Below are 243793 nucleotides of genomic sequence, written 5' to 3' on the forward strand. Positions count from 1 at the left end.
CCTTGTGATTGGCTCCACAAGTGCCTCCTTTTTCTGTCCCCTCCCCTCTGTTATGGGACATCCCTGTCATGGGACACTCAGGGAAAATCCCCTCTACCCAGCCTAAGAATTTCCATCATCATCATGTAACCACTATCCCCTCTTCCGGGAAACAGATGGGCTTGACAGATTGTTGCTATTGTCTCTTGTTCTTAAGCGAGGTACACAAGGATCTGTGTGTCCCCTTACAGAAGACAGGCTCTATCGCTGCCACAGAGAAGGGAACATGTGAGGTCCACAAATACCCTCAGAGTTCCTCTCTGTTTAGAAATCAAGCTTGCTTGGTGTATCAGTAAGGATCACGTTCAACCACGTGTGACTGAAAACTCAAAATAACAGTGACTCAAACACAAGAGAACTTTATTTCTCTCTCACATTAAAGAGACCCAGAAGTAGGAAATACAGAACGGATATGAAGGACACAAGGCCATCAGGAACCTTGGTTCTCTCTAGCACGCTGCCCTACCATCACTAAAATGTGACCCTTGTGATCTCAGATGGCTGCTAGCATTCCAGCCATCACACCCATGTTCCAGACAGCCAGGCACAGGAAGGATCCAAGAAGGGCATGCTCCTAATTTTTTAAGATGAATTCTGGAAGTCCCATAGGACACCGCTGTTCATATCCCATTTGCCCATAAATGACTCACTTAGCTACAAGGGAAGCTGGGAAACAGTCTTTGGGATGGTCAGCAATGGGTGAGCTAAAAATCAAGGTACTGAGATGGCCCCATGTAAGGTCAGCTGGTAGAAGATTCCAGGGACACCTGAAAGGAGAAAGCATGGTAAGGAATAAGAGATCTTATTAGGTGACTCGAGTTTCTTGGAGGGGGGCGGTACTTATTGCTGGAAGGCAGTTTGATTGGTCACCCTGGCACAAAAAGGAGCATCTAAAAAGCCATACCTGGGAGTCCCAGCCTATCTATGTTAGGACCGTGGTTCTCTAGTGGCCGTGATAAAGACCCCCAGCCTCGAGGGGGATTGTCCGAGTAGGACTCAGTGGCGACACAGGGACCAGAGTCTTGCTGAGTCCCTGCCTAAAGTCCTTGGGCCATGACCAAAGGAGACTTTAGGGAGGGAACCCCGACCTTTCACTCCAGGATCCACAAGGGTGACGGGCTCTGAGGCTGATCAGCTTGAGTAGTAAAAGTGTGTGTGTTAATTCTCCCAAGGGCTGAAAGAGGATCAGTTGTACATGAAAATGCAGAGCTTGGTCTCAGTGTTCATGGGACCTGAACCCCTTTTTCTGCTGGAGGATCCTCAGGTATAAAAGCATGAGGCTGTGATGGAGAAAACAGTGTCAGACTTTGTGCATGAATCCATTAGCCTAGCACTTGTATCCTGGATAAGCAGGGAGCCGGTGCCATAAAGAATGGAGCCTGGAAAGGCACTTACAGATCATGTGTATAAACACACAGGCACACACTCACACACACACAGACACACACACACTCACACACACACAGCCTTCCTTCTCAGATGAGAAATGAGGCCAGAGAGGGAAAGACTTGGCCTAGGATGGAATCCGCTGTCAGGAGGTAACCCAAGGAGGAGGTAACTGTGAGGAGACTGCCCAAAAGTCAGAAATATGGGGCAATTAACTGACTGCCATTTGACCTAGGGTGGAGATAATTCTTCCAAAGACAGACAAGCCAGTCCCCAAGGAAGCAGGGCCCAGCAAGGGACTCTCTGATGACCGTCACACCATGAGGCTCGCTCTGATCCCCGGAACCCAGGTCAGAATTCAGCAAATGGGAAAATCTGCCAAGATTCAAGCAAGACCACCTAGCTTTCTAAGCAGAGGGGCATGATGAAGTGGAACCACGTGTGACTACAGGGCAAGTTAACCAGTGCTGAAAAAGTGCCAAGCCAGGTGCCCCTAAGTCCTCCATGTCTGCCCTGAGGGGGCAGAGATGCAGTTAGACACGTGCATTGATGGGAAGGACACTGCCCTGCACCCAGGGACCTCCCTCTGGACCCCTGAGGCATCTTGAACAGGTCCTACAATGTCCCCGAGACTCTGTACCCTCAGCTGCCACGCGGGGCTCCCGACTAGCTGATCTCCAAGTCCCATCACAGCTCTGCAAGTTCCTCTCTGTGCAGGGAGGGAGGTGGACCCAAGCCTCCCTGGGAAAGGAAGGATGGGAAGGGGAGGCAGGAGGGAAGCCCCTGGGCATTCGTGTATCTGAACCTCAGTCTCCAGGCAGCCTTTTCTCTTCTGTGCCTCTTTCCTCCTCAACAAAATGAAAATGAAAATCCTTGCCCTCCACGTCATAGGATTATTGTTAGGGTAGAAGCATAATGTTTTGCCAACTGTCAGACACTTAGTGCCATGCACAGGTGGGCACTTTTAAATTTGTATCCATAGTTAATTGGATGGAGAATCAAGAGATGTAGACACCTGTGGTGTGATCCTGGGTGAGCCTCTTCTTTCTGACTGGTCCACTGAATGAGTCCCAAGGCTCCTGACTTCAAGTACCATCTTTTCTGTGACCAGGTACTGTCTTCCCTGAGCCTCCAACACCCCAGGAGGTAGTCGGGGCAGGCACTGCACCGTGTGCTCCGACTCCAAAGCCTGCCCTGAGCTTGCTGATGGCTGACGTGGACCACTCCTTGTCTCCAATCCTGCAGGGGCAGGATCAACTTGTACTGTAGTATTTAGGACTGCCCTGGGTGGCTCAGACAGTAAAGAATCTGCCTGCAATGCAGGAGACCAGGGTTTGATCCCTGGGTCAGGAAGATCCCCTGGAGAAGGGCATGGCAACCCACTCCAGTGTTCTTGCCTGGAGAATCCTGACAGAGGAGCCTGGTGGGCACAGTCCATGGGGTGGCAAAGAGTTGGACACGACTAAGCACAGCACAAACACCATGTATAAGGGCCTCGGGTGGCTCAGAGGGCAAAGAATCCGCCTGCAATGCGGGAGACCAGGGTTCGATCCCTGGGTCAGGAAGACCCCCTGGAGAAGGGAATGGCTACCCACTCCGGTATTCTTGCCTGGAGAATTCCACAGACAGAGGAGCCTGGTGGGCTATAATTCATGGGGTCACAAAGAGTCAGACATGACTGAGCGACGAACACAACACACACACTACATTATTACACTTGGGTTTTATTTGACTCTAAGTGCCACATTGATGAGTGAACGTTCCCAGAGGAGGCATCTGTCCTACGTCTCCTGGCTTTAGCTCGTTTACATGTCCATCTCAGCTTGCTTGAGTCGTAAACCATTTTAGGTAGAGGGGAAGGAGCGAATCTTATGTCATAGGCCCATTTTGACTCCATTGCTCCATGCAAGCAATGTATTTTTTTTTTTAAGGCCTGAGGGCTCTCTTCAGGGGGTAAAATGCAGAAAAAGACTTTGTAAAAACCCTGTGGAATTTTGCCTGGGTCTCAAACATTTGGAGTGGCCACATGGAATTTGATAGGGTTCTATGCAACATTCTGGGTAACATTTGTGGGGTTTCCAGAAGTCCTGATGGAGTTCCAGAAAGGCTGGGGAAGGCTCACCGGTCATGTCACAAGTTGGGGGAGAGATCCCACTAGATCTTAGATGGAACTGGGTTGGGAAGCCAAGAAGATCAAGTTTAAGGATGTGGTAGGTGCAGAGAGCTCCGTGTGCTGAGGTGCAGAGCTGGGTGAGCCCCGACCAACTACCCAAGGGAAGGGCAGAGCCATCCAAGTGCGGGGTCCAGGAGGAGGCAGGGCCCAGAGGAGAGCCTGTCTAGAAGATGAGGAAGAAAGAGGTCCTGCCTTTGAGAGGCTTTAACAGGCCAGGCCAGAGAAGCCAGGCCCCACGTTTCCAAAGGTAACCAGGGACCAAGCCAGGGAGTGACGTGTAGAAAATGTGCTTGCATCTGGATGGTTAGGCTCATAAAAGGAAAAGCATGCCTTAGTATATCCCTGAAACATGGATCTCCTAATACTAGCCTTTTATTCTTAATTCTTTCAACTTCTAAACCCACTGCGACTCAGGGACCCTCCCTCCCCTGTTCTGCCTCTTCTTGCCCCCAGGAACTCAGCCCTGTGCACAGAGGCCGCACGGAAAAGGCTGGCAAAGCAAGACCCCCACGACAGTAACCGTGGGACTGGGAAGTTATTCCATGTCCAAGGGTATGAAGAGAAACTCAACGGAACCCATGTGCCAGTCTCACTCAAACTGAAACAGCACATGACTTTTCTTTACAGGACATCCATCAGTCTGGCTACATCAGTAGTTCTATGCATCTTTGGTTAAAAAAAAAAAAACCTGAGAACAAATCAAATATCACCTTAAAATGTTCTGTGTTTAATAGACATTTTTTCCCAAAATATGGGGTTCCTGATGGGAGGGAGGTGGGTGAAGCCAAAAGGGAACCACTGATGTTTGTCTGTGGCCTCACCTGCTGAGCCCTGGAGTAAGGACTGAGGGAGCCCCAACTTCCTCACTGACCCCCAAGAGGCCTCGCTCACGAGGGGAAAGGCTGGTGAAAGCTCCACCAATGTATTCATTTAATGAACAAATGCAGGGCCCACGTGCCACCATTTCCTGCTCCTATCTACTAACGAAGGCCCACAGCTCCCTACAAATCTCCCCAATAAACACACACACACCAGCTCAGGTGTTTGGGGGTCTTCCACTGAAGGGGCTTAGGCAGCCTTACACTCAAGAGCAGTAACTGTGAGACAGGCATGGGCGGGCCCACCTTTCCCCTGAGACCAGCTTTTCCATCACATGTACCCCCACTGCCTGATATTAGCACCCCAAAAAAGCACCCACTGCTCCTGAAGGTCACCCCGCATTCCTGGAGCACCACTGACTGCTAATCGCCACCCCCACTGCCCCGACCAAGGTCCCTGCATGCTGGGACCATGAGGACCAGGAGCGTGAATGATTCTCCAGGCTTCTCGGAGTTCTGGACAGAAGTGGGAGAAGGGCTCTCTCCACGCTATTGTTAACCTTTCCCCCTGACTGGAGGTCCGTGGACCCAGGCCTTATCTGCATTATCTGATATTCTGATGACTAAAGTCCCGATGAAGGAAGTGGATATTTTCACAAGGTTGCTCACCGCCGACACACCAGTGGAAATTAACAATGACCATCTAAGCAGCATCCATCTGTTCACTGAAGGGGCATCTTTGGACCTGCACCGTGCTAGGTGCTTCAGGTAGATGAATTAGACTCACGAGGAATCAAACACAGCAATAAATCATTCAGAAAAGCACATTAGTTTCGAGGAGAGGTTGGCGAACTTTTTCTGCAAGTGGCCAGAGAACTATGTGGGTCTTTCCAGGTCATCCTGTAGCTCCAATACTGTGGCCACCTGATGCAAAGAGCCAACTCATTGGAAAAGATCCTGACGATGGGAAAGGTTGAAGAGGAGAAGGAGGTGGCAGATGAGATGGTTGGGTGGCATCACTGACTCAATGGACATGAGTTTGAGCAAACTCTGGGAGACAGTGAAGGACAGGGAAGCCTGGCATGCTGCAGTCCATGGGGTCACCAACAGTCAGACACGACTTAGCGACTGAACAGCAACAACAAGTCTGTGACACAACCACTCAACTCTGCCACTGTGTGCAGTGTGACAGCCACCCTAGACAATGTGGAGGTGAATGGGCGTGTGTTTCAATAAAACTTTATTTATAAAAAATATGTGGTGGGCCAGATCCACCCCTTGGGCTATGGTTTAGAGTAAACCATATGTTAGCTGCTGCTATATGTTGATTTCTGCTCTGCTGGCAGCTCCCCTCTATGTCTGAATTCAGAGCCTCAGGCTCCTACCACTATGTGGCTCCAACATTTTCTACATGTGCGTGGCTCTGAGGGTGCTGTGCTCAGGAGCATCGCCCTGTGAAGGGATGATAGAGAGGATGAGGGACCTGCCTCTTGGGCTCCTTGCTGGAGCAACACACACTGCTTTATCCTCCGGTCCTGTGGGCAAGAACTAATCCTGAGGCTCCAGTGAGATGCAGGGGTTCCTGGGGAAAGCCCTTCCAACCTTGACTCCTCACTGAAGTGGGGAGCAGACAAGTGACAAGGAAATTACCAGGCGTGTTTCTAAGCCTCAGAAGTGCAGATTAAGTCTGGACAGAACTGAGGTTTTAAGAGTCACCGAAGTCTCTCAACCTGCTGGGGGCGAAAAGAGAGCTCCTTCTTCACTGAGGACAGGAGGAAGAGGAGTGAAACCAGGTAGGGCGGGGAGGGCTGAGCCTGAGCAAGGGGGCTCACTGGCAAGGCCCAGGAGCCCAGGCTTCGTCTCTAAGATAACAGAGAACGAGATGGGGAGCAAGGCGATTGGATGCATTATAGATCACAAGGATGCAGAGGCGGCTCAGTGGTAAAGAATCCACCCACCAGTGCAGGAGACGAGTTCGATCCCCGGGCAGGGAAGAGCCCCTGGAGAAGGAAATGGCAACCCACTAGGTCATTCCTATGGTCAGTGGAGGATGGCTTAGAGAGGAGGAAGATTGGAGGCCAGGGAACAAAAGAGTTCTTCAACAGTTCTGACCAGCAGGAAGCAAGAGGGGAGGGTTCTAGACCATTTTAGGAGGTAATGCCACAAAACTTCTGTGCGGGGTTGTAGGTATGCAGGTTTCCTGGTTGAGTGACTGGGTGGGTGGTGGGGGCTTCTGTAGAGATCAGAGAGCCAGGAGGAGCAGATACAGAGAGGTGGGTGAGTTTTGGGGACCTGCTGAATTGTGAGTGTCAGGGGACGTCCAGGTGATGGGACTGCTTGGCCCAGTGGGCTGCCAGCCGAGATCTCAGAAGTCATCTCACAAAGCGAGCCAGCAGGGCGTGGGGCCACCAGCCCACACTCGCACCCACGGAGCTGTCTGGAGAGGGAGACAGGCCGGGTGCAGCTCGGGGGATGGGTCATGATTTACACCCGAGAATACTGATTTCAAACAGGTGGAAAATCCAAGCTGGCGAGGGAAGACAGGAAAAAGACCCCAATACCCATTCATCAGGGGCTGCGGATCAAGGAGACCAGATGTTGCTGGACAAAAAAATGCAAAGAATTTCATAATTTATCCTGCAGACAAGAAGAGCCTGTTAAGGTCGGGCCAGGCAGCCTGGAGTTCCAGGTCAGCCGGGAACTCTCCAGTGGGGGCGGTAAGTGTGATCGCCCGTTACCAATTGATGCCAGGCGGTGTCAGACACACACCTCTGTGAACACCAGCACTGCGGGCAAAGAGTCTCCATGGACAAGCGGCCGCTTCTGGATCCAAGTGTCCCAGCGCTGGGCTCCTGGGGCGAGCCTGGACGACCTTGACAGTCTCAACACCCCTCCTCTGGTGCACTCTTGACCTGAAACCTCGGTGTCACTATGGTCCCCTAGCCGGGGCCAGGCCCATCCCGTGTGGTTGAATCCTCACCATGACACAGGGGCTGTTTCCACCATTTGTGGGGGGTGGTGGGGAGGGGACCCCGAAGGGTAGAGAAGAAAGGGGACTGCCCAGCTCCTACTGCTGGGGCCAGCACGGCACATTTCCACACAAGCTTTGGAGTTAGGACTGGCATTGAGTGAGTTCTTTTTCTTAAACGTTTAAAGAATGAATGTCTGTCCACATCCCTAATTATTAGAGAAATGCAAATCAAAGCTACAGTGAGGTATCACCTCACACTGGTCAAAATTGTTGTTCAGTCCCTCAGTTGTGTCTGACTCTTTGTGACCCCATGGACTGCAGCACGCCAGGCTTCCCTGTCCTTCACCATCTCCCAGAGTTTGCTCACACTCACGTCCATTGAGTCAGTGATGCCATCCAACCATCTTGTCCTTTGTCGTCCCCTTCTCCTCCTGCCCTCAATCTTTCCCAGCATCAAGGTCTTTTCTAACAAGTCAGCTCTTTGCATCAGGTGGCCAAAGTATTGGAGCTTCAGCATCAGTCTTTCCAATGAATAGTCAGGATTGATTTCCTTTAGGATGGACTGGTTTGATCTCCTTGCAGTCCAAGGGACTCTCAAGAGTCTTCTCCAACACCACAGTTCAAAAGCATCAATGCTTTGGTGCTCAGCCTTCTTTATGGTCCAAATCTCACATCCATGCATGACTAGTGGAAAAACAATAGCTTCAACTATACAGAACTTTGTCGGCAAAGTAACATCTCTAGTTTTTAATACACTGTCTAGGTTTGTTATAGCTTGTCTTCCAAGGAGCAAGTGTCTTTTAATTTCATGGCTACAGTCACCATCTGCAGTGATTTGGAGTCCAAAAAAATAAAGTCTGTCACTGTTTCCATTGTTTCCCCATCTATTGCCATAAGTGATGGGACTGGATGCCATGATCTTTGTTTTTTGAATGTTGAGTTTTAAGCCACCTTTTTCACTCTCCTCTTTCACCTTCATCAGGAGGCTCTTTAGTTCCTCTTTACTTTCTGCCATAAGAGTGATGTCATCAGCATATCTGAGGTTATTGATATTTCTCCTGGCAATCTAGATTCCAGCTTATGCTTCATCCAGCCCAGCATTTCGCATGATGTACTCTGCATAGAAGTTAAATAAGTATGGAGACAATATATAGCCTTGGCATACTCCTTTCTCAATTTGGAACCAGTCCATTTTTCCATGTCTGGTTCTAATTGTTGCTTCTTGACCTGCATACAGGTTCCTCAGGAGGCATGTAAGGTGATCTCTTGTATTCCCATCTCCTTAAGAATTTTCCACACTTTGTTGTGATCCACACAGTAAAAGGGTTTAGTGAAGTCAATGAAGCAGAAGTAGATGTTTTTCTGGAATTCTCTTGCTTTTTCTATGATCCAACAGATGTTAGCAATTTGATCCCTGGTTCCTCTGCCTTTTCTAAATCCAGCTTGAACATCTGGTAATTCTCATTTCACATACTGTTGAAACCTAGCTTGGAGAATTTGGAGCATTACTTTACTAGCATGTGAGATGAGTGCAATTGTGTGGTAGTTTGAGCATTCTTTGGCATTGCCTTTCTTTGGGATTGGAATGAAAACTGACCTTTTCCAGTCCTGTGGCCACTGCTGACTTTTTCAAATTTGCTGGCATATTGAGAGCAGCAATTTCACAGCACCATTTTTCAGGATTTGAAAGAGCTCAACTGGAATTCTATCACCTCCACTAACTTTGCTTGTAGTGATGCTTCCTAAGGCCCACTGGTCAAAATGGTCATCCTCAAAAACTCTACAAACAATAAATTCTGGAGAGGGTGTGGAGAAAGGGAACCCTCCTACACTGTTGGGGGGAATGTTAATTAATACAACCATTATGGAGAACAGTATGGAGTCTCCTTAAAACACTAGAAATAGAACTGCCCAGCAATCCCACTCTGAGGCATCCACCAGGAGAAGACCATAATCAGAAAGACAGATTTTCCCCAGTGTTTACTGCAGCACTATTTACAAGACATGGGAGCAACCTAAATGTCCAACAACAGAAGAATGGATAAAAAAGATGTGGTGCATATATACACATGAATATGTGTATGGCTGAATGGAATACTATTCAGCCATAAGAAGGAATGAAATTGTGCCATTTGCAGACATGTGGATGGACCTAGAGACTGTGATAGAGAGCGAATTAAGTCAGAAAGAGAAAAAGAGATATCCAAGTATCTCATTGTAATGAACATATGTGTACTCTAGAAAGTGGTATGTTGTTGTTGCTCAGTCGCATCCAACTCTTTGTGGCCCTGTGGACTGCAGCCCACTATGCCCCTCTGTTTATGGGATTTCCCAGGCAAGAATACTGGAGTGGGTTGCCATTTCCTTCTCCAGGGGATCTTCCCAACCCAGGGATTGAACCCAGATCTCCAGCATTAGGCAGGCATTAGCAGACAGATTCTTTACAGGTGAGCCACCAGAGAAGCCCTTAGAAAACGGTATAAATGAACTTATTTACAAAGCAGAAAGAGAGACAAACATACGGAAACCAAGGGGGGGAAGGGAGTGGGGTGGATTAAGAGATTGGGACTGACATATACCCACTACATTGTAAAATAATTAACTAATGAGAACCAGCCGTATAGCACAGGGAATTCTACTCAGTGCTCTGCGGTGATCTAAATGGGAAGGAAATCCAACAAAGAGGGGATATATGTACACGTACAGCACATTCGCCTCGCTGCACAGCAGAAACTAACTCAACGTTGTAAAGCAGCTCCACTCCAATTAAAAGACAAAAAAAGAATGAATGTCTGATCAGTTCAAACCGACTTGGACTCCCAAACCAAGCTCCTTCTTTTTAGCTGGACTGGTTCGTAAGATACCTATGATGGTGTGTAAGAGGTGCTTGGGTGTTTTACATGGGCAGAATTGCTCGTTATTTCCTGCGAAATAAAATACAAACCAGAGTCGTGACTTTCACCATCAGTCACAGCAAAGTCTCAAGTCCTGCAAACACAGGACCTCTCAGCTGGTGAGGCCTGGACTCCAACTGAGACTTCTAACACAGGAGAAGAGACCAGGGAATGTGAGCTGAGAATCCCCAAGGCCCAAATTATTCTCAACGACACATGTGAAGAATCCTACCGCAAGCAGGATTTTCCCCGGGATGCATGGATGGTTCAACATACACAAATCAATGTGATACATCACAGAAATAGACGGAAAGATAAAAACCATGTGACTGTCTCCATAGTTGCAGAAAAAGCACTTGACAAAATTTAATATCCTTTCATGATAAAGGATAAAATCCCCAACAAACTGGGAACAGACGAAACATGCTGCTATTTAGTCGCTAAGTCGTGTCTGACTCTGTGCGACCCTATGGACTGCGGCCCACCAGGCTCTTCTGTCCATGGGATTTCCCAGGCAAGAACACTTATCCAAATAATAAAGGTCATCTATGCCAAGCACACAAAAACACCATACTCAACAGTGAAAGTCTGAAAGTCTTTCCCCTAAGATCGGGAACAAGACGATGGCGCTCGTTCTCACCACTACAACATGGCACTGGAAGTCCCAGCCAGAGCAGTTAAGCAAAAAAATAAAATAAAATAAAATAAATAAAAATGCCTCTAAATCAGAAAGGAAGAAGTGAAACTGCCATTATTTGCAGATGATGTGGCCTTAAACACAGAAATTCCTAACAACTGTTAGGGTCAAAGAAAACCCTGTCAGAACTAATCGACAAAGTCAGTAAAGTTGCAGGATATAAAGTCAACACATAGAAATCAGTTGTGTTTCTATACACTGACCAAAAAACATCGGAAAAAGAAATTTTAAAAACTATTCCTTTCACAAGAGCATGAAAACAGTAAAATACTCAAGAATAAAGTTAACCAAAGGCAAGAAAGATCTGTACAATGAAAATTACATGACTTTGATAAAAGGAAGTGAAGAAGGCACAAACAAGTGGGAAGATATCCCACGTTCTTGGATTGGAAGAATCAATATGGCTGAAATGTCCAATACTACCCAAAGTCATCTATGGATTCAGTGCAATCCCTATCAAAACTCTGATGGGCCCAGATCGCTCTTGAAAGGGGCCTCATTAAGTCATCAGCCCATCACAGCCCTCTGGCCTGTCCTCCAAGGGATGCTACTTCTCTGCTCAGTCCATCAAGAGCCCTGTGGTCTGAATCACACCGCCCGGGTGAGATGCCGACAGCAGTGGGGTCCACATGCCAGCCTCCAAAAGTAACAATGATGAGAGCTAGCTCGTCAGGGAGAGGCACCCAGGAATGACCATCTATGGGCCAGAAATGCCCCTGGAGGAAAGGGTCTCTGTCTCGCATGCCCACCCCTGGCCCTGGCAGGCATATGTGGTAGGGGGCTGGAGGGATGGGAGAATGGAGGAGGGAAGGAAGGAGGCCCCAGGGTCAAGGCATTGGGAAGAGCAGAATCCGTGTCAGCGTCGCAGACCTCCCGGGGTGGCTGCCTGGGCGATCTTCAGAAACGAGAACCCCTGGCCACGGTCTATGCGGTGCCTGGTCGCCTTCCCTTCCGGCTGGTCAGGCTCAGCTGCTGGGTCCCCACAGCCCCTGGGCATCCTTCCCATAACCCTGAATTCAGGGTACTACGCTGCTGCCGTTTTCTGTCTGCCTCGCAGGCTGGGTCCTCTACGTGTTCACACCATCATTGAGAAGGAATAGATGGGACTTCTGGGAGTCGAGGGGTAGGGGGTGGGATGGGGGCTTGGATGGACAAAGAGGCGGAAGGAGGTGGGCTTCCTCCTCCTCTGTCCCCTCCCTGCCACCGGCCCCCTCAGTCCCGAGCGAGCGGCTGGGCCCAGCGAGGGAGCCGGCAGACACAGAGTCCTGACTGCCACGAGCAGTGACTCAGCCACCATCTGTTACTTAATGAGAAGATGACAAGCCAGTTGGCGTGTTTCCCCCGCTTCTCTTTAATATGGCAAATCGAGAAATGTGACTTTCTTGATCTATATTTTAATGATTCTGACTTGCTCACTCTTACCTCTCTTAATTCAGCAGTAAATAAAGCTGTGATTTGCACAGGAATCCCTACTGGGGTTTCTTCTGATTTTGCTTTGGGGGTTTGGGTTTTTTTTGGTGGGGGGAGCAGGTTGAGTAAGAGGGTTTGGGCAGGTGACACCCTTCCTGATTCTGCCGCTAGAAGAGGCCAAGTTCAATCCCAGGGTCTGCTCCACGAATCACAAAGAAGATGGGGGCCCAGGAAAGCCCTCCTAACCCAGCCCACTCACGAGGGGCCAGCCCGCCGTGGCAGGTGACAAGTTGGCCTTGCACAGGTGTGGACGAAGCCTGAGGCTGCACTGGTCCAGGTGGGCTCTGCCGCTGACCCTGCGTGACCCTGGGCGGGTCCCTCTGTCCCTCAGGCCTCGGGTTCTGGGGCCTTAGGAGGAGGATCCCCCAGGTCCTGCAGCTCAACAGTGCAGGCTGGGATTCTTCTGGACAGATTTGCTGGTGACTCGGATGAGCACCATGTTTTTGCCTCCACTACTCACTCCTTACGTGACCTCAGGCAAGTTCCCCCCGGGGGGGACCAAGTCTTCAGCTCTGAGCTGTGCCTAGGGAAGGGTGACAGCACCCACGCTCCTCACAGCCCCAAGGAATGAATGTGCTCACCCCCCGGAGAAGGAGCCACACAGAGAGATCCCGTCCACTACCATCACGTGCCTCCTGGCTTGCGGGGGGCTCGGGTCTGAGACGGGAGGGCGGCTCCCCACCTAGGACCCTGCTGTCTTTGATCCCCTAAGTCCTCGGGAGCTTCAGTAGCTTTGCAGGAAGCCACTTGGCTCATGAGGACATGGGTTCTGGAGTGTGACAAGCCACCGTTTGGATCTGTTTATCAGCTATGTGACCCCGGGCCAGAGACCCCTCTGAGACTCAGTTTCCCCATCTGCTCGGCAGGGCTGAGAAGCCTACTCAGCACTAGCAGAGATAACATGAAAAGTCAGGGGGCTTCTGTGTCTCGGAAAGAGACTGCTGGCTTTGCCCCACTAGTGACAAGTTTGGCCTGAGCGCCCAGGCGCCGTGCCCCTTGGCTCCCTGCACACGCCACCAGACTCCTGCCCGGGACCGACGGCTCAGGGGTGGGGGGCAGGGGCCTGGGGGCGCTGGGATCTGGCCACGTGCGCTGCCTCAGTCCAAAAGCCACGCTCACGTGACCATCGGCAGCGGATTGATGAAATTAAGCACAGATGGCTACTTTGTTGTTGTTCTTTGAACTGACAGCTGCTGGTATAAAAATAAATTAAATTAAATTTCACATAAGTCAGACTTTTTTGTATTTTTTTTTTCAAATGATCTAAGTTTTTTTGTGTTGTTGTCGTTAAATTGTTTTCTTTCTTTTTAACATACGGAGGCAGAGAAAACTTCAGGGCAGCAGAAACAAGAATGAGAAGGAGAGAGCGCCAGGGTGACCCCTAGATTTGGAGAAAAGTCCCCATTATGCCTTCCCAAAGCCCCACCCCTACCCTCCAAGATTTTTGAAGGACCACAGAGCTGCAGGGTTAAAAAAAAAATCTCTTAGCTCCTTTGTCTTGAGACATCAGCCAGGGAGTCAAACAGTGTGAGTTTGAAGCCAGTCTCGGCCACCAGCCCATGTGCCCTTGAGAAGTCATTCAGCTGTCCCTATCTGTAAGGAGGGAAGTGAGGCTGCCTCCCTGGGGGGCACCTAAGTGCTCAGCATTCTTGGCTTGTTATTACCTGCATGACCCAAGTAGATACAGAATCCTCACTCACTCAGAAGGATTATTGTGAAGGTTAAATCCAAGAGGAAATATGGAAAGAAGCCCCTGCAACCCCTGTCTCCCAGCAGGCTCTCAAAAACCACCCCCTGTGGCTGGCCTCACCCACCCACTCAATCCACCTCCTGCCTCCCTGCCCCACACCTTGTGCACCGGGTCCGCGCTGGGCATGGCCACATGATACATGGGAGGAGTGGGCAGCTACAATGAATGCCCCTGGGGTCTCCATCACCTGCCCTGTGGCTGTGTTCTTAGACCACCTACTAGCCACAGCCAAGCGGTCCAGGGGAGAACAGACCAATCAGATCCCTGTCCTGAAGTTTTTCTAATGAGAGAGGGAGAGAGAGGCTGACCTTGCGTCGGGTGATAAGCTGTGAACCTTTGGAGAAGGTGGTCGGGAGAGACAGAGGATGAGGCCAGCCCACAGTGAGAGGCAGAGATGAGAGATGGGGAGAAAACCCCAGGGCCATTCATTCTCTGGTCTTCCCTGCATCTCTGCAGCACCCTCATCCTTCCCACGATTCAGCTGTCCACCCTGGCTATAGACCTCTTTCTGCCTCAGCTGGCTCCAGCTCAGTGGCTCGACCAGAAGGCCCTGTCCATCCCAGGCCAGCAGAGGAGACAGCACGCACTTCTAACAGTAACAGTAGGGAGAATCCGCCAAGGGTCGTAGGCAGGCTGAGATAAAGGGTGGTGGGCACCCTGGAAGGGATAGGTCGACTCTGATGGGCAGTGTGAACACTTTCTGGGAGGAGGAGAGACAGGAGGGACAGGGCAGAGATTTGAACAGGTGAACAGGGTGATGCTCCATGAAGGAGCAGAGTGAGCAACAGCACGGAGGTGGGAAAGACAGGCCTGCATTATGTACACGGTTAACGGTGGGAAAACACCAGGGAAGTGGGCAGGGTCAGATCATAAAAGGTCTAAGTGCTAGCCTAAGGGATAAATGTTTCTCTATGGAAGGGAACCATGAGAGCACGCACACCCCCCACACACAGGCTGCTCTTTCCTCTCAGGCCCCTGGCAGATCTTATTGACCCGACTCCCACTGAGGTGGGATATGGTTTCGGGATCCTTCTTAAGGCTTAATGCTCCAGGCTGATGGGACATAGTGTGTGGGGTAGAACCTATTTGCTACCCATATGGCCCTGATGGGGAGGCTACACCGCCAACCCCCTCCCTACCTCCAGGGAGTGATTCGGTCCTAATTGAGTATTAGTAGGGGGCACTGACAAGTCACTACTAGCTTTTGACAAGACCCTGTCCTGCTCTGGCACTCCAATGGCCATCCATCAAACAAGGAAATGGACAAGACCAGTGACTTCCAAGTCTGTGTGTTTTAAGCAGTTGAAAACTTTACTCAAATTCCACAAACCACCCTCCAAGTACACTAAAAATCACCCTCCTGTCTGCTCTAGGGAGAGGTGGCGGAGATCCACCTGGGTTACGAGCAGCTCTCTGTCCCAAGGGCCGAGGTGCCTGCGCCTTCTCCCTGAGGATGGGTGTGTGTCCACGCCTCGTCACTCAGTCATGTCCGACTCCTTGTGACCCCATGGCCTGTAGCCCACCAGGCCCCTCTTTCCATGGGATTTCCCAGGCAGGAATACTGGAGTGGGTTGCCATTTTCTACCCCAGGGGATGTCCCCGATCCAGGGATCAAACTTGCGTCTCCTATACCTCCTGCATTGGCAGGCACATCCTTTACCACTGCGTCATCTGGGAAGCCCCAAGGGTGGTATAAAGCAGTAAATCAGGACTCCCTGGTTCCCAGGGCAGGAAAAGGGAACGGCAGCTGAGAAAGGGACGTGGTCTCACAAACGGCCCCAAGCAGCGCGATTCTGATGGAGCACCAGGGGCCGCTGGTCCTCTGGACCAAGGCTTCCTACGGAATAAAGGGCTGAACTCCAAGTCCTGTGGCCCACAGCTGGCCTGGGAAGCAGTGCTTGATTTCAATCATTCAATCCCAGGCTATGACCACGCCAAGTGCAACGAGCAGTAAAACAGGGCTGGTCAACAATGGTGGTGATGTGGGTTCATGTTCCTTGGAGAACAGCTGCTTCTGAGCAGTTCAGGGGTCCTAGGCAGACACCTTGGGCTGGGGGTTTTCATGTCCCATGACATTAACCCCACCCCAAAGCTCCCGGAAGTGACCACTGGGGCCAACTCCCAGGGCCTCTGCCGCTACCCAGCCTTTGGGTAACTTGATGGAGTGCAGGCCTCCCCCATTCTGGTGACCACTCATTATTTAGCAGAAAGTGTCCCTGAGAGGTCCCTCTCCACGGGGACCTGACAAGTCACGGCAGTTGTTTTCAAATTAAGGTGTTTTTTAAAAAATATTTATTTACTTGGCTGCATCAGGATCTTTGTTGTGTCACATGGGATCTTCCCACGTCTCAGTTGTAGCAGGCAGGAGCTTTCAGTACAACGTAACTCCCTAGTTGTGGCACATGGGCTTAGCTGCTCCTCGGCACGTGGGATCTTAGTTCTCCAGCCAGGGATCAAACCCACATACCCTGCATTGTAAGGCAGATTCTTAACCATTGGACTACCAGGGAAGTCCTCAATGCATGTGCTTTTATTTCTCCATCTGTGGGGAAGAGAAGGCAGAGGGCAAAACAGAGTTCTTCCAAGTCTCTTTTGATCCCAGGTTGAGAGCGGCATTTCCCTTCTCTTGACTTGGTTTCCCAGTTTGTAAAAAACAGAAGTTGGACCGGAGACCTTTTTGGTATGTAAGAGCTGGGACTTTCTCCAATTCATTAAAAAAAAAAAAAAACCGTGTAACAACAAGGATGAGAATGATAAACAGCCGTGGCAACTACCGTTTGGAGAGTGTTTGCTTGTCACCAGACACCAACAGCTTTAGCCGATGCCTGTGTTTCCATCAGTGAGGGTGGGATCATTACCTTGCTTTGAATAGCCGATGAAGCCGAAGCTCAGAGAGGTGAAGCAACTTGCCCCAACTCACAAAGCCCACCAACAGCAGGGCCACCACGGCAAGTTCAAGCCACTCTACTGCACAACTCTCAGTTGATTCTCCCTCTCACGTCAAAGTCCCCATCCTCCCGGCCTCTCAAGATCAGGAGACCTGAGAGCATATCATTCATGGAGTCCAAATATCAGACCCACAGGCATCATCTGATCCATCCCCTCAGTCAGCAGGTAGAGGCTAAGACCCCAAGGAGGGAAGGGATTGACCTTGGTGCCACGCCAGTGAGCCAGTACCTCAGGCCATGAGCTGGCTCAGGGAAGATGGGAGAAACGTTTCTATCACTTGCAACCAGCTAGCTCCTTGCTGATCTGGACAGGCCAGCCGTGCGGAAGGAGCCCCTGGAACCAACAGACTGTCCTACAGGGAAGTCCTGCGGTACCACTGCTCTAAGCTCCTCGGTTCTCTGAGCCTGTCGCCCCATCTGAAAATGGGGAACCCCTGCTCCCTCCTGCTAAGGGACAGTGGCTGCACTCAGGCACAGGGGAGCAGCTCCGGGCACAGCCCTGGGGGCTCAGGGGGTGCTACAGCCCAAGGACCAAATCCAAGGACGGAGAGATCCTGGCCAGGAGAGGGCCCCCGGGAAGGGACTGGGCCTGAAGCAGCTCATCCCTCCGCTGCAGCGAGTCGGTCCTTGGGGCCGAGTCCCCAGCCGCTCGGCCGGGAGAGCCTGGCAGCCGCCCGTCCCAGTAGCACCAAGAAAAGAGGATTTCAAGTAAATTAAAAACAAGCATGTGTGTTTCTCCTTGGCCCATCTGTGGCAGTTTCTCGAAGCACCAGCTCTCTTGGAAGGGGGGAAGGAACAAGGCGGAAGTCGAATGGCTCTTGGAGAAGCTGGAAAAATTAGCAATTAGGAGGGAAAATTGTAATGAGAAAATGAGCCTTAATAAGGCAAACACAATACTGCAACGGCTTTTTTCTTGCTCTCTCACGAAAACAAGCGGTGACTTCATGTCTGGGTTTCTCTGCCTTCCTGCGGCAGAGCCAACTGGGAAAGAGCGGGAGAAAATGTCTCCGTTGTCCCTAGCCAGCGTCCACGGCATCCAGGAGAGGCGACCTGCTAGGCCGTGATGAGCAGGGGAAGCTCGCCGGTGCCCTCTGCGGAACCCCTGCTCTGCTCTTGGCAACACACACTGTGTACCCACACTCCATTAGCCAGGATGGGCTAGGTCCTGCTGCAGCAACCACCCAAACTCTCACTGACTCAACACACAAACTTTACATCTCAGTCACATTAGATATCCAGAGGGTCCGCTTCGCTACGTGCTTGGCGGCGGGTAGAGTGAATTTTTCAGTCTCTCACTGGCTCTTACAGTTTTTATGCATAAGGGACACTCATCACTTAGCATGCATATTTCACTAGCCAAAGTAAGTACTTGGCCACACCCAACTTCAAAGAGGCATGGACCTGCATTCCTAATGTGTACCCCACGGAGGATCAGGAAAATCTGTGACGAGCCCTAACAACTATCACACATGTGTTATCTAACCCTCTCCAAGGGTCATAGATGGTAGCATCCTCACCTCAGGGTGAAAAGGCTGAGCCTACGAGAGAGGACATGAGTCCTTTCATTCTCTCAAGTATCCATCCAGCCTTGATCACTTGCACTTTCAGTCAACAACTAAATAAGCCTCGACTTCTTGATATAACTTCCTATAATGCATTCAACATTCAGCCAACATTTTTTGAGGACTAGTGCTAAGCCTGGCACTGGGGATACTGGAATGAATAAAATACACATATGCTCTGCCTTCATGGAGCTCACGGTCTAGCTGAGAGACACACAAACAAGAAAGCGAGTGAAGAAACTGGAAAAATGACAGTATGAAGCCTAAGAAGGACAATACTAGAACTGTGAAATGAGCATGCTGAATGAATGGGTACACTAGGGAGTGAATGAATGTTCCCGCAAGACCCAACTCAAGGGCCAGCCAGGCAGCTGACGGCAGGGTTTGGAAGCTGAGGCTGAGCTGTACTGCCACCACTTTCTAGAGCTATGATCTTGAGTAAATCACTTAATTCTGTAGGCCTTGGTTAAGACAAGAAAGCTTACACTGAGAGCTTTACCTACCTAGAAAGAATTTATATAAGGTGCCCAGCACAATAAACGTACTCTAATTATCGCCACCTATAGATCAGGGACACAGAAAGAGACCTTAGAGTAATTCCAGCGCAAAGAAAACAGAGAGCCCGAGACTGGGTAGGGGCTGAACTCTGCTCCTGCCAGGGCCAGCTTTCCAGCCTGCAAAGTGGGTTGTCTGGGTATTCCAGGCCCTCCGCTCTGATATCTCTGGGCCTAAGAATTAATATCTTTAAAGGCCAGCAGACAGGCACCCTTCATACAGAAACAGCTGCGTCTTTCATAAATATGGAGGTGGATCAATGTCCCTAGGCCTGTCCACTGATAACTTCAACAGGCCATCTGCAGACACGAAATCACCAGTGGTGACATCACTGAAACCCGTGCCCGGCCGGCTGCTACCACAGGGGCCTCTGCTAACCTCCAAAGGCATGGGCCGGAGACCTCCAAGCTCTCACCTGGGGCTGTTGGCACCACCTGGGAGTTCAGTTCCAGGGGCACTGGCAGGGCTCCCAAGCTGCTAGGGACGCAGGTACAGGTGAACAGATACCGCCTAGAAAGAAGCGTGGTGGCACCCAAAGCAGGCCGCACTGAGCTTTTATAGCTTCTCCGTGAGAGGCTCTGATTGGCTCAGGTTGCCACACTTCTAGATGGAGCATTCCTATTGGACAGAGCTTACGTCTGCCACCACCCATTTGTTTGTCTTTGGCTCCGCCCCCAAGCCCTGGTCCAATCAGCTATGCGGGAGGGCACCTGGTGCTGTTGTCTGGCGTAGAGGCAGTGGCCACGCCAAGGGCCCTGTAGCCAGGAGTGTGCGGTCACCCCAGCTGCCACCGCCCCTAAAGACACAGACATTCTGGAGGAGTCACTTATTTTCTTATCTGCAAAATGGGTCCAGTGGAATCCCCTAGCTGTGCTGTTCATATCGCCCTACAACACACCCCGGGAGTGATTCCTGGCCAGTTCCCGCCACACTCGGGAGCAGTCAGTCCAGCTACTACATGCATGGTACCTCGAGGATGCGAGTGGGGAGGGGGAGACAAGAGGAAGATGGCCCCTGGAAGGCAGCCCAAAGCCCCCAGCCCCTTATATGCACAGCGTGCAGACAGCACCTGCGACACGTAGCCTGGCCTCTCCACGACCATTTCCTCTCCATCTAACTTTTCGAGCATCGAGCTAGCTAGCGGGGCACCAACACCGTTCCTGCTGTGGACGGAAGGCTCTTCGCTGCCAAGGAGTTACAAGCCCAACGCATTAAGGCCCAGAGTAGCTGAGCATTTCCGGCCCTCCCGTGGCCAAGCCTCTCCCTTCCAGCCCAGGAGGGCCAGAGCTGGAGAAACAGCTGGACTGCCTGTGCAATGTGAGTTAATGGGAGTTATAATTTCTCCAGTGCCTCCGCCTAGAAATGGGAGCGATGTGCATAATTTATGGGGGTCTGGGTCTGCGCTACCAGGCTGGGCGCCGCTTGCTCGCAGTTGGACAGATGTGGGAGAAGGGAAAAGCTCCCAGAGGAGAGCCTGCCCAGAGCGGCTGCCCTGGCCTGGCTCTCAGCCCTATTCTGTAGAAATCTGATGTTCTGGGGGCTGGAGAGAAGGCCTAGGACTAGCATTTCTCTGGGCTCCACTGTCTGGGGGCAGTGGGTGAGGGGGAAATGCACCTGCTTTATTATTGATGGTGGCTTTTGTAGCCCTGAGTCTCCACCCCACTGAGGAGGGGGCATTTAGCGCCTTGCGGGGGTTCTCTCACTTGCCTTCCAGCCTGATGCCAAGCTGGGCATTTGTTCATTTTCTGACTTTTCCCCACTAGAACATCAGCTATGTGAGGGTAAGAGTCTTTGTTTCCTGACTACTGTTGCTTCAGCATCTAGAATAAAGCCTGGCCCATAGTAGGTATTCAGTGTTTGTTGACTGGCTGTGTGAGCTCAGAATCTCAGCAAGAATCAAGGAGACAGTGTGGTAAAGTTGAAAGAAACAGATATGAGTCTGAATCCTTATTCTGCCGCTGATTGGCTGTGTGACCTTGAATAATTTGTTGTTTTTCATTTGCTAATTTGTGTCCGACTCTTTGCAACCCCATGGACTGCAGCACACCAGGCTACCTTGTCCTTCACTATCTCCCAGAGTTTGCTCAAACTCGCGTCCATTGAGTCGGTGATGCCATCCAACCGTCTCATCCTCTGTTGCCCTTTTCTCCTCCTGCTGTCAGTCTTTCCCAGCATCAGGGTCTTTTCCAGTGAATCAGTTCTTCACATCAGGTAGCCAGAGTATTGGAGCTTCAGCTTCAGCATCAGTCCTTCCAATGAATATTCAGGATTGATTTCCTTTATAATTGACTATTTTGATCTCCTTGCAGTCCACAGGACTCAATTTAAACCTCATTTTAAAACTCGGGACCACTGCTTCCTCTTCCAAAAATAGGGACAATGGGACTATTCTCTTGGGACCCTAATGGGGTATCTCAAGTTGGGAAGAAGGGTCATCAGGCATCACGCAGAGTTGGCAGAGCAGTTATGAAGCCCATCTCAGTATCAACCCGGGCTCAGGAATCCTTTCCATAGAGCAAAGTTCCCCACTTGGAGGAGACTTTCTCCTCCAGGGGACCCTTGTTCCTATCTGAAGACATTTTCGGTTGTCACGCTGGAGGAAGGCTGGCATCTAATGGACAGAGGCCGAGGGTGCTACTTAATGCCTACAGTGCAAAGAACAGTCTCCACAAAAGGATTACCCAAACCAAAAATGTCAATAGTGCTGAGGTTGAGAAACCCGGGTCTAGACCAAGGAGGGCATCTGGAGCTGCAGAGTCCCTGTCTGTAACCACAGATGGGGTGACCACAGCCTGGGCAGACTTCCACTGAGTCAGAGTCTTCCAAGCCCCCAAACCCGCCAATGCCCAGAGGGAGCTGTGAGCATCGGGGGGGGGGGGCCCTCCTGGGGAGCGTGCTTCCCCTGAATGCCGGAGGAAGCAAGGGGCCTCCAGGGTCTCTCTCCACGCATGTAAATCAGCCCAGGAAGGTAGGAGCAGTGGCAGCCCTAATTGAGGCCAGAGAGCTGTGTCAAAAGTTCAAAGAACATTCCAGGATTTCTTCCTTAATCGTGTCTTTAAGAGCAAGCCCCAGACCCTGGCATTCACTGCTGCCAGGTGCGCCATAAACCATCTTTTCATGACAGGCTCTGTCCCAGAAAGCTGAGCTCGGGAGGGGGCTGGTGAGCTCTGCACAGTGCGACTGGGAGCTCAGTTCTGGAACCATCCCCAGTTCTCCAGCCACCGACTCTGAGATTCAAGAAACCACCCCCAAGCCTCCAGAGCTGCCCACCAGGACTCTAGAGCCAATGGTTCTGGGATTCTGGAACTGGGCTCCTGACTTTCTGACACTAACTCCACAGCCAAGCGTGCAAGAAGGCCAAGGCTCAAGAAGACATGTGCCTTGATGATTCTGGAAGCATGGGCTTTGGTATTCCACCTCCAGCTTAGAGACCCCATTCGCCTTGGCCTCAGGGAAGCCCAGCTAGCACAGTCAACCAGGGTGGTGGGCTGCATCCCGCAGACCAGCAAGGCCTGTGCTTGCCCAGCGTCAAGACCCAAGAGGGAGCCTGGAGTTAGCAATAGAGACATCAGTGGTTTAATGCATGGGGGATCTTACACTTCTGAATCGAGGTCCTGGAGCAACATGCCACCGTGTGTGTCCGACAGTGGGCAGGACGTGGTGGCAGTCTTGGTTCCCGGGGGGAAGAGGAGGTTTCCAGTTATAGGGGCAGCTGATGTCGGGTTGGCTCATCGGTAACCAGGGGAACTACCAAGAGGGGCTTGCCCCTCACTGCCTCTTTGATAAACTGTCGTAGTGGAGATGTTCTGATCTCCACTAGTTGCAGTGGGGGCAAGTACATAGGAAGCTTAGTCGTGTGAGTAGGGTCGAGGGGGAGCAGGCGTGGTCAAGCAGGGGATTGAAGCAGGCTGAGCAAGAAGACAGCCATCTTGGACGGCCTGAGCATACACAAGGGTTTTCAACTTGACGGTCTGGCATGTTTGCAGTCACATGGCTGACACAGTGCTGAAACCACAGGGCATCCTGAGTTCCGGGTTTTCCTGCTGGAGGTCAGCTCCCTGTAGGGACTGAGGAAAGAGTGTCCACAGCCCTGAAGGTGCCCAGCACACTGGGCCAGCTCCCCGGGAATGGATTCTGGGGGGCTCCCACCAGCGAGGAACACAGCTGAGCCAGTTCGTCCAGGAGTGTGGCTGGAACGAGCCCGGGTACTCAATAATACATTCCCCCCAAATGGGGACATCGATCAGGTGGCAGCGGCGGCCCGCGCCTCCGCCTGCGTCGGGCTGGGACGACACATCTGTTTCGGCAACAAGGCGCAGGCTGCCTCCCAGAGCCCTGCAGTGTTGCCAGCCCCCAGGGGCCTTTTGAGAGAGAGCAGCGCAGCCAGCCCCGACAGGCTCAGCTTCTCTGCCCGACAGTCTGAATATTCCATGGGCTTGAATAATGCAGACCCCAAGTGAGTCAACTGGGGCTGCTAGGAAACTGCAGAGAGACAGGGTGGTGGGCTTCTGATTTTTCATTCCAGTCCATGGCTGTTTTGAACTCCAGGAGGTCCCTGCGAGGTGAGGGATGAGGCCTGACATGTAGGGCAAGGTCGGGGCAAGAGGCATCCAGCGGCACCGTGCCATTGCTGACCTCTGTGGTGTTTGAGGCATCTTTGAGTTGGAAGGAGAAAGGTGTTGGAGCTGGGCTAATCCAGGCTCAAATCCAGGCTCCACAACTTAGGCTCAAGTCACGTAACCTTGCTGAGCCTCAGTTTCCAAATCTCTAAATGGGAGCCATTGCCTTGGAGCATTAAATGAGGCTGGATGGGGAAATGCAAACTGGAATTCTCAGCATGCCTTAATCCCCCTCCTCCCCATCCTCCTCCATCACCTCCACCATCACCATCATCCTCAAGCCAGAACGCCAGGAGCTGCACTCCCACCTTGCTTTCACCTTCCCCCGTGTGCTGTGAAATTCTCCTGACTGCTTCTGAGAGTATGCTTGCCCAAGAAATGCGGGGGCTGGAAAGGAAGACCATTACACAAGGAGGTTAAAATGTCTAGCCCAGACTTCCCTGGTGATCCAGTGGTGAGGAGTCCTCCTGCCAATGCAGAGTACACAGGCTCCCTCCCTGGTCCGGGAAAATTCTACATGCCAGCTAAGCCCATGTGCCACAGCTACTGAAGCCCACGCACTGCAATGAGAAGTCCGAACACCACAACTAGGGAGCGGCCCCCACTTGCCGCACCTAAAGAAAGCCTGCGTGCAGCAGTGAGAGCCCAGCGAAACCAAAAATTAATTGAGTAATTAATTAATTAAATGTCTTGTCTGTCACTGTCTCCAGGAGTTTCCTCAAACTCATGTCCATTGAGTCTGTGATGCTATCTGACTCTCTTATCCTCTGCCATCCCCTTTTCCTTTTGCCTTCAATCTTTCCTAGCATTTTCCAAGGTCTTTCAATGAGTCAGCTCTTTGCATCAGGTGGCCAAAGTATTGGAGCTTCAGCTTCAGCATGTGTCCTTCAGATGAATATTCAGAGTTGATTTCTTTTAGGATTGACTGGTTTGATCTCCTTGCAGTCCAAGAGACTCTCAAGAGTCTTCTCCAACACCACAGTTCAAAAGCATCAATTCTTGTGGCGTTCAGCCTTATTAATGGTTCAACTCTCACATCCATACATGATTATTGGACAAGCCATAGCTTTGACTGTACGGACCTTTGTTGGCAAAGTGATGTCTTTGCTTCTTAATACGCTGTCTAGGTTTGCCATAGCTTTTCTTCCAAAGAGCAAGCATCTTTTAATTTCATGGCTGCAGTCACTGTCCGCCGTGATTTGGGAGCCCAAGAAAATAAAAAGTCTGTCACTGTTTCCATTGTTTCCCTGTCTGTTTGCCATGAAGAGATGGGACCAGATGCCATGATCTTAGTTTTTTGAATGTTGAGTTTTAAGCCAACTTTTTCACTCTCCTCTTTCACCCTCATTAAGAGGCTCTTTGGTTCACTAGGGCTGCCATAACAGAGTATCACAAACAGAGTGGCTTAAACAACTGAAGGTTATTCTCTCCCAGTAATCTAACGTCACTAGGAATCTGAAACCAAGGTAACTGCAGGGCTGGGTCGCCTCTAAATGTGCCCGCGGAGGATTTGTTCCAGGCCCGTCTCTTAACTTGTGGTGGCTCCATGGCTTCTGACAGTGGAAGTCTGATCTTCACCTGCTGTTCTCCCGGTATGTGCATGTCTGTGTCCAAGTTTCTTTTTTGTTTTTTTAATTTCAGTAGACCTTATTTTTTAGAGCAGTTTTAGGTCCACACAAGAACTGAGCAGACGTTACAGAGATTTCCCATATATGCTGCAAATACACATCCTTCCCCGCATCACCACCCCACACCGAATGGGACATTTGTTACCAGCTGAACTTACATCGACACAACATATTTACTCCAAGTCTGCAATTTACACTAAAGTTCGGTTTGGTGTTGTTCCTCTTTTCATTTTATAAGGACTCCAGTAATATTGGATTAGGGGCCCACCCTTATCCAATATGACATCTTAACAATTACATCTGGAGCAACCTTATTTCCAAACAAGGTCTCATTCTGAGGCTCTTGGAGTTAAGACTTAAATGAATGAATGGCGGGGGGCAAGGAGAACAGAGTTACAGTTCAATTCATCACACTCTGCAACTTTCTTTTTTCACTTAAGCACTTATAAAAAAATCTTTCCAGGTCATTATTCCAACTTACTCTTTTTTTAACATTTTGTCTGTTTATTTTTTGGTTTTGGCTGTGCTGGGTCTTCGTGACTGTGTGGGCCTTTCTCTGGTTGTGGCATGCAGGGCTGCTCTGTAGTTGCAAAGCGTGGACTTCTCATGGTGGTGGCTTCTCTTGTTGCAGGTCACGGGTTTTGGCATCTGGGCTTCCGTAGTTGCAGCTCCGCGGACTCTAGAGCACAGGCTTAGTCATTGTGGCACAGGGCTCAGTTGCCCCGCGGCATGTGGGATCTTCCTGGATCAGGGATTGAACCCATGTCCCCTGCATTGGCAGGTGGATTCCTTACCATGGAGCTACCAGGGAAGCCCCAACTTATTCTTTAAAAACACATGCACATGATTGAGACATGATTCACATAACATACAGTGGACCCATTTAAGGCATATCAATAACCTCAGATACACAGATGACACCACCCTTATGGCAGAAAGCGAAGAACTAAAGAGCCCCTTGAAGAAAGTGGAAGAGGAGAGTGAAAAAGTTGGCTTAAAACTCAACATTCAAAAAACTAAGATCATGGCATGTGGCCCCATCATTTCATGGGAAATAGATGGGGAAACAATAGAAACAGTGAGAGACTTTATTTTGGGGGGCTCCAAAATCACTGCAGATGGTGACTGCAGCCATGAAATTAAAAGATGCTTGTTCCTTGGAAGAAAAGCTATGACCAACCTGGACAGCATATTACAAAGTGGAGATATTACTTTGCTGATAAAGGTTCATCTAGTCAAAGCTACGGTTTTTCCAGTAGTCATGTATGGATGTGAGAGTTGGGCCATAAAGAAGGCTGAGCACCAAAGAATTGATGCTTTTGAACTGTGGTGTTGGAGAAGACTCTTAAGAGTCCTTTGGACTGCAAGGAGATCAAACAAGTCAATCCTAAAATAAATCAGTCCTGAATATTTCATTGGAAGGACTGATGCTGAAACTCCAATACTTTGGCCACCTGATGCAAAGAACTGACTCACTGGAAAAGACCCTGATGCTGGGAAAGATTGAACAAAGGAGGAGAAGGGGATGACAGAAGATGAGATGGTTGGATGGCATCACCAACTCGATGGACGTGAGTTTGAGCAAACTCCAAGAGTTGGACGGGGAAGCCTGGCGTGCTGCAGTCCATGGGGTCGCAAAGAGTCAGACACAACTGAGCTACTGAACTGAATGCATATAAATCAATGGATTTTAGTATATTCACAGATATGCATAATCTTCATTGCAGTTAATTTGATAAAATTTTCATCACCTCAAAAGGAAACCTCATACCATTTAGCTATGGTTTACCCTCTTACTGTTCACCCCTTTATTATCCCATCCTCCCCAGTCCTAAGAAACCACTAACCTAATTTTTGTCTCCATAAATTTTCCTATTCTGGGCACTTTCTATAAATGGAATAATTTATACTTTGTGATCCTTTGTGACTGGCTTCTTCTACGGAGCATATTTTCAAGGTTCATCCGTGTCATAGCAATTGTTAGTACTTCATTCCTTTTTGTGGACAAATAGTATTGCATTGTACGGACGTACCATATTTTTTAAATCCATTCAACTGTTGATAGACATTTGGTTTGTTTCCACCTTTTGGGTATGATGAATAATGATGCAATAAACATCATGTAGATAAACATCTTTGTGCAAGTTTTTTATGTGGGCAAATGTTTTCTTCTTCTTGGGCATATATCTAGAAGTAGAATTGCTGGGTCATGTGATAACTCTGTGTTTAATCATTTGAGGAACTGCCAAATTGTTTTTAAACATGGTTACACCCTTTATACTCCCAACAGTTGTGTGTGATGGTTCCAGTTTCTCTGTATCTTCATCACTTACTATTATTGACTCTTTTTTTAAACTATTATCTGAGTTTTTGATTTAGCCATCCTAGTGGGTATGAAATGATATCTCATTGTAGTTTGATTTGCATTTCCCCAAGTATGAATGAAGTTGAGCATCTTTTCAGCTGTTTATTGACTATTTGCATGTTTTCTTTGGAGAAATGTTCAAGTGATTGGCCCACTTGTAAACTGGATTTTTTGTCTTTTTGAGTTTATGAGATCTTTATGTATTCTAGATATAAACCCTTTCTCAGATAAATGATTTGCAAATATTTGCTCCCATTCTGTAGTGGGCTGTCTCTTTATTAACAATGTCCTTTGAAGCACAAAAATTTTCAGTTTTGATGAAGCGCAGTTGAGCCATCCTTTCCTTTGTTGCCTGTACTTTTGGTGTCATATCCAAGAATCCACTGACAAAACTGAGATCGTCAAGATTTACCTATAGAAAGAAGGTTCAAGAGGGAGGGGGTATATGTATACGTATGGCTGATTCACATTGATGTATGGCAGAAACCAACACAATATGGTAAAGCAGTTATCCTTTAGAAAAAAAACTCTCAAAAAATTTACCTTTGTATTTTCTTCTAAGAGTTTTATAAGCTTTGCTTTGGGTTAGTTTAGTTCATTGTGTCATTTTGAGTTTTTTGTACGGTGTCAGGCAAATCTTGGGGAAGGAAATGGCAACCCACTCCAGTATTCTTGCCTGGAAGATTCCATGGACCGAGGAGCCCAGGGGGCTAGGGTCCATGGAGCCTCAAAGGTCGGACAGGACCTAGTGACTAAACCACCACCAAGGCACATCTGATCCTTTTACATGTGACTGTCTCATCGTCCCAACACCACTTGTTGGAAAGACTGTCGTTTTCCCCACTGAATGGTCTTGGCACCTTTGTAAAAAAATGAGTTCATCATGGATGAAGATGTATTTATATGACGTACAACAGAATGCTACTCAGCCATAAAAAAGAGTGGGAGTTTTGCCGTTTGCGGCAACACGGATGGACTTGGAGGGCATTGTGCAGGTGAGACGAGTCAGACAGGAAGACAAACGCTGTATGGTATCACTTGTATGTGGACTTAAAAAATACAGCAAATTAGTGAATATAACAAAAAAAGAAGCAGACTCAAAAGTATAGAGCGCAAACTAGTGGTTACCAGCGGGGAGAGGGATGGGGGAGGCGCATATACTGGAGGGGGAGTGGGAGGTACACGTAAGCTACAAAGGTATATTGCACAGCATGGGGAGTAGAGCCAAGTTTTGTAATAATACTAAATGGAGTATAATCTTTAAAACTTGTGAATTGCTATACTGTACACCTGTAAATTATATAACACTGTACATTAACTGTACTTCAATTTTTAAAAAAAATTTTAAAAATAGTTCACCATAGACACATGAGTTTATCTCTAGATTCTCAGCTCTGTCACACTGGTCTGTATATCTGTTCTCGTGCCCATACCACACAGTCTTCATTACACGCTTGCTTTGTACTAAGTTTTGAAATCAGTACTGTGAGTCCTCCAAATTTCTTGTTTTCTCACAATTGTTTTAGCCATTCTGGGTCCCTTGCAGTTCCATTTGAATTTTAGAATCATCTTGGTAATTTCTACAAAGGAATCAGCTGGGATTCTGATAAGGATTATATTGAATCTATGGATAATTTAGGGATTATAGCCATCTTTACACTTTTAAGTCTTACAGTCTCTGCATATGAGATGCTTTTCCATTTATTTAGACCTTTAATTTCTTTCAACGATGTTTTGTAGTTTCAGAGTGTAAATTTTGTGCTATTGTTTCTTCCTCACTATTTTATTCACTTTGATACTATCATAAATAGAATATTTCAAGTATGTTTTTTAAATATTTACAAAAAATAGTTTTTTCCCATCATAAATATGATGGTTTTTCCATTTCCATTTTTGTTTATTGCTAGTCTAATGAAAAGCTACTCTGTGGTTGCTTATTTATCTAGTATCCAGCCACCTTAGCCTTTTGTTGCTGTTGTTGAATTTTCTAGACACATAATTTATAATCTGAAAATAAAGAATTTTATAACTTCTTTTCACATATTTACATTGTCTTTGTTTATTTTCTATAACGGTACATTTAGCCCAGATAGTGTTGAGTAATACTGGTGACTGGTTAGAGAGCATCCCTGACTCGATAGACATGAGTTTGAGTGTTAAACTCCAGGAGACAGTGAAGGACAGGGATGCCTGGCGTGCTGCAGTCCATGGGGTCACAAAGAGTCAGACACGACTGAGCGATTGAACAACAGCAAAAACAAAACCAGTGGTGATAAAAGGCGTCCTCTCTTAGTCCTAATTTTAATGACAGTGGCTTTAAAATTTCTGTTCACTGATCAATTTGGGCAAAAGGACTTTACACGTTTAACAAGTTTTAGTATCTTCCTTCTTACTTAGGAGAGCATTGTAGTTAAACGTGTGTATCCTGGAGTCAGACAGGATAAGTCCGAACTGTAAATTATTTACTAGATATGCAACCTTAAAGAACTTATTCAACCTCTGTTTCCTCAGCTATAAAGAGGGGATAATAACAGTTCTGACCTTACACGTTTGTTGCAATGATTACATTATTCCTCAGTCTTCAGACTTCCAGAACAGCAAATGAGAAGTCTGACTTTGGTCTAGATTCTCTTAGAAACATTTTTCCTCGACCTGGAATTTTGAAAGCTTTAAAAAAGAAAAAAAAAAGTTTTCCCTAGAATTTAGGAATTTCAACAGACTGATCCTGCCTGAGACTTGGGGCGCCCTCTGGATCTGAAAATGTTTGCGTTTCCATTGAGAGGGGGCCAAAAAAAAGGTAGTGACTTCAGACCAGCGTTTGTCACGATCGTTCCTATCACCGAAATATGAGTGCCACACTTCATTTTAGGTTTTACTCTGTGGCCAGTGACAATATCAATTGTTGACAACTATTTGGAACATTGGGAACTTCGCTGGTGGAAATCAAAAATTACCTAAACCACTGTTACATTATGAGATAAAGTTGAGGAAAAGAACACCCCATGACCCAGCGCTTCTAGCCCCAGGTATGAACCTCACAGAATTCCAGCCCAGGGGCACCGTGAGCCTGGCCTCGTTAAAGCAGCACTATTATGAGAGCAAAGGAAAAAAACATCCTTGGAAACCACCCAAATTTCAGCAGCAGAAGAACGAATCCATAAATTGTGGTCTGTTCACAGGACAGAATGCTATACAGTGGTGAAAAAGAATGACCTGCTTTTTGCGCCGTGCAGATAGTCTGGGGACATCATGAAAAGGGAAAAAAGCAGAAGGTAGAAGGATCCACACAGAATGACCCAATTACCTGAAGATCAAAAACATGCGAAAGTAACAATGTCATGTTTGGGGCCGCATGCGTGTGGTAAAACAATAAAGAACAGCAGGAGAATGAAACATGGGCAGAAATTAAGGCCTGTGATGGCTTTGAGGGAAAATGGGCAGGGAATGGGGCCTGGGACAGTAAACAGAGGGCCTCCAGGTCAACGCACTCTCCCAATGCACTTTCTTAAACTGGGTACCCCGGGTAGCCCTGGGGTTCCTGGTGGTTACTCCTTATAACTCATGCATTTTCATAAATGCTCTTTTTTGAGTCCCACTATTGAACTCAGCAAGCATTTCATAGAGAATGTGGTTTATGAGGACCCAGGGGTTTACTGTGAAAGGGAACAGAGACAGGAGCAGGTGGCTGAAGGGACATACGGGGTCAGGGTGGCGCTGTCCTGGAGGTGTGGGTGGTAGGGGTGGTCACCAGGTACATTGTTTGTAAAGAATTTAAAACATAATAAAACTGACTGAAAGTCGGTCTGCTTTTTATTATCACCATGTGCCTGCAATTCTATACAATGTCAGTGATAAATAACCCTCTCTGGGGGAAAAAAAAATCTTCTGCTGGTCTGATGCATAAACAATGACTACAGTTACTGTTGAATTTTAATGATTTTTAAAGTATTTTTATTACTTACCTTCAATAAACATCGAGATCTACATGGAAGTAAATTCCATCTGCACTTGAAACATACAGACTCAGCTACCCCTGGGCTGGCCCAATGGTCTCCTCCTGGTCCCAATTCCCATGGACAGGATGCTCTGCCCAGACCTCCTGCCTCCAGCCCCAGGCTTCCACCTGGTGCCTGCCCTGGGCAGCCCTCTGCATGGCACCCACGATGCCCAGGCAGACCTCAATACGACCTTGTACTGAGGGACCTCATCACCAGCTGCCCTTCCTCCCAGCACAGGCCACCCCATTCCCCCCACTTCGAGAGCTGACCCCGTCTGCAAAGCTGACCTCACAGCCTGTCCTCCCGAGGCCACAGCTGGTGGCTCTGAGCCCCATTCCCTGCCCCACAGGCAGGGCTTTGTTGCCTGGTCCCCTGGTCACCCTCAACACCTAGCCCCTGGATGCCCCCAGCTGGTGCTCAGTGCGCATTTGAGGAGGGTGAATGGTGTTGGAATCAGTCCTTCCACACCAGGATTCTGGGTCCCAGAGAGGGCCCCACAGCACCCCCTGGAGGGGACCCCGTTGACCCTGTGTGACCCGGGCCACACACGAGGCCCCAGGACCCCAGGCCCAGAGCTGGCGTCGGTGGTCCAGGGAGCCTGTTTATGAGCGCTCACTGTCTCAAGGCCATATCACAATGCCAAGAATTAATATTTTTGCTCCCTCTTAATCCCCTCAATAAATCTATAAATTCAACACAATCCCAATCAAAACCTGATCAAGATTTTAATGGGATTTGACAAGCTGATTCTAATATTCAGATGGAAGTGTAAATGTTCAAGAATAGCCAAGACCGCTTGAAAAAAGAAAGAACAAAGAGGGGAATTTCGTCCGACAAGATGTCAAAGTATATTATAGAGTCATTTAAATAAATATAATGTGATATTAGCACATGAATAGATAAATAGATTCTTGGAACAAAAATAAAAGAATTTAGGATATGAAGAAACGTGGCATTTCAAATCAATGAGGAAAAGACGGATTAGTCAATAATAATGGAACAACTTAAAACTAAATTTTCTCTTCATTCCGTTAACAAAAATTAATGAAATAAAGACATATTTTTTTAAATCCTGGAAGAAAAATAGAATAAAAAAACGTAAAATGTATTTATGATCTTGAGTAATCTTAAACTAGATTTAAAGAAAAGCAAATTCATAAATTTCACTGTAGGATTTAAGTCTCTATGAAGAAAGATAATGTAAGTTAAGAGTGGCAAATAAGATTTACATCGTATATAACAAACTAAGGATAAGTATCCAAAATATACAAAGAGTTCTTTAATAAGAAAATAGGAAAAGGCTCTGAAAGGATAAAATGCAGAACAGAAATTATAAAGGGTTAAGATGCATGTTAGGACCTCCCTGGCGGTACAGTGGACAGGAATCAGGCTTGTAATCCAGGGAGCACCGGTTTGATCCCCGATTCTTCGTTCAGTGCAGCTACTAAGCCTGTAGGCCACAACTATGCTCCTGGAGCCTGTGCTCTGCAACAAGGGACGCCGCCGCAATGAGAAGCCTGTACCTTGCAGCTGGAGAGGAGCCCCAGCCCTCCGAAAACTAGAGAAAAATCTGAGCACAGCAAAGAAGACCCAGTGCAGTCAAAAATGAAATTAATTTTAAAAAGATGCATGTTAAAAGATGCTCACCTTATTTAGTAAAAGAGGGAAATGCAAATTAATTTCACATTTTCCCCATCAGACTGACAAATATTTAAATGTGTCAACATCAAGTGTAGGGAGATAGGTCCTCTCCGACACTGCTGGTGACCATTTTGGAGACCAATTTGTCAAGATCTATTAAAATTTCAGGGACTTCCCGGGTGGTCCAGTGGCTAAGATTTTGTGTTCCCAATGCAAGGGATCTGGGTTTGATCCTGGTCAGGAACTAGATCCCACACGTAGCAATAAGACCCAGTGCAGTCAAATAAATATTTCTTGAAAATTTTACAGGCAGCCTGCCTGACTTCTTTTCTTCTTGTCTAGTCAGACCAAAAGCTGTTAGATAAGGCTGAGCAGGGTAGGTACCCACACCAGAGGCAAGGAGTGCACAGCAGCTCAGCTTTGCTGTAGGAGACTGAATGGGTCCAAGCAGGCAAGATTTTCCACATTGAGGGCCAATGACATGGGGAATCAAAGACTCCACAGGGGTGAGAGGGTGCCTGGGCAGCTGAGCAAAGGGTATCGCTGCCAAAGCAGAGAGAGAGGTGAGGAGGGTCCCCATACACAAGGGTAATGATGGTGGCAATGAGAGATTGATCACCTACCCAGGGGGGATTGATCCCATAAGCAATTATTTTGAGGATATGGGGGCCTAGCATCTCACTGTTGGGAAACGGAGCTACAAATGTGGAAGATAGAACACTCGGATGAACTCAGTGGTGTTGGAATGGAACTGGAGGAATGAATTATATACAGACAGAGAAATATGGCAACAGATGAACATGTAAGCATATGTGTGTTTAGCTGTCCACAGAGAGAGCCCGGAGACTGACATCCCAGCAGCAAGGAGCACACCTCCCGTCCAGATCTTGGATGCTAACACCACGCCCCACTAAACAGAGACAGAGCATGCTCCAGGGCTGGGGCGGAGAAAGAACAAGATACAGCTGGAGTGTCTTGTGACAGAGGGTAAGGAAGTACTCAAAGAATGATAAGGACCAGAGTCAGCCTAAAAGGCTAACCTGCTGGCCAAATCAGGACCAAAGTGAAGTCGCTCAGCCGTGTCCGACTCTTTGCGACCCCATGGGCTGTAGCCTGCCAGGCTCCTCCATCCATGAGATTTTCTAGGCAAGAATACTGGAGTGGGTTGCCATTTCCTTCTCCAGGGGATCTTCCCAACCCAGGGATCGAAGCCGGATCTCTTGCATTGCAGGCAGATTCTTTACTGTCTGAGCCACCAGGGAATCCAATAAATCAGGACCAAGTTGAATATCAAAATAAATAATGATAAAAAAAAAATTCTGGAGAAGGGGATGACAGAAGATGAGATGGTTGAATGGCATTACAGATTCAATGGACATGAGTTTGAGCAAACTCAGGAAGATAGTGAAGGACAGGGAGGCCTGGTGGGCTGCAATCAATGAGGTCACAAAGAGTTGGACAGAACTCAGCAGCTGAACAACAACAGCAAAATATATATAAATAATAATAATGATAGTAATAGAAGAGGAAAGGGCTGTTTGCATATCACATACATAAGGCTTCCCAGATGACGCTAGTGGTAAAGAATCCACCTGCCAATGCAGGAGATCTAAGAGACATGGGTTTTATCCCTGAGTCCAGAAGATCCCCTAGCGGAGGGCATGGAAATCCACTCCAGTATCTTGTCTGGAGAATCTCACGGACAGAGGAGCCTGGCAGGCTACAGTCCACAGGGTCGCAAAGAGTCAGACACAACTGAAGCAACTTAGCACTCATACACATATACAAATGTAACCCCCAACACACACATACACAGGAGATGTGGACAAATGAGCTAACCCCCTGCCTCAACTTCTCCATCTATAAAATGGGACCGTTACAGCACCTATTTCACTGTGGCGAAAGTAACGCCACAGTCGGCAAATCTGGCAGAAATGACCACAGTCCAGTGAACAAAGTCAGCCTGGTAGGCTCTGCGACAATAGAAATCTTGTCCCACCTCCTATGATGCAGGGAGCAGAACACAGCATCACTTCTGTAGGTTCCTGAGAAGCTGCAGAACCTGAATCTAGACATGACAAGCCCCAGCTGAGACCATTATGGGAAAGAGCAGGCCTGTGCTCCTTGGCAGTGAAAAGATCAGGACAGGCAAGGAACTCTCCAGATGAAGACAGTTAAAGATGCTGTGTATGTAGGTGGGTGGGTATGAGCGTGTGCTCAGTTGCTCAGTGAGGTCCGACTCTTTGCAGCCCCTTGGACTGTAGCCCACCAGGCTCCTCTGTCCATGGAATGTTCCAGGCAGGCATACTAGAGTGGATTGCCACTTCCTCCCGCAGGGGATCTTCCTGACCCAGGGATCCAACTCGAGTCTCTTGCGTCTCCTGCATTGGCAGGCGGACTGTTTACCAATAGTGCCACGTGTGTGACAGCTAAACATGAGGCGTGGTCTGGGATCCTTTTGCTATAAAAGACCTTCTGGGACCCCTGGTGAAACTTGGATGGACTCTGAGCATCGATGGTCATAATGTGTCAGTGTTCATTTCCTGCCTTGGTGGTTGTAACATGATTAGGTGAAAATGTCCTTGTTTGCAGGAAATGCAAACTATGGTTTTTTTGCTTTGTTTTGTTGCTTTTTGGCGGGGCGGGGGAGGCTTCAGTGTTGGTGGTGTGTGTGTGGGCATCTTCAAATAGTGTTCAGAAAAAGAAAGGTTTCTGCAGCAGCCTTGTCTACCTGAGCCTTTGTGGTCGTAGCTGATGGGAGTCATCATTGCACCACGAGTACCAGCAGCGGGGCTGGGTCTGTCTCAATCACCAAGGAAGTGCCGGCACATGGTAGGCACTATATAGATGGTCCTTTTTACAATTTTTAAAATATGGACCGTTTTTAAAGTCTTTGCTGAATTTACTACATTTGTTTTTGTTCTTTTTCTATGTTTTGGTGTTTTGGCCACAAGGGGTGTGGGATCCTAGCTCCCCGACCAGGGAGCGAGCCTGCACCGCTGCCTTGCAAGATGAAATCCTAATCACTGGAGCGCCAGGGAAGTGCCTACTGATGGTCTTCAAAGGGGGAGTTTGGGGATCACAAAGGCAGCCTGCCTATCAGAGAAGGGCTGTGCCTAGGTCTGTGTTCATCTCTCGATTCCTTAAGGAATAGGTTGGCTTTGTGATTTGGGCAAATTTCAATATTCTTGTTAGCAAAATGGATATAATAATAAAGGAATTGGACTGGACAGTCAGTTGCAGCTATGTAGAAAAGCTGGAGTCCCAGTCTCGGTCAGGGGGTCTGGCATCCTCACCTGGACCCCTGGACCACACCCTTCCTACCCCCTCAGAGTTCTGGTTCATGCCGACTCCTATTTCCTGGGGCCCTGTGATCGGTTAGTCCTGGAGTTGGATGCCCGTGGACCAGAATACATCGGACGTGAGCTGCCTTCAGTCTGGTGAGGATCGCAGGCACATTGACAACCACGACACAGTGGGGCAGATGCCAGGGGACCCCCAGGAAGGAACGAGAGGCCAGTAGCCACCCTGGATTTGGAAAGCAAAACCACCAGACTCGGCTCATCCGTCCAGGTCATCCTGACACCTACACAGTGGGGCGTGTGGGGACGAGCATCAGTGACAAGTCACTCCAGCTTCAGTCACAGTCGCTGCTCTGTGCTCAGCAGCCCACATAGAGAATCTGGTATAATCCAGGAGACAACTGTGTGAAAAAGTGCTGTTACTGCCCCATTTCATGGATGCAGAAGTTGAGGCAGGGGTTAGTGCACTTGCCCAGGCAGCTATTATGTGAACGCAGGCAATTCTATCCTTTCATATCGCTGCCCAGAGAATAGATGGGGAGAGCAACACACACACCAGGGAAGTCCTTGTCGTGGTGATGTGGTCCCCTGGGGCGGTGGGCTGGGGAGGGCGGCGATGACCCTCACTGACCTGCTGGCCATGCCAGCATCCTAGCAACCCAGAAGGCTCTGATGAACACCTCAGTTAGTCCTGGAGGACTCACATTCTTTTTTTTTGTATTAGAAATGTCACAGGAAGTCCACTCAAATGTTTGAAGTCACTGCCAAGCGTGCACACGTTTGATATTAATTAAAGCGAAAGATGACAGCCTCCAGGAAAAGAAGTAATTTTCTTCTCTTGGAGAAATGACCTTTCAGGAGAGCTTGTTCTCAGTTCTAGCTGGTCATTATCAGAAATTACTGAGTATTTTCAATAAAGCTGGGGTGACCAGCTCTGTTGGCAGTGTTCCACCTCCTGGTAAGAGAAGGGGCTTCCTTCCTGGGGCGGGTGGGGGAGTCCCTTGCCCTTGGCCAAGCCATGAACGATGTCCTTGGTGCACACAGAATGAACCATGCTTGGAATGCCTATAGCCGCACCCCAGCCTGGACCCCTGCAGCCACCGGGGGACAAGGTCTCAGCTGCCCAGCGCTGTGACCTCCTGCTTCCTGTGGTCTCACCATCCACCTCGTCTCAGGCCCGCGGCCACGGCCACACCCTGACCTTCATCACCCCTCCCAACAGCAAGTCCAGCTCGCCCTCTCTGCACCCCCTCCCTCCTCCAGCGGCTCCCCTCCACACCCCTTCCCAAAGCTGTGGGGACACCCCGCCCTGGCCAAGATGGCCTTTCCGTGCCTTAAACCACACAGCTTCCCAGTCCCTTCCCTCCCTGGGGAACTCGCTGCAGCTTCTTGTGGGCTGCACCTCCTGGAAGACCTTCCTCAACCCCCCTCGCTGGGCAAAGGACCTTCCCTTTCTGGCCCCCTGCCTACCTGCTTCCTTTTCTTTTAGGTCCTTGCCAGCCTCTGGCACCGTCTTAGCTGTGTCCTGGAGTGTTACAGGATTCTCCCTCCAGAACGGGAGCCCCCCAAGAGTTCCAGGCCCTCTCCTCCCTTCCTGAAAGGGGACCCACGTGGCCCAGGAGCCCCAAAAGCTAGGAACCGAACTTGGCCGGAGCCTAGGTCCTGTGTTCCTCTCCCAGCTCTTCTCTCTGACCTGGTTTCCTCATCCATGAGACAGACAAGCCCCCGTACCCGCCTATCTCAGGCCACAGGGAAGGTCAGGTGGGATTGCAAGTCACCTCTAGATGGTAGGGTATGAAGATGGCCCACCCGTTTGCCCTCTACTGAGCGGCTCACTGAAAGCCGAGAAATGCCCAGTTGATGCCACTGGGCATCATGCTCTATGGGCCTGTTTATTTCTTGGACCATCCACGCGCCTGTCCCAACGTCGGAAGTGCCTTCACTGGTCCTCAAGGTACCCGGGCACACCATCCATCTCAGTCCCTCGGACGCACTTAGACTAATAAAGGCTGAGCCTCTTTACTGTGATGGAGACAAAGCTGCTTCCGGGTTTCTTTTTGCAAGATAAATAGCTGGTGGAAAAGTAATACCGCATAATAGAATATAGTCAAGGAAGGGAGTGTTTTAATATAGCTGGATGCGGCGTGTGGGTGGTGAAAAATAGCTTAGTTTGTTTTTAAATAAGAGAAAAGAGAGGTGAGATGCTTTGTCCCTGCAGGAGAGCCTCCGAGGCCCACAGAGGAAACACACAGCCCCGGGAGGGGTGCTGCAAGCTGGTCACCGAGTGGTGGGAAGAGGCCGGGACCAGAGTCCCGAAGCTGAGTCCAAGTCGCAGCATCCTCTCCCGGCAAGTGTGAGGGAGTCAGTTTGGCCTCCGGGGCCTCAGTTTTCCTCCTCTAGAAAATGGGGGTAACCCACCTTCTTCCGAGGTGTCAAGGTTCATTACCATCCTTCAAGGCCTCGGGGATGGAAGGACCCTGGCCATTTGGTGGAGAAAGTAGAAGGGGTTTTGAGTCTCAAGGACTCAGGGAAGTACTGTGAGGTCCATTATATTAATACTATCTTCATGTCTCCCTGGGTAAAGAAATGAGCGTTCTCAAGGCTGGCACTAGGTTACACAGTCCATGGTGTCGCTGAGGGTCGGACACGACTGAGCAGCTTCACTTTCAATTTTCACTCTCATGCACTGGAGAAGGCAATGACACCCCACTCCAGTACTCTTGCCTGGAAAATCCCATGGATGGAGGAGCCTGGTAGGCTGCAGTCCATGGGGTCGAGAAGAGTCGGACACGACTGAGCGACTGCACTTTCACTTTTCACTCTCATGCATTGGAGAAGGAAACGGCAACCCGCTCCAGTGTTCTTGCCGGGAGAATCCCAGGGACGGGGAGCCTGGTGGGCTGCTGTCTATGGGGTTGCACAGAGTCGGACACGACTGAAGTGACTTAGCAGTAGCAGGGTTTAGAAAAAGGAACATCTGAAGGCTGAATGAGATGGTTGGATGGCATCATCGATTCAATGGACATGAGTTTGAGTAGACTCCGGGAGTTGGTGATGGACAGGGAGGCCTGGCATGCTGCAGTCCATGGGGTCTCAAGAGTCGGACATGACTGCGTGACTGAACTGAAGGCTGAATTTGAGGAACCGTTGACATTGAGGAGGTCGCACTTTAGTGGTGAAGGCGGACGTAGAAACAAATCATTAAAGACCCGTGGGGTGTTCCCAGGCGGCACTAGTGGTGAAGAGCCCACCCGCCAATGCAGGAGATGTAAGAGACTCAGGTTGGATCCCCGGGTCAGGAAGATCCCCTGGAGGAGGGCATGGCAACCCACTGCAGTATTCTTGCCTGGATAATCCAATGGACAGAGGAGCTTGGCGGGCTCCAGTCCATGGGGTCACAGAGAGTCGGAAGTGCCTTGGCGTGCATGTGGCACGCACACAAGGAGGCCACAGGGGGAGGCAGCAGGAAGGGTTCCCCGATTTTGTGGAGGTACCATTGGAGCAATGTCCTGCAGGCAAAGGGTCTCTGTCTTGGTTGCAAGAGGCTTCTTGGTCACTTGAGGTCCAAAGGCCCCTCCTAAGCTGCCAGAGGCTTTGAGGCCAGAGCAGTGGGCTCAGCGGGCAGCCCTGGTCAGCCTCCCCCTGGCTGTGCCCGTGGGGTGGGTGAGGGGTGAGGGGCGTCCCAGGCCTCTCTGGGTCCAGCTCCTTGTCTGGACAAAGGTGGTCATCACAGCTCGTCGTGTCGTGGGGGGAGGGCTGCAGCCAGGCTGCCCAGGTCCCAGTCACATGTGCTCATGCACACTCACACACACACACTCACACTCACATATGCAGGGTCACGCATGCAGGCACACACATGCACGAACTTCGCTGGGTCTCAGCTTCCCAGGTCATCAAGCCAGGTGGCCCCGGAGCCTCGAAGGGACGTGACTGACACGCAGGGAGTGCCCATGGGGCCAAGCTCGGCATCCCTCCCATTAGCTCTTCCGTCTCTGCCAGTCCCTGGGGTGGGGGGACTCAGATGGCCTCAGAGGCAGACCATAATCCAGGTCCCGTGCAGCACCCACGTCCTGATGACGGGATGGGGGGCAGGCTTGCTCCCCCGGCCGGGCGAGGGCTCAGCTCCATGGGATGGGGGACGGCACAGGTGGGTGGCAGACAAGGAGAGCCAGAAAAGGAGGGGGGTTTCAGGCAGACGGTGGCAGGGAGGGCCTTCCAGGGGGTTCCAGGCCAGGGGGAGGGAGGCCCGGGCCCTGGAGGAAGCATCGGTGAGGTGGCGCCATGACCCGCCCTCCCTGGCTGGCTGGGAACGGTGGGCTAGCACCTGGAAGCCCACCAGACAGGTAAGTGTTCCGTGCATGCGACCCTCTCCCCTAGAGATGAGCACCAGCATGTGTTGCTATTGGCTGAGTTTTTCAATTGCCTGAAAAACCCTGTCCCTTTTCCTCTGTGTGGGCTACCAGTCTCTCAGCATTTCATTTCAAAAACAAAAAAGCACCACTTGGACCCTTATGTGCTGCTACAGATTTGTCTGCGGTTCTTGCTGTACTTTTTTAAAAGAAATTAAAAAAAATTTTTCATGCAGCCTGGCAGCTTGATTTCCTCGCAGTGCCGAGAACACAGGGCTGCCCCTGGGCACGGTCCTTAGGACTCTGTCATGGAGACCCTGTCCACGAAGGCAGGCCTAGGACCCCGGTGCCCTGTGGGAAGTGACAGGGCGGGGTGCAGGCCCAGGCAGTCTCAGCCAGAACACAGGGTCTTGCTCTGTATTTTTGAACTGAATTTTGACTCACAGAAAAGCTATAAAAACAGTGCAAAGTTTCCACGTATCTGTCACACAGCTTGGCCTCATGCTCACGTCTTGCATGACTGGAGTGTACCAAGCAAAGGCAAGCAATGAACACAGCCCTTCCTCGGATGTTAGCAGGTTCCAGCATCCCACCCAGGATCCCGCATCCCTTCATTTTCCTGGCTCCTTTGTCCTCTCCAGTCTGTTAACAGTTCCTCCGACTTCCCTTGTTCACCGTCCTGGCACTTCCAAAGAGTATCGGTAAGCTGTTCTGTAAAAGGTCCCTCAATCTGGGTCTGTGTGATTGTTTCGTCAGGATTGGATTGAGGTTGTCCATTTTTGGCGAAAATCCCACAGAGGTGATGCTGTGTCCTGCTCGCTGCCTCATGTCAGGAGTTCATGATGCCTGTGTCTCTTCACTGGTGATGTTGACCTTGGTCACTTGTTTAAGGCGCTGTCTGCCAGGCTCTCTCTTGTCTGTCAAGCTCTTATCTTTCCTTTCTAATTAATACATGTCTTGAGGAAGGTACTTTGAGGCCATGCAAATTTTGTTTCTTCTCGAACGTTCACCCATTAATCTTAGCATCCATTAGTAGATCTTGTCCACAACTAATAGTGTGATGTTTGCTAAATGATCACTTTCTGTTTTCTTTTATGCTAATAAATAGGAATTTGACTGTAAGGAAGAACTTTCCCTTTTCTCCATTTATTTATTGAATTGATTGTATCAGTATGGACTCATGGGCAGATGTTGTAATCCATGTATTGTGATCCAATACTACCATTATTTCTTTTATTGCATAAACTGGCCCATCATTTTTATCACTTCCTAACGTCCTGACACCACAAGATGGCCAATCCAAGCTCACCTTGTATTTTCCCTGTTCCAGTCCTGAGACCGATTCTCCCAGGAATCTTTATTGGAGGATGGTGCTTAGAAACCAAGATTAGACACTAGGGGAGCTCACTGTTCCTGGGGCGTACTTGCTTCCAGGCCCGCTCAGTGGACAGAGCTGGGAAACACGTGTGTTCTACATGTGCTAAGCACACGCACACACATCCATGATCCCGGTCTCCCTGTCTCATCATACACAGTAGAAACCATGAATTCATTCAGATCACAGGAATCATTTTAGCTTTCCTCTCCTCCTTCTTTGTAACTTCTTTCTCCAACAGTGAGAAAACCAGCTCTTGGAATCTGCAATATAATGATTATTAGTTCCGTTCTCGTGGCTGAAGAGAGGAGTTTCAGGATTGCCTGCTGACCCATTCCCCTTCAAGAGACTCATTTCCTGACTGGATCTTTCCCCTGTGACCTTACAGCGTCTAGTCAAGACACTGATTTCCAAAGCTACTTAGGTTAGTTCCTTCCCCATACCCTACAGGGTAGGTGTACTATTCATGCGCAGCGTGGCTTGGTTCATTGCTGGTGGGGGTTATTCCATTTGGGTCTACTCTCACATCTCAGTTTGTTTGATTTTGGGGGCCAGGTGAAGGACAAGTGAAAGTCTGGGAAGCACTGCAGACCCCAGTCGCCCCAGCCCCCTCCCTGCCACCTGGTTCCATTCCCCACTCCTGGGAGCAATGAGAAAAATGGGGGAAATGCATGAATGCGCAATTCACACACATAAAGTCCTCAAGCATGCAAACAGTGTCCAAATTCATTCATTGTGGAGAAATGCAATTTAAAGCAATACCGATACACCATTTTCCCCCTAATAAAAATTAAAATTCAACCATGTATTCTTGGTGAGACTATGGGTAACAGGTGCTCTCAGGCACTTCTGCATTTGCACTCATGCAAATTAGTGCTTCCCTTGCAGGAAAATGTGGCAATACTCCAGAGAGCTACGTATGCGAGTACCTGTCAGCGCAGCAACCCTTCTAGGAATCCGTCCTGAAGACACAGCTGCAACGTGTGAAACAGATCCACACAGAATCGTTCATTGTAGTGTTTGTTGCTGCAAAATACTGGAAACGGCTTAGAAGTTTATAAATAAGAGAAGGGTTGAATCAACTCTGCTACCTCCGCACAGTGGAGGAGCAAGATCGTGAGCTGACCTGAGTGATTTCCAGGACATGCAGTGAAGTGAAAAACGCCAAGTGCAAGAGAGTTCCTATAGCACATTGCCCTTCACGGGAGAAAGAAGGCAGTCTAATACACGCATTTATGCAAAGGAAATACAGGAATAAAAACAGACACTGAAGAGATGAATTACATACAGGCAGTGAGGAACTAAAAATGGAGCTGCCATATGACCTAACAATCCCACTTCTAGGCATGTACCCAGAGAAAACCGTCATTCGAAAAGATACTGGCGCCCCAGCACTATTTACAATAGCCAAGACATGGAATCAACCTAAATCCCCATCAGCAGAGGTGTGGATAAAGAAGATGTGTTACATATGCAATAGAATATTGCTCAGCCGCAAAAGTGAGTGAAACAATGCCATCTGCAGCAACCTGGGTGGACCTAGAGATTATGAACCCAAGTGAAGTCAGCCAGAGACAAATACCATATGACATCATGCACACATGGGATCTAATTAAAAAATAATACAAACGAACTTACTTACAAAACAGAGTTACAAGTATCAAAAGCAAACTAATAGTTACCAAAGGAGAAACACTGGGGGGAGGGATAAATCAGGAGTTTGGGATTAACATACACATGCCACTATATACGGAAAAGACAATGGCACCCCACTCCAGTCCTCTTGCCTGGTAAACCCCATGGACGGAGAAGCCTGGTGGGCTGCAGTCCATGAGGTCACTAAGAGTCGGACACAACTGAGCGATTTCACTTTCACTTTTCACTTTCATGCATTGGAGAAGGAAATGGCAACCTACTCCAGTGTTCTTGCCTGGAGAATCCCAGGGACGGGGGAGCCTGGTGGGCAGCCGTCTATGGGGTCGCACAGAGTTGGACATGACTGAAGCGACTTAGCAGCAGCAGCAGCAGCCACTATATACAAAATAGATAACCAACAAGGACCTACCGTACAGCACAGGGAACTCTACTCAGTGTTCTGTGATAACTTACATGTATAACTGACTCCCTTTGCTGTGTGCCTGAGACTAACGCAGCATTGTAAATCAGCTGTGTGGTGGTGTTCGGTCGCTGAGTCGTGTCTGACTCTTTGTGAGCCATGGACTGCAGCACGCCAGATTTTCCTGTCCTTCACCATCTCCCAGAGTTTGCTCAAGCTCATGTTCGTTAAGTCAGCGATGCCATCCAACCATCTCATCCTTTGTCTTCCCCTTCTCCCCCTGCCCTCAATCTTTCCCAGCATCAGGGTCTTTTCCAATGAGTGGGCTCTTGTCATTAAGTGACCAAAGTATTGGAGCTTCAGCTTCAGCATCAGTCCTTCCAATGAATATTCAGGGTTAATTTCCTTTAGGATTGACTGGTTTGATCTCAACTGTAATCCAATAAAAATTTTTTTTCCAATTATGTGTTCCATCAAATCTATCCATCTTGTGTTGCTACTGGGTTTTGAGGGCAAGTTAGAGTCTTCACCTACCCCTGAGTGCCATCCTTCAAAGTGGGGAATGGGGATGGGAGGAGGAACAGGCATGGGAAGGTGGAGAGCTCTGCTGGAAATAGAAGACAGGCCCGTTCAGTGTGGAGCTTGAAGGGATTCCAAAGGGACTCACTTAAACAGGTAGCTCCCCAAACACTTCAGATTCGGGTAGATTTGCTGAAATTGAGCCGAAATACCATGCTTCGTGAAGACGTTGATTTATTTCACAGTGAGAGCAGAGTCAAGGGCAGGGTCCCGTGCCTCTGGAGCATGCGTGGAGAGGGGTGGGGAGGGGACCGTCTGAGCGTGGAGAGTCGGTGCTGGTGTTCTACCAGTGGGTTCTTTAGCTGCTGACCTGTGGTCCAGGTGGAGAAACTGGAGGTCAGTTAAGTAACCCGGTCACGTGGTGGAAGGGCTGTGCCGAGGTGGGGCGGGGGCTTATTTGTCCCCCAGGAGACCCGCGACCCATCCCCAGGGCAGTTTCGGTTAATGGCATCTGCAGGCCCCGGGCTGTGGGCCTGGGCTCACCCCTCCCCCACAGGTGCTCCCACCCACCTGCCTTTCCTCCTGAACCTTCTGCCTGCCCTGAGGTTTATGCTGCAGATGCCCGGGGGGCTCCCTACTCCAGCCTGAACCCCCAAGCACCGTGTAGAGTGCCATGGGGATCTGTCTGCACTTCAGAGAGCGCCCCCTGCAGGAGAAAATCCCCATTTCTCCTACCAGGTTGTGGGGGGTGGTCGGTGTCGTGGGCGGCTCTGTAACCAGCCTCCAGCCATCTCAGGGACGCCTCCTTTATCTCAGCCCCGTCCCTGGCTCCGGCCCGCCAGCGCAGAACAGCCGGGCACCCGCTGCCTCCCTGTCCACTGGGACAGTACTGCTGTCTGCTGCGGCCAGGCTCCCAGGCCACCTCCCCTGAGCCCCCTGCGTCCCTCTGATGTGCCCAGACCAACCCTGATTCCATCCCGTTTAGGGGTCTGCTCCCCTGTAGGTGGGCTTCCCTGGTGGCTCAGCTGGTAAAGAATCCACCTGAAAGGCGGGAGACCTGGGTTTGATCCCTGGGTTGGGAAGATCTCCTGGAGAAGGGATAGGCTACCTACTCCAGTGTTCTTGGGCTTCCCTGGTGGCTCAGCTGGTAAAGACTCTGCCTGCAATGTGGGATACCCGGGTTCAATCCCTGGGTTGAGAAGATCCCCTGAAGAAGGGAAAGGCTACCCACTCCAGTATTCTGGCCTGGAGAATGCCATGGACTGTATAGTCCATGGGGTCGCAAAGAGTTGGACACGACAAAGTGACTTAGCAGCAGTAGCAGCAGCAGCAAGCGACCTTCACTTTCCCTCTTCCCCTATAGGTACTGGGCAGACTATAGATCCAATAAAGTGTCTGAAACAAGCTATTGTGGACAAGGAGGAGGAGAAATGGGGCAGAAAGAGGGGGTTGGAGCTGGGGAGGGAAGAGGGGCAGGAGGAGTGGGCAGGTGGGAGAGGACTGGACCAGGTCCCTTACAGCCCGGGAGTTCAACAGGAAACCAGCGCAGGCCAGAGTCACCTTCCTACAGTTCCGTGGCTAAGACACCACGGTGTCTTTTAACCAGGCCCCGCGAAGGGCCCAGAGCATCAGGTGCGCTCAGATTTAACACAGGTTCGCAGCCTGCAGGGATATTTCAGGATCGGCAGATGCTGCTCTGCGCTCCTGCGTTTCCCTTCCGCACCCTCCGAGCGGCAGGTGTCCCTGAGGACAGGCTGCTCCCAGGAATTCTGTAAACCCAGTTGTGTCTTTGCCTGCAGACCACAGTTCTCCAAGAAAGTGACCTTTCCTTCCTGAAAGTATGCGGTCACCCTGTGAGCTCCTATCCGTCCATCTGTCCCCTCTGCCTGCAGGCGGAATGTTGTGGAATTGTTCGGAATAAAGCATTCTAGTGCAAGTCACCATTCTAATCATTTTCCAAATTATATTTTGTAAAAGCGTAAAAGACTGTTTCTTATTTATTTTATTTATTAATTTTTTTTGGCTGTTTACAGTTTCAGTTTTAGCTCACCTCTTGCTGAGCTAAATGGCTTGAACTTTGTTCTTCTAGGGCATTCTTTGGGCACCTACTCTCTGAAAGGAGCAGTGGGCACACGGAGCTGTAAATGGGGTGTCAGGGATCAACTGCAAAGTGAAATCTCGCGGCGGGAGTGCGGCAGTGGGCATGCAGGGAGGACCTCAGTCACAGCTTAAGGGTCCAGAAGCTGGATAGCGGGGGGCGGGGGTGGAAATCCAGGGCCACAGGGACCCGTGGACAAGGCCGGGTCCTGGCTCCATGCCTATCATCGGTATTTTTTGGATAAATAGGTGTAATTGTAGGTCTTAAATGTTCCTTTAATGTTGAGCATCTCTGTGCTGAGAAGCGTTTATTTACACAACACAATGGCAGCACCAGCAAGCCCCAGACACCCAACACCAGCAAAAGCCCACCTCTAGAATTAAGTTCTTGGCTGGGTCTGGGAAGCTACCTGCTCGCAGGGCGGTGCAATGCAAGGGCTCAGCGCGGTTTCCCCCGGCGGCTTCCCGGTGGGCGGGTTGTCCTAGCTAGCACTGCCACCAGGGGGCGCACGCGGAGCAGGGGAAGGGAGATGGCCTCTGTAGGACCACCTACAAAGGCCGCAGGGAGGTGACCCAGGGCTGGAGGGAGGGCGTGGGTTGGGTTGAGAGTGGAAAGGGAGGCTTGGTTTGTCTTTTGTTCTGGGGCGGAGGAAGTCTTGAGGTCCTTTCTCCGTTGTTTCCCTTGCCGGGAAGAGATGATAGAATTCCATCCCTCGTGGACAGGGCTCTGGGGTGCTGCCCGCGGCGGTGGTGCGGGGGAAGGGCAGGCAGGCTGCCCATCGCTCAGCTTCACCCTTGGCCTCTGGTCGCCGGTGACCTAGCTGCCTGATGGCTCTGTTTGCTCGTCTGCCTGTGGGTCATTACAGGGATTCAGGGTGAACCTTTTGGTTAACTCACGTTGAACTTTGTTGCAAGTTTGCAGAAATTACTTATTTTAAAATGGGCAGATTGGAAACTTGAAGCCTGAAGTCTGCATAATTTGAATGACTAGAATCCTGAGGTGAGTGAACAAGCGCCTATACTCATATTATCCTACTAACAGCGCACAGTATTTGGGCTTAATTTTTCTATTTCCCCGGCTTGTAATCTTACTTTCCCTCCCATCAGATACACAGTGATTCTGTTCTTCCAGGATCAGCTGTTTTATAATCAGCACCCTGACAGCCGAACTACATCCCTGTATTCATTTAATAACTATTTATCATCCTCTATCTTCCCATTTTCAGAAAGAAATAAGTGCTCCAGAAATTGGGGAAAAAAATGAAATTTGACCTTTATTAACTGGGTTAATTGTCAAAATCTCTGCTTGTAAAAAAAAATTAATGACCAAAAAGTGTAACTTTTAGAGTTTCAAAGATTAGGTTCATGTCCAAGGAAATATAAACTCTGACCTTTTTGACACATGTCATAAGTAACATCTATCCTAGTAAATTGCTGCTGTGAGCAATTATAACATTTTTCCTGTATCCAATTATGCAATTTAATTGCTGCTGGAAAGTCTGGCTTCCTTAAGAGATAGCCTGAAGAATTTTTTGATACCTACAGGAGTCATTTTATATTTGTTCCAGGGGAGTATATTTGTTCATTTGAATTTCTAACAGATTGAGATATCCTGGACAAAGAGCCTAGCCACTTTGGCCAAAGGCAGCTTGGTCAGTGAACAGCAAAACTTGTCACAGGAATGATGGGGAAACAGGAGACAAGATTCTGTGCCCAGATGCGGTCTGTCACTGAGGCTGGAGCCTCTCATTTCCTTGTTAATTGTCAGTTTGAGATGGAATGAAGTAGGTGTGGATTAGTCAAACTCCATGGGATCAACAGGTGGTTTTTATTTTTTTTTCTATTTTTTTAAACATTTTATTTTAAATTGGAGTATAGCCGATTAACAATATTGTGATAGTTTCAGGTAGACAGCAACGGGACTCAGCCATACATGCACGTGTCCATTCTTCCCCAAACTCCCCTCCCATCCAGGCTGTCACATTGAGAGAGTTCCCGTTCTACACGGTAGGTCCTTGTTGGTTATCCATTTTAATTATACCAGTGAGTACATGTCCATCCCAAACTCTGTAACTATCCTTCTCCACGCTTTCCCTCCTGGTAAAGATAAGTTCAAGTTCATTCTCTACGTCCATGAGTCTGTTTCTGTTTCATAAATTCATTCATATCATTTCTTTTGATTCCACATATGAGGGATATCATCTGATACTTCTCTGTCTGACTTACTTCACTAGGTATGACATCTCTCGGGCCATCCGTGTTGCTGCAGATGGCGTTATTCATTCTTCATTGGCTGAGGGATTCTTCGCTGTGTATACGTACCCCATCTTCTTTGTCCATCCCCCCTCTGCTGATGGACAGTTAGGTTGTGTTCATGTCTTGGCTACTGTAAGCAGCGAGCAGTGGTCTTTTAGATGCTATCATGCGGGGATGGGTGTTTGCAGACTAGTTTGAGGAAACGGGGCTAATGCCCTGCATTCACACTCACACACACCGGTCTCGTAACAGGTTCTGTTGTTTCTGTTTCAGCAAAGGAAACAGGGATTTCAAAACTGTTATTAATCAAGTCGCCCCAAAGCTATGATGCTGGGGTCCCCTCTTATCATTCCCACAATGTTAGAAAACCTGGAAATGTAGTATCTAATAAACATGAAGAAGATTCTAGTTCCCTGAGGCATGCGTTCAAAGCATGTAAGTTGTGAAAAGAAATCAGACTTAAACTCTCTACTACTTGGTAATAGAAATGAACCTTTGGGGTGGAGGAGAGAGAAGGAATAAAAATTAGGCTAAGAGAGAACTAAGGTAATCTACCATTTTGTAGATTGTGGCATTAAAAGCCCTGGCCAGTCTCGTTTATGTTAGGAATAGGAAAAAAAAAAAAAACACCAATGGGTATGTACCTGAAGACCTGGTTTGGGGGTGACTTCCCCTGGAAGGCCCCCTGCACCCTCCAGACACAGGCAGGCGCTGGGCCTGCTCCTCCTGGGGCTCCTTGTGGACGAGGGACCTGGGGCCTGCACTCTTTGTCCCCCCAGCCCCGATCAGATACTCAAACAACTGTGGGCGAATCTATGGGTGTCACTGAGTGAAAATCACTCAGTCATGTCTGACTCTCTGCGACCCCATGGGCTATAGTCCATGGAATTCTCTAGGTCAGAATACTGGAGTGGGTTGCCATTCCCTTCTCCAGGGAAATCTTCCCAACCTAGGGATTGAACCGGGGTCTCCTGCCTTGCAGGCGGATTCTTTACCAACTGAGCTACGGGTGTCACTGAATCAAAGCTTATTAAGGAAGAGAAAGTAGGATGAGACCCTGTGGCCATTGGTGGCGCCTGGACCTGCGTTTTGTCACCTGGAAAACAGGGCTTCCTCCCTGTCCCAGCCCTGGCCACCCGGTGCAGTGGGGGGAGCAGCAGGCCGGGGCTGCCTGGGTCCCCGTGGAGAAGAACCCGCATCTTGAAGGCTGTCCGAGCTCCGAGAAGACAGCCCTGGAAAACCGCTGGGTCCCGTGGGGCCCTGCTCAGCCTGGCTGGAGCGCCCCCCACTCACGTCGCAGGGCTGAGTATCTGGAGGAGACAGCCACTCTGCCCCCACAAGGGCAAGTGGGAAGGTCAGGCTCTCCTGGCACTCTGAGGACTCCACCCAGGTATCTTACAGGGGAGAGCGAGGCCCGCCGCCTGAAACACTCGGGAGCTTTCGTCAGTGTTGCGGACCCACGAGTTAACGGTTCCCCCGGCCTCTCAACAAGTGGCAGGAACACACCCAACCAGGCTGCTGTCCACCTCAGAACCCTTGGCACCTGAGTCCGCCAAAATGCACACTGGAAATGCTTTTCTGTGAAACACCACCTTTGTTCGAGCTGCTGGCAGTTAGGGGCAGACACGCCTAACTATGATGGCACAGGGTCTATGACAGCACTGGCTTTCTGAGCTGGGGGTCTGACGTGAGGAGCTGTGCTGTGCTTAGTCGCTCAGTCGTGTCTTGACTCTTTGCGACCCCATGGACTGTAGCCCGCCAGGCTCCTGTGTTCATGAGATTCTCCAGGCAAGGATACTGGAGTGCGTGGCCATTTCCTCCTCCAGGAGATCTTTCTGAGCCAGGGATGGAACTTGCGTCTCTGATGTCTCCTGCATTGGCAGGCGGGTTCTTTACTACTGGGCTTCCCTCATAGCTCAGTTGGTAAAGAATCCGCCTGCAATGCAGGAGACCCGGTTCAATTCCTGGGTCGGGAAAATCCCCTAGAGAAGGGATAGGCTACCCACCCACTCCAGTATTCTGGCCTAGAGAATTTCATAGACTGTATAGTCCATAGGGTCGCAAAGAGTCAGACACGACTGAGCGACTTTCACTTTCACTTTCTTACCACTAGCGCCACCTGCTGCTGCTGCTGCTGCTAAGTCGCTTCAGTCGTGTCCGACTCTGTGTGACCCCATAGACGGCAGCCCACCAGGCTCCCCAGTCCCTGGGATTCTCCCAGCAAGAACACTGGAGTGGGTTGCCATTTCCTTCTCCAGTGCATGAAAGTGAAAAGTGAAAGTGAAGTCGCTCAGTCGTGTCCAACTCTTCGAGACCCCATGAACTGCAGCCCACCAGGCTCCTCCGTCCATGGGATTCTCCATGCAAGAGTACTGGAGTGGGGTGCCATTGCCTCGGAAGCCCAAATTCGTGTGTATATGTATATACATATACATGTGTGTGTGTGTGTGTGTGTATGGACTCACACACAGGTACAGCTGAGTCGTAAGAGGGCACTAGGAGACTGTAAATAAGCCTGAGAGTTGGCACTGAAATGAGTGTGAGCATCTGGGTTAACTTTCCCAACCCCACAGTCAGACTGAGGCTATGAACACGGGTTTCTCTGCAGTTTTACTGTGTTTCTACAGGAAATACTGATGGTGGCATTTGTGTTTAAACCAGCTGGCCACCACTCCATTTTTCCATCTGAAGTTCATTTGCTGCAAGGGGGGTGAAACTCTGCAGGTGCTCTCCTGGGGGTCCCTGAGCCCCAGCCCAGTTCAGGAGCCTCCTGTAGGGTTCGCCAGACACTGCCCTGCCCCCAGGGGAAGCCCTCAATGTGCCTGTCCCACATCCTCCAGCGCTTCTTTTCCCCGAGTTCCCAAGTGCACAGAGCACCCCCTTCTCTTGAAGCTCAGCGAGCTCTGCCCGGGCTGATGGTTATTTGTTCAAATGGCTGCCCTGCCACCTTGGGGGCAGCCCAGGCTTCTTAGGAATCTGAGTTACACAGAACCTGGTGTCGCACCAGGAACACGACCGCTGCTCCGCCCGGGTCTGAAGTTCCTGTCTCAGTTGGACAGATGCGAGCAGCCTGCCCGCAGAGCAGGGACCCGTGTGCTCCCCCCACCCCCTGAGCCCCCCCCACCTCTAGTCCCACGAACATTTCCTGCCTCCCGGGAGCGGCTCAGACTGACAAAATAGTAATAACTCACATCCACTGAATGCTTAGCACGCAGCCAACACTGTGCCAGAAGCTTTTATCCCCATTACCTCATCCGGTCTTCCCTGTCCCCTCGGGAGGTAGGAGGCACAAGATACCCTAAAGACAAGTACAGAAATGCCCAGGGACTGTCTGCAGGGCCCGGGAGAGCAGCCTGGGACTGTGGGCCCCAGAACTTGCACTCTCAGGCAGCACGGACCACCTGTACTGTGATGAATAAAACCAGCCCCCGGCACTTAGAACACGCTCCTCATGTCAGGCACCCCTTCCGATGGCCAGCGGTCTGTCCGGGTCCACAGGCACAGCAGCCTCCCTCGGCGGGGATCTGCCTCCCTGGCCACTGGCCAGGGTTGTGCCGAGTCCCATCCCTCCTTCCAGGGAGGCTCCTCACACCCAGGACCAGCCCTGCAGCTTCATTTAAATAACAGATTCGACAGTGCATCTGAATGCAACCCGAGTTCCTCAAATTCCATTTACACACATGATTCTAGGTTTACACTACACGAGGTGCCACTGATGAAACCGTAGGGTGACCCTTAATGAGGTGGCTGGATTCTACTCTACACTTACCTGAAACTTAAAAGTGAGCCCAATTCTTTGGTCAGGTGATTGGCTATAGCCTGTTAACAAACACGTTCATTTTGCCGGATCGATAATAATGGGAACGTGGCACAATATATCACAGAAAGAGCCTCTCACTGTAGCCATGGTTACAGCCAACGCTTCACGGTCTGGGTTTTCTGAAACTCACCCCCTAAACCAACCCCCAGTAACCATGATTCCTGATTTTCTTTACAGACACTGCTATTTTAGTTCTGAACCCAAGTTGCAGGTACTTTCTCTGGGTTTTTTTTATTTTTAATTCTTTCACTCCAACATGTATGCATTAACCACCAAAAATATAGTTAAGTGAGGATTTACAGAAAACAAATTCCCTCCTTTTTAAGTGGAAGTTTGACTTAGTACAACCCTGTATGTTGGGAACCTGGGAATATTATATTTTTAATGTCTTACCCCATCTCTCAGAAAAATTAAACACATCTTTTAGTGAGCCTGTTCTAGAAACTATTGGGGGAAATCACCCATCGATTGCCAGCTTGCGTGGAAAAACGGGGTGATTTTTCTAGGGCTGGTGAAATTTAATTGCTAACTGTTTACACAAATAACGCACAGAGCTAACGAAACAGAAGCAGAAGCTGGCGTTTTTCCAATGACTAGCCTGAGCAGCCTCTTATCCAAAAGCACTAAGAAGAAAGTAAACTTTAAAATGATTTGAGAGAAAGGTCTATTTCCATGACAGATGGCAGTGAGGGCTCTTCAGTGCCAATTTAATCACTTTTCCTTCAGTTGTGAATCCAAGTGTCTGTGTGGGAGCGCTGCCTACCTCTCGGGCACAGGGGGCTGGTTACATGCACTGTGGTCTTGCTGACCCCACCGGGGTCCTGCCAAGGCGATTCTCCTCAACCTAGGAAATCACGTTGTTCACACACCGTCTTCCGACATCGAAAGCGTTCTATGAGCACCATTTTTGTTACAGAGTCTCCTCCACTGGAGCCTAACCTGGAGCCTAACCTGCTTTCTGGTCCAATATCCTTAACAAGCAGACCCTGGTGGAATTAGTGGACAGAGCAGTCTCCCAATTTTTAAGCAGGGACTGCTGGTAATGTAGTGCCATTCTCTCACCTCCCAAGTAAATTAAGGGACTGAGCTCAGAGTGTGGGATTCCCCCACACACCCTCCATTGGTGCCTAAGGACCAGGGCGCGTCCCTACTCCAGTCCAGCTCCACCTCAACTGGAATCTTCTCCAGGGAGTATTTTGAAACCATCCCATCTCATGAAGCTAGTCTGTCTGTACCGGACATGCACCTTTCAGAGGATACACTTCACATTAGACTTGAAAGCTGTTATCCAATGAGAAACTCATCTACAATCAGTCATAAGCATTCCTGTCTCTGGGGCTTCTGTTCCAGACAGGAAACTCCCTGAATACCACTGTGCTTTTGCCTTTTGGAAGTTAGCCACGTATGTCTCCCAGACTCATACTTTGGTAAAGGAGTTCGGTAAAGGGCTGATGGGAGAGTTGGTGTCACAGGCAGCCTCTTAGGAGGAAGTTGAAACTGTGATCGCATGAACAACGCAGGACGTTAACGGGTGCCGACCTCATGGAAAGACGAAACCTGCCCTGAGTATCCAACGCGGCGGGTACACTTGATGCGCCAAGCTTGGGGAGGCAGGGTGTCCTCAGTAGAGAATGAAGCAAGTGGTTGACAGAGCTGTGTCTTCTCCAAGGAGAAACCCTGAGAACGTCCTGGAGACATCTGTGTGCAGTGATGATACTGAGACGGTCGGGTGAAGAGTTCACTTGGCATTTTTAAAAATAAGTGATGTACTTAATAGGGCTTCGGAGACGTGAAAATATCAACATGAAGTTGAGGATGACTGGCAGTGAGCAACTTGAAGGCTGGTGGCTTTCTGCGGATGGACCCCACCCCACCCCCAGTCACCACCCCAAGCCTCTACCTCCCCCGACACTAAGAACCCCCTTCCAAGTGTTCCTGGTGCTGCCGGAACCCGAGCTCCCACTGCGGGTAGGGGAGGGTGCTGAACACAGGCTTCTCACCCATCTTGAGTCTCCAGGGGAAGCAAACCCACGCAGCACAGGTCAGATTCACAACCTGCCCGTTGGCGAGCAGCAGGGTTTACATAAAAGCTCCCCTGGTGGCTCAGAAGGTAAAGAATCCGCCTGCAATGCAGGAGACCTGGGTTGAATCCCTGGGCCCAGAAGATCCCCTGGAGAAGGGAATGGCTACCCACTCCAGTATTCTTGCCTGGGAACTCCCATGGACAGAGGAGCCTGGCCGGCTACAGTCCCTGGGGCCACAAAGAGCAGGACACGACTGAGCAACTAACACTTTCACTTTCGACTCAAGAGGCCTGTCACGCTCCAAAGAAAAGGAATAGACAAAAATATTAATCACGTTTTCCTTTTAATAAGGCTTTTTACTCAAAAGTGTAGCTTTGAAAATCTCTAGCTTGTTGCGACAACCAGAGAAGCCAGAGCGGCCTCGCCTGAACACAGCGCGGGGCCCTCACGGGCGCTCCGAGCCAGGGTGGAGGGCGAACGCACCGCTTCACAATCAGAGCCAACGCGGAAATTCAGGGGCAGGATACGCATGTCCTACTTTGATTCCAGGAGGAAGGACAAGTTCTTAGCACAGTAAAACAAAACACAAAGTAAACAAATCTTTAGAAATCACTAGATATGTGTGTGTGTGTGTGTGTGTGTCTGCGTGTTTATATCATTAGGATTATCATCAACACTTAAAACTATTAAAAATAAGGTTGCCACCTTTCCTTTTCTTTTGGTACTGGGGCATTATTTTTTTAGGAAAAAAAAAAAATGAAAGGATTTCATTTCTTTTGCCCAGGCTCCCAGGTTCCCTAACCTCAAGCCCGTTTTCCGCTGGGCACCCCCGAGCGCCCCCGTCAGGCAGGAGGCGGGGCGGGCCTGCCCCTGGCTGCTGAGGCCAGGCCCACAGCAGCACAGCGGACCGGGAGCGGCATCCTTTCCCAGGAAGAAAAGGTGTCTGCCAGCAGAGGGCCTGCAGAACCTTCCGAGGCGCCTCTCCTCTCTGTGTTCTGCTTGGGCAACTGGTTGGTTTGGCCTAGAAGCAAGATGGCAATCATAATCAGAAAGGGAAGCTAGATTTTTTAAATAACTTAAAAAAATCATTTTTATATAAAGCAGCAAAAACATATTTTTCTCTCAGCAGAAAGAAAACCGTGAACAGGGAAACACAGCGATGTAAACGGGCCTGTTCATAACCTCGGCTGAACCCGGGGCTACTTTGCAACGTCCTCGGCGCTGTCGGAAGAAGGTTCTTTGGCGTCTCCAGCCGCTCTTTTACTTTCCTCTTGAGTTAAAGTTTCCTTCTCTGACCTGGTCCCGTTGGGGATAGAGCTTTCGCCGTTGACGAGCCCGTGCTCTGCGGCCTGGGCCCTGCGGACGGCCTCGCTGAGGGTCAAGGCCTCCTGCGCGCCCGCCTCCCCCTCCAGGTTCCTCAGCACCAGCGGCAGCTGCGAGTCCGCCACGCCCTCCAGCAGCCCGGCGCCGCCCTCCTCGTACTTGGGCAGCGGCGCGCGCTCCTCCATCTGCCGCCGGTAGAACTCCCGGTTCGCGGCCGCGCTCTTGACAGCTCTCTCCAGTATCTCCTTCTCACCTAGGCGCAACTTGATGGCCATGGTGGCACGGGCGGAAAGGTCGTGGTTTTTCAAGAAGGACTTATCTTCCTGGAAATGGAAACAGCAAAATCAACTATCACAAGTCGCTGAACTGGTAAACTATAGCAGCGGAAGGCACGTCAGTTATTGCCGGGGACGAGGGCACACGGGAAACTGGGGGGTGGGGAGGGGAGAAGGTTCGGGAACTCGATTGTGGGGGTGGCTGCATGACTGTATACTTACACCCAAGCATACACTTCAGAAGTATGAATTTCACTGTATGTAAATTATATCTAAATAAATGATGGTCAAACAAAAAAGAGGAGCCTAAATCACACAGTGCTTGGATGTTGGATGAATGATGGGTATTTGAAGTCAAGTGACCCAGGAGGAAACTTTGAAAGCACAAATAAAAACTTACATTTGCTTGTTATCATATGAATTACAAATTATAAAAAAGCATTAAAGAATTTAAAAATTTATCTTCTAATCAATAATGCCTTGTGGCTCTTTTGGTGAGGGTAAACGTGTTAAGTAGAAAAACATTAGTAAGTTAAATTTGGCTCTTGTTGTTTAGTTGCTGTCGTGCCCAGCTCTTCTACAACCTGGTGGGCTGTAGCCCACCAGGCTCCTCTGCCCATGGGATTTCCCAGGCAAGAATCCTGGAGTGGGTTGCCATTTCCTTCTCCAAATAAGTTGAATGAAAAATGTCAAATACGCAATGATTTTGCTAAAGAATTACAGTAATTTACATTTAAGAATCTCTCATGAGAAAAGATGCTCAACATCACTCATTACCAGAGAAATGCAAATCAAAACCACAATGAGGTACCATTTCATGCTGGTCAGAATGGCCACTATCAAAAAGTCTACAAACAATAAATGCTGGAGAGGATGCAAAGAAAAGGGAACCCTCTTACACTGTTGGTGGGAATGCAAGTTAGTACAGCTACTATGGAGAACAGTGTGGAGATTCCTTAAAAAACTGGAAATAGAACTGCCATACAACCCAGCAATCCCACTGCTGGGCATACACACCGAGGAAACCAGAACTGAAAGAGACACGTGTACCCCAGTGTTCATCACAGCACTGTTGACAATAGCCAGGACATGGAAGCAACCTAGATGTCCATCAATAGACGAATGGATGAGAAAGCTGTGGTACATAAACACAATGGAATGTGACTCAGCCATTAAAAATAATGCATTTGAATCAGTTCTAATGAGGTGGATGAAACTGGAGCCTATTACAGAGAGTAAAGTAAGTCAGAAATAAAAACACCAATACAGTATATTAGCACATATATATGGAATTTAGAAAGATGGTAACAATGACCCTATATACAAGATAGCAAAAGAGACACAAATGTAAAGAATAGACTTTTGGACTCCATGGGAGAAGGCGAGGGTGGGATGATTTGAGAGAATAGCATTGAAACATGTATATTATCATACGTGAAATAGATTGCCAGTCCAGGTTCAATGCATGAGACAGGGTGCTCAGGGCTGGTGCACTGGGATGACTCTGAGGGATGAGATACGGAGGAGGTGGAGGGATATTCAGGATGGGGGACACATACACACCCATGGCTGATTCATGTCAATGTATGGCAAAAACCACTATAATATTATAAAGTAAATCGCCTCCAATTGAAATAAATAAACTTTTAATAAAAAAGAATCTCTCATGAAAAATCTTTTAAAACATGACAAAGCACAAATCCTTGCTTGATCAACTGAATCACCTCAATGGTTGTCTTATATGTTTTCAGAAGAAGCGAGGCTCGGTCTTCAAGAAACGTCCACAGTCTGACCTCGTTGTCCCAGCTGACGGGGTACTCAGAGTTCCCCAAGGTGAAGATTCTGTCAATGGCACTGTCTCCCAGCAAGTGTTCTTTCAGCTCCTCTACAGGAAGCAAACAGTGTCTGTTAGGGAAACAGCACTCCTTTCATACTAACCAGCGGCCACCTCACCAAACAGCCTCCCAGCAGCGTCCTCGCCCGCGGCGAAGTGCTCCCTTCTCCCCGGTCAGTCGGAGCAGGGTCAGAGCTTGCCCTGTCTCAGGGAAGGAAAAAGCGGGGAGGTCTCTTTGATCGGCATCCAGATCAAGCCTTGCTTGGCCAGCACTCCGCGTCTCATTGCTTTTAAGAGGGGTCCTGAGAGCCTTTAGATGGTTTCAGAAGATGCTTCTTCAAGACCATCTGGAGAGACACACCCCTTATTCTGAGAACACCCTTCCCACAAACCGTGAGCCCAGTCACACCTACTGGGTAGAAGAGACATCCAGGTGAGCAATGCAATCAGGGAAGACAAACAGCAGCACAAGGGCCCAGTGACCCTTCCAGATTGAAATCTGATGGTACCAGTTCCAGTGGCTGACCTGACAAAGCTATCTGTCTCATCTTGTAACAAGTAAACCACAAAGTGAAACAAGAAAATGGACCAGAAAAATCTTAATGAAAAAAATGTGCCTATACCCCTCACTTGTCAGGCATTTAAATAGGAATTACAAATAAACACAAGTGCACATCTCAATTACCTTCAAATACATGTAAGAAGAGGAAAGAATTCAGCAACTGCTCTGAGCACTTTATCTCCTGGCACATTATCTTCAAAAGACCAAAACGTGCCGATCCTATTCACGCTCAAGAAGCACACCCGTGCTTCTTATGTAATTATGAGACAGTGTCTCTTTCAGAGCAAAATGCCCCACAGCTGTCACTATTTACAATTCAAATGGAAGAACTTCTGCTGCCAGCAAACCAAACTTTTATTAGTATTAGTGAGAATGATTCAAAGAACGCATCAATTGTCTTGACATGACAAACTGTCTGTGACTGCAGAGAAACTAAAGAGAATCAACGAACCTAAAACGATTCAAAAGCAGGGTTTTTTTTTAATAGAAGTTAATCTAATATTCAAAAACAAATTTATTAAGTTGCGTTTGTTAGCAAAAGATCATGAAAAAATTCAGGATTTTTACATTTTTGAGCCTATAGTTTTATTCTTTGTATAAAGAATATAAACTTCTTGGGTGGAAGAGGTATCTTTTTAGAAGTCCCCAATACTAAGGTTCCTATCTTTTTTCTTCCTCAAGCTACTCGAGTTTCACCCTTTAATGAATGCTGGGAAGCCAAGGAGCTGAAGCAGAGCTTTCTCTCTGCTGCTTTTCAGTGAAACCGACCTGACTTCACACACTGGAGATGAAACCTAGGAAAGGCCATCCACCTTTCCGCAACACTCGGGAAATGAACACAGCCTCCGGGAGCAGGCTTCTTTCCCCTCTTCCCTGACTCACAGACCCATCCTGGATTCTCTGCACTCACAGGGCTCCTCACCACCCCCCTTCTCCGCCACCCCAACCACCATGAGAGCGTGGTTTGGTGGCCCCCAGTCTGGCTCCGTGTCAAAGGCCCCGCAGCGCAAGGACCTCTTCCATGGACGCAACTCCTGCAAACCAGCAGGAGCCACAGGGGGCCTGGGCACAGGCTCTCAAGTCCAGGTCACTGCCTGTGAGCTGAGTGACCAAGTTCCTCTCCTCATGGCACAGGAGTTTCTATGTCAGTCAAGTGGGAAGCCCTGCCTCCCTCCCACAAGGTGGCTGAGAATGAACAGCCTGCACCATAGTCCTTTGTAAATGCAGACTCTGACACGGTTAGATAATCCAAGATTATCTGTAAGTTTTCTCCCAATGCAGTAGAGAATTATTTGTTTATTACAAGAGCCCCGCACAGAGTGGGGCTCCCAGACTCCAGGGGTCGTCATCGTCATCATTGCTCTTAGTTATAAGCTTCTTCAGACCATAAACTGTGACATGTGACACAACTCTGTAACCCTACCTGATACGCAAGAAAAGCCCACAGTTAACCGTAAACTCGTGTCCACTAAGCTGGAGTGATGGCTCACCACCACACCCAGAAGCACAAGCTCTCACTCAAGTGACGGGGAGTCCAGAGCAGTGTGGCTATGAACAAGGAATGAGGACCATCGTGCATGTCTCTGGGCTCTGTAGTTGGGGTCCAAGTGACCTCTCTCTGCTTTGGGACTCAGATTCTCCCACCTCCATCCCGATGACCAGCCAGATCCGGGCAGCACTTCTCTGGCTGCGGACATGAAGACAGGGAGCCGGGTGGCAGAGCCCAGCAGGCTCCCTCCAGGGGCCGGCATTTCTGCTCCGGCCCAGCTGCCCTCGCTCCAATGCTCGGACAGCCTCACACTTGTCTGTTCAATCAGGGGGCACTTGCTCGCTTGCTCACTCTTTCCCACCCAATCTGTTGTGCACAGGATCCAAGGTGCTTTACGACAAGAGCAAACTCACACACAATTAACAATGGAACCTCAGGACCAGGGGATTTGGAGGAGTGTATTTTCCAATGAAGAATGAAACATGACCGCAATAGGTCACATCTCAGTACCAGAAACCCCAAGTGGCTTATCTTACAGAAACATAAAATCAATGCTCAATACTATATATATATATATATGAAACTCTTTTTGTGCCTGAAGTAAGAGGCTGTTGACGAGAATATTTTGCAATGTAAACAGGTTCTGTTTGCAGTGTTATGTACTCCAACTGGATGCCTGGCATTAAAAGGCCTGCTGGCGATTTTGGATCCAAACCACAGAGCTGGTTAACAGATGAAGGCCTCTGGCCCACAGAGGCCCCAGCCGACCCCACAGCTTCAGTGACAACTGCCCCCTCACTCGTCCAGACACCGAGGCTCTGTCATTCCAGGTAAATAAACACATCAAAAACTCCCGTCTACAAATGTAGAATCTGATACAGTTAGATAGTCCAAGATGTTATATGTTTCTTCCTAAGGCAGTAGAGAATTATTTGTTTATTACAAGCGAATACTGACAACACATCAAGGATTTAACAAAAAACTTCCAGGATGAAACATCATTTTCTTCTTTTTCCAATATTACCATCTTACCTCCTCCCCCAAAGTGCTTTAATTTTAAGCAGTTTTATCTTTAATCTGAATCCCTCTGCCTCACACTTCATGAATTAAAAAAAAAAAAAAAAGTCAACATTTTTTTTCCCTGAGATGATTTACCTTCGGTCATGCAGAAAACTCGGAGAAAAGCTAGCAGCTGGGCGGAGATGGGCGGCTCCGTGAAATGCAGGGCAAAGACGCTGGAGCTGACAAGAGAAGAGGCCGCATCAGTCCCGGGAGCCCACTCCTGCCCGCCCGCTCCTCAGGGAGATCTCTAAGCCTGCCCTCGGTGTGGTGACCCTCAGGGAGCGCCGGGCCACCCAGAGGCCCCCGTGCTTCTCCCCCCAATTCTAAATACACAGCGTTCAGTCCTGGCAAGATGCGGCAGGGCTGGGCTGGCCCGGGAGGACGGCGGGGACCGCCACTGCCAGCGGTCGGTCGCCGGTCTGACAGCCTTCACCTCGGGGCACACGACATGCTGGAGAACCCAGCACACCCACGGTTCCTAACAAGAGGGTAACGATAATTTATGTTGAGTTCACATTTTAATCATTAATCAAATATTGACAAGTTCAATAAAAAAAAGGTCTAGATAATCCATTTTCATTAAGAATGGTTCCTCCATTCCCTGGAGAACCAATAAATCATAATTCTTGTCTTCTTTATCATTTTGCACCTCAAATGCAAGAAAATCTTAAAAAATTTAACCAGAAATTCTTGAAATCACTGAGGATTGTGACTTCATTACAGAAACTAATGGTGGCAAAGAATTAAATGAAACAAATTGATCCAGGTCATTAACCTTTTCAAGGTGAAAGGCATTAATGACATGGAGGCACCGATTTAACTGAAGGAGGATTTCAGGCCACATCCCCTGGAACTGACTGTGGGATGCTTTCAACGACACGATTATGTTGATCTGAAAACGCTGGTAAATCACCATACATCTAATGGTTTAAATTCGCAGTATAATAGGGATAAAGGGATTAAGACAAACTACAGCGGAGGAGTTGCGTTAACTCGCCAATTAAACACTCTGCAACTGGAAGTATTTCAAGGACCATAGGAGAGAGCTGACAGACTGTCTACGTACGTTGGGATGCCAGCGCGAGCCAGGACCTCGGCCTTCATGGCGTAGAGCCGGTCACTTTTACTCACTCCAAGCTTTATTTTCACTCTGTCGTGTGAATTATTGTCAAAGAAAAAACCACTGTGGATCACAAACTCTGCATTTGACCGAGTGCCATAAAAAATGTAAATCTGAGATGCAGTAAAGAAAAAATAAAGGGATATAAAAGAAACTTAACATCCATTCTCAGTACAAAGCAGGGCAAAGGGTCAGTTCTCATACATTTAGCGGGACTTTACACTAAGGATGGACAGCCCTGAAGGAACCACACCCTGTTCTGAAGGCCCCGTGTGCAGGGCCGGCCAGCCGGGGGAGGAGAGCGCCCCCCCAGGCCTCCCAGCACACAGAGGAGCCAGACCCCGACCTGGTCTCTATCATAACCCCTCCCGGCAGGCTCACAGATACTGTCCCTTTACAACTGCACGTTACAATTCATCTTGTTCTCCCCTCCTCTGACCACCAGAGTGTCTGGTGGAAACCCATTTCTAGAGGCTGCGGCAATTCTGCAAGTAGCAGAGGGGTGATGAACTTCTCCTCCAGACACTTGGTTAGGCTGACACTTTTCACTCTGTCTCCGCGAGAATGTCAGTGGCCTGTGTCAGATCTTGCTCACGGCTGACAGAGTATAGGTGTTCTTACCTGCATATCTGCAAGCGGACTGAGAGGCTGAGCCCCGCCCACCCCCACCCCAATGATTACTGAAAACAGGTTCAAGAGAAAGTATAAGAAGACAGCTCTTGTGGGTCCCGCTTCCCTTATGGTTTTGCCACTTAAATACATAGCCTTCATATAAAGAAGGTTCTAATCCACAGAGAAAGGTATGAAAGCAATGCAGTTTATATAATGGAAGAAATCTGTTCTACTGTCGTAACACAGAGCTGGTTTTCAGTGGACAGTGTTACACACAGTAGGGCAGCTGTGCAAATCTTTCTCCCTGGCGGGCCCAAAGGTCCCACGCAGAGCACGAAGTGTTTATCCTGGTTCTGGGTCCTAGAACATGCTCCTCAAACAAGCCTTAAACACAAATCTCGCACAGTGTGAGCTGAGGGTCTCGGACGGAACCCACCTGCTCTCCGGCCCGGAAGTCCTGCAGGGCCACACACTCGCAGCGGTCATCTTCCAGGTTGTAGCCGGTGGTGATCTGCACACGGGAGGGAGGGGGACAGGACAGCATCTGAGTGCTCTGGCTCAGAAGGGCCTTTTGTTTTTTTTGGCCATTAGAGGATAAGAAACACCCAAAGCTACTTAAAGGGGTACATTCGGCCCTGCTTCATCAAACTGAGCAGAGTTATTTTCATTAATTCTGTTCACACCAGACATCCTCCTGCAAGACCCCAAACCTGCAATGAGGGACATACCCTTCGGAAAATGTACACATTATCCCTTGCTGGTCTCAACCAAATACAATTATTCGTTACATAGTTACTGCCTTTAAGCCCATCCACCCCCAACCCCACAACACAGAACAAGCGCTCCCCAAGGATGAAGCAGGATCCCAGAATTGTGAAAGTGAAGTCACTCAGTCGTGTCCAACTCTTTACGACCCCATGGACTGTAGCCCACCTGTAGCCCACCATGCTACTCCATCCATGGGATTTTCCAGGCAAGAATACTGGAGTGGGTTGCCATTTCCTTCTCCAGGGGATCTTCCTGACCCAGGGATCAAAGCCGGGTCTCCAGCATTGTAGGCAGAGGCTTTACCGTCTGAGCCACCAGGGAAGCCTGTAACTGACTTGGAAATAGCATCTTTTTCTCCTATTTGGCCACTAAGAACCCAATGTGAGTCTTCTACTGGATCAAGAATCAGGGAAAAGAAAAATCCTGTTTCCAAATTATATACATATTTTACTCTAAAACTAAAGAAATTCAAACTTTCAGACAAGCAAAAGAAAAAGAGAACAGCTTAGGTGCATCCTATCCACTTTCTTTATGCTGAAGGCTATACTGTGAGTTTCTAAACCCCCCAATCACTGACTACACGGAAACCCTGCATCTCTCATCGCTCCTGTACTGGGGGCGGGGGCGGGGGAAGCAACACTGCAGTCCCAGCACTTACATCCCCACTTAATTCTCTGGGCCTCAGCTGGTCAGCATGTCACCTTCCAGGTCGCCCTTTGGGTTCCATCTGCCCAATCGCCCCCCTGCTTGTTCGTGCCTGGCTTATCATGTGCAAAACCCTCCCAACTGGTCTCAAATTCCTGCACCGGCCCTCCTGCATCCCTGGGGATATACATTGTTGACTTCTTGTTTACAACCTTTCAGTGGTGCTCTCCTTTGCCTTCAGAAAAAAAGATCCAAATTCTGGAGCAAGGCCAGTTTTCAAGGAGCCTTGTGCCTCCTTACGGCCTCTGGACCTGCCACCCTGGCCACTGTCCCCGCTGCCTCGTGCTTGCAGCTGCCTTCAGCCCCTGTTCAGCCTGAGCCCTGGCCTCTCTGGAGGCCTCCCCTCATCCCACCTTCCCTCCATGCCCCCCAAAGCCTCTCCCACTCCACAGCAGGGCATTTATCTGTGCACCTGCCCCTGCCAGCCAGACCTGCAGCCACCTCTGGGCCTGCAGCTTGGCTCACCGTGCCTAACACCTGACACTGCCCCTGCCCTTGACAACATCTGCCTGACAAAGCAACCTCCAGCAGGGGAAGAATACGGTCCCTCAGGGCAGCCCCCCATATCTTAGAGGGTCTGTGCGTGTAAACTCAGTCACTTTAGTCGTGTCCGACTCTCTGTGGTCCCATAGACTGTAGCCCGCCAGGTTCCTCTGTCCATGGGATTTCCCAAGCAATAATACTGGAGTGGGGTGCAATTTCTTTCTCCAGGGGATCTTCCCAACCCAAGGATCGAACCTGCATCTGTTGCGTTGGCAGGTGGATTCTTTACCCTCTAAGCCACCAGGGAAGCTCTAGAGTGTCTGTAAATGCTCATTAATAAGTCTGATCTCCCCATTTTATCCCGGAGAATCAGAATTCAATACAGCTTCACGTGCTATTTCCTAAAAAAAGGTGTCAACAGCTCAAAAGATTACTTCCGAGTCTAGGGAAAGGCAGGCCAGACAACACTACTCTCTAAACCCAGCATCCTCAGAACCAATAGCTGAGTAGACACACACCGAGAAATCCGTACACTTGTGATCTGCAAAGACCAGTGAGAAACAGGAAAGCAACAAGCATGTCGTGAAGCCAGCTGTCCTGGCTCATTTTCACTTACAGAACAGCTTAAACACTTGATAAATGAAATCATGGCCTGAGGAGGCAGCGGGGCAGTCAGTGCAGAGGCCCCGCGGTGGGCGTGTGCAGGTTTCAGGGTCACGGGCCGAGCAGGTGCTTTTCTGCCACTGCAAACACCTGGGCTTCCCCTTGAGACTGAAGCCTGATGCGCAGCTAAATGTTTCAGACTTTTCAACACTCAAACAAAAAGGCCTTGGGGAAGAACCTCCCTCGGTTCTGCCTGAACCTCCCAAAGCCATTCTCATCCTGACTGGCAGAGGCACGACTCAAACCCAAGGGCTGATCGTCCAACATGCTCCACCTGCGGGTACGAGTACAGGGGCCCCAGACGGCTGGGAAGCGGCCTTCTCTGTATAAACGGACCGCCCTCAAGGAAGGGCAGGCAGACCGGCGCCCCCTCCCGGTTCTGACCCAGGCATGCAGAATTCAGATACAGCTCAACACGATGCCTGCAGACTCGTCTGTGTGCTTCTCTCTATGGACGGGAGTGGTTCCCCTGCGCCAGGCTCCGGCAAGCCCGGGGCAGCCACCCAGCCAGCCCCTTCCTTCCTCACGATCTTCTTCGCTGCTGCTGGTTTGGAATCACTGTCACAGAACCTGACTCTTCCATTTCTGCCCCCATAACCAGGTGCGGGCACACTGTCAGAAGCGCGCAGCATTGCCCGGTTACTAATTTCTGTCTCCTCCCTCAGTGGCAAAGATCAGACAGACAATGGCTGTCAGGACAGACACACACAGAGAAGCAATCTACTGTCTGAAAAGCTAAACCTTAATTTCAAATACCTCACATTAAAAAAGAGATTACCTGTTCAGATGTATGACATGCAACTTCACAGTGTTAAAACAGATTCTGAAATCCTCCCAGACAGAATTTCCCATGAAGCCTTACAATTATGATGGCAAACAGTTCAACAAAGGTGCAGCAGAAAGAATTAAGTATGTGGAGAAAGTAACCACTGGAAGGAAAAGTACTAACATCTCACATGAGCCTTCTCAAGGTCAGCAGTGTTCCTGCCGGGCTGCGGTGGCTTAAAGACTTGGTGAAGAGTGTAGAAAAAGACAGCATGAGCATCATCGTCAATTCAGTAATTTTATTACGAGATAAACTTTTTTAACTTTTAGGGGGAAAATGTGAGTAGTATACATGAAAGCAACATAAAACCAGTCTGTGTGTGAGTGTGTGAACGGGCAAATGCATGGAGAGATTCTCAGAAAGCCAGTGGCCAGCTGCCCAGGAGCCACCGAGTGGGACAGATCATGGGGCCCGGTACTGGCGGGGAACTCTGAGCTTCACGTTGCAGAGGCTTCTGTTTTGGTTCACAGGTTTTGTTTACAATAAATGTGTGCTTTTTACATTTAAGAAAGAAAAGAATAAACCCCAACAATCAATCAAGTCTGGGAACCAACGTCTTAATCCAAAAGAAGAAAAACAAAAATGCTACAGCCAAAGATTAAAAGCTATTCGAAAAATTTTAAAACTTCAATATGATAATCAGTTCAAAACAGCTCTGAAAGAAAAGGAAAAGAGCAAAATGTAAAATTTTATTAATGAAAATAAATGATAAAATATGCTAAGAACACCTCAAAACGGCTAATTAAGCATATCTAAATTAAGGCGAAAGTACAATTAAAAAAGTCTTCTTCTCTACAGTCTAAGAGTGTACTGGTTGCTAGACCTTCCCAGATTAGCACTAGGGTGTTCTATCTTAAGTGTTTGGCAAATGTTACATGTGTTCTGGCCATTTTGTGGAATTACATGTAAAATACTCATTTGCAGCATTTTTATAATCTATTTATAATACTGCTAATAATAACCAAGAAAGCTGACAGTGAGAAAAGATGAACAAAAAACTAACCAAACCAGTATATGATTATAACATATAAGTTCAAAACATCCTGAAGTTGACTACCTTTCCGACACTGATTTCAGGAAACCTCTCTCGGACACCGTCTCTGCACAGAGCAGCACTCTCCTCTGTGGCTCACGGCTGAAAGCACGCTGAGCCACAGAGGCAGACTCCTCTGCGCGTCCTGACTAACCATCATCTCAGCATCTCCCTGTCTCCTTAGCGTCCTCTGAGGCCAAGTGCACCTCCCCCGCCCCACCGCCAGGGGCACCAGGACAATTAACACCAGGTTAATCGAGGGGGCTGAGGACGTGTTTGCCTATCAGGTGAAGGAGTGGGCCAGGGGACAGAAGAGAATCAGAGAAGCTTAAGGAATTGGAAATCAGTCAGCAAGGAGAGAAAACCAGTAACACAGGAGGAAACAGCAGGAAGGAGATAGGTTTCTTTCTTTCTTTTTTTTTTTTAATAAATCAGTATTTTTTAAAGAATCGGGAAAAAGAAACTTGGGTTTAGTCTGTGGTCCTTAGATAAGAAAATGCATGTCTAGGCTTAGAACATAAATGCTGTTCATTGTGGCTTCTGAAAGTGACATAAGACTCCCGTCTTCAGGATTAAGTAATAAACACAGGGAGAAAACCCCCAGCCTCTACTCGAGGGGGGCAGGGCAGGTGGCAGGTTTGGTTCTGTTTGCTCCTCTGGGAGGGGAGGTCGGGGAGAATGACCTGAGGCAGCCCGCCCCTTCCCGACTACGCAGGACCCAAGAGTGGCGGTGGGGAGGGTGACCTGAGGAAGCCCGCCCTGTCCCGACTACACACGACTCGGGCAGTGGGTGCTCACCAGGCCGCTGGTGTGGTTGCACATGTCCCACAGGGGAATAAGTGCCAGGGTCACCCGGGAGCCGTCCTCCGTGGGAATCTGGTTTTGTCGAGTCATAACGGAAGAGACCGCCCACCTGCAACAATCCAAAGAAAAGAGGCTGATTAGGGCCGGCACATCAGAGAGCCCAGGGCAGTCACAGTTCAACCAAAATCGAGGTACCTGACTTCTCAAAATTCTTTCCTAAGTTGCAAAGGTGACAAGTGGCCACCTTCATCGTCATTTACAATTTACTTTTAGGGTTGGTTGGTGGGGGGAGGGAATGGAAGGAAAGGAAGCCAGGGGCAATCAAGGAGTCAGCAGTTAAGGGTGGGGGTGCTTCTGGGGAAGAAAGTGGCCTGGTAGGAGGGCTGGCTGAGACCAGAGCTGGCCAGTCCTCTGCAGGTCCCGAGCTGGGCGGCCAGGGGGACCCCAGGCCTCTTTCACACAAACGCTGACTCTGTTCCTCCTTGCAGCCTCAGTGAAAAGCAAGCAACATAACTCCTTTCTGATCAGAAATCCTCTAAGAATGTTTCAAAATGTGGAATGCTATTTTTTACTATGCTGTGTGCTACACTGAATCTTTTTGTTTAAAAAAAAAAAGCCCCTACTTCAAAGCACTAAAATAGTCTACTTAGAAAGAAAAAAGATCCTCCAGACCTCCCCACACTAATGTTAATCTCAGGCAACACTTGGCTACAGCAACTAATCCCCACCAATACAGGTTAGTGGAAATTTCCACATGGCTATGAAAATGCAGCTACTTACCCCAGCTGTCCGGAGAAACTTGGGAAAGACTTCTTTTTTTTTAAAAGGCTTTAAATGGTCATGCAAACCACTTCTTATCAAAGCTCTTCGCACTTCTGAGACCCCAAATTCACAGGAACCACCCTCCAACACATGCCTCATGCACATGCACACCCCCCCCATCACCCTCCCACACACCAACCTGTAGTCCTCGTAAGTGAAGGAGTCCTTCAAGGGCAGTTTGTGGGCATGAGGATGGGTCTGGGAATGAGGAAGTTTTAGAAAGCAGAGGTGAAAAGAGAAAAAGGGAAAACAGAAATCAGTCAGCAGAATTTCATTATTTAGCTGCCTAACGGATCCTAACAAGAGCCAAATGAAGCAGGAGGCGTCCAGCCGCGCTACCGAGGGCTCATCGTGCTATTATGTGCTCATACATCACTGTCAACTTAATTTGTGGTGCCCAGCAGCCGCCATAAATCTGCTGCTTGTATTCTGATACCAGGGCCCACAGACAAGGCACACAAATAAAATTTAAGGTGGACTGAGTTTACAAAAGGTAGGCACACCCGCACGATGAGTATCTGATCAACACAGAAACCCAGAGCCCAAGTCAGGTCCCACCTGCCTCCACATCCTGTCTCATACTGTGTGGGACAGCCCTTACAAAGAGTCCAAAGCTCTTCTTACCTCAGTAAAAGGAGCAATTAAAGGTACTAGAATAAACTGAAACTTCTCTCATTAACCTCTGACTTAAAATCATTTAGAAAGAAATCAATTTGTTATGTGCAAATGAATCACACACATGCCAGATGCAGCTCAAATACAGAAAATCAAGAAAAAATACAGTTCTGTAAATTATGAATTAAATTTTACAAATAAATATAATGAAGATAAAATTGAGATCGGCACATTTAAACTTCACTACTTTTTTTTTTCTCTAGACAAAAGATCATTTGATAAAAATATCCCAAATTTCACACATTGGAGAAAATTTTAAGCATCTCAGGTTCTCGATCCATAACACTCTCCCCACACACACCTTAGACCTTTTGAGCACTTAAAAAACTTTGTCTCAATTAAGAAATTAAAAGCTATAACGGTATAATTTTAATCTTCGGTTTCCATTACAGGCTGATGGACAGATTGCAGTAAGTGATCAAATGAACAAACGGTGATTTCCGAGACACCCATGCAATCGGCTGCACTGTCTCTGCACCACGGTTAATGCACGAAGCCCCATGTAGTATGCAGTTTTTACTCTTGACGCATTAGCATCACAAGTGCACGGCAATTTATCATCGCTCTCGGTAATGTACTCGCTGGCACCGGTACGCAGGACAGTGGGGGACGAGGTAAAAGTGGCTCAAACCGTAAATCAATTAGAAAACAAAAGCTGGTGCTCTGCGCGCGATTTTAGGCAAATTATATATTACACGAGGCTGCCAATTGGGCGCTAGCTCCCAGGTGCCTGCTTCTCCCCTCTAACCCTCAACCCAGTTTTAACCCTTTGGAAGAAAAGTCAACATAAGGAAATACAGTCACACAATATTGTGATGTTGTGATAATAAAAATGTGATAATAATCAAAATGAAATTAAAGAAGATGCAATTTAATATAAAAATAACCTATTGCCCGGGGGCATTCTCTTGCTGCATTTTCTAACTAGGAAGATTAGGCAATCCTGTTTCTGGTTAAAAACAACAACAACAAAACCCTATACCATGGTCAAGCACAGCAAAGATGGGAGAAGCTTCTCATTACCTCTTCTTTGAATAGATGAAATGTTAAGGCTGTGCTCCAAGACGCCTAAAGATGCTTTCCATTTAATTATGGAACTTGACCACAACGGTGCTCACGTTTTTTTCTCATAAAAGTACAAATTCAGCAGACAGGAACTTCCCTACACCCCAAACTGTGATAAGTACCACAGAAAAGCTTCCAAACTTAGAGAATTCTATTGCTAGAATTTCCTTTCACTTATAATGAAATGAAGTTTCTCACCGTCTGACATACTAGAAATGTGGCACAGCCCATCTCTCCTCAAACTCTAGGAGGTGGGAAAGCGTTGCTGCTTTTGTTATTTTAAAATATTTTAAGTTCACTTAAACTGTGGAATGCACTACGGTATTTTCAAAGTTGGTAAATTCTAATGCTAAAACCGTTAAGTATTAAAAATTTCACCCCTCCCCCTCAAAAAATTTGACTTATTGGAGAAAGATGAGTTTTCAAAATTAGAACGCTGAACGTCACAATGACTTGAGGAAGAATGCTCCAGACACTCAAACATCTTTAAATAGCTTTGGACTCTACGAAAACTCTTCAAACAAGGGCCACCTCCCTAAGGACCAAAAAGATGGAAAATTAACTCTCAAAAATGTCTCCCTTCCTACTATTTATATACATTTCTTACCAAAAATACAAGTTCATGTTCACTGTCCTGACAAAGTCGTAAAGAAAACTCAAGGAAAAAAAAATGTGCAAATGCTTTCTGCAAATTAATTTTGAAGATTATTTTCGCTGTAGAGTTATGTATATTTGCAGAATCTCTTAGAAACAGTTGTTCTTATGTGCTTAAAAAATAAGGTGTGCCCACTGTACATAATTCTGATTTAAAAAAATATTTATGTTCTGCCAAACACGTTCACTTAACAGACTGAAATGGAATTTGAGGCTATAGAGAAATGCAAGTAACTGCCGTGTCAATGGGGCTCTCACTACTGTGACACCAGTGCCACCTACTGGCATCATAGTGGAATACATTAGAGCTGCAGGGTTCTTGAATTAACAGTCAGGGTGTGAGGCCTTCAGAGAAACTTACCCTAAACCCAAACTGGGTTTATCCAGAGTGGTTACTAGCTCAGCTTCGCTCAAGAGAAATTTGGTTTGTTAAAAATAAAAAATCTAACCTGCCCCTTTAGATTATTATATAATAGTTTTACAAGAATCTTGAAACAAATATTGAAATGATTTGCATGGGTGCAAACACTGCATGATTTGCATTTAACTTTAAATATACGTATTTTCACACACCCTGAAAAAATAAACAAGAATAAGAAATGTGTCTATTCCAGACACTGTTTAAACTCTGGACAGATTTTTTTTTAACACATTAAGTCTCAAGGTTTAAAAATACATCTTCCAAAAATTACAATATTAATCTGAAGTTACTTGCAAGTTCCTAAAAATGTTCTTGGATGAAACTTACTACACTTATACTTTATGGGGAGGATAACTGAACATTCCTCACTTTATAGAGCAAAATCCTATAAGGGTTTTGTTTCTCTCCAGTACAAGACAATCCTAACAGGTACCTTAAAAATAGAAATCTAAATGAAAGCAGAAGATGTGGCTAATTGATTTAAGCTGAGATAGCTGTTTCCAGGATGTGCCTACCCACACACAGGATGGTGAGGGGCTGTCTGGCTTGGACAACAGTGACCCCATAAACACAGTTTAGAAACCAGCCATAGATTTTCTGCAGATTTTTAAAGTGATTGATATTTTCACTTTCTTATGCATTATAAATATTCAAAGTTGAGATATGAACAGTTGCTGCAGCTCATGCTGAGACGTGAAGCCCTGCAGAGCTCACTTTTAAAAGAAGATTCTTGTTTGCTTATGTCAAGCCCGGCAGCCCAGGGAAGCCCTCCCCAGTCCCTCTTCTAGCGGAAGAGGCGTTCCAGATGAGACACAATAATACTGTACCTAGTACAAAATAATCACTGTGTTTGGGAAAGATTAATATCTAAAATCGTTTGTTTGGCTTCAATAAAAAGAAGTAATATTGCTAAATATGTAAGTATGACATTTTGAAGAATTTACCATATTGCCTGGGTCTGGTAGCTATGCTTAAGGAAATTAAAAACCACTACAGTCAGCATATTTCATCCTTATTAAAGTTCTGTCTTGAACTATCACTCACATAAAACAAAAATAAACCAAGAAGAAATTTAAATAAAAAACCTATGGATTACAAGAGTTTGAATATGAAAAAAATGAACAATATTCTGGCTTTAAAAAATTGATTTAGCATGCAGCTTCTCTTTATAGTCCCTTGATAAAAATGAAATCTCCCTAACAAACACTTAATAAAACCTGTCAATATCTCTAGAAAGAAAAATGACACAAATGCATTAAGTATTAAATACCCTTGGAAAAAGTCACATATTCCATGAATTTTTGATGTACTATCTTGACATTAATGTAAAACCTTGATATTTATAATTGACAGATATTTAATAAAGTGTAAAAGAAGGTGGCTGCTGTGCAGCGTGCAAACTCCTCAGGTTGATCAGAAATGAAAGATACAGTCATGTACTTAAACTAAATAAACAGTTAATATGTGCTGCACGAATCAGCTGCAGTCTTATTTCAAGCTCACACAACAAACCTTCACAGAGAAGCAAAATAAGCAGAATTCATTACTATGTGAATTCCTAATTCAAAAGCATCTTGTATGTGAAACGGTTCTGAAACAGCTCTGCACGTGAGACAAAACACCTTCGAGTTAGGGTTGGTTTTTGTTTTTAACATTTGACAGTAAACATTTCAAAAATAAAGATAAGCACTTTCAGAACTACATGGAGAGGTATTTCCTAAAACAATTCTTTAAAACACACACACACACACACATTTATCTGGAAGAAAGACTCAACATCCTCTGAGGAAATTAAAAAAAAAAAAGGATTAAAACACACAAGTGGTCTCTAGGACATAAACACTTCTCAAAATTAGATCTTTACTTTTCTAAAAAATACTCATCTCTCATCTTAACCAGTTTTTATATGGAAACTGAGTTGAATACATTTAATAATCACCTTCCATGAGGCATTTAAATATATTAAAAGGAAAGTAGCGAAGTTCAAAAAAAAGACTCCTAAATACTGTATTTTAAAAAATTTATAGCCTGCTATATTATCAATTGTTAATCTGAAAAATATATACGGTAGTTCAGCGACTTAATGACGGTTCTACAGTATCAGGAATGACAAAATACAATTCAGAAATTGTGCCTAGTTGCTCTGATTAGAACTTTCCAACATAACACGTCACAGGTTGTATTTGGCATATATACTAAAAGGCAGGGGACAGGGAGGAGAAGGAAAATGTACATTTAGAACACTGAGGTTCCCCTTCTAGCTCCAAAAGCAGACTAATTAGAAGCAGCATGTCAGGCAGCGATTTCTAGTAGGTCCGTCAACCCTCCTGCTCATATTTCATTTTCTAAGTGGATATAACACAGTTTAACAGAATGACAAATTGCAAAATATCTATTGAATCTAGAATTTAGTTTTGATGACCATAAATCAGAATCAAAGCACGCTTGGTTCATACATTTGGCTCTTGAGGGAAAAAAATCAATTTTTAAGACTTTTATTTTTAAACACAGATTACATCCAACTCTTTAGGGAATTTTTCATCATAAAGTTCTCTGAACTCACTCAATATGATCAAATAAATACATCAATACACATTAAACTGCTTGCTTTTTGCTTATATATATAATTTCTATAGCAAATATGTATTACCTTAAAATAAAAAATTTAATTTAATTAAGAAAATGAGATTAGTGGAAAAACATCAATACTGTTCAATAAATTTATAAAATTACTTTACAATGGAAGAATTGTTTTCTTTTATTGAAACACTGAAATCTATAACCTACATCCAGGTTAGATTAAACTGAAATCTACGAAACACTGCAAAAAATATGTCTGTTTAAAAACTTTACTGGTTACCATTTGTATTCCCTGAAGAGGGGCAATCGGCCACGAATCAAATTTAGTCATAATCAATCTACACTTTTGACTGTCAATCATTTGTTCACTCAACAAATATTCACTGACTCCAAAAAGAGATGAACAGGTTAGGACTAGAAACTCAACAAACACTGTCTTTACTGTCTGTCTTGAGGTACACAACGCTCTGAGAGGTGGACGCGGTCACCACTCTCAGGGGGGCCTGCCTGGCAGCAGTCAGATAAGTGACTTTAAAAGAAAGGTGAAGCCAGAAGTTACAGCCCAGACACCCTCCTCCACCCCCAGGCTTCCCTGCTGTGTCGGCCCAGCCCTGCGCCCTTCTCCGTGTGTGTGTGTGTGTGTGTGTGTGTGTGTGTGTGTGCACATACATGCACATTTGGTTTATGTTTCTTGGCCCAAGGAGGCATGGGGGGCAGGAGCCATGTCCCATCTGACCACTTGGGGATCCCCAGTGTCTCGCGGGAACCTCACTGCCTGCCCACCCCAGTGAGAGGCAAACACTCCACCTGCCCTTTGCCCTGGGCAGTGGGGGGAGCTGGCATCGCGCTTACAGGATTTCTTCTGCATGAACCTGCCATGGCCTCCATGACAGGTGAGCAGACAAGAGGCAGCACCAGGGTTGCCAGGCAAGTTGGCTGTGACCAGATTACAGCCCTGGGTTATCTGGTCTCCACGTTCCTCTTCAGAGGGCCGTGCCCCGTGAGCACTCCTGCCACCCAGGGAAACCACCATATGCTTCCAGAGTAGCAGGTCTGGGTTTCCTTTGCCTCTGTCATCCATCTCTTATGAATGGGGTATTTTTCTACAATAGGGCCAAAGGACCTTCTCTGGTTTTTGTTTCCCCCAAATCTAACTTCAAACACATTTACTCAAGAAAGCTCTACTTTTAAAAATCTGTAGAATCTAAAAAAGTGGCTCAGATGAACTTACTTGCAGGGCAGGAACAGAGACGCAGACGTAGAGAACAGACGTGATGATACAGGAAGGATGCAAAGGGGATCAAGATGAACTGGGAGGCCGAGACTCACATCTACACACTCCCATGTGTAAAACAGATCGCTAGTGGGAAGCTGCTGTATAGCACAGGGAGCTCAGCTCAGTGCTCTGGGATGACCCAGAAGGGTGGGAGGGAGGTTCAAAACGGAGGAGATACATGTATACACATAACTGATTCACTCTGCTCTACAGCAGAAACCAACACAACATTATAAAGCAACTATACTCCAATTAAAAGAATCCACTGAGGAGCAAAATGGACCAAGCCCAGCTGTTCCCTGTTCCAAATGGTCAACAAATGTCCCTCCAGCACACTCCAATGCACCGCAGCAGAGGTACACCTTTAAACAGCACTGTCCTTCCTGGTCACCTCATATAACCTGACCCTGAGCCTGTGAATCTGAAAAGGGGGCCAGACAAGAGACCTCTATCTTCTAAGCTCTTAAATCTTTTGGCTTATTTGCCTTTGACACTCCTCTCCCCCAAATACCTTAATCTACAGATCAACTTAAGGACTCTAAACCATGATCATACCTCTTTTCTGGTCTGCAAAAAGATAACAACTAGAAAGCAATATTTGCAACTTCTCAACTTATCACTAAAGAAACCAGAAACAAATAGAATGGTAAAAAGCAGCTATCATTTTAGATGAATATACCTGAATCAAAAAAGCAGGCTAGAATTATTTATCATCAGCTTCACAGTATTCTTTTTATTTCAGCTACTTTCAGTTCAGTTGAGTTGCTCAGTCGTGTCTGACTCTTTGCAACCCCATGAATCGCAGCACGCCAGGCCTCCCTGTCCATCACCAACTCCGGAGTTCACTCAAACTCATGTCCATCGAGTCAGTGATGCCATCCAGCCATCTCATCCTCTCGTCCCCTTCTCCTCCTGCCCCCAATCCCTCCCAGCATCAGAGTCTTTTCCAATGAGTCAACTCTTTGCATGAGGTGGCCAAAGTGCTGGAGTTTCAGCTTTAGCATCATTCCTTCCAAAGAAATCCCAGGGCTGATCTCCTTCAGAATGGACTGGTTGGATCTCCTTGCAGTCCAAAGGACTCTCAAGAGTCTTCTCCAACACCACCACAGTTCAAAAGCATCAATTCTTCGGCACTCAGCCTTCTTCACAGTCCAACTCTCACATCCATACATGACTACAGGAAAAACATAGCCTTGACTAGATGGACCTTTGTTGGCAAAGTAATGTCTCTGCTTTTGAACATGCTATCGAGGTTGCTTATAACTCTACTTCCAAGGAGTAAGCGTCTTTTAATTTCACGGCTGCAATCATCATATGCAGTGATTTTGGAGCCCCCCAAAATAAAGTCTGACACTGTTTCCACTGTTTCCCCATCTATTTCCCATGAAGTAATGGGACCAGATGCTATGATCTTAGTTTTCTGAATGTTGAGCTTTAAGACAACTTTTTCACTCTCCTCTTTCACTTTCATCAAGAGGCTTTTTAGTTCCTCTTCACTTTCTGCCATAAGGGTGGTGTCATCTGCATATCTCAGGTTATTGATATTTCTCCCGGCAATCCTGATTCCAGCTTGTGCTTCTTCCAGTCCTGTGTTTCTCATGATGTACTCTGCATATAAGTTAAATAAGCAGGGTGACAATATAAAGCCTTGACTTACTCCTTTTCCTATTTGGAACCAGTCTGTTGTTCCATGTGCAGTTCTAACTGTTGCTTCCTGATCTGCATATAAGTTTCTCAAGAGGCAGGTCAGGTGGTCTGGTATTCCCATCTCTTGAAGAATTTTCCACAGTTTACTGTGATCCACACAGTCAAAGGCTTTGGAATAGTCAATAAAGCAGAAACAGATATTTTTCTGGAACTCTCTTGCTTTTTCCATGATCCAACGGATGTTGGCAATTTGATCTCTGGTTCCTCTGCCTTTTCTAAAACCAGCTTGAACATCTGGAAGTTCATGGTTCACATATTGCTGAAGCCTGGCTTGGAGAATTTTGAGCATGAGTGCGAGATGAGTGCAATTGTGTGGTAGTTTGAGCATTCTTTGGCATTGCCTTTCTTTGGGATTGGAATGAAAATTGACTTTTTCCAGTCCTGTGGCCACTGCTGAGTTTTCCAAATTTGCTGGCATATTGAGTGCAACACTTTCACAGCATCATCTTTCAGGATTTGAAATAGCTCAACTGGAATTCCATCACCTCCACTAGCTTTGTTCGTAGTGATACTTCCTAAGGCCCACTTGACTTCACATTCCAGGATGTCTGGCTCTAGGTGAGTGATCACACCATCGTGATTATCTTGGTCGTGAAGATCTTTTTTGTACATTTCTTCTGTGTATTCTTGCTATCTCTTCTTAATATCTTCTGCTTCTGTTAGGCCCATACCATTTCTGTCCTTTATCGAGCCCATCTTTGCATGAAATGTTCCCTTGGTATCTCTAATTTTCTTGGAGAGATCTCTATAGTCTTTCCCATTCTGTTGTTTTCCTCTATTTCTTTGCACTGATCGCTGAGGAAGGCTTTCTTATCTCTTCTTGCTATTCTTTGGAACTCTGCATTCAGATGCTTATATCTTTCCTTTTCTCCTTTGCTTTTCACTTCTCTTCTTTTCACAGCTATTTGTAAGGCCTCCCCAGTCAGCTACTTTAGATTTTAACAATTTAGGATAGAGTCTGTGGACTCTAAGTAAATCAAGCTAGCATGATCGGAGCCACCAGTCATTCATAAGAGGAGAGAATTCTGACCACCATGATGAAGCCCATCTTCTGGACTGACATTCAGAGATGGAACAGACCTTGTCCCAGAAAAGGTCAGAGTCAGAGGAACTGAAAAGGAAGGAGGGAGGGACTGCTGTCCAGTTGCTAGGTCGTCTCTGGCTCTTTGCAACCCGGACTGCAGTACGCCAGGCTCCTCTGTCCTCCTCTGTCCACTAGTTCTCAGAGTTTGCTCCAATTCATATCCATTCAGTTGGTGATGCTATTAACAACCACCATTTGCTAAGCACTCAGTGCAAGGAAGTCTTGTGAACTCGCCATGTACTATATAATTTAATCATCTTGCTTCCTAGGAAGTAGGCACTATTATTAGGCCCATTCTACTGCTGCAAAAACTGAGGGACAGAGAAATCAACAGTGCGTCCAAGGTTATTACCCAGTTAATAAATGACAGGGGCGGGATAACGGCCAGGCAACAGTTTTCTGGAGTTTACTGAAAGGCACAGAATAATCAACTGTCCCACTTTTATAAATTAAGTTTAAGTTCTGATACGGTAAATACATTTTTTCTTGTTGAAATGCTAGAAAAATCCTTGGTAAATATTGCTGTCACTTAAAACGCAGCACAGAGGGCTTCCCTGGTGGCTCGGTGGTAAAGAATCCCCTGCCAAAATTCAGGAGACGGAGGTTCGATCCCTGATCCAGGAAGATCCCACCTGCCATGGAGGAAGCCCATACACCCAACCACTGAACCTGTGCTCTAGAGCCCGGGAGCCCCAGCTAGTGAAGCCTGTGTGCCTAGAGCCAGCCTGCGCTCCGCAACGAGAAGGTACTGCAATGAGAAGCTTGTGCACCGCAGCTAGAGAGGAGCCCCCACTAGCCACAACTAGAGAAAGCCCACGCAGGGACAAAGACCCAGCGGAGCCAAACAAAGAAATGAGTATTAAAGTTTAAAAAGGGTCAGCACAAGCACAGAGATGTTTTAAGGACATGACAAAGCTTAGAGGCAGGCAATATTAGCAAAACTAAGACTGAATCTATTATTTCCAAATTACCAGAAAGGAAACCATATTTAAAGTCATTATCTACAGTCGTGAAATCTCAGACCCAGGTGTTGACTTAGAGATCATCTAGCCCAATTCCCTGGTCATTCTGGACGCGAAGAACCCTGGTTCCAGAAAACACACGTGTACCAAATACATGTAAAAATGTATACTCTTTTCCTTCAATACATTTTAAAACATAGGGGTCATATTTGGAATTCATATGCTACATCGGTGTCCTGAAAACTTCCAATACCACATTATCTGGAACCCCTATCATTTCACGATAACTCTGAACAGCCTCTAAGACACCCCACAGCTTTAATCAATCATTAAACCAGTATTATCTCCAAGTTCTTACACAGGCACTATCTCTTTGGGCTACTTTCAATTCTCCTAGTTGTCATGTTAGAAATGAACTTTGGTCCCTTAAATTTTCTGCCTTTAAGCCTAAAGGAAGTTGAAGAAGTCACAAGCAGCTAGTGAGAAATGAACCCCAGGGGTGTGCCACGGAATCTGAGAACTCACATATTTCAGACTTGGGATTCTGATCAAGATGGGCCAACTTCTGATGTAATGCATCGATCCGAAGGATTCAGGAGGGTCCCCGCAACTGAGCAAGCCTCTGGAACCTCTACACTCTGAGGCACGTTGTATGAGCCCATACATCATGTATGCGACTTTGTCACCAGCTGCTGTGAGTTTGCTTTGGTAAACCCCAATGATAACAGAATCTAGGGCAAAGGTCCCTGAGGCACACAGCCAGCTGCTGGTCACAAGGGAGGTGGTGAGGGTGCGAGGCTGAGATCACAGCGCCGAGGTCAGGGCATGTCCACCACCCCTGACGGCGCTGGGGTGTGAGAGAGAGAACGTGGCCGATGGTGAGGGTGCTGGCCCCCCTCCACTGCAGGACCACTCCCATCCCTTCCTTTCTGACACTTACACTGTGCTCAAGAGGGGCCCGTCAGAGAGAAAATCCCCAGCACTGTCTCTCTGCGGCCCTGTCAGTAGAGCAAAATTACAACCAAGATGAGAGGCACAGAGGCCACGGAACACGAGGTGAGCACATGTCTCTTGTCCCACGGCCTGGTACACAGGAAAGGTCCCCGCACCTCCAAGGAGAGAGGGACAGACAGACAGACCGAGACAGAAGAGAGGAGGAGGTACAGGTGAACAATATAATGTCACTGGCAAAGAACTACTGCTGAGAAAAGTGTAAGAACCTTTTCTGTATCCCCTGAAAAGGGAACTTGCAAACACATCACCCTGAGATTTGACAAAGAAAATAAATATTTTAACATTTTTTGGTAAAAAAAAAATAATACCCCCATTAAAATTGCAATAAACTGAATTATAGGCTATAATTTATTAGAGTCACACTAGAATGTTATTACAGTTTAAGTCAAGACAACTCACTTGACTAACCAAATATGATTTAAAATGCCCATGCCTTTGGGAAAAGTAGCTGAGAGCTTTCTTTTTGATTAAGCAAAATTATTTTATATTCCGCTTCAGTTGATTAAAAAAAAAAAAAAATTCACTCTCGTTTCAAGAGTCCATAACTCTTTCGAGCACTGTTCTATCAAAAAATAAAAATTAAGAAAGTGGCACTAAGATGTTATTGGTATTTATTAGCTATTTCTCTACTGGCATTAAAATTTCTAATGGAAAAAAGTCATAAAGAAAAATTCTTCTGTAGAATTACAGTCTACCTTGAAACAAAACCGGGTATGACACTGAGAAGGTTTAAGGGCTGATCAAGTTGTGCAGGGTTGTCTGCACCAGATTCTGCTTGGCTCCCACCTCTGAGAACCAGCCAACTGAGAGCCCAGCAGGAAAAGCAAGAAAATGCAAATCTACTTCTTTTTCCACCAAAAAAAAAAAATTATTTGCCTTATATTTCCGTAATTAAATGCTTTACTGATCAATAGTTATGAGATGGATTTCATTCTTGTTTTTATCAGAGAAAATGCTGTCTCACTTTCTGAGAATAACACCATTAAACATCATTTTGTTGGAGCAGTCAATATCTGAAAACGGATTTCCAGTGAGAGAGCAGTTTAACCAGTGCACAGCTTTTAATCCCTACTTATAATATAGGCAATTATCAAATTGTTCACTTGGAACCAAAAGCAAAGAATCGACTATATTAGCTTAAGTCACCTTTTGACGTAAGATGACTTCTGATTATAGTCAGAGATGAGAGAATATTTTAGAACTGGGTTTTGAAAACCAGGTCTAAGTCCTAACCCAGAGTCCCGAAAGCTGGGGAGCACCCCTGTTCAGGGGCAGGGACGGCAGTGAGAGAAGTGCGGGGAAGAGAGCCTGATGGGTCCGCAGGAGCTCGGGGAGGCCAAGGAGGCAAGGCGGCAGGAGGCCCTGGGCAGGAGGACGGGCGGATGGGACCCATCAGGGTGCGTTGCCGGCGGTGGGAGCGCCCAGACCCAGGGGCCTGAAGATCTCTCAAGTGTGGAACATCCTTGGTAGACGCCATAAGTGAAGACAGAGGGGACAGGACGTTATCTCAGAGGCATAGGGACATTGTGTAAACCCAGGGGCTACACCCGGGAAGGAAGGAAAGATGGGGATGGAGAGACGGCACCCCGAGCGATGTCACAAGCCCCGGGCACAGGCCATCAGGCTCGACTTAACTGCTGGCCAGGACCTCAGAGAGACCAAGGGAGGCAAAGACACAAAGAAACTGAGAACGAGACAGCAAGGAACAGGAGAAATGCCTGTCACCAGGTCTGAGCTCTCTCGTAGTAAAGCAGCAACGGGGAAGCCTGGGGGCAGCTCAGGGCTGCGGAGACTCGGAACCACCACCTGGGAGATGAGATGGTCAGCAAGGTGTGACGAGGCATCTCTCTGGCCAGGCGGGGGTTGGCCTGTCTCGGAACTGACAGTCACCGGGACACTCCTGATGATGCTCTTGGGCCTGGGAGCAGAGGCTGAGAGAGGCTGACATGGAGGCCCGGGATCCGCTATAAAGGGTAGTGCATACGCCTCCTTCCTAACAGACGCGAGACAACAAGGGTTCAGGTTTAGTCTCAAGCTACTCAGGCTGGGGAAGGCGGTGCAGAGAGAACCTCTTTCTAAACACTTAATGAATCTGCTGCAGAAAGAAAAAAATCTGTTTTCCCATCTGCACTTGCAGACACCTATAATAAAGTGACATTTCCCAACATAGGTTTTTCTAGATCATTAGCTTTGTCAATTAAGACTCCATGCTCAGCAAAATGACCATTGTTTTTTTCAGCCATCTTCTAATTTCTAAAAAAAAAAAAAAAAAAGCTGCAAAACTTGCAAGTAATCTTATATATTCCTGAAAAAAAAATGTGATGTAGAAAAGAGTTTCCCCAATTTTCACAACTAGTGTTTGGTACTACTTTCCAGAGTAGAATGATTTGCCTCCCGTCCAGTGATTCACTTTGCCCACCCTAAGACAGTTTAAGATTCCTCTTATTTCAAATCGTTAGATGACCTTCAGTGACCTGTGCTTTTCTAACACAGAAGTCTGCAAAATACCACCTAGCATTTGGCTTCACACCATATTAAACTGTTCTTGAGTTGCTCCATTCATTGATTCATTCAGTCACTCCCTTGTTCAACAAATACTACCGAGTGCCTGCTCGGGAGTGAAGTGCTGTACCAGATGGGGAACAAGTGAACAGGATGTCCTGGCCTTCTACCCTCCTGGAGCTTCCTGTCTGCTGGGTAAGACAAGGTCACAGACAGGCTGAGAGGAGGAAGGCAGAGCAGAGGGGTGGTCCAGCCAGGCAGGTGGCAGGGGGTGCGGGGAGGGAGGAGGGGCAGGCAGAGGCAGCCCTGGGCTCCTCTGCTGAACCCGTCACATACGAGGAGCTGACCAACACAGACTGACCCCGGTTCACTGTTCCCACTTCCTGTTCCCACTAGGGGTCAAGCCCCAAGGGGGACAATCAGTAAAACTGGTTCCCCACACTCAGGGCAATGACATCATCGCAGGTAGCCTGTCCGGATGGGCAAAACATGATGTGTCACAGCAGACCACATGCCGTGTGCTGGAATCACACAGAAGGGGCTGCAGACACTGTTGGGAACAAGATCAGGCAGTGACTCGGAGAGGAGGGGGCACATGAATCCGGTCTCTGAGCAGGAAGGTAGGAAGCGTCCTGGGCAGATAGCACCGGCAGGTCGGTTCACAAGGAGGGGCCGAGGCGTGCTGGGTGGAAACGCACGTGCGGAGCAGCAGCAGGCGGAAGGCAGGTGGGGGGCGAGGGCCCTGCAGGGGAGGGTCAGGGCCCAGGGCACTGGCTCTGCAGCGGCCTCCACCATCGCTCAGCAGCCTCACCCACGACAGGAAGACAGTGCCCGGTCCCCTAGGTTTGCTGGTACTTGAGGAGGCATCAGCAAGTTAGTATTCTTCCGGGGCGGGGGGGAGACTTCATTTTAGTAGACGTTGGTAAGTTAACAGAAATGATGAAGGTCTTCTTGGAGCTGCTTTTTTATATTTAATATTTTGGCAACACCACACAGTTCCCCAACCAGGGACTGAACCAGACCACAGCAGTGACACTGCTGAATTCTAACCAGTGGGCCACCAGGGAACTCAAAGAAGGTCTTCTTCAGGGAAAGTAATTTACCAAAGGATGAATCAAAACAGAGCCAAGGAAACAGAGAGTATGGGGAAGGGGCTGGTACTTTGTGAATCTGATCAAAACCATAGGTCTGAGGTGGGAAGACCTCAGCCACCAGCAGTAAGAACTGCGTCCCCAAGGAGCAGAGACCTGCCACCAACGATGAGGGGGGACACGGATCCCACCCCAGTCAAGCCCTCAGAGGAGAGCACACGCTGACTGCACACTGAGAGACGCCTGGGATGGAGGACCCAGAGAGGCCATGCCTGGATTCCCACACCAACCATGAGGGGACAAATGTGCACTGTTTTAAGCCCTTAAGAAACACACAAACAAAAAAATATGGGCCTGGGAGAGCTTCTCAAGGAAGTTCACACAAGCATATACATGCCTTTTAAGTCAGGATGGGCTGGGAGCTGCTGTAGTAACAAGTGTCTTCAGTAAATGCTCACAGCTTTCTGCCTTTTAGGAAAGAGGAAAGTGACCATATTTACCAGGAAAAAGGAAGAAGGTGCACAGAAAAGGGAGTAAGTGACAGAACAGGACACGGGGGCATTTCGCTACCAAGGGCACAGGCAGAAGGGCTGTCTGGACGAGGAGCGAAAGGTGCAGAAGAAGGAGGGGTGAAGCGACACGGAACTCTGAGGAGAACAGGGAGGAGCCACAGAAGCGAAAGGTGGCCAAACACCTCAGTTCACCTCAAACTGGAGACCGGAGACTTTCCTCAGAACGAGGGGCATCTGGTCAGCTTTTCGACCATTACAAGTGCAGTGATATGGTTTCCGGTCCCTTCTGCCCCTATCTGAGCTCAGGATTCACTCAGTCACCTGAAAACGAATACTCTATTTCAATCCTAAACTTACAGCTTTTGCAGACATCTAAGCTCTTTGAAACATATGCTATGTACTCTGAACAAAGACACTGGCTAGTTAAGATGTGATAAACAGTTGCTTCTACACTGGCAGCCTCAAACAGAATCAAGTCCAATTTAGAAACCCATCTGAGTCTCTTTAATTTCCAAAGTTCCTCATGAAAATCAGGCATTCTGAAGGCCTCCATAAGGCCCATCTTATATGCTTATGGATTTATTTTGGTCTCTTCAATTCCATACACCTGTTTTGTTCTGTAAAACAGATGAAAACTGTGACGCATAAAGGGGATTGTAAGATACTCTGGACAGGCTCCAACAGCAGGCTCTCTGCTATTCCAGACTCCTACAGTCCAGGGTGCTGCTCTCTGGGCACAACATCCAGGCCTCAGCCCAGACCCACTGACCCCGAGAGCAGAGTGTAGGAAGTACTGTTTTTAACAAGTTTGCAGGTGACTTACGCTCACTCAAGTTGGATCCAGGAACTGGGTGTATTGCCAGCTGCCACCAAGGAGGAGACAGTGAGGATCTCTGCTATCTGATCAAGCCCTCCCCATGCCTCGCATGTACATATGTGCACACAGATGAACGGAGGCAGAATGCAGTCTGGGAGAAGCTACATTTCACACTAAGGTTTCTGACCCCATCTGTGTCCAGATCTGCCCACTTGAGGCTCCAGGTCATTGAAACTCTGCCAAATAGAACATATAAAACCTTAACTTTCCCCCTTAAGCCACTGTGTATTTTTTATTACATGTATGTATGGTTTACAATTTTAAAAATAATTCCACTTCAAAAAAAGAAAAAAAAAGTCAAAAAGGCCTCTGACACCAAGGCCAAAGACTCAGCCACATTACTTTTTTCTCTAAAGCAATCTTAACGACCTCTAACATGACTCTTTTGGCCACATGACTTTTTCTCGGGATCCCTAACATAGTTTTGGACCTGACCTGCAAATAATCGATCATCAAAATTTACTCAACATACATTTATCAGGTGCCAAACATCAGGCTAGGAGCAGTGGAAACAAAATCGAAGAAAGTTTGTTCTCAGCCCTTCCGATGTTGAAAATGGCCCCATTAAAGAAACCAGTGTAATTAAACAGGTGAGTCATTAATGAACAATTAAACTCTGAATCTGCTGAGCAGTGAAGACACGGGTAAATGCAGTGCATCCTGGCTCACATGTCCCCTTCCTTCCCGCAGCAGGCCCTCAGTGCCCATCATCCCCTGCCTGGCTTCACAGTGTGGAGGACCACAACCCCTACATCAGGGACTCATCACACCAGCTTTCAGAGGCCTGGTCAGCCCATGCAGAAAAGGGTCTGACTGAGGCAGACACTGAATTTCATTATTATCCAAATCAACTCTACAGTAACAATAAAATAATTAACATTCATTGAATATCTACTATATGCCAAGCACATAAAATATCCTAGGCATTTTACAGCTTAACAAACTTAAACCTCGCAGGATCCCTGTAAGGTTGGTACCGCCATCACCCTCATTTACAGATAAGGAACGACGCCCCAGAAGAAACGAGTCCCAGGTCACCCGGCGAGGAAGGGGAGGTCCTTCCAAATCCACTCACCTGATTTCACGTGCTGCCTCAGTATAAACACAACACAGATCACAAACAAGTGGTGGACCCACGAGCAAATGGGTGTGTGTCAGCTGCTCAGTCATGTCTGATTCTTTCTGACTCCATGGTTTATCCATGGATTCTCCAGGCAAGAATACTGGAGCGGGTTGCCACGCCCTCCTCCAGGAGATCTTCCCAACCCCAGGATCAAACCGGGGTCTCCTACACAGCCAGTAGATTCCTTACCATCTGAGCCACCAGGGAAGCCCTTGAACAAATGGCCCCCCACCCCCATTCCTGTGAGCATCTGCACTTCACAAAGAGCTCTCCACTCCTCAGTCAGTCCTCCAGGACCCACACGGGACAGCGGCCAGTGCCTCCCCTACCAAAGTGGGGAGCTGAGCCACCCCTGGGTTACTTACAGGCAGAGCCATGACTCAGACCCAGGTGTTGATTCCAAACTGGCACCTCTCTGGCGCACACTAGCCACACATAAGGAGAAAAGGGGGAACCAGTGTTGCCCTAAAAGAGCAACATTATAGTATTTTTAAGGATTTTAAAGCAAGATCTAAGCATCTAACCCTAAAACCCCTAGGTCCCCTTGCCAGGGTCAGTTTCAACAGCAAGCAGTTACCTGTCCACAACATATGCTAGATAAAGTGATTTCTTTTCCCCATCTGACCACTCAACAGCCACAAATTCTTATATACAATTAGATTTTAAAGAACATCATGAATGTACTGGACACGACCGTTAAACACAGGGGAACATTCTCCCAACAACCTTTTTGTCCTTGCTGTCCTCCTGAACAGCTGTCCACATCGGTTAAAGGCACCACTTGCAAAGTTAGGTTCTCCTTCTAGCAATCCTAGAATGTCACAGCCTATTTTACTAGGATTTGAATATTTAAGTGGTCAGTTTTGTGGAAGACCTGACAAGTAGAAATCCCACTGAACTACAATGGAGAAACTAAACAATTCCCTGTCTGGCAAATTCTAATCATGACACTTATCTGTAGAGAACCAGGTCAGTGAAAGTCGCTAAGGCATGTCCAGCTCTTTGCGACCCCATGGCCTATACAGTCCATGGAATACTCCAGGCCAGAATACTGGAATGGGTAGCCATCTCTTCTCCAGGGGATCTTCCCAACCCAGGGATCAAACTCAGGTCTCCCGCCTTGCAATCAGACTCTTTACCAGTTGAGTCACCAGGAAGCCCCTCAAAGACTCTGGTAACAGTCTAGTAAAAACAGCACACTTGAGAGTCAGTTTATTTTGTGAGTTGCATCTTTTGTGTGGGTGTTTTCATTACAGTTGTAACCTGAAAGTTAAAAACCACAGAAACAAAAACTCTATCAAGTCCTTAATAATCGAGTTGGAAAAGGAAAAAACCCTTCAGTTTCTTCACGCGCCAGACAGTCACTTCATGCTCCAAACACTGGCCTTTAGACCACCAAACACCGAAACTTCAGTTCTATATGTGAAAACGTTCCATGTACAGTTTCTGACAATGAGTTGAATTTTGTTTTAAATAAAAGGCTGGGGGCCCAGATGTGGAAGAATCAAGATCTCTCTCAATTTCTTCTCATCCCATTCACCTCGGTTCCAGAGAGATGGATCACAAACAACTGCTAAAGGGAAGGTGGGAAAACTTCCAGAAGCGAATGTACAAGAACACCCTGATGGTCCTGGCCAGGCCAGGCTCTCCCCAGCTCAGCACTCCCGATGCTATAGGTCAGATGAGTCTTTGTTGTGGGGAATGTCCTGTGTGCTGAATGCTTGGTGGCCTCCCAGGCCCTGTTGTGAGAGTCAAAAATGTCTCTCTCCCCGAGGGAAGACTGCTCTTGGTGGAGAGCCCCTGAGCTTGGCAAGGAACTCGTTACAAGGACATGAAGAATACTACCTTAAAAATAAGACTGATAAATCAGACTTCATTAAAATTAAGAACTTCTATTCATCCAGTGATATCATTAGGAAGGTGACTAGGCGAGCCACAGACTGGGAGGAGACAGTCAAAACACATCTTGTAAAAGGCACATATCCAGAAGAAATGGAGAAGGAAATGGCAATCCACTCCAGGAGTCTTGCCTGGAGAATTCCACGGAAAGAGGAGCCCAGTGGGCTACAGTCCATGGGGTAGCAAGAGTCAGACACGACTGAGCAACTAAAATCATCATCATACAGAAGAAAATGCCAAATTATTAACACAAATAACGGAAGCAGGAGGGGGCAGGGGAATTACTGCTTAACATTCACAGAGTTTCTGTTCATGATGAGGAAAAGATTTTGATAGAGGTGATGGCTGCACGTTAGGAATGTAATTACTACCACTGAATTGTATGCTTAAAAATGGTCAAACTGACAAATTTTTCGTTACATATATTTTGCCATAATTTGAAAGCTCAGTAACATAATATAGTACTACGCTCACAAAATACACTCTGGCTTTTGATGATTCATTATAAAATATACCATAAGTCAATCGATTATATTTTTAAAGGATAATCTTTTGGCTATATTGGGTTAAATAAAATATATTATTATAATTTTATTTTAAGTGAATAAGATTGCGATAGGCACTTCCCTAAAGAAGGTGTCCAACTAATTAATAAGCAAGTGAGACCACACTCAGCACCGCTAGTCACTGGGGACAGAAGCCGGGACCATGAGGAGACAGACACACATGCACAGGCCGCCCCGAGGCCCAGGGCTGGGAGGGAGCTGAGCAACCAGGACGCTCATGCACCGTTCCTGCCACCGACTGGGTTCAGCTGCTTCGGAAAATGGTCTGTCAATGTCTACCGAGGCTGGGTGGTCACATACATGACCGCCCCACACCCCAGTTAAGTCTTCTTCCAAGAACACCCAGAAGAAAGGAATGCGTATGTCTACAAGGACATATATACAGGATTACGTATAGCAGCTTCGTTTACAACAGAGAACAGATAAATGCTCTGCGGTATATTCACGCACCGGAGGACTGTTCTGCAGCAACAAAACACTAAACCACTGCCACACCCAGGGACACGAACGGAGCTCACAGACTCTGTCCCAGCAGAGCAAGGCAGAGCTGAGTCACACTGCACAACCCTCATGACAGGAGGCTGGGGAGCAGACAAAAGGAACCCTCGGTGACAGAATCCAGCAGGGGTCACCTGTGGAAAAGGGGTGGGGGGGGTACAAAGGAGTCGGGGAGCTTCCTGGGATGGAAGAGATGCTCCAAATCTTGATTTCGGTTCCGGTAATCAGCGTAAAGACGAATCTGTACCTACTACCTGTGTGATTTGTGTGTCTAAATTAAATCTCAATTTAAAAAGTCAGTGGAACATTTCCCAAACTGTTCATCATTATCACATGATGAGTGTTACTCACATGAGTACCTAGAGGGCTGTTCCCTTTATTTTTTATACTATATATTTATTCTATCAATATTGACCACTTTAAATAACTCACACTCAAAAGCCTGTTCATTATATATGAAATAATTCATCAATAGTTATGCATCATTTTTACCGTTTTCAATTATTTGCCACGTATAATGTCTGGGGAGACTAAAGATAATCTTACTTAAAAATAGTTTATAATGTTCGATGTTTGGAAGCGATTATTGACCTTTACTGTCTTTACAGTACAGCCATATTTTTATGTGATGAACTCTTAAACCACGCAAACCTTCCCTGCTCTAAGTTTTGTCTAGAATTTTGGTAACCGACCCTGTACCAACCAGCGAAAGTGTCCACTGCCATCAACTGTCGCCTGCACGCTCTACTGCCGTCCAGCTTCTCCCCACTTGTCTCCCTTCCCCAGGAGACGGAGCAGAGGACAGCAAGCCCCTGCACCCACTGGGCCGTGACTGCAGCAGCCACTCCACGCTCCTCTGAACTGGGAGGAACCAAGGCTGGCCACGCAGCTCACTTCACACCTCATCTGAGATTCGCCTCTTTAGAACCCCCAAGGGGCAGTGACAGGCAGCTTCTCCTTAAGAAACAGGCATTTGTAAAATGCTCTATTACCTAAGAACAGCTCCCCTTCACTCCTCACCTGGCCTTACACGCCTGCGGGTGACACAGGGCAGGCTCCCCTTTTCAGTGACAGAGACTGAGGGAGCATGAGGGACAGGTCCCTGCTCACGACGACGGCGAGCTACTGCTGGGAACAGGCCTCCAGGGCTCTGAGGTCGGCTCACCAGTCCTCCCAGCGTGCCCTCTGCCTTCCTAGTGATTCCTGTTCAATCCCATCTTTCTAGCGTGGCCAACAGCTTCATGAATCAAGAGAGGCTTAGTCTACTCAGGGAGTCTCCTTGGCTGTTCACCACCCAGACATGGGACTGGCATGCCTCCCAGGTCCTCAGTCCCGACAGGTGTGTGGGCGGGACAGGCCCAGGAAGTCAGCCTGACGCTACCCGTCACCTCTCCGACCACGTCCAAGGCACTCCTCTGTGCAGCACCAGGGTGAGTGAGTGCCTTGCTGAGATGAAGCATCTTCTTTAAAATAAAAAGCAGAACAGTCAGTGAAGCCGGCTTGGGATGAGTCTTTCTCAGGGCAGGTCTGACTTGGCCCATGGCTATGTTCTCATGTGCTTTTCATTCCCAGAGCAGCCTGTCCAGGACGCTGGTGCCGCCCACACACTAAAGGAAACCCAGAATGGCATCCAAAAGTGCCAACCCTGTGGGCGGTCCCCACCTCCTCTTGGCCTCACCCAGGAGCGCTCTCTCTTCCCCGGGAACCAGGCCCCCGGCTCTCGCTGCATACCAGCACTCTCTGCTCTAGGCGCCCGACAGACACTGGCCAAGCCCCGCCTCTGAGGGGCTTTCACTTCCACAGGACTCGCGGGCACACATGCACGCCTGAAGCATTTCTACTGCTTGTGGTGAATGCAAACCAGATGGCTGCGCTGTGAGCACCGCACGTGTAGATGGAGTGAGCGACCCACTCCCAGGGTACAAGGTGACGTCAGCATGGCATCAGAGATGGAGAAGGGAGCTCAGATTCAGGTGGGAATCTAAGGCCTCATGTACCAACCTCCAGGGGCGAGTTTAAGTCCTGAAACAGACGGACCAGCAAAGAGGCCTCCGTTTCCTCATCTGTCAAATGGGAGCAGCAGCCAGATACAGCAGGGCGATGGTGAGGGCTCAGAGCGCACCCAGCCTGCGCTGGCTGACCCCGCCCTCCAGCCTGCCTCCCCACCCCTCCTCTGCCCCTCCCCCGCACACGAGGCCAGCCCGGGCCCCTCCCCTCCTCAGCAAACCTGCACCCCGCCCCCTCTCGGAAGCCTCTCTGGACACCCAGGCCTGCTGCTGATGCTCCCCTCACCTCTGGGCAGTGCCCCCCGCGGCCCCGCTCACCTCTCCCGGGATGGGCTTGACCCTCCACTAGAGGGAGCGCCCTGAGACCAGAGACCATGTCTGCAGCCCAGCACCCGCCAGGGCTCCTCTCACATTAGTGGTGCTGGGTAGCGAGGGAAAGGCCTGGATGCACTGGGACCTCTGCGTGACTGTGTGACGTGTGTGTGTGTGTGTGTGTGTGAGAGAGAGAGAGAGAGAGAGAGAGCCCGATCCTTCCCAGGAGCTCTTTCTCGGTTTGGGAATACTCCTCCTGGGTCTTCCATGCACCCCGGCCCAACACTGCGCTCGCTGGGGAGGCTTCACTCGCGTCTACACGGCTGCGACTCAAACAGATCCTAAGACTGCACCGCCGGAGCTCAGTGGCCGCGTGGCAGCGTTAGACACAGCAGCCGTGTCTAGGCAGTCCCCCTAGCCAGCCCACTGGCCTGCTAACAGGAAGCTGCTGTCCTTCTGGTTCGAGAAACCACGGCCACTAACTCCCATTAGACTGATGAGAAGACCACACAAGAACCAGGACTTCTAAGCCGATGGCAGTAGCTGATGTCAACACCGTCAAATTAAAAAAAAAAAAAAGGGCTTATTAATTTTAAAGGACTTCATAGCATTTAAGGAAAAAAATGAGACTGACACAAAGATTTCAGAACTCATTAGAGACAGCCTTGAAATCACTGATATATTTAAATTGAAAGCTGCTCATCTGACAGCCCTTCGTTCAGACGTGCTATTGTGTGCATGTCACCACGGTTAAGGTTGAGTGAGCACTTCCATTAAAACCTTCACCTTTGCAAGCTTATAATTTCACAATAAAGATTTGCTCCAGGCTTGACTTTTGCATACAAAAGATTTCTACTTGAAACATATATTCCAAAGTATAAAACAAACCTGTCTGGACTGAAAACTCAGATACAAGGATTACTTTCAGTGTCTTGGGTTTAAATAAATTAGAATAAGCTAGAAATTTAGGATCAAAAGTCTCCTTTCTAAACCATAAAGATTAGAAATACAGAAAGGGTGGGGAAATCAGTTTAGGAACAAGGGGAACATAATAAACTTAAAAGGATTTTATTCCAGAAACTGCAAGGTCATCCTACACTAACTGTCTCCCAAACTCTTCTCAGCCAGTCTGTCACCAGATACTGTCAATTTGACCTTTAAATACTTCTCAAAGTCCTCAGGCTAACTGGTCTTCTGACCTCCTTGCTGCGAGGTTATCTGTAAGCAAGCAAACCAACCCAGGCAGTGTGACCACTCTGCTGCCCGGGGCTCCCTATGACATGAAGGGCACAATCCCCAGGCCTGCTCAAGGCCTCCCTGGTCTCCCTCCCTCCAGCTCCTGGCAACAGGCCTTTCTGCCTCCTGCCTTCATGTCCACTACTGGAGCCTTCTGTTTTGATATCACTGAAACATGCTCAAATCTGGCTTCTGGTGAATTATGTTAACAGGATGTTATGTTTTAAAACCACATTTTATCCCGATGTCAGCTGTAGACAGGGTTGGATGGGACTGTGGAAACTGAGGCGCCTGAGCAGGTGTCATAAAACGCAACTGCGGAGGCCACAGCTATTCCATCCCACACTGGCCTGAGCCACAGAGGCTGCAAGCGTTCCAGGGAGGTGCCCGGACCCGCCTTCGGGGAGCTGGTCCCTGTGGCACACCCCTGCATGACCTCCCTCAACTCTGCGGCCACGGCCTCGGCAGGCCATGCTGTCCCCCATCCTCAGAACACGTCCTGCCGCCCCTGACGCCACCTCCTGGCTGACAGCATTTCCCTCCCTCGGCCAGACCACTCTGCCCTTCAAGCCCCAACTCAGGTACCACCTGACTGCCCCCAGGAGCTCAGACAGCAGTCACGGCCTCACATTTTTTTTTGCTCTTCAATGATTTCCTGCTGGGTGTCTTCCTCCTCTCTCTCTCTAAAATCCCACCAGCCAAGGGCCTCAGAGGACTTTTCTATCTCCCAGCACTGACTGGGAGGAGAAGCCAGCATTCAGCAAAACACCATCATTATTAGAAGATATTTTAAATAGGTACTTATTTGACTTTCAAAAAATTATAATGAATACTATGGTAATTTTTTCCTGATGAGGCTGAATGTAAATAAAAATACAGTATCCACGCTATGTTTTCAATGACTAATATTTAGGACTCACTTTTTCTCTTAAGTTGAAAGAATAAAATTGATTCATGAAAGGACAAAACAACTCAAGTCGTAACCTGTGACAAAGCTTAAGGACTAAAGAACACAGGTGGGCCTAAAGGTGACAGCTCTCCAAAAATGTAACTCAGGCTCAAACCATCAATAATCGCAGGGCGTTTTGCCACAGCTGTATGCGAGGTGGACACACCCCGTAATTTTCAGGAGGAAACAGCGGGAAGAGGGTCAGCAGGGACGCCCGCGGCCTCAGACGGCCACACGGCAGCACGCAGAGGCGGGGCAGCCCACTGGAGCCACATGAGGGGACACCAGGCCCCGCGCAGTCAGGGAGCCCTGGCTGGAGCGGGCGGGACGCAGCAGCAGCAGGAGAGCCGGTGGGAAGTGAAGAAGAACGGCCCCCAGCGCCCCTGCACGGAACTCTGACTCGGAGCCACAGAGCCTGGCCGTGGGCACTAGGAGAGAATGAAAGAGCAGAAGCCGACAGCACAGTGAAGTACATTTCACGTCACCTAATCTTTTGGAAAATACAGACCATATTTTTTAACAGAGGAAAATACAGTTGCCCAAGAGTATACATCAGTTATGTGGAAGCAGTGAAAGTAAGCCTGCTAAAAGCAGAGGATCTGATAAACCCTCCCCTCACTGCATGGTTCGTGTCCTGGAAGAAAGACCAGGGCACACGCCTCCAGGGCCGCCGCGCGCACAGCCAGGCCTTGCTCTTAGATTCAGGCAGCCCTCATCCACGTGGCTCCTCTGAGGGCCCATCAGGCTTAGCACCTTGACACGGACCTCTGCACAAATTGGAAATGGCTGCCTGGAGCTCTGCGGGGACACAGCTTGGGAAGTGGGGAACAGGCTGGATTTTGGCCACTCACCTCCCACGAGGCCCTGGCCATGTGAGAGTCATGTGGAAAACTTGCAGGTGATCGGTTCCCCCACAGAACAAACTCTGCCCAAGCTCTGTGGGTCCCACACAGTGTCACCTGGGCCTGGAGAGCAGGGTCCCTCCAGAGGAGGATACTACAGGCTAATACATCAATCTTACAAAAGCCTGCTGTGAAGGTGGATTTTGTGTGTCAACTTGGCTGAGCCACATGCCCAAATGTTTAGTCAAGCATGATTTTGACGTTCCTGTGAAGCTGCTTTTGGAGGAGCTTACCGTTTAAGCTGGTGGACTCTGAGTAAAGCAGACAGGCCGCCCTAGTGCAGGGTCGGGGCGGGGGGAGCCCATCCAGTCAACTGAAGGCCTGAACAGAACAAAAGCCTGACCTTACTCAAGCAAGAGTGAAGTCTGCAGCAGACGGCCTTTGCATTTGAACTGAAACAACAGTTCTTTCCTGGGTCTTCAGCCTGCTGGCCTATCCTGTGAATTCTGGACTTGCCAGCCTCCATAATCATGATACCCAATTCCTTAAAATAAACTCTTTCTATATAAAAAGCTATGGTTTTTCCAGTAGTCATGTGTGAATGTGAGAGTTGGACCATAAAGAAGGCTGAGCGCCAAAGATTTGATGCTTTTGGAGAAAACTCTTGAGAGTCCCTTGGACTGCAAGATCAAACCACTCAATCCTAAAGGAATCAATCGTGAATATTCATTGGAAGGACTGATGCTGGAAGCTCCAAACTTTGACTACCTGATGCTAAGAACCAACTTATTAGAAAACACCCTGATGCTGGGAAAGATTGAAGGCAGGAGAAGGGGAGCACAGACGACGAGATGGTTGGATGGCATCACCAACTCAATGGACATGAGTCTGAGTGGGCTTCGGGAGTTGGTAAAAGACAGGGAAGCCTGGCATGCTATGGTCCATGCGGTTAGAGTCGGATGCAACTGAGCGACTGAACAATAAACATACATACAGCCTATTGGTTCTCTTTCTCTGAAGAGTCCTACCTAACACACTAACATAGTAGATAAGGAAGATCTACTTGAGACAAAGGAAAGGCACACTCAAACTGTAATGTTGTAGCTGAAACCAGAAGGCTGAGAAGGAAGCAGCCACTCAAAGACCAGGGGGAAGCCCCCACAGAAAAGAAGCAGATAGCAAAGCCCTTTCGGCTACTGCCCAGAGAGGCTGGGCAACACTGGGGAACTGATCACAGCCACGGGGGGCAGACAGCAGTGATGGGGAGGAGGGGGCCCAAGAATGCACCTAAAGTGGGCAGGAGTGGCCACCTTGGCAGCCCCGCCTTTCGGGCTTTCCCAAGTATAATGGTACCAGCGGCATGACACAATTCACATTATGAAAAGATCTCACAGGTTCTACTCAGACCTAGACAGGAGAGATCAAAAGTGCAGAAACCCTCTGAAGGGAGGACGGTGTCTGTCATCACTGGAAGGAAAATGAATTCCTAAGAAAGAAGAAATGACAGTAAAAAGCCCCCAGCCATTTTAACAAGTCCAAACTGTTCCAGATTGAAAATAAAACCAGCAAGAAAATAACCGACTTGAACATTGAAAGAACCTGGAAATGCGACCACAAAGTCATTGCTGGTGATCTCTTACAAACCACAGACAATTTCAGAAAGCGGTCTAAACACAAGAAACACGCAAAATTCCCCATAAAAAAGAAAAGTAAGCCAGGGAACACAGAAGTCTGCTCCTGACCCCTTGCAGGTTCCTGCTGCTGCTGCTAAGTCACTTCAGTCGTGTCCAACTCTGGGTGACCCCATAGACGGCAGCCCACCAAGCTCCCCCGTTCCTGGGATTCTCCAGGCAAGGACACTGGAGTGGGTTGCCATTTCCTTCTCCAATGCATGAAAGTGAAGTCACTCAGTCATGTCCGACTCTTTGCAACCCCATGGACTGCAGCCCACCAGGCTCCTCCGCCATGGGATTTTCCAGGCAAGAGTATTGGAATGGGGTGCCATTGCCTTCTCCGTGCAGGTTCCTGAGGAGCCAAGAAATAGACGACCAAGCAACAGGTGGCCCGAGTTCTGGGACTCTGAGTTGGGCGGGGAGGGCAGTAGCGTGCAGAGAGCAGGGCCTCTGGGGTCTCAGCTGAGCCGAGACCCAGCCTGGCTACCGCCCACCCCAGAGGCCTGGCAGGCCTGTCCTTCAGGAGTAAAGCGGAACTGCACCTCTCACTGGCTGTTGACAGAAGGAAACAAAATAAGGCAGTGTCTGATCAGCTTTGCTCAGTGCTGTTGCCTGCCGTTTCGGCTACCGGCTGGTGGCTTTACTCGACCAACAAACAACTGAGCCCCTGGGATGTGTTAGGTACCTTCCAGCTGAAGAGGAAACAGCACCTGCCTGTAGCGCGCTGACACTGTGGCTGGGCAGACAGACAAAGGAATGGAGAAACGCACACTACGCTGTCAGGTTCTGACACGCGCTGGGGGGAAAAGCCGCCAAAGGTGAGGGCAGAGAGCAGTGGGGGTCCGTCTCTGAGGTCACCTCCAACCACCACTGCTCCCTGCTTAAAAAGTCCTCCTCAACCTCTCAGCTGAATGGACTCTTCCTTCTCTGAACTTCCATGTTTAGTTTTTCAATCTATGCCCCTAAATATCATTTTAATACTTTTTTTGATGTGGCCCATTTTTAAACTCTTTATTGAATTTTGTTACAATATTACTTCCATGTGCTTTCTGCTTGTGTTTTTTGCTGTGTGGGATCTGAGCTCCCTGACCAGAGATCCACCCTACAGCCCCTGCAGTGGAAGGGGAAGCCTCAACCACCAGACCACTAGGGACGTCCAAATATCACTCTCTACTGGACTGATTACAGAGGGTCAGCAAGCAAGCTCCTGACTAACTCTGTAAACCACTGGCTCCAAGCAGGTGGACCTTTCAGAGAGGTGTTTGAAGGCCTCCACTGGAGGGCAGCAGGGGGAGATGGGGAGAGGAGGAGTCATGGCAGAAGGCGAAATCTTTCACTCTAAACATCAGGAAACGGCTCTGAACGATGGTTCTAGGGAGGTAGACTTTGCCTCCGTACAAGGACTGGCCTTCTAAGTGGTCCTCATACTGCAAAGGGCTACCTTGTAGGCTTGAACCCTGAGTGGCCCGACAAAAATCAGAGGGTGGCCTTGGGGCGGGCTGGGACCGGCAGAGTGTGCCTGTGGGCTGGCTCCCGTGGGCTGGCTCCCGGGTGCTGGGCCTGCAGGGTGCCTCCTTCTTTGTTCTACATGGCCTGGCCAGCAGACACCCGTATTTCCTTTCTACAGATAAGGGACGTAGACTCCAACCTAACCTGTGCACATGCACCCAGCAGGTAACACGCTCAGACTGCAAGGGACTGTTCCTTCCTCTACAGGACACTGACTTCTCTGAAAACTGGCAAGCTGGGTGCAGGAGGGACGGCTCATGTAGAAGCTGCTATTAACAAGACTATTTGAAAATTATTAGATCGCATGGGCCAATCTTCTGGATAATAACTATAGCAGCAGAAACATGCTGCTCAAGAGTTTCCGTGATGGTAAAAGATGTGGTCCACCTTGTCTAACCCACCAGGGCTAGAATGACGCACTGAATTCTCACATCAGACTGTCTGCCAGCATCAGTCCCAGGCAGAGTCAGCGCGCAGAGCAAAAGCAGGAAGCACGCAACCCCAACGGCACCAACAGCAAAACCCCACCCACACCCCGGCTCTCAGATCCAAGGAGGCCAGGCAGCCTGGACTCTGGGTGTGTCTAACCCACGGCAGGCACCTCAAGGAATAAGGGCAACAAAACACGGGCACCTCTGGCCGCTCTCCGAAGGTCACTAGCCTGTCTTCTCAGAGCGACTGTCCTCACCACCTCACGCCGTGCAGGTCTGGAAGTTCACTCAAGCTCATTCTTCCACTGGGTATTAAAGCGCAGCGGAGGTGGACAGTCCCGGCTGTGCTCACACATTCAGCTGCTGAGAGGCCCCAGGCTCAACTCGGGTAATAATGACATATTAATAACAGAAAAACAGGTGTTACCAAGGTTCCTCTGTTGTCTCCTTCCTCCTCATGACTCCACTATAAATGTTTCTCTCCCTGAGAGAAGGTGAGGACAATACACAGAGTGGCCATGGGATGCGGGCAGCCTGAGCCTTAATTTCTTGGGTCATGTGCAATTACAAGAGCGGAACGGTTCTGCAGGGAAGGAAAGGAACTGGGGCGTCAACATCAACCAGCACGAGTGGCTGCAAATGTGCTGCTAACATGGAAGGCTACTCCTGTAAGGGTGCTTGTCAGAGGTCTCAAAAATAGAAGCAGGTTCCTGCTTTATCAACACACTCAAAACAAAAAGTAAAACTCCAAAATCCTATCCCAGAGAATAGGGAATGTAATCATCAGATACAGATCTCAGGGGGCTTAAGAAGCAGGTTTCAAGAAAGAGTTTTTTGGAGCTTTTGTTTTTAAACTTGTATTTTCCAAAAAGTTCCACTGATCAGACTGTGGGAAAGACCCGAGACCGGTAAAGCGTGGGCCAGAGGAGGAGACAGGAATTGTAAAGAGGCCAGGTCTGTGGAGGCGAGGGAAGTTGGGAAAAACAGCCTCCAGGGTCAGGCGGATCTGGGTTTCAAACCTGCTCAGCCCATCTCACCTGTAAAAGGGGGTGGCACCCAGCTCTGGGTACCATGAATCAATCAGGGTAATGAATCACACTACCAACGACCTGGGGCTGGGCCTGGGGGTTTCTGCTGAATCTAATTTGATTAACTCTGTCTCAGATTCTTATGGGAAGGCAGTAGTTCCTGGAATAAAAGGTAAGAAAGCTCTCCCAGTGCTAGACACACAGCCAGCTTTGCCAAGCATGATTACCCTTGTGATGGCTCTGCTGGACTTCCATTCCTAACTCTGATCAGCAAAGCTGGAAGCTCTTCTCAAGGGGCCCAGGTGTCGAGTACGGGGAGGAAGGTTGCAGTTCACAGAAGGATGGCCAAAGGGAAGCGCCAGCAGGCCAGGCAAGGGCTAGAGACAGCCACACAGCAGCCCGTAGACCCCAGAGCCTTACCTGGAAAACTCCTACAGGAGGACCCGGAGCGTGGGGCTGCCCAGCATCTCCCCTTGTACAGACACCACAAACCAGCACCCTCCCTTCACTGCCAGGATGGAGTACCTGCCCCCAACTGCACACAGGCGTGGCTTTTCCCACTCAGAAGCAAGAACACAGGGAAAAGGCACTGTGCTTCCTGAGGCTGTGGAAACAAAAACTGGAAGAAACAACATGATTCCCAGAAGGTGAAGTCTGTCTCTCTCTGAATTGTTATAATTTTATACAAAACAAGTAAACAACTAAAAACAGAGATTAGGATTTTTTAAAATGTCTTTATCTACAGCCTGTGTTTATAAAAATGGTGAAAATTAGACACATGTTTAGGACGAATAATCCACAAAGTCAGAAACCTTAAATGAGGGCATGGTAAGGACAACACTCATACATTTAACACAGATTAACACTGCTCAGGGCCAGCCATAAGGAGCAAGCAAGGACACGGGCCACAGCATCTCAGCGAGAGGGCCAGGGGCTCTAACACAGATTAACACTGCTCAAGGCCAGCTATCAGGAGCAAGCAAAGACACAGGCCACAGCATCTCAGCAAGATAGCCGGGGGCTCTATCAAGATCACAGAGGCCCTGGAAACCCTCCAGAGAACACACAAGCCTGGAGTGATTCTCCTAGGTTCCAGTGTTTCCACAATTTTTCTAACATTAAAAGCCAAGCTGGTAAGGATAAGGGGGAAAAAAAGGAGAAGAGAGACAAAGAAGACCACCACTAGTCCCAGCAAGGGGAGAGGCGGCTTCCTCTGCAGGTGACCCTCTCCCGCCGCTGCACACAGAGGAGCTGAGGCGGGAAGGGGCTCCTCTGGGAATGGAACAAACTCCAGCAGGCACCCTGTGCAGGCCCAAGGGACAGCCCACTTTCTGCGAAATGAGAGCCCCAAAGGGAGACGAATTAAGACTGCTCTGCCCTGAAACTAGACCACTTCTTTGTCCCCAAAGTGAAGACCAGGAAGGTCTGCAGAGGCAGACTGCGTCCCACCAGCCCCGGTTCGGGAGGGCCACCCCCCACCTACCACTGCTCATTTGCAAAGGGAGGACCTGCCGCTCCCTGGCAGGGTGACTGTCAGGACCAAAGCCCTAAGGAGGGGCCCAGGGAGGATCACCCGAGCGGGTGGCTCTGTCCCCACGAAGCATCTTCATTAGTGACCTCAGGTCCCTGCCGCGGGCTCGGGAGCCACTCCCACCCCTGGAATGGCCAGGGCCCTGGGGCATCCAGCACAGAGCACCACTCCCAGGTCGGGAAGAGGCCCCGCTGCCTCTGGGTGCAGCTTGAGACTGGAGGGCATTATGTTCTCCCCATTACATCCTGCGTTTCCACTGAAGCCATGACCACTGAACCCGGGTTCACCTCGACACCCTGAGCCCCTGAAGCGCCTCCTCTCATTCCCGCCGTCGCCCCTGCCTCACCTCTGCGGCGCTCCACACCCCTGCTCTCCGTCAGAAGTCACGACGCCATCAGGAAATAGGCTGAGAGCCAGAGCGCTGCATACGGAAGGCAGGGCCTTCGAGGAGAAATTCAAGTGGACCCCAGGGCAGGAGCAGGGTGTCCAGGAGGCAGTGCCCACGGCCAGGTTTTCAACTTTGTATTATGTTTGCAACTTTTTTGTAAGCCAAGAAAACCATTTCAAAATAAAAATTTCCAGAAAAGTCTTTGTACTCCCAGGGACATTTGTCCCTGTCCCCCAGGTGTGGTGCCTCACACTGGAGATCTCAATAAACAGCAGATGAATGACTCAAGAACCAGGAGGGTACAATGGGTGAAAACAGAAAGAAAGGAGAGTGAGCCCAAGGGCAGGAGGGGCAGGTGGGCAGGCTTGCCTGGGAGAGAGGACCCTTACACAGGCTTCCAGGAGGAGAGGAAAGGCCGACAGAGGGGGAAGCTGGCTACGGAGATCCCCCAAGTGCCCCCTGACCCGCAGCCTCAGGGAAGACCTGGAGTAAACCCACGCATAAACCGGGGGTGCCCGTCACACCTCAGCCACCAGCAGAGGCCAAGCTCCATGAACGCACACGCACGTCCTCCTGTGGTGCCGCTCAGGCACACACATTCACACGTGTGCCCAACAGCACTCGACACTCACGCACATCACCCGCAGAAGTCAAGACGTTGGATCTTTCAAGTCTGTGGAGGCCCAGGGGCTTGACTCAAGGCCGCTGCTCAGCCCTGAAGGCCTCGGCACAATCAAGAGTTCTCTATGCATACGCGAGCCTCACAGACACAGGGGCAAACCCGCCTCAGGTAACGCACATCTGCGCGGCCCGCGTGGCTCTGCCAGGGCGAGGGGCAGGGCCGCGCCCGGGGCTCAGCCGCGTTCCCCAGGCTGCAGAGACTGCAGAGCCTGCAGAGCCACCGGCCTCGGGCTCTGGGGCAGCCTGTCTTCCACAAGCGGGGAGGCCGGCTGCCTGGGTCCCTCGCCACTGAGGGCCTGCGGGGGGAAGCTGCCTGTCTGGGACGACGACCACCATCACACAGCCTCCCCCTACCCCGGAGCATGAGGCCGGCAAGGAGGAAGCCCACTGCCATGGACGCACACCGTGAAATATTAAAATTCACAGCACTGGGCACACAAGTGAGCTTCCCCTCAACACCCCTCCCTTTGCATCTCTGAGATTCAACCAGCGCAAAGGAGGAAACCCAAGGAAGGTGTACAAATCACTTATGTGATGAGATAAACCAGAAATAGTATTGTCATAGATACACCTCTACGCTGTTAAACCCCAAACACCTGAACTTACTTAAAACAGCATTCTGTTCAAAGTCAACAGCACGGGAAAAGGTGCACGTTCCAAGAGCACTCTCAACCTTGGGACAGGCTGGCGGCCCCACCCAAGGCCTGGCCCACCACACAGGATCTAGTCATTTCTTTTTCACTGACGTGGGTGAGACACATTTGGACTATTATTCATCTACATTGAGTCAAGATAGGATTTTCTTCCCTTTCTCATGATCACACTGCTTCAAAATTGGGTTTAAACTAAATCCTGCTTTTTATTCCCACTGATTTCTGTCACAAAACTAGTCATATTTCCATGCAAAAGTCCCAACTTGGAGCCAAACTTTGGAATGCCCTGGCCTGTTAGGTTATTTTTATTGGTTAAAGCTCTGCAGCAGTTTCAAAGGCCAAGTTCTGCCTCCACCACTGATCCTCTCCTCTTCCCTGGCCCCTCCTTCACAGACAGACAGAAATCCTACCAGCACGCAGGTTCTCAATCCCCACGAGCCTTTTCCAGCACTTGGCTGAGCCACAGTTTCTAACTTTAGCTTCCTGAGTTTGGGTGTGGACATTTCTCAACCATGAAGCTGCAGTATAATGTTTCACCAGCAGGTGTTAGATCTTAACACAGGTATGCATGACAAAGTCCCTGAGTCTGAGGCCCTGGTTACATACCAGCACCTTTGAGCCCCTAAAAGACATCCTGTACACTGCACATCTCAAGAAGAATACGATGTAGGTATAATGTAAAAACCCTGAAAAACTGTAAAGCCCAAGCCCTGCTGCACAGGTGAGGATCAACAGAGGCCTGGAAAGGCTTCTGAACCAACTCTGGGAAGCAAGCTAAAGACAGAAAGTAACCTGAACTTGAAAACAGCCGCACTGAAAAACCCTTGACCAGAGAGAGACGCTGGGAGGCAAGAACACATGGAATTATCTTCCTAGGTCTGAGGCAACAACAAGCAGAGAGAGAGACATTAAAACAAAGATGCAGCGCAGCACAGAACTGCAGCACAGGACTTCACAGCGACTAGACCTGAGTACTAGCGCTAGTTCTGTTTTAGAACAAACAAGCTAAAAGCTGAAGCAAGAGGACTACGAACACTTCCCTGGGCTCCTCTCCAGGGAGCTGGGATCGCCACCAGACACACAGACCCGGCGTGCCTGGGTCACACCGCTAGTGCACCAGGAGGCCGTGGCTGGCACACCCTCCAGCCAGAGGTCAGCTCAGAAGACAAAGAATGGGCTTTAGTTCAGATGCAGAGCTTACGATAGGTCCCAGAAAATGACTTTAAATTGCAAGTCATAACAGAAAACTGTTCTGGAATTCCAGTCCCCAAATGGTAGGCCAGGGTTTGTCATTACAGCACACAGGCGTGTTTCTCTAGGAACAGAGTGCTCGAGACCCTGAAAGAGGTTTACAGGGCAGGTCATCACACTGAAAATGTTGACTGCGGGCTGCTGTGATCCTGCCCTTACCCCTGGGGGATAATTCATTGCTGAAGTAATCTGTGTGCGAATAACCGGGAGCCAAAACCCAATATCCAAGCCTAGAAAAGCATACGGTGAGAACACACGAATAACAGCAGCACCAAGCTACCAGTCCTGTTCACTCTTAATGATTACTGAAGACTTCTATAAGCAGTGAGAGCATCCTGAAACTAGAAAAACAGCGAGACTCCAAGGATGATTCTTAAAAAGGTAACTCTTGCTTACACCTGTTTTTCTTTGTCATGAATTTTTATGCAAAAACCCTCTTCTCCACAGCCCAGACCCTCTGGTTGTTTCAGCAATACAGCTCATTCTGGGCTGCCTGGAGCTTTCACTGCAATGGACACAGAAATTAAATAACTGATTAAGAAATTTTCTGTGAGACTCAGAAAACAAACTTATGGTTGCCAGAAGCAAGGGACAGTTATGGATTTGGGACAGACGTGTACCCACTGCTACATTTTAAATGGATAACCAACAAGAACCTACTGTACTGCACGTGGAGCTCTGCTCAGTGTTACGTGGCAGTCTGGATGGGAGGGGGGGTCTGGGGAGAATGGATACACGTACATGTATGGCTGGGTCCCTTTGCCATTCACCTGAGACTACCACAACATTGAAATCGGCTATACCCCAATACAAAATAAAAAGGTTAAAGTTTGGGGAAAGACAGAAATTTTCTATGAATTCTGATGTAGTTTCAACTTGTGATCATCTCTTCTGCTGCCCATTCTTACTAACTTCAAGTGAGTGTCACATTTGCTTTTCCTGAAAAAGAACCACCCTTACACTGAACACACCGAGGGGCTCAGGGTGTTCACTCCACATAAAGCCGAGCTTCTCCTGCTGGGTCCTGGGTCCTGGGGGTGCGCAGTGGCATGCAGGGTCATGGGAGAACAGTGCTGGTTCCTACAATGCCGATCTACCTTGACAGTAAGTCACCTCACACGATTTTCAAACTTCAGCAAACAAACAACTGCATGAATTTTTAACATTTAAGGGGCTTCCCTGGTAGCTCAGATGGTAAAGAATCTGCCTGCAATGTGGGAGACCCAAGTTCAATTCCTGGGTCAGGAAATCCCCTGAAAAAGGGAATGACTCCCCAGTCCAGTATTCTTGCCATAAACAGAAGAGCCTGGCAGACACTACTGAGTGACTAACATTTAATATTTAAGAACATGAGATTTAAAAAAACCCAACAATAACAGCAAAAGCACGAGGTACGGAAGCAACTCCAAGTTTGTACAGAGTCACTTGGGCGGACTCCCGGTGGCCCAGTGGTCAGGAATCCACCTTGCCAATTCAGGGCACGTGGGTCTGAGCTCTGCTCTGGGAAGATTCCTCACGCCACAGGGCAACGAAACCCATGCGCCCCAGTGCCCACGCTTCCCAACAAGAGCAGCCACCACAGTGAGGAGCCTGCACACAGTGACACAGAGAGAGACCCTTGCTCACTGCAACTAGAGGAAGTGTACACACAGCAACCAGCACCCAGCGAAGCCATAAATTAACTGATTAATTAAAAAAGAGTCACTTGGTTCTAGGCCTAAGTCCTACAAGAATGTGCTTTATTATCCACGGCCGGTAGGGATTTTAGTAGGAAAGTTAAACACTGACATGAGGTACTGTAGGACGAAGGAGATGCAATTTAAATAATAAAACACAAAACAGAAGTGGACGAGCACTTCCATGCCAAGTACTGCCGGATGGAGTGCCTCACACAGGTTAACTCACTGTGCCCACTCAGCCACTGGGAGACAGATGCTGGAATAGCCCATTTTACAGAAAAGGAATCAGAAGCACCGAGACTTGCCCAGAATGAAGCTCTGGGGATTGGAGCCCTGGCAGGCCAGCTCCAGAGGCCACCCTCTCCATTACCTGGCGGGGGTGGCTTCAGCCACGATCTCTGTCGTGTTTCACACATCACAGGCACCGCGGCCCTGGACTCTGCTGAGGGCTTTGCTGAACAACCCAACTTGTGCTGACAACAGTTATACTGAAAAATGGTCTTCTACTTCTACCTAACAGACTAGGAGACAAACACAGAGGGGTAGGGTAAAGCCACTAATGCCAAACCACACTTAATTTAACTAATAAATACATTTATTAGGATTTCTCTGCTCTTCCCCAGTAGCATATTGGATACCTACCAACCTTGTTGGGGGCTGGGGGGGGGTGGGGTGGTGCTCATCTTCCGCCGTCATATTTTTTTCCCTTTTCATACTGTTCGGATGTGAGAGTTGGACCACAAAGAAGGCAGAGCGCCAAAGAGTTGATGCTTTCGAACCGTGGTGCTGGAGAAGACTCTTGAGAATCCACTGGACAGCAAAAAGATCAAATCAGTCAATCCTAAAGGAAATCAATCCTGAATATTCACTGGAAAGACTGATGCTGAAGCTCCAATACTTTGGCTACCTGATAAGAGCTGACTCACTGGAAAAGACCCTGAAGCTGGGAAAGATCAAAGGCAAAAGGAGAAGGGGGTGACAGAGGATGAGACTCTCGGATGGCATCACCGAGTCAATGGACATGAGTTTGAGCAAACTCTGAGAGACAGAGAAGGACAGGGAAGTCTGGTGTGCTGCAGTCCATGGGGTTGCAAGGAGTCGGATGCGACTGAGCAACTAAACAAACAAAAGAAGTTTGGATTTCAATTCAGGTCTGTCTGGTACCACAGAGCTTGAGTTTTTTCCGTGCAGCCTCTCTCGCGGGCAGATCATCTCACTGCTGCTTCGACCCTGCCTGAGACCCCCCTCAGTGAGGGCAGCCCCGTCTGTGGCACACGGTCCTTCCCTCTTGGCCCACTGCCCTCTTCCTGACTGAACTCTCACAGCTCATGTGGAGCAGTGATGGCAGTCCACCAAATAGAGTTCACTTGCAAAGTGTGATTACAAGGATCTCCTCTTGACTCCTTAACAACTCAGACATCTCCAAACCTAGTTACAGACTTGTAAACGTTTAAAAAGAAGCGATGTCTGTTCAATGACAGCAACAGAAAAGCACTTCAAATGTATTCCCCCAGCCACGGCCAGCAGCTAATGCCGGGGTTGGGGGGAGGGGCGCGGTGGGCAGTGGCCCAGGAAGACTTTCTGACCTACCAGCAACCCACGCCAGTCAGACCCGAGGTGTCCAATCCCTAGGGATTCTGGAATTTCACTGTATAATCACAAAGCAGGGCTCTCCGCCTCTGCACTACTGACGACGTCACGGGAAGTTCAGCTGCAGGCCCCCCACCCCCGCACTCCACCCCGCCAAACCTAACAACCAACACCATCACCACACACTCTCTCAAGGACAAATACCCTTCGACCACCCAGCTGAGAAGCACTGATGTAGAAGAGAGGAACCTACTATGTGGGCACAAATACCCTTTGCTCTCTCTTCAGTTTGATACTTTTGACACTCAAGAAAAACACAGTTTCATGTCACCCTAAATATTTTTACGTTTTCTAATTCTGTAATGTTTTTTCTTTTTACCTTTTGACCCCCTTAGTCCTTTTCAAAATCATGACACCCATGACCATTATTTTTCAAATACTCAAGACTAACTTAATTATGCAAAAAAGCCAACATTTGTCTGATAGTTATAATTTCACATTTGATATATCCTGTTTCATGATTATTGGCTAAATTTTTCAATAAAAAGGAATAATAAATAAGGAAATCCCATGGACACAGGAGCCTGGAAGGCTACAGTCCAGTGGGTCACGAAAGAGTCAGACACAACTTGGTGACTAAACAATGACAATAAGGAATAATGATAAATAGATCCATTAATGCTTTAAGATTGTGGGTTTTCTTTTTAAGGATATTTGGATTCACTATAATTTATACAAACTGTTCTTGTTAGTTATGTGAAAATTTTATTATTATTAGAAAACCCTCTGAATTAAAGTTTATTTTTAGAATGTTCTCTACTTCCTGAGATATTCCCAATAAATACAATTTACTACCTAGAATGTGGTATAATTCAGTCACCTCAGCATCACCTAAGGGGGTTTATTTCAGAGGGTTGTTAAGAGAGTATTTTAGTGACTCAGTCTTTAAAAATCTCATTGCCTAAGCAAAACTGCGCTACTTCATTAAGACTGAAATCAACAGACCGGTGAGTGCAATGAAAACCCAGAGATCATTCTGCCAAGCCAGCTGTCAGGAAACCCGGCATAGTTCCAGAATTCCTGACCTGACCGCGGAGGCGCTACCTTCCCTCTCAGGGCAAGCCGCTGGCACTCACCATCTAACCACCCCGACGTGAGAAACACATTCATGGAAAGAGCTAGTTTCCAGGTTGCTGCCTACTGATAGGACATGACAGAGGCTTAGACCTGCCAGGGTCAGCTTCACGTTTAATCACTAAGACACACGAATAACAACTAGAACAAAAGCACCACCCTTTCAGGTCACGAAGAACCACATCAAACTTTAGACTGCAGGATGGTAGCTGCAAAGTAACCAAATAACCAAAATTTTGATTTGGCTCCGTCAGTATTTTTTCAAGTCAAGCACACTTGAAGTAAACAATGTATAGATGCTGTATGATAATTCTTAACAACTTCCTGAAGTTTAAAGTTTAGAAAAGCAGAGACTTCTACTTGAAGGTAAGAGTCATACAGTTTTTTATATATATCTGAAGCATTTGACCCACTGAAGGATGTAATTTTTGAGTGTAGTATTCCTCTGTAGTAAGCATGCTGAATAGACAAACATTTATTTCCTGTCACAATGAAATGAGATCACCATTTCTTCCAGATGAAAAACAGCAGAGACAGACCAGCTACAGGAACAACTATATCAAGCGTAATTCAGGTTATCAAATTGCCCAAAGAAAAGAGAAGGGAGCAGCTCACTTTTCACCGGCCACTCATTAGGTCCAGAAGCCCAGGAGCTGATGTGTGGCAAATGAGAAACAGGGTGCCTCAGGAAGCAGAGACCCCGCCCTTTCTCAGCTCCACGGGAGCCGTGGCGCTGGCCCCCACCATCTGAGTGCCGATCAACTTGAACGGAAAGTAGATGCTGGGATGCTGGCTGAACCGCTGCAACACAGCAAGGAGCAGCCAGGCGAAAAGCAAACGCTCGACACCCCACAGAGACTTCTTCGTGACACTTCCACTCAGAACTAATTACAATTAACACAATACAGTGTACACTTGGAAAAACATAAAGAAATCAACTGTCAGTACTTCACTACTAATGTATACATGAAGAATCCATAAAGGGACTTTCATTTTCTTGGAATATTTAGACTTGGAGCATCTTCTTGTATCAGACAGACTTGAGCGACTTCTAACATTCCAAGGTTATCTTCTGTCTCCAGAACAACGTCACGACTCTCATGAGATGGGAGTAACCACTGCTTGTTTTCACAGTGGGCACCGAGGCAATCATGTATTCCAACCACATCTCAGTGACATGTGGTAAAAACAGAACACACACTCCATGCCTCTTCCCTTAGAAAGCAAAACGTCTCAGGGCGACACTCGAGCACTCAGGTCTCCTCCTCCCCGCGCCGTCAGCACCCGCTCACCTGGATGACCTTGTAGAAGTAGGCGTACTGCCTCGCCGTGTTCTTGTACTGGCTGAAGACATCGTGTATGGCCTGTGTGGACTGCAGGTAGCGAACCTCATCCTCCTCGAAGTAGAGGGGGGTGTCGTACTCGCTGGGGAGGGTCTGAATGTAGGGCTGCCAGAACGAGTTAGGGTCGGCCCGCTCACACAGCAGATGGAAGGCCAGTGTGATGTTTCCCATGGCTTGAAGAATCCGGTCTTGAGAATACAAGGGCCCTGAATTAACCCAGAAGTAATAGCATTAGTGCCACAAACTGCTTTACAAAGTGTTCATTTCACAAGATACATTAAAGTTACAGGAGCAACCTGAGAGTCTCATAACATTTAAAGTTTAAGTGCCCCACTCTTTTGCTGTTGTCCTACTATGTCAGATTACGAGCATGGAAAACACTTCATGGGGACTGCGGGAAATATCTCACTAGTTGAGAAAACAACCAAAGATGGTCCTTAGCTCCACAAAATGAAATTTTACATATTTTTATCATTTTTGCTCTCCTTTCAATAAACAGAAATTATTCTCACCCAACACTGAATTTTTAGCAGATTCAACAGTCATTAGTAATTTTCGTGGAACCCATAAAAATAATTCTTCTGCCTAGGAGGAAAAAAATAAGACTAGAATTACCAAAACATGTTACAACTGTCAATCCAAGCACATCCATGGTCAGAAATCCAGTCACAAGGAAACACAACTTACAGTTGCCAACTGGCGTTTCATTTCTAGTTATCAAACATACTTCTAAATATAAATATCTATATTATAGTTTAATGAGTATAGGCATGATCTTGAATCCTGTATCCAAAGAAATGGAGAAGAAAATGGCAACCCACTCCGATATTCTTGCCTGGAGAATCCCATGGACAGAGGAGCCTGGTACAGTCCATGGGGTCACAAAGGGTCAGACACGACTGAGCGACTAAACAACACCCCCCAAAGAAAAACTATAGACACTGAGAAGAAAATGACAAAAACGGCTTTCAACTTGAATTTGAAGCAAACAGAGCAATGTGGGGTAGAGCACAGGGTGTTTATTTCCTCTTCCTTAGATTTATCTATTTCTGACTGTGCTGGGTCTCTGTTACTGTGTGGGCTTCTCCTTAGAGGCCGTGTGCGGCTTCTCACTGCTGCAGAGCGCGGGCCCTGGGGCAGCAGGCCTCAGGAGTGGCTGCACCTGGGCTCAGGAGTGGGGACAGCAGCCTCTAGAGAGCTGGCTCAGTAGTTGTGGCACATGGGCTTAGCTGCTTTGCGGCATATGGGATCTTCCTGGACCAGGGGTTGAACCTGTGTCCCTTACTTTGAAAGGAGGATTCTTAACCACCCTGTTTATTCACTCTTTGCTATACTCACATTAATTCTAAAGACAAAACAAAATCCTACCTCCCACAAAAAGCCTAACCTGCCAATGTGAATCACTACGGAGTTTTTGAGGCCAGAGTACCCTCTTTCCTCTACATGCTTGCCCTCCAAGCACAGTTAGCTCACTTACCAGTGAGAGCACACGCCCATAAGACATGCTGTGGTTACCGACTGTTTCCAACAGTGCTACCTCACTGTCTTGGCAACATGAAGGCTTGGGTTCAGGCAGTCCTGCATGTGTCTATACTGCCTAAAGCATGGACACTGTAGTAGTACCTGAGAGAGGTGATGGTGTCACAGGTACATGCCTATGTCCAAGCTCATCAAAATGTATTCATTAAAGATGTGCAGTTTTGTGTATCAATTATGCTTCAATAAAGCTTAAAAAATAAAACACATGTGCACCGTGAAGACACCGGCACCAAGACATTGCAGGCAGCGTCCATACTCCCAGGGCTGCTCTTCTGAGACATCTGTCTGCTCGGGCCTCTCACCAGCATCTCCCGTTCCCTTTCGTGTATGTCTGGTCCCTTACTAGACATTATAAGCATCATGAAGGCAAAGAGCCTGGTGTTTTGGGAAGCATGGTATGATGATAAACAACGGACTATTCACATACTAGCTATTCAACAGGTATCTAATAAAGCAGCATATAGCCTATTAATGGATCACTGAAAAGTAAACTACAACTTGACCAACAATGTTGCTGGGAGTTTGAGGGGACCCAAATAAATAACATCCACTTCCTCTACCTAAATTCTGAACTGAGAGAGACACAAGAATACAACAGATGGTCACACAAAATGTCACCTACGGAATCCCAGAATTAGACCGACTCCCCCACCTAGTTACAGGCAGGACTGGAGCCCACAGGCCTCCTCCCCACAGTTACAGGAGCCCCTGTAAACTCCCAGGGTGGGGAGGTGGACACACGGCAACCAGCTCCATGGAGAAAAAGCCCAGTTCCTTTTTCCAGAACCGTCAAGACTGCTATGCCTCCTCTCTAGGAGAGGCAGGAGTGAGTGCCAGAGGGAGGCCTGGAGCCGGTCAGGGAGGCTGCTGCTCCCTTAGCTGCTGGGAGGCTGCTGTCAGGGAGGCTGCTGCTCCCTTAGCTGGAAGGAAGGATTGAGGCTGGAGAAGAGCACTTGTCCCTTCTTTCCCATCGCCTCTGCAGCTGCCATCTCAGTAAGTGGTGCCTCCAGGCACTAATCATCCATCCAGAAAACAGGTCTCCACCCTCAGCACTGTCGATCCCCCACCCTATCCTGCACCCAATCCACCACAAGGTCACGTGACAGTACAGTCCCAAGGACGACCCGGAAGGGGCTGCCTTGAACCCCGAGTCGAGGCTCCTCCAGACCCATGAGACCAGCTAGGAGACTACAGGGCAGGGAGGGGACTGTGGACTGCACCGCCGAGGTGCCCTCAGGCTCAGAACTCAGCCCAAGGCATCTGTCTCCAGGTCCTGGGCCCTCCACACCACACACCACCCAAACACTGAGCTCCCCGCCCACCCAGACCCACAGCTTACCTACAAACTCACCTTGATATCTCTTGTTGCTCTCAAACCAAAGCCCTCTTCTTTGAAGTTCACCATTTCAAAACCCTCAACAGAGGCTCCATTTTCAGAGGCCCATTTCATTAGATCAGGAAAGTAATCTTCTCTTTTTCCATCAAAAGTAACAGACAGACCTATACTCATCCATGTGTCAGAAAATAAGAGCTACTTTTAGGACATGTATCAGTCACGCTGCCACAGAAAATAAAAAATAGACTACTGGCAATAGTAATAAGACATCAATCTCAAAAAAAAAAAAAAAAACTGACCATCAGTCACAGTGCATACCTTAACTAGTGACAAGAAAGGCAAGTTAAAACACTAAATGCCCCTGCTGGTTACAGAGCAATAGCTGCGGAGCCCAGGTAACGTGAGCACTGGCTGTTAGGTTCTATCAGGTGCTATCAAGGGAGGGTATTATGGGAAGCCTTCTGACCATGCAGGTTTCCAGAACAACCTGCCCTCTCATACGCACACTCAGAACTCCCACAGACACCAAGATCAGCAACGCACACGTGTGCACAAGGAGACGTGTGGAAGGCGAGCCCTAGACCCCAGTTAAGAGCACAAAACTGAGCTCTGTATTCCGCCCAGCATCTAAAGTGAGCGGGATCCGTATATATCACTGTAACTAAAACACAAAACTGCACAATGGTTTTTTTTTTTTTTTGAAGATGCAATAGTATGATACCATTTAAGTAAACTGTTAAAATACCAATTAGTACCATCTATTTGTATGGGGTTATGAATGAAGCAGAAACACATTCACTGGAAAGACAAAACCCCTGGGGCGGGGGGTAGGGGTGGGGGAATGGGTGAAGTGTGTGGCTTCAGCTGTTCCTGAGACACCTCCTTTCTTAAAAACAAATGTAAGAACCAATCGAAGCACAGAGGGAGGGGAAGAGATGGGACCAGTAGGTGCAAAGGGAGGAAAAAGAACCCGACCCGGAAAGACGCGGGCGTGTGTCCAGATGATGCAGTGGGTGCTCAGGGGTGATCTCCCGGGCCTCGCAGCACGTTTGAAATATCAAAACAGGTGAAAAGCCACGCATAGGAAAAATCATCATTTTTTTGAGCAATAAGGAGAGAATAGGAACTTTAACCACATGAGATGCTGGGCTTGGCACCCAGCCCAGGGCCTGTGGCCATGTCCCCAGGACACAATTCACGGTTAACTAGATCCCGGGGCTGCGCCAGGTGAGATCTGCTAACTGGAGAAAACTGAGTTTGTGAGGGATACTCTAAGACAGAATGTACCCTTCCCTTACTGAGAACAAATGAGCGCTCTAACTTCAGTGCCAGCGGTAGTAAACGATCTCTACTCAGAACAGAAACTCAGGACAGACAAGAACTTTTTGGCAATCAACGTGGTGAGCCAGGATGATCACAGTGTACCAATTAGTGCAAACAAACACACTCTAAAAGAGCCGGTCCCCACGGAGGGTCTGAGACCATCCCACCTGAAGCCTGCATGTGTGCAGATGCTACAGGAGAGCACCAACACTTAACAGCTACCAGCGCAAGTGAAAAACCAACCCACTTCCCACCTCCATGGCCATCAATAAAAAGGGAGCCAAGTTCTTTCATCCTTTTAAATGCAGGCTCCTTACTGTGTTTCCTCCTTCCACTTTCCCTGTGGCCGGCATACAAATCTACTTTTTGTGTTTTACAGCACAAAAACAATAGGTATATTGAACAAGCTTTTCCAAATTGACACTTGGCCCTGTTGCCAGCCTGGCTGAGAATCATTAAGATGCCTACTGAATACACCCTGGAAAAACACAGCTTGAGAAATATAACCAACTCTCTCAATCAAGGTAGATTTGAGTTCATCATAAATCTTATTTAATGAGACACTACTCAATCTGGATATATTTGTGTGTTGACCATACGACATCATGTACTGACCTGAAACCCTGAAGGAAACACAGGATACCAAAACAGATTTAAAAACATATTTCATAAAATAAAGATCAATGAAAGTTGTACCATTTTAGTCCCCAGACACATTCCCCCCACCTGAAGCCTAACGTTTTTATTCCTTCCAAAGCAGTCATAGCACCTCATAAACGGGAAAAACCCTCATGGTTTTCTGACGCAGATCCCCTCCAACCTAGCAGCCCTTCCACAGACACCCTCCAGACAGGCATGGGGGCCTGAGGTTTCATACGGAGACCTTCTTTCTCAAAACCGCTCTGCCTTGGCTGGGCCAGGTCTCCACAGATTATTATTAGAATAAGATCACTCAAGGAAATTTACCTTTTTGCTTTTTTCGTATTTTCTCAACTAGAGACCGGATCTGCACATACTCTTCCCATTCTTTTCCAGGGCCAGGGGCAGGGCTACTGCATTCTGTAACATAGAAACCACGGCATGCGGACAGTTTCCTTCACCTTAACCTGTGAGCCTCCAGAAGGAAGAGGACCTGGGTTTTGTCACCGCTGCTGGTTTATTTTTAAAGGACAAAGACACTGTAGCTGTGATGACAGAGGGAGAAGTGCAAACCAGGTGTGCTTTTGTAAAGCACGTGAATCCTCTGAAATCGGCTTCCCTGGAGGCTCAGTGATAGAGAATCTGCCTGCCAATGCAGGAGACGGGGGTTTCATCCCTACGTCAGGAAGATCCCCTAGAGGAGGAAACTGCAACCCATTCCAGTATGCTTGCCTGGAGAATCCCACGGACAGAGGAGCCTGGCGAGTTACAGTCTATGGGGTCGCAAAGAGTCAGACATGACTAAGCACACAAACCCTCTGAAACCACTCAGGCCGAGTGTTACACGGTGCCCACAGGACACAGATGTGGGCACCTAACCTGCCTCTACCTCATTCTTGCTCCTCTGATCACACTTCCTCAGAAAACGCTCATAAACAGGAAAATGTTAAAAGCTAAGCTCAAATGCAAAACATTTTCCTGAAAACTCTTGTGGATGGTAAGAAGGAGGTACATTAAAAGTCAACATTTATTTCGAGTTAAACCCCATAACAATGACTCCTGAGGGAACCAGATAAATTGGACATAAGGACAATTAGTCAACAAACGTTTCGCATCCATGTGTAAGGCTCTATAATAAGCGCTCTGGGGGAGTTACAAAAAGAGACGGCACCGTTGCTGCTAAAACAGCAGCGAGGATTCTACCGCTGGGCCAGAACAGGCACTGTGGAGGGCCACAGGCCCCCTGCCTGCCAGGGCCCTTCCCTCTTTAAACAGCTGCCTGTTTCCCGCCCCACGTTCCTGCTAGACCTCCAGGCCCCCTCTGTTCCCTAAGGAGAAGACTAGATGTGGTAAACAACGAAGAGTAACCAGTTACGTGCTGGTGTGTAACTGTCAGGTTAGCCAGTCTTACCCACTCTTCCATCAGCACCAACTGTGGCCCTGGAACACGGGAGTCTGTCCTTAGGCCATCTACAGTCTATCTGAGGAGACGTGGGAAGGAGCAGGTGGGGGAATGTGTCTATGGGGGCCCACGCTGAATTGCGGGGGGGAAGCCACAAGAGAGGACGGGAGCACTAGGGGAGGGACAGTTACAGCCAGTACCGTACCTGTTAGGTAACAGTTACCTGTTGGTACCGTTTCTCCGTTTTTATAGGTGGGGAGACTGCGGGCTGGGGAAGATAGGTAATGTGCCAGGTTCCATGGCTAACCAGCTGGGATCTGAAAACAGTCTGTTTTGCCTCCTGCTCCCCAGACCAGGGACCCCTCCCCATGAAGACAGATGCACACGCCCCCAAAAGCTGGGCAGCCGAGTCAGGACTTACTCTGCAAAAGCTCACTGGTCAGGTTCAAGGTTTCCTTCGGGGACACGCTTGCTGCAGCACCAGTGCCTGATTTCTGCGTTTTCACTCGGCTCTTCTTACCCATTTTCTGACTATAGAGAGAAAGAAAAGACAAAGAGAAAAGCCCTACATTTCCAAAGAACAAAATCAGGAAACAAAACAGGGCACGGCAGTGGCTCAGCCTGGAAACATTAAGATCTTACCTTGCAGGAGCCATATTCCTGAAGTTTCCTTCCAGAAAAAGCAACGTGTAACAAACACTATTGTTTGGAGGCACTCAAATGGGGGGAAAAATGCTGCTTTGTAGTCTCTGGAAGAAAAGTTCACTCCTGTTCACCTACAAAAACTACAGTGGAAGCAAGTTTTACTCTAGAATTGTTTTAATTACACACACTTTACTGTATATTCTACTGTTTATTCTGTGACACTACATTCATGTGTCACAAACTCACGTGGCCACAAAAATCTAGTCTCTCCTCACTTTGCTTTAAAAGAATAATTTCCTGTGAAGAGTATCTATATCATAAGCAACCAATCAGACTCTCAGGACAAACACTGAAGGCACTTTGGAGATCAAGGAAACTTCAGGGAGCTAATCCAATTCCTCAATCTCGTTTCAAGGAAAATCCACAGTGCCTTGCCCAGGGTTTCACAGGAGTCGCTGGCAGACCCGAGCCTCAAAAGAGGTCTCCATCACTGCCTCCCCGTCTGGCACTGCAACCACCCTGGAGGCCTCAGGGGTCTAACAGATGAATGGCCACAGCAGACAAGGCAGTGGGAGGCAGGTGCCAGGGGCTGCGAGGCAGAGACGCGATAACACCTGTGAGCAAACAGCTGACAGCAGTGAGTCAGGAGACTGTCCCGAAGAAAGCAAGGGACTGGGACGTGTGAAGAAAGAGTAGGCGACTCGAAGCTTGGGCAAAAATGAGGGGGCCACCTGGGGGCCCGGGGGGGTGAATGTGCCCACCTGGAGAGGAGCCTGTGGGGAGCGGGGAGAGAGAAGACCCCAGTTGCAGGAGGGGTGCCACTGCTGCCCGAGGACTCTGACCCAAGGGTTCCTCCTAAGTCAGAAGTGCCTGAGGACAACCGCCCGGGAAGATGGGGAGTAGCAGGCAAGCAGCGACTGGAGCCCCCTGCACACTACCGGTCAATGACCGCCGTGGTGACGCTCCACAGAACCCTCGCCAGCAAGTTTCCCTTCACCTCAAGGGCGAGCCAGAAAGCCCACACTGACCTACTTGGTTTTTTACAAAGAGCAACAAGTACTGAAGTGGGGAGAGCTGTGAGGGGACAAAGGGTTAAAATGCAGGCTCTCCCACAGTCTAGCTGTTCACTCACTCCAGTATAATGACTCCATGCAAATACAGGCAGTACTCCAACAACAGGAAAGGCATTCTCTGAAAGGATTGCCTATGTAGCTTCTCAGTCTCTGATGTAACTTTGTAACTTATGTATCAAATAAGCCTTCTAACACAGGGAGCAGAACACACAGTATCTGGCATCCTGGAACCAAAGGAAACAAGTAACAAAACCTAAAACTTGTGCAGCAAAGAGAGTGAGTTATTTTGAGATCAAACGCAGGGGAAAAAATATTAAAGCACCTTTTCCTAAACTCAAGGACTAAAGAGAAGGAAGCTGCCCTGTCCGCTGGCTCTCCCAGCGCACCTGCCACTCTCCTCTGCAGCAGGCCCTCCACATCTACAGAGGGCATCTTTGCAGAGGACCACTGAACTTGACCTGAAAATGACTAAGACTGGTGCTAAGTCTGCAAAGAAGGGCTTCTATCACACTCCGAAATGTTGCCTGGTGGGAGCACTCGGAGAGGGCTTGCTGGCCTCTCCCTACAGCCCTGCCGTCATAACCTTCTGTGTGTCAGAAGCCAAGCAACTTGAAAACATCACTCCAATAGGAGCTCGAAGACCCTGCCCCATTCTTAGCAGGCCTGGGGCACAATGAGGCCGAGCCAGCCAGACCCCCCACCCCTACAGTGGCTGCCTCAGGGCACGGACCCAAGGGCTACAGACAGCTCCTCCACTCTGCCTGCAGCCCTTGTGCCCACCCCGCAAGTTTTCCTCAGGAATCCCCCTCTCCCATCCCGCCCCAGCATCTAGACACCTGCCCTGATAAGGATCCTTAATTAAAACAACAGCGGCTACTCTGTGTGCAATCCTTAACCTTTGGACACACAGCTGTGTTTGACCTTCCCAGACACTCTCATCAATAGACATTAACCTTCTCTTCTAGACGACATTCTCAAAAAGATGCAGCCCTCAAAAAGGTGCAGCGAGGACTCGAAAGCCTGGGCTTGGCCACCGCCCGGCGGCTCCTGTGAAACGCAGAGGAAAGCACGGCGCTCTGCAGGGAGCAGGAGGGCGGACCCGACCCGGACAGCTCCTGGACAAGGGGCCACCCCTGAGGTCCTCAGGTGACCTGCCCCTCTGGAATCCACCTCCTGCTCAGACCGCAACACTGTCCTGTGTTCTTCCTGCACAGGCCCACCCCTGCCGCTTAAGTCTGCCCCACTGAGTAACGAGTGCAGAAACGCCAACACTGGCGGAACTTCAAAACACATCAGGAAATGAGCACCTGGGAGAGCAGCTGTTCTTGAATTTCATACAAGTAGGATTACACAACACACAGGCTTCTTTTGCTCAAGGCAAGGTCTTTCCATAGCTCTAACGTGACACCCACTCTCCTAGGCACAGCCCTCAGGGCCCTTCACCCCGTCACCCTACTCTACCTGCCCCGCTTTCTTCCCATCACCCATTACACAGCACAGCGTCAGGATCTGCTCATGTTCTCCCCCCTTTCCAGAAGAAAGCTACCTTTGGCTCCCCCTGTCTCCTCCAGACAACAATTTTTCACATACCCAGGTCAAAATGTCCCTAGTGGCCTTGAGGAAATTCTGGGTCCTCCATGCAGACTTCACTCCCATGGAAATCAGTTAAGACTGGGTCAAGTTCAATGTGATCAGCAGATGCTAAAGGCTGCACTCTTGCCTGAAAAATCCCATGGACGGAGGAGCCTGGTGGGTCGCAGTCCATAGGGTCGCTAAGAGTCGGACACGACTGAGCGACTTCACTTTCACTTTTCACTTTCATGCACTGGAGAAGGAAATGGCAACCCACTCCAGTGTTCTTGCCTGGAGAATCCCAGGGACGGGGGAGCCTGGTGGGCTGCTGACTATGGGGTCGCACAGAGTCAGACACAACTGAAGCAACTTAGCAGCAGGCTTACCTTGAGATTTGTTGTTGTTGAGTTGCTCAGTCATGTCAGACTTCTTTGCAACCCCATAGACTGTATTCCCCAAGCTCCTCTGTCCACATGATTTCGCAGGCAAGAATACTTGAGTGGGTTGCCATTTCCTTCTCCAGGGGATCTTCCTAACCCACAGATCGAACCCACAACTCCTGCACGGGCAGGAGGAATCTTTCCCACTGAGCCACCAGGGAAGCTACCGTTGAGATCAGTCTTTGGGAATTCTCTTTGGACTGTGTCCCTCCCACGGGGATACAGGCCCCAAAGACATAAAGTAGTTCACCCAGGTTGTTGTTCAGTTGCTAAGTCATGTCCAACTCTTCGTGACCCCACAGACTGCAGAATGCCAGGCTTCCCTGTCCTTCACCATCTTCTGGAGCTTGCTCAAACTCATGTCCATTGAGTCAGTGATGCCATCCAACCATCTCGTCCTCTGTTGTCCCCTTTTCCTCCCAGCTTCATTCTTTTCCAGCAACAGGGTCTTTTCCAGTGAGTCAGCTCTTCACATGAGGGAGACAAAGTGTTGGAGCTTTACCATCAGTCCTTCCAATGAATATTCAGGATTGATTTCCTTTAGGATACACTGGTTCGATCTGCTTGCAGTCCAAGGGACTTTCAAGAGTCCTCTCCAACACCGCAGTTCAAAAGCATCAATCTTTCAGCAGTCAACCTTCTTTATGGTCCAACTCTCACATCCATACATGACTACTGGAAAAATCAAGCTTTGACTAGACGGACCTTTGTTGGCAAAGTAATGTCTCTGCTTTTTAATATGCTGTCCAGGCTGGTCATAGCTTTTCTTCCAAGGAGCAAGTGTCTTTTAAAATTTCATGGCTGCAGTCACCATCTGCAGTGATTTTGAAGCCCAAGAACATAAAGTCTCTCACTGTTGCCATTGTTTTTTCATCTATTTGTGATGAAGTGATGGGACCAGATGCCATGATCTTTGTTTTTTTGAATGCTGAGTTTTAAGCCAGCTTTTTCACTCTCCTCTTTCACTTTCATCAAGAAGCTCTTTAGTTCCTCTTTGCTTTCTGCCATAAGAGTGGTGCCATCTGCATATCTGAGATTATTGATATTTCTCCCAGCAATCTTGATTCCAGCTTGTGCTTCATCCAGCCCAGCATTTTCCATGATATACTCCGCATAGAAGTTAAATAAGCAGGTGACAATATACAGCTTTGAAGTACTCCTTTCCCAATTTGTAACCAGTCCATTGTTTGACGTAAGGTTCTAACTCTTGCTTCTTGACCTGCATACAGATTTCTCAGAAGGCAGGTAAGGTGGTCTGGTATTCCAATCTCTTTAAGATTTTTCCACAGTTTCTTGTGATCACACAAAGGCTGAAGCAGAAGTAGATGTTTTTCTGGAATTCTCTTGCTTTTTGATGATCCAACAGATGTTGGCAATTTGATCTCTGGTTCCTCTGCCTTTTCTAAATCCAGCTTGAACATCTGGAAGTTCTCGGTTCACATACTGTTGAAGCCTAGCTTGGAGAATTTTGAACATTACTTTGCTGGGGTGTGCAATGAGTGCAATTGTGTGGTAGTTTGGGAGTTTGGCATTGCCTTCCTTTGGGATTGGAATGAAAACTGACCTTTTCCAGTCCTGGAAAACTGCTGAGTTTTCCAAATTTGCTATATTGAATGCAGCACTTTCACAGCATCATCTTTTAGGATTTGAAAGAGCTCGGCTGGAATTCCATCACCTCCACTAGTTTTGTTCATAGTGATGCTTCCTAAGGCCCACTTGACTTCACATTCCAGGATGCCTGGCTCTAGGTGAGTGATCACACCATTGTGGTTATCTGGGTCATGAAGATCTCTTTGGTATATTTCTCCTGTGTATTCTTGCCACCTCTTCTTAATTACTTTCTGCTTCTGTTAGGTCCATACCGTTTCTGTCCTTTATTCTGTCCATCTTTGCATGGAATGTTCCCTTGGTATCTCTAATTTTCTTGAAGAGATCTCTAGTCTTTCCCATTCTATTGTTTTCCTCTACTTCTTTGCACTGATCGCTGAGGAAGGCTTTCTTATCTCTCCTTGTTCTTCTTTGGAACTCTGCATTCAGATGGGTTTATCTTTCCTTTTCTCCTTTCCCCTTAACTTCTCTTCTCTTCTCAGCCATTTGTAAGGCTTTCTCAGACAACCATTTTGCCTTTTTGCATTTCTTTTTCTTGGGGATGGTCTTGATCACTGTCTCCTGTACAGTGTTACAAACCTCCATCCATAGTGCTTCAGGCACTGTCTATCAGATCTAATTCCTTGAAACTATTTGTCACTTTCACTGTGTAATCATATAGGATTTGATTTAGGTCATACCTGAATGGTCTAGTAGTTTTCCCTACTTTATTCAACTTAAGTCTGAATTTGGCAATAAGGCGTTCATGGTCTGTGCCACAGTCAGCTCCCAGTCTTGTTACTGCTGACTGTATAGAGCTTCTCCACCTTTGGCAGCAAAGAATATAATCAACCTGATTTCAGTATTGACCATCTGGTGATGTCCGTGTGTAGAGTCGTCTCCTGTGTTGTTGGAAGAGGGTGTCTGCTATGATCAGTGCATTTTCGCAGCAAAATTGTTAGCCTCTGCCCTGCTACGTTTAGTACTCCAAGGCCGAGCTTGCCTGTTACTCCAGGTATCTCTTGACTTCCTACTTTTGCATCCAGTCCTCCATGAGGAACTGAACATTTTTGTTTGGTGTTAGTTCTAGAAGGTCTTGTAGGTCTTCACAGAACCACTCAACTTCTGCTTCTTTAGCATTAGTGGTTGGGGCAGAGACTTAGATTGCTGTGATACTGAATGGTTTGCCTTGGAAACAAACGGAGATCATTCTATCATTTTTGAGATGGCACCCAAGTACTGCATTTCAGACTCTCTTGTTGATTTTGAGGGCTACTCCATCTCTTCTAAGGGATTCTCTCCCACAGTAGTAGATATAATGGTCATCTGAATTAAATTTACCCCTTCCGGTCCATTTTAGTTCACTGAGTCCTAAAATGTCAATGTTCACTCTTGCCATCTCGTCTTTGACCACTTCCAATTTACCTTGATTCATGGACCTAACATTTCAGGTTCTTACGCAATACTCTGTAAAATGTTCTTTACAGCATCAGACCTTACTTTCACCCCCCAGACATATCCACAACTGGCCACTGTTTCCACTTTGGCTCAGCCGCTTCATTCCTTCTGGGGCTATTTTTTTTGCTCTTCTCTAGTAGCATATTGGGCACGTATTCACCTGGGAAGTTCATCTTTCACTGTCATATCTTTTTGCTCTTCCATACTGTTCATGGGGTTCTCAAGGCAAGAGTGCTGAAGTGGTTGCCATTCCCTTCTCCAGTGGACCACGTTTTGTCAGAACTCTCTGCCATGACCCGTCTGTCTTAGGTGACCCTACACGGCATGGCTCATACTTTCACTAAGTTAGACAAGGCTGTGGTCCGTGTGATCCGTGTTTGGTTAGTATTCTGTGATTGTGGTTTTCATTCTGTCTGGTCTCTGCTGGATAAGGATAAGGGGCTTATGGAAGCTTCCTGATAGGAGGTACTGGCTATGGGGCAAAGTGGGTCTTGCTCTGATGAGCAGGACCATGCTCAGTAAATCTTTAACCCAATTTTCTGCTGATGGGTTAGACAGTAGGAATCTTCCAGGTAAGCACTGTCAACTCACTCTTCATTAAGAAGGGTGTAGGGAGGTGCCTGTCCTTGTCCCTGAGGTGCAGGAGCCTAGGTCTAGACCAGCTCTTAACCTGTGCTACCCAAAAGCCAGGTTGTCAGTGACCTTGTCCAGGAAAGTCCTCCAGTCACCTGGCCCACTCTGTCAGGATCCCCCCATCACTCAGCCCCCCTGCACACTGACTCAGGGGCATCCTCAAGCCTTCAGGGTACCTGAAGAACTCACGCTTCAGGAGGGTGGTGTGTCTCTGTACCCACTTCTATGGCCCAGTTCAACGGTTCTTCTGAACTCTGCAGCCATCAGTGTCTGGAAGATTCATTTGCCTCTGGATTCGATGCGGTTCGACACCAACTGTTCTAGTATTTGTGTATAGACAGCTGACTAGAAGCACCTCAGAGGCAAATGCGCATTTCTTTTCACCCTAGAAAGTACCAGGACTTCCTGCCACTGTAACCCCCTTTGGCCTGGCACCACCCCATAATATATTTATTAGAGCCTTTGGTGAAGACGCTGAAGTCTCAGCTCCAACTCCACCTACTAAAAGCTCCCTCCCCACTCTGAACCCAGAGCCCAGCCCCAAGCCTCTGCGGCCTCACCTGCTCTGGTCGACTTCATTTACAGGCTATCTCTTCACTGGAGTGGGCTTCCATGTTGTAGCAAAAAAAACCCCAACCTTCCATTTCGAGATTATCTGTAGGGTCTAGTATGGTGTGACAGACACAGTTGAGGGTCAAATATCTGCTGAATGAAGGAAAGCCTGATTTTAACGCACTAGTGTGACTTGTACGCTTCCCAGGTGGCGTTAGTCGTGAAGACCTGCTGCCAGTGCAGGGGTTCAATCCCTGGGTCGGGAAGATCCCCTGGAAGAGGTGACGGCAACCCACTCCAGTATTCTTGCCTAGGAAATCCCATGGACAGAGGTGCCTGGCGTGTGACAGTACATGAGGGTCACAAAGAGTCAGACACGACTAAGCAACTGAGCAAGCACAATATTACTTGTGAGTGATTTATTTCCCATCATTATAGTAAGACTGTACAGCAATGAATGATTTTTATAATATTCTCCCACCACTGAAAGGACAGAAGCCAAAATGAGACATTTACTTAATATTTAACTACTACCTCTAAAGAACTAGGATGACTCTAAAGTCAAAATACAACTTTATACACATAAAGAGATATAAAATTCACATTTAAAAGATGGCTTCCTTTGGGAATCCACAGTTTCTTGTCAGAAAAGTTTTAAGATATTAAATTTCATAAAAGAATCTCTCTGCTTTCTAGAAAGCAACCAAGCAGAAAGAAGTTCATTTCCAACAGAAATGGAAAAGCTGCAACTCGTGCATGACTTCAAGCTCCAGGAACACTTGTGACGGGGGCACAAGCGTAAGCACAGCACTGCCCCGGTCACACCATCCCCGCCACAGCCCGCTGAGGCCGGCAGTGACCACTGTCACCTCAGGGGACTCACACACAACTACGACTTGGCCAAGAGCCCACAGCCATCAAGCAGTAGGCCTACAGCTTCAACCTGAAGTCCTGTGTTAGGCCCAGCACATTTGCAGCGAGACAAGCTCGCTGGCATCCCCGTGCCAGGACCATGCCGGTCAGGGCAAAAGATGAACAAGTGAGGGACAGTCAGGCCTGCAGCCTCGAGGATGAGGAAGTGGGCACCCAGGACACAGCCTGGATAACCCCTCGAATGTGTGAGAAAAGTAACAAAACAAAGAGGGGCAGAGAATAAAGTGCAGTTGAAGAAGAACGACTGGATGCTAAGATTCAGACGGAGAAAAGTGTTAGAATCCAGTCTGCGTAGTCTCCTAAATTCAACGCCCTTCTGCCTTTCTTAGCTAACGAAGATGTTCCCAACACCAAGGATTTAAAATAACTACCTACCCTGTTTATTTATGATTCAAAAACTTGTTACACCATGAATAATTTTCATTGTGAGTTCAGCTGAATTTGGGGCAGGATTCCAAGTTTTAGCAAATGAAAGAGCCAAATAGGTATCCTGAATATTCTTAATGTTCTGAGTGGAAAAAAACTACTGCTTAGTTTAATTCATCAACTTCCTACAAAGACTCAATATTTATCTTCAATATTTATTTCAAATATACTTATTAGAAAAATTAAAATATGTGTTAAGTTAGATCTGTGTATACATACATAACACAGAAGGCAACGGTAACCCACTCTTGTACACTTGCCCGGAAAATCCCATGGACAGAGGAGCCTGGTAAGCTGCAGTCCATGGGGTCACTAAGAGTCAGGCACGACTGAGCGACTTCACTTTCACTTTTCACTTGCATGCATTGGAGAAGGAAATGGCAAGCCACTCCAGTGTTCTTGCCTGGAGAATCTCAGGGACAGGGGAGCCTGGCGGGCTGCCGTCTATGGGGTCGCACAGAGTAGGACACGACTGAAGCGACTTAGCAGCAGCAGCATACATACATAAAGGTAAATTCCAAATTCCAGTCAAAAGGTACAATACTAAATAAAAGATGTTTCCTTAGAGTTTAGATCAAAATCTGGCATAAATTACGAATTCTTATTGAATTATCTTAGGGGAAACAAATATATGGTTTAAAAAAAAAAGGACTTAATACTTAAAGACAAAAGAAAATACTACATAGAAAAGCAATACTGAATTGACAAGCAAATGGATTCTACAATAAAGTTACTACAGTGACAGTCCTTCAAAGGAAGGGCCATCAATAAAAAGAAACAGCAAGCTAAGAGTTTTACACGTATCTATATTTCTCCACCATCAAGATTTTTTAAAAATCTACAGAATCTTCAAAATCTGGCTCTTTACAACACCATAAACTATTTTACAAGACTATCAACAACCTCTCCACTTAAGAGATGGAATAGGCTTAGAAAACCGTAAAATAGATGGCATTTTCAATTATTATTTAAATTGCTAATATGCAAGTGGCATCTGTAATCAACAACCACTTCTGATCAACGGAGTGATTCTTTCACATATTATCTGCACAGGTGGGGAGAAACATGAACACAGAGCGTGCAGGGAGCTTGGCTGAGGGGATGGTGGGAATGGTAAGGGAGGGTGCTGGATACTTAACCCATTTTTATAAAACCTACTTCACACTTACTGAACAGACTGAGATGGAATTCAGCTGCGTGGACTTCTTTTTTTCTGTCCCCCAAATATTCTAAATGGAAAGACTGTAAATGTGTATTATTCTTGAATTGCTTTCCATTTATGGCAGAAAGTGAAGAGGAACTAAAAAGCCTCTTGATGAAAGTGAATGTGAAAAAAAAAAAAAAAGTGAATGTGGAGAGTGAAAAAGTTGGCTTAAAGCTCAACATTCAGAAAACGAAGATCATGGCATCCGGTCCCACCACTTCATGGGAAATAGATGGGGAAACAGTGGAAACAGTGTCAGACTTTATTTTTTTGGGCTCCAAAATCACTGCAGATGGTGACTGCAGCCATGAAATTAAAAGACGCTTACTCCTTGGAAGGAAAGTTATGACCAACCTAGATAGCATATTCAAAAGCAGAGACATTACTTGGCCAACAAAGGTTCGTCTAGTCAAGGCTATGGTTTTTCCTGTGGTCATGTATGGATGTGAGAGTTGGACTGTGAAGAAGGCTAAGCACGGAATAATTGATGCTTTTGAACTGTGGTGTTGGAGAAGACTCTTGAGAGTCCCTTGGACTGCAAGGAGATCCAACCAGTCCACTCTGAAGGAGATCAGCCCTGGGATTTCTTTGGAAGGAATGATGCTAAAGCTGAAACTCCAGTACTTTGGCCACCTCATGCGAAGAGTTGACTCATTGGAAAAGACTCTGATGCTGGGAGGGATTGGGGGCAGGAGGAGAAGAGGACGACAGAGGATGAGATGGCTGGATGGCATCACTGACTCGATGGACGTGAGTCTGAGTGAACTCCGGGAGTTGGTGATGGACAGGGAGGCCTGGCTTGCTGCAATTCATGGGGTCGCAAAGAGTCAGACACAACTGAGCGACTGAACTAAACTGAATTACAACTAGAATAAACATTTCTGATTACACTACTTGGTAATTCACCCAGAAAACCTTTGCTCAAGCCCAACATCTGCTTTTCAACACATCCTGCATCTTTCCTCTCAACTCTGTAGCTAGATCGACTAAGGGAGAGGATGGCCCTCAGGCTTTCTCCTACCTAGGGCTCCCAGCTGTAGCGGCGTTCGAAGGGAGTGTAAAGCCTGCCTGATCTCTGGAGGAAGAAAAGAACCTCACTGAAATCCCTTGCAGGCCATTAGGATCAGAGGACGACATTTTGAATTAAGTACACAAATTACAGGATGGTGGCGCGCTCCCAAATTGAAAAGTATTTAAGTTCTCTCTGCTACAAAAACTGATGAGGTGTACATAGTCCTTCCATTGGCACCATGTTAACTGAAATGTCAGGAACATCCCTCTTTGCACGGTGGCAGGATCTAGTAACATGGTCAAGTCATACTAACTTATCCCACTTCAAGAGGCTAAGGAGCACCCACCATTCCAATCTCTATCAAAGGAGGTGTTGTGTGTCACAACTCACAACCACCAAGAAGTCAAGGCAGGCAGACAGGCAAGACAGTGGAATTAATTTCAACTCAGTAGCTACACACATAGCAAGATGAAGGTAGACCTATAAGGGGTAAGTAAAATTCCAATTTTTATACAGAACAAGTTGGGCTGTCAGACAAATACACAAACACACAAACTTGAGATCTTTTTTTAAAAAATACAGGTATTTCTTGCTTTCTACAATGTTTTTACCATATTTCCACTAATATACATGATAATTTTATAGATGCTTAAACTATCTTTGATTGACTTTTCAATACATAATAGGTGCACTTTTAAACTGCTGTTGAATTAAGTTATAAACACAATTAAATTAAAATGAGGCTTCTATTTAAAGAAAGTTGCTCCCCAAAAAACCCCTCTTTATAAAGCAAAGAATCATTCAGTATCATAAATAATCATTTCCTATTATATCTTTCTTAAAGAAAAAAGAAAAATGCTAAAGAATGAAGAAACAGCTAGCTGTAATCTGTCAAGAAGTTACTTTCAAACCACCCACACTCCTCCCATAAGGATACTAGATTCTCAAACTGTGGAATGTCAGGTTTGGAAGAGACTTCTGGGTTTATTATCTGTGTTCTCACCATGAACATCTTTAAAACAATGACATCTAATGTTAGGTAGCAGGTATGGTTGTCAAAGTGCTTTGTGAACCACAGCCAAATTCGACTCAAGGATATTTTACTAACACGGATGGTTCCCAACTTAAGATGGTTCAGCTTAGACTATTTTGACTTGTAATACAGATGGGGCAAAAGCCATAGGCATCCAGGGGAATCCTTGCATTCTGATCTTTCCCAGGCTAGTGACATGCAGTGCAATGCCCACTGGGGTGCTGAGCAGCGAGTCTCAGCTGCCAGCCAGCCAATGGAGCACGAGGGCAAGCAAAGAGCACACTCGCCACCATTCTGAACCCAGACCATCGTTCGGCTTTTCACTTTCAGGATAGCAGTCAACAAATAACATGAGATATTCAGCACATTATTATGAAACAGGCTTGTGTTACATGATTTCGCCCAACTGTAGGCTAATGTCAGTGTTCTGAGCATGTTTAAGGTCGGCCAGGCTAAGATGTTTGGTATGTTAGGTGCACTAACTGCATTTTCAACAATGATATTTTCAAATGCTATCAGGATATAACCTCATCATAAGTTGAGGAAGATCAACATAGCCAAAACAGCCTTACTTTTCCACCAGCCAAGTGAACAAGTGAATTCACACTTGGATTCAGAGCATATTTCTTGAGTAATCTGCAAAGGAAAGATAAGTTAAGACAGCCTTTAGGATAAGGTGATAACCAACTAAACCCTTGGTTACATAAACTGATATTCAGCTAGATCCGTGTGCTTTATTAAACAATAAATCCAAATGCAGTTTTAATCCAAATGCAATTATTCATGCTAACTGTCATGTTGTTTGTTTGCAGGCTAACTGTCATTTTGTTTGTTTCCAGGCTGTTGAAAGCGTGTGCGCCCTGGGGCAGGTTCCCACATGACCGCCTTCGTCCTAACTGCACCGTTCAGGCATTCTCTGTATCAGGAACTGAGGTAAACATTTTACACAGAAAATAAAGTAAGATACTAGGCCCACTTTACAGATGAGAAAGGTCAAGTTTAGCGCGGTTAATCAATTTATGCAATGTGATAAGCAGAGCCTCATCAGCAGAGCTCGGTGTCCAACTTCGCCGATGCCCAATAGTATTAACATGTGAGAGGTTAAAATTTTACTCTGGCTTGGTAATCAGTACCACTTTTCCTCAAAATCTTAACTTCAGAATTAGACTTCATCTTCCATTGCAAGCCAAGAGTGTTTGGACTTGATTATTTAGTTAACTTCTAATAATACTTGGAAAGGACTTGAATAAGAAAAAAATTTTTCAAAGCCTCAACTTTGGAATTTGAATTTTATAATTATTTGGAATCATTTTTCTTCCATTCAAATTTATTTCAGCTGAAAATTGTCAATTGCTGTGTTTGTACTTCTGGTTTTACAATCTGTTTATTTCTAAACCTAGAAGAAACTCCCAAAAGGAAAAGGAGTCTACACAGCTAATCTCTGGCCTGAGTTACTGAAGGAATTTAACAACAGAAAGGATTGCTAATCTTGCCAATTCTGTTAATTGACTTTTTTCCCCATAAGACGATTAAGTGACTTAGAAAAAAGAAGTCTCAATTCCTTCGTAATTAAAAAAAATTATATTACTATTTTGTTAGAAATTTACTTTGAGAATAAACATTATGTAAATTCCCTGGTGGCTTAGAGGATAGTGTCCACCTGCAATGCGGGAGACCCGGGTTCAATCCCTGAGTTGGGAAGATCCCCTGGAGAAGGAAATGGCAACCCACTCCAGTACTCTTGCCTGGAAAATCCCATGGACAGAGGACCCTGGAAGGCTGCAGTCCATGGGGTCGCAAAGAGTCGGACATGACTGAGCGACTTCACTTGATGGGTAAATTATATTTGCAGATAAAAATATTTTACAATTTCCAATTTTATGAGTTGGAAAGTGAGATGACCTAAGGAAATCCAGGATACAGAAGTCAATTTTGCCAAGTAAGGTACACTTGTACAGGCAATAAAAGTGAAAATCAGGAAAATTCAAAAGCAAGGAATCCTTAAACTAATACCTGTAAGCAGTTAAATATGATTCAAAATGAACTGATAGCCAAGATAACACTTCTTCAACTGTACAAAGAAAAAAGGATGCACAGGAAATCAAAATATTATTTCTGATAAATCAATGGGCCCAAATATATTACTTTTTAATTGAGAAAACCAGTTTCTAAAGATAAAAAACCTCCCAGTAACAGATATTCATCAAACTGCATCAAGAAAGATACAGTATTACTGGTTACATTTCTAAAAACTACTGCAGATTAGTGATTAAAAAAAAGAGAGAGACTATGTAGTTCAAACATTTTAAGAGACTTGGAATATCTCAAACTAGATTGACACCTTGCAAAAATAAAAGAGAAACCCTGAGCCAGGAGTTAAGATTTTTACTCATATTTTCACTAAAATTCCACAAGCCACAAACTAGGTACCTGCTTCCCACTGAATTCACTGACCATCTACTAGATATTTACTGTGAGCAACCTCAGTCATACTGTAGACAGCCTCTTCCAGCCACCCCCGTCTTTGTCATCTTCTTCAAGATCATGAGAGCAGCAAGTTCTAAGGAAAGGTTGTGATCAGTTATCAGAGCTCTCAGAACAAAACAGTTTTCTAGGGGCTGAACTTTAGAATGGAAAACTTTCAGTACAACTTTCACAGCTCTCTCATTTTCCAATGGCTTCTAAAGCAAAGGTTTAATCATCATTCAAAATGTGGCCTAAATGTTCACCACACGGAAGAGCAGCTTGGTGTGTCTTCCTGACAATCTTATTGCACAACTATTGACTGATGAACAGAAGTTTTCATGACTACAGACATGCAGGCATAAATGTTTCATCTTCGAGTCCAACATCATTCCTATTCCAGGGATCACTGGAGAAGAGACCAGAAGCAGCAACTATTTTACTCATTCAGACTATAGAGTTTCACTGCACACATTAACTTACAATTTTGAAAAAAAAAAAAAATATATATATATATATATACATACAGGGTAGTAGAAGGAAAACTGAGGTTGTTGAGGGCCCAATAAAAGTTGTTCTGTAGCTGTTTGAGAACTTGGCTTTGCCCATTACTTCCCTGGGCCAGAGGAAAACTCCTCCTTAAAATGCTGGAACCTTTCCAAAGTATCAATCACAACAGCCCCAGGGACTAATCTGGTAAGAAGAGACTGCATGCATAGTAGCCCGAATAGACACACTATATCATGGCTCAAGTAAGTCTTTCCAAATTTTAATGGTGGAGAAAAGCTGCTTTTATTCTGCTATACTCTCAAGTTCTATGCATTCACTTAAAATAGTTAAAAAATTTTTTCTCCTAATTACTGGTTCTTTCAGTTTGGAAATAGCAGTGGGGTCATTTTGGAGAAGAAAAATGGGCAAGAGGTATCATTTGCACATGATAAAATCCACACTTTTGCCAGTTCTGACAAACCTATACACCGCAAGCAAGTTATGTTCGGATCTGTCGCTAAAGGGTTAACGCCGCAGAGGATGTTAAAAGCAAAAGTCACCTGTCAACGTACTTTAAAAGCACTTTTGCTTCTGAAACATCACCTCCTGCATTTGGAAATGCAACACAACACACTCCAAGTGATCCTAAACCTGTCAACACACAGCGAGGGTAAGCACTACCCCCCGCTCCGTTCCCCCGCAGCAAGTGGCGCCCGACACACTAATCGGCTCCCTTCTGCACCCGCACCCCCACGCCCCCACCCCGGAGTAGAAACAGAGGAGAGAGGGGGTGCAGACTTGCATCGCCAGGCTGGAGTCACGAGGAAGAAGAGTTTGATACCCCAGAATGATAAACTCCAAAGCACTGAATTCTTCTTCCTAGTAGGGCACGGAGCGTGGGGAAGATGGCCAAGGGGCGCGTGGGAAGAGAGATGACCTATTTTCAACGACCGTTTTTATAACTGGAAAGTGAGGGAGAGAAGCGGGGCGAGGCGGGGGGCGGGGGCCGGCTAGTCCCCGGCACCCCCGCGGGCGCCTGAGGTGTGAAGAGAGGAACACGAAAGCCACACAGTCCTGGCCCAGGCGGCGGGGTGACGACGGGAAGGAGAGAGGAGAGAGGAAGGAAGCGGGTGCGCGAGCCGGCCGCACGCAGGGCCGAGCCCACGGGCGCGAGAGGGACGGACCCCGGCCCCACCCGGTGGGCGCCGAGGGACCGGGCATTCCTGCACCTGCTGCCGCCGTCTCGGGGCGGGCGGAGCGGGGACCAGGGGGCCTTGGGCGCCGGGAGGGGGTGAACGCGCCCAACCCCCGCCCCCCACCCCGCCCCAACCCCGGGCAGGGCAGGAGGGCAGAGAGGCCGTGCAGCGCACGCCGACCTCGCCGGACTCCCGGCGCCCAAGGCCCGACCCGCCGGGCCCCCAGGGCGCACACCGCCTCCCGCACTCTGGGCCCACAGAGGGGCCAGCGGGGCGCGGGCCTGACCATGGCCGAGGGCCGCTGGCCCGGGCGTGGGGCGGCCGCGCAGAGCTCCGGGGCTGGCTAGATGGCGGTGGCCGAGGGCAGCGCGAGTCGGCTCCGAGGGCCGCCGCCGGCACTCACCTGCCCACTTTTGCCCCTTCGCGCGGCGGCGGCGGCGCCACACTCCGCCGGGACCCACAAGCCACCTCAGCCAAGCCCCAGGCAGCGGCGGCGGTGGCGGCGGCGGCCGGACGGGAGGGGGCGGGACGGCTGCCTCAGACAGCCCCGCCGCCGCGGCCCAACCCCGCTCCGCCCGCCCCCGGGCCCCGCCCTCGAGCCGCCGCCGCCGCCACCGCCCATTGGCCCGCGATTCAGACGCAGGGGGCGCGGCCCCGCCCCACCGCCCCCTGACCGTTCCTCGCCGGTTCCTCCCCAGCCATTGGACGGGCGAACTCCTGGGTCCGGAGTCGCCAGTTCGGCCCGCCAGCTTCCAGGCCATAATTGGCTAGGCAGAGCCCAGGCCGGAGCGTTGATTGGAGGACCGGAACTCCCCGCCCCCCCCCCCCCGGGGCCCTCCTCTCGCGCCTCAGTTCCGTTAGCAGGTTCGGTTGCTCCAGAATTCCCTCTCCCCCACCAACCCCCACCCTCCAGGGGGCGGGACCGACGGGATGGGCCCTCTAGCGGGCCCCTCCTTCCTCACGCCGCGACCGCCGACTCGGGGGGCGGGGCCCGGAGGAGACTGGCGGCTCTTTCCTCTTTTGGGAGCGCTAAGTTCTTCTCATTGGCTGACCGGCTTTCCTCCGGTCGCTCATTTTTTTCCGTCATAGACGCAGCGTGATGACGTACATCCCCGACATTCCACGTCCAAGATGGCCGCAGTCGGCAAGGAGAGACGTCGCTAAGGGGCTTACCTCAGGCGAGGGGTGAGTGAGCGACGGACTTCGGGCAGCGCCACTTAAGTCCCGCGTACCTGGAGGTCGGGTTAGGGTATGGCCACCAGCCTCCAGCCTCTCGTGGAGTCTCTCTTCCTGGATTCCGCTTCTCTCCCCTACCCCCCGGTGCGAATCAAAGTTAGCGGGCGATGGCGGGGCTGCGGCTTCCGAGACGCGCTCGGGGAGAGGGTCTGAGGCCCAGGAGCGGGTCAGGGAACCTGGCTCGGACTCTAGAGCAGGTAGCAACACACGAAATGAAAGGCGGTTGTGGTTCAGGGACTTTTTGGAAAGTGGGGAGAAAGGGCAGGGGGTCTTATGCACTCTCACACACTCAGCGATATATCCGCAGACTGTCCACATCTTTCCAGTCATTTCGCAGTGTGCCGGTCCCAGCCTTGGTAAAGCTTGAGTCTGCGTATTGTTCCACAGCTAGGATGCTCTGACTTCGGAGTTTGAAGACCGCTGCAAAGAAGGTGGGACTGGAATGAGGAAAACGCACTTCCGCGATTATTAATAGCTCCGTTCTTCCGTTCGCGTCGTGCTTACAGATCCTCTCCAGGGTTGTTTGGTTTGTTACTGGAGGGATTGTTCATTAAAAGTTGAGGTGTTAAGTCCAGAGGCATATCTCAGAGCTCTCAGATTACCCGCACAAAACATGGTGGTCAACGCTCCCGAAATTTGGCCTGCCAGTTAAAACGGAGCTTTCGCTAAATCTTCTAACATTAGGAACGACTGCTCAGAGCACTTGGTTGAAAGCGGTCTTTTTATGTTTTTGATGGAAACTTGATGATGCTTGGGTAGCTCTAATTCGCTCGTTAGAGATACCTAGCACCATGCCTTGCAATCTTAGCGCTGATGACGGTTTGTATGAGTGATGTTACTAGAGTGAGAGCTGCACAAAGCTCTCTATCCTCAGCACCCAAAATACTGCCAGGATAATCTGTCCATATTGCTTGATGAATGCGTGAAAGTCGTTCAGTCGTGTCCAACTCTTTGCGACCCCCCAGACTATACAGTCCGTGGAATTCTCCAGGCCACGATACTGGAGTGGGTAGCCTTTCGGTTCTCCAGGGGATCTTCCCAACCCAAAGATCGAACCCAGGTCTCCAACATTGCAGGTGGATTCTTTACCAGCTGAGCCACGAGGGAAGCCCAAGAATATTGGAGTGGGTAGCTTATCCCTTCTCCAGCGGATCTTCCCGACCCAGGAATCGTACCGGGGTCTCCTGCATTGCAGATGGATTCTTTACCAACTGAGCTATCATGGAATGAATGCATGGATGCTGATAGTAGTGGCGATATTCATAGATATTTGACTGGTTAAGAATCTTAGTGTTCTTAGATGCCTGCCTGTTGACTATGAATATAATAGTATGAATATAATAGTTATCCAAGAGTTTTTTGGTTTATTTGGAATGACTACCATTGGTGTGTAATGTTAGTGGTTTGTTTTTTTTTAACTGTTGTTTCACTTCGATTCATGCCTGGAAAATCCCTTGGACCGAGGAGCCTGGTGGGCTACAATCCATGGGGTCGCAAAGAGTCAGACACGACTGAGCGACTTCTGTGTGTGTGTGTGTCACTTCGATTATCTTGGGATGCATTGTTGAAAAACATTAGTTGATTCTTGCATAAAAGCATGTTAAACATTTGTTCCATTTTATGGAACTTACTTTGCACCCACAGGCAATAAAGAAACATTCTAATTGTTAATGAGATTGTTATGTCTTAGGCGTCATTTCTAAAATTGAATGTCACAAAGAAAAAATGGTCATGGTTTGGCCTACAAAATAAATTGTTCGTTTATCCCCACAGGAGATTATATTTGAAAGCAATGGGTTTGGTAAGAATACAGAAGAAAAAATGTTTTCTGTTTTCTCTAAAACTGCTGCTGCTAAGTCGCTTCAGTCATGTCCGACTCTGTGCGACCCCATAGACGGCAGCCCACCAGGCTCCGCCGTCCCTGGGATTCTCCAGGCAAGAACACTGGAGTGGGTTGCCATTTCTTTCCCTAAAACTAGGTCAAGACAAAACCGGGAAGGATTAAGGTCAAGGGAATAGTGATTATAAAGAATACTTAATTGGATTAAATCTGATTCGTATTTTCAGGGTCAAATAAACAGTATACCAAAATATTTACAGATAAGATTGTGAAATCATTGTTCATAACACTTGAGGAATCTTAAAAGTGCAGTTAATGATAAATACTGGAGTCCGGTAAATGTGTCAGTTTTTGCAGAGAACCACTGAATGGCTTTGGATGCTAGAGCCAGTTGTCGTTGTTGTTCAGTGCCTCAGTCACGTCAGACTCTTTTCCACTCCTTGGATTGCAGCACACCAGGCTTCCCTGTCCTTCATCGTCTTCTGCAGCCTGCTCCAACTCATGTCTGTTGAGTCGGTGATGCCATCCAACCATCTCATCCTCTGACGTACCCTTCTCTTCTAGCCTTCAATCTTCGCAGCATCAGGGTGTTTTCCAATGAGTCAGCTCTTCACATGAGGTGACTGAAGTATTAGGGCTTCGGCTTCAGCATCAGTCCTTCCAATGAATATTCAGGACTGATTTCCTTTAGGATGGACTGGTTGGATCTCCTTGCAGTCCAAGGGACTCTCAAGAATCTTCTCTAGCACCACAGTTCAAAAGCTTCAGTTCTTTGGCATTCAGCCTTCTTTATAGTCCAACATTCACATCCTTATATGACTACTGGGAAAACCATAGCTTTGACTATAAGGACCTTTCCCAGGAAAGTAATGTTTCTGCTTTTTAAAAGCAGATGGTATATAGCTTTGTTCATAGTGATGCTTCCTAAGGCCCACTTGACTTCTCATTCCAGGATGTCTGGCTCTAGGTGAGTGATCACACCATTGTGGTTATCTGGGTCATGAAGATCTCTTTTGTATAGTTCTTCTATGTATTCTTGCCACCTCTTCTTAATTACTTTCTGCTTCTGTTAGTCCATACCATTTCTGTTAGGTCTATACCGTTTCTGTCCTTTATTCTGTCCATCTTTGCATGAAATGTTCCCTTGGTATCTCTAATTTTCTTGAAGAGATCTCTAGTCTTTCCCATTCTATTGCTTTCCTCTATGTCTTTGCATTGATCACTTAAGAAGGCTTTCTTATCTCTCCTTGTTCTTTGGAACTCTGCATTCAGATATCTTTCCTTTTCTCCTTTGCCTTTAGCTTCTCTTCTTTTCTCAGCTATTTGTAAGGCCTCCTCAGATGACCATTTTGCCTTTTTGCATTTCTTTTTCTTGGGGATGGTTTTGATCACCGCCTCCTGTACAATGTTATGAACCTCCGTCCATATTTCTTCAGGCACTGTCTATCAGATCTAATCCCTTGAATTTATTTGTCACTTCCACTGTGTAATCATATGGGATTTGATTTAGGTCATACCAGAATGGTCTGGTGGTTTTCACTACTTTCTTCAATTTCAGTCTGAATTTGGCAATAAGGAGTTCATGATCTGAGCGACAGTCAGCTCCCGGTCTTGTTTTTGCTGACTGTATAGAGCTTCTCTACCTTCGGCTACAAAGAATATAATCAATCTGATCTCAGTATTGACCATCTGATAATGTCCATGTGTAGAGTCTTGTCTCGTATTGTTGGAAGAGGATGTTCGCTATGACCAGTGCGTTTTCTTGGCAAAACTGTTAGCCTTTGCCCTGCTTCATTTTGTACTCCAAGGCCAAGCTTGCCTGTTACTCCAGATATCTCTTGACTTCCTGTTTTTGCATTCCGGTCCCCTATGATGAAAAGGATATCTTTTTTTGGTGTTAGTTCTAGAAGGTCTTGTAGGTCTTCATTGAACCATTCAAATTCTGCTTCTTTGGCATTAGTGGTTGGAGCATAAACTTGGATTACAGTGATACTGAGTGGTTTACCTTGGAAACTAACAGAGATCATTCTGTCATTTTTGAGATGGTACCCAAGTACTGCATTTCAGACTCTCTTGTTGACTATGATGGCTACTCCATTTCTTCTAAGGGATTCTTGCCCACAGTAGTCGATATATGGTCATCTGAATTAAATTCACCCATTCCAGTCCCTTTTAGTTCACTGACTCCTAAAATGTTGATCTTGGCATCTCTTGGCATCTCCTGTTTGACCACTTGCAATTTACCTTGATTAATGGACCTAACATTCTGGGTTACTGTGCAGTATTGCTCTTTACAGCATCAGACTTTACTTGCATCACCAGTCACACCCACAACCGGTCGTTGTTTCCACTTTGGCTCAGCCTCTTCATTCCTTCTGGAGCTATTTCTTTGCTCTTCTCCAGTAGCATATCGGGCACGTACTGACCTGAGGAATTCATCTTTTACCTTTTCATACTGTTCATGTGATTCTCAAGGCAGGAATGCTGAAGTGGTTCACCATTTCCCTTCTCCAGTGGACCACATTTTGTCAGAACTCTCTGCCATGACCCATCTGTCTTAGGTGGCCCTGCAAGGCATGGTCCTACATGGGACATGCTCAGTATATCTTTAATCCAATTTTCTGCTGATGGGTGTGGCTGTGTTCCCTCCCGGTAGTTTGGCCTGAGTTCAAACTGTGGTAGCAGTAATTGGAAAACTGCTAATGGAAACCTCCTTCAAAAGGACTTAGGCCAGCACCCTGCAGTTCCCAGGACTGTTGTATTCAGTGCCCCTGACTGTCAACCCACGCGACCGCCAGGGACTTTTGGGCACTCACAGGCAAGTCTGACTCAGTCCCTTGTGGGGTCCCTGCTCCTTTCTCCTGGGTCCTGGTGCGCACAAGGTTTTGTTTGTGTCCTCTGAGAGTCTGTTTCCCCAGTCCTGTGGAAGTTCTGTATTAAAATCCCACTGGCTTTCAAAGTCAAATTCCCTGGGGGTTCTCAGTCCCTTTGCCAGATCCCCAAGTTGGGAAATCTGCTGGGGCCTAGAACTTTCACAACAGTGCAAGAACTTCTTTGGTATAATTGTTTTCCAGTTTGTGGGTCATCTGCTCAGCAGCTCTGCGGTGGGGCTAATGGCAACTTCCTCCAAGAGGTCTTAGGCCACACGCTGCTCCTCCCGGCTCTGCTGCAGCCAGAGCCCCTGTCCGCACGGCGGCCGCTCCTAATCCACACCTTGCAGGAGACACTCACACACTCAAAGGCAGGTCTGGCTCAGTCTCTTGTGCGGCCCCGGGTCCCGGTGCACACAAGGGTTTTGTTTGTGCCCTCTCAGTGTCTCTGGCGAGTATGAGGTTTGATTCCAAACATGATTTTGCCCCTCCTACCATCTTGTTGGGGCTTCTCCTTTGCCCTTGATGTGGAGTATCTTTTTTTGGTGTGATCCAACATTCTCTTGTCAATGGTTGTTCAGCAGCTAGTTGCAAATTTGGGTGTTCTTGCAGGAGAAGCTGAGCACAGGTCCTTCAGTCCACCATCGAAGTCATACTCCAGAGCTTATTATTAATCTATATTAGGATCTTGAGGATGAGCAAAAAGAGTTTCTGAGTATTTGGGAAAGTAGGCTCATAGCCCCAAACTGGGGGAGCTTCCATTAAAAGAAAGCTAGTGACACAAATCATATCTCCTTTTGTTACAAGTTTACTAGACTGATGGGGGATAATTTCCTAAGAACACTGAACATAATCCCACTTCATGTAATAGATACCAGAGGTAAATGTACACTGAATAAGGTCTGGTTAGATGGATTTATAGCCATTCAAATTACCAAATCACAAATGTTGATCAACAGGTTGATGTCAACTTGAAAAGAGTTCTTTGGAGATAAAGCTGCAGGGCTCTCTGGTCTTGCTTTCACTCTGGTTAGCACTTTTTTTTGTTACCAACTTTAAATATATGAGGCATGCTTCTCAGATTAATAAATGTATTCAAAATCTGTAGTAGAAGTTTGTTAGATGACACTTAGATTCAACTCATTCTTAAAGGCTGAACTTATAAACCAAAATTAACAAGATGCAGATTTGTCAAGAATTACTGAATTCACAAAAATTTAGTTGTGTGTGTGTTTGAGATGAAGACCTGACTTGGGAGGAAAAAAAAAGGTTGTATGATGTAATGTTCCATTTACAGAAGTGAACTATAAAGTTTTCCCCAGATAGGGGAAAGGTGGTGTTTCGCTCTAATGATAAATTGCGTTTCTCCCATTTACTCACTGTGGAATTAGGCAAGTTGCTTCATGTCTCTTTGGCTCCATTTTCTCAGGGATAAATTGTGAGGATAAGAAAGCATAGCTTGCGGGCGTGCTGCAACTCGGCAGACACACAGTGGGCATGTTGGTGAATATTAGTATATTCACTCATAGTATGCAGATCATATGGGGAATGTTGTTTTCCACATTGATTGCTAATGTTTAGGGAGGCTCTTGAAATACTAAAAGCCACATTGAGAAAACAGAGCTGTTTCTTTACCCAAAAGAGAAAGGAAAAGAAAAATTGTCTTCACATATTTCAAAGTCAATCAGTAGATAAGGGAAAGGTATTTTCAAGGCCTAGGCGGCTAGGTGGGAGCTACAAAGTTGTTGAAAGGTAGATTTCATTCATTCATTATTCTGCGCCATTTATGTACCAGATCCCGGGGATGAATAGAACAGATAAAAATCAATATAAGGTTAATGCAAAAGTAATGTAAAAACCAGTTATTGATACCTAGCAATACCGTAGGCTGCTTTGTCAACTATTAAGGTCCCAGTGGAAATGGCGAATTGAAGGTGAATGACCAAACGTTACTGTTTAGAGGCAGTCTGTGTACCAGAAGAGAAAATTGAGTAGTGACCTTTATAGTTGATTCCAGTTTGTAAGTATCCATAATTCTAAATGTTGAAAATGCATTTAATCTTTTCTCAGTTAAAGTGATACATTTAAAGCACATTCCTGAAAGATGTTGTTAAAATGCCTTAACATGCCGCTTGTTTACAGAGAGAATTTTACTTTGTGGAGCTCATAAATCTCTCCATCATTTTCACAGTAGTCATGAACTGCTAATGAGAAAATTTAGAACTCTAGAGTCTTGTGAAAAAAAAAAATTGAAGAGTAATAGGGAACAGGCTTCTAGAACCGAGGTTGGAACTGTTTCGGGAGTGACTGATTTAGAGGACTGTCTCTATTCTGTTTATGTGACTTATTTTCTCTGTGTTACGCCTGTTCATCCTGTCCTGGAGTCTAACAGCACATAGGGTAGATTATTAGCATGGGTTTTGGCGATGACAGCAGGGTAAAATGGGTTTGAATTCTTTTCCATCCCTATTTAATCCCTAGTGGACTGTTCCTGATCCTTTTTTTCCACTCTGTCCCTCTCTTCTCAGCAGAAGTCTTGGCACTTCCCAAAGAGAATGGAGATGCTGTCTTATGATTTATTTTCTCCCCCTTAAATGATTTTTTAAAATATCTTTCTCACACTCTTCCTTCCCTCTGTCTCAGAGAAAAAGCAAGCTCTTTTAATTATCCCTAGGCTTTTTATTATCTCTTGGCCCCTTAACCACGAAGTGGCTTGCTCAGCCTCTTCTAGTGACTCCTTCTGGCTACCGACATTGTTCATTCTCCTCTATGCTGAAGAAACAATAACCTGTTTTTTAGCCTGTTCATTTTTTATCACCCATACAGTTTTCCTTCTGCCCTACTGCACCTCCAGAAAGTTTCTTCTATTTACACATGTGTATATGTCTGCTTTATTGAGATAACAATTCACGTATCATACAAATCACCCATTTAAAAAGGTACAAGTCAGTGAGTTGTGCACCCACCACTACACTGAACTTTTAATGTTTCATAACTAACCACCAGTCCTAGTAACCTTTTCTTTTTTCCTGTCCTTTGATTTTTCTTTAGCATTTGTTGCTGTTGGCTAGTGCCTCTTGGAGAAGGCAGTGGCACCCACTCCAGTGCTCCTGCCTGGAGAATCCCATGGACGGAGGAGCCTGGTGGGCTGCAGTCCATGGGGTCGCTAAGAGTCGGACACGACTGAGCGACTTCACTTTCCCTTTCACTTTCATGCATTGGAGAAGGAAATGGCAACCCACTCCAGTGTCCTTGCCTGGAGAATCCCAGGGACAGGGGAGCCTGGTGGGCTGCCATGTATGGGGTCGCACAGAGTTGGACACGACTGAAGCAACTTAGCAGCAGCAGCAGCAGTGCCTCTTACTTAAAGCTGGTGTTCCCTTGATTTCTTATGTAATTAAGGGTGGAAATTTCCCTACCTTTTGACCATTCCTTCCCTTTCTGTCCTTCCTGCTTCTTAAAGTTCTTCAGAGTTGTGTCCCTGTCTTCACGCTCCATCCTTCTGTCTATGAACATGATGTTACCTGTCACGTCTATGTAGGTGAATCCCAAGTAGATGAATCCTTTCTAGAGTTCAGTAGCCCTGTTTATGGGTCTGGTGGTTATTTCTGCACAAGTATCTAGTAATTATAGAACCACATTCTTTCCCTCCTCTATCGAAACCAACTTTTTTTTTCACACTTAAAACATAGTAAATTAACTGAAAGTCAAAGTCGCTCAGTCGTGTCTGACTCTTTGCGACCCCATGGACTATACAGTCCATGGAATTCTCCAGGCCAGAATACTGGAGTGGATAGCCTTTCCCTTCTCCAGGGGATCTTCCCAACCCAGGGATCGAACCAAAGTCTCCTGCATTGCAGGCGGATTCTTTATTAGCTGAGCCACAAGGAAAGCCCAAATTAACTTCACTCTCAGAGAAGGTAATGTTAAAGAGAAAAATGGGGAAGAGAAAGAGTTTTGTTAACTATACTTCAATTTAAAAAACAAAACTCTTTCTCTTCCCCATTTTTCTCTTCAATATTACCCTTCTCTGAGAGTAAACTCGAGTCCTCTCTTGCTGTTCTTTGCCTCGTGGCCAATTGTGATGCCTGTCTTTCTCCCAAGGCCATTTGTGGGGCCGAGGCCTGGTTAGGCATAGTTTCAGCAGCTGTTATAGTCTTCTGACTGGTCTTCCTTCAGCATGTCTCTAAACTGCCCCTGAGGCATCACTTCCCCCCACTTACCATGCTTTATTGTTTTCCTTGACACTGGCACTCCCTGACAGACACTGACATATCTGTTTCTCTTTGTGTCTGCCTAGAATGTAAGCTTCTGGTGGGGTTGAGAGCTTGCCTCTCTTGTTTCCTGTCATGTCATTGAGGCCTGGCTCATAGTAAATGTGCAGAAAACATTTGAATAAATATAGAGACATATTTGAATGAATATGAGGAAAATATTTGAATGAACATGGAGAACTGTTATTTTATTATGTTTTAAAGACTCCCAACTAGTGTACTGTGAATAAATTACAGATATGCTGAGATGTCTGTCCCCTCAGGCAACTGGCCAGTTTCCCTCTGCTCTACAAGAATGCACGCGAATGTTTATTACGATTATTAATAATTGAAAACCAGAGACATCTCAAGTGTTCATCCACAATCGGTTCAGTTCAGTCGCTCAGTTGTGTCCGACTCTTTGCGACCCCATGAATTGCAGCACGCCAGGCCTCCCTGTCCATCACCAACTCCCGGAGTTCACTCAAACTCATGTCCATTGAGTCGGTGATGCCATCCAGCCATCTCATCCTCTGTCGTCCCCTTCTCCTCCTGCCCCCAATCCCTCCCAGCATCAGGGTCTTTTCCAATGAGTCAACTCTTCACATGAGGTGGCCAAAGTATTGGAGTTTCAGCTTCAACATCAGTCCTTCCAATGAACACCCAGGACTGATCCCCTTTAGGGTGGACTGGTTGGATCTCCTTGCAGTCCAAGGGACTCTCAAGAGTCTTCTCCAACACCACAGTTCAAAAGCATCAATTCTTCGGCGCTCAGCCTTCTTCACAGTCCAACTCTCACATCCATACATGACCACTGGAAAAACCATAGCCTTGATTAGATGGACCTTTGTTGGCAAAGTAATGTCTCTGCTTTTGAATATGCTATCTAGGTTGGTCATAACTTTCCTTCCAAGGAGTAAGCGTCTTTTAATTTCATGGCTACAGTCATCATCTGCAGTGATTTTGGAGCCCCCCAAAATAAAGTCTGACACTGTTTCCACTGTTTCCCCATCTATTTCCATAGAAAACCATTATATTCACAGAATAGAATACTGTGCAGCAGAGCGTGTCAGCTTCAGTGCAGTTAATCCCTTGTTGTGAGAGATTCTTCTGTGCGTTAGGAAAGTGCTCAGCTATATTCATGACCTTAGCCACTGGATGCCAGCAGCAGCCCCCAGTTAGGATAGGCCCGCCAAAACATTGCCACGTGCACGTGCCAAAACACGTGCCTGGGGGCGAGCTCACCCCAGGTTGAAACCCCTGCTGTGTAATGATGAGAATGCAACAAGGACGAGCCCCACACGCATAGTACTGAGCAGAAGAAGCCAGTCGTAAGAGAGTGATAGTATCTCATTCCACATCCTTTAGAAACAGGAAAGACTATCAGATGGGAACAGAAGTCAAGACGGTGGTTATCTTTCCGGAGGTGGTGATTAGGAGAGGAATGAGAACTGCTGGGGTTTTGGTAATGTTCTACTTAGCAACTGGATGGTGCTACACAAACATGTTCGTGTTGTGAAATTCATAAGCTCTACACTTAAAATGGGTTTACTTTTCTTTTTGTGTACTATAATGCTCTTAAGGCTGGCTTCTGAGTCCTTTTGTAACTTTGACTTTTAGGACTCCGGAGCTAGCCTGAAAGAGCTGTTTCCCGTGGCTGTAAACTGGACCAGTGGGAGCAGCAGATAATGGTAGTGGTGGGATTATAACTCAAAGAATAAGATAAGTATTGATGAGCCCATCCTTGTTTAAATAAATGATCAAGTAAATAAATGAGGGAGAGAAGGAACAAATCTTTCTTACAAAAGAACTCCAAGTGATGTTGAAGGAAGGAAAGAAATAGAAATTACTAGAACACCACAGTAAAAATTGCAGGCAAGATCCTCAGAGGAATGCTAAAATTAATAGCTGATACTTCTGGAGAAACAGGTACTTTGCATACTGCTTTGCATTGCAAAATATCCCCACGCCCGCCCAAAGACGTAGCCATTCATACTGCAGTAGTTTTGATACAGGTCCGCACACATTCTTCAGCACAACTCCTTCAGGCAGTGGCGCTTAATTCCCTTATTTCCCTTACCCTAGAGTGTGGCCTGGACCTTGGGGCTCACTTTTAAAGAATAGAAGATAGAAAGTGAGAAATAGTGACTTACAGTGAGAAGCTGGCAGACCCCATCGTAACAAATGAGCACAGTAAAGCAGCAGTAAAGCAAGTTGTTCTGCATCACTGTCTCCTCAAGTGGTGTGATGAGAAGGGCACTTTATGACGCTCTTCCTCAGAACTCCAGTCTATTGATAGGAAAATATCAGACAGACCTAAATCAAGACAGTTATTAGCTTCTAGTACTCTTCAAAACTAGGAGGGTCAAGATAAACAAGGAAAACATGAGAAACATTAGAAGATACTAAGGAAATGTGAGCCCCCGAATGCAATGTAGCATCCTGGATTAGATCCTGGAATGGAAAAGAAGTTTTTGGAAAAATTAAAAATCCATATCAAGGCTATATAGTGTAGTTACTAAGTTTCCAAAATTGATTTTTTTTAAGGGAAGCTGGTTTAGGATATACGAAAATTCATCTTTACAACCGTCTTTACAACTATTCTATAAATGTAAAATTATTTTTAAATAAAAAGTTGTTGTTTTTAAGTGAAAGCCTTATAAAAGGATGTACTCAGAGAAATCTCATTCCCATCCCAGTTCTGTACATTCTGTTCTCCCGTTCCCTATTGGTAACCAGTTTTTTTATTAGTTTTTTTTTTTTTTTTTTTTTTAAGTAAAGATCTCTATTCTTACTTCCCGTCTTTTCTTACATAGATACATACTAATGTTAGTAACCATGTATGCTGATCCTGGAAATTTCTCCACACCCATAATTAAAGATCTTTCTCAATCTGTCATAATAGCTGCATGGCACGCCATTTGTGTTAATGTACCATATTATTCAGCTAGTGCCCTAATGATGGGCATTTCATTGTCTACAGTTTTTGCTGTTATAAACAATACTTTGAATGATCTTGTGCACCTTTGTCTCCTATCTGTGATGATATTGTCTGAGTGGATACTTAGAAGTGGAACTGCTAAATCAAAGAGCAGGTGCCGTTGCCATTTCGTTACATATTGCCAAATTCCCCTCTGTGAGAGTCGTTCGTTCCGTTTTGTACCCCCACCAGCAGCATGTGAGATTACTTGCTTTTCTCCAGCCTTGCCAGCAGAATATATTGTCAAACTTTTGGGCTTTTTGCCAATCTGATGGGTGAGAAATGATCTCTCAGTACGACATCTGATATATATACCATTTTCTGGGTATATTATAAGATAAAGCAAATATATAAATGGTACAACTGAAGATCAAGTTTTTCAATGCAAAGAAAACATATAGATAGATACACACACATATATAAATGAGATCAAAGATTAAAAAAAACCCAACTCTTGATTTTTGCTAAGCATCTGATTTTGAGCTCTTCGTATATACTGAAGCTTTAGTAAACCAGTCTCCCCTGGCCCTCATCCATTGCCCAGTTCAGTTACACAGAGCGTAAAATTAGTTCAAGAAGATTACTTGTCTCCAGGTAGTACTTCATTCTTCCTGTTGGAGGAAGACCACATTCTCTTTAGAGCTCGCAGGTGCAAGGAGAGCGGTCCACCCCCTGTCGCTTTTCCGACCAGAAGTAGGGTTTCCAGAAGTTAGGTTTCCAGAGCCTGGCTGCCCGGATGCTATTTTCTTGCTGAACCAGACCAGTCTGGTTCTAGCTGCCTCTTTAGAACCTTTTGTCTGCCCTGTATGAAAATTCCTGTTTTCTGATCCAATTTACAAATAATTTACATATTACAATGATCTCTAGGTGAGAATCCTTATTTATTGTTTTCTTTTCTCAGCTTAGAGGTTTTAGAGAATTTCTTCATTCTGAATGAAAGAGAAGAGGATGAGAAAGCAAGAAAAATTTAAAGGTACTTCTCTCACTTGTAGACCACCTCCCTTCACCCTCTCACCCCAGATCACTATACCCATTTGATCTACATTGCTCTGTTCAGTGGCTTGTTCAGATATTAATTCATCCAGTATGGTGGCTTTTCTAAGTGAAAGTACCTAAATGGAATCAAGTAAACTCCAAAATCACTGCAGATGGTGACTGCAGCCATGAAATTAAAAGACGCTTACTCCTTGGAAGAAAAGTTATGACCAACCTAGATAGCATATTCAAAAGCAAAGACATTACTTTGCCAACAAAGGTCCATCTAATCAAGGCTATGGTTTTTCCTGTGGTCATGTATGGATGTGAGAGTTGGACTGTGAAGAAGGCTGAGCGCCGAAGAATTGATGCTTTTGAACTGTGGTGTTGGAGAAGACTCTTGAGAGTCCCTTGGACTGCAAGGAGATCCAACCAGTCCATTCTGAAGGAGATCAGCCCTGGGATTTCTTTGGAAGGACTGATGCTAAAGCTGAAACTCCAATACTTTGGCCACCTCATGCGAAGAGTTGACTCATTGGAAAAGACTCTGATGCTGGGAGGGATTGGGGGCAGGAGGAGAAGGGGACGACAGAGGATGAGATGGCTGGATGGCATCACTGACTTGATGGACATGAGACTGAGTGAACTCCAGGAGTTGGTGATAGGGAGGTCTGGCGTGCTGCGATTCATGGGGTCACAAAGAGTCAGACACGACTGAGCGACTGAACTGAACTGAAACTAAAAAAGGGAAAATTTGATTGGATGCTAGATGGAAGAAATGGATAATTTTGGAGCATAAGTCTTTGGGGTTAGGACAGACGTAGTTTTTACTGAAGAACAGAATGTAGACCAGCATGAGGGAGCTAGGTCTAATGAAGAAAGGCAGAAAGAAATGAGACAAATGCTCTTCCTTTTAAGCTGTGAAATGTGGGATTTATCATACTACAGGTCACTTAAGTGTTAAATTGTGTTTGGAGATGAGCCTGGTCTTCTAAATGCTGATAAGTAGTGTGTCTTCTATTGGAAATTTTATCAAGTACAAATCTATGATTGTAGATTGTTTATAATAATGGAGATTGTTTAATGTGAGGTATCCCTTTCCAACATTACTTCTTCTCTTTTTCTCAGGATTCTAACATTTTTCCGAAAGTCTTTTGGAAAGACCAAGTCTACTTCAATAAATGAAGGAGAATAAAGAAAATTCAAGCCCTTCAGTAACCTCAGCAAACCTGGACCACACAAAACCATGTTGGTACTGGGATAAAAAAGACTTGGCTCATACACCCTCACAGCTAGAAGGACTTGATCCAGCCACTGAGGCCCGGTACCGCCGAGAAGGGGCACGGTTCATCTTTGATGTGGGCACACGTTTGGGACTGTATCCTGTTTCTGGAATCTACAATGGATGGGCTCCCCATCACCACCACCACCAAGAATTAAATTAGGCATTATAGATGAAAGAGTAACATTCCTGACTAAAACAGCTTTTAAATATCTTTCTTATTTAAATGCTACTTCAGATTTGCCTGGCTCCTTAGGGGGTTTCTGTTTCCTTTTTGCCACTTAAATGTGTAGAGCCACTGAGCTTGCGGCCACCGGTCTGGAAAGTAGCACCCACCCACTGATGGCAGATGAAGTGTATCTAAGGATAGTGAAGCCCTGCCTTATGAAAGCTCCCCAGGCGGCTCAGTGGTGAAGAGTCCACTTGCCAGTGCAGGAGATGCAGGTCCAGTCCCTGGGCTGGGAAGGTCCCTGGAGGAGGGCGTGGCAACCCACTCCAGTGTTCTTGCCTGGAAAATCCCATGGACAGAGAGGCCTCGCAGGCTGCCGTCCATGGGGTCGCAGGGCGCCAGACACGACTGAGCGCACAGCACGCACACTGTTAAAGCACAGCCGCAGCTCGCACCACAGTCCTGACACCTCGAGACGCCCATTCACCTGCTTTGTCACTGATAATATTTGCTTTCCCATTTCTCTTGTTACTGTTTACTTTTATTGTTTTTCTGCATTTAATGAAGACATAACTCTTGGCCAAAGTCCTTAACCAGAACAACAGACACTATGACACCCTGGCAACTGGAATAATTTATTTTCATCGCTTCTATATGTTCCATTCCTTCAAGCAATTTCCAAGATATGTAAGTATTTTAATTATATTGTAATTCTTTATCATGTGTTATTATTTCTGCATAGTTCAGTGGACAGATTGTAGCCTCTCTTTTTATTATATTTTCCAGGAAGTATTCATTTTTTTACGGTACATACTACATATAAACAAAATCAAGTTCAAACTTTGTTTTTTCCCAACCAACTATTAAAATATTTTTTGACTTTTTTATTTAGGTCGATATGAGCCATAATCGTGTAGTTCTTAGTGTGCTTACTTCCTTGTTACTTTTCTCAAGATAAGATTGGCCTTACGGTTGAGACCCAGCAAAGGCCAGATGGCCTAGGAGTTCTTTGTTCCATGTCAGTGAGTCTTCAGTTACTTTTTAAACCTGCCCTGTGGAGGTTCCACCTCCAGTAGTTTCCGGTCCAGGACAGCTGATCTGATGAGTACGAAGCACACGTAGAGAGCAAGGCCGTTGGAGAGGCACCAGAGGCTAGCGCTCCGGGGGGGGGGTTCACTGCATCCTGGGGAAATCGGGGGAGATGCCAGGGAGGAGGGGCCAGCCCGGAGTCAAGCCTTGGCAGTAAGTGGGACCTTGCTGTGCTGAGATAGATAGAGCAGTCGTCCACCAGAAACCAGCCTGATCCAAGCTCTGGGGGAGGCGTGCAGCCAGCCAGGAGGCCCGTGGGCAGGAAGGGCATGGTGGGACTCTGGGTGGGAAAGTAGTCCGAGCTAGACTACTGTGGGCCTTGAATTCCAGACTGGGGAACTGTGACTTTAGTAGGTCAGCTGACACGATGGGAGAGTCTTATGAAGAAGACTGAATTAGACATAACAGGAAGTTAGTCTGCTGGGGCTTCTTCCTTTTGCTGAGATTTACTCAGTTCTGCACACATCTCTTCCTCACTAGTTTGTGATACTCTCAGAGGAGAGACCATGTCAGGATCCACTTTGTACTCTGGCATGGCACCTGACTGCTGTGTTACGTGTGGTCAGGATTCTGTTAATGGAGGGGCACGTAGAAGAGCAAGCAGGCAAAGGAAAGCTGGAGACAGAGCAGTGAGAAGGTCGCTGTGATGGAGGAGCTGGGCCTGGAGTCAGGCAGCAGGAGGAAGGAAGGAGAACTCGGGCCGTGGTACGGGGTGAACGCTCTCTAGCAAGGCTACTGGGCAGGGAGGCAGTGTCTCTAAGAGCACAGCATGAAAAGAAAGTTTGTTTCTATGACTTCTTCCTTCTACATGATTTACATGGCATTTTATTCAGAAAACTGTATTTAAGATAATTTGTGAAGCCAAATTGGAGGTCGCAGGGTGGAATGTTTGTATGTGGACTTTGCTTCAAGCTTTTAGAGTGCCCTAGTGTTTGTGAATGAGAAGAGCAAGGCAGGAAGGGAGGCGCCCCGGTTGTTGAGAAGGCCCCAAATCTTTCTGTTTCTGGGTGAGCCTTGATAGTGAGATCAAGAGCTTTTGTCTTCCTTTTAGGTAACAGGAGCTTGTTGTCTCTTTCTGGCTGGGAAAGTAGAAGAAACACCAAAAAAATGTAAAGATATCATCAAAACAGCACGGAGTCTATTAAATGATGTACAATTTGGCCAGTTTGGAGATGACCCAAAGGTAAGAATCATAACTTCCTGTGCTCAGGTCTTGATTCCTCAGGGCAGCATTAAGGCAGAGTTCCTTGTGTTGACAATGGCTGTGGCCCCAGTGTCTGCCAGTCCCTGGAATCCTTAAGAGGCCCTTATACAGAGGACGCTCTTCCTTGCTTCTGTGAGTAAGCAGCGGGGATAACGTACCCTACACTTAGGTGGCAGCCACTGATGTGCTTTGTTGGCTTCGGAGCCCTTCAGGAGCAACAGCACACGGAAGCGGTAGGAGCAGAGTTCTCTCGTGGCCATTAGCACTCTTAGGCCCAGAAGCAGTTTGGCTTCTTGGGTTCATCTCTAGCCGGCTTCTGGGTAGAAGAAAGTACAGGTGCTGTATGTACACGTGCTGCGTGTCTTCTGCTTCCCAAGAGTGGTGGAAGATACGGACATTTGCAGACACCCAGATTAACAGACTATCCATCTTGTCCCTTTCCCACAACACCTGCTACTGTCAGGAAATGGTGGCAAAATAATTGTACACATTCTTCTATTATTTTCTAAAAAGACCATTTTCAGGGATTGGTAGCAGCTTTCCTTCTTCCCTGTTCTTGTCAGGATCTCCCATTATGGTCCTTATAGCACTGATGAGAGTTATCCTTTATGACATTTATCACAGCTCATAATTAATGTAGATTTTTTTAACCAGGTCATCACACAAAGAGTATTCCTTTTCTCAGTTGTAGTCTGTAAGAGCTCAGACCCTGTCTGTTCTGCCTGGTGCCTAGTGTTCTCTCCTGACTGGATAGAGTAGACGTTCAGTAGACTAAATGACAGACTGAGATTGTGGGGAGAAACTAAGAATCACAGAAATGCAGAGCTGACCCAGACACAGATGTTTGGCGCACCCACGGCCCCATTTCTCCTAGTCAGCTGGTGTTGCTTCCCATGGCAGTCACCCTCCCTGCACCCCACAGAATCTGTGTGTGATTATAAAACACGTGTCTGTTAGTTTTCCTTCTCGCTTCAAGGAGGTGACAGAGGCCAGAATGCTTTTGCACATCCTGTTTTTGCGCTAAATGGTGGTCTTTTGTGTAAGTATTGTCAGTGTGGGTAACCCTGTCCCTTGAACTTATTTATAAATCCGTTCACCTGTTTATAAAAATGTGAATCTATGAGAAATTCATAACTAACAACGGTCAAAAATGTATTTTATGAAAGTAATGTAGCATCGGATATTTCTGATGCCATAGGTTTTTGATTTTCATGGAGCACAGAGACTTTTGTAGAAATGGATTGTACTTTAGTCAGGTCTGATCACAGGGGCAGAAGGACCCTCTGGCTCACGAGCCGTGGTTACTTGGGGGGAGTTGCAAAGACCTGGACGCTGCAGCCACTGGTGTGTTTTGTCCAAGACACCTTTGGAGGAGTCCTCTTCTACTTTCGACCTTAACCCCCTGTACCAGCACATCAGGAACCTGAGACCCTGACTAGGCACAGCGAGGCAGAAGTTCTGCAGCTCAGTGCCCTGCTACTGCTGCTGCTAAGTCGCTCCAGTCGTGTCCGACTCTATGCGACCCTATAGACGGAAGCCCACTAGGCTCCGCCATCCCTGGGATTCTCCAGGCAAGAACACTGGAGTGGGTTACCATTTCCTTCTCCATTGTATGAAAGTGAAAAGTGAAAGTGAAGTCGCTCAGTCGTGTCCGACTCTTAGCGACCCCATGGACTGCAGCCTACCAGGCTCCTCCATCCATGGGATTTTCCAGGCAAGAGTACTGGAGTGGGGTGCCATTGCCTTCTCTGGGCTCAGTGCCCAGAAGCCAGCAAGTGGGGAGTGGCCATGCTCATCAAGCTTTTGAGGCAGGCCAGCTTGACCCACGGGGTGGAGGGGCTTTGTAGCCCACACTGCTTTCTCACATACAGTCTCCCTCTGCCTGACTGGGTGTCGGGGCCGAAGGAAAGAACCTGGGTCTGGGAGTGGTGAGGACACTGACAGGCGCTGTCTCGATGGAGAAGAGAGGAGGGCGGATTGGAGGGAGGCCACGTGAGCACGTAAGAAAAACAGGGTCCTGAATCGTGTCCTAATAAACTTGGCCCGAACTGTGTGATTTCTCCCTGTTTCGTTAATATCTCATGTACTCGACAAACACTTGTTCCAGGCTCTGTGTTAATCACTAGACATAGGTAGCAGTAGGGCTTCCCTCATAGCTCCATCAGTAAAGAATCTGCCTGAAGTGCAGGAGACCTGGGTTCGATCCCTGGGTCAGGAAGATCTCCTGGAGAAGGAAAGGGCAACCCACTCCATATCCTTGCCTGGAAAATCCCATGGACAGAGTAGCCTGGTAGGCTTCAATCGATGGGGTCACAAAGAGTTGGTCACGAACTGAGCGACCAACACTCTCAGGTAGCAAAACAGGCATGGCCTTTGCTCGCATGGATTTTACAGTCGAGCGGTGGGACAGATTTTATAATCAAATATTCAGATAGCCAGTGATCTGCTTATGAGTTGTGATAAATGGTGTGAAAGGTTATTAAAAGGTGTGGTGAGGGCTTTCCATCTGGGAACCCAGGCAGGTGCTCCAGACAAGTGCTCCAGACAAGTAGTGTGGGGCCGAGGGAAAGCTCCCCGAGGGATGATGTTGGCACCCAGACCTGTAATTATCCCTTTAATTGAGTATCTGAAACACAAAGGGAGGCCAGGCCTTGAGCTGTCTCATAATACTATGCTGCATGGCCTACAGTCTGGACACTTGTTAAAAGAGCGTTTCCAAATTTAGAGGACACTGTGACACTTCTGGGAAACAGGTGGGGGCAAAAATGCTGAGGGATTGGGGTGGAGGAGACAGTGATGGTGGCATCTTTTTTTTTTCATACTGTATAAAAGTGTTAAGACTTGAAAAAACTTTCCTGAGAGAACACTTGGGAAACTTGGGTGGAAGCACATTCGCCCTGCCTATCCTGCCATCTGGAATAACTCTCTTGATAGAATTCTCTGCATCCTGTGAACTGACACCATACTTGAACCTAAAACCAGTTATCTACATGGCTTCTCTTCCCAGAGTTAACAGATTTATGTAACTGTTAACGATGAGATTGTCACTCTCTAGAAAACCCTCTCTTCTTCAACTCAAACAAGTGATTCTAACTGTTCTTGCCACACAGAGCATATTGATAGTATTTTACAATTGAAATACTATGTGAAACTGTCTTAATGTAAGTGCTCAGTCAGGCTGTACAGCGGTTGTATTTATGGGTCCTGTTTATTAACTAGTTAGGAAGTATAATCAAAAGAGATCCCATTTACAATAACAGCAGTAAAATAATATATCTAGGAATAAACCTTAAAAGAAATTTATAAAAACCATGTTGGGGCTGGGAGACTTTAGAACTATGAAAGGACTAGAAAGAAGATTTTCATAAACAAATTTTTGATAGGAAGATAGTGTAATTAAGAGGTCCATTATATAAATCAGTGAGTTCCCAATCAGAACATAGTGGCCTTCATTTTTTCTAGAACAGTACCAAATAAAACGATATTAAAATGCAGGTGTTAGGGGGAACATGCAAAAACAAGAAACGTTTTTTAAAAGAGAAGTAATAATTGAACTGTTGATGTTTAATCTCTTTGGTCCTGGTACAGAAATAGACAAACAGATCAGTGAACAAAAAAAAGATTGTATGTGAGCACACGTGTGTATGTACAGGTAGCTTAGGATGTTGTTTGATAAAAGAGAAAATGATGATTTATTCTATAAATGACATTGGGGAAGCCTGCTTCAGGAAGGTGAAAGATTAAAACACAGTAATGATGTGCCTCATTCACACACACACTTTTAACTGGTACAATTCACTGTCCAGGTATCCATGAAGCTGTCACTGTTATAATCTTTCTTGCTTAAAATTTTCAGTGTAAATGCCTGAAAGATTGCATTTTTTAATGGAAGTTTGGAAGGAAACCAAGTTTTATTAATGTATCTATAAAGTAAATATCTGTTTTGTAAAGGGGGCTCGTGTGTATTGAAAGTAATAACATTTCTGAGAATGTTTGTTTCCAATAGTTTTAAAAATTAACTCTGATTGTTTTGTTTTCCTACTTGTAGTTCTTTTGAGAATTATATCATCTCCTGAGCATGTTAAAGGCCTGAGTGGGAGAGAAGAGAAAGGGAATGAAAAATAGTTTCTAAAATAGAACTTGGGAGAGAGAATAAAAGGAAAGCTCACTTTTTTAATGCTGGTTCAGACCTGTGATTGAAATGACTACCCCAGTGTTTGTTATTTCATTTTTAGGAAGAAGTAATGGTTCTGGAGAGAATCTTACTGCAGACCATAAAGTTCGATTTACAGGTAGAACACCCGTACCAGTTCCTGCTCAAGTATGCAAAACAGCTCAAAGGTGAGGAGAACCTCTTCATTCTGAAATCATCTGTATAATAATTTGATGACACTCAAGATTATACTTTTCAAGATAGAAAAGCAGAAAGTTCAGTGTGTGAAGTACCCAGGCCATAGCTTGCCAGACAATTCATATTATAGCTGCTAATGCTGTTTCCTTTTATGTATAAACAGACTCTGTCATCCAGTTGCCAAGTGATATGAGGCAGGAAAATGAGTCAGAATTTTTTTAAATAGCCTAATAAAATCAGCCTCAGAGCCAGGTTTCCCGTAAATGGGGGTTCGGTGTGGGTTGTGCGGAAGGAGCACAGAGGCAGGCCCTGGGCCCGCTCATCTGGCCTTGGCTCCCCGGCAGCAGCTCTTTGCTGCGTGTTAGGACCGCTGCTGAGCATGTGGTAGGCTTTAAAGAAGTACTCGTTGCCTCTTGTTTATTGTTTTTTCTTTCTGTTGCTACTAATTTGCCTTCTCTTTCCCATCTCTAGGTGACAAAAACAAAATTCAAAAATTGGTTCAAATGGCATGGACATTCGTCAATGACAGGTACATGTGTTCACATGGGTTTAATCACGGTGTTTTCAAACAGGCAGGGACTTTATGTGTCATCTAACCCGAACCCCTTATTTTGTAGTGGGGAGACTGACTTGCCCCAGCCTTAGGGCCCAGTACACAGCAGAGCTGCGGTTAAATAAAATCCAGGTCATCTGCTTCCCAGCAGAGGGGTAACCTGTTACTTCATGGTGGTACAGGATGCTGAAGCCTTACCACCGGCTTGAAACAGAGGTCCAACACAACATACCAGAGAATTTTGACAAGTAAATACTTAAATCCATTTGATTTTGGAAAAGTTGCAGAGTATGTATCTGCAGTTTTATACTTTTTGTGATGATTCTAGAGCCTTGATGTTCTTGTAGCCCAGAGATCTAATGAGGTATTGTATGGGGAACAAAATGCCCACGAGTAGCGTTGCCTCACGTGAGGAGAAGCATCAGCACCAGGATTCCAGCCACTTAAGAACTTAAATTCACCCGTATTTCATGGCACAGCAGTTTCTGAATGTGCTGGAATTCTTCTGCCTCTTTAAGGAACAGACAGATTAGTAGCTGTAGTTAAGTAACTCATTTCAGTACATTTAGAAGGCTAAAAACTTGCTAATTAATAATACTGTGTTTGATCCTGTATAGGGGTATATAAGCAAACAGACATTTGGATACAGCCTCTAATCTCCATGCATGTGGTTAGTCATAAGTGTTTGATCATCCAAGTCAAGTCACCTCTTTTTCTTGTTGAACTAGTCTCTGCACGACCTTGTCACTACAGTGGGAACCAGAGATCATAGCAGTGGCGGTGATGTATCTTGCGGGACGTTTGTGCAAATTTGAAATACAGGAATGGACCTCCAAACCCATGTACAGGAGATGGTGGGAGCAGTTCGTGCAAGATGTCCCTGTGGATGTTTTGGAAGGTACGGGGCTTGCTGAGTATTCTGCAGGCTGATCATTCTTCCCTGGGAGCCTTGAGTCCCGAGAATGGATTTTCCCCAGTAGGTACATGCAAACTATTCTTTAATTAAATTCTCTAATATAGAGTGTTCATTCTGTCCAAGCACATTGTTTTGGTGAACTGAAAATGCACACCAGTGCTGCGCACACCAGAGATGGGTGATTTATTAAGGGTGATTTATTAATACAGATACGACCTGGCATAATGGTCCTTGTAGGGGCATCACAGCTGCAAGGAACATGGGGGGATTTTAAAACATCACCTTGTGAGGAACGCAATTGTTGCCTCTCGTTTAGACATCTGCCACCAAATCCTGGATCTGTACTCCCAAGGGAAACAACAGATGCCTCATCACACCCCCCACCAGCTGCAGCAGCCCCCATCTCTCCAGCCCACACCGCAAGTGGCACCAGTGCCACCGTCACAGCCGCCTCCAGGCCCCGAGCCGCCCCAGCCCCCGCAGAAGGACTCGCAGCAGCCGGCCCAGCAGCCGCCGCCGCCGCCAGCCCAACCACCCAAGAAACCATCCCCGCAGCCTAGTCCCCCCCGCCAGGCGAAGCGAGCCGTGGTGAGTGCGCCGGCTCCCCACGGCAACCCCCACCCCCTACCCCCGACACACACGCACACACTGCGTGTGTTCCCCTTGCTGAGGGATCGCCTGGAACTGCAACTTAGCCGTCTGCATGTCCGTGGGCAGCTGGACCACTGGTGTGGTGGGAGGGGAGGCCTCTAGGAGCCAGGGCAGCTCTGTCCTCCAGCCCTGCTGTTGCTGTGCCGGAGCCCCAGAACCTGCCAGGGGTCATTTGCGCGTCCACACACTGCTGGGGTAGGTGTCTCCCCGGTCTGTCAGTGACGTGGGGTATCTAAAGGTCCCTCCCTACGGTAGGGGGAAGCCCTGCGGGACAGTGGCAAGGCAGCAGCCCCCGCTCACCACGGTGCCCACAGCTCAAGGAGGGCTCAGGGCTCGCTGTGCAGAAAAGCCAGTCCTTCTGTCCTATTTGAAAGGGAAAGAGGAGGGAGGCAGAAATCTGTCAGGTGCCTTGGTTTGCTCTGCAGGTTCAAGCCAAGGTTAATTTTTGTCTGAGGCCGTGTTCTGGCTGTGATTCTGCAGTGCCTGAATAATCGGTTTTTCTGATGGTTACTTTTCAGAGTCTTGTTAACCACTGTGTATTTTTTTTTTGTAACAGGTTGTTTCTCCCAAAGAAGAGAACAAAGCAGCAGGTAATTTGCTGTTCTTGTGTTTCCTGTTTTAGTTTTATCAAAACTTTACATTCTTAATCAAAAAATCATTTCCTTTCAGATTTAGATTGACCTTAAAATTTAACTTTGGAGCCCATCCAAAACTGTACCCTACGTGCATTGTCCTCTCTGTGTTCCCTGACTCTGTGTTTTGGGATTGTACTCTAACAGAAAGTGTCAGTACAAAGGAAAACGCTGCTGCTGCTGTTGCTGCCGCTGCTGCTGCTAAGTCGCTTCAGTCGTGTCCGACTCTTTGCAACCCCATAGACGGCAGCCCAGCAGGCTCCCCCGTCCCTGGGATTCTCCAGGCAAGAACACTGGAGTGGGTTGCCATTTCCGTCTCCAATGCATGAAAGTGAAAAGTGAAAGTGCAGTCGCTCAGTCGTGCCTGACTCTTAGCGGCCCCATGGACTGCAGCCCCCCAGGCTCCTCCGTCCGTGGGAGTTTCCAGGCGAGAGTGCTGGAGTGGAAAAACACTAGCAGCAGTGAAAACGTGCTCAGCAACATGCGGTCGCTCCTTGGTATCAGCGGCAGGGGCGGCCTCCGCGACCTGCCTTGGATACCAGAGTCCCAGATACTCGAGTTTCATGGTCTGCCCTCCCTGTCTGCAGATGCAAGGGGCCGACTGTATATCAAAATAGGAATGTAGGCAAACTGCTGCAGCAGCATTTATTTTTGAAGGTTAGTTGAGCCCACCGCAGTCAACAGAGTAAAGGCCCCCGGCCAAGCAGCGAGCAGCAGCGTGCACGTAGAAAGGAGGGGAGCCACGAGCCAGGGTGCCGCCTGCTGCTTCCGGGGCCAGGCTTCTCTGCAGCACCTGTTCACCCCATATTTGTGGATCCGAGTTGGTTAACTTGTTTCTGTGCTGGAAACCACAGGGGAGGGAAGCCGGATGGTCACAGAGGAGAAGACTAGAGGTGCTGTGCCTCCGACTCAGCCGGCTGGCGGTGCTGACCCCTGTGCGGGCACAGACCGGGCGTATTTCTGATTCTCTGTTTTCTCTGTTGCTTGGTTCCAGGGTAGGAACCCCGGGAATTATTTATTGAACTGTTGTGAGATCTTCACATTACAGTAAAGCTACATTTTTCTCAGGATCTTTGGGGAAATGATGAGTTCAGTACAGGGGAGATCTTTTTTTTTAGCTCCAGAGGGGTAAGCAGCAAGTGTGAGACACAGAAGAGGGAGGGGCTGTGCTCTGTTTCACGTGGGTGCACGGTCCGCTGAGCCAGTGCCACCCTGTGAGAGGCAGAGACAAGCCCGTGGGCCTCGAGGAGGACTGACGCCAGTTAGCTGGGGCTGACAGGGTGGAGTGTTTAGGTAGATGAAAGTGATCAGTGGAATGAGAATTTTAGAGAAAACAAGAGAAAGGAGTTTTACTGGACTGTGGGGTAAAGGGGAATAGCTTTGGCTAGAACCGAAGGTGGGATGGAAGCAGTAACCGTGCCCACCTAGTGGAGGGTGGGTGCTGCAGAAGCTGGGGCGCCACTGGAGATGTGTGAGCAGGAGATGGCACGGTCTGAGCTCGTTCAGTTCAGAAAGTTTCTTGGCAGTACTCACGGCACGGAGACTGGGGAATGGGGTCGGGGGGATCTCTCGGGAAGAGGGCAAAGAGGGGCCGTCCCTGGACCTTGAATTCAGCCTGTGTCTGAGACGGAGGAAGCCAGGAATGTTGAGCAACTCCAGAGCAGAGTGGTGTACAAGCTACAATAGAGAAGTTTCAGGAAGAAAGAACCAAAAATACATACGAGAAGATAGAGTGCTCTTTTGGTTGTATGTATACTCTCTCTCCTCGTGACCGGAAGATACTGGACGCAGTGCAGCCTGTCTTGGCCACTTAGCCAGGTGGTCACTGGGGGTGCCAGTCCATGCAGCCGCCCCACCCCAAAGGGTGGGCGTGTGCTCTGCCCCAAGTGGTCCCGACTGCTTTGCTGTTACGTCTGCTCGCGTCCAGCCTCCAGTTAATATGCTGATAACTGGGAGTAAATATTTGTGAGAAAATAAACTCGGATGTGCCTGAGCAAGAATTAAACAGCAGCAGTTGCTCCTGTGCACACTCGGGGCCTTTCTTTGTGTTCTCTGTGTTAGGGTGGACCCCGATGGATACCACTTGGCACCTGAGATTCACTCCACTTCTCTCAGGTCATTGGAGGGCTTGTCTTAGGTGGTCAGGAGGAAACTGGGCAGATTCGGAAAACGGGCTGGCCATTTTTGTTTTGTGGGGGAGGTGGTGAGAGGTGTGGGGCGTTGGCGGGGGCAGAGGCGGGGGGACCAAGGGATGTATTTGTTTGATTTCCTTTTTGTTCTTTTAAAAGGATGGTTTAGCCAGTCTGTCCTTAGCTTCCCTTAAAGCCTTCATATCTGCCTTTTCCCCAAAAAAATTCCTTAACGGTACATTTTTCTTTTCATTCTCTCTCTCTCTCTCTGTGACATGTTTATTCTACATGAATAATAGCTTTTTAAAATCTATTTTTTCTTTTTAGAACCACCACCACCTAAAATCCCCAAAATCGAGCCCACTCACCCTCCGTTGCCTCCAGCCCATCCACCTCCAGGTGAGTGCTGCTGGTCTCTGGGAAGACCAGTTTTTCTCTGTGCCTTTTTGAAGGACAGATTTTGGAAGTCCTGGGGAAAATTTCTAGAAGAATTTCAGAAATTTAAAAAGACATTAATGACCTGGGTGTGAAAACTCGCTCAGTGTTGTCCGACTTTTTGCGACTATGGACTGTAGCCTGCCAAGCTCCCCCGTCCATGGAATTCTCCAGGCAGGAATACTGGAGTGGGTTGCCATTTCCTCCTCCGGGGGATCTTCCCGACCCAGGGGATTGATCCAGGGTCTCCTGCACTGCAGGCAGATTTTACTGTTTGTGCCACCAGGGAAGCCCCTGGAACACAAAGGGGGTCCAGGCCGGTGGGAGTTGGGGAGGGTGCAGACTGACCGAGAGAGATGTGTTCTCATGACCCACAGGGTCTCCCAGTCAGTCTGCACCCTCTCCAACTCCCAGCCCCGCTCCCCTAACCTCATCCTCCCACTACCCTGACCCCACACCATCCAGCCCCCTCCCCCTTCCCCCTCTGGATATATTATTCTTGTCTCACATTTCTGAGTTCACTTGAGGGCTCTGCAGCTAGATACACTTTCCACAGTGGAAACAACTTCCCCTCTGAAAAATTCACAGGTTTACACCAAGGGCAGTTCCAGTCCTCAGGCCTGAAAAATACTGGAAGTCTTCTCTTGTGTCTCGTTCTTGAGGGTCTATTCCCTAGAGCCCCCCATCAGACCCCAAGCTAAACTCTTTAGAGGGCCCCACGCGGGGAGACATCCAAGATGGAGCTCCTGTCATGAACGGTGCTGGTGCTGAGGATGTGGGCGGGGGTGGTGTGGGTGCATCCGGGAAGGGGGTAAGGGGCGTGAGGCAGGGGGCTGGACCGGAAGGGGCTCGGATGAGTCTGCACTCCAGCTTGAGCATCCCAGAGAAGTAATCCATGGCTGTGTCCACTGACCTGAAATCTCCTCTGCCCGTCAGAAGTGTCATTTTTCTGGCCTACATGTGACTCCAAGAAGCTGCATAAGGTCTACATCCAGGGCTTCTGCCCCCTCCACGTCCGTGTCCGTCATCCCCTTGCCCACCTTCCTCCTCCTTTGGCTTCAGAAGCTGCAGCCCTGCTGGCAGTGGTGGCAGTGGGCCCTGCCACTGCCTCACCGCCTGTCCCTCCTGCCCCAGCCCTGCTGCAGTGGCCCCACTGGCCCCTCTGCTACCGGCACCCAGGCAGGCCACAGCTCCTCTCAGAAAATTGTTTTTACAGCCAGATAAGTGAGGATGTTGTGAATTCTAAGCATATCTGAATATTCTCTGATCTCTTGTATCCAGAGATAGTGAACTACCCAGGAGAAATGAATTTAGAATTAGTTTTAGGAAAACAACAGCCCTGCCAAGTTAGGAACATTGACCCAGTCTGGGCAGGAGCGCAGTAGACCTCAGGCTCCGGGCTCTGGTGCCTGCTTTCTGTTGGCAGCGTCTCTTCTCAGTACACTTTGAAGAGGAAGCAGTTGTACGTGGAGTCACGTGGAGAAGAAAGAATGAGAAGTGTTTCACAGGCACCCAGTCAACTAGGATGCCTCCGCGACATCACTAGAGAGGGAGGCGGGAAGTTGTAAAGAGCTTCCCTTCTTTACCTGTGGCATCATTTTGGAAGGCGGAGCGTTTCGCTAGAGAAGGCGGAAATTGGTGTGTGGGAGGTGCTCCAGAGACCTCTGAGCCTCGGGGGGCCCAGGGACCTGGGACAGGGCACCGGTCAGACCTGCCGCGGGGCAGAAGGGGGGTGGTCAGAGACTGGCCCACGTGTTGTTGATGCCAGGTCACCAGCGTGACCATCTCTCAGCAGACAGTGGTGTGGTCTGGCCCCGGCCTGGGCTCGCCTTCTCTGGGGGCAGAGATGGGCAGAAAGAAGGGGCCCGCACGTGTTTGTGCCAGATGTGGGGCTGGAGTGGAAGGGGCTTCCTGCGCAGGGACGCCTGTGTCTCCTGCGCTCGGGACCAAGGGAAGCGAGGTGGAGAGCCTGTGTGGCGGAAAACTAGCCAACAGCGTCAGGACACGAGCGCGGGCCGTGCTGTCCGGCCACAGAGGCGGCTTGTTGCTCCTTGGGAAAGTGGCCCACGGCGCTGCGACAGGGCCGGGAGCCCCAGGGGTTATTGGGCTGCACTGGAGCCCTAAGGGGGCGGTGTCCCCCGCCTCCACATGCCGCCTGCTTGGGAGGCAGCGGCCTGGGCCGGCCAGTGACCCGTCTCCCCTCCGCAGACCGGAAGCCACCCCTCGCAGCTGCTTTGGGTGAGGCCGAGCCTCCAGGCCCCGTGGAAGCCAGCGACCTCCCCAAGGTCCAGATCCCTCCTCCGGCCCACCCAGCGCCCGTGCACCAGCCGCCGCCGTTGCCGCACCGGCCGCCGCCTCCACCGCCCTCCAGTTACATGACGGGGATGTCCACCAGCAGCTCCTACATGTCCGGGGAGGGCTACCAGAGCCTGCAGTCCATGATGAAGACCGAGGGCCCCTCCTACGGGGCACTGCCCCCCGCCTACGGCCCGCCGGCCCACCTGCCCTACCACCCCCACGTCTACCCACCCAACCCGCCTCCGCCGCCCGTGCCCCCGCCCCCCGCCTCCTTCCCGCCGCCTGCCATCCCTCCCCCAACTCCTGGCTACCCCCCACCCCCGCCCACCTACAACCCCAACTTCCCGCCCCCACCCCCTCGCCTGCCCCCGACCCACGCGGTCCCGCCGCACCCGCCCCCGGGCCTGGGCCTGCCACCGGCCAGCTACCCGCCCCCGGCGGTGCCCCCGGGAGGACAGCCCCCTGTGCCCCCGCCCATCCCCCCACCCGGCATGCCTCCCGTCGGGGGTCTGGGGCGGGCAGCCTGGATGAGATAACCTTTGACGCCTCTCTTTTCCTTTGTTGTTTTTTTAAAAGTTTTTCTAATCAACTTGAAAAGTAGTTTAAGTGGGTAAGCAGCAGAGTACCTTGAATAATCTCAACAGTTGTAGTATGGGAAGAAGTGGACGGGACCCCGGAGATGAAATCAGGGTGCTCCTGCGCACCTGGAGAGTGGGCAGAGCAGCCCGCGGGGGGCCCAGGCCGCCGGCTGTGACCCTACCGCCTCTGGTCTCAGCGTGTCCTCGGGCCCTGCACCGGGTTACTTCACTCTGGTGAGAACGTTCACACGCAGCTTCAGTGAGGAGTGCGTTTCCTTCTAGAAACCAGTGCCTATTTTCCCTGGAAACTCGGTTTTCAGTAGTCCAGCTCCTTCTGAAGTCAAGCTCTCGTCATTGCTGTCACTCCCGGTGTTCTCGCCCGTGACTCCCAGGCCAGATGAACGGCTGTTTGATTTAGAGAAACCCACACCCTTTGTGTTCAAGTTACTCTGAAGGGGTTGCCTTGCTTGGATGGCTCTCTTCTTTTTCCTCCAGGGAGAAAGGGAGAGATGTTCTTGGAAGTAATGTATGTTTACATCAATTTGCAAATTCCTATACATAGAGATATATTTTTTAAGTGTGAATGTAACAACATACTGTGAATTCCATCTTGGTTACAAATGAGACTCCTTCAGTCAGTTACCCAATAAAATCAGTTCTGAAATGGCCCCTTTGGTTTGTTACGGGCAGAAGAGGGGGCGCTCCTGGGGTTTGCAGCCCAGAAGCAGGTGGTCTTCCTGGGGCACAGGAGCAGGGCATGGAGGAAGGGCCCCCAGGAGATGGCCCAGGGGGGCCTTCAGGGGCCCGCCCCCCACATCAGGCACCGGCCGGGCTTTCTCCGGAGGAAGTAGTTGAATGTGGTGCTGGTTTGGGATTGTCCATCTCCCTCCATAGGCAGGTCCCTGGGTCAGACCTGGGTTTAAATTGGAAACCCTTTCCCCTGCTGGTCTGACTGGAGGCCCTGGAGCAGCAGGCATCAGCCCCACTATCCGCGCCAAGGGGCCCCATCACCAGAGACAAATGAGCACTGCGCACGGAGGCTTGCAAGGAGCCTTTATTTATCTAGCACAAAGTATACACTATCACAATCTTCTCTGTTAACTCCTTTTACTAAAATAGTTCAAATCAATGTTTTTACCACACTATCAAAAAGTTCTATTTCTTTTTCTCTCCCCAAATCAAAGTGGTTCAATAGAAGGTAGAAACGGGCACAGGAGTCCAGGGCTACCGGCGCTGCCCGGAGCTGGGGTTGGGTCGGCCCGTGCTCCAGCCATCACGTCCCACGGAAGACAGTGTGGCTGCCGGCCCGGGGACGAGAGCCAGGCACGCGCCCGTTCCCAGAGAGCAGCACAAATACTTCCCCCACGTTATGAAAAATATACACCTCTACCGCTCTGCAGTCATGCATTTCCTTTGTTTCTTTAAAAAAAACAAAAAGTCAGTAGTATGCATGGTTTCCTCTCAAGTTTTCAAGAAAGAAAAAAAAAAGGTCACTTTTCTCTTTCAAACACTGATGTGTGGCTAATAACTTTTGGATAAAAATGTGCTCAGTGGATTCCGATTCCAGGATGGGCCTGGCCACCAGGGATGAGGCTGGAAGGTGACATCCACCACAGTGGGGACGAAAGCCACAGCACAGGGGTCCCATGGGGCTCCGGCAGCAGAGTATCTGAAACGGACCTTCACGAAAGGACACCAGGTTCAGTGACACCCCCACCCTCAAGCTTCAGAGCTAAGGCTCCGGACGGGAGGAGGGGCGCCGTGGTCGCCCTGCACACACTCCCTGCTTAGTGGCAGAGCTGGGACTCCCCTGAGCTGGCCCCCGGGATCCTCCTCCCAGCCGTGGGTTCCTGCTGTAGCCACGGCCCGGGGCCTGGCGCAGACCGGGCAGAGGCGCTGCAGGCTTTCCAACAGCTTATGTGAATGAGATGGTATCCCAGGTACGGCTGTGTCCTGGAAAGCCGTTCCCAGGCAGCGCTGGCTCTGGACACCACCGCAGCATTAGGGGCAGGGTCACCTCCCTCCACCGGGGAAAGGTCCCTTTGAGGCCCGTTCCCCACGTCAGTTTGCAGGAGACCCGCAGGTACCAGGACACCTGACTTATTGCTTATTTTCATTGGTGGCCAAGCCAGCCTGACCCAAACATAACACACGGGGTTCTCGGATATGGCTCCCACCCAGGAGACCCAGGACCCGGGTGTGGGGGGGAGCCTCTGCCCTCCAGCTCGCTGCCCACCTGTGTAGGAATCACCCAGCTCCAAGTGCACACCCCTAGAGACGGTGCTCACCACCTGGCCTAAGGACCAGCTCCTCCCAGGGCGCCCACAGCTTTCGGTAACGCCCGGGGCGTCAGGACCATGCCCGACGCCATCAGCAGCACCCACTCGGCACTCCCCGGACGCGGGCCTCTCCCCGGGGACTGTTCACCCAAGGGTGCCAACGGCAGACAGGCAGTGGGGACGGCTCAGAGTCCCTGCCAGGGGAAGACCCAGGGCAGCCTCACCCGTCCCTTCACCTGGTCCCCGCCCCTCATGAGAGCCTGGACGAGGCCAAGACAGCCTCTCAGACCGCCCAAGCTCTCGGTACGGCCGAGACACAGGGGTCAGCAGTGCTGGAGGAACTGGAAACGAAGGCCTCTAGCCTCTAGGCCTCACTCCCCTCCCACATAAATTTTAACATTTACATGTCTCGCTTTACAGTTTTATACACGGTCATTTTACACCAAAGGTCTTATTTGATCCTCAGAGCCCTGCAAGGAGGGCCTTAGGCTTCGCTGTTGACAGGAGAGAACACTGAAGCTCAGAAAGGGAGGTGGCCACCCACCGAGGGGGGGCAAGGCAGCGGGACTCCTCTGCAACCCACCCCCCACCAGCCGCCCCTCCAGCAGGAGGGTCCCCACTGGCCCCCACGCTGTGCCTGAGCTGCTGGCCCTGATCCTCTGAGTCCTCCTTTTTTCCCCACCAGGGGCCCAGAGATGCTGAGTGACTTGCTGAAGGTCACACAGGAAAATGAAAGCCAGAGCCCAGGGGGGCCCCTCACAAGGAGGGCAGAACCCCTTCACCTGCAGCCACGCAGCTCCGTACACAGTCACCCAGGAGGGGACCAGGCGCGAGGGCACCATTCCTGAGCAGGGGCCCGGCCGTGGCCTGGTGCCATCTGCACAGAGACAGACCCGGCCCGTCATGTGGAGCACAGACCCGGAAGTGCCTCAGGCCCCTGGGCATGAGGGACCCAGAAAGATGGGGCACCACCTGGCACAAGGCGAGGGAACATGGCAGAGGGTGTGTGACCAAGGGTGGGGGTGTGGAATCTAAAAACAAGCAGTGGCTGGCATCAGGGAGGCGCCAGGCTTGGGGGCTAGAGGAGGGGCCGCAGCGGAGCCCCCCTCATCCTAGAGTCAGGGACTCTGCTCGGGGAGCCGGCATTCAGGCCCCGGCTGGTGGCTCAGAAGAGGAGCCCCGTGGCAGCAGTCTGGCAGCCGGCGGCTGCTGTCCCGGGCAGGCAGCAGCCAGGGGTGCCCCTCTGCCGGGGCTGGGCATCTCCGAGCACTCCTCAGCCTCTCGCCAATGGAGCCCACAGCCGGGCCCCGGAGCAGGAAGGAAGCCATCCAGGCTGCTCTGCTGGGGAGCCGTCTCCCCGCTATGCTGGTGTCTGAGAGGAGTGAGGGGCCACACCCCAGCAGCCAGGCCACGACAGGCAGCGTCCTATGTACAGTGCACCACGGAGAAAGGAGCCGGCAGCTCGGCACCGGGGCCAAGTCCACGTCCGAGGGGAAGCGGCCTACAAAGGCCCTTTGAACTGGTTCCCAGAGAGATGCTGCCGGATGGAGGGCTTGGAGCTGGCAGCATCTCCCAGTTTCCTCCAGACCACCTGTGGGGGGGAGGGGGCACTGTGAGGGGAAGGCCTGCCCCAAGCCGCCCCGGGGGCCTGTGGGCACAGACTGCCCCGTTGCTCAGGATCGCCCGCGTCCCCTAGAGCCCTGGGGCCAGGGGGGTCACGGAGGAGACCCTCAGACCCAGTCTGTGCACGCTCACCCTCACCACCACTCCCCACCTCGGCGCACAGCATGTCTGGGTGCGGACCTGGCCTCATCATGGTCCAGTGGGGTCTACAGACCCGGGGCAGGGGTGGGGGTTGGGGCATGGGCAGAGGAGGGGGACTCAGGACACACCACCCCAAGTGGGGCCTGGGTGCAGCCCCTGTGACCCCCCTTCCCTCCTGGCTCCCTCGAGGTCCCACAGGGACAGCACGCATCGACCAGGCGGACGGGAGGAGGATGCTCTGCTTCCCCGAAGCCCCAGAGGGGCCCAGCTTCCCAAAGCCAAGGCAGCCCCGGGCTGGGGGGCTCGCAGAGCAGAGAGGGTCCCGTGGGCACCCACAGTCTGAGCACCACCTGTGCGCCACCAGCAGCCAGAGCAACACTGGGAGACAGGTCAGGGGTCAAGGGTCAGGACGTGCTGGGCAAACCAGACCAGGATCAGGGACTCTGTTCTCAGGGAGGGGAAGCAGGGAAGAAGGAAGATGGGGCAGAGAAAGGGGGAGGGGAGGAGGAGGTGGAGGGGGCCAGAGAGAGGCCAGGGCTCCTGGAGCCCCAGAGCCTGCCCCCAGACCCCAGGCCCTCGCCCCTCCAGCGGGACCCAGCCGGCACCCCCCTGCCCCGGGACCTCACGTTGCACATCTCTCGGACGATGGCCTTCTCCTTCTCACTGAGGTCCTCCTCACAGCTGTCGTGCAGTGGCCTGTCGAGGTTTTCATGCACCTCCAGGACCTGAAGGGGCGGTCCCGAGATCACCAGGCAGGCCCTGGGCATTGCCCACCGCCCCCACCTGACCTCCCCCAGGCCTCAGCGCCCCCGGCTGCCACCCAGCACCCCCAAACCCCTCCCCCACAGTGTTCCAGGCAGCCAGGGCACCCCCTCGGCCTCCCTGCCCTGTTGCTCAGTAGCCCCGAGGCCCAGAGAGGGCAAATGTGGGGTCCAAGGTCAGAGTCCGGAAGAGCAGCAGGGACCGAGGTGCGGGCCCCCCGAGGGAGCGGGAGCTGTCAGGGCCGGGTCCTCACCTTCATCGCATGCACCACGGCCTCGGGCTTCTGCCCCACGGAGCTGTAGCCGCTGGAGGAGGGCGAGGGCAGTTCGGGAGCCGGGCAGGCTGGGCCCTGCGGGAATGGACTGTGTCTGAGCTCAGAGCTCGCCCTGGTTGGCTCCCAGGGGCAGCCACAGGGCGACCAGCGGCTGGCAGAGGGCCTTGCATCTGGGACAGGGCCCAGGTGGGAGGAAACGGGGGCTGAGGTAATGGGGGCAGAGGAGGCTGGGAGGGAGGGCTGCGCCAGGGCAGAGGAGCAGCGAGAAACCTTCGCCCTTCCCAAGAAACCTCCCCACTTCCCAAATCCCATCAGTTCAGTCCCTCAGTCGTGTCTAACTCTTTGCGACCCCATGGACTGCAGCGCACCAGGCCTCCCTGTCCATCACCAACTCCCAGAGTTTACTCAAACTCATGTGCATGGAGTTGGTGATGCCATCCAACCATCTCATCCTCTGCATCCCCTTCCCATAGGCCCCTGTAAACAGCCCACGGGGAAGGTCTACTGTTCTGTTTGGCAGGTCACCTAGGAAGATGCGGAAGGGCTTGGGCTCTAACCCCACATAGCCTGACTCCTAAGTCCCCTCTCCCGGCCCAGTTTCCATCCTCTAGGGCCATCGTGGGGCTTCCAGCCCTGAGCCAGGCTTCCCAGTCCTGACCCTCCCAGCCCTGTCTGAGAATGGCCACCACATTCAGCAAACACTCTAACTGGCAACTAGGAGCCAGGCTCCCACAACAGCCTGGGAGGCCAGAAGATGAGTCCGGGAGAGGAAGGGATCCAGCCTCCGGTCCCCTGCCTGCCCTGCCTGCCCGTGTTGGAGGTCGAGCATCTGCCCAGCTTCTCCTGGGCAAGGGGCACTTAGCCAGGCGGCCATGGGGCAGGAGGCAGGCCTTCGGGCTGCAGTGGGGACACCCCAGGCCCCAGAGCAAGGTCAGGAAGGACTCAAGGCCGCATGGAAGGAGCTCACACTCAGAGACAGCTGGAGCCCTGGGGCCAGCAGGAGCCAGGTCAGGAGACGCTGGGCCAGGGCCTGAGATAAAGCAGCAGGTGCTGGAAGCCAGAGAGAAAAACACCGAGAAGTCCCCAGGGAGTGCGTGAGGGAGAGAAGACCCTGGGGTCTTGGGCGTCCCTCCCGTCTCTGACTCTTGGGTTTTCTTCTCCATCAACTGCCCGATGACCCCTCCAGAAACCAGTCCAACTCAGTGAGCTCGGAAGATGAGGCTATGGCCCCAGGATCCTGCCCAGCCAGGCCGCGCTGTGCAGGGACCCTCGGGGTCTGGAACATTCCACCACCAGCAGCCAACCTCTGCAGTCACCCCACCTGCCAGCATGGCCTGGACCTGCTCCCAGGGGAGCCTGGCAGGCTCGCCCTGCTCCCAGTTCCACACAGAGGCCAAGACCCCCCAGCCCTGGGGTCTGAGAAAGCTGGGCGTGGGCATGGTTCTCCAGGGAGGCCCAACCCACTCTGTATCTCAGTCTCTGTTTCTCAGCCAGGGTCTCTGTGTGTTGCAAGGCATGTGCAGAGCCCTGGGACGCTGTTCCCTAACTCTGGCCCAGGCTGCCTGGTCTCTGGTGTCATGTGGGCGAACCAAACACGGTCCTGGGGGGCAGGGGGCTGGAGGGGGTGTGGGCCACAGCCAAGTCTGCACCTGGGAAAGAAGGCGGCCCTCCCCGCACTGGCCAGCAGGGGGCGACAGTCACACACACACAGCCCCAGGAGGCGCCTGGCCATTGGCAGCTCCGGGCCCAGATCCCCTCTGCACCTGGGGCTCCCAGAATTGCCGACAGGTTCCTGAAACAAAAGCCAGGAGTGGCTGGGGGAAGCTGTGCAATCCAGCCCTTTCCTGGGCCTCCTCGCTGGGCCAATACCAGGTGCTAATGGGGATTCCCTGGTGGCTCAGATGGTAAAACGTCTGCCTGCAACGTGAGAGACCCAGGTTCGATCCCTGGGTCAGAAGGATCCCCTGGAGAAGGAAATGGCCCACTCCAGTATTCTTGCCTGGAAAATTCCATGGACAGAGGAGCCTTGTAGGCTACAGTCCATGGGGTTGTAAAGAGTCGGACACAACGGAGCAACTTTACTCACTTAATGAGTGTGCGGAGGAGCCTATGGGCGAAGCCACTGCCGAACACTGGTCGGGACTGTAAACTTGAGAGCTTTTCCCAAACCAGCTCACCCTGGAAGACCAACCCCCCTCCCCGCTGACCCCGATCACAGCCTGGAAGGCCCAAGGACGCCTCCCCAGCTCCCTAAGTGCCCACTCGGAGCAGGGCAGCCCACCGAGGGCTGACTGCAACCCTCTGCGCTGAAGCCATCTTTTCTATGCACCCATTTTACAGATGAGGAAGGGAAGGCTGCAAGACTTGCTTGAGGCCAAACAGCTAGTAAACCAGGGGGCCCAAGCCTCCAGCCTGGGGCTGTGGGACGCCAGGAGCAGCGCCCAAAGTGGGGATACGAGTGTACACCCCAGAGAACTGAACACAGATGTCCACACAAGTGCCCCATCCACAGGTGTTCAGAGAAGCACAATCACAGGAGGCAAAAATGGAAAGAGAGCCGTGCACAGCGCCTGACGAACGGCTGAACAAAACGTGGGTACCCACGCAGTGGGGGGCTGCTTGATAAGAAAAAGGCACAAAGCTCCGACACCTGCTGCAGTGTGGATTCACCCGAGAACCCCGTGCTCAGAAGCCAGGGACAAAGACTGACACGTGTTATGCTTCCATTTATAAGAAATATCCAGAAAAGGCAAACGCAGAGGCAGAAAGCAGATTAGTGATTGTCAGGGGCTGGCAGGAGGGGGTGGGGAGGGATTGCTAATGAGCACAGGCTTGCTTTCTGGGGTGAGGGAGACATTTTGCTGCGATGATTGCACAGATCTGTGAAGATAATAAAATCCACTGAAATGGACACTTAAAATAGCCTCACAGAAGGTGTGCCCACACCCAGGTATAGAAGAGACAGCACCCCTGGCAGCGTCAGAGGGTCCTCCCCACACAAGCCTCCTCTCCTGGTGCATCCGTACGCAGGACATGGGGCTCAGCGCTCAGCCGCTCCAGAGAGGCTCTGTGCCCCATAAACAGCCCGAGAGGCCTGGACCGCGAGCCTCCACCTGAGCTCGGGCCTCTCTGTGGCAGCCTCCCACAAGACACCCCAACCCTCCCCCTCCACCCCAGGAACCTGCACCCCAGCCTCTGTGGAGCTGCGGGCTGGTCCCCGGCCCCCAGGCCCAGCTTGGCCTGGGTTCTGGCATGGACTAGCCATATGATCCTGGCAATCCACCCCACCTCTCCTCGGTGGGCCTCAGCTGCCTTCCCTCTGAAGTGGGGTGACAACCCCTGGCCACGCAGGGCAGCTTAAGGGAGGCCCACAGACCCCCTCTTAAAGCCTCCTCCAGGAAGCCTTCCAGAAGCCTCCGTCCCTCCGACAGCCCAAGCAGCACTGTCAAGGCTTCAGGGGCTCAGCCTGGAAGAGCGAGCTTCCTCTGCTTACATCCCACAGGCCTGGCACACACCGGAGCCAGCTGGGCTTGCACAGCACTTTACAGTTTACACAGCACTTTACAGTTTGCAGCCTGCCGAGGCTTCAGCGCACAGTACTATCAGTGGTGAGGATTCCCACAGCCCAGGGAGAGGGTACGAAGGGCTGGAGAGCCGTCCCCCGTGGGGGCGATGCTGGGCTTTTCAGAGCCCTTCATCAGGAAGCAATTGGAGCCTCATTGAGCCACAGGGCTCCTGGGTAAATATCTGGATTATCTGTCGTCAGCGGGCTTTGCCGCCTCTGCAGCGTCAGCAGCTACATTCCTGGAGAAGGTGCGAGGCCTCGGAGAGAAACTGCAGAAGGTTCCGCCGGCAGCCAGCAGCGGCGCCAGCCCTCTCATGCCAGCTCGGAGTCCCAGGAGGCGCCCCAGGCTCACCCTCACTGGCCGGGGTGGAGGGGGGCAGCAAGGCCGGGACCCTGGGAGAGAGTCGGGCCCACCGTGACCTCAGGCCGGCTCGGTTTCCTATCTGTTCTGCGGGGACAGTGAGGTCCCCGCCCTGTGACAAGGCTTCTGGGCGTGGGGAGAGCCCGGCACAGCCCTCCACGTAACAGATGCTCAGCAAGCATCACACGGCTCACCCGAACGCGTGCTTCTGGGGGAGGTGGTTTTGCACATTTACCGATTTGTGCAGTCACCCAACAGAACACTTCCATCACCTCCTCCCCGCTCCCCCAAGCCCCTGGCAACCACTCCCGCACTCTCTGCCTCTATAGATCCCTGCCTTCTGCACACACAGGGTCCCCGGGGATGACGCACATTCACCCACAAGGAGCAGTCCTGAGCTGACCATGCACATCCTGGGGAGTGAGCCCCCTGCCGCCCTCCCAGGGCAGGTCAGGGCCCAGGCGAGAACCCAGGACAACTGTGGGGGCCCTAGCAAGAACTGAAACACGCAAGCATACACCTGAGCTCAAGCCTGGGGTAGCAAGCCCCGCACAGACTCGGGCCAGCCCCACCCCAGCTGGGCAGCCTCTCCCTGCTGCGTCCAAGGAGGGACACATGCCCACAGAGACAGAGAGACAGTGGCTGGGCCTCATGGCCACTACACCAGCCTGAGATGCCAGGGACAGCATCTCAAGCTGGGCCTCCACCTCCCACCAACACACTGGGAGACTTACAAGGTTCCAAGGGTCGAGGGTGGAGGTCAAGGGTCAGGGGCCCAAGCGCTGCCCCGGAAGAGCTTGGGCAGAAGCCAAGGGTCCCCAACCTAGCTCAGCTGTGACCGCCCACGTGGCCCTGGGCAGGTTACAAGCAAGCACGGTCTGAGCCACACCCCTCCAATTCCCCGGGGGGGTCCAGGGTCCTCCTGGGCATGGTGGGGCCTTGCGGGAGGGGCACTTACGTTCTGCAGGGAGTCCTGGTAGGAGGGCGGCAGGCTGGAGAGCTGGGACTCCGAGTGGTACGGGGAGAAGCCTTTCCGCAGTGTCCTGAACTCCCCAGGGCCTGCCTGCTGCAAGAGAGAGAGAGAGAGAGAAGGGGGCGGGGTTGGATATGGGGTGGGAGGCTGCGCCGAGAGGGCTGAGGACTGCTGGCCTCTCTACTGCACGAGACTCCCCAGCCTGGTCCTCAGGGCACCTGCCAGGGGGCCCTGCCTGTGCCTTCTCCCTTCCCCGCCCCCTCTATCCATCCTCACCGCCACGGCCATCAGAAGCCCTTGACATCCCTATCCCCACTCAAGCATCAGAGCCACGAGGCCAGGGGCTTTGATTCGCTCCCTGCTGCATGCTTTATAAACATCTGCTGAGTGGTCAAATAAACAGGTGAGTGAGTCGGTGGCTCTCCCCACCCCTCTCCACCCTCGCCCCTCTGCGCCAGCATCCTGCCCCTGGGGTCCCCCACAAGGCCTGGGCAACAGCCTCTCCAGCCCTGGGGCTCACATCCTGGGTAAAGGGAAGTCCGCCCACCACCAAGAGGCTGGGGGCTGCCTACGGAGTGAGCCTGCACAGCTCTCTGACACTTGCCCACGAGCCTCCGCCATCGGACAGGGAGCTCCCGAATGCGAGCCCCGGGCCTCGCCCTCTGTGTCCACAGGAACCAGTGCCACTGGGCTCGTGACTAAAGCCCAAGGCGTGCTTAGAAGGAGTGGACAAGGGAGGAGAGAGTGAATGAATGAATGAACAAGTATAGATTTGGCCTTAAGTGGTTCACTTGGGCAAAGCAACACACGGCCCCCCTACAGAAGCTGGGGCTGGACCCAGACAGGGGGAGGACCCAGGGGTCACACTCAAACCAGCACAGCCCCCAGTCCAGCCGAGCAGAAGCCTTGGTCTGCGGGCCCTCTGAGTCCCTTTGACCCTGGGATGGCGTTTCTGAACCCAACACCCTCTTCTACTTCAAAGGAACTTCGGGAACACTGCTGGGCAGATAAAATTCAGTGGAACGTCCTATAAATCAGCAGGCTGTTGAGTTGCCCAAACAAACCCTTTGAGGGGAGGAGGGCAGGGGTGAGAAATACGGGCAGCAGCCTCGCTGGGGCATGCGGGGGGCTGGGGTGGGGGGACCTCCTCCTTCTCATCAGCACCCCCGCCCCCCACCTCACCCAGAGGCATCTGCACACACCCTGCCACCCTCTCGCCAGCCACTGGATCCAGTTCCCCGTTTCCCACGGGACCTTCACCCTCATCAAGTCCCTGGGCTCTGCTCTCCTGCCCACCCCCCATCACGCCCAGGGCTGACCCCCCAGGCCTCACAGTCTCTAGCGCCCTGTGTCTGCAGGCCAAGAGTGGAGGTGACCAGAACAGGGGACAGGCGGCCACTCCCTGATTAACCCCCCTAACCCCCACCCCTACCCTCGGCGGTCAGACAGACACCAGCCGCCCAGCTAAGCATGGTTCCCATGGCCTGGGGGAGCGCAGAGTAGGGAGAAGTGGGCAGGATCTCACTCGGGGACCTCGGGCACAGCCCTCTGTCTGAAACTGGGACAGTCACGCCCCATCACAGCCTGTCTAGGTCAACCTGCGGCATCAGAGGCCCAGGCACAGTGACCCTCCCTGGCCTGGCCAGGGGTCTGAGTGGAGGAGCCTCTACCAACAGCCCGCAAAAGAAAGAGGCCCCGTGCCTGCCCCCACCATTGGGATTTCTCTCCCCCCGGGCGCCCCTGCCTACCTCGGCAGAGTGGGGGGAAGGTCTCACCCCCAGCTCCACTTTAAAGCAAAACTCCCAAACCAAATTATTTTCTTGGGTAGATCTCCGTTGACAGCTGCAAAATCTCCAAGAGTGTGTTCTAAACCCAACACATGGACTGTCCACACCTGGGGCCACAGGCGTCTCCCCAGGGCCCTGGAGCCTTTCTCTACCCACCCCCCCGCCTGCCTGGCGAGAGAAAGCCAAAGGACCAGGCATAAGGCCCAGCTGGCCCAACACACACACGTGTGGATGTGGATGTGGCCACAGGGCCGGGCACTGGAGCTCCAGCGCTCCCATGGGCCCCAGGGACCAGGAGGCAGATGCCTCCCTGTCCCCGCCTGCAGGCAGTCCAGATGCTGCCCTGGGCTGCAGCTCCCCTCGTCCACAGGGTCTCTGATCCAGGAACCAATGGGATCACAAGCCGCCCACATGCTGCTTGTGAAAACACTGGTTTGTACGTCTCCTCCCTCCCCCAGAGGATTCCCTGGGGAGGACATGTATATGTGTGTGCAAGGGGGCGGGGAGATTTTAATTAGCAGCGTGCAATTTCCACCCCTGCCTTCAGTGATAGGTGTTGTGCATCAATATTTGCGAGCCCACAGCACTCGAGGAGCAAGCCACAAAGCTGGCGGGGAGAACGCACCAGCTTTCACGAGGGGCAATGCGCCTAATGACGCATCAAAATGAAGAAATGTAATTGCACTTAAATCCAAATTAAAAATCCTGCTATTTGCCCGCCGGTGCCCTGGAAGATGAAATCCCCGAGGGTTTCACTGCTGAGGGGGAGCGGTCTTCTAGGGTGACTGGGCGGGCAAGGGATGAGGCTCATTGCCACTCCCCAGGAGAGGACCGCCCTGCCCCACCAGGCTCCCAAATGGGGTCCCTCAGGACATGGAGGGGTGGATCGAACACACAGAGCAGGAGCTGGAACAGGGTTGCCCGAATCCTTAAAAGAGACGGTAACGATCCCAGTGCTGAAATCCCCTTCTACATGGTCCCGCCCCCACCAAGGGCAGCGTGATGGTTCTGGATGGGGTTTGGGGGGCCAGGCCGGGTTGGGGGGGGCGCCCAGGAGGCTGCAGAGGTCTCCGTCTGGGGCCCTCAGCTCAGAGCCGGCCGCAGCGGGCAGCATGAACTCAGGCCACCCAGCTTCTCAGGGCCTCTGCGGAGCTGCAAGGAGGTTCCAGCAGCAGGAACGGGGGTCATCACCTTCCCAGGGAATCCTGCTTGCAAAGCTGGTGGGGGCGGGGGGGCGGCACCCCCTGGATCCTCCTGGGGAGGACCGTCAGGGGAGATGCTGAAGACAAATGGAACTCAGAGAAAAGGGGGCCACGTGCCCACCCCCGCCCCTCCACTCAGGCTCCTTTCTGGGCTCAAAGGCAGCTGCTCACCCCGCCCTCCTGCTCCCAAAGTGCTGGAGGCCCCTCGGGTGGGCCGCACGCTACCCCCAGATCTGGTCACTAAGCACTGACTGTGTACACACCTCAGCAAGGGGGGCACCCGACAGGTGAGGCGAGGCCTGCAGCTCTGGGGATGGGAGGTGAGAACTGACACGGGGGCGCCCGGGGTCCCCACCAGGCAGCCTGCCCGCAGGTGACCACTCAGATTCAGGGCCCCCGGGCCGATCTGCACGCAGCGACCAGGGGCAGGGCCCCTCAGAGGGAACCATCCCTCGGGCTGCCGGCCCTCACGGGGCAGGGCAGTGTCAGCGTCTCATGACAGGAACAAGGCTCTGATCCCAGGTGACAACAGCCCTGCTTTCCAGAATGGTAACCAAGGGCGGTAATGCCTGCCTCCCAGGGGCGGTAGGGCTGTCCTGCTCGGTGGGGCTGGGAGCCTATTGCTGGGCGCCGGTGGGCTCTTCTGACCACCAGGCACCCCTGGAGACCTCGCTCGAGGACCCGGGCCAGCCAGGACCCAGCACTAACTCCTGAGGTCTTGGCCAGCCAGCCCCTCGCCCCACCAGGCACTGCAGGTTCTCCTGCAAAGTGTGGATCACGACCTGTCCTCCTGCAGCGCCCCGCCCCCCGCCATGACCTCACACCCTGGGCAGATCGGATGAGAGGTGGGTGAGGGGGACCTGGGCGGAGTGTCACAGCAGGCCGCTGCCTGGAAACTCTTGGGTGTTGTTTTGTAAAGCTGGGAATTAACACCAGCTCAGAGAGGAGGCAAAGCCTAAGATGAATCTAAATGCCAGACCCTGGGTGGTGGTCAGCTCCCCGGGGAAGGGACAGGAAGGCCATCACACAGCACTGCAAGCCGCCCCCACCCCACACGCCACTGCACACCAGCCCTCCCCCCACCCCGGGCAGGGCTACCTGAAGCCAGCGACGGGGGCGGCCGTAGGGGCGGGGCAGCTGGAAGGGAAGAGAGCACGTGTCACCCCGCAAACGCCTCCCACCACCCTCAGCTCTGCCCTTCCCCCACCCCGGAGACTCCCACTGCCCCAAAGCCGCCAGGAGCTCGGCTGGGCTGGAGTGGGAGGTGGTCCCAGGGCCCAGGTGGGGTCCCCAAGGTGCCTCATCAGAGTCCCACATTTTCAGAAACTGCGGATTCCACAAGGATGTGACCCAGCACATGGCCAGCCCCGGACTCCACGAGGCTGACACCAGAACCCAGGACACACCTGCCCTCCTGGGAGGCACCCCAAGACCCCAGCCAGCCCCGGGGGAGGCCAGGGATCTGCCTCTGCTGTGTCCCCAGGGTGAAGGTCCCTCACGGGAACCTACAGGTCCTGCCGGCCAGATTTCCTTCCTTTTTCCCCCTTTTATTTTATAAGAACTCATCTGCAGGCCATTGAACAAAGGGCTGCAGGGTGACCCGGGCCCAGAGGGTTTCTCCGATCGGTGCTCAGATGAGGCACGTGGCATCCAGGTGTGGCTAATGAATGGCTGGTATTTCTCATCCGCAGCTGGCACTGCCGTACTCCCCACGCAGCGTCGGCTCTCAACCTGGGATGTGAGTACGGCCCAGGACCGTGGGGCCTGTGACCGACAGGTACCACAAGACCAGGTCTCAGCCACAATGACCACTGTCTCCTCCTGTGTCCCCTGGCACAATAAGGTGACTGAGGGGCGGGCCATGTGACCTCCACAGGGGGAAGACGAGGGCTTTGGAGGGCACGTGCTCAGCCGCATCTGACTCTTGGCAACCCTGTGGACTGTAGCCGTCCAGGCTCCTCTGTCCACGGGATTCTCCAGGCAAGAATACTGGAGTGGGTTGCCATTTTCTCCTCCAGGGGATCTTCTCCACCTAGGGATTGAACCCGCATCTCCTGTGTCTCCTGCATTGCAGATGGATTCTTTACCACTGAGCCCCCTGGGAAGCCACTGGAGGGCACTCCTGCTGCTGCAGCTAAGTCGCTTCAGTCGTGTCCGACTCTGTGCAACCCCACAGACGGCCTCCCACCAGGCTCCCCCGTCCCTGGGACTCTCCAGGCAAGAACACTGGAGTGGGTTGCCATTTCCTTCTCCAATGCATGAAAGTGAAAAGTGAAAGTGAAGTCGCTCACAGACGTTGCTAAATCCAAATCCCATCACAGGTGACAGATCTGAGCAGCTCCCCTGCCTCCTGGTCTCTTGCATGTCAAATGGGGTCCAGAAGACACTCAGCTGCTGAGTGACCCCCAGGCGAGGTCACAGTTGCTGACCTGCGACCCTTACCACCAGCCAGGCCTGGCCCTCACTGCCTTCCGTGATTCGCCCTTTAGTCCTGGGCAGCCACCGTTAGTGTCCTCATTTTATATTTGGGAAAATGGAAGCACAGAGAGGTTAAGCCACTGGCCCAGTGCCACCCACCCACCTTGAGGGATTTGAACCAGGCCCTCTGGCTCTAAAGTCCTGGGGTTACCCTCTAGCCAGGCTGAAGGCTATTGTCCACTGTCTCACAATGGACACAGGTTGAGCCTCAGGTACAGAGGTGAATTCCTAGTCTCTCCTCTTGCCCACGTCGCTAGACGGACCATCCATCGGATGATGGAAAGAGGGGGTGTTCTCCCTGGCTGAGAAAGAGGCTGGACTGGGTCTAAGATTCTGCTAAGGAACCAGTTTAAGCCCTCCGGAGACCATGTCACCCATGACAGAGGGGACAGGGAAGTGATGACCAACCACAGACATCAAACAAGGGGAGAGGGGATGGTCCAGAGCCCGGCAACAGAGCAGCATGTCACAGAGGATGCTGGCAAGCAGACACACTGTGAGCCCTGCACCTCCGGAGGGCTTGGGCAAGGGAACCACCAAACAGAACAAGCCCTGCCACCGGGGAGGCAGGTAACAGGAAGGAGGCGTCAGCCACAGGCTCGGACAGCAGAGGCCCGTTTCTCAGTCCCAAGGCCTGGATGCTTCAAAACTCAAAGTACAAAACAGAGCAAGCCGTTTCATCAGGCATCAAGCCCAGCTGAATGGGTGTAGTCTGCCAGACCCTGAAAAATCCCAGGCTCCCAAGACCAGGAAAAGGAGGGAAGGGCAGACACTTGCCCAGGGCACCCCAGGTTCCAGCCAGCACTGCAGTGGGCACCCCGCCATCCCTGGGTTACGGGAGAAGAAACCGAGGCCCTGGGGCATAAGACACCCCACTTAAAGCCACACACACAGAGGGTGAGAGCTGGAGCAGGCATCGTCTGAACCCAGACTCCTCTGGGGCCCAAACCCGCTTTTTCTCTTACCATCAGGCCGACAGCCCCACGGCGGCAGGTTGAACTGTGTCTCAATGAGATTTATACATGGCCCTGCTGACCCCACACCCCCCAGAATTATGAGACAATACATTCAATACATTTCAGTTGCTTAAGCGCCTTCTCCACCCTCCCACCCCCACCAAGTGTACGGCTCTTTCCTCGGGCAGCCCCAGCAAACCAAATCAATCACCCATCCCGGGCAATCCTCCTCCACACAGGCCTCAGTTTCCCCATCCCGGCTCGGTGTAAATCCTGGGGTCGCTTCCAGCGTGAGTGTTCAGCAACTCCGTGTGGCATGGCAGGACAGAACGAGCAGGCCCTGGGGCCAGGAGGCGCGGGCACCTGGAGCCTGTCCCAGCCCAGCTGCCAGCCTGGACCACTGCCTCTGCACCCCCGGAGGGCCACCCGCTCCTGCCCAACCAGCTTCTTGCTCTTTTGTGAAGCTGGCTTCTGGACGCACGTGGAGCCTTCGCTGCTGATCAGCCCCGCAGGGAAGTGAACGGAGGGAACCACAGAGTGGTGTCAATGACAGCCACCCCCGGCCCGGCCCTGCCAGGCACGGAATCCATGGGGAGAATCATACCACGGACCCAGCTCCAGATGAATCATCGCAGGGGGAGCAGCTGCGCGGATGAAATTTTAGAGCTGACACGAGAAAGAAAATACGAACTGCAATACACTAATTTAGACTGTGGACACTCCAGTGCATTTTTAATTAAAGCTATTCTGGAGCTAAATAGAGGCAGTGGGGGGAGGGGGAGGGGTGGGCAGTGGGAAAGGGAACACACGGAGGCCCTCTACCCCTCCCCCCAAACCCCAAAACCATATCATCTGAAGATAGTTAAAAGAATAATGTTGCTCTCTGCTGATTTTCACCAAAAGGCAGACTTTTCCGCTTTGCACAGGGCTGGAGGTTCCTGGGCAATTTTTATTTCACTGACAAGACTTAGGTGCCAGAATCATAAAATCTCACAAGCCAGAGCCCACGAGGCTGTGGCCAGATTCCCACCCATGGCAGCAGTCTCCTTCCTAAACCTGGTCATCCATCCTCCCATACTCCCACCCATCCACCCTTGATTACCAACAAAGATGATATACTCACTACCTTACGAAGCTGCTCTCCCTGGGTTAAGCAGATCTTCCTCACTCTGGGCAAGAGCCAGTCTCCCCTCTGACCCAGAAGACTGGGTGGGATACAGCCAGGGCTCCCCAAATGCATCCACCAAGTCCAGCTGGGCACTGAGGATGTGACCGCTGAGGTCCTGCAGCCCAGTCCACGAGGAGCTGACACTCCAGCATAGGTGGGGGCCGAAATCCCCAAGGGAGGATCCCAAAACCCCTTCAGCAAGAGCAGCCCGCGGTGCAAAGAGAGCTCGGGGCAAGTGCTCACTGGCTAGTCTCTGAGTTCCCAGCACTTCTCCTGCACTAGCAAGAAGCTGAGCAAAAAGATGCTCTTATTCCCTAAAGCCCAATCTGATTGCCTGCAGCCAGCAAGCCTGGGCCCAGGTGAGAGGCCACTCCTCCACCTGAGGGATGGAAGTCTGTGTCCGGAGAGCCTGGCCCGAGCGTTGGCACAACTGGGGACAGAACCCCACTGCTGCTGCCTCCAGGGCAAGGCCCCCAGGGAGCAGGTCAGAGCAGGCTTGGCGGGGGAGGGCCCAGACAGAGACACCCCCTGCCCAGGTGGTGGCCATACCCGATGCTCCAAACACAGGGCCCCTGTCAACCTCCACCTCTGCCCATATGGGCAGGGGGCAAGTGGACACAGCCATGGTGGGGTGTTCCACAGGGAGGAGGAAGAGGAAGGGCTGCCACTCTGGGGCCTGAGCGTGTGTAGGTTTTGAACAAGTCCAAGTCCCCAGTGGCTCAGTGGTAAAGAATCTGCCTACAATGCAGGAAATGCGGGTTCGATCCCTGGGTCGGGAAGATCCCCTAGAGAAGGAAATGGCAACCCACTCCAGTATTCTTGCCCAGAGAATCCCATGGACAGAGGAGCCTGGCGGGCTGCAGTCCCTGGGGTCACAAAAGAGTCAGACACGACTGAGCGACTAAATGACAAGCAACAAGGCCAAGCCCACCACGTGCAAGTGGGTGCATGTTCTCGATGGGACAGCGTGGCCTAGGAGAGCAGGGGCCACGGGGACACGTCTACCCTGGTCCTGGGAAACAGGACCACAAGCCACGGCTGGGCTGGACCATGGAACAACACTGCAAACGGCATCCGGAATTTGGGGTCCATGCTTTCAACCTGCTTCTCCCCAGAAACAGTGCGATTCTCCCCTCCTTGTTGGACAGGAACCAGCTCCAGAGCCAAGGCCCCGAAGTCCTGATGCTGCGCACCCCCCGGTCACCTCTGCCTACAGTTCCCGCAACCCCCCACCACACACCCTCCTTCGCAACCAGGACCAGCCCCCAGGGAGTGTTTGGATGTAGGGAGCCCCAGCTCACACCCAGGCGAGCCCCCAATCTCCCTGCCCTCACCAGGCCCGAAGAGCGTGCACACGTGGGGCCAAGCAGCCGACACCCGACACCCGACATCTGAAAACGGGCCTCGCAATCTGATGCCCGGCTGCACACCTGACACGGCGGCCATGGAGGAGCGAGGCCAGGGTGCGTGGACCACGTACTCCGCGGAGTCCTGCGGACCTAAGGGAACCTTCCAGCCGCCCATGCAAGGGCGAGAGGTGGGACGGCATCCGTGGGGCTGCCCTCGGGGCTGTGAGCATCCCAGCAGCCACCCGGTGGGCAGTGGCACTGGTCGCCTAACAATGGGGCACAGCCACTGAGCCCTCCCTGGGGTCAGTTCCCAGAAATGCGCTCTGGGATCCAGGCTGGCCGCTTATGAGCCAGCAGGCGTGGCTGGGGAGATGCGAGTGCTAAGATGGAGTCAGGGCTGAGGACAAGCGGGAGAGAGGCTGGAGGGTCCACCCAGCCAGCTGCCCACCCCCGCACGGGGCACCCCGATTGATCAAGCTGACCACAGGCTCCCAACAGCTCTCCGCCCACAGCGGGGAGGGCCCCTCATCCTCGTCCGGGCAGTCAGGCCCCCTCCATGCTTCCAGCCGCCCGCAGCTGCCCTGCTCCATCTCCTCCCTGCCCCAACCTCATCACCCATCTCTGACCCACTGTCCCCGTGCTGCGGACGGGCTGGGGTCAGGCCTGGCCTCAGCTCTCTGTGGCCCTAGGTCAGGCAGGAGGGCAGAGGGCGGACCCCAGCCTGTAAAGAAACTGGCGCAGCAGGACCAGGGAAGTTTCCCTACAAGTCTGAGCAAGGGCGAGCCTGTCTGCCTCTTGGGCCTTGATGCACCCAGCAGAGGGGCAGAGCAGCCCACTTGTTCAGCAAGTGTGGGTTCCACAGCATCTCCGGGCCCCCGAGGAGCTCGCAGGACACCGAGGGGACAGACAGCGGATGGCCGAGATGGAGGGACGCCTGGAGGCTGTGGGTCCCTGAGCAGATGTCCCTGGAGGTGACTCTGGGTGGGAGTGGGGGGCAGGTGGGATGTTGGGGGCACAAAGTGGGAAGGGACCCGGAGGCCACCTGGGGCTGGTGGCGGGGGGTGGGCCCTGGAGCGGTGGGCGGTGGCAGGGCCCACCGCGGCCCTCAGGGTGCAGCCAGCCTACCTGCGCCAGGAGCTTGTCACCCTCCAGCAGCTTCACCTTGGTCTCCAGCTGCCGCATGTAGGTGGACGAGGGATCTGAAAGACACAGGAGTCACGTCACCTGTTGGCAGACTGTCTCCAGCAGGAGGGCCCTCCCCTGCGTGCCCCCCGGGTGGGCCTTGGGGCCTGGTTTCCCCTGTCCACCTGCAGAACCGAGGTGAGGGGTGCTCTCACCAGCTTGTTCTGGGCTGATGCCTTCAGCCTCCTCAGGGCTTCAGGTCCAAAAGGAGGTCCCTGATGGCCCCCTCACCCCGGGGCAGACCCCCAAGGCCCGCAGTGCAGGGAGGCCCTCCCCCACGCAGTGGGGGCAACTGGGCTTCCCCTGGTCCGTCCCATCTGAACTTCTACAAACAACTGTAGGCGTAACCCAGCACCTTTCCTGCGGTCAGGGGCCGGACCAGAGACACCCCCAACCACACGCCCCCAGTTTCTAAACGCAGCAGCGGGGTAAAACCCACCCTCCCTTGACTCACTGAGCCTGCTGCTTCAGAAGCAGGAGAAAGTCCGCCACCCCAGCTCCCCACGGGGCTGGAAATGGGCTCAGAGGAGAAAAGTCCCTCCAGGCCAGGACAAGGGAGCTGGCAAGGAGAGGGGGCAGGTAGAAGGAGGCAGGACGCGGGCAGGGGAGGTCACAGCAGGGGCAGAGGGAGGAGGCTGGGCCGATGCCTCGGTGACAGTGTGGCCACCTCCCCAGGTCTGCGGGCACCTGGGAGGGGCCTGCCGCTTGCCTCTGAAGTCCCACGGCCGCCTGGCTCAGGAGCCAGCCAGGACCCTGCCCACCCTGGGCCAGCCTGCTGCTCCTGCCTTGCCCCCCCACAGCCCACGACAGGACTCAGGGTCTTCCTACCTCACACTGTGACCCTTCATCTCAGAAGGCACCATTCCTTCGACGTAAGCCAGCTCCCTAACCCGCCCATAACACCGCCCCCCACAGGGTTTTCGATCTTCTTGGGCGGGGGGCAAAGGGGGCTTGGCTGCTGCCAGAGGACAAGCTGGGACCATCATGCAACCAAGGCAGCAGAGTCAGCATGACCCCAGAGGAGCCCCCAGCCCTGAGGGTCCCCGTGTGTGACATGGACATCACACCCCTTCCCCACGGAGCCTGTGGGCCGATGAGGAGCCCACTGGTGCCCTGTGAGGACGGGGCAGTGGGTGGCCGCCTCCCCAGGTAGCATGACCCCTCCCCTGCACTGGAGCTCGGCCCCGGCTCCACCAGCCTCTGCCCATCAGGAGCTCTGCCCTCTGAGATACCTGGGAGACACTTCCCCTGTAAGTGCCCGGCTGCCCCTTGACCTGCCTGCTGGGGGTCACTCTGTGCCCCGAGCACCTCAGAAGGACCTGGGAGGCTTGTGTGCCCAGCCCAGGACCAGACCCAGGAGACTGCGGCCCAGCCCTGGGCAGGAATGGGGGCAGCCCACCCCACCCCAGTTACACAGCCGACTCCTGCCCTTGCTGTCCGCCAGTCACCTCTCAGGAATGTGCAGGCTTCTAGAGGAAGAAGGCCGCTCGCCCGCCAGCCTCCCACCCCCAGCTACATGGGGGACCCCGGCAGACACAGGGCAGCTCTGCAGGGAGCCCTGCGTGGTGGTCTCCAAGAGGTGAAGGGGCTTCTTCATACACACACGGGGCAGTGGCGGAGGGGGGCTGGACCTGGGGGGTGACTAAAGGCCCCCCACTAGGACGCGGCACCCAGGTCAGGGCTGGGTAGATCTCCCCTGCCTGAGCAGGGGGCCCTCGGCGGTCACTACAGTCCATGCCCTGTGCCATCCCCCGCCTCAGTTTACCCACCTGTCTGCCCAAACTGACCAGCAGCTCCCACATCCCGTCCACACCCACCCACACGCACCCACACCCGCCCACACCTATGTACAGGCCTGACGGGAAGGGCCTTAGTGTTTGTGGTTTGCTGGGCCCTCTGAGCACCAAGTCGGAGATGGGGTGCAGCCTGGGCTCCCCAACACTTTGTGTCCCTCACGGGCTGCTGGCAGGAGGGTTCCCTGGAACACCACCTGGGAAAAAGACCCTCCCAGCTCCACGCAGATGGTGTTACAGTGACCAAAACTGAAACTGCTTGTTCAACAACAGCAGACAGTTCACACCCTTGTCATCATTCAAATGACGGTTGGGAGAGCTTCCCTCCTCAATGATACAGGAGAAAAAAAAAAACAAAACACTTCAACGCCAGTGAAAAGAACTGGACGCAAAAGCACACATATAATTGCTGTTGTGTTTAAAAATATCTGTGTATTGAAATAAATCCAGGAAGGAGGCACACGGAAATACTGATCGCAGTGTTGCTCACTAGGGGACGGGTGATCTTTTATTTATTCACACCATTGCCTGTTAGTTTTCCAATAATCTGCTTTTAGAATAGGGAGAGATCTTTCTTTGTAAAAAAGGAGGAGAGATTAAATGATTCCCTCCCACATCACAAAGCCCCCTATTGATGTCAAGGGGGGCCCAGAGCATGGCCTGGAAAGTGGACCCCATTAACCCACCCTCTGCCCACGTCCCCCAGTTCTGGCCTGGGGGCCTTTCCTGAGCCCCAAGCCCAGCCCTGAGCCTGCCCAACCCTGCTCAGTTTAACAGCGATGAGGCCGCCTTCTCAAAATCCCAGATAAACCTCCCCTGTGCCACGGGACCCCTCCCCACTGTCTCTACCCTCAACTCCCCAAACCAGCCTGTGCATGCTGCCTGGGGCCAGGGAGCCGGACATCTGGTCACCCGGGGGTCAGAGCAGGTGCCCTGTGGTGGGGAAGAATGACAGCCAGGTGGACCTTCAAGTAGTGGGGGGTGGTGGGAGAAGGGGATGGCAGAAAGGGCCTGGCTCCCTCATCCTCCCCAGCAGCCTTGGGCAACTGGGATCCCATGGGGCGCCTCCATGCCCCAGCCTCCAGGAGACAAGCGTGTAATTAAATTAATCCCAGGGTTTGCAGTAATGAGTGGAGCCAGCAGAGAGGGAAGCGTCATTTCCTGGCCTGATGGCTTGGCGGAGGGGGTGGGGGTGGGAGAGGGGTGTAAGGGGGGCGGTTGATTGCAGAAGGGATCCCCGAGCTGGGCTGGCCAAGGTATCCATCCCCTCAGACCTCCCCTGACTGGTCCAATTCTGGGGGACTCACAATCCACCTTCCATCCGAGGAGACAGGGAGCGCCCCCCGCAATGGTCTCACTCCCAGGAGCCTGAGTACCAGCTCTCTGTACACCCCTCCTCAAGGATCCTTGTTCCCGGGGTTACGGCCCATGGGGCAGGGGGAGTCACAGAGCTGCAGGTCTCTGAGCCCCTCCCCGCCGGCGCTGGTCAGCTCCCCCCAGGAGCCCTGTGTCAGGTGTTGGCCCTGACCGTCAGGCCACCCTGCCCTCCCAGAAGCCGCCAGGTCACATCTCCCCTCCTGGCCCAGACCCCCGCCTGGCTAGGCAATGTCACTCCAGCCTCAGCATCAGTCCAAACTGCAAGAATTTTGGGGCCAGAGGCCATGTCCAATCACCCATCACCCCCTCCCCACCTAGCTCATAATGTTTAACAGGCCCTGGGGCCGCCTCCTCAAAGTCCTTGATAATCCTCACTGCTGGGCGCCCAGAAGGTCCTGGGAGACCTAAGGACTTAAGGAGAATTCATCCTTCCGAGTGGGTCAGACTGGTTTCCCCAGAGGAGTCGACCTTCTCAATCCTGTGAGCTCCCCTCAGCAGCAGCAACAATGACAGTCAGAAGCACCCAGCCTGTGACCGTGACATGGCACCCCCAGGCCACCCAGGGCAGAGCAATGCCAGCGGCCAAGGGCCAGTGTTCCCCGGACCTCAACCCGCAGCACTCATGCTGCCTCACCATGAACTTTCGTCTTAGTGTGGATGAGACACAGATGCGTGGGCAAGCGGTTAGGCGGGGGGTGGGGGGGGCCTGGGAAGCTCAGGTTGGGGGCGTGGGGAGGTGAGGGGGGACCAGAAGAAGCCGAGGACAGGGGGGGTCAACCCTCTGGGGAGCTCCGGGGGCCTCGGAGTCACTCGCTGAGCCAGGGGCTCGCTGACGGGAGCTGCTCCTAGCAGACAAAGGGTGTGCGTGCCCCAGGACTGCCCACCTGGATGGGGGACGGGACAAGCCCCCATGCAGAGCTGCAGGTGCCGGCAGGCGAAGCGGACGGTGGGCTCAGAAGCGGTAAGTGCCAGGGGGACCTGGGAGGGCTCCAACAGTGCCTGCCATGGTCAGGAGAAAGTTCGATTCTCCTTCTCTGCACGGGAGGAAGGGGATGGAGGCTGGGGGTCGGGCGCATGACACAGCGACACGGGTGAGTCTGCAGCTGCCACTTCTCCCCGGGTCCCCACCAGCCCTGATCCCTGCCAGCCCACTCTCCTTGAGCAGGGGCCCCTAAGGGGCTGGGGACAGGCAGGCTTTGTGGCTGGTCGCTAGCAGGAGACGCAGCCATGCCTTGGGGCCCTCCGTGGGGGCTCACGCCCGGATGCCCTGCCCGGAGACGGCTGACGTGTCCACGTCTGATTCAATTCCGTTCTCCTCCCACTTCATTAAGAAGGGGTCACTTGCGGCATCAGGGCTGGGGGCTCCATCGGGCCTGAAAGGTCTCATTAAGCCGAGGCCCTCTCACTGCTCCAGGTTCCCTCCCCCATCTGCCCCAGGGGATAAGAGCAGCTCCTAAAATCATCTCTGCCTTCCCGGGAGCCATTCTGGGCTTCTCTGCTTTCTCCCCCATCTCAGGACTCACCTCCAAGGGGGCAGGTGAGCACTACCCATGCCTGCGGCCACGGAAATCGGAACCAAGCAGGGCAGGCCCAGAAGACACCTCCGCTCTGCGCCACGGGGCTCAGTCTCCACGTGCGCCTCCCACCTGCCCAGGTGGTGGAGCTGTCGCCTCTGACAGGTGACCCCATGGGAGGTATCCCCCGCCCCCAGCAAGGCACAGGCTACAGCAACGCACCGAGCCACACAGGCAAGGGCCACCAGGAGCACCACCCCAGCGGGCTCCGACCAGCTCCAGCAACAGGGGCTATGCTCTGAATGCTTGTGTCTGCCCCCACTGCAAAATCCACATGTTGAAACCTAACACCCAACAAGACGGTGCTAAGAAGCAGGGCCTTCGGGAGGTGATTAGGTCAGGAGGGTGGAGCCCCCATGAGTGCAATTAGTGCCCTAATAAAAGAGACCCCAGAGAACCCCTTTGCCCCCTGCCTTGTGACAACACAGCAGGGAGAAGGCCATCTATGAACCAGGAAGTAGCCCTCCCCAGACACCGAATCTGCTGGCACTTTGACCTTGGGCTCCCAGCCTCCAGATGGAGGAACTCCTGTTGTTTATAAGCCACCCAGAGCAGCTGGAGCAGACTCAGACAGACACAGAGCAAGGCGCACTTGCCTGCAGACTGGGCTTGGCCGGCCCTAGGATGACGTTCCCATTGCCTTCACCTCTAATGAAAGAGCCATGCAGGTCCACCCCCCACCCCTCTAAACCACCCCCCACCACCACAAGGACACTAATCCAGCTGAGCCCAGGGACCATCCTGTGTCCTGAAAGGACTTAAAGGGTGTTCCAATCCCAGACCCACCTACTCCCGACCCTGGGCAATCCCAAAGGTCACCAGAGCACTGCGTTCTCACAGAGCAGACAGTCCCCAAATCCAGGACCGGAAAGGTGAGTCACCAACTTCATGACAGTCCAGGCTGCCATGAGCTCCAGGCTGCCAGCGGGGAGTGAGCTCCCCACTGCTAACGGGAAGCAAGCAGAGCCTGAAGCCTGGACAGAAGCCCTGGTAACACTGAGGTTTCTCCATGAAGCTGGGAGGAAAGGCATGGGGAGCACTCACTCTGCTCCCATCTAGTCCCCCCCAGGAACCCCGCCAGGTGGGCGGCAGAAAGCCCAACCTACAGAGAAGGAAAAAAACACTCAGCAAGTGTGACCCTGGGTCCACCCAAGGTCACAGGGCCAGATGCTGGCAGGACCAGCAGTCAGCAGGCTTGTCCCAGGGCATGGTCCCCTTCTGCGAGGGGTTCCCAGCCTAAGGAAGGAGCTGCAGGAATAACCATGTCTGCTGAAGGGCAAAGGGTAGAGTGAAGAGGTTCACCCTGGGATGACAGGGCACAGAGAGAGCAAGGATGTGCTGACAGGGAGAAATCAGGGAGTGCTGCCTGAAGGAGGCGGCATCCGAGCTGAGCATTGAAGAGCAAGCAGGACGCTGACCCGCAGGCAAGTGGGGCAGGGATGGAAGGCAAGTCCCAGCTGAGGGTGCAGAGCGAGCAAAGGCAGGGAGGTGGGTCAGGCAGGTTCAGGAGCACCTGGGCCAGTGCCCACTGGCATCTGTCTCCTGGCACCCAGTGTTGCCCCAGGAGGTGCGGGCTGAATGTGAGACAGGCATTATTTATGGATGAAGGCGAGAGGCTGCAGCAGGGATATCAGAGGAACATCAGGTTCCTGTGAGGACACCGCTTGGCAGGGGCAGCGCTGAGCAGGGCAGGCTGCCTCGGCACCTCCCTCCTCCGGCAGGGCCAGCCCACCTGAGTTGCCCACAGTGGGTCCGCAGGGCGTGCAGGCCAAGGCAGCTGACTTCCAGAGCCTCGGGTGTGAGAAAGACCTCTCCCGTCCACACAGAACAAACGAGAACACAAATTTTACTGAGCACTGACTGTATGCCTGGAGTAGGGAAATGGAAACCCACTGCAGTATTCTTGCCTAGAAAGTCCCAAGGACAGGTGAGCCTGGCGGGCTACAGTCCACGGGGTCGCAAAGAGTCAGACAGGACCGAGCTCGTACACTACTGTCTGTCAGCAGGCCCTGAGCAAAAGCCCAATCCTTCCGGCACCCCTGTGACCCCTGCACACCATCCCTGTTTCCTGCAGAGGGACTGAGACCCAGAGAGTCCAGAGTCACACGGCGAGAACACGGCAGGGTTGGGATGTGAACCCAGCTTTGTCTACAGCCAAGGCTCTTTCCGCCCTCCCTCGAAGTGCCCTCAGCAGCCCTGGGGCCACACGATCACCCTGGGCCTCTCAGAACGTCACGGCCATGGGAAGTAGCGCTGCTCAGCCGCAGCCCCGGCCCGGTCAGGGGAACAGCGATTTTCACCCACTCCCCAGATGGAGAAACCAAGATTCAGAGGGTCCCAGGAACCGGTCCCGTCACAGAGCTCATAAAAGCAGGCCTGCAACTTGAGATGTGCGTGCGTACATGTGTGTGAGTGTGTGTGAGCGTGTGTGTCCATCCCCAAACCTGGTGCTCTTCCAGGCCACCCATCAAGGCACACAGGGCAAGGCCGGGAAGGCCCACGGCTCCCCTTCCCTCCCCTCCCCTCCCTGAGCACACATTCTCACCGTGGGGCAGCTCTGGAAACTCTCCGCCTCCAAGGCAGGGCCCAGGCCCCAGGGAGCTCCACCCTGGACAGCGTTCTCCTGGCTCTCTCTCCCCTCGGACTCCCCTCCGCCAAGAGCACCTGCCGGCCCCCAGGCTCTGGACCTCATGGGGTCACGAGGCTCCGAAAGGCTGGCACCCAGCCCCTCCCCGGCTCCCCCATCCATGCCCTGAGACAGCGGGCCCTGGAAACCTCAGATCCCACCTCTCCAGCTCAAACGACACAGCCGTGCCCCACCTTCCTCAACCGGATCCTGCGGAGGCAAGAAAATGAATGGGCACAGAGAAATGAACACCTCACAGATGAAAACTGAGACCTCCCCACGCCAGCCGCTCACCCTCTCCCGACGAGGCACATGGCTGCCCCTGGCGGCCCCCTGCCCCTCCGTGTACCATGCGCACGGCTCCGGGGACCCACAGGTTGGTGCTCTGCCCTCCTGGGGCCACCCGGTGTTTAATTCAACCCACCTGGAAATCCGGAGGGACCGGCCCAGCAAACTCAGAACCTGCCCAGGTCTGGATCCACCTGCAGCTGCAGGTGTTCTCAAGCCAAAAACTCAAACTCATTTTTTCCATCTACTGCTTAGGAAGCCTGACAAGCCAGACTGAAACCAAGGGAAAAGAGGGAAAAAGAGACTTTCTTCCCCACACCTTCAGTTTTCCCTGCTGGCTCAGAGGGTAAAGCGTCTGCCTGCAACGTGGGAGATCCAGGTTCGATCCCCATGTAGGGAAGATCCCCTGGAGAAGGAAACGGCAACCCACTCCAGTACTATTGCCTGGAGAATCTCATGGACGGAGGAGCCTGGTAAGCCACAGTCCATGGGGTCGCAAAGAGTCGCACACGACTGAGCAACTTCACTTCAGTTTGCAGGCCCAGAAATTAGCCTGTGTGCTTAGGTGCCAGGGCAGGTGTCGGCCTGTTAATGTCTCCTCCCCAGCCAACCCCGATTTCGCTCTGAATGATTCGGAATCAGTGGCAGAGGCTGAACAGACCAGCGAGAGGCCCCTCAGAAGGGGGAACACACAGAAGCCAAGTCACACCTGGCCTGTGTCTCCGCCACGGCACCTGGCTCCCCGGGGACCTTTTAACATTTGATCTCTTCTCCCCTGAAACCCACTAAACTGGACTCCAGCGAAGGGGCCTGGATGTCCACACACAATTGAGACGTCCTCCAGGTGATTCTAACGTGCGCATGGGCTGGGGACCCCCGATCTATGCTGAGCAATGACTGTTCAAATGGTCCCCTTCTCGGGCTCCTTCCCCGAGGGACTCCATGCCGCCTGGCCCTGACTATTCCTTGGGGCTAAACTCCTGTAACACAGCTGTACTACAGGGACCCCGATGAGACCAAAACATGCGGATGTCTAAAAGCGGTGGGAGGAGGGGCAGGTCACGGACCCCAGAACGTATCGACCAAACCCTCTGGCAGCCACAGGGGAGACCTTGCAGGTTTGAGCAGGAAAGAGAGTTCGCTTTCCTGGCTAGGTATCAGGTACGTGTCTACCAAGCAGTATCCTTGGAAGAAGAGCTATGACCAACCTAGACAGCATATTAAAAAGCAGAGGCATTACTTCACCAACAAAGGTCCGTCTAGTCAAAGCTATGGTTTTTCCAGTAGTCATGAACGGATGTGAGAGTTGAACTATAAAGAAAGCTGGGTACCGAATAATTAATGCTTTTGAACTGTGATGTTGGAGAAGACTCTTGAGAGTCCCTTGGATTGCAAGGAGATCAAACCAGTCAATCCTAAAGGAAATCAATCCTGAGTATTTATTGGAAGGACTGATGCTGAAGCTCAAGCTCCAATACTTTGGCCACCTGATACAAAGAACTGACTCCTTGGGAAAGACCCTGATGCTGGAAAGATTGAAGTAGAGAGGAGAAGGGGACAACAGAGGATGAGATGGTTGGATGGCATCACTGATTTGATGGACGTGAGTTTGAGCAAGCTCCGGGAGTTGGTGATGGACAGGGAAGCCTGGCGTGCTGCAGTCCATGGGGTCCCAAAGAGTCGGACACAACTGAGTGACTGACCTGAAATGAACCAAGCATGAAAAGCTGGTGGGGCCAGAATGGGGCCAACTGGCCAGCAGAGGTGGCTGGAGGGAGAGGGCAGGACACCAGGGCACATTCCAGCCGTGGGCAGGGGCAGGAGATGTGGGGAGAGGCGTGGCAGGTGAAGCAGGGAAAATCTGGGCGTGGCTGGCTCCTCAGACCCAGGGATCCCCATTCCAGATACAGGGGAGCGGCTGGAGGTACAGCCAGCAGCTCTGATGTCAGACACCTCAGTAAGAACCCCGACCGGTGGGTGAGCTGCAGAGGTGGGCTCAAGGCCTTGGGAGCAAGAAAAAGAGGGGGCTCCAGGCAGCGAGCTCTGGAGACAGCATCACATCTGGACAGAGTTTTGCCGATTCCATAAAAATAGGAATGAGTCAGGCTCCCCTGGTGGCTCAGATGGTAAAGAATCTGCCTGCCAATGCAGGGTACCTGGGTTCGATCCCTGGGTCAGGAAGATCCCCTGGAGGAGGGCATGGCAGCCCACTCCAGTATTTTTGCCTGGAGAATCCCGTGGACCGAGAAGCCTGGTGAGCAACCATCCAGGGGGCCGCAAAGAGTCAGACACAACTTAACAACTAAACAAAAACAACTTTGGAAAACCTCACAAACACCCACAGCAAAGGGCCTCCTCTGCTGCTGCCCCCAACCCTTGGGAGCAGCCCAGTGGCGGCAGGCCAGAGCCTGCAGGGAGAGGACGGGCCCACCGGGATGGGAGGCTGACAGCAGCGGGAAGCCACCCTCCTACAGGCAGTTCAGGGACAAGGGTGGGTCCCCTCTCTGCCCCCCACCATGCTGTGACCTTGAACAAGCCCCTTCCCCTGCCCAGGCCCACAGAGGTGTGGGTAGGAGGCCCAGGTGACCCAGAGGGCTGAGGGCAGGACCGGGAAGTGATTCAGAGCCCCTGCAGGGCAGCACCCCTGCAATTAGGCAGAGCAGTGAGGACCCGCCTGTTAAAATGACACAGACTCGGCGTGGGGACAGCAAACCGCCCTTCCCACTTGATAGGACACCCACAGCAGATGGCTGGTGACCGAAGGATCATGGAGAAGCCTGACTTCTGCGTGCCTCCCCCGAGGTCCGAGGGAGGGCGCACCCTTCTAGCCGGTGAAGGACCAACTCCTTTCGTGGCCAGCGTACGTCGCAAGAGGAGCAAACCGGTGAAGGGTCCCAGCTCCACCCTCGAGCCTCTGTAACCCCAAGCGATATGATAAAGATATCAGCCTGCACTTACGAACTGGACTTGGCAGACCGCTGTCCACCCAAAAATGCCCACTCTGGCCTCTGGAACCTACGAATATGTGACCTTACACAGTCAAAGAGACTTTGACGACGTGATTAAGGTCATGGCAGTCAAGAGGGGGGACCAGCCCGGATGATGCAGGGGAGCCCAACCTAGTCTCATGAGAGTGTGAAAAACAGAGGGCCGTTCCTGGATGTGGTCAGAGGGACGTGTGAAGTGAGGAATGGTCAGAAATGAGCACTACTGCTGGCTCTGAAGACAGGGATGGGCCACGAGCCAAGGAATGCAGGTGGCATCTAGAAGTTGGAACAGGCGGGTTTCCCCGTCAGGCCTGCTGACACCTGGACTTTAGCACTGCTGACCCCCAGGGCTAGAAGAGGATCCATCTGTGCTGTGTACGCCGCCCCAAGGTTGTCATCTGTGACGGCAGCCGTGGGAATAAAAGCTGTGGCTGTGTGGCTTCGGGTGACATGCCCAGCCACTCTGGTCTCTGTTTCATTTTAAAATGAGATGAGAGACCAGCCTTGGGAGGCTGCCATGAGGACTAAGCAAGCTGAGAAAGGTAGCAAGCGGCTCCGGAAGCCCCCGGCTCAGTGCCTGGTACACTTAGTAGATGCTCAGTTAAAACCCAGCCCCATCCTCTCCCCTGCCCACGTCCCAGCGGCATGACCTTGATGGGAAAGAGTGGTGAGCGGAGGCTTCCACGCTGCCAGCCAAGGGCACCCCGCCTCCGAGCTGTGCCACCAGCACCAAGTCACCATGGAGACGGTGGCATCCGGCCACAGACACCTCCACTGCATGACTGCCCACCTGGGGCCTGGCCCACCTGAGCCCCCTGCATCTGCCTCGCCTTCACATTTAGTGAGGCTGATGCATCACCACCAGTTTGTAAAAGTGGGGTATGAATCCAATTTAGGACCGTCACACCCAGAGATTATTTGAAGCAAGGGTGGTACTGTTTGTTCATAAAACAAATGCCCCCTTCTCTATTTTAAGTTGAGATTCTTGCAGAACGTGGAGCGTATGGACCACTGAGCTGGCTGTGATGGAGAAACAAACCGCAGCTGGTTCCATAGACCGCAGGGAAGACCTCCCCGCCATAAACAGAGTCCCGGCACCACTGAGTGTCCTATGTGCATGGACCCCTGGGGCTGCACAGACCCCAGCGCCCAGCCCTGTGTTCACGGATGCATAGCAGGTGGCCTACAGGGAGTGGGGAAGGAATGCGCGAGCAGGTGAGCCTGAGTCCAGGCTCAGCCCTGACTGCCTAGCAAACTGCACCCCCGACCCAGTCCAATGCCCCAGGAAACAGGGTTCAAGAGGCAGCCCAAGCCAAACCCAGGCAGAAAGGCAGGTCCAGGAAAGAAGAAAGGAACGTGGCGAGAGAAGAAATGACCCAAGCCGACACTCACCAGACCCCAGGCCCTCATGGCAACGACAGCCAGGCTGAGCAAGGCCAGGGAGGATGTGTTTACAGGTCACCTGGAGGTCTGATTCGAAGGCTGCAAGGATGGGGTCAAACCCTGAAGCTGGGGGTCCAGGCATGAGGCTCAGGGAGAGGAAGGACGAAACTCCTCCCGGGCAGGGGAGCCTGTACCCCGGACAATCCCATGCTACATGGATGGAGGGGTCTCCTGCAGCACCTAGGGGGGACGGGCAGGAGCCGGCTACCACCTGGTGGGGCTATGATTTTGCTGCATGACTCAGCTCCTCTGAGGAAGCTCACAGACCTGCACGTCCACCCTGGGTCATCGTGTGGGCCTTCACGAGGCATGGAGTGCCCCAGGCAGGCCCTGGGCTACAGCTGGCAGGGAGAAGGCACACACAGCCACATCCCTACCACGTTGCGAGGAGCGCCGGGGCGTGGGGTCTGGGCTGGCTGCATTTGCCAGGCAAGCCATCCCCGCCCATCCCACAATGCATACCATGGAGACAGACCAGGCTCCCAGGGTCCCCCAAAAGGCCGCACAAGACCCTGGCAGAGAGGGGCTACAACCCTGCAGGCGCTGGTGCTGACAAGGGTGCCCTGGTTGGTGGGGATTCACCTGGCCCTGCCAGCCTCCCCAGGTGCCTTCCCATCCTGCCATCAGCTCTCTGAACAACCCTCTGGCCCAGGCTGCCTTTCACTCAGTCAGGGGAGCTGGAATTGCCCTTTGGACCCTCCGCTCTCCCCATGAGGGAGGGGGTGCATGAGCTTCCAGGATTCAAAGGTCACCCACTCACCTTGGGCAGGGCCCAGAAAACCCTTCCCTTCCCACCGCGACCTCAGTGGGTGGGTCCAAATAGGACTGGCGAGCCAGGCCTCCATGGCGCCTCTAGTCAAGGCTCAGCTGCCAGGGAGACCCCAGCGCTTGCCCATTCTGGCAGGGGAGGTCCTTCCCCAGGGCGCCTCTGGAGTGCACCGACCCTCTGCACGTTTCTGGGTAGAGAAGGTGGCTAACCCTCACATCCCGTACGCTACACAGAGCAGGAACCCTCAGCCCTCTCCCCGGCATCAAACACCCGCCCTGGGCAGAGAGGGGACTAGTGAGGCTGTCATGGCAAAGGGTCACCAAGCAGCGAGGGAGCAGAGTCCAGACATCAGGGCCCGGGGCCCTCCACCACTCGCGGTGTGACCCTGGGCAGGTCGCCTGCCTTCTCTGGGCCCCGGAACACCTTTTTCTGTACGACGAGGAAGTTGAAGGCCTCTGGGGGCCCTTCAGCACGGTGGGCACAGGTGGGCACAGCGGGGGCAGGCCCATCACTGCAAGCAGCACCCCTGCCCACGGGGCTGTTTCTTTAAGAAAGAGACGAACGTGGAGAGACCCGAAGGTCAGGAGAGCCGGTGCCAAGATGAGGTCAGCGTTACCAACGAGAACAAACAGGCCCTCGGCAGCCGGCGGAGGAAGGGCCCTGCTGGAGAGGTGCCAGGGGAGCGGGAGGTGGGCGGGGCCAAGGCGCCACCCTCCGCGTCGTCACGCCCACAGGTGACAGGTGACAGCCAGGAGCTGCCCCACAGCCAGCGCTCAGTCTCAGCAGGGAGCCAGCACAAAGCCTGGAAAGGGGACCCCCAAGGGAGCAAAAGGGCCTTGCAGGTCAGCCTTTCCCAGCCCCTCTTCCTAACATCAGGGTTTACTGGGGGACCCCAAGAAACTCCCTAACTTGCCCAAGGTCATGGGCCCTCCTGGCCCCACTGTGGGCACACACATCAAAGTCCACCTCCCTCCTTCTCCTCCCTGGCATCTAGCCAGCTGTTTGTCCCGGGCAAGGTGACAATGACAATAACAGAGAAAGCCAGGGATCGCAATCACATTGGATAAAATAAGGATCCACACCGATAAAAACACATCCACACACACAGGCTGCTGAGCGAGAAGGGGAAGCCCTCCCTCCCTCGCGCCCCCGCCCCCGGCAGAATTCCAGCTGCTGAGTGCAGGTGCACGGAGGAAGTTATGAAAAGTCACCACCACCACGGCCAGTGGACGCCAGGCTCTCGAGGGTGAGCATCCGGTGAGCACCAAGACACCAGTGTGTCCTCAAAGTGCTTCCCATGGGTGGTTTATTAATCATGGAATTCCATGTACTGACCGCACAGTGGGCTGACCGTGGGAAACCTCCTGACCCCACGGAGGGAAGTCTGCTCCCCAGATGAGCCGTACCAGGTGCCCCCGGTGGGACGGGCTGACGACATGGCGTTCCCTTGGGGCCATTCCTGCCCCAGACACACAGCCTGGAATCCAGTCGTGAGCCAAGCACGCGGCTGCTCCCTGCTCTTCAAAACAACCGTGAACCATCAAAGGAAGACGGAGGAAAGTTTCCCAAGGAAGGACGACCAAGGGGAGGGTGTGACCCTGCACGGGGCCCCCGATCAGAAAGCAGTTGCACAAGAGACTTGCCTGGTGGCCCAGTGATCGAATCAGTGGAGGGGAGACAGGATCAATCCCCGGTTGGGGAACCAAGATCTCAAGTGCCTTGGAGCTCCTGAGCCCAGGAGCTCTGGAGACCACATGCCACGCCTAGAGACCCCATATCGCAATTAAGACCTGAGGCAGCCAAATAAATAAATACTTTTTTAAGAAAGAAAGCAGCTGCTGTAAAGTGCCGGGCTGTGCAGAGGGCCGGCTTCCATCCCCAGGCACTGTCACCATATGGTCACCACCTAAGGGAAAGTCCTCGTTCCCAGAAAACGCGGGCTGAAGGTGTGTGTTAACCCCGACTCCTCTTAAACGGTTCGGGGGGAAAAAACAGCCCACGTGCAGAGAAGGAATGAGCAAGGGATGGACAGCCCTGGGAAACGAACGCACCTGCTCTTGGGGACGTTTAAGGGCAAGAATGGGAAAAGCCAAGGAATTCCAGCCACACAGAGTCACCTCCCACGAGGGCCATCCTGAGCACCACCTTGCCATGCTGTCTGGAGTATCACCACGAAGGGACCTAGAGTCCCACCACGGCCCCCAAACCAACACCCCTCCTCCCAGGCAGAGACCGTTGCTGTTGTTCAGTCGCTCAGTCGTATCCGACTGTGCAACTCCATGGACTGCAGCATGCCAGGCTTCCTTGTCCTTCACCGTCTCTTGGAGCTCGCTCAAACTCATGCCCATTGGGTCAGCAGAGGCTGACCACTAACCTAAAGCACCCCCATGCAGGAAACAATCTGTGTTTCTCCAACAACAGAGCAACAGTCACGTAAATTCTGGTTAACTCACTTGAAGGGACGTCATACAGTCACTAACAAGGTTTAGAAAGACCGAGAGGAAGAGGGCGTCTGTGCAATGTTGAGTGAAAAAAGCCAGATTCCACATTAAACCCCCAGCAAGATAACAAGCCACCAAAATACGCCTGCTCCAGGGAGAAAGTAAACACTCTTATGTTTTTATGAACAAAACAGGCTTATGTCAACGGCGCATTGCAGGGCAGAAGGACCCTTCAGAGCAGGGTCGGAGGTGGGAGGGGGTACTGTGCTAAATGTGTTTTGGTTTTCTTTCTACTTTTCCAAATCCTCCTGTTTCTCTGAGGAATACGTATCCCCTTAGAAATAAAATCAATCAAATCTGTGCCTGGGCCTCACGGCCCTCCCCAGCACGCAGCCCTGGAATTCCTCTTGTCACAGGAATCAGCTCACACCAGCTGCCTCCCCGGGCAGACATGTGCTGGACCCAAGGATGAGACCCAGGAACTCTCAGGCCAGGCTGCTTCTGACTGGTGGCCTCCCAAGGCTGCCTACTTCATCCCGGCCAGTGCAGGGGCAGGCAGAGGGTCTGGACTGGGCGATCTGGGGTGAGCCCTCTGAGTCTGGGCTTCCCAGCTGGGACACGGTGACGATCACACACGAGGTGAGATCACAGGAAGGCAGCAGTGCCTGGCACAGAAGCACAGGGTGCCCTGGGAATGACAAAACCCCCGTGTTGCAATTCTAGAGCCCCCCAGCCCTCCGGCGCCAGGCTCTCTCTGGAGAGGCAGGGGAAGAGGCCTGGCGATGTCCAGTGGGCCCAGCCCTTCCCCTGTGGGCATTCCAATGCCACGGAGTGAGAGTGCCAAGGACAGGCTCACTCTCAGAGGCCCCCGGAGGGAGGAAGCTATGCATGCTCTGCCCCGCCACCCCCGCCGCACCCCCGGAAGCAGGCCCCAAGTGCAGAAACACTCCGAGCTGGGAGTCGCTGTGCGGGTCACACACCCCCAGGGGTGCAGTTTGGTTCATCAACAGCCACCGCCCAGCTCTGCCCTGATTCCAGAGTCCCGGGAACGTGAGAAATCGCTTCTATGGGGAACCCGGATCTAGAGAGGGGTCCAGGGAGTTTCAGAACCAGGAAGAGAAGCCACTCCCCCACCACCACCAAGGCCAGGGGGGACGCCAGGATTCCAGCTGCACTGGGAGCACTGGCTGTAGCCACAGGTCAGGGCCCTCCGTCAGCCAGGACAACTCGCTCACATGCACACACCACCAGCTGGCACTGCCCTGGAGGGCAGGACGTGGAGGCAGCTGTGGCCACTCTGTACCAGACCCGGCGGAGCCATGGCCTCACGGCGTGGCCTCAGCCTGTCCAGCGGGCTGGACCCGAAGACCTCTGACCTGGTCTCACAAGTTCCTCCTACCCCGAGGCCCAAACACAGCTTGTCCCCGAGGTCACTCAGCCACAGGAGAGATGCCTCAGGCAGTCCAGCCCTTCTCCCGGGGCCAAGGGGCACAAGGGGAAAGAGTGAGGCTTATTTCACAGCCTTGGGTGCCGCGCGATCTCCTGGATCTTCAGGAGCATCTTCAGCGTCCAGGATCCAAAATTCAGGGATGATGCAGATGGCGACCAGGGGAGGGGTGGGACAGGCGGCAGCAGGTCCTCAGGGAACCCCAGCACAGAGGGACCCTGCCCGTGCCCACCCCACACCCCGATCTCCCTCCTGGGCCTACAGTGCCTCTCTTCCGCCCCCAGGAGGCAGGACCCCAGGCCACGGCTCTCAGGGGGCAGCTTCAGGAGGCTGTGCCCATCCCGCAGGAAGCACCCACACCCAAGGGTGACCTTCCCGTGGCTGCCCTCGCTGCAACAGGCAAAAGTAAGCCTCAGCGCGTCCGGATCTGAGCCCTGGGCTGGCATGAACCTGGGCGAGTCCCTCTGGCAACAGAACCACTCTGGCAACCATCCATCCATCTACCCGGCTGGAAAAGACACTCACTAGCCCGAGACAAGGGCGCTGGGGAGGCTGGAGCCTCCCAGATCATCAGGGTCAGGAAGGAGGGGCTTCAAACCACAGACCCAGGCCCAGATCACACTCAGAAGGTGTGTCCTCCATGCCTGGCCCCGGAGGCAGACTCTGAGGACAAAGGCCCGCCCTGGGAGCTCATGGCAGAGAAGGGGAGAGGGGCCAGGGCGAGGCACCTGCAGACAGGGCGGCACATGCCCTCCGAGGGCCAGGCTGTGCCAGAGCCTGCCTCTGCCTGGGAGCCCAGCCGGCCCAGCCACGTTCCGCATCCCTCGACCCCGGTGTGCCACCCCCCCATGCGTCGTCGCAGCAGGCACAGCCGGGCACAGCAAAGGCCAGAAGCAGCCTCAGACACTCCAGGCTTCAGAGAGAACCACCGAGGCCCAGAATGCTGGAGGTGCCTGCGGGCCACCTGGCACTCCTGGGGCCCCCAGGGCTGCAAGTTCAATGTCGGGCTCTGGGCCAGGCAGGGGCCACGAGACGGCAAGGGAGCTGGCCTGGCAACCCACAAGCTCCCGACACTGTGCCACTCACGCTGGGGCCTAGGACACCTCAGTGAAGGACAGACCGAGTACGGAGGGCCAGGAGGGAGGGGGTTTCACGCCCGACCCCGCCGTGTGGCTTTGGCTCTGAGTTATCACTCTCCCAGCGGTGAAAGAGGCACCGTCACTGCAGAGCTGTGCTGTGCTGTTGCTTCCACTGTGTCTGACTCCATATGACCCTGTGGACCACAGCCCGCCAGGCTCCTCTGGCCATGGAGATTCTCCAGGCAAGAATACCGGAGTGGGTTGCCATGCCCTCCTCCAGGGGATCTTCCCAACCCAGGGATCAAACACATGTCTCTTATGTCTCCTGCATTGGCAAGTGGGTTCTTTACCACTAGCACCACATGGGGAGCCCTGGGGAAGTTCAGTTAAACTCGATTCCGCAGGACACAGGGAGCCCAGTACCAGGCCTGGCCCTCCCAACATGTGTGCATTTCCCTCCTTCCTCTCCCCTTCTCCTGGGTCGCTCATGTGAGGACCTCGAGGCAGAACTGCCCACCAGGCCCCTTGCTTCCTTCACTGGGCCATTCTCCACCCAGAAATGCCTGGCAGGCAGCTCGCCCAGGGGCAACACCACGGAGGTGCCACCGTGTGATACCCACATCTTTTGGGGAAGGCGATTCCCCCACAAAACAAAAGCACAGTCTAGGGCAGAAGACAATGGCCTCCCCCTGCAGGCTGGCCCGAGCCCCTCCGGGCATGTACAGCCCCCAGCAGGTGGCAGGTGTCTGGACGGACAGATGCTCCAGCCGAGGGCGAGGTCCCTCCCAGGACTGAGTCCTGCTCCCTACGGTGTTTCTGCTGCCCGTGACCTTGTGCCCACCTCCCCAGCTCACTCGAGCCTCAAGGACAGCGGCGGGCCCCAGCCAGTGCCCACGCAGAGCTGGCGCTCACCGCCTCCCCATCAGTGAAGGAGGGCTGGCATGTCCCTGGGTGCCCTACATGCCCACCACGGGAGGCAGGGGCTATCACCTCACAGTACAAGCCTCCCCGGGGGCAGCGTGGCCACAGCCACAGGGCACCAGAGCTGGCCGAGTCAGGGGTGCCCCCCAGTGGGGGGAGGTGACGCCCGGCATCCGCCCAGGCTCAGCCTGGCCTTGAAAGGGGAAAGGGAGGTGTTTCCGAGTGACACACGCTCCCTGAGGGCTGTCCTGGAAACCAGAGATCCTGAAGGCACCACCACCTCCTCCTCCTCTGCACACTTCACACTCACACACGGAGCTCACACTCATGCACATACGCACACGCGCACACACACGCACACGTGTGCCCCATCCCTCTCCTGGGTCTCGACACTGAGAAAACAGTATCGAGTCGGGAAGCAGTCAAGGGGTCATTTATTTTAATTATTAAAACAGCAGCCACTTACTCTCAAGCCGTCCGTAATGCCACTTAATTACCTACTACATAAAACTGCCTTTGCATCTTAGCAGAGCAATAAATCAGCTCGGAACCAGAGTTGTTTAAAGCATTCTAGCCGAAGATTCAGAGGGGTGGGGGGGTGAGGAGTTGCCCCCTCGGCGCCCCGGGAAGTGATAAACCAGGTCTCTGCTCTGAAGCCGCGGCCACAGAAGGGAGAAACGGGCCAGCTCCCGCCAGCTGGGTGCGGGCCGGCAGGCCAGGGTCCTCTCCCGGTCCCTCCGTCCACTGCGCAGCCGGCCCCTGCCCTGCCGCGCTCCATCCTTTGTGTGGCCCACAATAGCCCCGCCAGATGGCATGGCGCGGCCAGCAGCCCCTTCAAGCCAATCGCTCATCCTGTCGAGACCCAGCAGGGGCTATGGGCAGGACACCTGGGAACTGGCGCAAGGCATGTCTCGCTCACCCCTGCCCTGACTGCCTCCCGGTCCCCGGCCCACGGACACAGGCAGCATGGAGCCCAGCTGGGCCATCAGGAGGACCTCAGGCAGGTGTAACCCCCAGCCCAGGGGAGGGGGCCAAACTGCTTGGTGATTAAGGGGTCATTCAATATCTGCAAGACACCAGGGCGAGATGGGGAGGGCGGCAGAGCAGGCAGGGAGACGCCAGGCGCCGCGCTCCCCCAGGGCTGGCAGAAGGCACAGAGCTTGCCAGCAGGCAGGCATAAATCACCCTTTCCGGGGGCCGCCTGGGACCTCCGTGTGCCAGCAGCCCCTGCACGCTTCTCCTCGGGCAAGGAGTCCTGTGAACGGCCCATGAAGGAGCAGGTGGGCCGGGCCGCTCCTGGGCACGAGCCAGGCGGGGCTGGATGAGTCCCGCCTTCCCTCTGAGCTGGGCTCCCAGGGCACTGGGGTGGGTGGCAGGCACGGGTCCTCGGCAGGGGACCCCTGGGCTGTCTCCAAACTCAGCCATCATGAGCTCGGCCGCAGAGAGGGCTGGGGCGGGCCCCATCTGCACGCCTGCTGAGTCCCTGCCTGGCACAGGGACTGCTGGGCCAAAGGGGCCATGCCTCTGCGATTTTCTAAAAGTCACCAGATTGCCCTCCAGAGGGACTGGCCCCATCACACTGCCATTAGCAGGCGTGAGAGCATCCGTCTCCCGTTAGCATGTAAGAAGAATGTTTTCTGGTTTGCCCTTCATTTTCCGAAGGGAAGGAGTTAGCCAGTTGGACACCTTGTAGCTCCACACGTGGCCTCCTCGCCACTTCCTGGCCCTCTCACCTGGGGAGTGCCTCCCCTGGTGAGTGTTGCCACCCCCACCATCCATACCCGGAGTGGCTGGGAAAGAGGAACAGGACCCAGGTGACCCCAAGACACGTCCATCTGCCTGGGCCTCCCTGCAGCTGCAGACCAGGGTCAAGCTCGTCAGGAAAGAGGCAGCGCCTCTCCGACACCCCCTCGCCCACACAGCCCTCTAGAATTGCAACCCACTCCAGTATTCTTCCCTCCCCCTCCTAGCAGGCTTCCCTCCTAGCTCAGTGGGTAAAGAATCTGCCTGCAGTGCAGGAGACCTGGGTTCCATCCCCAGGTCAGGAAGACTCCCTGGAGAAGGAAAGCAACCCACTCCAGTAGCCTGGAGAATCCCATGGACAGGGGAGCCTGGCGGGCTACAGTCCACGGCGGGGGCAGGGGACCCAAAAAATAGGTCACAACTGAGCACACACACACGCCTGCCCTCTGCACCAGCCCTTCAAGCTCTCTGTGATTCTTGCCTCATTGTATCACCATCTCCCCGAAATTAGCCTCCACCACCTGACTGTGTGCCTCTCCCAGGTCCCCTGTGTCCCCTCCTGGGTGGTGCCTGACAGGCCCTTGTGGGGAGTGTCTGGTTAAGGCCATCATGAAGCTGGGGCGGGCGGGCTGGATACTGGGTCATCCGGGCTCATGTCATGACACCAGCCAACAATGTCCAGCCTGTCACGGGTTCTCAGGGACAGCCCAAATTAAACTGTCTTTACAGAAAAAGAAGGGCATTCAGCCAATCTGAGACCTTCTGGACAGACTGTGCCGGCTTGGGGGTGGGGCGGGGGGGGAGGCGGCGACAGGACGGGGGTGGGGAGCAGCTGGGGGCAGAAAGGAGCAAACAGGCCGGCCGTGAGGAACGTGTGCTTGTCCAGGGAACACTCAGGAACTGCGAGGAATCCGGGCGGGAGCAGCGGCCGCTGGGGACAACCAGCCGCAGGGAAGGGAAACGGAGCCTCCCAGGGTGGCCCCGGGCCCCTGAGTGCGCAGCCAAGCGGCTGCACTCGGAGCTTAGTCACGGGCCACTGGGCCCACTGTCCCCCCCGCTGGCTTGGCCAGGGACGGTCAGCTCAGGCTACAGCACAGCCACGAGGGGACCCCTGTCCCCGGGTCCCTGGTCCCCAAGCACTGCAGAAAGTCCTGCGACCCCTGCCCTCCACCCAGCCAGCCCCCCCAGGTACTTCTCACAGCCACAGGGCAGAGAGGCTGTGCGCCCATCCAGTGGGCAAGCAACTGGCTCCCGGGGCCCCACGACGCGACGGGTGGCAGTCACAGGACCCAGCTGGTCAGGTCCCGGGGGGCTCCGAGCAGGAGGGAACACGCTCACCTGGGAGAGCTGACCCGCGTGATCCTCAGCTGACCTTTCGGAGGCCCCTGCCTCCCGAAGCCTCAACTCGGAACCCAGGGTGGAAAGATGGGCGGGGGAAAGGGGAGGCTGCGGAGGGGGTCGGGGGTCCTAAGACAAGGGGTGCCACCCCCGCCCTGGGCCTCACCCGGGGCTGCAGCGCCTGAGGCTCCTGCCCAGGAGCTCACTGTCTCAGGGCACACAGCGTTCGTGCCTGCTGATGACATGAAGCTGGGATGCCTGTCCTGCGGCTCTTTAAAGCTTGAAGGCTTCTTTACAGACACAAAGCTCATTTGCCCCATCACACTGTCTGAACCTCACCACAACCTCACCAAGCGGCTCACATTAAGTTCTCCCATCTAACCCACAAAGACACTGAGGGTGCAGAGAGAGTCCACAACTGAAAAGCTTCGTCTGCCACTGAGGCAGCAGGAAGTGTGCCCAGATCGCCCACCTGCCCAGACACAGGTCCACGCCCCACCGACGGCATCCATCCATGGTACCCGTCAAGGCAAACAAGACGGCAAAGGGGGAGGGCGCCATGGGAACACCACAAGCCTGCTTAAACACAGCAGAGCACGGCTTCAGAGCACTGCTCTGGCCCTCTGCAAGCCCAGGGGTTAAGGCCCGGGGTGGTCACGAGAAAACTCCAGTCCCAGAGGCCGGGGTCTCTGAGGTATGGGGAGGAAGTTGAGGGGAGGAGGGTGGCTGAGTCCCACTACCGGGCAGTCCCTTGGCATTCCACAGGGCAGCAGGGGGGCAGGCGGTGTGGGGGTCTGGAAACATCAGATGGGAAGGGCCATGCCAGGCACCACAGGCCTCTGCGAGCCCCAGGAGGAGGCCTGAGCCACAATCAGCCCCTCCCACCTCTGCCAACAGCTCAAGGCCGCTGCTCCTGTGCAGGCTGTTTCCACGTGGTGCTAGCCCCTTCCTTACAGAGGTCGTTCCTCCACTGAGACCATGCGGTCCTTCCCAGGACTCAGGGAGCAGGTCCACGGCGGAGAAGAGCCAACTCCGGTGGGGGGGCGCCGGGCCAGGCACCCCTCTGGCACACAACATGCTATACTGAGAGGGAGCAATTTCAGCCTCCCTGGTAGAAGCCGGGCCATCGAGAACACTCTCTCCCAGAGATGATCCAGCCTGAGTGGCAGTAATCTGGCTCCAGCGCACGGAGACCCGGAAGTCAGACAGGTAACAAGCCCCACCTGGGGGCCTGAGTGTGTCCCCATGATTTATGTGGCCCCGGAAAGCGAGAGGCGGGTACGTGGGCAGGCTGCCACTGTGATGAACGTGGAGCCCAGCAGGACGCCAGGCCACCCCCACCCCCTGCCACGGCCACCCCGCCAGCCCCAGCTGCTTCATAACCATTGCCTGCTGCTCCACTACAAGAGGAGTCTGTGCCGGGCAGCCTGACGCGAGCAGAACACACACAGGAATGGCCACAAACACACACGGGCCCTGCGGGCCGGGCCAGGGCGGGGGACATCACGGTGCAGGAGGGGCATGCAGGCGGCCCCCACCCCAGGGCAAGCGAAGGCAGCTGGGGGCCCAGCCGAGCAGACGGACGGGCATGACCCAGAAGTGCCAGGGACACGTCACAGAGGGTCCCCAGAGACCAGGGAGGGGGCAGCGAGGACCCCACATCCTCCAGGCTTAAACCATGCAGTCCTTCCCGAGCACCGACCGTGGGGAAGGCTCGCTCACCCCCGTCACGGCCACTGACCAAGTCTGCGCGGCACTTGCTGTGTGCCAGGCGTTCTGCCAAGCACACCATGCGAGTTATTCAGGCCAACGAGGGACACGCTGTCATCGCTCCATTTCATAGATGGGAAAAGTGAGGCTCCTGAGGGTGGTGTCAAGTGCCCGCATCACCCAGAATGCTCCTGGGTGGGTCTAAGACTTTGCATCCAGGACTGATCTACTCGGAGCTGGACTCTTCATCACTAACCTACGGCCTCCTGACTCTCCCTTCCCCGCCCCGCTGCCCGCCCCCACCCTCCCCTTCCGCCAGCCATCCTGGGAGGTGGGGCACCCTGTCCACACCCTCCTGGAGAGTGAGTGAGGTGCCAAAGCCTACTCAGCTCCCTGAGACAAAAATGCACACAGCCCCGGCTGACCGTGTGACCTCTGCACGCACTTACAGCAGGGGAGCCTCGCAGTGTCGGTGTCTGGGCAGGAGGTGCCTGCCTCCTGCCTGGTGTTTGCTGCCCTGAAAGGGCCTTGAGCAAACCCAGCTCCACGCCCATCGACCCCCTAAGACCCAGATGTGTCCCTCTGAGCTGGGGCCTGCCTCCTGCTGGCAGCAGTGGGCTCGTGGCCGCTTCGCTGTCCCTCGCCCTCCGCTGATAGCAAGGGGCCCAGGGGCTCCGATCTCGGAAGCCCAGAGGAGCCAGAACTTCCATGAGACCCGCCACCCCCAGGGCTGGCCATGGTCAGGGCGCCGCTACACTGCCACACCCACCACACCCAGACATCACGGGGCAGGCGAGGCCCGCAGATGCCAACCCCCTGCCCTTACCCCACACCGAGAGCTGCCCCGAGTCCCTGAGCAGACAGCATGGCCCGGGTCAGGACCTCTGCTCGGGCCCCGCGTCTCAGGGATGGGGAAGGCAGCCCCCATCCCTGGTCTGGCTTGACGAGGGGATGGCGTGGCAGGAGCAGTCCCAGGGCCCCTGGAAAGGCCTGCTCCGACCCGGGCAGCAGCACACACAGCCTGGCGGCCGATGAGACGGGGCAGCACCGGGACCCACGGGAACCGAGGCAGGGGGCACAGCAGGGACAGGAATCCTCCGGGTGGACCAGGCGGGGTGGTGACCGGCAGAGGACCCCTCTGCTAAGGCCCCCATCAGGACCCCTGGACTTTTTGTAAAGAGGTCCATGGGGTGGGACGTCCCCGGCGGTCCAGTGGCTAAGACTCCTCACTCCCCATGCAGGGAGGGGCTCCGGTTCAATCCCTGGTCGGGGAACTAGATCCCACATGCCACAACTGAAAGTTTGCCACAAAACTAAGGATTCCGTAAAGATCCTGCGTGCCACAGTTAAGAGCCGACGCAGCCAAACAAATAAAAATAAAATGCAAAAAGAAACAAAGACAGAAAAGCTCCATCAGAGCCCTCGTTCTCAGAGCAGAAGGGACTCCCTGCCCAGGGCATGGCAGATGCAGGCTTATTATGGGATGGCTGTCTTCAGGGGTCTGTGTCTATGATGTTTCCCCGCTTTCCGTGAATTAGCTCCCCGACTCTGGCCTCCCTGGACCAGACCCACCCAAATCAGGGCCCTGGGCCAGCCTCTGTGCCCTGCTGTCTCTGCCTAGGGGGACGGGGTCCCAGAGTCCCCACCTTTGCCACCTTGTGCCCATTTTCCGCTGGGAGTGGAGGGCCAGTCTTATGTATTAGGGGGCATCCACAGCTGTTCAGCAGAGCGGCAGGGGGAGGTCTCTTTGCTGTGCAACCCAGGCCTGCAGCCCCAGGGCAGAGGTGATACTAGCCAAGTGTGTGAATTTCAGAGGGCCCCTGGACCCCTCAGAATCTTCTCCAGCCTCCTCTGCCCCTCTGTGTCCTGGAACCTCTGCCCCCAGGCATCTGAAGGCACAGCCCCCCTCCTCAGCTTCCTTGCAGGGTCGGGGAGAGCCGCAGAGACCTCCTCTTTGGACCCCTGGACACACACGCCAACACTCAGAAGACAGCACCTTCCTGATGGGCCGGCAGGATGTGAATACACCGATCAGGACAGAACTGGCCGTGGGACCCTGTGTCGGCAGCGAGGGGGACTCAGACCAGCTGACAGGCGTGCGGGGCCCTCGGGGAGGAGGAAGCTGAGCCTTCCTGGGACTGCGGGACCGGGCCGGCCAGCCCACACATCCCGCAAACGTAAGGATTACTGTGAGTTGTGTGATTGCTAGGGGTTTGGCCAAAAGCCAGACACAGGCTCAGAGAAAAGGGCAGATGAAACGTGACTTCAGTCAGGCTGTCAACAAAGGAGAGGATTACCTCGTCAGAGACAGAGCTGGAAATGGGGGGGTTGGGGGTGTTGTCAGGGGGCTCCTCCGGGGTCCCCACCCCCACCTCTACCTTGAACGTGATCCCAGGAGCGGGCAGGGCCCTCTCTCCTGGAGTGGCTGGTGCCTGGCACCACAGCAGGAGCAAGCCTCAGAAACACGGGTGGGCTGACCGGGGCTCCTGGGGATTGGGACGGGGAGCTGCAGAGAGAGACCGCCCTGGGGAAGGTCAGACCCCAACTCTTGGCCTGGCTGTCTAGCCCCTGCTCCCAAACCCGGCCACACCACGGCCAACTCCAACAAAAGACCCATGTGACCCAACGCCTTATCCACAAAGCAAGATCCAAATTCCCAGGGGTGGCCCCACGTCAAGGAAGCTAAACCCAGGAACCCGGGAGCCGGGAGCCACACGACACAGGGCGCTGGTTGCTGAAGCGCCGAGGTCCCCAGGCAAACAGGCCACTGGCTAGCGTGGTGTTTGCTCAGCTGCACCAGGCAGGATCCCAAAAAGGTGAGTATGGCTGGCGGTGGTCACCACCGCCCAGGGCTCTCAGCAATGACGGCTAGCAGCGTCCCCTGATGCCAAGACAAAACTCAAAGCCACGAAAGTCCAAGCCTCTTATCCAGACAGGCTCGAAGAAGGCAAGAGACAGGGACCCAGCTGCTGTCTGAGGCCACGATGCCAGAACACTCCGGAAACAACACCTGAGCCAGGGGCTCAGACCGGGATCTCAGACCTCAGACCGGGATCCTGCAGCGCTCCAGGAGGCCCCATGAGAGCCCGAGACCTCCATTCGGTTCTCCCGCCACCGAGGGGCCGCACACGGGGGGCTCCCAAGAGCACACAGAGCTGCCGTGAGCACCTCTCTCCAGGTTCCTGCCCCAGACGCAGGCTCGTGTGCGACATCTGCTGATGCTGGGCTGGTGGGAAGGATCCGGAGCTGAGGGTCGGCCTCAACTGGGTGGCTCACGGGCAGAAGAGGGGACCTGGGCAAGCAAGGCTGGCTCCAAAGAAGGAGCCCTCGATGTGGGGCTGGAAATACACTTCCTGAAGCCAAGTGCCACCCACTGGGGGTGACGTCCGTGTGCAGCCATCACGACCTGGCTCCTGACACGCCTGAGCACCGTACACACGTCATCCCGGCCGGCGCTCACCACGCGCTACAATAAGGAAGGTTCAAGCATCCCCCCGCTTGACCCATGAGGAGAGAGGCACAGAGGGGTTAACCGGCCAGCCCAAGGTAACACAGCAGCCAAACTGGGGTTTGCTGAGACGCCTGAAAGGGGCCCTCACCCAGCTTCCTCCCACTGCACTCAGGGTGGAGGAACGTGGGGGGGCTTGCGTGCCTAGCCCCATAGTGCACACACGCCCTGTGACAGGGGTCCCTTATCAACCCCACTCTACAGATGAGCGACCACAGCAGGGACCACCCCATTTCCTCCTCCAGGGGATCTTCCTTCTCCAGGGACTGAACCCACGTCTCCTGCATTGACAGGCGGATTCTTTACCACTGAGCCACCTGGGAAGCCAACAATAATAATAACGGTCACCAATTCATGAGAACACCCAGCTCTAGCTGCCACAACAACCAAGTGCCCGTTGTACACCTGGGGCGCTGAACCCACACTCCAGCCCCAAGTGGCGGGTGGTGAGTGGCAGCTCAGAGGAGAAAAGGGCCGGCCTACGGCCGTGGTAACAGGGCGTCCCTGGGTGGGCTGCTGGAGACGGGAGCCGGCTGGGTCCTCCACCGCCTGGAAGGTCAGACTCGGCCATGGATGTGAGAGTACTCCGTACCACCTTGGATTCCTTTCCTGCCCTCTGTTTGCAGCAAGATTTATGATGCCAGGAACTCCTTGGAGGGAAAGGTGGGTGGGAAGCTGAATCACGGCACAGGGTAATCTGTGGCCTGACGGATGCACGTATTTCGGGCGGGCAGATGGAGTTCCAGGCCCCTGCAGCTGGTTTCCTGAGTCAGGCCCCATCAGGCTGATTAGAAATCAAATCACTCTCGTCCCCAAAATCAAGTCTCTCTGACCCCTTCCCTCCTGCCTCCTGACATGCAGGAGGGAAGGACCGTCACACCTGCCGGCTTCCTGGCCCTTCATCTTAGCCTGGAGTCACAGGGAGGGGGGCTGAAGGGGCAGGGCAAGAGGGTAAAGGACCGCTCAGTGTGGGCCCCTACCCCCTCCAGGGCGTCTGCACAAACCTCAGGCCCAGAGGGTCCCCACACGGGGTCCTGTAACCCCACCCCAGGCTCTGGAAGTCTCTGGAAATCAGCGGTACGGGTGAGATCCCCTAGATGCTCTCCCAAGTCCATGGGCTCCCCTCCACAGGGTGGTAGCCCAAGAAGGTAGACTTCTGCGTCCTTGGCCACAGGTGTGGGGGGGCGGGTGGAATGTTTGTGAATGGCCAAGGCACAGCCCTCCCTCCTTTCCTCCATCTCCAGGGAAAGAGCCACGCCTCCCTCAAAAATGAATTTTGTTTTTTTTTAATGAGTTGTTTATCTCTAAGAAATATAACGTAAGTCCCAACACCAGAAAAGCTGGGGTGTCATCTCCTGCCTGCCTAGTCTTTAGCAAGGAGACTGAAAGCTGCGCCTGTGGCCTCTGTCACCAGGACACAGCAGGGGCTTCCACCCAGGGGCCCCCGCCCCACCCCGAGCCCATCCTCCACCAGGCAACCCAGAGCCTTTGGTGAAGTGTGAATGAGATGGTCACCTCTGCCTGACTTAGATAAAATCCTAACTCCAACCGCCCCGCCCACTCTGCCCCCTTGGTCACCAGGTTCCAGCCACAGTGGCCTGCATCCTGTCCTGGAAAGCACCAGGCTGGTTCCCACCCGCCTCCACATCCTCCCTGGGCTGGAAGACCTCCAGGGACAGCTCCTGCTCATCCCGGCTGCAGTCCAGGAGGCCCCGCTCCTCCCTGACAGCAGCCACCGCCTCCTGTCTGCTCTTCTCGGCGCTCACCAGCACACATACCTCTCTTGTTCTTTGACTTGTTTGCTAATTTGTCTCCCTCTGCTTATTTAACTTCTATGCAGAGTACGTCATGCACAATGCCGGGCTGGATGAATCACAAGCTGGAATCAAGATTGCCGGGAACAATATCAACAACCTCAGATATGCAGATGATACCAAACTAACTGGCAGGAAGTTAGGTAGGCAGAAAAGGAACTAAGAGCCTGTTGACGAGGGTGAAAGAGCAGAGTGAAAAAGCTGGTTTAAAGCTCAACATTCAGAAAACGAAGATCAAGGCATCCACTCCCATCACTGCATGGCAGATAGCTGGGGAAAAAGTGGAAACAGTGATAGATTTTATTTTCTTGGGCTCCAAAATCACTGCAGACAGTGACTACAGTCATGAAATGAAAAGACACTTGCTCCTTGGAAGGAAAGCTATGACAAACCTAGACAGCATATTCAAAAGCAGAGACATCACTTTGTCAACAAAGGTCCACATAGTCAAAGCTATAGTTTCCCTAGTAGTCTTGTATGGATGCGAGAGTTGGGCCATAAAGAGGGCTGAGTGCCGAAGAATTGATGCTTTCAAATTGTGGTGTTGGAGAAGACTCTTGAGAGTCCCTTGGAAAGCAAGGAGATCAAACAAGTCCATCTTAAAGGAAATCAATCCTGAGTATTCATTGGAAGGACTGATGCTAAAGCTGAAGCTCCAATACTTTGGCCACCTGATGCGAAGAACCGACTCATTGGAAAAGACCCTGATGCTGGGAAAGATTGAGGGCAAGAGGAGAAGGGGACGACAGAGGATGAGATGGTTGGATGGCATCACCGACTCAATGGACATGAGTTTGAGCAAGCTCTGGAACATCATGGAGGACAGAGGAGCCCGGGGTGCTGCAGTCCACAGGGTCGCAAACAGTCGAACGTGACTTAAACACACGCCCCAATGATACTTCTGTCTATGTTGCTCTGGGGACTATCCCAGGAGCATGGCCATGGGGCCCCGACATGAAACAGGTGCTCAGTAAACAGCCGATAGAGAGCTCCCGCCTGGAGTACCACAGAGGGTAAAGGGCAGGAGGCCTGGGCTCCTGCCCCTCTCCCTGGTGGCATCAGGACCACCCTGGGCAGGCTCCTGGACCTCTGAGCTCCATCCACCATCCCCGTGCATAAGACGGGATGAAGAAAACCTCAGAACGTCATGGTAACCATGGGAGACGCCAAGTGACAGAGCCCGATGCTGGAGGGGACACGCAAGGCTGCCGCTATTTCTGGGGACATCAGGAACCAGGCAGAGACGGCCGCCCCACCACCCACACACCACTCAGCGTCTCCTGGAGACCCCGGCGTCTCTGCCAATGCTGCTGCTGCCACTGTTCAACACGCCCACCGCTGGGTCGACCACCCAGAGTGAACACCAGCCCCTGGGACCGGGGTGGGGGTGGGGGGGCGGGGGGCTCCCTGCAGAGGGAGGAACCGTGGGTGGCGGGACTCTGACCGGCGCCCCCAGGGGGAGCTGGCTCTGCCTGGTGTGGGGGTTGTTATGGTCTGAAAGTCTGTGTGTCTCCAAAGTTCATACTGCAGTCCCGACCCCCACAGGTGATGCTGCTGGGGGCAGGGCCTTTGGGAGGGGCTGAAGCCAGGAAGGTGGCGCCCCGAGAATGGGATGAGTGCCTCACGAGGGGCTCCAGAGACCCTCCCCCCACCTCCCCCTGCCACCAGTGAGGCCACAGGGAGGAGGCAGCAGCTAGGAACCGGCACCCTGATCGTGGACCAACAGCCTTCAGAAATGGGAGCAACACACTTCTGTTTTCCCGATAACACCCCCAGGCAGGGGTATTCCGTGACAGTCACCCAAAGGGACAAAGGAAGGGGGCTGCCCCGGAGGCCCGCACTGCCCGCTGTGGGGGCGGGCTTCTGTCTCCACATCACTGAGGGTCATCCGGCGTCTCTTAGAGCACAGACCCTCAGCCGGCACCCGAGCACAGGCACCGGCTGAGGTTGTGCCTTCAATCAAGGTCACCACCGCCCTCCCGACTCCGGGCCTCAATTCCCTTTCGAGGGGAAGGCTGTTCACGGCCTTGCTGGTCATGATGAGGCCCTTGAGGTCCGGCTGCTCTGACTCCAAGGACAGAGGGCACCCCCCCACCCCTACCCCCCTCCCTATCCCCCACCCCCAGGCAGCACCCTGGCCAGCATCACTGGGCTCCAACCTCACGGTCTCTAAACAGCCCCGGGTGGCACCCATTACACACGGTCCCCTGTCCTCCAGCAAGGCTGGCAGGGGTCTGCTGCTGCTGGGAGGAGGGGGCGGGGAGAGACAGCCTTCCAAGAGGACTTCCTTTTGACGGCAGCACTGTCCCCCAAATGCACTCCTCCCCACGACTCCACCCAGACCCTCAACGCCCTCTGCCCCTCCTCCATGCAAGGGTGAGGGTGGGGACAGAGGAGCCCCGGTCAGGCCCAGGCAGCTGCTGGGTGACCCTGAGCAAGTCCCTCCGCATCTCTGAGCCTCGGATTTCCAGGCGTGTTAACGCCAGCCCCCGACCTGCAGAAGGCCTCTGGTTTCTGCAAGCGCGCCGCAGCCCCTCCACAAATGAGAGGCTACCTCCCTGAGGAAGGGGCCTGACCCTGCCTCGCTGGAGTCCTCTGGCCCGCCACCCTGGGGTGTGAAGGAAACACGTGGAAGGCTATGTTTGGCAGCAGCCACCTGGAACCCGGGGTTCCAGCCACCTGGAACTCCTGGCTGACGGAGGGGGCGTCCGCCTGCCAGCTTTAAAAGTGAAAGTCACTCGGTCGTGTCCGACTCTGTGACCCCATGGACTATACAGTCCATGAAATTTTCCAGGCCAAAACACTGGAGTGGGTAGCCTTTCCCTTCTCCAGGGGATCTTCGCAACCCAGGGATCAAACCCATGTCTCCCACATTGCAGGTGGATTCTTTACCAGCTGAGCCACAAGGGAAGCCCAAGAAGTACCAGAGTGGGTAGCCTATCCCTTCTCCAGTGGATCTTCCTGACCCAGGGATCGAACCAGGGTCTCCTGCATTGCCAGCGGATTCTTTACCAACTGAGCTATCAGGACTTTGGGTCGGAGTTAAATTCTACGACACCTGCTCTTTCCTCTGCCGTCCCACCAGCTCACAGCTGAGGACTGGGGAGCCCTCCTCATGGGGGGCGTGGGGAGCTGGGGGCAAGCAGCTCAATGGAGAAGTGAAAACTTCTGGAGATTTTCCGTGTGTTCACAGGAGAAGCAGCTAGATCTCAGCTGGAGTCGCCCCTGGCCCAGGGAGCCAGAGATGCCCGCTGGACACCATCCCAACCACAGCGGGCTCTCCCCTCAACTCAGGCCTGACACACGCCCAGCACACCCCTCCCCCAGGGCAAGGCACAGAGAATCCAGCAAGTTCAACCCAGACCCGGGGCTCCGTGGGGATAAAGATGACCTGGGAGGCTCAGCCGGGCAGGTGATGCAGGGCACCCAGGAGGTAGGAGGCAGACAGGCCTGGAATTCAGGGAATGTACGGAGATAAGGGGAGAATGGCAGGGAGGCAGGCAGTGCTGAAGGCTCAGCACTGACCAGGGGAAACGAACATTCCTAAACCTGTTCCCACCTGTGTAGGGCAAGACCACAGGAGGGCCCGCCACAGGGCATTCTGGAGGTTAATGAGGTCATGCGTTGGGTCCTCGCCCAGGCCCGGCTGTGAATGGGCCATCAGTGGGACGCCGCTGCCCATTCGTGGGTCATCCCATGTATATGCCCAGGGTTCCTGAGACACCAGGGACTGCCAAGGTCAACAAGCAAGTGGTTTCGACCAGCAACGAGGAAGAAAGGAGTCCTGGAGGCAGGGACTACAGCCAGAGCGTGGCCTTTAGGATTGCATCCGGGCCTCCTCCTTCCTGTTCAATGGGCAACGCCCCCAGGATCCGGCCAAGTTCCCCGACACGGGAGCCCCGGGTGGGGCCTGCTTCCTGACCCTGGGCCCAGCACGGGAATTAGGACACTCAGCAGGCACGTGTGTGCCCGCACGAGGGAGGCGGCAGAGGCCCCATGACTCGCAGACGGTGCTGGGCCCTCTGCCCACCGCTCACCCCACGGGGCTCTGAGGACACCGGGACCCAGGGACCATTCCGTGAGCCTGGTCCTGTTCTGTGGGTGGTGGGCCCCCCCTGCAGGGCTGCCGTGAGGACCCAGCAAGAAACAGAGGAGACTCCCTGGGGCTCACAGCGGCCCACCCTGGAGATCATTCACAAACGTCTGTGCAAAGCCGCACGCCCTCACCTGATCCAGGCTGTCTCCGGGCCAAGATCTGTACGGAGGATATTTGCACTCCAGGCCCTGCACAGAGATAAGCCCACTCCAGGCTCCCAGCTCCTCACAGGGGCAGTCACAGGCCATGAGACAGAAAGGAAAGCCAACGAGAAAGCAACTTCCAGGCCAAGGAGCCCACCCTGGGGCACCCAGGGGAGAAGGCTGGCACGCTGCCCCCAGGCGGATCCTCACAGATGGCCTGTGTTTCACAGCTGCACGGACAAGAGTGGACATGGAGAATCTGAATCGCCTGTGGGCCGGCAAGCCCTTCCATTCCCATCTAGAACTCAAGTCACCATAGGAAACCCTAGGGAAAGCCAGCCACGTCCCCCACCCAACCCACAAATCTCCCCTGTCTGTGCAGCTCTGATGGCCATGGCCTGAATGACGGTCACATCTCCCCCATCTTCAAAGAGGAGCCCCAATCCCACAAGCGGGGCCCGGGGCACATCCCAGGGGTTGACAGATAACCAAGGCAAGCTGTGATATTTGGTGGGGAATATCAGATCCCTTAGTACAATAAAAATCAGAGAGCGGCTGCTAACTTTCCCCACGGACCACATCTAACACCCAGGGCCAGAGGCCTCCAGACTGAGCGTGGTCCTGTGGGTCACTGCAAGAGTGTTTCTGAGGGTCACTGCAAATGGGGTGAGCCGGCTGGACAGTGCATGGTGCTCCTTCCGGTTCCAATGCACAGGACCAGGCTGGCCCAGGAGAAGGAGCCCCCAGGAGGCTCACCCCCGCCTCTGCCTGGCATCGTGTCCCCAGGACAGAACAGCATCGTCCACTCACGTGCCATGAACCTCACCGGTGGGACCTGCCTCTCTGGGGAAGCAGCCACACTTCCAAGAACAGGAGATCTAGGAGGTAATCAACGAGGAGCCAAGGCCCACATCCACATTGGAGTGCTGGGGGCCTGCGGGGTGCGGATGGCGACAGAGCTCCCCCGGAGTCCACACTCGCCCCAAGCCACCAGGCCTGGTGGCAGCAGGGCCCTGCTGAGGGCTTGAACGGCCTCTTTCTGGTTTACCGTCCTCTCACCCCGCAGCACCCTCAGGGGACTCGGGCGGGGCGGGAGGGCCAGACGCTTCACTCAGCAGGAAATCAGGGCTCAGAGAGGGTAAGACTATACACCCAAGGTAGCACAGTGAGTCAGCACGCTTTCCACACCACCCTGCCCGCCCCATCAGCCTGGATGCCCGCCTCAGAAGCCCTTCCCACACCCACCGATGAGCTGTCCCTCCCCACCCAGGCGGCCTGGGCGCACGGCGGGCACCAGTGACCGGATGCCCCAGGGACCCCACCCCCCTCCCCCATCCGCTCGCTCTGCAGCCGGCGGAGGCCTCGAGTCAGAGCAGACATCGGCGGGGGGATGCGAGCGCACCTGCGCCGTGCTGGAGTGCTTCCAACCCCAGAAACAGCACTCCCAGCCTGCTTCCTCGCTACTCTCCAGTCTGTGCCTTGCCTATCCCCGGTGCTCAGGGTACTTAACACACACGGTGGATGAACAAAGGCATCTCTCCCATTGACGGCCTGCTTTGCGCTGGGAGTGGGTCCCCAGTGTGGCGCGTGGAACTGCCTGAGTGTCCCTAAGCCCACTGAACAGAGGAGGAGACAGAGGCTGGGTGAGGGGGACAACCTGCCCAGCAAGTGGGCGGCAAGTCACACGGGGCCCCCGACCCTGGAATGCCCCAGGGCTCCTCCTCCTCCACTGGCCTCTGGGTTCCAGGGTGTGCCAGGGGGGACTCCACGCTGAGAACACCACCCCTCCACGGCTCTGTCCTGTTGCTCTGACATCTCCCAGGGGCACCCCAGGGCTCAGGGCCGCCTGGCTCTCAGCGAGCCAGCTCCCTCCACGTTCCAGGCCTCAGCTTCCTCACCTGCATGGAGGCTTAAGACTCAGCAGAAAGAAGGGTCAATGTTCCGATTGAGCCTCCAACCCCTGCCAGCACCAGGGGGGCGTGGGTCAGCAACTGCCTCCCTCCCACAACCCGGATGTGTGGACGGTGGGAGGGTGTCATGAACCTGTAAACATCAGTACAGATACAGACAGCATCCACTGAAACCTAGAACCTTCCATGGGTACAGTCACACCGCCTGGCAGATCATCAAATCCTCACCCCGGGAGAAAGCTTGCAGAAGTCAGCTCTACTCTTGCAAGAGGCTGGGGGTGGGGAGTGGGGGTGGGGAGGAGCATGGGGGCCCAAAGCGCCAAACGGTCCTCTCTCCCAATTACATGTCATAAACTCAGCAGCGCACCAACGGCCCAGCATTGTGAGCATTTAACTAAAGGTCGAAAGCAAAAATAGAAGCTGTGGGAGAGATGCTTTCAGGTCATTGAACATGACCGAGGGGAGCGGGGACAGGCTGTGTGGGTGGGGTGGTGACTCACACACTCTCATTCATACACACACACATACACACACTCACACACACAAGCATGGAGGCACTCACAGACACACACGGACATGCACCTTCTGACTCACACTCCGGCCCTCACACAGACACACTCTCTCCCATATACATACACACTCACACACCTTCCATCCTTCCCACCCCGGGTCTTCCCTAAGCCAATTCCCTAGTGCGTGCTAAGTCGCTTCAGTCGTGTCTGACTCTTTGCCACCCTATGGACTGTAGCCCACCTGGCTCGTCTGTCCATGGGATTCTCCAGGCAAGAATACTGGAGTGGGTTGCCGTGCCCTCCTCCAGGGGATCTTCCCGACCCAGGAATCAAACCCATATCTATTATGTCTCCTGCACCAGCAGGTAAGTTCTTTACCACTAGCGTCGTCTGGGAAGCCCCCAATCCCCTAGGGAACCTTCTCCCCGCTCCGGCCCGACACCAGGCACTGGGCCCAGGGCAGCTCAGGGAGAATGCAGGCCCTGTTCTCAGGAGCCTGGTCAAGGGGACGCTGAGAAAAGCCACGCTACCTCAGCACCCTGCGTCATCCCTGCAGTTTGGTTAATCCGCGAAGCTGGTGGCTGACTCCACAGTCAGGAGACTCGGAGCTCAGGGACCAGCGGGGCGGGCCCCCACCCCCCAGCCTCCTCCAGCTCACCCCGCAGGACCCCAGGCCACCTGTGATGGGTCCCTGGTGCTCCAGATGCCCCCTGGCAGCCGGGGGGCCATAGACCAGCTCAGTCTACCTGACTCTGAGCCTGCCCGGAACCCAGCCCAAAGAACCCAGGCAAGAAACAGAAGGACCAGGCAGAGCCCGAAATGCCAGGAACAGGGTCAGGACTGCTGAGGGCAGAGGGGGTGCCCGCATGACCCAGGGGGGCTGCCTGGTGACGCACAGGGCCCTGGCCACCCCCACCTGCTACAAGGCTGTGACAGCCTCTGGGGGAAGGGCCTACACACCACCACCTGCCCGCCGTCACCCCTCCTGACCCTCACCATCTGCATCTTACCAACAAGGACATCAAGGACAGAGGGAGTCAGGCTGCCTGTCTGCGGGTGGCCCGAGACACCCCCTGTCCACCCCCATCTGGCTGGGTCCCACAACTCTGGGTGTCAGCCTGGGGGTGGGGCACAGAGTGACCCCAGAACCCGGTCATCGAGGTGGACAGAGCCCCTGGGGGCAGGAAGCAGGGGGCCTGGCCACCAAGGCGCGGATGGAGGAGGAGGAGCTGGGCACTCGGCACGGCCCTCGGCGTCGGGCAGGGGAGACACAGGGCAGTGGGTACCACTCGGGCAGTGGGCACCGGACCAGTGACAGTCAGGATGCGGGCCGTCCTGGGAATTCAGGCAGGAGGCTGACGAGGAAACAGCCACGGCCCAGGAAGAACGAAAGCCGACTCAAAGAGATCCACCCCCAGTGCTGGGGGAAGGGGTGACCGGAAATGGGGAAAAGGGGGCAGCATCTCAGCCCAGCTTGCAAACAGGCAGGATCTTGCAAATGAGTAGCGGGAGGCGAGGCAATGGGAAGGGAACTGGAGGTGGAGGAGACGGTCAGGGCAAAGGCAGGGGGGCACACAGACGCCTGGATGGCACTCGGGAACTGCTACTGGCCTGGGGTCATGGAAGCTTCTGGAAGGGATGGGAGAGGTGTGTAGAAAATGAGTCCAAGAGCCTCCAACTTTGTCCCCAGGAAGCTAAACTTGATTCTGAGACTGAGGGTTCCTGTGGGTTGGGGGCAAGGTAGGGACTGTTGTTTCCAGAAGAACATTCTGGAAGTGAGGGCTGGAGGTGGAGACCCTAGAGGCAGGGAGGCCACCTGAGAGGCTGGCTCCAGGAACACTGGAGCAGAAGTGGGCCTGGGGGGTGAAGTCCCAGCACCGAGGGATCGGGGTGGGAGTGCCCACGCCTGGAGACTGTAGACCCATGCCCATGGTGGCACTGGTCCACCAGAAACCACAAGCTCGTCGAGGTAAAGACGGGACAGAGCAGGGGGATGGAGCCCCAGGAGCAGCCACAGACCACGCCATGCCAAGCCGGGTAGACCCTCTAGGGGTCTGGACTTCTTGCAAAGCACACAGCCCAGAAGTTAAAACTCCGAGCTCTAAAGGATGCAGCGTGGCACCCGGGGGCCTGAGGCTCAGGCCTGACTCCCCCCTCCTTCGGGGCCCCCACCCAGTGGGCAGAAATCCAGTGACCTGCCCAACGGTCGATGGTCAGCCCGCCCTGGCGAGGGACACCCACTGACCCTGCTGACAACTGCCTTTTGTCTCACGGTCCCATTGTCCATGATTCTCTCGCCTGCCTGCACCGGGGTCAAAGGAGGGTTTCCAGAGGATTTCTCAGCGGGCTTGGGGAGAAACATCCTGTTGGTGGGACCTGCTGCTCCCGGCCGGCCCGGGAGAGGCCACAGAGTGGGTGGCGGTCAGTGACCCTTCAGAAGTGGCCCCAGATTGAGCGGCTACTCTAAGCCAAGCAATGGTTGGGTTGCAAGGTTGTACACAGGTGACGGGACCCACCCCTCCCCAACCAGGATCATGGGGCCCCAGAGGGCAGAGCCAGCCCCAAGCTCCTCCTGGACCCCACAACACCCCACTGCCACATTCTGCCCTCTTATATGACCTCGTCCAGTCTGGGGGACCCAGGGGCGCTCTGGGAGAGGTCCGTGTGCCCCCAAAGCTGCCCTGCCTCAGGAGAAAGGGGTGCCTTGTCTGCTCCTTGCACCCCCCCATCAGGGGATGGGGTGGGCTGGACACTGACATGACCAAAGGAGCCCAGAGGGACTGCAGTGGCCCTTCTGAAGGTCCCAGTGGGGCTGGCCACAGATGGGACAAGCAGAGGGCCACTCAAAGTGAAGAGTGAGAATTGCCCAGTATGCTTTGCTGAGACACTCGCAACACAATCTGGTAAATCAGCAATACTTTAATAAATTGAGAGAAATTCTCAACAAGCTCCCAGGAAAAAAAAGGCGGGATTACCAACTGGAAAAAAAAAAAAAGTAGGATTACCAACTGAAAAACAAAAAAAGGTGGGATTACAAACTGAAAAAAAAAATGGTGGGATTACCACCTGGAGGATGTCCATGACTTCCCTGGTGGTCCACTGGCTAAGACTCCAAGCTCCCAATGCAGGTGGCCCAGGGTTCAATCCCTGGTCAAAGAACTAGGTCCCGTAGACCTCAACTAAGAGTTCACATGCCACAGCTAAAGATCCCACAGGCTGAAACGAAGACCCCACGTGTCCAACTAAGACCAGCGTGGTCAAATAGACAAATATTAAAAAAAAAAAAAAAGAAAACAGCATGTCTTAGCTAGCATCCTGAACAGAATTAGAAAGCGAAGATCTGGAAGTGCAGACTCTAGTTAACACACTCAATCGGTGTCGGCTCAGGAACCATAACAAACGGACCAGTACCATTAGAGCCAGCAGGCAGCAAGAGAACGCGGCCCAGCGTTCATGGGTGGCTCTGCTATCTTCTCAGCGACCCTGTAAATCTGCAAACGGTTCTAAACAGCAACATTTCTTTTAAAAAGTGTGTCTAACAACTCTATCCACGTGGCAAGAGCTCATAAAACTCTCCACGCACATAGGAATGAGAACACTGGAAAGACGGACCCGTCAGAGGGAGGGTCTGGGGTCCGATCACTGTGTGGCCTCATCATCGTTGCTATGGTTTCAATAATGCCCATTCGAAGATGTCCCTGTGGGGGGGTGGGGGGTGAGGAAGGGCACGAGGGAGCCCTCTGCACTACAACTGCAACTTCTGGTGAGTCTACAATTATTTCAAAATAAAAAGTTAACAGAGTTTGTCTTCTGTATGTGAGTCTCTTTCTGTTTTATACGTAAGTTCTTTTGAATGGATTTTTTTTTAGATTTCACATATAAGGGATATCTGTTATTTGTCTTTCTCTGTCTGGCTTATTTCACTTAGTATGATCCTAAGTCCACATGCTGCTGCCGGTGGCATTACCTGCAGACTCACATACAAAACAAACTTATGGTTACCAAAGAGGAAGTTGGGGAGGAGGGATAAATTTGGAATTAACAGATATACACTACTACACATAAAATGAACAGCATGGACCTACTGTGCAGCACAGTGAACTGTATTCAACATCTTGCTGCTTTTTTAAGTTAACAAAAGGTGTGCACAAACCTCCCTTTCGAGCCCGCATCTATTTCTTCCTTTAGGAAAGGAACAAAATGCTAATACCTGTTCTCTCCAGAGGGCAGGATTATAGGCGATTTTCAAATTTCAAACATTGACTCTCTCAGTACCTTGCAAGTCTCCCCTGACGGGCACACAATAAACAAAGGATGATTCAGGTGTGAGCAGTACTCTGTATCCCTACCAGGATGAGCCGGGGGGTGGTGTCTGCAGCACGAAAGGACCAGGTGAGGCACAGTGGCTGGAGGGGTGTCCCCTGCCCCAGCTGGACACATTTGTGGGGAATGATGTCCAGAGCTCCTCACCACCACCCCCGCCCAACTCCTCTCAGGGGATCTCAGGATAAATTAGGAAGGCTGAGCTCAGGCTTGCAACAGGGGGCTGTGCATCCCAGATAGGGGGTGGGGAGGACCGAGGGGAGTGGGCAGTGATGCCCTGGGAAGACTCTGTAATGTGGGACATGCTGCAAAAAAGTAAACCCTGAGGGGCTTTGGAGCCAAGAAATTCCAGGATAAGTGTTCCAGTGACATGTATGTTTCAAGTCCATCAACTGCCCCACTGCCCGCGGAGGGGAGAAACATCACACTCAAACTGGAGTGTTGCTGACTATCTCCTTAACTCGCCCATTCCCATGGCCAGTGCCCCCAGGGAAAGTGGGAAAATGCACCCATGACTTTCAGGCCACATCACTCTGGTTCACAGAGACCATCTGGGTGCTGAGCCCACAGTGATTATTTTTCCAAATTTTCTATAATAAACAGGCATTGTCATTTATGTATTTATTTCTGGCCACGCCGCGTGGCTTGTGGGATGTTGGTTCCCCAACCAGGGCATCCAGGCCTAACCACTGGACCTCTGGGGAATTCTCAAGGCAGTTATTTCAGAAGAAGAAAATGCATTGATTGTGCACTGCGTCTTGTGCGCAGAGGGGCCATGCAGGGTCCCGGTGCGAGATGCGGGCCCCGGAGCCAGGCCCCGTTCTTCCCCTCTCTCCCCCGTATCTGGGCTGCTCAGCCTCTCTGGGTCTCCGCTTCCTCTTCCCGTCCACACAGGAAAGCTGAAGTGCCTGTGCCTTCTGAAGGTTAAACATGTGGATACGCAGACAGCATGGAGCACCCACTACCGTTCCTACCAGGCTGCTCTTGATGTTACCACACACACATCTTGATCCACTTTCAACAGCCCTAAGATGAATAAGACAAGGTCACTCCATCAAACAGAGATGGAAAGGCGAGGCATTCGAATTTGTGTGACCTGCCTGGGTTCACATGGGTGGACCCATGACCAGAGCTCAGGATCCTCCATCTGGACCCTGTCAGGTGGCACCCAGTGCCCGCCAGGAAACTGAATCGCAGCCCCAGATGAAACCTACCCAGCAAGCTGGCCCTGACCAAGCCCCGCAAGGGTGAGAGGCCAAAGGCCCCTCCTCCCTTGGACCTCAGGTCAGAGGCTGGGCGGTGGTCAAGCTCAGGACACAGGGACAAGGGCCAGGCCAGGCACCCCAGGGCCTCCGTCCTCCTCCCTGCAGCAAGGACTGTCCCACTCTGGGCAGGACTTTCTTTCCCTGTGGCCCCTGCCTGCCTTGGGTGGTGCTCAGACCATGGTAATGATGACCCAAGACGTCACTGCTGGGTCAACATGTCATTGGTAATGATGACCCAACGTGTCACTGGGGCCTCACTGCTGTCATTCAGCTACTCTGTCGTGTCTGACTCTGCAGCCCCATGGACTGAAGCAAGGCTGTCCTTCACTATCTGCCACAGTTTACTCAAACTCATGTCCGTTGACTGGATGATGCTACTATCCAACCATCTCATCCTCTGTCATCCCCTTCTCTTCCTGCCTTTAATCTTTCCCAGCAACAGGGTCTTTTCCAATGAGTCAGCTCTTTGCATCAGCTGCCAAAGTACTGGAGCTTCAGCTTCAGCATCAGTCCTTCCAATGGATATTGAGGGTCGATCTCCTTTAGGACAGACAGGTTGGATCTCCCTGCAGTCCAAGGGGCTCTCAAGAGTCTTCTCCGCACCACAGCTGGACCTTTGTCGGCAAAGTGATGTCTGTTTTGTAACGGGGGACCTCCCCTGGGCCTCCTCCGGGGCTCCCAGAGAAAACTGTCCCCCTCCCCACATACACAGGTGCAAACTCAGACATCAAACTCCATCTGTCTCCTGAGCAGGGACCAGCAGCCTGCGGGGAGGGACGCGGGGTCAGCAGCACTGGGGCGCGGGTCCCATCCACCACCGCCACCCCGCACCGCTGGTGACACTCTGCTGGAGACAGCACGGTGCAGAGCGGAGAAGACCACCAACACCCCCACCCTCCCCCCAGGACAGAGGCAGGGACTGGGGCTCAGGGACGGACTGGGGGGAACCTGTGAAATCCTATGGGCCTGAGGTCTGTGTTCCCCGCTCTGTGCCGTGGGGCCGGGCCAGCTCTCCTCCCCATATCCAGGCCCCAATTCGGGCCACAGCAACCCGGGGGACTCCTCCCGAAGGCCCTTCACGATACATGCACACGTGTTTAGGAAGCACACTCTGTAATGAGGCGTCATTTCCAGATGCCAGCTCATCACTCTTTTGCCCACAAGCACCTCCTTGTCTGAGCCTCTCTGGACATGGAGAAGAACGGTGATGTGTCAGAGAGGCACCCCCCTCCCGACCCCTGGGACCCCCGACTGCCTCTTCTCCCACCCCTGCTACTGCCGATCCAGGACCCCAAGTCACCGCAGGCGGCCCCGGGGCTGGCAAGTCACAGATAAGCCCTGCGGCCACAGGCATACCTCCAGAGCTCGCGAGGGCCCCTGCCTTTCTGACCCGGGGTCCCGCTTGCTTCTGTGGGGCCAGGCCAGCTCTCCTTTACCCCCAGCAGGGCAGCTGCCCACCGGGACCTTCTTCTTCCCCACAAACTCCCCTCCTGGGCCCACAAGACACTTCATGCCCCTCGGGGTATTAAAAGGATAAACTCTAAGGACAGCGGTCAGGACGTGAGGGCACATTATCCGAGGCAGCCACCTGCTCTGGGGGCGGCCCAGAGTCCAGCGCAGACTCAGCCCGGACACCCCCACCCCCCGTCACTGCCCGGGGTCACTCTCCATTCCAGGACCACCCTCTCCCCATCATCCTCTACGAACCAAAAACAGCCTCAGTACCTGATAAGAGTGGTCAGAACTGTCTTACTTAAGACCTCTGAGGGAGGTTGTGGATATTGGTTTTCTAATTTATTAGAAAGAAAAAAAAAACACTGAGGGGTGTAGGTGGATTTATTCCCACTCTCTGCAGCGTGGCCCTTCCAGACCCCTAACCCAAGGGTCTGCATCACCAGTGATAAAGCAGAGCCGCCCCAGGGGAGGGGTAAGGGATGGTGGGGGAGGGGATGGGAGGGAGGGGGAGTGGGAGCTCACCGCTCCCCTGCCTGAGGGGCTCCCCCTGCCTAACAGGGCCAGCCAAGGACACACACAGGTCCGAGGGCCGGGCGCCGGGAGCACCACGCTGCCCGGGAGGCGGTCACAACAGCGCAGGTGCCCCCAGGGCCCTCCCTGCCCGTCCCCACCACCCCAGCCTGCACTGGGCCGACCCTCCTCCCGCAGCCTCATTGCCAGGTGCGGAAATAGGACACTGGAGCAGGTGGTCACTCCCGCCCCAAGGCCCGCACCACGGGCAGCCCTAGAAACGTCTGCCACGCCAGTGACAAAGCCACGCCACCCTCCCCGTCCCTGTGAGGAACACGGTGAGCCCGGTCCCTTTCGTCTGCCCTCGGCCACCCCTTACCTGCAGCCCCGCACACACCCCCCCCCCCGAGGCCTCCAAGACCCCATTCTCCCCTTTGCGAGTGTCCTTCCCACTTCTTCTAGGCACCCATCAGCAGGCCACGGAGGGGCCAGTGGGGACGACGCTGTGAGACAAGGCCTCTCAGCTGGGCACAGGGCTCCCTCGAACCCACAAAGCCTCCCCGGAAGGCTGAAAACCCCAGCCAGCACACAAGCACATTAGCACCTTTCAGAGCCAAAGTCACAGGCTGGGCACTGGCCCATCAGTCCAGACTCAGAGCCACCTTCTCGCCCCCAGGCCTCCCCTGATGCCCTAAGCCTGCCGTTTTCATTAAGGCAAAGGAGGCACTAACGCAAATATTTTCAGCCAGAGAACAGCAGCCCACAGACCGATTCAAAAGTCACCAGAGGCCCGGTCTACAGGAAGAGGGAGGTTGCAACTCAAAAGAAGGAAATTAGGAGACTTTCCCATGTTCATTCTGTTCCCGCTGGTGATGGCTGCTGCGCCCACAGCCTCGGGGAGCTGGCATGTGCACCTCTGGTTTCGGGGGGACGGGGGGCCAGCTTGGAAAGCTAAGCCTTCATACGGGGGGTAGGGGGTGGGGGAGGGCAGGCAGCCGACCCTCCCGGGCACTGCTTTCTGACTCTCGGTCAGGGCAGCCCCCACCTGGGCAGGCACTAGGAAGGCAAAGGCCTGAGTTTGGAAACTGAGCCACCGTGGATCCTGGAACAGACAGGATCCACAGACAGACAACAATGTCACAGAGAAAAAAAAGCCCCGGTGGCACTAGTCCAGCAGGGGAGAAGGGGCCAGGCTGGGAATGCCCACCAGGGCAACACTGAGGCCCAGAAGGGATCCCGCGTCCAGAACCTGCCCCAGGTTCCTCTGTGGTCTCTGAGCCCCCATGGACCTGGTCCAGCTGCCTCACTTCCCAGCTGGTAAACTGAGGCCCCAGGAAAACGAGGCAGAAGGGAAGAGACACACAGAGAGAAAGTCAGGAAGCAGAGACGTGCCTGGAAACATCTACCGAAGCCTGAATCCTTAACTGCAAGAGAGGACCAGGGGCATCCCAGGGGCTCAGTGGTAGAGAATCCACCTGCCAAGGCAGGAGCCACGGACTCGATCCCCGGGCTGGGAGGACCCCACACGCCGCAGAGCACCTAAGGCCATGAGCCCCAGCTCCTGAGTCTGTGCTCCAGAGCCCGAGAACCGCAGCTACTGACGTCCACGCACCCCGCAGCCTGTGCTCCGCAACAAGAGGCCCCACAATGGGAAGTCCACGCACCGCAACTAGAGGGCGGCCCCGCTCTCTGCAACCCAAGAACGTCGGTGCAGCAGCGAAGACCAGCACAGCCAAAAATAAATACACAAACAAATAAAATTACTTTTTAAAAAAGAGAGAGGAGCAGAGGTGTGACTTTCTGAAGATGGTGGGGTGGGGGTGAACCAGAACTTGACCTCCAAACCCACTAGACCACAGGCTCAGTCCAAGATGGGCGGTGTCCAGGACGCCCTCTCAGCAAAGGGAGAGGCCATTCGATTTCACTCCCTGCGTCCTGCGTGGAGCCTCTTGGCTAGGCGTGCGTTAAGCTCATTCATTCTTATTTTTCAAAGGCTTCAGGGAGAAGCAACCTAATGTCCATCGATAGGGGAATGGATAAAGGTGTAATACAACATATATTGGGCTTCCCTTATAGCTCAGCTGGTAAAGAATCTGCCTGCAATGCGGCAGACCTGGGTTCGAGCCCTGGGTTGGGAAGATCCCATGAAGAAGGGAAATACTGATATATATACAATGGAATATTAGCCATAAAAAGAAGGAAATAACACCAATGGCAGCAACATGGCAAGAACCAGAGATGATCGTACCAAGAAATAAGCCAAAGAAAATTTTCATATTATATCTCTTATATGTGCAATCTTAAAGACACGAACTCATTTACAAAACAGAAACAGACACACAGACAAATAACAAAGTTATGGTTACCAAAGGCAAAGATGATGAGGATAAATTAGGAGCTTGGAATTAAAATATATACACTATTACATATAAAATATATTACCAACAAAGACCTACTATATAGCACAGGTAACTGCACTCAGTATCTTGCAATAACCTACAATGGAAGAAAATATAAAAAAAGAATATATATTTATATACATATGTACAACTGAATCAGTTTGCTATATACCTGAAACTAAAACCACATTACAAATCAACTATATGTCAATAAAAACTTTAAAAAAGAAACTAAACAAAAATTATCTTCCCTGGTGGCTCAGACGGTAAAGCGTCTGCCTGCAATGCGGGAGACCCGGGTTCGATTCCTGGGTCGGGAAGATCCCCTGGAGAAGGAAATGGCAATCCACTCCAGCACTCTTGCCTGGAAAATCCCATGGACGAGGAGCCTCATAGGCTACAGTCCATGGGGTCACAAAGAGTCGGATACAACTGAGCGACTTCACTTTCACTTTCATGTATATATATACATTTTTTTTTTAATTGTTTTAAAACCTTCAGGGAGGGATTTCACTGTCCCTCCCAACGTGGTTCTGGGTCTTTCCTGGGCCACAGACCCCACCTCTTAGAAATAGCACAAGAGCAGTCATGTTGGGGACCCAAGTTTCCCCAAAGCCTGTCATGCCCGGGTTAAGGAGACCACTGCATGCGTGTCCACCGAAGGTCAGCACAGGGCGGGGCACAGCTGACCCTGAAGCAACAGGGCCTGCCGAGGGCCCAGAGGAGGCTGAGGGGGCCTGGCTGTCTCCCTCCTATCACGACCCCCAAATTAAAGCCCCAGGCCAGAAAGCTCCAGGGACCCCACCTGCGGCACCGTTTTGGAGAGCAGGAGGGCAGGCTGGCCTCCCCACACCACCCCCACCCCACCCCCGCCCACCGGCCCACCGGCCACTCTCCTGCCCAGTTTGAGAGTTTGAATTGCACCAGAAACAAGGGGTCTTTTCATCCCGCACTGCCCACAAGGACCCAGCCACACACACTGGGGAGCGGATCATGTTGCCCACAGCCAGGCCGGCGCTCACGGGAACCAGGTCTCAACTTGGGGGGACGATAGGGATTAAGGACTCTTCAGGGAGAGGCGTGAGATGAAATTTAACTGTACTGGGGACCACCCTCCAAGGTCAGGGATCACCTCGAGGGTGAGGACCACCCTCCAGGGCCGGGACCTCAGAGGGAGGGCAGGAAGCATCCACCGGACCTCCTGACCACACTCGAGAGTGGCCCCCGGTCAGCAGGAGGGGTTCCCACGACTGGGGGACTGCAGGCTGGCGTGGGGCAGAGCTCCCAGGAAACCCACGGCCGCAGATCAGGGAGAGGGGCAGCAGCGGCAGGAGAAGGGGTCAGTGGACCCCCAAGGAGCTGACGCCAAGGATCCCGCCCACCAAGGCTCCAAGGGCTCCACCACGATCAGCTGCATTTCCAGAGGAAGATGACTTAGGAAGGGGCTCTCCTGGGACCCTTCTGGCCCCCCAAGGTGGGGAAGGCCGGAATATTAGCTCGTCTTCCAGAGGCCAAGCTAGTGCCCCAGCAGGCCCTCAAGGCGGGAGGGGGAGGGGGAATGGGGGGCACCATCCAGCTGTGATCTCATCGGTCCCTCTGCCCTCCCCCCCAAAACCCAACAGTGGGCTCATAGAGGGGCAACAATCAGCGAGGCCGAGCCCAGGGCTGGACCCCAGGTGTGGTGCATAATGGCTTCATCTGCCAGGGAGACCAGCTGGCATAACGACCCACGGCTGGACTCCGGCAGCTCATTTAACCCTGAAACAGTGTGCCTGCCCACTGCCCATCACAGCCACAGAGGGCGGCAGGGGGACCCTGCTGGGGGCTGGCAACTGGCCAGGATGCTGCTGGCATGGACGGCGGGGAGGAGACGGAGCGGAGGCCCTGGGTCCCCTCCCCTGCACCCCTCCCCTCACCTCAGCCCACCGTTTCAAAAGCTGTTTCTCTGTTTTCTGATCCTGCAGGCCTCCTGGTCTCATTTTGAGGCTGGGAGCAAGGGCTGGGCTCTGAGGGGGTGACCTCCACAGCCTCCGGAAGCCCTGCCTGTGGCCTCTTTGGTTTGGGCTTCCTACACAGATCTGTGGACCCACACACAAGGCTACCAGCAGGAGATCCACGGCTGCAGGGCACTCAGCAAGAGGCTCCTGCGGACACCAGGGGACGAGAGGATGCGGACTGCTGCTCGCTCAGCCGGTGACCAGCCACCCCGAAGGGCAGACCTAGGCCTCAAGGGAAGAGCGGGATTCCCGTGGGGGCAGGAGGCAGGAGAGGCGGTTCCTGCCAACAGAAGCCCTCAGGGCCTGCTGTGCACCTGCAAGGCAGGCGGACCTTGGGGAGGTGCGTGGAGCCTGGCAGGGAGGGGCAGAGTCCCTGACACCTGCTTCCTTCTGTGCACAAGACCAAGCGCAAGGCCCAGCCAGGCGTTGTCCAGACCGGCACTGCCCACAGAACTCTCTGGAACAACAGAGAGCTTCCTTTCCTGCATTGACAACAAGCTGCAAAGCGCTTGCAAGAGGCCTGAGTGCAGCTCAGAAACCAAACCGCTCTTGTTACTTAATCTGAATTAACTCGGATTGAAACAGCCTCCAGTGGCTAGTGGGCAGCTCAGGACCAGAGCCAGGAAACCCTGGGGAAGGGTCGCCACCCATCAGGTGGAGGGCACAGGGGTGTCGGTGGGGCACAGGGGTGTCGGTGAGACACAGGGGCCCCAACTCAGAGGGCACCATCAGCGGGATGCTGACCAGGACACTCGACAGCTGGACATCCAGGCCAGGAGAGAGAAGTAGAGAAAGACCAGGGGCTCATTCCTGGAGGGAGGCTGACTGGCAAAGGCAGGAGGCAGCTGGACACCCAAACGCTGCAGCCAGGGAGGTCGGGGTTGAGCGGCCCACAGCCTTGTTCTAGCAGATGAGCCCATGGTGGGCATCGAACACCACCGGGAGGTCAGGATGAGGAGAAGCCAATGGGCCAAGCCGGAGCTGCCTGTCCTGGGGCCCAGGGCTGCCAGGGGCCAAGAAGGGATGGGTGGGAAGGTGGGCTGGGCCTCGATGCTCCCGGGAGAAGTGAGCAGTGGAAGATGGGAGCAGGGCAGGGATCAGAAGGGGGAAGATCTTGTTTATTGTTTTGGACCAGGAAACATGAGCCTGTTTGCAGGGGAAAGGAGCCAGGAGAGACCCAGAAACAAGAGAGGGGGACAGTGGTGGAGGGAGGTCCCACAGGAGGGGCTGGGAACCCGGCCCTCCTCCCACCAAGGCTAGAAGCTGCAGAGAGGGCGAGAAACCTGTGGTTTGATTTTCTGTCCCGTATAGAAGTGGGGTGTGTGTGTGCATTCCCCCAAAATACAGAAAACACAGAGGAAAAGGCGAAAGGGCAGGGCGGGAGCTCCCATTGTCCACCCCCGGAGCTCCAGGAGATGTGAATCGAGCCTTCTGGGAGCCCCTGGCACAGGCAGCGTGGCCGGAACCCGCCACAAAGGGCCACTCCCAGAGCGGGCTCATTAGGACAGGAGCCGGTGCGCTTGGGGCGGGGCGGGCCCATTCAGGGGCGCCGCACAATCGGGCCCTTGTGGGGGGCGGTGGGGGGGTGGGGGCGGCTCCCGGAGCCTCTGATTCCAAGACAAGAGCGCGCCTGCTTCTTGCCTTACAGCCCAGAGCCGACAGAAAGACAGATCAGGGAAGACAAAGAGATGCTTCCCTGACAGTGCATGGGCTATTTCTGGAAATGGGTCGGCTCTCCTGCCGTCTGGGTGCTGTCAGCCCTGCCCACCTCTGTCCCCTTGACCGCAGCCCTAAGCAGGCCCCCAGCCCCTCTGGGGCGGCCCAGCCTCCACCCGACCACCACCCACCGCCCGCTCCACGGGGGTGACAAAGGCAGTCAGTGCCTCTCAGCCTGATGCCTGGCAGTCTGCTCTGGCTCCCGGGGGGCGGCAGGGGGCAGGGGGGTTGGGGGGACCACCAGGCCGAGCCGTGACCAGGGCTGGGGTGGGTGCTCAGCAAACGCCAGGCCAGCTTCAGATCCAGCTTTCCACTGTCCTCCAGGCAGACCATAGCCAGCTCCCTGGGCATCCAGGCGGCAAATGCGGGCAAGCGACCATCCAAACGGGCCTGTCTCAAGCTCATGGCTAACGTGAGCCGACACCAGCCTCCAAGCCCGCAGGCTGGGCTCTGTGATGCCCCAGTGTGGGGAGGTGTCCTTGCCGCCAGCTGACCTGCAGACAGGCCACCTCCAGCTCAGGCGGCCTGTGGACCCCACAGCTTGTCTCCCAGAGCTTCCCACCCGGGAGGAGCCCCCAGGGAGTGTCTCCAACACCCCCGACCCATTGGGCCCATCTCCGAGAACTGGTCCAGGCACTGACATTTCTTCAAGTCCCCAAAGGTGACGTCTAATATGCAGCCAAGGTTGAGAACCACTGATAAAAGCAAAGATGTACTTCTAAGGAGCTGTTAAAAGGCAACAGTCGGGGGGCAGGGAAGGGGTGGGCAGTGGGAAGCACAAGTCACCACCCTGGGGGTTAGGGAGGTGATATGGTTTTTTTTTTTAAGTAGTTCAAGGCCATTTGACGCCAAATGGCACAAATGGAAAAAAAAAAAAAAAAAAGAAAGAAAGGCAGGTGGCCAAAGCGGATGGACCACCATTGGGTTTAAAACCAGAGGGAGAACTCATCCAACGCCTCTGGGTTGCTCATTTCTCATCCCACCATTTACTGCGCACTTACCACATGCCAGGACGACTGGACCCTGCCCTGGGGAAGGTTATGGGCTTGGGGACAGACAGGACAGCAAATGACGTACGTCCAGAACAGCCGGTCTTGTCCCGGACAACCCACACCAGGGGACCAGAGCCCAGCGCTCTCCTCTAGCAGCACCCAGGCCTGCAGAAGGCGATCAGATGGCAGGGGCAGGTAATTCCACCAGGGCCCTTACCATGGCTCCTCACGAGGACAGGCTGGCCAGCCACTGGCTTTGGCCTCAGTGCTGGACAGAGAGGTGCCCGCCTGTCATCACGGCAGCCACAGCCCTGCCACCACCCAGACCTGCCCCTGCAAGAGACCTAACCACAAAGGTGACGGCCAGAGGCAGGACAGGTGGCCCGTTCCTTGTGGTTCTGCCAGTTCTAGGAATGCTGAGTCAAGGGGCCAGAGGATGTGAGGGTCTCTGGCACCCTGGGCATGGCCCACCCAAGCTTCCCATTTTACAGAGGGGCAAAACGAGGGCCCAGAGAGAAGACGGGGCTTGCGTGAGGTCAGTTCACGAGGGGGCTGTGGCCGTTGGCTCTGCGTTGTTCGATCCACACAAAGAGCCCTGACCTGGGGGGTGGGAGGGGGCACACCCATGCCCCTGAAGCCGCCCCAGACGTGGGGACTGTATCAGCAGTGGGGCCCCCGTGTGTGTGTTCAGCGGGGTGCAAGGGGAAGGGAGCAGACGGACTATGGAAAGTGGCAGTCTCTGAGTGCGCCCGGGACAGCTGACTGCAGAAAAACTCTCCGAGAGAAGGTCACAGCTGGAACCGCTCACAGCTGGAAGAGCCCAGCCCAGGGACTGCAGCGGGGGACGCGGTGAGAGCAGTGCCACAGAGCCACCTGCCCCAGCACGCGCAGTCAGCGCCGCCCCGCCGAGCCAGATGTGCCAGTGCTCCAGCTGTTCCTCCCTCCACACCTGGCCTCTCCCCTCCTCTCCTCTGCTTGCATGGACCTGCTCCGTCTCAGCTCCCAGCCCCAGCCACCCTCCTCCACTCAGCTCCAGGCACCCCCGAAGAGGCTGAGAGCCAAACCAGGGCACTTGCGAGAGCAGCGAAGGGAGCATGATAAAGTCACACAGCGGTGGCCGGGGTACAGGCTGCAGCTTCACGTGGACGCCCCCCTCCCCACCCCCAAGTGACCTGATGTGACTTGCCTCTCTGCTCTGAGCCCCTTCCTCAGCAGAAACGGGGACCCCTACCACCCCACCCCACCCCCGCCCCGGTGGGTCTCGGCACCGGTGTGGCCAAGCCTGGGGCGGGTCCCCTTCCCTTCCCAGTCTCCTCTGAGAGCCTTTAGGGCTCCGAGCAGTTTGCTCCCAAGTTTCCGGCTTTCCCAGGCATGGCATTTCCTCCTGTCTAAGATACCATCAGTCACAGATGCCCGATTTTCCAGAGCGAGGGAGGGGAAGACCCTGCAGTAAACACACACGCTGATTCTAAGACGCAACCCCGCATTGCAACAGAGGAGGGGAAAGCCCACGTTCGAATTCAGGAAATAACAAATGACCAGGGCCTCTGGCCAATGGGGAAGCAGGAAGGAGGAAAGGGAAACAGACCCTCACCTACTCCCCAGGGCCCCTGGCCTCTGCTCTGGTTAAACGACACTCCACATGTCTGCTTAAACACCATACACAGGGTGATCCCAAGAACATTTACCAACGAATCAATACAACTCCTAATCTTTCTGCCCTGCTCCCTGGACAGTGGAGACCAACAGTGAGTTGCTCAAGAAGAGGCAGGCATCCATCACCAGGGAACTGACCCAGCTCCAGACCTGCCCTCCACCCTCCTGCCCCTGCCTGCCTGCCTGCGGCAGCAGAGAACAGCAAGAAGGGACAGATGACAGTGACCAGCTTCGGTGCCTGGAAGCTGAGGGTGTGGGGGCCCATTCCTGCCTGTTCACGATCAAAAGAGCATCAGGTCTGTTTCGCAGACCAACTTGTTCCTCTATCGCCAGGCTTCAGGGAAGCCAGTGGGGTCCTGTCATTACCTCGCTCCAAGGAGATAAGGGCTGCCTTCTTCCCAGCTCTGAAATCCCAGGGCACTCCCTGCAGGGACCCCCCCTCCCCACCGCTCCCCGCAACCCGCTCCCCGGCACCCAGGTTGTAGGTGTGGGCAGAGCCACCATGGGTGTAAGTATTCCATGGACAGGCACAGTGAGGCTGCAGAGAGAGAGGGTGTGTCGCCCACAGGTGCCGCTCTGCCTGAGCACCCCAATAGCTCAGGGTGGAGCCCCTGACCCCAGACATCAGGAGTCACAGGGAGGCAGGCGGGGCTTTGGGGCAGACACGCCTAGTCTGAGGACCTGCAGAGAAGGTTCTTTCCTGTGACCCTGGAGGCCCCCAACCCAGCCCACACCACAACAGACTCCAGATGGACACTCCCAAGCTGCCACTCCCCAAGCCCAGCTACATGAATCACCGCGCGTGGCACTCTCAGACTGAGTAACTGCTCAAACGTCTGCTCTTGTTTTCCTTCCTGCTCGAAGGGCGAATTCTCTCAACAACCTGCCCCACCCACCCGCCTCCAGACTATTCTCTGCTCTGTTCTAGACTCGCACAACCAGCTACCCAGCTGTCTGAGCGCTTCCCTGCAGGGGGTTCGGGAATGCCCTGGGTTTGCATGCCTCTCCTGATGGGGAGCTCCCCACCTCCAGAGGCAACCAGGTCCACCTGGACCACGCTTATTTGCGGGAGCTGAAGTCCAAATTGCTGGAACTTTGGGGGTCTGCACACAGCACTAACGCCCCTGGGCTGACGGCCCATCTAGTGGCCGTTCACCAACTCCAAAGCCCTTCATCTCCTGGCTCAACACACTGGCTCTTGCTGTTCCCAAGAGGCTTCCAGCCCCCTGCCTGCCTGCAGGTTGGGAAAACACCTTGCAGGTCCTGGGCTCTCGGCACCCCTGGTCCAGATCCACCTGCAGACCTGCTTCTGAGGCTGGAATGCCACCCTCTTCCATTCAACCGGACAAGGACTCCTGTGGCTGTGACAGGGGGCAGGCACAAGGACCCCTTTACAAGCATGTGATGGGGATCCCGCAGCCCCACCCCGAGGAGGCAAGTCTGCAGGAGTCCAGGTGACAGTGGGAAGTCCCTGAGCCCATCCTTTGAGGCTCAGTTCTCGGGACACGGATGAGGAAATCGAGGCTTCCATGTGCAGTAAGCTGCCTCCTCTTACACGCTGCTCACCTTAGACACAACCCTACGCTCCTCCTTCCTCAACCAGAAGGCAGGTCACAGCTTCCCACTTTGCAGATGAGAAAACAGAGGTCCCAGAACTCGAGCAGGGTCCAGGCCCCCAATGCTTTGTGCCAATGAGGAGGACAAGCAGAGCATAGGAAATCCCCCACGGGTACAAAACACAGACCATGAGCAGTGGAGGGTTTAATCGCGCCACTCCAGGATCAACATAAAACCAAGTCTGTGTCCTAGGAACTCAGAGGCCAGGCCCTGAGTGAGGGGCCTGGTGGGGCTGTGACAGCAGAGGGAAGCTGTCTGGCAGGGAAGCCAGGGAATGAAAACAGAAGTAAGGAGCAACCCGGTGCACGGAAGCTGGCACTTTCCCATCCACAGATCTCTGGGGCCGGGAACTTCAGGCAAGGAAAACAGGACAGCAAGACTGAGGCTCTGGGTCTGGCCTGAGAAGGGGAGCCACACCTTAGCTACACGGGCCCCAGCCTGCCTGGGTCCATCTACAGGTCACAGGGGCCCTGCCAGGATTAAGCTCCGAGGAGACTTCCACTACTGGTGGGGCCTCCCAAAGAGGTGGGGGTGGTCCTCAGCCTGTCCTGGCTCAGGGGGGCGGCAGGCTGGACTGATCCAGCCACTCCTCTCTGCCCCAGCCAGGCCACAGGACTGGGAGCTAGTCACCACACCTCTCCAGACCTCAGTTTCTCCATCTGCGATGTGGGACCACTTGGGAGCTCTGAACACAATGGAGTTGGGACTGGGATGCTCTGTGGTAGGTATTAAACTGTGAGGCACAGGGCACCTGCCCTGGGTTACCAGCCAGCGAGCTCCTGGCCCTGGGGGCACAGTACCCCAAAGCCAGGGATGGCTGGTGGGGTCAGGATGGGGAGGGAGGGGGAAAGGCTTATTCAACCCCGCCTCCTTGTCTTCACTGACCTCTGCCCCTAGGCCTGGCTGGGTTTAGGAAAAGCTGCACATTAGCCGGGGCTGCTGAGCTGGGATCCCCTCATAAAAGACCTATTCAAGGTCAGAGGCTCCGTCTTTTTTTAAAGACCCAGACCACCCTCACTCTATCCTCCCTTTAAACCAACAACAAAAAAAAAACATACAAGCAGGAGAACAAACACATCTTATTTTGAGAAGCTCAAACTCTTCATGCAAACTTTTAAAGGTATAAACGGGGCCTGTACAAAGGGCTGGAGGCCCTCGTTCTGGGGTTAGCGGAAGGGGGAGTGGGCCATGTGATGTTATGGGAGGGCTGGGATGGAGGTGAATGGGCACACGGTGGGCGGCGGGAGGAAGAAAGAAGGTGGGACACGCGGGACAGGGAGGGGAATGGGAGAACTGTTAAAAATAACTTTTGTTTGAAAACTGCATTAGTTCAAATGCAAACCTGACTTTCTGATGTTTGGGGTTTGCCTGTCCCAGTCTGCCCCCACCTCCCCACCACTAAATTAGAGCAAAGAGCATCCCAGTCCAGACTTTAATCAGCTCAGCCCAGACCTCTGTCAAAAAAGAAAAAGAAAAAAAAAGACTAAGGGCTATTTGAATTCCTATTCACAGGCCGGTCAGGCACAGGCCCAGCCTGGGAGGACCTGGAATACAGATGGGCCGCCACCCACCACAGCCTCTTAGGGCCCCGAGGGCGCCCAGCAGGGCTGCAGGTACCCTGCAGCTTCGGGACAGGACTACAGGGCCACTGAGCCCCAGGAGGTGCAACCAGACACCAGCTTGGGAGAGCTATCTGTCTAAACAGCAGAGTTTCAAAGAGAAGGGCCGATGTCTATTTGGCAAACCCCCAACAGGTCCCTCTCTTTCTCATGAGGATCCTTGGGAGAAACATGCATGACAAGGTCCTGACAACAGTTGAGGCCCACTGCCTGCAGGGATAGAGGAGAACCCCCTCTACAGAAGAGGAGCAGAGAGAGGCTTGCGAAAGTGAAGTCCCTGGCTGGAGGGAAGCGGGAAGAGATTCAAACAGGAGATTGTCTGAGCCCTCCGGGCACGGAGGTTATCAACCATCTGCTCAGGGGTCACTGATAAGGAAGTGACATTTGCTGGGACAGGAGAAGCAGGGCAAACGTGAGCCGGAATTGAGAACGGGGAGTCAGCAGTGTCTGCTGATGAATATTATCAGCCAAAATGACCACAGGCCAGAGATGAGAGCCAACCCCGGGGCCTAAGCAGTACAGGACCCCCGCAGCACCACCCAGGCAACTGACAACTGACACTGCAATCTCAGTTGCCTTCCCAGGAATTGCTCAGAACATCTCTGAGCCTCTACTTGCTTGACTGTAAAATGGGGATAATACTGCCTCGCAGGGTTCCTGTGAGGATAGGTTGAGAGGGCAAACGATCTGAGGCACCAGTCTGTTATCTGATTCCACTTTCATCACCACCCAGACTGGGGCCTGTTATCTGCCTCATCTCCAGCTTGCTCTCCACCCAAAACTACAGGTCCAAGGGCAGAAGAGCGGCTTTGAAGAGAAGGGACTTTCCTTGTTTCCAGACATCCCACTCACACTGTTGGGAGAACATGTCAAGGCTACGCTCAACTTTGAGACAAAACTAAATTGACAACAATCCCACTGATGAGTGAAATTTGTGATCGTAACGCTGAGTGCTTATTTCACCCCGACCCAAAGCTGTGTCACCACAGAATCTGTGGCAGTCCTGCTCCCTGTGTGCACGGGTCTTGGGGGAGCGTGGGTTCTACAGGAAAACCTACAGCTCGAACCCACCCTGCCCCTCAGTGGGCTGGGAAACCTCAGTTGGGATCCAGTCCTCCACAGCTGCTCTGCTGACAGCAGCAGCTAACAAAGACAGGGTCCACATCTCCTTGTCCAAAATATGCCAGAACTTCTCTGCCAATATGCCCTGACACTTTAGTGCCCTGCAGAGAAACACCCTTGCCAAGTGTCACTGATGACGCAGCTGAAAACCAGAAACATTTCTCTTCCTAGCCACAGACTGCCGCAGTCTTCACTTCCTACTGCACTTGGGGAAACCGAGGCCCAGAAATCTGACCCTCCCAAGCCCCACCCCTCCACCCCAGCCCCAGAAAACAAGACCAGAGAGGCTGAGACTGTGACTCCTCATTCCCCAAATGGTGCAAACCACCTAACTCTGAGCTACTCCCACTGGCCTTAAGGAGCTTGCTGGTGGGAGGTGGGGTGGATACAGAGTCACTGGAGAGAAACCCAAGTTGTAGCCTTAGATTGCTAATCAGTAACAAAATATGCCTCTACACCTAGCCCTGCCCCAACTCACAGGCTAGGAAGGTAAATAAAAACTGCCAAGGGCTAGTGCCCCACCTCCCCAGGGGTCCAGTTCCCACCCTACCCCCAACCCCAAGGCACCTGCAGAGCCCACTTGGCCACCAAAGCAAAGAGAGCGTGTCCCGTCCCCACCCGGCTCCCAGGCTGTCACTCAGGGGAAGAACAGTCATTTAAGGCCTAGATACATGTTCTCTGAACTAGGAAAGCCTTCAAAGAGAACCAGAAAGGGCTGTTTAATCTCCACCTTCAGGCAAATAGTTCAGGCAGCAGGAACAGCCACCAGAAGCAGGAGCCAAGCCACCAAAAATGTGGAAAGACGGGGAGGAGGGAGAGGAGCGAGGCAGGAGGGACAGCCACCGATCAGAGGGTTGGGGATGAGGAGGGTGACCAGCTGCCCCACTCCTACAGAGTGCTTGGGGCCCAGCAGTCACATGGGCTGGAATACAGTAGCTGGGCTTTCCCGAGGCCAAAGGTCCTCCCACCCACACCCCAGCCGCTGCTGCCAACATCGGCACTTCCAGGAAAGTAAGCAGCAGTTTACAGACCCCTTCAGAGGCTTTTATCTCTGCCTCAAATCCGGGAGGTAGGGCTTACCAGCTCCATTCTACAGATAAGGAAACTGAGGCCCGAGGAGACACAACGCCAGGATCCAGTCCAAGCCTATATTCTTCTGGGAAATCTTAAGAGCCTCAGTTGAGAAAGGTCCCCGCTCCCAGGGAGAGTCAGGGGAGCGCTGAGAAAGGCAGGAGTAATAGCAAACCAGGAAGGTTCTCCGACCTCAGCACTCTGGGCCCAGCGGCCTGTGACCCTTCCCTGGGACAGACAGCACGGAGAAACCCAGGTGGAATGCCAGCTCCGCCCCGGCACACAGGTGATCATTGCTTGAGGGCTGCCTGTTGTTCCAAGAAGAGGGAAAATTTCACTTTCACTCCCCCCCCCCCGCCCCCCGCCTCCTCATTAAAAACTTCCCGGTCCCGGGCCAGGGTTTCCAGGCAGAGCTGCGGCACCTCCAGCCAGCCCTACGGTCCCAGATTGGAGAAACTTTTGAGGAGTCTGGGGGTCCCGGACAGGCTGCGGATTCAGCGTGGCAGGGACACGCCTCCATCGCTTAACCGGAAAACTCAGCACCAAAAAAAAAAGCCCCACCGCGGGCGGGATGGCGATCTCTCCGACGCCGGCCGGAGGAGGGGTCCGGAGTGGCGGCCGCCCGCGAGGGAAAGGGCTCTGCTCCCGAGACGCGCCCTGCCCGGCGGGCGCCGTCCTTACCGTGCAGGCCGTTGGGGATGCTTCGGTGGTGAGGCGGCGGCGCCGAAAGGTCATCCAGGGACCGGCGCGTGGCGACGGCCTTGCCGTCCGGGACCTTGGGCGGCCCGGGAGGCAGCAGCGGCGGCGGGACGTGGTGGTGATGGTCGGGGCTGCCGCCGCTACCCGCGCTCGACGTGCTGCTGCCGTCGCCCACGTCCCGGGTACCCGCGCCCGCCGCGCCGCCGGGCAGGGGCCCGCTCAAGCTGGCCTGGCTGTCGATGGAACTGCGGGAGCCGGCGCCGCCGCCGCCGCCGCCGCCGCCGCCCGCGCCGCCCGCGCCCCCCACCAGCGCCGCGCGCTCCTCGTCCAGCAGCAGCACCAGTTCTTTGAGCTCCAGGTTCTCGCGCAGCAGGGCCTCCTGGCGCGCCTCGAGCTCGCGCAGCTTCTGCTGCGAGCGGGCCACCTCGTGCCACACGGCGCCGGCCGCGTGGCGCCCGAAGCGCTGCCACTCGCGCGCCAGCTTGCGCCCCTTCTGCCGGTCGTCGTCGAGGAAGCAGCACAGCTCGCGCAGCTCCTGGTTGTCGTCCTGCAGCCGCTGGTTCACGTCCTTGAGGCCGCGGATCTCCAACAAGTGCTGCTGCAGCCTCCGGTTCACGTCGCGCATCAGGCCGCCGTGCTCCAGCATGAGGCCCACCTTCTCGCCCTCCGCGCGCCGCAGTCTCCGCGCCAGCTCCTCCTTGCTCCAGCGCAGCAGCTCCTCGTCCGGCACCTGGCTCAGCTCCTCCGACGCCGCCGCCGCCGCTGCCGCTGCCGCCGGGGGCTTCGCCATGGCGGGGCCGTCACCGCGGCATCGCCCGCGCCCTCGCCCGGCCGGCGCTCCCCGTGCCGGGGCTGCGCTGGGCCGGTCCGCGCGCGGGCGGCGGAGTGGGGTGGGGGTGGTGGTGGCGGCCGGGGGGAGCGTGCGGCCCGCCCCGCGCTGCCTCGCGCGCCCTCACGCAGTGCCTGCCCGCCGCCCGGGCCGCCCCGGGGAATCGGTGCGTCTCGAGACACGGCGAGCTGGGAGCGCTGCTGCGTCGGCGGCCGCGGTGCCGGGATCTCTCCCGGCTCCGGCTAAGCAGGCGGAGGCCCGCCCCCGGCCCAGCTCCGGAGCCCCAGCCGCCCCGCCTACTCCGGGCGGGCAAGGGGCGGGGCGCACGAGGCCCGGGCCCCGCCTCCGGGGGGTAGTGAGCGGGCGGGCGAGCAGAGGCGCGGCGGGTCCCCACGTCTCCCCCGCGCTGTGCGCCCGCCCGCCCGACGCCCAGCCAGAGGCGGGCTCGAGCCGTGGTCCCACCCCCGCGCCCGTTCGATTGGGCCTCCTCGGGGGTGTGTGGGAGGGGCGGGGCGCACTCGGGGGACGCCGCGGGAGATGGTACAGTCCACCCCCGGGCTGCCCACCGCCCCCCTCCTCCGCGGTTCAAGTTTCTGCGGCCGGAGGACGCGGCCTCCGCCAATCCCAGGGCTACAGGACGCTTTTAAAATGCAGGTACGGCTGCGGGGAGGGGCGGGGGTGACGGTGGGAAAGGTAGGGCAGGGCTTCCCTTAAAGGAGACGCGTGGAAAAGGGCGCCCAGCCCCTTCCTGGGCCCGCGCGCCCCGCCCGCCGTCCCCCGCCCCGAATAAACAAATACCCATGATCGGAAGGACAGCTCCCCTTCTCTCTGCCGAGGGCACCAGAGTCCAGCTTAGTCTGAGATACGGCGGACAATAGGACTCAGGCCCGGGGGGTCTCTCTCCCCGGCGGAGAGCGGCTCTTTGTCCGCTTCCCGACCCCCGGCTCCTCCTCTACCCCGGTCTCCACCGTGGTCCCCAGCCCGGAGTGCGCCGAGGTTGCAGCGTTTTCCACTCAAGCCGGGGGCTGCGGCGCCGGCGTGTGCGCCCCAGGAGGGCCAGGGGGCCTCACCCG

General features: G+C 51.9%; 3 protein-coding genes across 24 annotated transcripts; 1 reads left to right on the forward strand and 2 right to left on the reverse strand.

The window, feature by feature from the left end:
- Positions 1-55638: 55638 nt before the first annotated feature.
- On the reverse strand, positions 55639-133929 carry SETD3 (SET domain containing 3, actin histidine methyltransferase). 14 transcript variants are annotated; one of them, XM_059879359.1, is made up of 16 exons: positions 133794-133929; positions 129815-129878; positions 124643-124787; positions 117317-117423; positions 117096-117205; positions 115600-115692; positions 113326-113474; positions 110948-111020; positions 110385-110641; positions 69833-69891; positions 68866-68980; positions 64026-64100; positions 62924-63090; positions 61951-62036; positions 58635-58795; positions 55639-56958 (listed from the first exon to the last, which is right to left on the reverse strand). In XM_059879359.1, the coding sequence occupies exons 4-16, from the start codon at positions 117328-117330 to the stop codon at positions 56512-56514; spliced, it is 1806 nt and encodes a 601-aa protein (XP_059735342.1). In that variant the 5' UTR covers positions 117331-117423; positions 124643-124787; positions 129815-129878; positions 133794-133929; the 3' UTR covers positions 55639-56511. The 14 variants fall into 14 exon arrangements, 13 of the variants coding, with proteins under 13 accessions (XP_059735342.1, XP_059735341.1, XP_024837909.1 ...); XM_059879358.1 differs by having other exon boundaries at positions 117317-117459; XM_024982141.2 differs by lacking the exon at positions 129815-129878 and having other exon boundaries at positions 117317-117459; positions 124643-124784.
- A 567-nt stretch (positions 133930-134496) lies between these two features.
- On the forward strand, positions 134497-164498 carry CCNK (cyclin K). 7 transcript variants are annotated; one of them, XM_059879091.1, is made up of 14 exons: positions 134497-134575; positions 145210-145280; positions 147471-147542; positions 148673-148922; positions 149601-149682; positions 151136-151267; positions 155524-155629; positions 156111-156168; positions 156921-157090; positions 157425-157696; positions 158316-158349; positions 160453-160506; positions 160848-160919; positions 163164-164495. In XM_059879091.1, the coding sequence occupies exons 4-14, from the start codon at positions 148726-148728 to the stop codon at positions 163787-163789; spliced, it is 1803 nt and encodes a 600-aa protein (XP_059735074.1). In that variant the 5' UTR covers positions 134497-134575; positions 145210-145280; positions 147471-147542; positions 148673-148725; the 3' UTR covers positions 163790-164495. The 7 variants fall into 7 exon arrangements, with proteins under 7 accessions (XP_059735074.1, XP_059735076.1, XP_059735072.1 ...); XM_059879093.1 differs by lacking the exon at positions 145210-145280 and having other exon boundaries at positions 134497-134710; XM_059879089.1 differs by lacking the exon at positions 145210-145280.
- A 369-nt stretch (positions 164499-164867) lies between these two features.
- CCDC85C (coiled-coil domain containing 85C) lies at positions 164868-242960 on the reverse strand. Of its 3 annotated transcripts, XM_024982151.2 has the most exons (7): positions 241874-242960; positions 183875-183948; positions 177897-177935; positions 173795-173902; positions 168890-168985; positions 168501-168599; positions 164868-167701 (listed from the first exon to the last, which is right to left on the reverse strand). In XM_024982151.2, exons 1-7 carry the CDS (start codon positions 242679-242681, stop codon positions 167612-167614), a joined length of 1314 nt encoding a protein of 437 aa, XP_024837919.1. In that variant the 5' UTR covers positions 242682-242960; the 3' UTR covers positions 164868-167611. The 3 variants fall into 3 exon arrangements, with proteins under 3 accessions (XP_024837919.1, XP_024837920.1, XP_015314852.2); XM_024982152.2 differs by lacking the exon at positions 177897-177935 and having other exon boundaries at positions 173795-173899; XM_015459366.3 differs by lacking the exon at positions 177897-177935.
- Positions 242961-243793: the final 833 nt, after the last annotated feature.

The sequence above is a fragment of the Bos taurus genome, chromosome 21 (genome assembly GCF_002263795.3).
Source record: "Bos taurus isolate L1 Dominette 01449 registration number 42190680 breed Hereford chromosome 21, ARS-UCD2.0, whole genome shotgun sequence".
NCBI lineage: Eukaryota > Metazoa > Chordata > Mammalia > Artiodactyla > Bovidae > Bos > Bos taurus.

Coding starts and splice junctions, on each gene's coding strand:
- SETD3 (XM_024982142.2), bottom strand. Junction 58,796..61,950: donor AGTTTTCTGCATGACCGAAG/GTAAATCATCTC, acceptor TGCTTCCTGTAG/AGGAGCTGAAAGAACACTTG. Junction 56,959..58,634: donor CATATAAGACAACCATTGAG/GTGATTCAGTTG, acceptor TTCCATTTCCAG/GAAGATAAGTCCTTCTTGAA.
- CCNK (XM_059879093.1), top strand. CDS start 148,726: ATGAAGGAGAATAAAGAAAATTCAAGCCCTTCAGTAACCTCAGCAAAC. Junction 149,683..151,135: donor TCAAGCAATTTCCAAGATAT/GTAAGTATTTTA, acceptor TCTTCCTTTTAG/GTAACAGGAGCTTGTTGTCT. Junction 151,268..155,523: donor AGTTTGGAGATGACCCAAAG/GTAAGAATCATA, acceptor TTTCATTTTTAG/GAAGAAGTAATGGTTCTGGA.
- CCDC85C (XM_024982151.2), bottom strand. CDS start 242,681: ATGGCGAAGCCCCCGGCGGCAGCGGCAGCGGCGGCGGCGGCGTCGGAG. Junction 177,936..183,874: donor GTGACAAGCTCCTGGCGCAG/GTAGGCTGGCTG, acceptor CTTCCCTTCCAG/CTGCCCCGCCCCTACGGCCG. Junction 168,986..173,794: donor ACCAGGACTCCCTGCAGAAC/GTAAGTGCCCCT, acceptor CCATTCCCGCAG/GGCCCAGCCTGCCCGGCTCC.